A 288,358-nucleotide genomic window follows, 5' to 3' on the forward strand; every position below is an offset into this window, starting at 1 on the left:
AAGCCCTGGAGTGGTTCCCATGCTGCAGAAAAGCTCTGTATACCTAGTTTATCATTATGCTGCATGTCCGTATGGTGTAGAGTGCCTGGTACACCTCATGTGCCTTGGTGGCATACATAAAATATGCCTCTTAATGATTGTTGATGGTGTTTGTAGGTTGCTTATGTTGCATAGCCTCTTTTTAAAGCTTCACAGTGACCAAAATTGCCATTTTTAAAGATGTTTCCTCCTACTCAGAAGCTTCTATTTTGTCCAATTTCAGGCAGCAAAATGACGCTAACACACTTATTTTTAGTTCAAAAGTGATAATTCACATTCAACATTCATTTACATTTGAAAGATTAAACGTTTTAAAGCCTCATAGTGACAAAAATTGCCATTTTTGCAGATGCATCCTCCTGCTCAGAAGTTTCTATTTGGACAACTTTCGGGCAGGAAAATGACTCTAAACATACTTAGTTTAGTTCAAAAAGTGATAATTCACATCCAAAACTCATTTACAGTCAAAAGATGAAACATTTAAAAAAAAGAACATATTTGACCATCTGGAGAAAGTTCAACAGGTCCAGGGTCATTGATTTACATCAGGAAATTGATTTTTTAGACTGCACAAAAATGATTCAAAATGTCAATTGGATCGTGCCTCGTGTTGAATAACCAACTTTTAAGCTTCACAGTGACCAAAATGTCAACCAATTTCAGGCATTAAAATGACTCTAAACACACTTATTTTAGTTCTAAAAGTGATAATTCTATTGCAATAGCAATTTACGGTCAAAATATTAAACATTAAAAAAATCACCATTACTGACCAACTGGAGAAAGTTCGACAAGTCCGGGGTCATCGTTTTTCATCAGAAAATTGATTTTTTGGACTATACAAAAAATGATTCAAAATGTCAATTGAATCGTGCATCATTTTGAATAACCACTTTTTAAATCCTCACTGTGACGAAAATTATCATTTTTACAGACTTTTTCTCTAACTCAGAATCTTCTATTTTGACCTATTTTGGGCAGGAAAATGAATCTAAACACACTTATTTTTGCTCCAAAAGTGATAATTCACATGCAATAGTCGTTTATAGTCTAATGATCAGACATTTAAAAAATCACCATTACTGACCAGCTGGAGAAAGTTCAACAGGTCCGGGGTCATCGTTTTTCATCTGTAAATTAATTTTTTGGACTGCACAAAAATGATTCAAAATTTCAATTGGATCGTGCCTCGTGTTGAATAACAAACTTTTAAGCCTCACAGTGTCCAAAATTGCCATTTTTACAGACTATTCCTCCTACTCAGAAGTTTCTGTTATGACCATATTTGGGCAGGAAAATGATTTGAAACACACTTATTTTAGTTCCAAAATTGATATTTCCATTGCAACAGTAATTTACAGTCAAAAGATTAAACATTAAAAAATCACCATTACTGACCATCTGGAGAAAGCTCAACATAACCGGGGTCATAGTATTTTATCGGAAAATTTGTTTTTTGAACTGTACAAAAAATTATTCAAAATGTCAATTGGATCGTGCATCATTTTGAATAACCACTTTTTAAAGCCTCACAGTGACCAAAATGGCCATTTTCACAGACTTTTCCTCCTACTCATTAGCTTCTATTTTGACCAATCTCCGGCAGGAAAATGACTCTAAACAGACTTATTTTTGTTCCAAAAGTGATAATTCACATGCAATAGTCTTTTTTAGTCTAAAGATAAAAGATTTAAAAAAAACACCATTACTGACCATCTGGAGAAAGTTCAACAGGTCCGGGGTCATGGTTTTTGATCAGTAAATTTATTTTTTGGACAGTACAAAAATGATTCAAAATGTCAATTGGATCGTGCCTCGTGTTGAATAACCACCTTTTAAGCCTCACAGTGACCAATATTGCCATTTATACAGATATTTACTCCTACTCAGAAGCTTCCATTTTGACCAATTTTGGGCAGGAAAATGACTCTAAACAAATTTATCTTAGTAACAAAAGTGATAATTCCATCGCAACTGTAATTTACAGTCAAAAGATTAATTATAAAAAGATCACCATTATTGACTATCTGGAGAAAGTTTGGCAAGTCCGGGGTAATCGTTTTTTAATCAGAAAATTGATTGTTTGGAGAGTACAAAAAATTATTCAAAATGTCAATTGGATCGTGCCTCATAATAACCACTTTTTAAATCCTCACAGTGACCAAAATTGTCATTTTTACAGACTTTTTCTCTAACACAGAAGCTTCTATTTTGACCAATTTTAGCAGGAAAATGAATCTAAACACACTTATTCTTGTTCCAAAAGTGATAATTCACATGCAATAGTCGTTTGTAGTCTAAAGATCAAACATTTAAAAAATCACCATTACTGACCATCTGGAGAAAGTTCAACAGGTCCGGGGGTCATCGTTTTTCATCAGTAAATTTATGTTTTGAACTGCACAAAAATGATTAAAAATGTCAATTGGATCGTGCCTCGTGTTGAGTAACTAAGTTTTAAGCCTCACAGTGTCCAAATTTGCCATTTTTACAGACTATTTATTCTACTCAGAAGCTCCTGTTTTGACCAATTTTGGGCAGGAAAATGATTTGAAACACACTTATTTTAGTTCCAAAAGTGACAATTCCATTGCAACAGTAATTTACAGTCAAACGATTAAACATTAAAAAATCACCACTACTGACCATCTGGAGAAAGTTCAACATAACCGGGGTCATCGTTTTTATCGGAAAATTTGTTTTTTGGACTGTACAAAAAATGATTCAAAATGTCAATTGGATCATGCCGCATGTTTAAAAACACTTTTTAAAGCCTCATAGGTACCAAATTTGCCAATTTTACAGACTTTTCCTCTTACTCAAAAGCTTCTATGTTGACTAATTTCGGGAAGGAAAATTACTCTAAACACACTTATTTTAGTTGCAAAAGTGATAATTCCATTGCAATAGTCAGTTACAGTCAAAAGATTAAACATTAAAAAAATAACCATTACTGACTATCTGGAGAAAGTTCATCAGGTGCGGGGTCATCGTTTTTTTATCAAAAAATGTATTTTTTAGACTGTACAAAGAATTATTCAAAATATCAACTGGATTGTTTTTCCCTTGTCTCCTTTGGGTGCTCACCCGTAACTGCTGCGAGGACATCTTTCTCCCGCTGCTTGCTGTTCCTGCGGCCGGGCTTAGCTCCGCCTCCCCTGTCAGCAACGAGGGACCGGCCGGGCTTGGCTCCGCCGGCCCCATAACACTACAACACCCAGGGACCCCTGGGCCACGACGCGAGTTGAACACGCGCCAGGAGGCGCTTAAAGGTCCGCCCAGTGCTGAAACCCTTGTTTCCCTTGTCTCCTTTGGGTGCTCACCCGTAACTGCTGCGAGGACATCTTTCTCCCGCTGCCTGCTGTTCCTGCGGCCGGGCTTAGCTCCGCCTCCCCTGTCAGCAACGAGAGACCGGCCGGGCTTGGCTCCGCCGACCCCGTAACACTACAACACCCAGGGACCCCTGGGCCACGGCGCAAGTTGAACACGCGCCAGGAGGCGCTTAAAGGTCCGCCCAGTGCTGAGCCCCTTGTTTCCCTTGTCTCCTTTGGGTGCTCACCCGTAACTGCTGCAAGGACATCTTTCTCCCGCTGCCTGCTGTTCCTGCGGCCGGGCTTAACTCCGCCTCCCCTGTCAGCAACGAGGGAACGGCCGGGCTTGGCTCCGCCGGCCCCGTAACACTACAACACCCAGGGACCCCTGGGCCATGACGCGAGTTGAACACGCGCCAGGAGGCGCTTAAAGGTCCGCCCAGTGTTGAGCCCCTTGTTTCCCTTGTCTCCTTTGGGTGCTCACCCGTAACTGCTGCGAGGACATCTTTCTCCCGCTGCCTGCTGTTCCTGCGGCCGGGCTTAGCTCCGCCTCCCCTGTCAGCAACGAGGGACCGGCCGGGCTTGGCTCCGCCGGCCCCGTAACACTACAACACCCAGGGACCCCTGGGCCACGACGCGAGTTAAACACGCGCCAGGAGGCGCTTAAAGGTCCGCCCAGTGCTGAGCCCCTTGTTTCCCCTGTCTCCTTTGGGTGCTCACCCGTAACTGCTGAGAGGACATATTTCTCCCGCTGCCTGCTGTTCCTGCGGCCGGGCTTAGCTCCGCCTCCCCTGTCAGCAACGAGGGACCGGCCGGGCTTGGCTCCGCCGGCCCCGTAACACTACAACACCCAGGGATCCCTGGGCCACGACGCGAGTTGAACACGCGCCAGGAGGCGCTTAAATGTCCGCCCAGTGCTGAGCCCCTTGTTTCCCTTGTCTCCTTTGGGTGCTCACCCGTAACTGCTGCGAGGACATCTTTCTCCCTCTGCCTGCTGTTCCTGCGGCCGGGCTTAGCTCCGTCTCCCCTGTCAGCAACGAGGGACCGGTCGAGCTTGGCTCCGCCGGCCCCGTAACACTACAACACCCAGGGACCCCTGGGCCACGACGCGAGTTGTACACGCACCAGGAGGCGCTTAAAGTTCCGCCCAGTCCCTCTCCACACAAGGACACTCACGTGACGCGCCGGGAGAAGCCCGGGACAAGGGCGGGGCCGTCTGCGGCTGTCCGAGGCCGAGGGAGGCCGGGCTGGGCCTCTCCCTCTGAGACGTGACGTCAGGGAAGTAGTTGCCAAGATTGGTCTGGTAGCGTGAGTACCGTTTACAGTGCTTATAACTTTGTAGGATGTCTAAATGGAAAGGTTCCAGTGTAACATCGAACCAAAAGGGGGCCGGCCAACAATCTCTATTGACATACCTTACAGGGGCTATGGGACAAATTGAAGAACAGATCCATATGGTGGAAGAAACTTTAACCAATGGGGGGGAGATGTAACTACCTTGGAGAAAGGGAACACCATCGGCCCTAAAGCTACACGAAAGGAGGGTACTCAAGGGAACTTGTATAATGGTTGCATAAAGACTACGGATGACCTAATAACTCTTTTCGATCACAGCGGGTCTGGTGAGGACTCATACCCCCCCCCTCAAAGCGTAGCAAGACATCTATACGCTTAGAATGCACCCAGCCAAGTGAAGACGTTGAACAAGTCTTGGACATTGGACAGAACGATAAAGGGGGAAAAAAGAGGAAAAATGTACTGAGAAAAATGGTTTCTAAACCTAAGGTGACCAAAATGCACTATAATGGGGGTAATAATTCGATTATGGCAATATTGGAGGGTCAGAAAAGCATAATGGAAAGTCTCCAGAATATAATAGCTAACCTTCAAACCCATCTCATAGACAGTATGGGTGCAATATCAGTTAGAATGGCGGCCATTGAAACTAGCATAAAAGGCCCCTCAGGGAAAAGCACAGAGGCGCTACACAATAACGGAGGGACTCTGCAGGACTGTATTATAAATACTTCCATAAATTTTACAAACACAGATGGTGTGCCTAAAGCTCCTAATAATACATTTTTGATGCAAGGCATGGGTGGAGAGGGGGAACAAGGCAAGAGTATGAATGAACAAAAGGTACCTATAGATAGTAATATAGCTACACGCAGGACCCAAGAATGCTATACAAGAGGGCAACCCTGCCTCAATTTACCTCCGGCAGCTGACCCTTATGTGGTCATAGTAGCAAATGTCCCAGAGCTGATCCAACCCGATCAGGAAACATGGAGGGAATTACGTAACAAGTCACTGCACTGGCTGGGAAATCGGATCGGCCTGTGCGACCCTCTATTTAAGCATTTTAAAATGGCTAGACGCGTTCCATGGGTTGGGAATGGCAGAAAAGAACTTAAGGGGGATTGCATAGTTCTGACCTTTAGTGACCCGAGATTGATAAGGGAGATCCTGTATAGGGCAGGGATTAACCGCCAGCCTGACTCAGAAATTGCTATTTTACCTCTAGGTTCCTTTTATCCACTAGTTAAGATCGGATTGAATAGTGCAATGAGTATTGCCGACAATGCCCCCACTGGGAGGAGAGTCATTAGTGACCCTATTACAAATTGGCTACATCCCAATCGTTATGAACTTTTGTCACGACTGGACGATCAAGATTGACAGTTCGGAAATCCGGAGAGAAAAATAGAAATCCATGCGAGTTACGTGACCTATAGACGGTGGGAGGTTGGCAGTGGTACTAGGGATTGGAACAATGGTAATACCCAGGCTATTGAAGGGACATCAAGGGAGACAGCCAGCACCCACTATGATAATGCGGACACTGATCACCATCCAGGCTCAATTAATAATACAGCTAACACTGGTCAGTCAAGAACTCCCCAAATAGACTTGAATAAGGATAATTTGAGGCAGATGGAAGAAGTAAGATCCTGTAACATTTTGAGCTGGAATATAGCAGGTTTACAATCTAAAATACATGATACTGACTGGATACTTTTCATTGAAAAGTATGACATTATATGTTTACAAGAGACATGGCTGGAGAGGGAAATTCATATTCAGGGATTTAGTACATTTCAAACCCCAGCAGTTGTCACTAATTTTGGTCGTAATAAGGGGGGGCTGTGTACCTATATTTCAGTTAAGGCTGGGGCATCTAATGTGAGGTTTAGGCATCATTCCGAGTTCTTTCAGACTTTGACCCTAAGGTTAAAGTGGTACAAAGAGGTGGTCTTAGTGAACTTCTATAATAACGTCCCAATAGATCGCAAAGAGATTGTTTTCAGAGAACTAAGTAACATTCTGAAGAATATTGATGATATTATGTTAGGGGACATGCCCCTACTGTGGGTAGGGGACTTTAATTGTCCTCTTTGTTTGCACAGTAAACTAAATATTTGTGCCCTGGGGGTAGATAAAGAGGAATATTCCTCGCATTTTATGCACAACAAAAGCGGGGAGATGTTCAATGAGATATTATTTCAATTTGACCTAGGTTTTGCCAATGAATTATGTCCTAATCCTACACCCTTCTGTGTAACTTTTAATGGAAGAGGTTGCACCTCAACGATTGACTTTGTCATGCTCTCCAAGCGTTATGCTTCTAGCATCCTGGAATGCACCACGGAAGAAATTTCCATGAGTGACCATTATCCTATTACCCTAAGGTTGTCTGTTCAGACAAAGAGCATAAAAAGTAAGATACAGGCACAATATGATCATGGGGTGCGTCTGGCGACTAGAAATGGGTATTCCCTAAAATGGGATAGAATAGAACCTGATGCTTTTTTGCACAGCTTAATTATTAAAACTCAGGATGAATTGGATATGCCTTACACAGGGGAGTGCCGCTATAGATATCTATTCTGCATTCTTAAAGATATCAGAAGAAGCTCACAGTTTACTTAGAAGGTAAAATAACTGTGAGAGATTAAAAGCTAAGAGTTGATTTGATGGTGATTGTTCTAGAGCGCATGCCCACCTTAAGAGGACCCTATATATAGTACCCAAATGTAAAGAGAGTATAAGAAAGGCGAGGAATGCTTATCACCTAGCACGGAAAAAGCGTAAAAGCCAGCTAAAGAAAGAAGCCTGGGAAGAACTACATCAGGCCAGTTTAAGGAGGGACAATACTACCTTTTGGAAGGCTGTTAACGCCCCTTTCTATCAAGCTAAAGAGCATGATGCTATAGAGGTGGCAATCACAGGTGAAAGGTGGGTGGAATTCTTTGGGGACTTTTATAAATCTACGGGAGCTGACTTGGATAAAAATTAAACATCTAAAAATTACCATTTCTGACCGTCTGGAGAAAGTTCGACGGGTCATCGTTTTTCACCAGAAAAGTGATTTTATGGACTGTAGAAAAATCGATTAAAAAAAAAAAAAAAAAACAGCTTGGAAAACAAAATATTTTGGGTTTTCATTTTTGCACTCACTATGTTAATTCTTATTCTATTACAGTCATGGTTTTGGGCCATATAATTGTGTGTCAAAATGGTGTTGGCTAGCATGCGAGTAGCATCTTGGAATATTTGTGGCCTCAACAATGGCAAGAAAAGAGCTTTATTTGCAAGCATTATTCGACAATTGCATTTAGAAGTAATTTGCTTACAGGAAACTCATGTGCCTTGGAACAGTCGTGACTGTTTAAAAATTCCTGGATTTGATTTGATTGGATGTTCTCGTCAGTCCTCGACGATAAGAGGTGTGGCAATTTTATTGAAGCGTGGGGTGGGATCCTGTGTTAGGACATCGCAAGATAATGGTGGTCGTTGGGTTATTGCTGAGTTGTTAATTAGTGGTGTTTCATTTACTATTTGTTCAGTTTATAGTTCTAATTTTGATGATCCTGAAGTATTAGACTATCTAAATGTTGAGTTAGCACTATGGCCTCATCCTCTTTGCCTCTGTGGCGACCTTAATATTAATCTTGAAGCGGATTTTAATATCTGCGATAGCCGGCTAAGGTATGTAGGTAAGAAACCGAGAGTGTTCAGGTCACTACAAGCATTAGTCCAAGAACATTCCTTGACTGATCTCTGGTATCATCATTTTAGAGTCTTAGATGGCTACACTTTTTTCTCAGCTCCACACAGGAAAATGGTGCGGCTCGATTACTTTTTTCTTTCCGATCAGTATCAAGATCGCACCTCGATTTCAGTCCTACCCCGTATTATTTCAGACCACAATGCGGTGCTCATTACCTTCACTTTGAATGGAATTATCAAACCCGTTAAAGTGTGGACCTTCGAGAGAAAGCTTTTGACAGATCAGACATATCTAGATCATATGAGGCCCTGGCTGTACGAATTTTTAAATATTAATAGGGATTCAGCCACTAGCAGTATTGTTTGGGACACATTGAAAGCTGCAACTCGTGGCGAAACTAAAAGCTTTTCATTTTTTCGTCAAAAAAATGTTCAGGACCAGATTAAGTCCAGGATACAAGCTCTATCTGTTGCAGAAACTCAGCTTGTCAATGCGATTAGGGATGGTCGGGATTTATCTTATAGTCAAACTCAGGTAGCCATCATTAGAGCATCTTTGCTTGAATTTTTTGGACAAGACCTTGCAGCAAAATACCTTCAGTATCGCTCAACGATGTTTGAATTTGGTGAGCAATCAGGTAAGGTTCTTGCTAAACGATTACAACAACGAGCTACAGCTAACCGTATTATCAAGATACAGGATAGTCGCGGAAACATTCAGGATAATCCAGAATCTGTTTTATCGGTTTTTTTTGAGTTCTATAAATCTTTATATACAGAAGAAATTAGGGATCGAGATTTAGATCATGATATCACTACCTTTCTATCGGATATCAACACTCTTAGAGTTTCAGAGCAAGAGAATGCTGTCCTGGCGGCACCCATAGAGTGGGTTGAGGTCGAAGCCGCACTGAATGCACTGGCAAATGGCAAAGCTGCAGGTCCGGACGGGATTCCGCTGGAATTTTATAAAATATTCCGGCTCGAGATCCGCGATGATTTCCTGAAAGTATTAAGAGAGGCACAACTAGGTCATATACCAGATTCTTGGTGCCATACAACCATAATTCTTTTCAAGAAGAAGGACAAACCAGAGCTGGATCCTGCTTCGTTTCGTCCGATCTCATTAATCAACACCGATAACAAAATATTTGCAAAAATTTTGGCAACAAGGCTAGCACGGGTGATAACTCCATTAGTCTCTATTCGGCAACACGGATTTATCCCTGGTAGGGACACGACGGATCACGTCCGTCGGGTTATTGCACTATTAGACTGGGCCCAGGCTTCGGGCTCCCCCTTTGGGGCGATCCTGCTGGACGCCGAAAAGGCGTTTGACAGGGTCGCCTGGGGGTTTCTCTGGCGGGTCCTACATTGGAAGGGGGTCTGTCCTAATTTTACTCATGCTTTGCAATCTTTATATATAACGCCTTGTGCAAGTTTATCCATATCTGGAAAGAGCTCTAGTTCTTTTCCAATTAGTAGGGGTACTCGACAGGGTTGTCCCTGTTCCCCCCTTCTATTTGCTCTATATATAGACCCATTTCTCAGTAAACTTGAACTCTGCCCAAACATAGCTCGGGTTAAAAACGATACAGTTGATTTTAAAGCTTTAGCATATGCAGACGACATTTTAGTGGTTACGTCAGATGTGTCCACTTCATTCTCAGCAATAAAAACTGCAGCTCAATACTATGGTCAGTACTCGGGCTACAAGCTTAACGCCCAGAAAACTCAGGTAGTTCAAACAACCGCAATGGGCCCCTCTACTGCACCGGTAGTTCACAGTGCTCGTTACCTAGGGATAGAAATCACAGCCGCAACTGAAAGTTTGCCTGATAAGAATATCTTACCCATCATTGATAAAGTTAATTTTACGTTATGCAGACTAGATAAGTTACATCTGTCCTTGTTTGGTAGGCGTAATGTTTTAAAGATGCTGATACTCCCGAAATTTTTTATTCCTATTTAGGACTATTCCCCTAGAATTTGCACAGCTCAGCATGGTTCGGGCCGAAAGATGCTGTAACAGGTTTTTATGGGGTTATCGTCAGCCTCGAAGGGCCGCAAAATGGATGCAGCTCCCAATGGATAGAGGGGGGTGGTCTGTTCCCAACCTGCTTCTATACAGTTGGTCAGCGTTTATTCAATATCTTGCCGTTCCATTGTTTGGGGACAGAGCAAAACTTCCTCCATGTAGGTCACCATCTATTTTTGAGATCGGGCTAGGACATGCTGCCAAAGGGATATTAACCTCAATTCTTGAGCCCAGCTACTACAAAAAGACTAAGTTCAAAGTTATTATCTCCATGTATTCAATATGGAGGAAGGTTCGTCGTAGCTGGCCAATTACTAATATAAATTTTTATACCCCCTTGTCAGCAGCCAGAATGCTTCCGTCAATTTTTCAAGATAACGTTACAATAAGGTGGCAGGCCGCAGGTATTAAGACAATAGGGGATATGGCATACGAAGGTAATATGGCCACTTTTCTTTCCTTGAAAGAAAAGTTTTCACTAGATATTCATCATTTTTTTAAATACTTACAGGTCCGCAGTTGTCTGCTTAAACTTCTATCCAATACCCCAACATTATTCTGTAGGAACACACTTATGGATTTAATTCTTAAAAACTCAAGAATTGGACCAATTTATAGAAACTTACTTTTAGTCTTTCCTGATGATTTATTGAAATCTAAGGCTAAACTGGAGGTCAAATTTTGTAAGCCGGATATTGATATAGCTCTGGCCTTAGATGTCTCTGCCAAGGTTCTAATCTCTGGGAGCTTACGTTCCCAAAGTTATATGGCCCTTTACGACCTTTATTACACCCCAGCTAAAATACATAAATGGGGTGGTAGCAGTGGCCACAGCTGCCCTAGATGCGGTTTAATAGCGGCTGATGATGCCCATATGTTCTTTTCCTGCCCCAAATTGGCCCAATTCGTTCAAGAAGTTCAAACATTTATTACTGTTAGCCTTAAAATCCCATTGGTTTTATCAGCTGAATTAGTTATCATGGGTTGTGAAACTGATACATCATTGAATAGAACGAGCCATGTCATCGCTTTTATATATATTGCTATGTCGCAAATCAGATTATGCATCACATCAGATTGGAAAAATTCTGCCGCCCCAACCTTTATGATTTGGAAAGCAAGGATCCTAGCACTCCATAGGCTGGAGTCAGCCGTTTTTTCACGGGGGGGCAGCAGAAGGCGGGAAAGGGGCACATTAACATGGGCCCCATTCACACATTGGTTGGAAGGCTAAGTGAAATTTAACTGGCCCATGTAACGTTAATTTGACTTTGTTCTATTCTTGGTAATATTGCTAATGCCAAAAAAAAAAAAAAAAAAAAAAAAAAAAGGGGGGAAAAAAAAAAAATGATGAAATGTACTGTTTTTCTTTTTCTGCTCTTTAACTATTGTTAAATAACGGGGGACTGCTTGTCCCAAACCTCTGTAATAGATTCTATTGTTTTTTAACAAGATTATATTAATTCTTTGTGTTTTCAAGCGAATAAAAAAAAAAAAAAAAAAAAAAAAAAAAAAAATAAGACATTCAAAAATTACCATTTCTGACCATCTGGAGAAAGTTCGACAGGTCACAGGTCATCGTTTTTCATCAGAAAATTGTTTTTTTGGACTATAGAAAAATTGATTCAAAATGTAATTTGGATTGGGCCTCGTGTTGAATAACTACTTTTTAAAGCCTCAATGTGACCAAAATTACCATTTTTACAGCCTTTTTCTCCTACTCAGAAGCTTCTGTTTCGACCAATTTCAGGCATTAAAATGACTCTAAACACACTTATTTAAGTTCCAAAAGTGATAATTCACATGCAGTAGTCATTTACAGTCAAAAAATAAAACATTAAAAAATTACCATTTCTGACCATCTGGAGAAAATTCGACTGGTCACGGGTCATCGTTTTTCATCAGAAAGTTGATTTTTTGCACTGTAGAAAAATCGATTCAAAATGTCAATTAAATTGGGCCTCGTGTTGAATAACTAATTTTTAAAGCCCCAATGTGACCAAAATTGCCATTTTTACAGCCTTTTTCTCCTACTCAGAAGCTTCTATTTTGACCAATTTCAGGCATTAAAATGACTCTAAACACACTTATTTTAGTGCTAAAAGTAATAATTCACATGCAGTAGTCATTTACAGTCAAAAAATAAAACATCAAAAAATAAGCATTTCTGACCATCTGGAGAAAGTTCGACAGGTCACGGGTCATCGTTTTTCATCAGAAAATTGATTTTTTGGACTGTCGAAAAATTGATTCAAAATATCATTTGGATTGTGCCTCATGTTGAATAACTATTTTTTAAAGCCTCAATGTGACCAAAATTGCCATTTTTACAGCCTTTTTCTCCTACTCAGATGCTTCTATTTCGACGAATTTCAGCCATTAAAATGACTCTAAACACACTTATTTTAGTTCCAAAAGTGATAATTCACATGCAGTAGTCATTTACAGTCAAAAAACTAAAACATTAAAAAACTTACCATTTCTGACCATCTGGAGAAAGTTCAACAGGTCACAAGTCATCGTTTTTCATCAGAAAATTGATTTTTGGACTGTAGAAAAATCGATTCAAAATGTCAATTGGATTGGGCCTCGTGTTGAATAACTACTTTTTAAAGCCTCAATGTGATCAAAATTGCCATTTTTACAGCCTTTTTCTCCTACTCAGAAGCTTCTATTTCGACCAATTTCAGACAATAAAATGACTCTAAACACACTTATTTTAGTTCCAAAAGTGATAATTCACATGCAGTAGTCATTTACAGTCAAAAAATAAAACATTAAAAAATTACCATTTCTGACCATCTGGAGAAAGATCGACAGGTCACGGGTCATCGTTTTTCATCATAAAATTGATTTTTTGGACTGTAGAAAAATTGATTCAAAATGTCAATTGGATTGGGCCTCGTGTTGAATAACTACATTTTAAAGCCCCAATGTGACCAAAATTGCTATTTTTACAGCCTTTTTCTCCTACTCAGAAGCTTCTATTTTGACCAATTTCAGGCATTAAAATGACTCTAAACACACTTATTTTAGTTCCAAAAGTGATAATTCACATGCAGTAGTCATTTACAGTCAAAAAATAAGACATTAAAAAATTACCATTTCTGACCATCTGGAGAAAGTTCGACAGGTCACGGGTCATCGTTTTTCATCAGAAAATAGTTTTTTTGGACTGTAGAAAAATTGATTCAAAATGTCATTTGGATTGGGCCTCGTGTTGAATAACTACTTTTTAAATCCTCAATGTGACCAAAATTGCCATTTTTACAGCCTTTTTCTCCTACTCAGAAGCTTCTATTTTGACCAATTTTAGGCATTAAAATGACTCTAAACACACTTATTTTAGCTCCAAAAGTGATAATTCACATGCAATAGTCATTTACAGTAAAAAATTAAACATAAAAAAATTACCCTTTCTGACCATCTGGAGAAAGTTCGACAGGTCACGAGTCATCGTTTTTCATCAGAAAATTGATTTTTGGACTGTAGAAAAATTTATTCAAAATGTCATTTTGACTGTGCCTCATGTTGAATAACTACTTTTTAAAGCCTCAATGTGACCAAAATTGCCATTTTTACAGCCTTTTTCTCCTACTCAGAAGCTTCTATTTCGACCAATTTCAGGCATTAAAATGACTCTAAACACACTTATTTTAGTTCCAAAAGTGATAATTCACATGCAGTAGTCATTTACAGTCAAAAAATAAAACATTAAAAAATTACCATTTCTGACCATCTGGAGAAAGTTCGACAGGTCACGGGTCATCGTTTTTCATCAGAAAATTGATTTTTTGGACTGTAGAAAAATTGATTCAAAATGTCATTTGGATTGGGCCTCATGTTGAATAACTACTTTTTAAAGCCTCAATGTGACCAAAATTGACATTTTTACAGCCTTTTTCTCTTACTCAGAAGCTTCTATTTCGACCAATTTCAGGCATTAAAATGACTCTAAACACACTTATTTTAGTTCCAAAAGTGACAATTCACATGCAGTAGTCATTTACAGTCAAAAAATAAAACATAAAAAAATTACCATTTCTGACCATCTGGAGAAAGTTCAACAGGTCACGGGGTCATCGTTTTTCATCAGAAAAGTGATTTTTTGGACTGTAGAAAAATTGATTCAAAATATCATTTCGATTGGGCCTTGTGTTGAATAACTACTTTTTAAAGCCTCAATGTGATCAAAATTGCCATTTTTACAGCCTTTTTTGCCTACTAAGAAGCTTCTATTTCGACCAATTTCAGGCATTAAAATGACTCTAAACACACTTATTTTAGTTCCAAAAGTGATAATTCACATGCAGTAGTCATTTACAGTCAAAAAACTAAAACATGAAAAAATTACCATTTCTGACCATCTGGAGAAAGTTCGACAGGTCACGGGTCATCGTTTTTCATCAGAAAATTGATTTTTTGGACTGTAGAAAAATTGATTCAAAATGTCAATTGGATTGGGCCTCGTGTTGAATAACTACTTTTCAAAGCCCCAATGTGACCAAAATTGCCATTTTTACAGCCTTTTTCTCCTACTCAGAAGCTTCTATTTCAACCAATTTCAGGCATTAAAATGACTCTAAACACAATTATTTTAGTTCCAAAAGTGATAATTGACATGCAGTAGTCATTTACAGTCAAAAAATAAAACATTAAAAAATTACCATTTCTGACCCTCTGGAGAAAGTTCGACAGGTCACGGGTCATCGTTTTTCATCAGAAAATTTATTTTTTGGACTGTAGAAAAATTGATTCAAAATGTCATTTGGATTGGGCCTCGTGTTGAATAACTACTTTTTAAAGCCTCAATGTGATCAAAATTGCCATTTTTACAGCCTTTTTCTCCTACTCAGAAGCTTCTATTTTGACCAATTTCAGGCAATAAAATGACTCTAAACACACTTATTTTAGTTCCAAAAGTGATAATTCACATGCAGTAGTCATTCACAGTCAAAAAATAAGACATTCAAAAATTACCATTTCTGAACATCTGGAGAAAGTTCGACAGGTCACAGGTCATCGTTTTTCATCAGAAAATTGTTTTTTTGGACTATAGAAAAATTGATTCAAAATGTAATTTGGATTGGGCCTCGTGTTGAATAACTACTTTTTAAAGCCTCAATGTGACCAAAATTGCCATTTTTACAGCCTTTTTCTCCTACTCAGACGCTTCTATTTCGACCAATTTCAGCCATTAAAATGACTCTAAACACACTTATTTTAGTTCCAAAAGTGATAATTCACATGCAGTAGTCATTTACAGTCAAAAAACTAAAACATTAAAAAACTTACCATTTCTGACCATCTGGAGAAAGTTCAACAGGTCACAAGTCATCGTTTTTCATCAGAAAATAGTTTTTTTGGACTGTAGAAAAATTGACTCAAAATGTCATTTGGATTGGGCCTCGTGTTGAATAACTACTTTTTAAAGCCTCAATGTGACCAAAATTGCCATTTTTACAGCCTTTTTCTCCTACTCAGAAGCTGCTATTTCGACCAATTTCAGGCATTAAAATGACTCTAAACACACTTATTTTAGTTCCAAAAGTGATAATTCACATGCAGGAATCATTTACAGTCAAAAAATAAAACATTAAAAAATTACCATTTCTGACCATCTGGAGAAAGTTCGACAGGTCACGGGTCATCGTTTTTCATCAGAAAATTGATTTTTTGGACTGTAGAAAAATTGATTCAAAATGTCATTTGGATTGTGCCTCATGTTGACACTACTTTTTAAAGCCTCAATGTGACCAAAATTGCCATTTTTACAGCCTTTTTCTTCTACTCAGAATCTTCTATTTCGACCAATTTCAGGCATTAAAATGACTCTAAACACACTTATTTTAGTTCCAAAAATGATAATTCACATGCAGTAGTCATTTACAGTAAAAAAACTAAAACATTAAAAAATTACCATTTCTGACAATCTGGAGAAAGTTCAGCAGGTCACGGGTCATCGTTTTTCATCAGAAAATTGATTTTTTGGACTGTAGAAAAATTGATTCAAAATATCATTTCGATTGGGCCTTGTGTTGAATAACTACTTTTTAAAGCCTCAATATGATCAAAATTGCCATTTTTACAGCCTTTTTCGCCTACTCAGAAGCTTCTATTTCAACCAATTTAAGGCATTAAAATGACTCTAAACACAATTATTTTAGTTCCAAAAGTGATAATTCACATGCAGTAGTCATTTACAGTCAAAAAATAAAACATTAAAAAATTACCATTTCTGACCATCTGGAGAAAGTTCGACAGGTCACAGGTCATCGTTTTTCATCAGAAAATTGTTTTTTTGGACTATAGAAAAATTGATTCAAAATGTAATTTGGATTGGGCCTCGTGTTGAATAACTACTTTTTAAAGCCTCAATGTGACCAAAATTACCATTTTTACAGCCTTTTTCTCCTACTCAGAAGCTTCTATTTTGACCAATTTCAGGCATTAAAATGACTCTAAACACACTTATTTTAGTGCTAAAAGTAATAATTCACATGCAGTAGTCATTTACAGTCAAAAAATAAGACATTCAAAAATTACCATTTCTGACCATCTGGAGAAAGTTCGACAGGTCACAGGTCATCGTTTTTCATCAGAAAATTGTTTTTTTGGACTATAGAAAAATTGATTCAAAATGTAATTTGGATTGGGCCTCGTGTTGAATAACTACTTTTTAAAGCCTCAATGTGACCAAAATTACCATTTTTACAGCCTTTTTCTCCTACTCAGAAGCTTCTGTTTCGACCAATTTCAGGCATTAAAATGACTCTAAACACACTTATTTAAGTTTCAAAAGTGATAATTCACATGCAGTAGTCATTTACAGTCAAAAAATTAAACATTAAAAAATTACCATTTCTGACCATCTGGAGAAAGTTCGACAGGTCACGGGGTCATCGTTTTTTATCAGAAAATTGATTTTTTGGACTGTAGAAAAACTCGATTCAAAATGTCAATTAAATTGGGCCTCGTGTTGAATAACTACTTTTTAAAGCCCCAATGTGACCAAAATTGCCATTTTTACAGCCTTTTTCTCCTACTCAGAAGCTTCTATTTCGACCAATTTCAGGCATTAAAATGACTCTAAACACACTTATTTTAGTTCCAAAAGTGATAATTCACATGCAGTAGTCATTTACAGTCAAAAAATAAAACATCAAAAAATAACTATTTCTGACCATCTGGAGAAAGTTCGACAGGTCACGGGTCATCGTTTTTCATCAGAAAATTGATTTTTTGGACTGTCGAAAAATTGATTCAAAATATCATTTGGATTGTGCCTCATGTTGAATAACTACTTTTTAAAGCCTCAATGTGACCAAAATTGCCATTTTTACAGCCTTTTTCTCCTACTCAGACGATTCTATTTCGACCAATTTCAGCCATTAAAATGACTCTAAACACACTTATTTTAGTTCCAAAAGTGATAATTCACATGCAGTAGTCATTTACAGTCAAAAAACTAAAACATTAAAAAACTTACCATTTCTGACCATCTGGAGAAAGTTCAACAGGTCACAAGTCATCGTTTTTCATCAGAAAATTGATTTTTGGACTGTAGAAAAATCGATTCAAAATGTCAATTGGATTGGGCCTCGTGTTGAATAACTACTTTTTAAAGCCTCAATGTGATCAAAATTGCCATTTTTACAGCCTTTTTCTCCTACTCAGAAGCTTCTATTTCGACCAATTTCAGGCAATAAAATGACTCTAAACACACTTATTTTAGTTCCAAAAGTGATAATTCACATGCAGTAGTCATTTACAGTCAAAAAATAAAACATTAAAAAATTACCATTTTTGACCATCTGGAGAAAGATCGACAGGTCACGGGTCATCATTTTTCATCATAAAATTGATTTTTTTGGACTGTAGAAAAATTGATTCAAAATGTCAATTGGATTGGGCCTCGTGTTGAATAACTACGTTTTAAAGCCCCAATGTGACCAAAATTGCTATTTTTACAGCCTTTTTCTCCTACTCAGAAGCTTCTATTTTGACCAATTTCAGGCATTAAAATGACTCTAAACACACTTATTTTAGTTCCAAAAGTGATAATTCACATGCAGTAGTCATTTATAGTCAAAAAATAAGACATTAAAAAATTACCATTTCTGACCATCTGGAGAAAGTTCGACAGGTCACGGGTCATCGTTTTTCATCAGAAAATAGTTTTTTTGGACTGTAGAAAAATTGATTCAAAATGTCATTTGGATTGGGCCTCGTGTTGAATAACTACTTTTTAAATCCTCAATGTGACCAAAATTGCCATTTTTACAGCCTTTTTCTCCTACTCAGAAGCTTCTATTTCGACCAATTTCAGGCATTAAAATGACTCTAAACACACTTATTTTAGCTCCAAAAGTGATAATTCACATGCAATAGTCATTTACAGTAAAAAATTAAACATAAAAAAATTACCATTTCTGACCACCTGGAGAAAGTTCGACAGGTCACGAGTCATCGTTTTTCATCAGAAAATTGATTTTTGGACTGTAGAAAAATGTATTCAAAATGTCATTTTGACTGTGCCTCATGTTGAATAACTACTTTTTAAAGCCTCAATGTGACCAAAATTGCCATTTTTACAGCCTTTTTCTCCTACTCAGAAGCTTCTATTTCGACCAATTTCAGGCATTAAAATGACTCTAAATACACTTATTTTAGTTCCAAAAGTGATAATTCACATGCAGTAGTCATTTACAGTCAAAAAATAAAACATTAAAAAATTACCATTTCTGACCATCTGGAGAAAGTTCGACAGGTCACGGGTCATCGTTTTTCATCAGAAAATTGATTTTTTGGACTGTAGAAAAATTGATTCAAAATGTCATTTGGATTGGGCCTCATGTTGAATAACTACTTTTTAAAGCCTCAATGTGACCAAAATTGACATTTTTACAGCCTTTTTCTCTTACTCAGAAGCTTCTATTTCGACCAATTTCAGGCATTAAAATGACTCTAAACACACTTATTTTAGTTCCAAAAGTGACAATTCACATGCAGTAGTCATTTACAGTCAAAAAATAAAACATTAAAAAATTACCATTTCTGACCATCTGGAGTAAGTTCAACAGGTCACGGGGTCATCGTTTTTCATCAGAAAATTGATTTTTTGGACTGTAGAAAAATTGATTCAAAATATCATTTCGATTGGGCCTTGTGTTGAATAACTACTTTTTAAAGCCTCAATGTGATCAAAATTGCCATTTTTACAGCCTTTTTTGCCTACTAAGAAGCTTCTATTTCGACCAATTTCAGGCATTAAAATGACTCTAAACACACTTATTTTAGTTCCAAAAGTGATAATTCACATGCAGTAGTCATTTACAGTCAAAAAACTAAAACATTAAAAAATTACCATTTCTGACCATCTGGAGAAAGTTCGACAGGTCACGGGTCATCGTTTTTCATCAGAAAATTGATTTTTTGGACTGTAGAAAAATTGATTCAAAATGTCAATTGGATTGGGCCTCGTGTTGAATAACTACTTTTCAAAGCCCCAATGTGACCAAAATTGCCAGTTTTACAGCCTTTTTCTCCTACTCAGAAGCTTCTATTTCAACCAATTTCAGGCATTAAAATGACTCTAAACACAATTATTTTAGTTCCAAAAGTGATAATTGACATGCAGTAGTCATTTACAGTCAAAAAATAAAACATAAAAAAATTACCATTTCTGACCATCTGGAGAAAGTTCGACAGGTCACGGGTCATCGTTTTTCATCAGAAAATTTATTTTTTGGACTGTAGAAAAATTGATTCAAAATGTCATTTGGATTGGGCCTCGTGTTGAATAACTACTTTTTAAAGCCTCAATGTGATCAAAATTGCCATTTTTACAGCCTTTTTCTCCTACTCAGAAGCTTCTATTTCGACCAATTTCAGGCAATAAAATGACTCTAAACACACTTATTTTAGTTCCAAAAGTGATAATTCACATGCAGTAGTCATTCACAGTCAAAAAATAAGACATTCAAAAATTACCATTTCTGAACATCTGGAGAAAGTTCGACAGGTCACGGGTCATCGTTTTTCATCAGAAAATTGTTTTTTTGGACTGTAGAAAAATTGATTCAAAATGTCATTTGGATTGGGCCTCGTGTTGAATAACTACTTTTTAAAGCCTCAATGTGACCAAAATTGCCATTTTTACAGCCTTTTTCTCCTACTCAGAAGCTTCTATTTCGACCAATTTCAGGCATTAAAATGACTCTAAACACACTTATGTTAGTTCCAAAAGTGATAATTCACATGCAATAGACATCTACAGTAAAAAAATTAAAAATAAAACATTACAAAATTACCATTTCTGACCATCTGGAGAAAGTTCGACAGGTCACGGGTCATTGTTTTTCATCAGAAAATTGATTTTTTGGACTGTAGAAAAATTGATTCAAAATGTCATTTGGATTGTGCCTCATGTTGAAACTACTTTTTAAAGCCTCAATGTGATCAAAATTGCCATTTTTACAGCCTTTTTCTTCTACTCAGAAGCTTCTATTTCGACCAATTTCAGGCATTAAAATGTCTCTAAACACACTTATTTTAGTTCCAAAAGTGATAATTCACATGCAGTAGTCATTTACAGTAAAAAAACTAAAACATTAAAAAATTACCATTTCTGACCATCTGGAGAAAGTTCAGCAGGTCACGGGTCATCGTTTTTCATCAGAAAATTGATTTTTTGGACTGTAGAAAAATTGATTCAAAATATCATTTCGAATGGGCCTTGTGTTGAATAACTACTTTTTAAAGCCTCAATATGATCAAAATTGCCATTTTTACAGCCTTTTTCGCCTACTCAGAAGCTTCTATTTCAACCAATTTCAGGCATTAAAATGACTCGAAACACAATTATTTTAGTTCCAAAAGTGATAATTCACACGCAGTAGTCATTTACAGTCAAAAAATAAAACATTAAAAAATTATCATTTCTGACCATCTGGAGAAAGTTCGACAGGTCACGGGTCATCGTTTTTTATCAGAAAATAGTTTTTTTGGACTGTAGAAAAATTGATTCAAAATGTCATTTGGATTGGGCCTCGTGTTGAATAACTACTTTTTAAATCCTCAATGTGACCAAAATTGCCATTTTTACAGACTTTTTCTCCTACTCAGAAGCTTCTATTTCGACCAATTTCAGGCATTAAAATGACTCTAAACACACTTATTTTAGTTCCAAAAGTGATAATTCACATGCAATAGTCATTTACAGTAAAAAAATTAAACATCAAAAAATTACCATTTCTGACCATCTGGAGAAAGTTCGACAGGTCATTGTTTTTCATCAGAAAATTGATTTGTTGGACTGTAGAAAAATGTATTCAAAATGTCATTTTGACTGTGCCTCATGTTGAATAACTACTTTTTAAAGCCTCAATGTGACCAAAATTGCCATTTTTACAGCCCTTTTCTCCTACTCAGAAGCTTCTATTTCGACCAATTTCAGGCATTAAAATGACTCTAAACACACTTATTTTAGTTCCAAAAGTGATAATTCACATGCAGTAGTCATTTACAGTCAAAAAATAAGACATTCAAAAAATACAATTTCTGACCATCTGGATAAAGTTTGACAGGTCACGGGTCATCGTTTTTCATCAGAAAATTGTTTTTTTGGACTGTAGAAAAATTGATTCAAAATGTCATTTGGATTGGGCCTCGTGTTGAATAACTACTTTTTAAAGCCTCAATGTGATCAAAATTGCCATTTTTACAGCCTTTTTCTCCTACTCAGAAGCTTCTATTTCGACCAATTTCAGGCATTAAAATGACTCTAAACACACTTATGTTAGTTCCAAAAGTGATAATTCACATGCAATAGACATCTACAGTAAAAAAACTTAAACATCAAAAAATTACCATTTCTGACCATCTGGAGAAAGTTCGACAGGTCACGGGTCATCGTTTTTCACCAGAAAATTGATTTTTTGGACTGTAGAAAAATCGATTCAAAATGTCAATTAAATTGGGCCTCGTGTTGAATAACTACTTTTTAAAGCCCCAATGTGACCAAAATTGCCATTTTTACAGCCTTTTTCTCCTACTCAGAAGCTTCTATTTCGACCAATTTCAGGCATTAAAATGACTCTAAACACACTTATTTAAGTTCCAAAAGTGATAATTCACATGCAGTAGTCATTTACAGTCAAAAAATTAAACATTAATAAATTACCATTTCTGACCATCTGGAGAAAGTTCGACAGGTCACGGGATCATCGTTTTTCATCAGAAAATTGATTTTTTGGACTGTAGAAAAACTCGATTCAAAATGTCAATTAAATTGGGCCTCGTGTTGAATAACTACTTTTTAAAGCCCCAATGTGACCAAAATTGCCATTTTTACAGCCTTTTTCTCCTACTCAGAAGCTTCTATTTCGACCAATTTCAGGCATTAAAATGACTCTAAACACACTTATTTTAGTTCCAAAAGTGATAATTCACATGCAGTAGTCATTTACAGTCAAAAAATAAAACATCAAAAAATAACTATTTCTGACCATCTGGAGAAAGTTCGACAGGTCACGGGTCATCGTTTTTCATCAGAAAATTGATTTTTTGGACTGTCAAAAAATTGATTCAAAATATCATTTGGATTGTGCCTCATGTTGAATAACTACTTTTTAAAGCCTCAATGTGACCAAAATTGCCATTTTTACAGCCTTTTTCTCCTACTCAGATGCTTCTATTTCGACCAATTTCAGCCATTAAAATGACTCTAAACACACTTATTTTAGTTCCAAAAGTGATAATTCACATGCAGTAGTCATTTACAGTCAAAAAACTAAAACATTAAAAAACTTACCATTTCTGACCATCTGGAGAAAGTTCAACAGGTCACAAGTCATCGTTTTTCATCAGAAAATTGATTTTTGGACTGTAGAAAAATCGATTCAAAATGTCAATTGGATTGGGCCTCGTGTTGAATAACTACTTTTTAAAGCCTCAATGTGATCAAAATTGCCATTTTTACAGCCTTTTTCTCCTACTCAGAAGCTTCTATTTCGACCAATTTCAGGCAATAAAATGACTCTAAACACACTTATTTTAGTTCCAAAAGTGATAATTCACATGCAGTAGTCATTTACAGTCAAAAAATAAAACATTAAAAAATTACCATTTTTGACCATCTGGAGAAAGATCGACAGGTCACGGGTCATCATTTTTCATCATAAAATTGATTTTTTGGACTGTAGAAAAATCGATTCAAAATGTCAATTGGATTGGGCCTCGTGTTGAATAACTACTTTTTAAAGCCTCAATGTGATCAAAATTGCCATTTTTACAGCCTTTTTCTCCTACTCAGAAGCTTCTATTTCGACCAATTTCAGGCATTAAAATGACTCTAAACACACTTATTTTAGTTCCAAAAGTGATAATTCACATGCAGTAGTCATTTATAGTCAAAAAATAAGACATTAAAAAATTACCATTTCTGACCATCTGGAGAAAGTTCGACAGGTCACGAGTCATCGTTTTTCATCAGAAAATTGATTTTTGGACTGTAGAAAAATGTATTCAAAATGTCATTTTGACTGTGCCTAATGTTGAATAACTACTTTTTAAAGCCTCAATGTGACCAAAATTGCCATTTTTACAGCCTTTTTCTCCTACTCAGAAGCTTCTATTTCGACCAATTTCAGGCATTAAAATGACTCTAAACACACTTATTTTAGTTCCAAAAGTGATAATTCACATGCAGTAGTCATTTACAGTCAAAAAATAAAACATTAAAAAATTACCATTTCTGACCATCTGGAGAAAGTTCGACAGCTCACGGGTCATCGTTTTTCATCAGAAAATTGATTTTTTGGACTGTAGAAAAATTGATTCAAAATGTCATTTGGATTGGGCCTCATGTTGAATAACTACTTTTTAAAGCCTCAATGTGACCAAAATTGACATTTTTACAGCCTTTTTCTCTTACTCAGAAGCTTCTATTTCGACCAATTTCAGGCATTAAAATGACTCTAAACACACTTATTTTAGTTCCAAAAGTGACAATTCACATGCAGTAGTCATTTACAGTCAAAAAATAAAACATTAAAAAATTACCATTTCTGACCATCTGGAGAAAGTTCAACAGGTCACGGGGTCATCGTTTTTCATCAGAAAATTGATTTTTTGGACTGTAGAAAAATTGATTCAAAATATCATTTCGATTGGGCCTTGTGTTGAATAACTACTTTTTAAAGCCTCAATGTGATCAAAATTGCCATTTTTACAGCCTTTTTTGCCTACTAAGAAGCTTCTATTTCGACCAATTTCAGGCATTAAAATGACTCTAAATACACTTATTTTAGTTCCAAAAGTGATAATTCACATGCAGTAGTCATTTACAGTCAAAAAACTAAAACATTAAAAAATTACCATTTCTGACCATCTGGAGAAAGTTCGACAGGTCACGGGTCATCGTTTTTCATCAGAAAATTGATTTTTTGGACTGTAGAAAAATTGATTCAAAATGTCAATTGGATTGGGCCTCGTGTTGAATAACTACTTTTTAAAGCCCCAATGTGACCAAAATTGCCATTTTTACAGCCTTTTTCTCCTACTCAGAAGCTTCTATTTCGACCAATTTCAGGCATTAAAATGACTCTAAACACACTTATTTTAGTTCCAAAAGTGATAATTCACATGCAGTAGTCATTTACAGTCAAAAAATAAAACATCAAAAAATAAGCATTTCTGACCATCTGGAGAAAGTTCGACAGGTCACGGGTCATCGTTTTTCATCAGAAAATTGATTTTTTGGACTGTCGAAAAATTGATTCAAAATATCATTTGGATTGTGCCTCATGTTGAATAACTACTTTTTAAAGCCTCAATGTGACCAAAATTGCCATTTTTACAGCCTTTTTCTCCTACTCAGACGCTTTTATTTCGACCAATTTCAGCCATTAAAATGAATCTAAACACACTTATTTTAGTTCCAAAAGTGATAATTCACATGAAGTAGTCATTTACAGTCAAAAAACTAAAACATTAAAAAATTACCATTTCTGACCATCTGGAGAAAGTTCAACAGGTCACAAGTCATCGTTTTTCATCAGAAAATTGATTTTTTGGACTGTAGAAAAATCGATTCAAAATGTCAATTGGATTGGGCCTCGTGTTGAATAACTACTTTTTAAAGCCTCAATGTGATCAAAATTGCCATTTTTACAGCCTTTTTCTCCTACTCAGAAGCTTCTATTTCGACCAATTTCAGGCAATAAAATGACTCTAAACACAATTATTTTAGTTCCAAAAGTGATAATTCACATGCAGTAGTCATTTACAGTCAAAAAATAAAACATTAAAAAATTACCATTTCTGACCATCTGGAGAAAGATCGACAGGTCACGGGTCATCGTTTTTCATCAGAAAATTGTTTTTTTGGACTGTAGAAAAATTGACTCAAAATGTCATTTGGATTGGGCCTCGTGTTGAATAACTACTTTTTAAAGCCTCAATGTGACCAATATTGCCATTTTTACAGCCTTTTTCTCCTACTCAGAAGCTGCTATTTCGACCAATTTCAGGCATTAAAATGACTCTAAACACACTTATTTTTGTTCCAAAAGTGATAATTCACATGCAGTAGTCCTTTACAGTCAAAAAATAAAACATTAAAAAATTACCATTTCTGACCATCTGGAGAAAGTTCGACAGGTCACGGGTCATTGTTTTTCATCAGAAAATTGATTTTTTGGACTGTAGAAAAATTGATTCAAAATGTCATTTGGATTGTGCCTCATGTTGAAACTACTTTTTAAAGCCTCAATGTGATCAAAATTGCCATTTTTACAGCCTTTTTCTTCTACTCAGAAGCTTCTATTTCGACCAATTTCAGGCATTAAAATGTCTCTAAACACACTTATTTTAGTTCCAAAAGTGATAATTCACATGCAGTAGTCATTTACAGTAAAAAAACTAAAACATTAAAAAATTACCATTTCTGACCATCTGGAGAAAGTTCAGCAGGTCACGGGTCATCGTTTTTCATCAGAAAATTGATTTTTTGGACTGTAGAAAAATTGATTCAAAATATCATTTCGAATGGGCCTTGTGTTGAATAACTACTTTTTAAAGCCTCAATATGATCAAAATTGCCATTTTTACAGCCTTTTTCGCCTACTCAGAAGCTTCTATTTCAACCAATTTCAGGCATTAAAATGACTCGAAACACAATTATTTTAGTTCCAAAAGTGATAATTCACACGCAGTAGTCATTTACAGTCAAAAAATAAAACATTAAAAAATTATCATTTCTGACCATCTGGAGAAAGTTCGACAGGTCACGGGTCATCGTTTTTTATCAGAAAATAGTTTTTTTGGACTGTAGAAAAATTGATTCAAAATGTCATTTGGATTGGGCCTCGTGTTGAATAACTACTTTTTAAATCCTCAATGTGACCAAAATTGCCATTTTTACAGACTTTTTCTCCTACTCAGAAGCTTCTATTTCGACCAATTTCAGGCATTAAAATGACTCTAAACACACTTATTTTAGTTCCAAAAGTGATAATTCACATGCAATAGTCATTTACAGTAAAAAAATTAAACATCAAAAAATTACCATTTCTGACCATCTGGAGAAAGTTCGACAGGTCATTGTTTTTCATCAGAAAATTGATTTGTTGGACTGTAGAAAAATGTATTCAAAATGTCATTTTGACTGTGCCTCATGTTGAATAACTACTTTTTAAAGCCTCAATGTGACCAAAATTGCCATTTTTACAGCCCTTTTCTCCTACTCAGAAGCTTCTATTTCGACCAATTTCAGGCATTAAAATGACTCTAAACACACTTATTTTAGTTCCAAAAGTGATAATTCACATGCAGTAGTCATTTACAGTCAAAAAATAAGACATTCAAAAAATACAATTTCTGACCATCTGGATAAAGTTTGACAGGTCACGGGTCATGGTTTTTCATCAGAAAATAGTTTTTTTGGATTGTAGAAAAATTGATTCAAAATGTCATTTGGATTGGGCCTCGTGTTGAATAACTACTTTTTAAATCCTCAATGTGACCAAAATTGCCAATTTTACAGCCTTTTTCTCCTACTCAGAAGCTTCTATTTCGACCAATTTCAGCCATTAAAATGACTCTAAACACACTTATTTTAGTTCCAAAAGTGATAATTCACATGCAGTAGTCATTTACAGTCAAAAAACTAAAACATTAAAAAAATTACCATTTCTGACCATCTGGAGAAAGTTCAACAGGTCACAAGTCATCGTTTTTCATCAGAAAATTGATTTTTTGGACTGTAGAAAAATCGATTCAAAATGTCAATTGGATTGGGCCTCGTGTTGAATAACTACTTTTTAAAGCCTCAATGTGATCAAAATTGCCATTTTTACAGCCTTTTTCTCCTACTCAGAAGCTTCTATTTCGACCAATTTCAGGCAATAAAATGACTCTAAACACACTTATTTTAGTTCCAAAAGTGATAATTCACATGCAGTAGTCATTTACAGTCAAAAAATAAAACATTAAAAAATTACCATTTCTGACCATCTGGAGAAAGATCGACAGGTCACGGGTCATCGTTTTTCATCAGAAAATTGATTTTTTGGACTTCAGAAAAATTGATTCAAAATGTCAATTGGATTGGGCCTCGTGTTGAATAACTACGTTTTAAAGCCCCAATGTGACCAAAATTGCTATTTTTACAGCCTTTTTCTCCTACTCAGAAGCTTCTATTTTGACCAATTTCAGGCATTAAAATGACTCTAAACACACTTATTTTAGTTCCAAAAGTGATAATTCACATGCAGTAGTCATTTACAGTCAAAAATAAGACATTCAAAAATTACCATTTCTGACCATCTGGAGAAAGTTCGACAGGTCACGGGTCATCGGTTTTCATCAGAAAATTGATTTTTGGACTGTAGAAAAATCGATTCAAAATGTCAATTGGATTGTGCCTCATGTTGAATAACTACTTTTTAAAGCCTCAATGTGACCAAAATTGCCATTTTTACAGCCTTTTTCTCCTACTCAGAAGCTTCTATTTCGACCAATTTCAGCCATTAAAATGACTCTAAACACACTTATTTTAGTTCCAAAAGTGATAATTCACATGCAGTAGTCATTTACAGTCAAAAAATAAAACATTAAAAAATTACCATTTCTGACCATCTGGAGAAAGTTCGACTGGTCACGGGTCATCGTTTTTCATCAGAAAGTTGATTTCTCGCACTGTAGAAAAATCGATTCAAAATGTCAATTAAATTGGGCCTCGTGTTGAATAACTAATTTTTAAAGCCCCAATGTGACCAAAATTGCCATTTTTACAGCCTTTTTCTCCTACTCAGAAGCTTCTATTTTGACCAATTTCAGGCATTAAAATGACTCTAAATACACTTATTTTAGTGCTAAAAGTAATAATTCACATGCAGTAGTCATTTACAGTCAAAAAATAAGACATTCAAAAATTACCATTTCTGACCATCTGGAGAAAGTTCGACAGGTCACAGGTCATCGTTTTTCATCAGAAAATTGTTTTTTTGGACTATAGAAAAATTGATTCAAAATGTAATTTGGATTGGGCCTCGTGTTGAATAACTACTTTTTAAAGCCTCAATGTGACCAAAATTACCATTTTTACAGCCTTTTTCTCCTACTCAGAAGCTTCTATTTCGACCAATTTCAGGCATTAAAATGACTCTAAACACACTTATTTAAGTTCCAAAAGTGATAATTCACATGCAGTAGTCATTTACAGTCAAAAAATTAAACATTAAAAAATTACCATTTCTGACCATCTGGAGAAAGTTCGACAGGTCACGGGTCATCGTTTTTCATCAGAAAATTGATTTTTTGGACTGTAGAAAAACTCGATTCAAAATGTCAATTAAATTGGGCCTCGTGTTGAATAACTACGTTTTAAAGCCCCAATGTGACCAAAATTGCCATTTTTACAGCCTTTTTCTCCTACTCAGAAGCTTCTATTTCGACCAATTTCAGGCATTAAAATGACTCTAAACACACTTATTTTAGTTCCAAAAGTGATAATTCACATGCAGTAGTCATTTACAGTCAAAAAATAAAACATCAAAAAATAACCATTTCTGACCATCTGGAGAAAGTTCGACAGGTCACGGGTCATCGTTTTTCATCAGAAAATTGATTTTTTGGACTGTCGAAAAATTGATTCAAAATATCATTTGGATTGTGCCTCATGTTGAATAACTACTTTTTAAAGCCTCAATGTGACCAAAATTGCCATTTTTACAGCCTTTTTCTCCTACTCAGACGCTTCTATTTCGACCAATTTCAGCCATTAAAATGACTCTAAACACACTTATTTTAGTTCCAAAAGTGATAATTCACATGCAGTAGTCATTTACAGTCAAAAAACTAAAACATTAAAAAACTTACCATTTCTGACCATCTGGAGAAAGTTCAACAGGTCACAAGTCATCGTTTTTCATCAGAAAATTGATTTTTGGACTGTAGAAAAATCGATTCAAAATGTCAATTGGATTGGGCCTCGTGTTGAATGACTACTTTTTAAAGCCTCAATGTGATCAAAATTGCCATTTTTACAGCCTTTTTCTCCTACTCAGAAGCTTCTATTTCGACCAATTTCAGGCAATAAAATGACTCTAAACACACTTATTTTAGTTCCAAAAGTGATAATTCACATGCAGTAGTCATTTACAGTCAAAAAATAAAACATTAAAAAATTACCATTTCTGACCATCTGGAGAAAGTTCGACAGGTCACGGGTCATCGTTTTTCATCAGAAAATTGTTTTTTTGGACTGTAGAAAAATTGACTAAAAATGTCATTTGGATTGGGCCTCGTGTTGAATAACTACTTTTTAAAGCCTCAATGTGACCAAAATTGCCATTTTTACAGCCTTTTTCTCCTACTCAGAAGCTGCTATTTCGACCAATTTCAGGCATTAAAATGACTCTAAACACACTTATTTTAGTTCCAAAAGTGATAATTCACATGCAGTAGTCATTTACAGTCAAAAAATAAAACATTAAAAAATTACCATTTCTGACCATCTGGAGAAAGTTCGACAGGTCACGGGTCATCGTTTTTCATCAGAAAGTTGATTTTTTGCACTGTAGAAAAATCGATTCAAAATGTCAATTAAATTGGGCCTCGTGTTGAATAACTAATTTTTAAAGCCCCAATGTGACCAAAATTGCCATTTTTACAGCCTTTTTCTCCTACTCAGAAGCTTCTATTTTGACCAATTTCAGGCATTAAAATGACTCTAAACACACTTATTTTAGTGCTAAAAGTAATAATTCACATGCAGTAGTCATTTACAGTCAAAAAATAAGACATTCAAAAATTACCATTTCTGACCATCTGGAGAAAGTTCGACAGGTCACAGGTCATCGTTTTTCATCAGAAAATTGTTTTTTTGGACTATAGAAAAATTGATTCAAAATGTAATTTGGATTGGGCCTCGTGTTGAATAACTACTTTTTAAAGCCTCAATGTGACCAAAATTACCATTTTTACAGCCTTTTTCTCCTACTCAGAAGCTTCTGTTTCGACCAATTTCAGGCATTAAAATGACTCTAAACACACTTATTTAAGTTCCAAAAGTGATAATTCACATGCAGTAGTCATTTACAGTCAAAAAATTAAACATTAAAAAATTACCATTTCTGACCATCTGGAGAAAGTTCGACAGGTCACGGGTCATCGTTTTTCATCAGAAAAATGATTTTTTGGACTGTAGAAAAACTCGATTCAAAATGTCAATTAAATTGGGCCTCGTGTTGAATAACTACTTTTTAAAGCCCCAATGTGACCAAAATTGCCATTTTTACAGCCTTTTTCTCCTACTCAGAAGCTTCTATTTCGACCAATTTCAGGCATTAAAATGACTCTAAACACACTTATTTTAGTTCCAAAAGTGATAATTCACATGCAGTAGTCATTTACAGTCAAAAAATAAAACATCAAAAAATAACCATTTCTGACCATCTGGAGAAAGTTCGACAGGTCACGGGTCATCGTTTTTCATCAGAAAATTGATTTTTTGGACTGTCGAAAAATTGATTCAAAATATCATTTGGATTGTGCCTCATGTTGAATAACTACTTTTTAAAGCCTCAATGTGACCAAAATTGCCATTTTTACAGCCTTTTTCTCCTACTCAGACGCTTCTATTTCGACCAATTTCAGCCATTAAAATGACTCTAAACACACTTATTTTAGTTCCAAAAGTGATAATTCACATGCAGTAGTCATTTACAGTCAAAAAATAAGACATTCAAAAATTACCATTTCTGACCATCTGGAGAAAGTTCGACAGGTCACAGGTCATCGTTTTTCATCAGAAAATTGTTTTTTTGGACTATAGAAAAATTGATTCAAAATGTAATTTGGATTGGGCCTTGTGTTGAATAACTACTTTTTAAAGCCTCAATGTGACCAAAATTACCATTTTTACAGCCTTTTTCTCCTACTCAGAAGCTTCTGTTTCGACCAATTTCAGGCATTAAAATGACTCTAAACACACTTATTTAAGTTCCAAAAGTGATAATTCACATGCAGTAGTCATTTACAGTCAAAAAATTAAACATTAAAAAATTACCATTTCTGACCATCTGGAGAAAGTTCGACAGGTCACGGGTCATCGTTTTTCATCAGAAAAATGATTTTTTGGACTGTAGAAAAACTCGATTCAAAATGTCAATTAAATTGGGCCTCGTGTTGAATAACTACTTTTTAAAGCCCCAATGTGACCTAAATTGCCATTTTTACAGCCTTTTTCTCCTACTCAGAAGCTTCTATTTCGACCAATTTCAGGCATTAAAATGACTCTAAACACACTTATTTTAGTTCCAAAAGTGATAATTCACATGCAGTAGTCATTTACAGTCAAAAAATAAAACATCAAAAAATAACCATTTCTGACCATCTGGAGAAAGTTCGACAGGTCACGGGTCATCGTTTTTCATCAGAAAATTGATTTTTTGGACTGTTGAAAAATTGATTCAAAATATCATTTGGATTGTGCCTCATGTTGAATAACTACTTTTTAAAGCCTCAATGTGACCAAAATTGCCATTTTTACAGCCTTTTTCTCCTACTCAGACGCTTCTATTTCGACCAATTTCAGCCATTAAAATGACTCTAAACACACTTATTTTAGTTCCAAAAGTGATAATTCACATGCAGTAGTCATTTACAGTCAAAAAACTAAAACATTAAAAAACTTACCATTTCTGACCATCTGGAGAAAGTTCAACAGGTCACAAGTCATCGTTTTTCATCAGAAAATTGATTTTTGGACTGTAGAAAAATCGATTCAAAATGTCAATTGGATTGGGCCTCGTGTTGAATAACTACTTTTTAAAGCCTCAATGTGATCAAAATTGCCATTTTTACAGCCTTTTTCTCCTACTCAGAAGCTTCTATTTCGACCAATTTCAGGCAATAAAATGACTCTAAACACACTTATTTTAGTTCCAAAAGTGATAATTCACATGCAGTAGTCATTTACAGTCAAAAAATAAAACATTAAAAAATTACCATTTCTGACCATCTGGAGAAAGATCGACAGGTCACGGGTCATCGTTTTTCATCATAAAATTGATTTTTTGGACTGTAGAAAAATTGATTCAAAATGTCAATTGGATTGGGCCTCGTGTTGAATAACTACGTTTTAAAGCCCCAATGTGACCAAAATTGCTATTTTTACAGCCTTTTTCTCCTACTCAGAAGCTTCTATTTTGACCAATTTCAGGCATTAAAATGACTCTAAACACACTTATTTTAGTTCCAAAAGTGATAATTCCCATGCAGTAGTCATTTACAGTCAAAAAATAAGACATTAAATAATTACCATTTCTGACCATCTGGAGAAAGTTCGACAGGTCACGGGTCATCGTTTTTCATCAGAAAATAGTTTTTTTGGACTGTAGAAAAATTGATTCAAAATGTCATTTGGATTGGGCCTCGTGTTGAATAACTACTTTTTAAATCCTCAATGTGACCAAAATTGCCATTTTTACAGCCTTTTTCTCCTACTCAGAAGCTTCTATTTCGACTAATTTCAGGCATTAAAATGACTCTAAACACACTTATTTTAGCTCCAAAAGTGATAATTCACATGCAATAGTCATTTACAGTAAAAAATTAAACATAAAAAAATTACCATTTCTGACCATCTGGAGAAAGTTCGACAGGTCACGAGTCATCGTTTTTCATCAGAAAATTGTTTTTTTGGACTGTAGAAAAATTGACTCAAAATGTCATTTGGATTGGGCCTCGTGTTGAATAACTACTTTTTAAAGCCTCAATGTGACCAAAATTGCCATTTTTACAGCCTTTTTCTCCTACTCAGAAGCTGCTATTTCGACCAATTTCAGGCATTAAAATGACTCTAAACACACTTATTTTAGTTCCAAAAGTGATAATTCACATGCAGTAGTCATTTACAGTCAAAAAATAAAACATTAAAAAATTACCATTTCTGACCATCTGGAGAAAGTTCGACAGGTCACGGGTCATCGTTTTTCATCAGAAAGTTGATTTTTTGCACTGTAGAAAAATCGATTCAAAATGTCAATTAAATTGGGCCTCGTGTTGAATAACTAATTTTTAAAGCCCCAATGTGACCAAAATTGCCATTTTTACAGCCTTTTTCTCCTACTCAGAAGCTTCTATTTTGACCAATTTCAGGCATTAAAATGACTCTAAACACACTTATTTTAGTGCTAAAAGTAATAATTCACATGCAGTAGTCATTTACAGTCAAAAAATAAGACATTCAAAAATTACCATTTCTGACCATCTGGAGAAAGTTCGACAGGTCACAGGTCATCGTTTTTCATCAGAAAATTGTTTTTTTGGACTATAGAAAAATTGATTCAAAATGTAATTTGGATTGGGCCTCGTGTTGAATAACTACTTTTTAAAGCCTCAATGTGACCAAAATTACCATTTTTACAGCCTTTTTCTCCTACTCAGAAGCTTCTGTTTCGACCAATTTCAGGCATTAAAATGACTCTAAACACACTTATTTAAGTTCCAAAAGTGATAATTCACATGCAGTAGTCATTTACAGTCAAAAAATTAAACATTAAAAAATTACCATTTCTGACCATCTGGAGAAAGTTCGACAGGTCACGGGTCATCGTTTTTCATCAGAAAAATGATTTTTTGGACTGTAGAAAAACTCGATTCAAAATGTCAATTAAATTGGGCCTCGTGTTGAATAACTACTTTTTAAAGCCCCAATGTGACCAAAATTGCCATTTTTACAGCCTTTTTCTCCTACTCAGAAGCTTCTATTTCGACCAATTTCAGGCATTAAAATGACTCTAAACACACTTATTTTAGTTCCAAAAGTGATAATTCACATGCAGTAGTCATTTACAGTCAAAAAATAAAACATTAAAAAATTACCATTGCTGACCATCTTGAGAAAGTTCGACAGGGGGTCATCGTTTTTCATCAAAAAATTGATTTTTTGGACTGTAGAAAAATTGATTCAAAATGTCATTTGGATTGGGCCTCATGTTGAATAACTACTTTTTAAAGCCTCAATGTGACCAAAATTGACATTTTTACAGCCTTTTTCTCTTACTCAGAAGCTTCTATTTCGACCAATTTCAGGCATTAAAATGACTCTAAACACACTTATTTTAGTTCCAAAAGTGACAATTCACATGCAGTAGTCATTTACAGTCAAAAAACTAAAACATTAAAAAATTACCATTTCTGACCATCTGGAGAAAGTTCAACAGGTCACGGGGTCATCGTTGATTTTTTGGACTGTAGAAAAATTGATTCAAAATATCATTTCGATTGGGCCTTGTGTTGAATAACTACTTTTTAAAGCCTCAATGTGACCAAAATTGCCATTTTTACAGCCTTTTTCTCCTACTCAGAAGCTTCTATTTCGACCAATTTCAGGCATTAAAATGACTCTAAACACACTTATGTTAGTTCCAAAAGTGATAATTCACATGCAATAGACATCTACAGTAAAAAAATTAAACATCAAAAAATTACCATTTCTGACCATCTGGAGAAAGTTCGACAGGTCACGGGTCATCGTTTTTCACCAGAAAATTGATTTTTTGGACTGTAGAAAAATCGATTCAAAATGTCAATTAAATTGGGCCTTGTGTTGAATAACTACTTTTTAAAGCCCCAATGTGACCAAAATTGCCATTTTTACAGCCTTTTTCTCCTACTCAGAAGCTTCTATTTCGACCAATTTCAGGCATTAAAATGACTCTAAACACACTTATTTTAGTTCCAAAAGTGATAATTCACATGCAGTAGTCATTTACAGTCAAAAAATAAAACATCAAAAAATAAGCATTTCTGACCATCTGGAGAAAGTTCGACAGGTCACGGGTCATCGTTTTTCATCAGAAAATTGATTTTTTGGACTGTCGAAAAATTGATTCAAAATATCATTTGGATTGTGCCTCATGTTGAATAACTACTTTTTAAAGCCTCAATGTGACCAAAATTGCCATTTTTACAGCCTTTTTCTCCTACTCAGACGCTTTTATTTCGATCAATTTCAGCCATTAAAATGAATCTAAACACACTTATTTTAGTTCCAAAAGTGATAATTCACATGCAGTAGTCATTTACAGTCAAAAAACTAAAACATTAAAAAATTACCATTTCTGACCATCTGGAGAAAGTTCAACAGGTCACAAGTCATCGTTTTTCATCAGAAAATTGATTTTTTGGACTGTAGAAAAATCGATTCAAAATGTCAATTGGATTGGGCCTCGTGTTGAATAACTACTTTTTAATGCCTCAATGTGATCAAAATTGCCATTTTTACAGCCTTTTTCTCCTACTCAGAAGCTTCTATTTCGACCAATTTCAGGCAATAAAATGACTCTAAACACACTTATTTTAGTTCCAAAAGTGATAATTCACATGCAGTAGTCATTTACAGTCAAAAAATAAAACATTAAAAAATTACCATTTCTGACCATCTGGAGAAAGTTCGACAGGTCACGGGTCATCGTTTTTCATCAGAAAATTGTTTTTTTGGACTGTAGAAAAATTGACTAAAAATGTCATTTGGATTGGGCCTCGTGTTGAATAACTACTTTTTAAAGCCTCAATGTGACCAAAATTGCCATTTTTACAGCCTTTTTCTCCTACTCAGAAGCTGCTATTTCGACCAATTTCAGGCATTAAAATGACTCTAAACACACTTATTTTAGTTCCAAAAGTGATAATTCACATGCAGTAGTCATTTACAGTCAAAAAATAAAACATTAAAAAATTACCATTTCTGACCATCTGGAGAAAGTTCGACAGGTCACGGGTCATCGTTTTTCATCAGAAAGTTGATTTTTTGCACTGTAGAAAAATCGATTCAAAATGTCAATTAAATTGGGCCTCGTGTTGAATAACTAATTTTTAAAGCCCCAATGTGACCAAAATTGCCATTTTTACAGCCTTTTTCTCCTACTCAGAAGCTTCTATTTTGACCAATTTCAGGCATTAAAATGACTCTAAACACACTTATTTTAGTGCTAAAAGTAATAATTCACATGCAGTAGTCATTTACAGTCAAAAAATAAGACATTCAAAAATTACCATTTCTGACCATCTGGAGAAAGTTCGACAGGTCACAGGTCATCGTTTTTCATCAGAAAATTGTTTTTTTGGACTATAGAAAAATTGATTCAAAATGTAATTTGGATTGGGCCTCGTGTTGAATAACTACTTTTTAAAGCCTCAATGTGACCAAAATTACCATTTTTACAGCCTTTTTCTCCTACTCAGAAGCTTCTGTTTCGACCAATTTCAGGCATTAAAATGACTCTAAACACACTTATTTAAGTTCCAAAAGTGATAATTCACATGCAGTAGTCATTTACAGTCAAAAAATTAAACATTAAAAAATTACCATTTCTGACCATCTGGAGAAAGTTCGACAGGTCACGGGTCATCGTTTTTCATCAGAAAAATGATTTTTTGGACTGTAGAAAAACTCGATTCAAAATGTCAATTAAATTGGGCCTCGTGTTGAATAACTACTTTTTAAAGCCCCAATGTGACCAAAATTGCCATTTTTACAGCCTTTTTCTCCTACTCAGAAGCTTCTATTTCGACCAATTTCAGGCATTAAAATGACTCTAAACACACTTATTTTAGTTCCAAAAGTGATAATTCACATGCAGTAGTCATTTACAGTCAAAAAATAAAACATCAAAAAATAACCATTTCTGACCATCTGGAGAAAGTTCGACAGGTCACGGGTCATCGTTTTTCATCAGAAAATTGATTTTTTGGACTGTCGAAAAATTGATTCAAAATATCATTTGGATTGTGCCTCATGTTGAATAACTACTTTTTAAAGCCTCAATGTGACCAAAATTGCCATTTTTACAGCCTTTTTCTCCTACTCAGACGCTTCTATTTCGACCAATTTCAGCCATTAAAATGACTCTAAACACACTTATTTTAGTTCCAAAAGTGATAATTCACATGCAGTAGTCATTTACAGTCAAAAAATAAGACATTCAAAAATTACCATTTCTGACCATCTGGAGAAAGTTCGACAGGTCACAGGTCATCGTTTTTCATCAGAAAATTGTTTTTTTGGACTATAGAAAAATTGATTCAAAATGTAATTTGGATTGGGCCTTGTGTTGAATAACTACTTTTTAAAGCCTCAATGTGACCAAAATTACCATTTTTACAGCCTTTTTCTCCTACTCAGAAGCTTCTGTTTCGACCAATTTCAGGCATTAAAATGACTCTAAACACACTTATTTAAGTTCCAAAAGTGATAATTCACATGCAGTAGTCATTTACAGTCAAAAAATTAAACATTAAAAAATTACCATTTCTGACCATCTGGAGAAAGTTCGACAGGTCACGGGTCATCGTTTTTCATCAGAAAAATGATTTTTTGGACTGTAGAAAAACTCGATTCAAAATGTCAATTAAATTGGGCCTCGTGTTGAATAACTACTTTTTAATGCCCCAATGTGACCTAAATTGCCATTTTTACAGCCTTTTTCTCCTACTCAGAAGCTTCTATTTCGACCAATTTCAGGCATTAAAATGACTCTAAACACACTTATTTTAGTTCCAAAAGTGATAATTCACATGCAGTAGTCATTTACAGTCAAAAAATAAAACATCAAAAAATAACCATTTCTGACCATCTGGAGAAAGTTCGACAGGTCACGGGTCATCGTTTTTCATCAGAAAATTGATTTTTTGGACTGTTGAAAAATTGATTCAAAATATCATTTGGATTGTGCCTCATGTTGAATAACTACTTTTTAAAGCCTCAATGTGACCAAAATTGCCATTTTTACAGCCTTTTTCTCCTACTCAGACGCTTCTATTTCGACCAATTTCAGCCATTAAAATGACTCTAAACACACTTATTTTAGTTCCAAAAGTGATAATTCACATGCAGTAGTCATTTACAGTCAAAAAACTAAAACATTAAAAAACTTACCATTTCTGACCATCTGGAGAAAGTTCAACAGGTCACAAGTCATCGTTTTTCATCAGAAAATTGATTTTTGGACTGTAGAAAAATCGATTCAAAATGTCAATTGGATTGGGCCTCGTGTTGAATAACTACTTTTTAAAGCCTCAATGTGATCAAAATTGCCATTTTTACAGCCTTTTTCTCCTACTCAGAAGCTTCTATTTCGACCAATTTCAGGCAATAAAATGACTCTAAACACACTTATTTTAGTTCCAAAAGTGATAATTCACATGCAGTAGTCATTTACAGTCAAAAAATAAAACATTAAAAAATTACCATTTCTGACCATCTGGAGAAAGATCGACAGGTCACGGGTCATCGTTTTTCATCATAAAATTGATTTTTTGGACTGTAGAAAAATTGATTCAAAATGTCAATTGGATTGGGCCTCGTGTTGAATAACTACGTTTTAAAGCCCCAATGTGACCAAAATTGCTATTTTTACAGCCTTTTTCTCCTACTCAGAAGCTTCTATTTTGACCAATTTCAGGCATTAAAATGACTCTAAACACACTTATTTTAGTTCCAAAAGTGATAATTCCCATGCAGTAGTCATTTACAGTCAAAAAATAAGACATTAAATAATTACCATTTCTGACCATCTGGAGAAAGTTCGACAGGTCACGGGTCATCGTTTTTCATCAGAAAATAGTTTTTTTGGACTGTAGAAAAATTGATTCAAAATGTCATTTGGATTGGGCCTCGTGTTGAATAACTACTTTTTAAATCCTCAATGTGACCAAAATTGCCATTTTTACAGCCTTTTTCTCCTACTCAGAAGCTTCTATTTCGACTAATTTCAGGCATTAAAATGACTCTAAACACACTTATTTTAGCTCCAAAAGTGATAATTCACATGCAATAGTCATTTACAGTAAAAAATTAAACATAAAAAAATTACCATTTCTGACCATCTGGAGAAAGTTCGACAGGTCACGAGTCATCGTTTTTCATCAGAAAATTGTTTTTTTGGACTGTAGAAAAATTGACTCAAAATGTCATTTGGATTGGGCCTCGTGTTGAATAACTACTTTTTAAAGCCTCAATGTGACCAAAATTGCCATTTTTACAGCCTTTTTCTCCTACTCAGAAGCTGCTATTTCGACCAATTTCAGGCATTAAAATGACTCTAAACACACTTATTTTAGTTCCAAAAGTGATAATTCACATGCAGTAGTCATTTACAGTCAAAAAATAAAACATTAAAAAATTACCATTTCTGACCATCTGGAGAAAGTTCGACAGGTCACGGGTCATCGTTTTTCATCAGAAAGTTGATTTTTTGCACTGTAGAAAAATCGATTCAAAATGTCAATTAAATTGGGCCTCGTGTTGAATAACTAATTTTTAAAGCCCCAATGTGACCAAAATTGCCATTTTTACAGCCTTTTTCTCCTACTCAGAAGCTTCTATTTTGACCAATTTCAGGCATTAAAATGACTCTAAACACACTTATTTTAGTGCTAAAAGTAATAATTCACATGCAGTAGTCATTTACAGTCAAAAAATAAGACATTCAAAAATTACCATTTCTGACCATCTGGAGAAAGTTCGACAGGTCACAGGTCATCGTTTTTCATCAGAAAATTGTTTTTTTGGACTATAGAAAAATTGATTCAAAATGTAATTTGGATTGGGCCTCGTGTTGAATAACTACTTTTTAAAGCCTCAATGTGACCAAAATTACCATTTTTACAGCCTTTTTCTCCTACTCAGAAGCTTCTGTTTCGACCAATTTCAGGCATTAAAATGACTCTAAACACACTTATTTAAGTTCCAAAAGTGATAATTCACATGCAGTAGTCATTTACAGTCAAAAAATTAAACATTAAAAAATTACCATTTCTGACCATCTGGAGAAAGTTCGACAGGTCACGGGTCATCGTTTTTCATCAGAAAAATGATTTTTTGGACTGTAGAAAAACTCGATTCAAAATGTCAATTAAATTGGGCCTCGTGTTGAATAACTACTTTTTAAAGCCCCAATGTGACCAAAATTGCCATTTTTACAGCCTTTTTCTCCTACTCAGAAGCTTCTATTTCGACCAATTTCAGGCATTAAAATGACTCTAAACACACTTATTTTAGTTCCAAAAGTGATAATTCACATGCAGTAGTCATTTACAGTCAAAAAATAAAACATTAAAAAATTACCATTGCTGACCATCTTGAGAAAGTTCGACAGGGGGTCATCGTTTTTCATCAAAAAATTGATTTTTTGGACTGTAGAAAAATTGATTCAAAATGTCATTTGGATTGGGCCTCATGTTGAATAACTACTTTTTAAAGCCTCAATGTGACCAAAATTGACATTTTTACAGCCTTTTTCTCTTACTCAGAAGCTTCTATTTCGACCAATTTCAGGCATTAAAATGACTCTAAACACACTTATTTTAGTTCCAAAAGTGACAATTCACATGCAGTAGTCATTTACAGTCAAAAAACTAAAACATTAAAAAATTACCATTTCTGACCATCTGGAGAAAGTTCAACAGGTCACGGGGTCATCGTTGATTTTTTGGACTGTAGAAAAATTGATTCAAAATATCATTTCGATTGGGCCTTGTGTTGAATAACTACTTTTTAAAGCCTCAATGTGACCAAAATTGCCATTTTTACAGCCTTTTTCTCCTACTCAGAAGCTTCTATTTCGACCAATTTCAGGCATTAAAATGACTCTAAACACACTTATGTTAGTTCCAAAAGTGATAATTCACATGCAATAGACATCTACAGTAAAAAAATTAAACATCAAAAAATTACCATTTCTGACCATCTGGAGAAAGTTCGACAGGTCACGGGTCATCGTTTTTCACCAGAAAATTGATTTTTTGGACTGTAGAAAAATCGATTCAAAATGTCAATTAAATTGGGCCTTGTGTTGAATAACTACTTTTTAAAGCCCCAATGTGACCAAAATTGCCATTTTTACAGCCTTTTTCTCCTACTCAGAAGCTTCTATTTCGACCAATTTCAGGCATTAAAATGACTCTAAACACACTTATTTTAGTTCCAAAAGTGATAATTCACATGCAGTAGTCATTTACAGTCAAAAAATAAAACATCAAAAAATAAGCATTTCTGACCATCTGGAGAAAGTTCGACAGGTCACGGGTCATCGTTTTTCATCAGAAAATTGATTTTTTGGACTGTCGAAAAATTGATTCAAAATATCATTTGGATTGTGCCTCATGTTGAATAACTACTTTTTAAAGCCTCAATGTGACCAAAATTGCCATTTTTACAGCCTTTTTCTCCTACTCAGACGCTTTTATTTCGATCAATTTCAGCCATTAAAATGAATCTAAACACACTTATTTTAGTTCCAAAAGTGATAATTCACATGCAGTAGTCATTTACAGTCAAAAAACTAAAACATTAAAAAATTACCATTTCTGACCATCTGGAGAAAGTTCAACAGGTCACAAGTCATCGTTTTTCATCAGAAAATTGATTTTTTGGACTGTAGAAAAATCGATTCAAAATGTCAATTGGATTGGGCCTCGTGTTGAATAACTACTTTTTAATGCCTCAATGTGATCAAAATTGCCATTTTTACAGCCTTTTTCTCCTACTCAGAAGCTTCTATTTCGACCAATTTCAGGCAATAAAATGACTCTAAACACAATTATTTTAGTTCCAAAAGTGATAATTCACATGCAGTAGTCATTTACAGTCAAAAAATAAAACATTAAAAAATTAACATTTCTGACCATCTGGAGAAAGATCGACAGGTCACATGTCATCGTTTTTCATCAGAAAATTGTTTTTTTGGACTGTAGAAAAATTGACTCAAAATGTCATTTGGATTGGGCCTTGTGTTGAATAACTACTTTTTAAAGCCTCAATATGATCAAAATTGCCATTTTTACAGCCTTTTTCGCCTACTCAGAAGCTTCTATTTCAACCAATTTCAGGCATTAAAATGACTCTAAACACAATTATTTTAGTTCCAAAAGTGATAATTCACACGCAGTAGTCATTTACAGTAAAAAAATTAAACATCAAAAAATTACCATTTCTGACCATCTGGAGAAAGTTCGACAGGTCATTGTTTTTCATCAGAAAATTGATTTGTTGGACTGTAGAAAAATGTATTCAAAATGTCATTTTGACTGTGCCTCATGTTGAATAACTACTTTTTAAAGCCTCAATGTGACCAAAATTGCCATTTTTACAGCCCTTTTCTCCAACTCAGAAGCTTCTATTTCGACCAATTTCAGGCAATAAAATGACTCTAAACACACTTATTTTAGTTCCAAAAGTGATAATTCACATGCAGTAGTAATTTACAGTCAAAAAATAAAACATTAAAAAATTACCATTTCTGACCATCTGGAGAAAGATCGACAGGTCACGGGTCATCGTTTTTCATCAGAAAATTGATTTTTTGGACTTCAGAAAAATTGATTCAAAATGTCAATTGGATTGGGCCTCGTGTTGAATAACTACGTTTTAAAGCCCCAATGTGACCAAAATTGCTATTTTTACAGCCTTTTTCTCCTACTCAGAAGCTTCTATTTTGACCAATTTCAGGCATTAAAATGACTCTAAACACACTTATTTTAGTTCCAAAAGTGATAATTCACATGCAGTAGTCATTTACAGTCAAAAATAAGACATTCAAAAATTACCATTTCTGACCATCTGGAGAAAGTTCGACAGGTCACGGGTCATCGGTTTTCATCAGAAAATTGTTTTTTCGGACTGTAGAAAAATTGACTCAAAATGTCATTTGGATTTGGCCTCGTGTTGAATAACTACTTTTTAAAGCCTCAATGTGACCAAAATTGCCATTTTTACAGCCTTTTTCTCCTACTCAGAAGCTGCTATTTCGACCAATTTCAGGCATTAAAATTACTCTAAACACACTTATTTTAGTTCCAAAAGTGATAATTCACATGCAGTAGTCATTTACAGTAAAAAAACTAAAACATTAAAAAACTTACCATTTCTGACCATCTGGAGAAAGTTCAACAGGTCACAAGTCATCGTTTTTCATCAGAAAATTGATTTTTGGACTGTAGAAAAATCGATTCAAAATGTCAATTGGATTGTGCCTCATGTTGAATAACTACTTTTTAAAGCCTCAATGTGACCAAAGTTGCCATTTTTACAGCCTTTTTCTCCTACTCAGAAGCTTCTATTTCGACCAATTTCAGCCATTAAAATGACTCTAAACACACTTATTTTAGTTCCAAAAGTGATAATTCACATGCAGTAGTCATTTACAGTCAAAAAATAAAACATTAAAAAATTACCATTTCTGACCATCTGGAGAAAGTTCGACTGGTCACGGGTCATCGTTTTTCATCAGAAAGTTGATTTCTTGCACTGTAGAAAAATCGATTCAAAATGTCAATTAAATTGGGCCTCGTGTTGAATAACTAATTTTTAAAGCCCCAATGTGACCAAAATTGCCATTTTTACAGCCTTTTTCTCCTACTCAGAAGCTTCTATTTTGACCAATTTCAGGCATTAAAATGACTCTAAATACACTTATTTTAGTGCTAAAAGTAATAATTCACATGCAGTAGTCATTTACAGTCAAAAAATAAGACATTCAAAAATTACCATTTCTGACCATCTGGAGAAAGTTCGACAGGTCACAGGTCATCGTTTTTCATCAGAAAATTGTTTTTTTGGACTATAGAAAAATTGATTCAAAATGTAATTTGGATTGGGCCTCGTGTTGAATAACTACTTTTTAAAGCCTCAATGTGACCAAAATTGCCATTTTTACAGCCTTTTTCTCCTACTCAGAAGCTTCTATTTCGACCAATTTCAGCCATTAAAATGACTCTAAACACACTTATTTTAGTTCCAAAAGTGACAATTCACATGCAGTAGTCATTTACAGTCAAAAAATAAAACATTAAAAAATTACCATTTCTGACCATCTGGAGAAAGTTCGACTGGTCACGGGTCATCGTTTTTCATCAGAAAGTTGATTTCTTGCACTGTAGAAAAATCGATTCAAAATGTCAATTAAATTGGGCCTCGTGTTGAATAACTAATTTTTAAAGCCCCAATGTGACCAAAATTGCCATTTTTACAGCCTTTTTCTCCTACTCAGAAGCTTCTATTTTGACCAATTTCAGGCATTAAAATGACTCTAAATACACTTATTTTAGTGCTAAAAGTAATAATTCACATGCAGTAGTCATTTACAGTCAAAAAATAAGACATTCAAAAATTACCATTTCTGACCATCTGGAGAAAGTTCGACAGGTCACAGGTCATCGTTTTTCATCAGAAAATTGTTTTTTTGGAGTATAGAAAAATTGATTCAAAATGTAATTTGGATTGGGCCTCGTGTTGAATAACTACTTTTTAAAGCCTCAATGTGACCAAAATTACCATTTTTACAGCCTTTTTCTCCTACTCAGAAGCTTCTATTTCGACCAATTTCAGGCATTAAAATGACTCTAAACACACTTATTTAAGTTCCAAAAGTGATAATTCACATGCAGTAGTCATTTACAGTCAAAAAATTAAACATTAAAAAATTACCATTTCTGACCATCTGGAGAAAGTTCGACAGGTCACGGGTCATCGTTTTTCATCAGAAAATTGATTTTTTGGACTGTAGAAAAACTCGATTCAAAATGTCAATTAAATTGGGCCTCGTGTTGAATAACTACTTTTTAAAGCCCCAATGTGACCAAAATTGCCATTTTTACAGCCTTTTTCTCCTACTCAGAAGCTTCTATTTCGACCAATTTCAGGCATTAAAATGACTCTAAACACACTTATTTTAGTTCCAAAAGTGATAATTCGCATGCAGTAGTCATTTACAGTCAAAAAATAAAACATCAAAAAATAACCATTTCTGACCATCTGGAGAAAGTTCGACAGGTCACGGGTCATCGTTTTTCATCAGAAAATTGATTTTTTGGACTGTCGAAAAATTGATTCAAAATATCATTTGGATTGTGCCTCATGTTGAATAACTACTTTTTAAAGCCTCAATGTGACCAAAATTGCCATTTTTACAGCCTTTTTCTCCTACTCAGACGCTTCTATTTCGACCAATTTCAGCCATTAAAATGACTCTAAACACACTTATTTTAGTTCTAAAAGTGATAATTCACATGCAGTAGTCATTTACAGTCAAAAAACTAAAACATTAAAAAACTTACCATTTCTGACCATCTGGAGAAAGTTCAACAGGTCACAAGTCATCGTTTTTCATCAGAAAATTGATTTTTGGACTGTAGAAAAATCGATTCAAAATGTCAATTGGATTGGGCCTCGTGTTGAATGACTACTTTTTAAAGCCTCAATGTGATCAAAATTGCCATTTTTACAGCCTTTTTCTCCTACTCAGAAGCTTCTATTTCGACCAATTTCAGGCAATAAAATGACTCTAAACACACTTATTTTAGTTCCAAAAGTGATAATTCACATGCAGTAGTCATTTACAGTCAAAAAATAAAACATTAAAAAATTACCATTTCTGACCATCTGGAGAAAGTTCGACAGGTCACGGGTCATCGTTTTTCATCAGAAAATTGTTTTTTTGGACTGTAGAAAAATTGACTCAAAATGTCATTTGGATTGGGCCTCGTGTTGAATAACTACTTTTTAAAGCCTCAATGTGACCAAAATTGCCATTTTTACAGCCTTTTTCTCCTACTCAGAAGCTGCTATTTCGACCAATTTCAGGCATTAAAATGACTCTAAACACACTTATTTTAGTTCCAAAAGTGATAATTCACATGCAGTAGTCATTTACAGTCAAAAAATAAAACATTAAAAAATTACCATTTCTGACCATCTGGAGAAAGTTCGACAGGTCACGGGTCATCGTTTTTCATCAGAAAGTTGATTTTTTGCACTGTAGAAAAATCGATTCAAAATGTCAATTAAATTGGGCCTCGTGTTGAATAACTAATTTTTAAAGCCCCAATGTGACCAAAATTGCCATTTTTACAGCCTTTTTCTCCTACTCAGAAGCTTCTATTTTGACCAATTTCAGGCATTAAAATGACTCTAAACACACTTATTTTAGTGCTAAAAGTAATAATTCACATGCAGTAGTCATTTACAGTCAAAAAATAAGACATTCAAAAATTACCATTTCTGACCATCTGGAGAAAGTTCGACAGGTCACAGGTCATCGTTTTTCATCAGAAAATTGTTTTTTGGACTATAGAAAAATTGATTCAAAATGTAATTTGGATTGGGCCTCGTGTTGAATAACTACTTTTTAAAGCCTCAATGTGACCAAAATTACCATTTTTACAGCCTTTTTCTCCTACTCAGAAGCTTCTGTTTCGACCAATTTCAGGCATTAAAATGACTCTAAACACACTTATTTAAGTTCCAAAAGTGATAATTCACATGCAGTAGTCATTTACAGTCAAAAAATTTAACATTAAAAAATTACCATTTCTGACCATCTGGAGAAAGTTCGACAGGTCACGGGTCATCGTTTTTCATCAGAAAAATGATTTTTTGGACTGTAGAAAAACTCGATTCAAAATGTCAATTAAATTGGGCCTCGTGTTGATTAACTACTTTTTAAAGCCCCAATGTGACCAAAATTGCCATTTTTACAGCCTTTTTCTCCTACTCAGAAGCTTCTATTTCGACCAATTTCAGGCATTAAAATGACTCTAAACACACTTATTTTAGTTCCAAAAGTGATAATTCACATGCAGTAGTCATTTACAGTCAAAAAATAAAACATCAAAAAATAACCATTTCTGACCATCTGGAGAAAGTTCGACAGGTCACGGGTCATCGTTTTTCATCAGAAAATTGATTTTTTGGACTGTCGAAAAATTGATTCAAAATATCATTTGGATTGTGCCTCATGTTGAATAACTACTTTTTAAAGCCTCAATGTGACCAAAATTGCCATTTTTACAGCCTTTTTCTCCTACTCAGACGCTTCTATTTCGACCAATTTCAGCCATTAAAATGACTCTAAACACACTTATTTTAGTTCCAAAAGTGATAATTCACATGCAGTAGTCATTTACAGTCAAAAAACTAAAACATTAAAAAACTTACCATTTCTGACCATCTGGAGAAAGTTCAACAGGTCACAAGTCATCGTTTTTCATCAGAAAATTGATTTTTGGACTGTAGAAAAATCGATTCAAAATGTCAATTGGATTGGGCCTCGTGTTGAATAACTACTTTTTAAAGCCTCAATGTGACCAAAATTGCCATTTTTACAGCCTTTTTCTCCTACTCAGAAGCTTCTATTTTGACCAATTTCAGGCATTAAAATGACTCTAAACACACTTATTTTAGTGCTAAAAGTAATAATTCACATGCAGTAGTCATTTACAGTCAAAAAACTAAGACATTCAAAAATTACCATTTCTGACCATCTGGAGAAAGTTCGACAGGTCACAGGTCATCGTTTTTCATCAGAAAATTGTTTTTTTGGACTATAGAAAAATTGATTCAAAATGTAATTTGGATTGGGCCTCGTGTTGAATAACTACTTTTTAAAGCCTCAATGTGACCAAAATTACCATTTTTACAGCCTTTTTCTCCTACTCAGAAGCTTCTGTTTCGACCAATTTCAGGCATTAAAATGACTCTAAACACACTTATTTAAGTTCCAAAAGTGATAATTCACATGCAGTAGTCATTTACAGTCAAAAAATAAAACATCAAAAAATAACCATTTCTGACCATCTGGAGAAAGTTCTACAGGTCACGGGTCATCGTTTTTCATCAGAAAAATGATTTTTTGGACTGTAGAAAAACTCGATTCAAAATGTCAATTAAATTGGGCCTCGTGTTGAATAACTACTTTTTAAAGCCCCAATGTGACCAAAATTGCCATTTTTACAGCCTTTTTCTCCTACTCAGAAGCTTCTATTTCGACCAATTTCAGGCATTAAAATGACTCTAAACACACTTATTTTAGTTCCAAAAGTGATAATTCACATGCAGTAGTCATTTACAGTCAAAAAATAAAACATCAAAAAATAACCATTTCTGACCATCTGGAGAAAGTTCGACAGGTCACGGGTCATCGTTTTTCATCAGAAAATTGATTTTTTGGACTGTCGAAAAATTGATTCAAAATATCATTTGGATTGTGCCTCATGTTGAATAACTACTTTTTAAAGCCTCAATGTGACCAAAATTGCCATTTTTACAGCCTTTTTCTCCTACTCAGACGCTTCTATTTCGACCAATTTCAGCCATTAAAATGACTCTAAACACACTTATTTTAGTTCCAAAAGTGATAATTCACATGCAGTAGTCATTTACAGTCAAAAAATAAAACATTAAAAAATTACCATTTCTGACCATCTGGAGAAAGATCGACAGGTCACGGGTCATCGTTTTTCATCATAAAATTGATTTTTTGGACTGTAGAAAAATTGATTCAAAATGTCAATTGGATTGGGCCTCGTGTTGAATAACTACGTTTTAAAGCCCCAATGTGACCAAAATTGCTATTTTTACAGCCTTTTTCTCCTACTCAGAAGCTTCTATTTTGACCAATTTCAGGCATTAAAATGACTCTAAACACACTTATTTTAGTTCCAAAAGTGATAATTCCCATGCAGTAGTCATTTACAGTCAAAAAATAAGACATTAAATAATTACCATTTCTGACCATCTGGAGAAAGTTCGACAGGTCACGGGTCATCGTTTTTCATCAGAAAATAGTTTTTTTGGACTGTAGAAAAATTGATTCAAAATGTCATGGATTGGGCCTCGTGTTGAATAACTACTTTTTAAATCCTCAATGTGACCAAAATTGCCATTTTTACAGCCTTTTTCTCCTACTCAGAAGCTTCTATTTCGACCAATTTCAGGCATTAAAATGACTCTAAACACACTTATTTTAGCTCCAAAAGTGATAATTCACATGCAATAGTCATTTACAGTAAAAAACTTAAACATAAAAAAATTACCATTTCTGACCATCTGGAGAAAGTTCGACAGGTCACGAGTCATCGTTTTTCATCAGAAAATTGATTTTTGGACTGTAGAAAAATTTATTCAAAATGTCATTTTGACTGTGCCTCATGTTGAATAACTACTTTTTAAAGCCTCAATGTGACCAAAATTGCCATTTTTACAGCCTTTTTCTCCTACTCAGAAGCTTCTATTTTGACCAATTTCAGGCATTAAAATGACTCTAAACACACTTATTTTAGTTCCAAAAGTGATAATTCACATGCAGTAGTCATTTACAGTCAAAAAATAAAACATTAAAAAATTACCATTGCTGACCATCTTGAGAAAGTTCGACAGGGGGTCATCGTTTTTCATCAGAAAATTGATTTTTTGGACTGTAGAAAAATTGATTCAAAATGTCATTTGGATTGGGCCTCATGTTGAATAACTACTTTTTAAAGCCTCAATGTGACCAAAATTGACATTTTTACAGCCTTTTTCTCTTACTCAGAAGCTTCTATTTCGACCAATTTCAGGCATTAAAATGACTCTAAACACACTTATTTTAGTTCCAAAAGTGACAATTCACATGCAGTAGTCATTTACAGTCAAAAAACTAAAACATTAAAAAATTACCATTTCTGACCATCTGGAGAAAGTTCAACAGGTCACGGGGTCATCGTTGATTTTTTGGACTGTAGAAAAATTGATTCAAAATATCATTTCGATTGGGCCTTGTGTTGAATAACTACTTTTTAAAGGCTAAATGTGATCAAAATTGCCATTTTTACAGCCTTTTTTGCCTACTAAGAAGCTTCTATTTCGACCAATTTCAGGCATTAAAATGACTCTAAACACACTTATTTTAGTTCCAAAAGTGATAATTCACATGCAGTAGTCATTTACAGTCAAAAAACTAAAACATTAAAAAATTACCATTTCTGACCATCTGGAGAAAGTTCGACAGGTCACGGGTCATCGTTTTTCATCAGAAAATTGATTTTTTGGACTGTAGAAAAATTGATTCAAAATGTCAATTGGATTGGGCCTCGTGTTGAATAACTACTTTTCAAAGCCCCAATGTGACCAAAATTGCCAGTTTTACAGCCTTTTTCTCCTACTCAGAAGCTTCTATTTCAACCAATTTCAGGCATTAAAATGACTCTAAACACAATTATTTTAGTTCCAAAAGTGATAATTGACATGCAGTAGTCATTTACAGTCAAAAAATAAAACATTAAAAAATTACCATTTCTGACCATCTGGAGAAAGTTCGACAGGTCACGGGTCATCGTTTTTCATCAGAAAATTTATTTTTTGGACTGTAGAAAAATTGATTCAAAATGTCATTTGGATTGGGCCTCGTGTTGAATAACTACTTTTTAAAGCCTCAATGTGATCAAAATTGCCATTTTTACAGCCTTTTTCTCCTACTCAGAAGCTTCTATTTCGACCAATTTCAGGCAATAAAATGACTCTAAACACACTTATTTTAGTTCCAAAAGTGATAATTCACATGCAGTAGTCATTCACAGTCAAAAAATAAGACATTCAAAAATTACCATTTCTGAACATCTGGAGAAAGTTCGACAGGTCACGGGTCATCGTTTTTCATCAGAAAATTGTTTTTTTGGACTGTAGAAAAATTGATTCAAAATGTCATTTGGATTGGGCCTCGTGTTGAATAACTACTTTTTAAAGCCTCAATGTGACCAAAATTGCCATTTTTACAGCCTTTTTCTCCTACTCAGAAGCTTCTATTTCGACCAATTTCAGGCATTAAAATGACTCTAAACACACTTATGTTAGTTCCAAAAGTGATAATTCACATGCAATAGACATCTACAGTAAAAAAATTAAACATCAAAAAATTACCATTTCTGACCATCTGGAGAAAGTTCGACAGGTCACGGGTCATCGTTTTTCACCAGAAAATTGATTTTTTGGACTGTAGAAAAATCGATTCAAAATGTCAATTAAATTGGGCCTTGTGTTGAATAACTACTTTTTAAAGCCCCAATGTGACCAAAATTGCCATTTTTACAGCCTTTTTCTCCTACTCAGAAGCTTCTATTTCGACCAATTTCAGGCATTAAAATGACTCTAAACACACTTATTTTAGTTCCAAAAGTGATAATTCACATGCAGTAGTCATTTACAGTCAAAAAATAAAACATCAAAAAATAAGCATTTCTGACCATCTGGAGAAAGTTCGACAGGTCACGGGTCATCGTTTTTCATCAGAAAATTGATTTTTTGGACTGTCGAAAAAATTGATTCAAAATATCATTTGGATTGTGCCTCATGTTGAATAACTACTTTTTAAAGCCTCAATGTGACCAAAATTGCCATTTTTACAGCCTTTTTCTCCTACTCAGACGCTTTTATTTCGATCAATTTCAGCCATTAAAATGAATCTAAACACACTTATTTTAGTTCCAAAAGTGATAATTCACATGCAGTAGTCATTTACAGTCAAAAAACTAAAACATTAAAAAATTACCATTTCTGACCATCTGGAGAAAGTTCAACAGGTCACAAGTCATCGTTTTTCATCAGAAAATTGATTTTTTGGACTGTAGAAAAATCGATTCAAAATGTCAATTGGATTGGGCCTCGTGTTGAATAACTACTTTTTAATGCCTCAATGTGATCAAAATTGCCATTTTTACAGCCTTTTTCTCCTACTCAGAAGCTTCTATTTCGACCAATTTCAGGCAATAAAATGACTCTAAACACAATTATTTTAGTTCCAAAAGTGATAATTCACATGCAGTAGTCATTCACAGTCAAAAAATAAGACATTCAAAAATTACCATTTCTGAACATCTGGAGAAAGTTCGACAGGTCACGGGTCATCATTTTTCATCAGAAAATTGTTTTTTTGGACTGTAGAAAAATTGATTCAAAATGTCATTTGGATTGGGCCTCGTGTTGAATAACTACTTTTTAAAGCCTCAATGTGACCAAAATTGCCATTTTTACAGCCTTTTTCTCCTACTCAGAAGCTTCTATTTCGACCAATTTCAGGCATTAAAATGACTCTAAACACACTTATGTTAGTTCCAAAAGTGATAATTTACATGCAATAGACATCTACAGTAAAAAAATTAAACATCAAAAAATTACCATTTCTGACCATCTGGAGAAAGTTCGACAGGTCACGGGTCATCGTTTTTCACCAGAAAATTGATTTTTTGGACTGTAGAAAAATCGATTCAAAATGTCAATTAAATTGGGCCTTGTGTTGAATAACTACTTTTTAAAGCCCCAATGTGACCAAAATTGCCATTTTTACAGCCTTTTTCTCCTACTCAGAAGCTTCTATTTCGACCAATTTCAGGCATTAAAATGACTCTAAACACACTTATTTTAGTTCCAAAAGTGATAATTCACATGCAGTAGTCATTTACAGTCAAAAAATAAAACATCAAAAAATAAGCATTTCTGACCATCTGGAGAAAGTTCGACAGGTCACGGGTCATCGTTTTTCATCAGAAAATTGATTTTTTGGACTGTCGAAAAATTGATTCAAAATATCATTTGGATTGTGCCTCATGTTGAATAACTACTTTTTAAAGCCTCAATGTGACCAAAATTGCCATTTTTACAGCCTTTTTCTCCTACTCAGACGCTTTTATTTCGATCAATTTCAGCCATTAAAATGAATCTAAACACACTTATTTTAGTTCCAAAAGTGATAATTCACATGCAGTAGTCATTTACAGTCAAAAAACTAAAACATTAAAAAATTACCATTTCTGACCATCTGGAGAAAGTTCAACAGGTCACAAGTCATCGTTTTTCATCAGAAAATTGATTTTTTGGACTGTAGAAAAATCGATTCAAAATGTCAATTGGATTGGGCCTCGTGTTGAATAACTACTTTTTAATGCCTCAATGTGATCAAAATTGCCATTTTTACAGCCTTTTTCTCCTACTCAGAAGCTTCTATTTCGACCAATTTCAGGCAATAAAATGACTCTAAACACAATTATTTTAGTTCCAAAAGTGATAATTCACATGCAGTAGTCATTTACAGTCAAAAAATAAAACATTAAAAAATTAACATTTCTGACCATCTGGAGAAAGATCGACAGGTCACATGTCATCGTTTTTCATCAGAAAATTGTTTTTTTGGACTGTAGAAAAATTGACTCAAAATGTCATTTGGATTGGGCCTTGTGTTGAATAACTACTTTTTAAAGCCTCAATATGATCAAAATTGCCATTTTTACAGCCTTTTTCGCCTACTCAGAAGCTTCTATTTCAACCAATTTCAGGCATTAAAATGACTCTAAACACAATTATTTTAGTTCCAAAAGTGATAATTCACACGCAGTAGTCATTTACAGTCAAAAAATAAAACATTAAAAAATTACCATTTCTGACCATCTGGAGAAAGTTCGACAGGTCACGGGTCATCGTTTTTCACCAGAAAATTGATTTTTTGGACTGTAGAAAAATCGATTCAAAATGTCAAGTAAATTGGGCCTTGTGTTGAATAACTACTTTTTAAAGCCCCAATGTGACCAAAATTGCCATTTTTACAGCCTTTTTCTCCTACTCAGAAGCTTCTATTTCGACCAATTTCAGGCAATAAAATGACTCTAAACACAATTATTTTAGTTCCAAAAGTGATAATTCACATGCAGTAGTCATTCACAGTCAAAAAATAAGACATTCAAAAATTACCATTTCTGAACATCTGGAGAAAGTTCGACAGGTCACGGGTCATCGTTTTTCATCAGAAATTGTTTTTTTGGACTGTAGAAAAATTGATTCAAAATGTCATTTGGATTGGGCCTCGTGTTGAATAACTACTTTTTAAAGCCTCAATGTGACCAAAATTGCCATTTTTACAGCCTTTTTCTCCTACTCAGAAGCTTCTATTTCGACCAATTTCAGGCATTAAAATGACTCTAAACACACTTATGTTAGTTCCAAAAGTGATAATTCACATGCAATAGACATCTACAGTAAAAAAATTAAACATCAAAAAATTACCATTTCTGACCATCTGGAGAAAGTTCGACAGGTCACGGGTCATCGTTTTTCATCAGAAAGTTGATTTTTTGCACTGTAGAAAAATCGATTCAAAATGTCAATTAAATTGGGCCTCGTGTTGAATAACTAATTTTTAAAGCCCCAATGTGACCAAAATTGCCATTTTTACAGCCTTTTTCTCCTACTCAGAAGCTTCTATTTTGACCAATTTCAGGCATTAAAATGACTCTAAACACACTTATTTTAGTGCTAAAAGTAATAATTCACATGCAGTAGTCATTTACAGTCAAAAAATAAGACATTCAAAAATTACCATTTCTGACCATCTGGAGAAAGTTCGACAGGTCACAGGTCATCGTTTTTCATCAGAAAATTGTTTTTTTGGACTATAGAAAAATTGATTCAAAATGTAATTTGGATTGGGCCTCGTGTTGAATAACTACTTTTTAAAGCCTCAATGTGACCAAAATTACCATTTTTACAGCCTTTTTCTCCTACTCAGAAGCTTCTGTTTCGACCAATTTCAGGCATTAAAATGACTCTAAACACACTTATTTAAGTTCCAAAAGTGATAATTCACATGCAGTAGTCATTTACAGTCAAAAAATTAAACATTAAAAAATTACCATTTCTGACCATCTGGAGAAAGTTCGACAGGTCACGGGTCATCGTTTTTCATCAGAAAAATGATTTTTTGGACTGTAGAAAAACTCGATTCAAAATGTCAATTAAATTGGGCCTCGTGTTGATTAACTACTTTTTAAAGCCCCAATGTGACCAAAATTGCCATTTTTACAGCCTTTTTCTCCTACTCAGAAGCTTCTATTTCGACCAATTTCAGGCATTAAAATGACTCTAAACACACTTATTTTAGTTCCAAAAGTGATAATTCACATGCAGTAGTCATTTACAGTCAAAAAATAAAACATCAAAAAATAACCATTTCTGACCATCTGGAGAAAGTTCGACAGGTCACGGGTCATCGTTTTTCATCAGAAAATTGATTTTTTGGACTGTCGAAAAATTGATTCAAAATATCATTTGGATTGTGCCTCATGTTGAATAACTACTTTTTAAAGCCTCAATGTGACCAAAATTGCCATTTTTACAGCCTTTTTCTCCTACTCAGACGCTTCTATTTCGACCAATTTCAGCCATTAAAATGACTCTAAACACACTTATTTTAGTTCCAAAAGTGATAATTCACATGCAGTAGTCATTTACAGTCAAAAAATAAAACATTAAAAAATTACCATTTCTGACCATCTGGAGAAAGTTCGACAGGTCACGGGTCATCGTTTTTCACCAGAAAATTGATTTTTTGGACTGTAGAAAAATCGATTCAAAATGTCAATTAAATTGGGCCTTGTGTTGAATAACTACTTTTTAAAGCCCCAATGTGACCAAAATTGCCATTTTTACAGCCTTTTTCTCCTACTCAGAAGCTTCTATTTCGACCAATTTCAGGCAATAAAATGACTCTAAACACAATTATTTTAGTTCCAAAAGTGATAATTCACATGCAGTAGTCATTCACAGTCAAAAAATAAGACATTCAAAAATTACCATTTCTGAACATCTGGAGAAAGTTCGACAGGTCACGGGTCATCGTTTTTCATCAGAAAATTGTTTTTTTGGACTGTAGAAAAATTGATTCAAAATGTCATTTGGATTGGGCCTCGTGTTGAATAACTACTTTTTAAAGCCTCAATGTGACCAAAATTGCCATTTTTACAGCCTTTTTCTCCTACTCAGAAGCTTCTATTTCGACCAATTTCAGGCATTAAAATGACTCTAAACACACTTATGTTAGTTCCAAAAGTGATAATTCACATGCAATAGACATCTACAGTAAAAAAATTAAACATCAAAAAATTACCATTTCTGACCATCTGGAGAAAGTTCGACAGGTCACGGGTCATCGTTTTTCATCAGAAAGTTGATTTTTTGCACTGTAGAAAAATCGATTCAAAATGTCAATTAAATTGGGCCTCGTGTTGAATAACTAATTTTTAAAGCCCCAATGTGACCAAAATTGCCATTTTTACAGCCTTTTTCTCCTACTCAGAAGCTTCTATTTTGACCAATTTCAGGCATTAAAATGACTCTAAACACACTTATTTTAGTGCTAAAAGTAATAATTCACATGCAGTAGTCATTTACAGTCAAAAAATAAGACATTCAAAAATTACCATTTCTGACCATCTGGAGAAAGTTCGACAGGTCACAGGTCATCGTTTTTCATCAGAAAATTGTTTTTTTGGACTATAGAAAAATTGATTCAAAATGTAATTTGGATTGGGCCTCGTGTTGAATAACTACTTTTTAAAGCCTCAATGTGACCAAAATTACCATTTTTACAGCCTTTTTCTCCTACTCAGAAGCTTCTGTTTCGACCAATTTCAGGCATTAAAATGACTCTAAACACACTTATTTAAGTTCCAAAAGTGATAATTCACATGCAGTAGTCATTTACAGTCAAAAAATTAAACATTAAAAAATTACCATTTCTGACCATCTGGAGAAAGTTCGACAGGTCACGGGTCATCGTTTTTCATCAGAAAAATGATTTTTTGGACTGTAGAAAAACTCGATTCAAAATGTCAATTAAATTGGGCCTCGTGTTGATTAACTACTTTTTAAAGCCCCAATGTGACCAAAATTGCCATTTTTACAGCCTTTTTCTCCTACTCAGAAGCTTCTATTTCGACCAATTTCAGGCATTAAAATGACTCTAAACACACTTATTTTAGTTCCAAAAGTGATAATTCACATGCAGTAGTCATTTACAGTCAAAAAATAAAACATCAAAAAATAACCATTTCTGACCATCTGGAGAAAGTTCGACAGGTCACGGGTCATCGTTTTTCATCAGAAAATTGATTTTTTGGACTGTCGAAAAATTGATTCAAAATATCATTTGGATTGTGCCTCATGTTGAATAACTACTTTTTAAAGCCTCAATGTGACCAAAATTGCCATTTTTACAGCCTTTTTCTCCTACTCAGACGCTTCTATTTCGACCAATTTCAGCCATTAAAATGACTCTAAACACACTTATTTTAGTTCCAAAAGTGATAATTCACATGCAGTAGTCATTTACAGTCAAAAAACTAAAACATTAAAAAACTTACCATTTCTGACCATCTGGAGAAAGTTCAACAGGTCACAAGTCATCGTTTTTCATCAGAAAATTGATTTTTGGACTGTAGAAAAATCGATTCAAAATGTCAATTGGATTGGGCCTCGTGTTGAATAACTACTTTTTAAAGCCTCAATGTGATCAAAATTGCCATTTTTACAGCCTTTTTCTCCTACTCAGAAGCTTCTATTTCGACCAATTTCAGGCAATAAAATGACTCTAAACACACTTATTTTAGTTCCAAAAGTGATAATTCACATGCAGTAGTCATTTACAGTCAAAAAATAAAACATTAAAAAATTACCATTTCTGACCATCTGGAGAAAGTTCGACAGGTCACGGGTCATCGTTTTTCATCAGAAAGTTGTTTTTTTGGACTGTAGAAAAATTGACTCAAAATGTCATTTGGATTGGGCCTCGTGTTGAATAACTACTTTTTAAAGTCTCAATGTGACCAAAATTGCCATTTTTACAGCCTTTTTCTCCTACTCAGAAGCTGCTATTTCGACCAATTTCAGCCATTAAAATGACTCTAAACACACTTATTTTAGTTCCAAAAGTGACAATTCACATGCAGTAGTCATTTACAGTCAAAAAACTAAAACATTAAAAAATTACCATTTCTGACCATCTGGAGAAAGTTCAACAGGTCACGGGGTCATCGTTGATTTTTTGGACTGTAGAAAAATTGATTCAAAATATCATTTCGATTGGGCCTTGTGTTGAATAACTACTTTTTAAAGCCTCAATGTGATCAAAATTGCCATTTTTACAGCCTTTTTTGCCTACTAAGAAGCTTCTATTTCGACCAATTTCAGGCATTAAAATGACTCTAAACACACTTATTTTAGTTCCAAAAGTGATAATTCACATGCAGTAGTCATTTACAGTAAAAAAACTAAAACATTAAAAAATTACCATTTCTGACCATCTGGAGAAAGTTCGACAGGTCACGGGTCATCGTTTTTCATCAGAAAATTGATTTTTTGGACTGTAGAAAAATTGATTCAAAATGTCAATTGGATTGGGCCTCGTGTTGAATAACTACTTTTCAAAGCCCCAATGTGACCAAAATTGCCAGTTTTACAGCCTTTTTCTCCTACTCAGAAGCTTCTATTTCAACCAATTTCAGGCATTAAAATGACTCTAAACACAATTATTTTAGTTCCAAAAGTGATAATTGACATGCAGTAGTCATTTACAGTCAAAAAATAAAACATTAAAAAATTACCATTTCTGACCATCTGGAGAAAGTTCGACAGGTCACGGGTCATCGTTTTTCATCAGAAAATTTATTTTTTGGACTGTAGAAAAATTGATTCAAAATGTCATTTGGATTGGGCCTCGTGTTGAATAACTACTTTTTAAAGCCTCAATGTGATCAAAATTGCCATTTTTACAGCCTTTTTCTCCTACTCAGAAGCTTCTATTTCGACCAATTTCAGGCAATAAAATGACTCTAAACACACTTATTTTAGTTCCAAAAGTGATAATTCACATGCAGTAGTCATTCACAGTCAAAAAATAAGACATTCAAAAATTACCATTTCTGAACATCTGGAGAAAGTTCGACAGGTCACGGGTCATCGTTTTTCATCAGAAAATTGTTTTTTTGGACTGTAGAAAAATTGATTCAAAATGTCATTTGGATTGGGCCTCGTGTTGAATAACTACTTTTTAAAGCCTCAATGTGACCAAAATTGCCATTTTTACAGCCTTTTTCTCCTACTCAGAAGCTTCTATTTCGACCAATTTCAGGCATTAAAATGACTCTAAACACACTTATGTTAGTTCCAAAAGTGATAATTCACATGCAATAGACATCTACAGTAAAAAAATTAAACATCAAAAAATTACCATTTCTGACCATCTGGAGAAAGTTCGACAGGTCACGGGTCATCGTTTTTCACCAGAAAATTGATTTTTTGGACTGTAGAAAAATCGATTCAAAATGTCAATTAAATTGGGCCTTGTGTTGAATAACTACTTTTTAAAGCCCCAATGTGACCAAAATTGCCATTTTTACAGCCTTTTTCTCCTACTCAGAAGCTTCTATTTCGACCAATTTCAGGCATTAAAATGACTCTAAACACACTTATTTTAGTTCCAAAAGTGATAATTCACATGCAGTAGTCATTTACAGTCAAAAAATAAAACATCAAAAAATAAGCATTTCTGACCATCTGGAGAAAGTTCGACAGGTCACGGGTCATCGTTTTTCATCAGAAAATTGATTTTTTGGACTGTCGAAAAAATTGATTCAAAATATCATTTGGATTGTGCCTCATGTTGAATAACTACTTTTTAAAGCCTCAATGTGACCAAAATTGCCATTTTTACAGCCTTTTTCTCCTACTCAGACGCTTTTATTTCGATCAATTTCAGCCATTAAAATGAATCTAAACACACTTATTTTAGTTCCAAAAGTGATAATTCACATGCAGTAGTCATTTACAGTCAAAAAACTAAAACATTAAAAAATTACCATTTCTGACCATCTGGAGAAAGTTCAACAGGTCACAAGTCATCGTTTTTCATCAGAAAATTGATTTTTTGGACTGTAGAAAAATCGATTCAAAATGTCAATTGGATTGGGCCTCGTGTTGAATAACTACTTTTTAATGCCTCAATGTGATCAAAATTGCCATTTTTACAGCCTTTTTCTCCTACTCAGAAGCTTCTATTTCGACCAATTTCAGGCAATAAAATGACTCTAAACACAATTATTTTAGTTCCAAAAGTGATAATTCACATGCAGTAGTCATTCACAGTCAAAAAATAAGACATTCAAAAATTACCATTTCTGAACATCTGGAGAAAGTTCGACAGGTCACGGGTCATCGTTTTTCATCAGAAAATTGTTTTTTTGGACTATAGAAAAATTGATTCAAAATGTCATTTGGATTGGGCCTCGTGTTGAATAACTACTTTTTAAAGCCTCAATGTGACCAAAATTACCATTTTTACAGCCTTTTTCTCCTACTCAGAAGCTTCTGTTTCGACCAATTTCAGGCATTAAAATGACTCTAAACACACTTATTTAAGTTCCAAAAGTGATAATTCACATGCAGTAGTCATTTACAGTCAAAAAATAAAACATCAAAAAATAACCATTTCTGACCATCTGGAGAAAGTTCTACAGGTCACGGGTCATCGTTTTTCATCAGAAAAATGATTTTTTGGACTGTAGAAAAACTCGATTCAAAATGTCAATTAAATTGGGCCTCGTGTTGAATAACTACTTTTTAAAGCCCCAATGTGACCAAAATTGCCATTTTTACAGCCTTTTTCTCCTACTCAGAAGCTTCTATTTCGACCAATTTCAGGCATTAAAATGACTCTAAACACACTTATTTTAGTTCCAAAAGTGATAATTCACATGCAGTAGTCATTTACAGTCAAAAAATAAAACATCAAAAAATAACCATTTCTGACCATCTGGAGAAAGTTCGACAGGTCACGGGTCATCGTTTTTCATCAGAAAATTGATTTTTTGGACTGTCGAAAAATTGATTCAAAATATCATTTGGATTGTGCCTCATGTTGAATAACTACTTTTTAAAGCCTCAATGTGACCAAAATTGCCATTTTTACAGCCTTTTTCTCCTACTCAGACGCTTCTATTTCGACCAATTTCAGCCATTAAAATGACTCTAAACACACTTATTTTAGTTCCAAAAGTGATAATTCACATGCAGTAGTCATTTACAGTCAAAAAATAAAACATTAAAAAATTACCATTTCTGACCATCTGGAGAAAGATCGACAGGTCACGGGTCATCGTTTTTCATCATAAAATTGATTTTTTGGACTGTAGAAAAATTGATTCAAAATGTCAATTGGATTGGGCCTCGTGTTGAATAACTACGTTTTAAAGCCCCAATGTGACCAAAATTGCTATTTTTACAGCCTTTTTCTCCTACTCAGAAGCTTCTATTTTGACCAATTTCAGGCATTAAAATGACTCTAAACACACTTATTTTAGTTCCAAAAGTGATAATTCCCATGCAGTAGTCATTTACAGTCAAAAAATAAGACATTAAATAATTACCATTTCTGACCATCTGGAGAAAGTTCGACAGGTCACGGGTCATCGTTTTTCATCAGAAAATAGTTTTTTTGGACTGTAGAAAAATTGATTCAAAATGTCATGGATTGGGCCTCGTGTTGAATAACTACTTTTTAAATCCTCAATGTGACCAAAATTGCCATTTTTACAGCCTTTTTCTCCTACTCAGAAGCTTCTATTTCGACCAATTTCAGGCATTAAAATGACTCTAAACACACTTATTTTAGCTCCAAAAGTGATAATTCACATGCAATAGTCATTTACAGTAAAAAACTTAAACATAAAAAAATTACCATTTCTGACCATCTGGAGAAAGTTCGACAGGTCACGAGTCATCGTTTTTCATCAGAAAATTGATTTTTGGACTGTAGAAAAATTTATTCAAAATGTCATTTTGACTGTGCCTCATGTTGAATAACTACTTTTTAAAGCCTCAATGTGACCAAAATTGCCATTTTTACAGCCTTTTTCTCCTACTCAGAAGCTTCTATTTTGACCAATTTCAGGCATTAAAATGACTCTAAACACACTTATTTTAGTTCCAAAAGTGATAATTCACATGCAGTAGTCATTTACAGTCAAAAAATAAAACATTAAAAAATTACCATTGCTGACCATCTTGAGAAAGTTCGACAGGGGGTCATCGTTTTTCATCAGAAAATTGATTTTTTGGACTGTAGAAAAATTGATTCAAAATGTCATTTGGATTGGGCCTCATGTTGAATAACTACTTTTTAAAGCCTCAATGTGACCAAAATTGACATTTTTACAGCCTTTTTCTCTTACTCAGAAGCTTCTATTTCGACCAATTTCAGGCATTAAAATGACTCTAAACACACTTATTTTAGTTCCAAAAGTGACAATTCACATGCAGTAGTCATTTACAGTCAAAAAACTAAAACATTAAAAAATTACCATTTCTGACCATCTGGAGAAAGTTCAACAGGTCACGGGGTCATCGTTGATTTTTTGGACTGTAGAAAAATTGATTCAAAATATCATTTCGATTGGGCCTTGTGTTGAATAACTACTTTTTAAAGGCTAAATGTGATCAAAATTGCCATTTTTACAGCCTTTTTTGCCTACTAAGAAGCTTCTATTTCGACCAATTTCAGGCATTAAAATGACTCTAAACACACTTATTTTAGTTCCAAAAGTGATAATTCACATGCAGTAGTCATTTACAGTCAAAAAACTAAAACATTAAAAAATTACCATTTCTGACCATCTGGAGAAAGTTCGACAGGTCACGGGTCATCGTTTTTCATCAGAAAATTGATTTTTTGGACTGTAGAAAAATTGATTCAAAATGTCAATTGGATTGGGCCTCGTGTTGAATAACTACTTTTCAAAGCCCCAATGTGACCAAAATTGCCAGTTTTACAGCCTTTTTCTCCTACTCAGAAGCTTCTATTTCAACCAATTTCAGGCATTAAAATGACTCTAAACACAATTATTTTAGTTCCAAAAGTGATAATTGACATGCAGTAGTCATTTACAGTCAAAAAATAAAACATTAAAAAATTACCATTTCTGACCATCTGGAGAAAGTTCGACAGGTCACGGGTCATCGTTTTTCATCAGAAAATTTATTTTTTGGACTGTAGAAAAATTGATTCAAAATGTCATTTGGATTGGGCCTCGTGTTGAATAACTACTTTTTAAAGCCTCAATGTGATCAAAATTGCCATTTTTACAGCCTTTTTCTCCTACTCAGAAGCTTCTATTTCGACCAATTTCAGGCAATAAAATGACTCTAAACACACTTATTTTAGTTCCAAAAGTGATAATTCACATGCAGTAGTCATTCACAGTCAAAAAATAAGATATTCAAAAATTACCATTTCTGAACATCTGGAGAAAGTTCGACAGGTCACGGGTCATCGTTTTTCATCAGAAAATTGTTTTTTTGGACTGTAGAAAAATTGATTCAAAATGTCATTTGGATTGGGCCTCGTGTTGAATAACTACTTTTTAAAGCCTCAATGTGACCAAAATTGCCATTTTTACAGCCTTTTTCTCCTACTCAGAAGCTTCTATTTCGACCAATTTCAGGCATTAAAATGACTCTAAACACACTTATGTTAGTTCCAAAAGTGATAATTCACATGCAATAGACATCTACAGTAAAAAAATTAAACATCAAAAAATTACCATTTCTGACCATCTGGAGAAAGTTCGACAGGTCACGGGTCATCGTTTTTCACCAGAAAATTGATTTTTTGGACTGTAGAAAAATCGATTCAAAATGTCAATTAAATTGGGCCTTGTGTTGAATAACTACTTTTTAAAGCCCCAATGTGACCAAAATTGCCATTTTTACAGCCTTTTTCTCCTACTCAGAAGCTTCTATTTCGACCAATTTCAGGCATTAAAATGACTCTAAACACACTTATTTTAGTTCCAAAAGTGATAATTCACATGCAGTAGTCATTTACAGTCAAAAAATAAAACATCAAAAAATAAGCATTTCTGACCATCTGGAGAAAGTTCGACAGGTCACGGGTCATCGTTTTTCATCAGAAAATTGATTTTTTGGACTGTCGAAAAAATTGATTCAAAATATCATTTGGATTGTGCCTCATGTTGAATAACTACTTTTTAAAGCCTCAATGTGACCAAAATTGCCATTTTTACAGCCTTTTTCTCCTACTCAGACGCTTTTATTTCGATCAATTTCAGCCATTAAAATGAATCTAAACACACTTATTTTAGTTCCAAAAGTGATAATTCACATGCAGTAGTCATTTACAGTCAAAAAACTAAAACATTAAAAAATTACCATTTCTGACCATCTGGAGAAAGTTCAACAGGTCACAAGTCATCGTTTTTCATCAGAAAATTGATTTTTTGGACTGTAGAAAAATCGATTCAAAATGTCAATTGGATTGGGCCTCGTGTTGAATAACTACTTTTTAATGCCTCAATGTGATCAAAATTGCCATTTTTACAGCCTTTTTCTCCTACTCAGAAGCTTCTATTTCGACCAATTTCAGGCAATAAAATGACTCTAAACACAATTATTTTAGTTCCAAAAGTGATAATTCACATGCAGTAGTCATTCACAGTCAAAAAATAAGACATTCAAAAATTACCATTTCTGAACATCTGGAGAAAGTTCGACAGGTCACGGGTCATCATTTTTCATCAGAAAATTGTTTTTTTGGACTGTAGAAAAATTGATTCAAAATGTCATTTGGATTGGGCCTCGTGTTGAATAACTACTTTTTAAAGCCTCAATGTGACCAAAATTGCCATTTTTACAGCCTTTTTCTCCTACTCAGAAGCTTCTATTTCGACCAATTTCAGGCATTAAAATGACTCTAAACACACTTATGTTAGTTCCAAAAGTGATAATTTACATGCAATAGACATCTACAGTAAAAAAATTAAACATCAAAAAATTACCATTTCTGACCATCTGGAGAAAGTTCGACAGGTCACGGGTCATCGTTTTTCACCAGAAAATTGATTTTTTGGACTGTAGAAAAATCGATTCAAAATGTCAATTAAATTGGGCCTTGTGTTGAATAACTACTTTTTAAAGCCCCAATGTGACCAAAATTGCCATTTTTACAGCCTTTTTCTCCTACTCAGAAGCTTCTATTTCGACCAATTTCAGGCATTAAAATGACTCTAAACACACTTATTTTAGTTCCAAAAGTGATAATTCACATGCAGTAGTCATTTACAGTCAAAAAATAAAACATCAAAAAATAAGCATTTCTGACCATCTGGAGAAAGTTCGACAGGTCACGGGTCATCGTTTTTCATCAGAAAATTGATTTTTTGGACTGTCGAAAAATTGATTCAAAATATCATTTGGATTGTGCCTCATGTTGAATAACTACTTTTTAAAGCCTCAATGTGACCAAAATTGCCATTTTTACAGCCTTTTTCTCCTACTCAGACGCTTTTATTTCGATCAATTTCAGCCATTAAAATGAATCTAAACACACTTATTTTAGTTCCAAAAGTGATAATTCACATGCAGTAGTCATTTACAGTCAAAAAACTAAAACATTAAAAAATTACCATTTCTGACCATCTGGAGAAAGTTCAACAGGTCACAAGTCATCGTTTTTCATCAGAAAATTGATTTTTTGGACTGTAGAAAAATCGATTCAAAATGTCAATTGGATTGGGCCTCGTGTTGAATAACTACTTTTTAATGCCTCAATGTGATCAAAATTGCCATTTTTACAGCCTTTTTCTCCTACTCAGAAGCTTCTATTTCGACCAATTTCAGGCAATAAAATGACTCTAAACACAATTATTTTAGTTCCAAAAGTGATAATTCACATGCAGTAGTCATTTACAGTCAAAAAATAAAACATTAAAAAATTAACATTTCTGACCATCTGGAGAAAGATCGACAGGTCACATGTCATCGTTTTTCATCAGAAAATTGTTTTTTTGGACTGTAGAAAAATTGACTCAAAATGTCATTTGGATTGGGCCTTGTGTTGAATAACTACTTTTTAAAGCCTCAATATGATCAAAATTGCCATTTTTACAGCCTTTTTCGCCTACTCAGAAGCTTCTATTTCAACCAATTTCAGGCATTAAAATGACTCTAAACACAATTATTTTAGTTCCAAAAGTGATAATTCACACGCAGTAGTCATTTACAGTCAAAAAATAAAACATTAAAAAATTACCATTTCTGACCATCTGGAGAAAGTTCGACAGGTCACGGGTCATCGTTTTTCACCAGAAAATTGATTTTTTGGACTGTAGAAAAATCGATTCAAAATGTCAATTAAATTGGGCCTTGTGTTGAATAACTACTTTTTAAAGCCCCAATGTGACCAAAATTGCCATTTTTACAGCCTTTTTCTCCTACTCAGAAGCTTCTATTTCGACCAATTTCAGGCAATAAAATGACTCTAAACACAATTATTTTAGTTCCAAAAGTGATAATTCACATGCAGTAGTCATTCACAGTCAAAAAATAAGACATTCAAAAATTACCATTTCTGAACATCTGGAGAAAGTTCGACAGGTCACGGGTCATCGTTTTTCATCAGAAATTGTTTTTTTGGACTGTAGAAAAATTGATTCAAAATGTCATTTGGATTGGGCCTCGTGTTGAATAACTACTTTTTAAAGCCTCAATGTGACCAAAATTGCCATTTTTACAGCCTTTTTCTCCTACTCAGAAGCTTCTATTTCGACCAATTTCAGGCATTAAAATGACTCTAAACACACTTATGTTAGTTCCAAAAGTGATAATTCACATGCAATAGACATCTACAGTAAAAAAATTAAACATCAAAAAATTACCATTTCTGACCATCTGGAGAAAGTTCGACAGGTCACGGGTCATCGTTTTTCATCAGAAAGTTGATTTTTTGCACTGTAGAAAAATCGATTCAAAATGTCAATTAAATTGGGCCTCGTGTTGAATAACTAATTTTTAAAGCCCCAATGTGACCAAAATTGCCATTTTTACAGCCTTTTTCTCCTACTCAGAAGCTTCTATTTTGACCAATTTCAGGCATTAAAATGACTCTAAACACACTTATTTTAGTGCTAAAAGTAATAATTCACATGCAGTAGTCATTTACAGTCAAAAAATAAGACATTCAAAAATTACCATTTCTGACCATCTGGAGAAAGTTCGACAGGTCACAGGTCATCGTTTTTCATCAGAAAATTGTTTTTTTGGACTATAGAAAAATTGATTCAAAATGTAATTTGGATTGGGCCTCGTGTTGAATAACTACTTTTTAAAGCCTCAATGTGACCAAAATTACCATTTTTACAGCCTTTTTCTCCTACTCAGAAGCTTCTGTTTCGACCAATTTCAGGCATTAAAATGACTCTAAACACACTTATTTAAGTTCCAAAAGTGATAATTCACATGCAGTAGTCATTTACAGTCAAAAAATTAAACATTAAAAAATTACCATTTCTGACCATCTGGAGAAAGTTCGACAGGTCACGGGTCATCGTTTTTCATCAGAAAAATGATTTTTTGGACTGTAGAAAAACTCGATTCAAAATGTCAATTAAATTGGGCCTCGTGTTGATTAACTACTTTTTAAAGCCCCAATGTGACCAAAATTGCCATTTTTACAGCCTTTTTCTCCTACTCAGAAGCTTCTATTTCGACCAATTTCAGGCATTAAAATGACTCTAAACACACTTATTTAAGTTCCAAAAGTGATAATTCACATGCAGTAGTCATTTACAGTCAAAAAATTAAACATTAAAAAATTACCATTTCTGACCATCTGGAGAAAGTTCGACAGGTCACGGGTCATCGTTTTTCACCAGAAAATTGATTTTTTGGACTGTAGAAAAATCGATTCAAAATGTCAATTAAATTGGGCCTTGTGTTGAATAACTACTTTTTAAAGCCCCAATGTGACCAAAATTGCCATTTTTACAGCCTTTTTCTCCTACTCAGAAGCTTCTATTTCGACCAATTTCAGGCAATAAAATGACTCTAAACACAATTATTTTAGTTCCAAAAGTGATAATTCACATGCAGTAGTCATTCACAGTCAAAAAATAAGACATTCAAAAATTACCATTTCTGAACATCTGGAGAAAGTTCGACAGGTCACGGGTCATCGTTTTTCATCAGAAAATTGTTTTTTTGGACTGTAGAAAAATTGATTCAAAATGTCATTTGGATTGGGCCTCGTGTTGAATAACTACTTTTTAAAGCCTCAATGTGACCAAAATTGCCATTTTTACAGCCTTTTTCTCCTACTCAGAAGCTTCTATTTCGACCAATTTCAGGCATTAAAATGACTCTAAACACACTTATGTTAGTTCCAAAAGTGATAATTCACATGCAATAGACATCTACAGTAAAAAAATTAAACATCAAAAAATTACCATTTCTGACCATCTGGAGAAAGTTCGACAGGTCACGGGTCATCGTTTTTCATCAGAAAGTTGATTTTTTGCACTGTAGAAAAATCGATTCAAAATGTCAATTAAATTGGGCCTCGTGTTGAATAACTAATTTTTAAAGCCCCAATGTGACCAAAATTGCCATTTTTACAGCCTTTTTCTCCTACTCAGAAGCTTCTATTTTGACCAATTTCAGGCATTAAAATGACTCTAAACACACTTATTTTAGTGCTAAAAGTAATAATTCACATGCAGTAGTCATTTACAGTCAAAAAATAAGACATTCAAAAATTACCATTTCTGACCATCTGGAGAAAGTTCGACAGGTCACAGGTCATCGTTTTTCATCAGAAAATTGTTTTTTTGGACTATAGAAAAATTGATTCAAAATGTAATTTGGATTGGGCCTCGTGTTGAATAACTACTTTTTAAAGCCTCAATGTGACCAAAATTACCATTTTTACAGCCTTTTTCTCCTACTCAGAAGCTTCTGTTTCGACCAATTTCAGGCATTAAAATGACTCTAAACACACTTATTTAAGTTCCAAAAGTGATAATTCACATGCAGTAGTCATTTACAGTCAAAAAATTAAACATTAAAAAATTACCATTTCTGACCATCTGGAGAAAGTTCGACAGGTCACGGGTCATCGTTTTTCATCAGAAAAATGATTTTTTGGACTGTAGAAAAACTCGATTCAAAATGTCAATTAAATTGGGCCTCGTGTTGATTAACTACTTTTTAAAGCCCCAATGTGACCAAAATTGCCATTTTTACAGCCTTTTTCTCCTACTCAGAAGCTTCTATTTCGACCAATTTCAGGCATTAAAATGACTCTAAACACACTTATTTTAGTTCCAAAAGTGATAATTCACATGCAGTAGTCATTTACAGTCAAAAAATAAAACATCAAAAAATAACCATTTCTGACCATCTGGAGAAAGTTCGACAGGTCACGGGTCATCGTTTTTCATCAGAAAATTGATTTTTTGGACTGTCGAAAAATTGATTCAAAATATCATTTGGATTGTGCCTCATGTTGAATAACTACTTTTTAAAGCCTCAATGTGACCAAAATTGCCATTTTTACAGCCTTTTTCTCCTACTCAGACGCTTCTATTTCGACCAATTTCAGCCATTAAAATGACTCTAAACACACTTATTTTAGTTCCAAAAGTGATAATTCACATGCAGTAGTCATTTACAGTCAAAAAACTAAAACATTAAAAAACTTACCATTTCTGACCATCTGGAGAAAGTTCAACAGGTCACAAGTCATCGTTTTTCATCAGAAAATTGATTTTTGGACTGTAGAAAAATCGATTCAAAATGTCAATTGGATTGGGCCTCGTGTTGAATAACTACTTTTTAAAGCCTCAATGTGATCAAAATTGCCATTTTTACAGCCTTTTTCTCCTACTCAGAAGCTTCTATTTCGACCAATTTCAGGCAATAAAATGACTCTAAACACACTTATTTTAGTTCCAAAAGTGATAATTCACATGCAGTAGTCATTTACAGTCAAAAAATAAAACATTAAAAAATTACCATTTCTGACCATCTGGAGAAAGTTCGACAGGTCACGGGTCATCGTTTTTCATCAGAAAGTTGTTTTTTTGGACTGTAGAAAAATTGACTCAAAATGTCATTTGGATTGGGCCTCGTGTTGAATAACTACTTTTTAAAGCCTCAATGTGACCAAAATTGCCATTTTTACAGCCTTTTTCTCCTACTCAGAAGCTGCTATTTCGACCAATTTCAGCCATTAAAATGACTCTAAACACACTTATTTTAGTTCCAAAAGTGACAATTCACATGCAGTAGTCATTTACAGTCAAAAAACTAAAACATTAAAAAATTACCATTTCTGACCATCTGGAGAAAGTTCAACAGGTCACGGGGTCATCGTTGATTTTTTGGACTGTAGAAAAATTGATTCAAAATATCATTTCGATTGGGCCTTGTGTTGAATAACTACTTTTTAAAGCCTCAATGTGATCAAAATTGCCATTTTTACAGCCTTTTTTGCCTACTAAGAAGCTTCTATTTCGACCAATTTCAGGCATTAAAATGACTCTAAACACACTTATTTTAGTTCCAAAAGTGATAATTCACATGCAGTAGTCATTTACAGTAAAAAAACTAAAACATTAAAAAATTACCATTTCTGACCATCTGGAGAAAGTTCGACAGGTCACGGGTCATCGTTTTTCATCAGAAAATTGATTTTTTGGACTGTAGAAAAATTGATTCAAAATGTCAATTGGATTGGGCCTCGTGTTGAATAACTACTTTTCAAAGCCCCAATGTGACCAAAATTGCCAGTTTTACAGCCTTTTTCTCCTACTCAGAAGCTTCTATTTCAACCAATTTCAGGCATTAAAATGACTCTAAACACAATTATTTTAGTTCCAAAAGTGATAATTGACATGCAGTAGTCATTTACAGTCAAAAAATAAAACATTAAAAAATTACCATTTCTGACCATCTGGAGAAAGTTCGACAGGTCACGGGTCATCGTTTTTCATCAGAAAATTTATTTTTTGGACTGTAGAAAAATTGATTCAAAATGTCATTTGGATTGGGCCTCGTGTTGAATAACTACTTTTTAAAGCCTCAATGTGATCAAAATTGCCATTTTTACAGCCTTTTTCTCCTACTCAGAAGCTTCTATTTCGACCAATTTCAGGCAATAAAATGACTCTAAACACACTTATTTTAGTTCCAAAAGTGATAATTCACATGCAGTAGTCATTCACAGTCAAAAAATAAGACATTCAAAAATTACCATTTCTGAACATCTGGAGAAAGTTCGACAGGTCACGGGTCATCGTTTTTCATCAGAAAATTGTTTTTTTGGACTGTAGAAAAATTGATTCAAAATGTCATTTGGATTGGGCCTCGTGTTGAATAACTACTTTTTAAAGCCTCAATGTGACCAAAATTGCCATTTTTACAGCCTTTTTCTCCTACTCAGAAGCTTCTATTTCGACCAATTTCAGGCATTAAAATGACTCTAAACACACTTATGTTAGTTCCAAAAGTGATAATTCACATGCAATAGACATCTACAGTAAAAAAATTAAACATCAAAAAATTACCATTTCTGACCATCTGGAGAAAGTTCGACAGGTCACGGGTCATCGTTTTTCACCAGAAAATTGATTTTTTGGACTGTAGAAAAATCGATTCAAAATGTCAATTAAATTGGGCCTTGTGTTGAATAACTACTTTTTAAAGCCCCAATGTGACCAAAATTGCCATTTTTACAGCCTTTTTCTCCTACTCAGAAGCTTCTATTTCGACCAATTTCAGGCATTAAAATGACTCTAAACACACTTATTTTAGTTCCAAAAGTGATAATTCACATGCAGTAGTCATTTACAGTCAAAAAATAAAACATCAAAAAATAAGCATTTCTGACCATCTGGAGAAAGTTCGACAGGTCACGGGTCATCGTTTTTCATCAGAAAATTGATTTTTTGGACTGTCGAAAAAATTGATTCAAAATATCATTTGGATTGTGCCTCATGTTGAATAACTACTTTTTAAAGCCTCAATGTGACCAAAATTGCCATTTTTACAGCCTTTTTCTCCTACTCAGACGCTTTTATTTCGATCAATTTCAGCCATTAAAATGAATCTAAACACACTTATTTTAGTTCCAAAAGTGATAATTCACATGCAGTAGTCATTTACAGTCAAAAAACTAAAACATTAAAAAATTACCATTTCTGACCATCTGGAGAAAGTTCAACAGGTCACAAGTCATCGTTTTTCATCAGAAAATTGATTTTTTGGACTGTAGAAAAATCGATTCAAAATGTCAATTGGATTGGGCCTCGTGTTGAATAACTACTTTTTAATGCCTCAATGTGATCAAAATTGCCATTTTTACAGCCTTTTTCTCCTACTCAGAAGCTTCTATTTCGACCAATTTCAGGCAATAAAATGACTCTAAACACAATTATTTTAGTTCCAAAAGTGATAATTCACATGCAGTAGTCATTCACAGTCAAAAAATAAGACATTCAAAAATTACCATTTCTGAACATCTGGAGAAAGTTCGACAGGTCACGGGTCATCGTTTTTCATCAGAAAATTGTTTTTTTGGACTGTAGAAAAATTGATTCAAAATGTCATTTGGATTGGGCCTCGTGTTGAATAACTACTTTTTAAAGCCTCAATGTGACCAAAATTGCCATTTTTACAGCCTTTTTCTCCTTCTCAGAAGCTTCTATTTCGACCAATTTCAGGCATTAAAATGACTCTAAACACACTTATGTTAGTTCCAAAAGTGATAATTCACATGCAATAGACATCTACAGTAAAAAAATTAAACATCAAAAAATTACCATTTCTGACCATCTGGAGAAAGTTCGACAGGTCACGGGTCATCGTTTTTCACCAGAAAATTGATTTTTTGGACTGTAGAAAAATCGATTCAAAATGTCAATTAAATTGGGCCTTGTGTTGAATAACTACTTTTTAAAGCCCCAATGTGACCAAAATTGCCATTTTTACAGCCTTTTTCTCCTACTCAGAAGCTTCTATTTCGACCAATTTCAGGCATTAAAATGACTCTAAACACACTTATTTTAGTTCCAAAAGTGATAATTCACATGCAGTAGTCATTTACAGTCAAAAAATAAAACATCAAAAAATAAGCATTTCTGACCATCTGGAGAAAGTTCGACAGGTCACGGGTCATCGTTTTTCATCAGAAAATTGATTTTTTGGACTGTCGAAAAATTGATTCAAAATATCATTTGGATTGTGCCTCATGTTGAATAACTACTTTTTAAAGCCTCAATGTGACCAAAATTGCCATTTTTACAGCCTTTTTCTCCTACTCAGACGCTTTTATTTCGATCAATTTCAGCCATTAAAATGAATCTAAACACACTTATTTTAGTTCCAAAAGTGATAATTCACATGCAGTAGTCATTTACAGTCAAAAAACTAAAACATTAAAAAATTACCATTTCTGACCATCTGGAGAAAGTTCAACAGGTCACAAGTCATCGTTTTTCATCAGAAAATTGATTTTTTGGACTGTAGAAAAATCGATTCAAAATGTCAATTGGATTGGGCCTCGTGTTGAATAACTACTTTTTAATGCCTCAATGTGATCAAAATTGCCATTTTTACAGCCTTTTTCTCCTACTCAGAAGCTTCTATTTCGACCAATTTCAGGCAATAAAATGACTCTAAACACAATTATTTTAGTTCCAAAAGTGATAATTCACATGCAGTAGTCATTTACAGTCAAAAAATAAAACATTAAAAAATTAACATTTCTGACCATCTGGAGAAAGATCGACAGGTCACATGTCATCGTTTTTCATCAGAAAATTGTTTTTTTGGACTGTAGAAAAATTGACTCAAAATGTCATTTGGATTGGGCCTTGTGTTGAATAACTACTTTTTAAAGCCTCAATATGATCAAAATTGCCATTTTTACAGCCTTTTTCGCCTACTCAGAAGCTTCTATTTCAACCAATTTCAGGCATTAAAATGACTCTAAACACAATTATTTTAGTTCCAAAAGTGATAATTCACACGCAGTAGTCATTTACAGTCAAAAAATAAAACATTAAAAAATTACCATTTCTGACCATCTGGAGAAAGTTCGACAGGTCACGGGTCATCGTTTTTCACCAGAAAATTGATTTTTTGGACTGTAGAAAAATCGATTCAAAATGTCAATTAAATTGGGCCTTGTGTTGAATAACTACTTTTTAAAGCCCCAATGTGACCAAAATTGCCATTTTTACAGCCTTTTTCTCCTACTCAGAAGCTTCTATTTCGACCAATTTCAGGCAATAAAATGACTCTAAACACAATTATTTTAGTTCCAAAAGTGATAATTCACATGCAGTAGTCATTCACAGTCAAAAAATAAGACATTCAAAAATTACCATTTCTGAACATCTGGAGAAAGTTCGACAGGTCACGGGTCATCGTTTTTCATCAGAAAATTGTTTTTTTGGACTGTAGAAAAATTGATTCAAAATGTCATTTGGATTGGGCCTCGTGTTGAATAACTACTTTTTAAAGCCTCAATGTGACCAAAATTGCCATTTTTACAGCCTTTTTCTCCTACTCAGAAGCTTCTATTTCGACCAATTTCAGGCATTAAAATGACTCTAAACACACTTATGTTAGTTCCAAAAGTGATAATTCACATGCAATAGACATCTACAGTAAAAAAATTAAACATCAAAAAATTACCATTTCTGACCATCTGGAGAAAGTTCGACAGGTCACGGGTCATCGTTTTTCATCAGAAAGTTGATTTTTTGCACTGTAGAAAAATCGATTCAAAATGTCAATTAAATTGGGCCTCGTGTTGAATAACTAATTTTTAAAGCCCCAATGTGACCAAAATTGCCATTTTTACAGCCTTTTTCTCCTACTCAGAAGCTTCTATTTTGACCAATTTCAGGCATTAAAATGACTCTAAACACACTTATTTTAGTGCTAAAAGTAATAATTCACATGCAGTAGTCATTTACAGTCAAAAAATAAGACATTCAAAAATTACCATTTCTGACCATCTGGAGAAAGTTCGACAGGTCACAGGTCATCGTTTTTCATCAGAAAATTGTTTTTTTGGACTATAGAAAAATTGATTCAAAATGTAATTTGGATTGGGCCTCGTGTTGAATAACTACTTTTTAAAGCCTCAATGTGACCAAAATTACCATTTTTACAGCCTTTTTCTCCTACTCAGAAGCTTCTGTTTCGACCAATTTCAGGCATTAAAATGACTCTAAACACACTTATTTAAGTTCCAAAAGTGATAATTCACATGCAGTAGTCATTTACAGTCAAAAAATTAAACATTAAAAAATTACCATTTCTGACCATCTGGAGAAAGTTCGACAGGTCACGGGTCATCGTTTTTCATCAGAAAAATGATTTTTTGGACTGTAGAAAAACTCGATTCAAAATGTCAATTAAATTGGGCCTCGTGTTGATTAACTACTTTTTAAAGCCCCAATGTGACCAAAATTGCCATTTTTACAGCCTTTTTCTCCTACTCAGAAGCTTCTATTTCGACCAATTTCAGGCATTAAAATGACTCTAAACACACTTATTTTAGTTCCAAAAGTGATAATTCACATGCAGTAGTCATTTACAGTCAAAAAATAAAACATCAAAAAATAACCATTTCTGACCATCTGGAGAAAGTTCGACAGGTCACGGGTCATCGTTTTTCATCAGAAAATTGATTTTTTGGACTGTCGAAAAATTGATTCAAAATATCATTTGGATTGTGCCTCATGTTGAATAACTACTTTTTAAAGCCTCAATGTGACCAAAATTGCCATTTTTACAGCCTTTTTCTCCTACTCAGACGCTTCTATTTCGACCAATTTCAGCCATTAAAAGGACTCTAAACACACTTATTTTAGTTCCAAAAGTGATAATTCACATGCAGTAGTCATTTACAGTCAAAAAATAAAACATTAAAAAATTACCATTTCTGACCATCTGGAGAAAGTTCGACAGGTCACGGGTCATCGTTTTTCACCAGAAAATTGATTTTTTGGACTGTAGAAAAATCGATTCAAAATGTCAATTAAATTGGGCCTTGTGTTGAATAACTACTTTTTAAAGCCCCAATGTGACCAAAATTGCCATTTTTACAGCCTTTTTCTCCTACTCAGAAGCTTCTATTTCGACCAATTTCAGGCAATAAAATGACTCTAAACACAATTATTTTAGTTCCAAAAGTGATAATTCACATGCAGTAGTCATTCACAGTCAAAAAATAAGACATTCAAAAATTACCATTTCTGAACATCTGGAGAAAGTTCGACAGGTCACGGGTCATCGTTTTTCATCAGAAAATTGTTTTTTTGGACTGTAGAAAAATTGATTCAAAATGTCATTTGGATTGGGCCTCGTGTTGAATAACTACTTTTTAAAGCCTCAATGTGACCAAAATTGCCATTTTTACAGCCTTTTTCTCCTACTCAGAAGCTTCTATTTCGACCAATTTCAGGCATTAAAATGACTCTAAACACACTTATGTTAGTTCCAAAAGTGATAATTCACATGCAATAGACATCTACAGTAAAAAAATTAAACATCAAAAAATTACCATTTCTGACCATCTGGAGAAAGTTCGACAGGTCACGGGTCATCGTTTTTCATCAGAAAGTTGATTTTTTGCACTGTAGAAAAATCGATTCAAAATGTCAATTAAATTGGGCCTCGTGTTGAATAACTAATTTTTAAAGCCCCAATGTGACCAAAATTGCCATTTTTACAGCCTTTTTCTCCTACTCAGAAGCTTCTATTTTGACCAATTTCAGGCATTAAAATGACTCTAAACACACTTATTTTAGTGCTAAAAGTAATAATTCACATGCAGTAGTCATTTACAGTCAAAAAATAAGACATTCAAAAATTACCATTTCTGACCATCTGGAGAAAGTTCGACAGGTCACAGGTCATCGTTTTTCATCAGAAAATTGTTTTTTTGGACTATAGAAAAATTGATTCAAAATGTAATTTGGATTGGGCCTCGTGTTGAATAACTACTTTTTAAAGCCTCAATGTGACCAAAATTACCATTTTTACAGCCTTTTTCTCCTACTCAGAAGCTTCTGTTTCGACCAATTTCAGGCATTAAAATGACTCTAAACACACTTATTTAAGTTCCAAAAGTGATAATTCACATGCAGTAGTCATTTACAGTCAAAAAATTAAACATTAAAAAATTACCATTTCTGACCATCTGGAGAAAGTTCGACAGGTCACGGGTCATCGTTTTTCATCAGAAAAATGATTTTTTGGACTGTAGAAAAACTCGATTCAAAATGTCAATTAAATTGGGCCTCGTGTTGATTAACTACTTTTTAAAGCCCCAATGTGACCAAAATTGCCATTTTTACAGCCTTTTTCTCCTACTCAGAAGCTTCTATTTCGACCAATTTCAGGCATTAAAATGACTCTAAACACACTTATTTTAGTTCCAAAAGTGATAATTCACATGCAGTAGTCATTTACAGTCAAAAAATAAAACATCAAAAAATAACCATTTCTGACCATCTGGAGAAAGTTCGACAGGTCACGGGTCATCGTTTTTCATCAGAAAATTGATTTTTTGGACTGTCGAAAAATTGATTCAAAATATCATTTGGATTGTGCCTCATGTTGAATAACTACTTTTTAAAGCCTCAATGTGACCAAAATTGCCATTTTTACAGCCTTTTTCTCCTACTCAGACGCTTCTATTTCGACCAATTTCAGCCATTAAAATGACTCTAAACACACTTATTTTAGTTCCAAAAGTGATAATTCACATGCAGTAGTCATTTACAGTCAAAAAACTAAAACATTAAAAAACTTACCATTTCTGACCATCTGGAGAAAGTTCAACAGGTCACAAGTCATCGTTTTTCATCAGAAAATTGATTTTTGGACTGTAGAAAAATCGATTCAAAATGTCAATTGGATTGGGCCTCGTGTTGAATAACTACTTTTTAAAGCCTCAATGTGACCAAAATTGCCATTTTTACAGCCTTTTTCTCCTACTCAGAAGCTGCTATTTCGACCAATTTCAGGCATTAAAATGACTCTAAACACACTTATTTTAGTTCCAAAAGTGATAATTCACATGCAGTAGTCATTTAGAGTCAAAAAATAAAACATTAAAAAATTACCATTTCTGACCATCTGGAGAAAGTTCGACAGGTCACGGGTCATCGTTTTTCATCAGAAAGTTGATTTTTTGCACTGTAGAAAAATCGATTCAAAATGTCAATTAAATTGGGCCTCGTGTTGAATAACTAATTTTTAAAGCCCCAATGTGACCAAAATTGCCATTTTTACAGCCTTTTTCTCCTACTCAGAAGCTTCTATTTTGACCAATTTCAGGCATTAAAACGACTCTAAACACACTTATTTTAGTGCTAAAAGTAATAATTCACATGCAGTAGTCATTTACAGTCAAAAAACTAAGACATTCAAAAATTACCATTTCTGACCATCTGGAGAAAGTTCGACAGGTCACAGGTCATCGTTTTTCATCAGAAAATTGTTTTTTTGGACTATAGAAAAATTGATTCAAAATGTAATTTGGATTGGGCCTCGTGTTGAATAACTACTTTTTAAAGCCTCAATGTGACCAAAATTACCATTTTTACAGCCTTTTTCTCCTACTCAGAAGCTTCTGTTTCGACCAATTTCAGGCATTAAAATGACTCTAAACACACTTATTTAAGTTCCAAAAGTGATAATTCACATGCAGTAGTCATTTACAGTCAAAAAATTAAACATTAAAAAATTACCATTTCTGACCATCTGGAGAAAGTTCGACAGGTCACGGGTCATCGTTTTTCATCAGAAAAATGATTTTTTGGACTGTAGAAAAACTCGATTCAAAATGTCAATTAAATTGGGCCTCGTGTTGAATAACTACTTTTTAAAGCCCCAATGTGACCAAAATTGCAATTTTTACAGCCTTTTTCTCCTACTCAGAAGCTTCTATTTCGACCAATTTCAGGCATTAAAATGACTCTAAACACACTTATTTTAGTTCCAAAAGTGATAATTCACATGCAGTAGTCATTTACAGTCAAAAAATAAAACATCAAAAAATAACCATTTCTGACCATCTGGAGAAAGTTCGACAGGTCACGGGTCATCGTTTTTCATCAGAAAAATGATTTTTTGGACTGTAGAAAAACTCGATTCAAAATGTCAATTAAATTGGGCCTCGTGTTGAATAACTACTTTTTAAAGCCCCAATGTGACCAAAATTGCCATTTTTACAGCCTTTTTCTCCTACTCAGAAGCTTCTATTTCGACCAATTTCAGGCATTAAAATGACTCTAAACACACTTATTTTAGTTCCAAAAGTGATAATTCACATGCAGTAGTCATTTACAGTCAAAAAATAAAACATCAAAAAATAACCATTTCTGACCATCTGGAGAAAGTTCGACAGGTCACGGGTCATCGTTTTTCATCAGAAAATTGATTTTTTGGACTGTCGAAAAATTGATTCAAAATATCATTTGGATTGTGCCTCATGTTGAATAACTACTTTTTAAAGCCTCAATGTGACCAAAATTGCCATTTTTACAGCCTTTTTCTCCTACTCAGACGCTTCTATTTCGACCAATTTCAGCCATTAAAATGACTCTAAACACACTTATTTTAGTTCCAAAAGTGATAATTCACATGCAGTAGTCATTTACAGTCAAAAAATAAAACATTAAAAAATTACCATTTCTGACCATCTGGAGAAAGATCGACAGGTCACGGGTCATCGTTTTTCATCATAAAATTGATTTTTTGGACTGTAGAAAAATTGATTCAAAATGTCAATTGGATTGGGCCTCGTGTTGAATAACTACGTTTTAAAGCCCCAATGTGACCAAAATTGCTATTTTTACAGCCTTTTTCTCCTACTCAGAAGCTTCTATTTTGACCAATTTCAGGCATTAAAATGACTCTAAACACACTTATTTTAGTTCCAAAAGTGATAATTCCCATGCAGTAGTCATTTACAGTCAAAAAATAAGACATTAAATAATTACCATTTCTGACCATCTGGAGAAAGTTCGACAGGTCACGGGTCATCGTTTTTCATCAGAAAATAGTTTTTTTGGACTGTAGAAAAATTGATTCAAAATGTCATGGATTGGGCCTCGTGTTGAATAACTACTTTTTAAATCCTCAATGTGACCAAAATTGCCATTTTTACAGCCTTTTTCTCCTACTCAGAAGCTTCTATTTCGACCGATTTCAGGCATTAAAATGACTCTAAACACACTTATTTTAGCTCCAAAAGTGATAATTCACATGCAATAGTCATTTACAGTAAAAAATTAAACATAAAAAAATTACCATTTCTGACCATCTGGAGAAAGTTCGACAGGTCACGAGTCATCGTTTTTCATCAGAAAATTGATTTTTGGACTGTAGAAAAATTTATTCAAAATGTCATTTTGACTGTGCCTCATGTTGAATAACTACTTTTAAAGCCTCAATGTGACCAAAATTGCCATTTTTACAGCCTTTTTCTCCTACTCAGAAGCTTCTATTTTGACCAATTTCAGGCATTAAAATGACTCTAAACACACTTATTTTAGTTCCAAAAGTGATAATTCACATGCAGTAGTCATTTACAGTCAAAAAATAAAACATTAAAAAATTACCATTGCTGACCATCTTGAGAAAGTTCGACAGGGGGTCATCGTTTTTCATCAGAAAATTGATTTTTTGGACTGTAGAAAAATTGATTCAAAATGTCATTTGGATTGGGCCTCATGTTGAATAACTACTTTTTAAAGCCTCAATGTGACCAAAATTGACATTTTTACAGCCTTTTTCTCTTACTCAGAAGCTTCTATTTCGACCAATTTCAGGCATTAAAATGACTCTAAACACACTTATTTTAGTTCCAAAAGTGACAATTCACATGCAGTAGTCATTTACAGTCAAAAAACTAAAACATTAAAAAATTACCATTTCTGACCATCTGGAGAAAGTTCAACAGGTCACGGGGTCATCGTTGATTTTTTGGACTGTAGAAAAATTGATTCAAAATATCATTTCGATTGGGCCTTGTGTTGAATAACTACTTTTTAAAGCCTCAATGTGATCAAAATTGCCATTTTTACAGCCTTTTTTGCCTACTAAGAAGCTTCTATTTCGACCAATTTCAGGCATTAAAATGACTCTAAACACACTTATTTTAGTTCCAAAAGTGATAATTCACATGCAGTAGTCATTTACAGTCAAAAAACTAAAACATTAAAAAATTACCATTTCTGACCATCTGGAGAAAGTTCGACAGGTCACGGGTCATCGTTTTTCATCAGAAAATTGATTTTTTGGACTGTAGAAAAATTGATTCAAAATGTCAATTGGATTGGGCCTCGTGTTGAATAACTACTTTTCAAAGCCCCAATGTGACCAAAATTGCCAGTTTTACAGCCTTTTTCTCCTACTCAGAAGCTTCTATTTCAACCAATTTCAGGCATTAAAATGACTCTAAACACAATTATTTTAGTTCCAAAAGTGATAATTGACATGCAGTAGTCATTTACAGTCAAAAAATAAAACATTAAAAAATTACCATTTCTGACCATCTGGAGAAAGTTCGACAGGTCACGGGTCATCGTTTTTCATCAGAAAATTTATTTTTTGGACTGTAGAAAAATTGATTCAAAATGTCATTTGGATTGGGCCTCGTGTTGAATAACTACTTTTTAAAGCCTCAATGTGATCAAAATTGCCATTTTTACAGCCTTTTTCTCCTACTCAGAAGCTTCTATTTCGACCAATTTCAGGCAATAAAATGACTCTAAACACACTTATTTTAGTTCCAAAAGTGATAATTCACATGCAGTAGTCATTCACAGTCAAAAAATAAGACATTCAAAAATTACCATTTCTGAACATCTGGAGAAAGTTCGACAGGTCACGGGTCATCGTTTTTCATCAGAAAATTGTTTTTTTGGACTGTAGAAAAATTGATTCAAAATGTCATTTGGATTGGGCCTCGTGTTGAATAACTACTTTTTAAAGCCTCAATGTGACCAAAATTGCCATTTTTACAGCCTTTTTCTCCTACTCAGAAGCTTCTATTTCGACCAATTTCAGGCATTAAAATGACTCTAAACACACTTATGTTAGTTCCAAAAGTGATAATTCACATGCAATAGACATCTACAGTAAAAAAATTAAACATCAAAAAATTACCATTTCTGACCATCTGGAGAAAGTTCGACAGGTCACGGGTCATCGTTTTTCACCAGAAAATTGATTTTTTGGACTGTAGAAAAATCGATTCAAAATGTCAATTAAATTGGGCCTTGTGTTGAATAACTACTTTTTAAAGCCCCAATGTGACCAAAATTGCCATTTTTACAGCCTTTTTCGCCTACTCAGAAGCTTCTATTTCGACCAATTTCAGGCATTAAAATGACTCTAAACACACTTATTTTAGTTCCAAAAGTGATAATTCACATGCAGTAGTCATTTACAGTCAAAAAATAAAACATCAAAAAATAAGCATTTCTGACCATCTGGAGAAAGTTCGACAGGTCACGGGTCATCGTTTTTCATCAGAAAATTGATTTTTTGGACTGTCGAAAAAATTGATTCAAAATATCATTTGGATTGTGCCTCATGTTGAATAACTACTTTTTAAAGCCTCAATGTGACCAAAATTGCCATTTTTACAGCCTTTTTCTCCTACTCAGACGCTTTTATTTCGATCAATTTCAGCCATTAAAATGAATCTAAACACACTTATTTTAGTTCCAAAAGTGATAATTCACATGCAGTAGTCATTTACAGTCAAAAAACTAAAACATTAAAAAATTACCATTTCTGACCATCTGGAGAAAGTTCAACAGGTCACAAGTCATCGTTTTTCATCAGAAAATTGATTTTTTGGACTGTAGAAAAATCGATTCAAAATGTCAATTGGATTGGGCCTCGTGTTGAATAACTACTTTTTAATGCCTCAATGTGATCAAAATTGCCATTTTTACAGCCTTTTTCTCCTACTCAGAAGCTTCTATTTCGACCAATTTCAGGCAATAAAATGACTCTAAACACAATTATTTTAGTTCCAAAAGTGATAATTCACATGCAGTAGTCATTCACAGTCAAAAAATAAGACATTCAAAAATTACCATTTCTGAACATCTGGAGAAAGTTCGACAGGTCACGGGTCATCGTTTTTCATCAGAAAATTGTTTTTTTGGACTGTAGAAAAATTGATTCAAAATGTCATTTGGATTGGGCCTCGTGTTGAATAACTACTTTTTAAAGCCTCAATGTGACCAAAATTGCCATTTTTACAGCCTTTTTCTCCTACTCAGAAGCTTCTATTTCGACCAATTTCAGGCATTAAAATGACTCTAAACACACTTATGTTAGTTCCAAAAGTGATAATTCACATGCAATAGACATCTACAGTAAAAAAATTAAACATCAAAAAATTACCATTTCTGACCATCTGGAGAAAGTTCGACAGGTCACGGGTCATCGTTTTTCACCAGAAAATTGATTTTTTGGACTGTAGAAAAATCGATTCAAAATGTCAATTAAATTGGGCCTTGTGTTGAATAACTACTTTTTAAAGCCCCAATGTGACCAAAATTGCCATTTTTACAGCCTTTTTCTCCTACTCAGAAGCTTCTATTTCGACCAATTTCAGGCATTAAAATGACTCTAAACACACTTATTTTAGTTCCAAAAGTGATAATTCACATGCAGTAGTCATTTACAGTCAAAAAATAAAACATCAAAAAATAAGCATTTCTGACCATCTGGAGAAAGTTCGACAGGTCACGGGTCATCGTTTTTCATCAGAAAATTGATTTTTTGGACTGTCGAAAAATTGATTCAAAATATCATTTGGATTGTGCCTCATGTTGAATAACTACTTTTTAAAGCCTCAATGTGACCAAAATTGCCATTTTTACAGCCTTTTTCTCCTACTCAGACGCTTTTATTTCGATCAATTTCAGCCATTAAAATGAATCTAAACACACTTATTTTAGTTCCAAAAGTGATAATTCACATGCAGTAGTCATTTACAGTCAAAAAACTAAAACATTAAAAAATTACCATTTCTGACCATCTGGAGAAAGTTCAACAGGTCACAAGTCATCGTTTTTCATCAGAAAATTGATTTTTTGGACTGTAGAAAAATCGATTCAAAATGTCAATTGGATTGGGCCTCGTGTTGAATAACTACTTTTTAATGCCTCAATGTGATCAAAATTGCCATTTTTACAGCCTTTTTCTCCTACTCAGAAGCTTCTATTTCGACCAATTTCAGGCAATAAAATGACTCTAAACACAATTATATTAGTTCCAAAAGTGATAATTCACATGCAGTAGTCATTTACAGTCAAAAAATAAAACATTAAAAAATTAACATTTCTGACCATCTGGAGAAAGATCGACAGGTCACATGTCATCGTTTTTCATCAGAAAATTGTTTTTTTGGACTGTAGAAAAATTGACTCAAAATGTCATTTGGATTGGGCCTTGTGTTGAATAACTACTTTTTAAAGCCTCAATATGATCAAAATTGCCATTTTTACAGCCTTTTTCGCCTACTCAGAAGCTTCTATTTCAACCAATTTCAGGCATTAAAATGACTCTAAACACAATTATTTTAGTTCCAAAAGTGATAATTCACACGCAGTAGTCATTTACAGTCAAAAAATAAAACATTAAAAAATTACCATTTCTGACCATCTGGAGAAAGTTCGACAGGTCACGGGTCATCGTTTTTCACCAGAAAATTGATTTTTTGGACTGTAGAAAAATCGATTCAAAATGTCAATTAAATTGGGCCTTGTGTTGAATAACTACTTTTTAAAGCCCCAATGTGACCAAAATTGCCATTTTTACAGCCTTTTTCTCCTACTCAGAAGCTTCTATTTCGACCAATTTCAGGCAATAAAATGACTCTAAACACAATTATTTTAGTTCCAAAAGTGATAATTCACATGCAGTAGTCATTCACAGTCAAAAAATAAGACATTCAAAAATTACCATTTCTGAACATCTGGAGAAAGTTCGACAGGTCACGGGTCATCGTTTTTCATCAGAAAATTGTTTTTTTGGACTGTAGAAAAATTGATTCAAAATGTCATTTGGATTGGGCCTCGTGTTGAATAACTACTTTTTAAAGCCTCAATGTGACCAAAATTGCCATTTTTACAGCCTTTTTCTCCTACTCAGAAGCTTCTATTTCGACCAATTTCAGGCATTAAAATGACTCTAAACACACTTATGTTAGTTCCAAAAGTGATAATTCACATGCAATAGACATCTACAGTAGAAAAATTAAACATCAAAAAATTACCATTTCTGACCATCTGGAGAAAGTTCGACAGGTCACGGGTCATCGTTTTTCACCAGAAAATTGATTTTTTGGACTGTAGAAAAATCGATTCAAAATGTCAATTAAATTGGGCCTTGTGTTGAATAACTACTTTTTAAAGCCCCAATGTGACCAAAATTGCCATTTTTACAGCCTTTTTCTCCTACTCAGAAGCTTCTATTTCGACCAATTTCAGGCATTAAAATGACTCTAAACACACTTATTTTAGTTCCAAAAGTGATAATTCACATGCAGTAGTCATTTACAGTCAAAAAATAAAACATCAAAAAATAAGCATTTCTGACCATCTGGAGAAAGTTCGACAGGTCACGGGTCATCGTTTTTCATCAGAAAATTGATTTTTTGGACTGTCGAAAAATTGATTCAAAATATCATTTGGATTGTGCCTCATGTTGAATAACTACTTTTTAAAGCCTCAATGTGACCAAAATTGCCATTTTTACAGCCTTTTTCTCCTACTCAGACGCTTTTATTTCGATCAATTTCAGCCATTAAAATGAATCTAAACACACTTATTTTAGTTCCAAAAGTGATAATTCACATGCAGTAGTCATTTACAGTCAAAAAACTAAAACATTAAAAAATTACCATTTCTGACCATCTGGAGAAAGTTCAACAGGTCACAAGTCATCGTTTTTCATCAGAAAATTGATTTTTTGGACTGTAGAAAAATCGATTCAAAATGTCAATTGGATTGGGCCTCGTGTTGAATAACTACTTTTTAATGCCTCAATGTGATCAAAATTGCCATTTTTACAGCCTTTTTCTCCTACTCAGAAGCTTCTATTTCGACCAATTTCAGGCAATAAAATGACTCTAAACACAATTATTTTAGTTCCAAAAGTGATAATTCACATGCAGTAGTCATTTACAGTCAAAAAATAAAACATTAAAAAATTAACATTTCTGACCATCTGGAGAAAGATCGACAGGTCACATGTCATCGTTTTTCATCAGAAAATTGTTTTTTTGGACTGTAGAAAAATTGACTCAAAATGTCATTTGGATTGGGCCTTGTGTTGAATAACTACTTTTTAAAGCCTCAATATGATCAAAATTGCCATTTTTACAGCCTTTTTCGCCTACTCAGAAGCTTCTATTTCAACCAATTTCAGGCATTAAAATGACTCTAAACACAATTATTTTAGTTCCAAAAGTGATAATTCACACGCAGTAGTCATTTACAGTCAAAAAATAAAACATTAAAAAATTACCATTTCTGACCATCTGGAGAAAGTTCGACAGGTCACGGGTCATCGTTTTTTATCAGAAAATAGTTTTTTGGACTGTAGAAAAATTGATTCAAAATGTCATTTGGATTGGGCCTCGTGTTGAATAACTACTTTTTAAATCCTCAATGTGACCAAAATTGCCATTTTTACAGACTTTTTCTCCTACTCAGAAGCTTCTATTTCGACCAATTTCAGGCATTAAAATGACTCTAAACACACTTATTTTAGTTCCAAAAGTGATAATTCACATGCAATAGTCATTTACAGTAAAAAAATTAAACATCAAAAAATTACCATTTCTGACCATCTGGAGAAAGTTCGACAGGTCATCGTTTTTCATCAGAAAATTGATTTGTTGGACTGTAGAAAAATGTATTCAAAATGTCATTTTGACTGTGCCTCATGTTGAATAACTACTTTTTAAAGCCTCAATGTGACCAAAATTGCCATTTTTACAGCCCTTTTCTCCTACTCAGAAGCTTCTATTTCGACCAATTTCAGGCATTAAAATGACTCTAAACACACTTATTTTAGTTCCAAAAGTGATAATTCACATGCAGTAGTCATTTACAGTCAAAAAATAAAGGATTCAAAAAATACAATTTCTGACCATCTGGATAAAGTTCGACAGGTCACGGGTCATTGTTTTTCATCAGAAAATAGTTTTTTTGGACTGTAGAAAAATTGATTCAAAATGTCATTTGGATTGGGCCTCGTGTTGAATAACTACTTTTTAAATCCTCAATGTGACCAAAATTGCCATTTTTACAGCCTTTTTCTCCTACTCAGAAGCTTCTATTTCGACCAATTTCAGCCATTAAAATGACTCTAAACACACTTATTTTAATTCCAAAAGTGATAATTCACATGCAGTAGTCATTTACAGTCAAAAAACTAAAACATTAAAAAATTACCATTTCTGACCATCTGGAGAAAGTTCAACAGGTCACAAGTCATCGTTTTTCATCAGAAAATTGATTTTTTGGACTGTAGAAAAATCGATTCAAAATGTCAATTGGATTGGGCCTCGTGTTGAATAACTACTTTTTAAAGCCTCAATGTGATCAAAATTGCCATTTTTACAGCCTTTTTCTCCTACTCAGAAGCTTCTATTTCGACCAATTTCAGGCAATAAAATGACTCTAAACACACTTATTTTAGTTCCAAAAGTGATAATTCACATGCAGTAGTCATTTACAGTCAAAAAATAAAACATTAAAAAATTACCATTTCTGACCATCTGGAGAAAGATCGACAGGTCACGGGTCATCGTTTTTCATCAGAAAATTGATTTTTTGGACTTCAGAAAAATTGATTCAAAATGTCAATTGGATTGGGCCTCGTGTTGAATAACTACGTTTTAAAGCCCCAATGTGACCAAAATTGCTATTTTTACAGCCTTTTTCTCCTACTCAGAAGCTTCTATTTTGACCAATTTCAGGCATTTAAATGACTCTAAACACACTTATTTTAGTTCCAAAAGTGATAATTCACATGCAGTAGTCATTTACAGTCAAAAATAAGACATTCAAAAATTACCATTTCTGACCATCTGGAGAAAGTTCGACAGGTCACGGGTCATCGTTTTTCATCAGAAAATTGTTTTTTCGGACTGTAGAAAAATTGACTCAAAATGTCATTTGGATTGGGCCTCGTGTTGAATAACTACTTTTTAAAGCCTCAATGTGACCAAAATTGCCATTTTTACAGCCTTTTTCTCCTACTCAGAAGCTGCTATTTCGACCAATTTCAGGCATTAAAATGACTCTAAACACACTTATTTTAGTTCCAAAAGTGATAATTCACATGCAGTAGTCATTTACAGTCAAAAAACTAAAACATTAAAAAACTTACCATTTCTGACCATCTGGAGAAAGTTCAACAGGTCACAAGTCATCGTTTTTCATCAGAAAATTGATTTTTGGACTGTAGAAAAATCGATTCAAAATGTCAATTGGATTGTGCCTCATGTTGAATAACTACTTTTTAAAGCCTCAATATGATCAAAATTGCCATTTTTACAGCCTTTTTCGCCTACTCAGAAGCTTCTATTTCAACCAATTTCAGGCATTAAAATGACTCTAAACACAATTATTTTAGTTCCAAAAGTGATAATTCACACGCAGTAGTCATTTACAGTCAAAAAATAAAACATTAAAAAATTACCATTTCTGACCATCTGGAGAAAGTTCGACAGGTCATCGTTTTTTATCAGAAAATAGTTTTTTTGGACTGTAGAAAAATTGATTCAAAATGTCATTTGGATTGGGCCTCGTGTTGAATAACTACTTTTTAAATCCTCAATGTGACCAAAATTGCCATTTTTACAGACTTTTTCTCCTACTCAGAAGCTTCTATTTCGACCAATTTCAGGCATTAAAATGACTCTAAACACACTTATTTTAGTTCCAAAAGTGATAATTCACATGCAATAGTCATTTACAGTAAAAAAATTAAACATCAAAAAATTACCATTTCTGACCATCTGGAGAAAGTTCGACAGGTCATCGTTTTTCATCAGAAAATTGATTTGTTGGACTGTAGAAAAATGTATTCAAAATGTCATTTTGACTGTGCCTCATGTTGAATAACTACTTTTTAAAGCCTCAATGTGACCAAAATTGCCATTTTTACAGCCCTTTTCTCCTACTCAGAAGCTTCTATTTCGACCAATTTCAGGCATTAAAATGACTCTAAACACACTTATTTTAGTTCCAAAAGTGATAATTCACATGCAGTAGTCATTTACAGTCAAAAAATAAGAGATTCAAAAAATACAATTTCTGACCATCTGGATAAAGTTCGACAGGTCACGGGTCATTGTTTTTCATCAGAAAATAGTTTTTTTGGACTGTAGAAAAATTGATTCAAAATGTCATTTGGATTGGGCCTCGTGTTGAATAACTACTTTTTAAATCCTCAATGTGACCAAAATTGCCATTTTTACAGCCTTTTTCTCCTACTCAGAAGCTTCTATTTCGACCAATTTCAGCCATTAAAATGACTCTAAACACACTTATTTTAATTCCAAAAGTGATAATTCACATGCAGTAGTCATTTACAGTCAAAAAACTAAAACATTAAAAAATTACCATTTCTGACCATCTGGAGAAAGTTCAACAGGTCACAAGTCATCGTTTTTCATCAGAAAATTGATTTTTTGGACTGTAGAAAAATCGATTCAAAATGTCAATTGGATTGGGCCTCGTGTTGAATAACTACTTTTTAAAGCCTCAATGTGATCAAAATTGCCATTTTTACAGCCTTTTTCTCCTACTCAGAAGCTTCTATTTCGACCAATTTCAGGCAATAAAATGACTCTAAACACACTTATTTTAGTTCCAAAAGTGATAATTCACATGCAGTAGTCATTTACAGTCAAAAAATAAAACATTAAAAAATTACCATTTCTGACCATCTGGAGAAAGATCGACAGGTCACGGGTCATCGTTTTTCATCAGAAAATTGATTTTTTGGACTTCAGAAAAATTGATTCAAAATGTCAATTGGATTGGGCCTCGTGTTGAATAACTACGTTTTAAAGCCCCAATGTGACCAAAATTGCTATTTTTACAGCCTTTTTCTCCTACTCAGAAGCTTCTATTTTGACCAATTTCAGGCATTAAAATGACTCTAAACACACTTATTTTAGTTCCAAAAGTGATAATTCACATGCAGTAGTCATTTACAGTCAAAAATAAGACATTCAAAAATTACCATTTCTGACCATCTGGAGAAAGTTCGACAGGTCACGGGTCATCGTTTTTCATCAGAAAATTGTTTTTTCGGACTGTAGAAAAATTGACTCAAAATGTCATTTGGATTGGGCCTCGTGTTGAATAACTACTTTTTAAAGCCTCAATGTGACCAAAATTGCCATTTTTACAGCCTTTTTCTCCTACTCAGAAGCTGCTATTTCGACCAATTTCAGGCATTAAAATGACTCTAAACACACTTATTTTAGTTCCAAAAGTGATAATTCACATGCAGTAGTCATTTACAGTAAAAAAACTAAAACATTAAAAAACTTACCATTTCTGACCATCTGGAGAAAGTTCAACAGGTCACAAGTCATCGTTTTTCATCAGAAAATTGATTTTTGGACTGTAGAAAAATCGATTCAAAATGTCAATTGGATTGTGCCTCATGTTGAATACCTACTTTTTAAAGCCTCAATGTGACCAAAATTGCCATTTTTACAGCCTTTTTCTCCTACTCAGAAGCTTCTATTTCGACCAATTTCAGCCATTAAAATGACTCTAAACACACTTATTTTAGTTCCAAAAGTGATAATTCACATGCAGTAGTCATTTACAGTCAAAAAATAAAACATTAAAAAATTACCATTTCTGACCATCTGGAGAAAGTTCGACTGGTCACGGGTCATCGTTTTTCATCAGAAAGTTGATTTTTTGCACTGTAGAAAAATCGATTCAAAATGTCAATTAAATTGGGCCTCCTGTTGAATAACTAATTTTTAAAGCCCCAATGTGACCAAAATTGCCATTTTTACAGCCTTTTTCTCCTACTCAGAAGCTTCTATTTTGACGAATTTCAGGCATTAAAATGACTCTAAATACACTTATTTTAGTGCTAAAAGTAATAATTCACATGCAGTAGTCATTTACAGTAAAAAAAAAAGACATTAAAAAATTACCATTTCTGACCATCTGGAGAAAGTTCGACAGGTCACAGGTCATCGTTTTTCATCAGAAAATTGTTTTTTTGGACTATAGAAAAATTGATTCAAAATGTAATTTGGATTGGGCCTCGTGTTGAATAACTACTTTTTAAAGCCTCAATGTGACCAAAATTGCCATTTTTACTGCCTTTTTCTCCTACTCAGAAGCTTCTATTTCGACCAATTTCAGGCATTAAAATGACTCTAAACACACTTATTTAAGTTCCAAAAGTGATAATTCACATGCAGTAGTCATTTACAGTCAAAAAATTAAACATTAAAAAATTACCATTTCTGACCATCTGGAGAAAGTTCGACAGGTCACGGGTCATCGTTTTTCATCAGAAAATTGATTTTTTGGACTGTAGAAAAACTCGATTCGAAATGTCAATTAAATTGGGCCTCGTGTTGAATAACTACTTTTTAAAGCCCCAATGTGACCAAAATTGCCATTTTTACAGCCTTTTTCTCCTACTCAGAAGCTTCTATTTCGACCAATTTCAGGCATTAAAATGACTCTAAACACACTTATCTTAGTTCCAAAAGTGATAATTCACATGCAGTAGTCATTTACAGTCAAAAAATAAAACATCAAAAAATAACCATTTCTGACCATCTGGAGAAAGTTCGACAGGTCACGGGTCATCGTTTTTCATCAGAAAATTGATTTTTTGGACTGTCGAAAAATTGATTCAAAATATCATTTGGATTGTGCCTCATGTTGAATAACTACTTTTTAAAGCCTCAATGTGACCAAAATTGCCATTTTTACAGCCTTTTTCTCCTACTCAGACGCTTCTATTTCGACCAATTTCAGCCATTAAAATGACTCTAAACACACTTATTTTAGTTCCAAAAGTGATAATTCACATGCAGTAGTCATTTACAGTCAAAAAACTAAAACATTAAAAAACTTACCATTTCTGACCATCTGGAGAAAGTTCAACAGGTCACAAGTCATCGTTTTTCATCAGAAAATTGATTTTTTGGACTGTAGAAAAATCGATTCAAAATGTCAATTGGATTGGGCCTCGTGTTGAATAACTACTTTTTAATGCCTCAATGTGATCAAAATTGCCATTTTTACAGCCTTTTTCTCCTACTCAGAAGCTTCTATTTCGACCAATTTCAGGCAATAAAATGACTCTAAACACAATTATTTTAGTTCCAAAAGTGATAATTCACATGCAGTAGTCATTTACAGTCAAAAAAATAAAACATTAAAAAATTAACATTTCTGACCATCTGGAGAAAGATCGACAGGTCACATGTCATCGTTTTTCATCAGAAAATTGTTTTTTTGGACTGTAGAAAAATTGACTCAAAATGTCATTTGGATTGGGCCTTGTGTTGAATAACTACTTTTTAAAGCCTCAATATGATCAAAATTGCCATTTTTACAGCCTTTTTCGCCTACTCAGAAGCTTCTATTTCAACCAATTTCAGGCATTAAAATGACTCTAAACACAATTATTTTAGTTCCAAAAGTGATAATTCACACGCAGTAGTCATTTACAGTCAAAAAATAAAACATTAAAAAATTACCATTTCTGACCATCTGGAGAAAGTTCGACAGGTCACGGGTCATCGTTTTTTATCAGAAAATAGTTTTTTTGGACTGTAGAAAAATTGATTCAAAATGTCATTTGGATTGGGCCTCGTGTTGAATAACTACTTTTTAAATCCTCAATGTGACCAAAATTGCCATTTTTACAGACTTTTTCTCCTACTCAGAAGCTTCTATTTCGACCAATTTCAGGCATTAAAATGACTCTAAACACACTTATTTTAGTTCCAAAAGTGATAATTCACATGCAATAGTCATTTACAGTAAAAAAATGAAACATCAAAAAATTACCATTTCTGACCATCTGGAGAAAGTTCGACAGGTCATCGTTTTTCATCAGAAAATTGATTTGTTGGACTGTAGAAAAATGTATTCAAAATGTCATTTTGACTGTGCCTCATGTTGAATAACTACTTTTTAAAGCCTCAATGTGACCAAAATTGCCATTTTTACAGCCCTTTTCTCCTACTCAGAAGCTTCTATTTCGACCAATTTCAGGCATTAAAATGACTCTAAACACACTTATTTTAGTTCCAAAAGTGATAATTCACATGCAGTAGTCATTTACAGTCAAAAAATAAGAGATTCAAAAAATACAATTTCTGACCATCTGGATAAAGTTAGACAGGTCACGGGTCATTGTTTTTCATCAGAAAATAGTTTTTTTGGACTGTAGAAAAATTGATTCAAAATGTCATTTGGATTGGGCCTCGTGTTGAATAACTACTTTTTAAATCCTCAATGTGACCAAAATTGCCATTTTTACAGCCTTTTTCTCCTACTCAGAAGCTTCTATTTCGACCAATTTCAGCCATTAAAATGACTCTAAACACACTTATTTTAGTTCCAAAAGTGATAATTCACATGCAGTAGTCATTTACAGTCAAAAAACTAAAACATTAAAAAATTACCATTTCTGACCATCTGGAGAAAGTTCAACAGGTCACAAGTCATCGTTTTTCATCAGAAAATTGATTTTTTGGACTTCAGAAAAATTGATTCAAAATGTCAATTGGATTGGGCCTCGTGTTGAATAACTACTTTTTAAAGCCTCAATGTGATCAAAATTGCCATTTTTACAGCCTTTTTCTCCTACTCAGAAGCTTCTATTTCGACCAATTTCAGGCAATAAAATGACTCTAAACACACTTATTTTAGTTCCAAAAGTGATAATTCACATGCAGTAGTCATTTACAGTCAAAAAATAAAACATTAAAAAATTACCATTTCTGACCATCTGGAGAAAGATCGACAGGTCACGGGTCATCGTTTTTCATCAGAAAATTGATTTTTTGGACTGTCGAAAAATTGATTCAAAATATCATTTGGATTGTGCCTCATGTTGAATAACTACTTTTTAAAGCCTCAATGTGACCAAAATTGCCATTTTTACAGCCTTTTTCTCCTACTCAGACGCTTCTATTTCGACCAATTTCAGCCATTAAAATGACTCTAAACACACTTATTTTAGTTCCAAAAGTGATAATTCACATGCAGTAGTCATTTACAGTCAAAAAACTAAAACATTAAAAAACTTACCATTTCTGACCATCTGGAGAAAGTTCAACAGGTCACAAGTCATCGTTTTTCATCAGAAAATTGATTTTTTGGACTGTAGAAAAATCGATTCAAAATGTCAATTGGATTGGGCCTCGTGTTGAATAACTACTTTTTAATGCCTCAATGTGATCAAAATTGCCATTTTTACAGCCTTTTTCTCCTACTCAGAAGCTTCTATTTCGACCAATTTCAGGCAATAAAATGACTCTAAACACAATTATTTTAGTTCCAAAAGTGATAATTCACATGCAGTAGTCATTTACAGTCAAAAAAATAAAACATTAAAAAATTAACATTTCTGACCATCTGGAGAAAGATCGACAGGTCACATGTCATCGTTTTTCATCAGAAAATTGTTTTTTTGGACTGTAGAAAAATTGACTCAAAATGTCATTTGGATTGGGCCTTGTGTTGAATAACTACTTTTTAAAGCCTCAATGTGACCAAAATTGCCATTTTTACAGCCTTTTTCTCCTACTCAGAAGCTGCTATTTCGACCAATTTCAGGCATTAAAATGACTCTAAACACACTTATTTTAGTTCCAAAAGTGATAATTCACATGCAGTAGTCATTTACAGTCAAAAAACTAAAACATTAAAAAACTTACCATTTCTGACCATCTGGAGAAAGTTCAACAGGTCACAAGTCATCGTTTTTCATCAGAAAATTGATTTTTGGACTGTAGAAAAATCGATTCAAAATGTCAATTGGATTGTGCCTCATGTTGAATAACTACTTTTTAAAGCCTCAATATGATCAAAATTGCCATTTTTACAGCCTTTTTCGCCTACTCAGAAGCTTCTATTTCAACCAATTTCAGGCATTAAAATGACTCTAAACACAATTATTTTAGTTCCAAAAGTGATAATTCACACGCAGTAGTCATTTACAGTCAAAAAATAAAACATTAAAAAATTACCATTTCTGACCATCTGGAGAAAGTTCGACAGGTCATCGTTTTTTATCAGAAAATAGTTTTTTTGGACTGTAGAAAAATTGATTCAAAATGTCATTTGGATTGGGCCTCGTGTTGAATAACTACTTTTTAAATCCTCAATGTGACCAAAATTGCCATTTTTACAGACTTTTTCTCCTACTCAGAAGCTTCTATTTCGACCAATTTCAGGCATTAAAATGACTCTAAACACACTTATTTTAGTTCCAAAAGTGATAATTCACATGCAATAGTCATTTACAGTAAAAAAATTAAACATCAAAAAATTACCATTTCTGACCATCTGGAGAAAGTTCGACAGGTCATCGTTTTTCATCAGAAAATTGATTTGTTGGACTGTAGAAAAATGTATTCAAAATGTCATTTTGACTGTGCCTCATGTTGAATAACTACTTTTTAAAGCCTCAATGTGACCAAAATTGCCATTTTTACAGCCCTTTTCTCCTACTCAGAAGCTTCTATTTCGACCAATTTCAGGCATTAAAATGACTCTAAACACACTTATTTTAGTTCCAAAAGTGATAATTCACATGCAGTAGTCATTTACAGTCAAAAAATAAGAGATTCAAAAAATACAATTTCTGACCATCTGGATAAAGTTCGACAGGTCACGGGTCATTGTTTTTCATCAGAAAATAGTTTTTTTGGACTGTAGAAAAATTGATTCAAAATGTCATTTGGATTGGGCCTCGTGTTGAATAACTACTTTTTAAATCCTCAATGTGACCAAAATTGCCATTTTTACAGCCTTTTTCTCCTACTCAGAAGCTTCTATTTCGACCAATTTCAGCCATTAAAATGACTCTAAACACACTTATTTTAATTCCAAAAGTGATAATTCACATGCAGTAGTCATTTACAGTCAAAAAACTAAAACATTAAAAAATTACCATTTCTGACCATCTGGAGAAAGTTCAACAGGTCACAAGTCATCGTTTTTCATCAGAAAATTGATTTTTTGGACTGTAGAAAAATCGATTCAAAATGTCAATTGGATTGGGCCTCGTGTTGAATAACTACTTTTTAAAGCCTCAATGTGATCAAAATTGCCATTTTTACAGCCTTTTTCTCCTACTCAGAAGCTTCTATTTCGACCAATTTCAGGCAATAAAATGACTCTAAACACACTTATTTTAGTTCCAAAAGTGATAATTCACATGCAGTAGTCATTTACAGTCAAAAAATAAAACATTAAAAAATTACCATTTCTGACCATCTGGAGAAAGATCGACAGGTCACGGGTCATCGTTTTTCATCAGAAAATTGATTTTTTGGACTTCAGAAAAATTGATTCAAAATGTCAATTGGATTGGGCCTCGTGTTGAATAACTACGTTTTAAAGCCCCAATGTGACCAAAATTGCTATTTTTACAGCCTTTTTCTCCTACTCAGAAGCTTCTATTTTGACCAATTTCAGGCATTAAAATGACTCTAAACACACTTATTTTAGTTCCAAAAGTGATAATTCACATGCAGTAGTCATTTACAGTCAAAAATAAGACATTCAAAAATTACCATTTCTGACCATCTGGAGAAAGTTCGACAGGTCACGGGTCATCGTTTTTCATCAGAAAATTGTTTTTTCGGACTGTAGAAAAATTGACTCAAAATGTCATTTGGATTGGGCCTCGTGTTGAATAACTACTTTTTAAAGCCTCAATGTGACCAAAATTGCCATTTTTACAGCCTTTTTCTCCTACTCAGAAGCTGCTATTTCGACCAATTTCAGGCATTAAAATGACTCTAAACACACTTATTTTAGTTCCAAAAGTGATAATTCACATGCAGTAGTCATTTACAGTAAAAAAACTAAAACATTAAAAAACTTACCATTTCTGACCATCTGGAGAAAGTTCAACAGGTCACAAGTCATCGTTTTTCATCAGAAAATTGATTTTTGGACTGTAGAAAAATCGATTCAAAATGTCAATTGGATTGTGCCTCATGTTGAATACCTACTTTTTAAAGCCTCAATGTGACCAAAATTGCCATTTTTACAGCCTTTTTCTCCTACTCAGAAGCTTCTATTTCGACCAATTTCAGCCATTAAAATGACTCTAAACACACTTATTTTAGTTCCAAAAGTGATAATTCACATGCAGTAGTCATTTACAGTCAAAAAATAAAACATTAAAAAATTACCATTTCTGACCATCTGGAGAAAGTTCGACTGGTCACGGGTCATCGTTTTTCATCAGAAAGTTGATTTTTTGCACTGTAGAAAAATCGATTCAAAATGTCAATTAAATTGGGCCTCCTGTTGAATAACTAATTTTTAAAGCCCCAATGTGACCAAAATTGCCATTTTTACAGCCTTTTTCTCCTACTCAGAAGCTTCTATTTTGACGAATTTCAGGCATTAAAATGACTCTAAATACACTTATTTTAGTGCTAAAAGTAATAATTCACATGCAGTAGTCATTTACAGTAAAAAAAAAAGACATTAAAAAATTACCATTTCTGACCATCTGGAGAAAGTTCGACAGGTCACAGGTCATCGTTTTTCATCAGAAAATTGTTTTTTTGGACTATAGAAAAATTGATTCAAAATGTAATTTGGATTGGGCCTCGTGTTGAATAACTACTTTTTAAAGCCTCAATGTGACCAAAATTGCCATTTTTACTGCCTTTTTCTCCTACTCAGAAGCTTCTATTTCGACCAATTTCAGGCATTAAAATGACTCTAAACACACTTATTTAAGTTCCAAAAGTGATAATTCACATGCAGTAGTCATTTACAGTCAAAAAATTAAACATTAAAAAATTACCATTTCTGACCATCTGGAGAAAGTTCGACAGGTCACGGGTCATCGTTTTTCATCAGAAAATTGATTTTTTGGACTGTAGAAAAACTCGATTCGAAATGTCAATTAAATTGGGCCTCGTGTTGAATAACTACTTTTTAAAGCCCCAATGTGACCAAAATTGCCATTTTTACAGCCTTTTTCTCCTACTCAGAAGCTTCTATTTCGACCAATTTCAGGCATTAAAATGACTCTAAACACACTTATCTTAGTTCCAAAAGTGATAATTCACATGCAGTAGTCATTTACAGTCAAAAAATAAAACATCAAAAAATAACCATTTCTGACCATCTGGAGAAAGTTCGACAGGTCACGGGTCATCGTTTTTCATCAGAAAATTGATTTTTTGGACTGTCGAAAAATTGATTCAAAATATCATTTGGATTGTGCCTCATGTTGAATAACTACTTTTTAAAGCCTCAATGTGACCAAAATTGCCATTTTTACAGCCTTTTTCTCCTACTCAGACGCTTCTATTTCGACCAATTTCAGCCATTAAAATGACTCTAAACACACTTATTTTAGTTCCAAAAGTGATAATTCACATGCAGTAGTCATTTACAGTCAAAAAACTAAAACATTAAAAAACTTACCATTTCTGACCATCTGGAGAAAGTTCAACAGGTCACAAGTCATCGTTTTTCATCAGAAAATTGATTTTTTGGACTGTAGAAAAATCGATTCAAAATGTCAATTGGATTGGGCCTCGTGTTGAATAACTACTTTTTAATGCCTCAATGTGATCAAAATTGCCATTTTTACAGCCTTTTTCTCCTACTCAGAAGCTTCTATTTCGACCAATTTCAGGCAATAAAATGACTCTAAACACAATTATTTTAGTTCCAAAAGTGATAATTCACATGCAGTAGTCATTTACAGTCAAAAAAATAAAACATTAAAAAATTAACATTTCTGACCATCTGGAGAAAGATCGACAGGTCACATGTCATCGTTTTTCATCAGAAAATTGTTTTTTTGGACTGTAGAAAAATTGACTCAAAATGTCATTTGGATTGGGCCTTGTGTTGAATAACTACTTTTTAAAGCCTCAATATGATCAAAATTGCCATTTTTACAGCCTTTTTCGCCTACTCAGAAGCTTCTATTTCAACCAATTTCAGGCATTAAAATGACTCTAAACACAATTATTTTAGTTCCAAAAGTGATAATTCACACGCAGTAGTCATTTACAGTCAAAAAATAAAACATTAAAAAATTACCATTTCTGACCATCTGGAGAAAGTTCGACAGGTCACGGGTCATCGTTTTTTATCAGAAAATAGTTTTTTTGGACTGTAGAAAAATTGATTCAAAATGTCATTTGGATTGGGCCTCGTGTTGAATAACTACTTTTTAAATCCTCAATGTGACCAAAATTGCCATTTTTACAGACTTTTTCTCCTACTCAGAAGCTTCTATTTCGACCAATTTCAGGCATTAAAATGACTCTAAACACACTTATTTTAGTTCCAAAAGTGATAATTCACATGCAATAGTCATTTACAGTAAAAAAATGAAACATCAAAAAATTACCATTTCTGACCATCTGGAGAAAGTTCGACAGGTCATCGTTTTTCATCAGAAAATTGATTTGTTGGACTGTAGAAAAATGTATTCAAAATGTCATTTTGACTGTGCCTCATGTTGAATAACTACTTTTTAAAGCCTCAATGTGACCAAAATTGCCATTTTTACAGCCCTTTTCTCCTACTCAGAAGCTTCTATTTCGACCAATTTCAGGCATTAAAATGACTCTAAACACACTTATTTTAGTTCCAAAAGTGATAATTCACATGCAGTAGTCATTTACAGTCAAAAAATAAGAGATTCAAAAAATACAATTTCTGACCATCTGGATAAAGTTAGACAGGTCACGGGTCATTGTTTTTCATCAGAAAATAGTTTTTTTGGACTGTAGAAAAATTGATTCAAAATGTCATTTGGATTGGGCCTCGTGTTGAATAACTACTTTTTAAATCCTCAATGTGACCAAAATTGCCATTTTTACAGCCTTTTTCTCCTACTCAGAAGCTTCCATTTCGACCAATTTCAGCCATTAAAATGACTCTAAACACACTTATTTTAGTTCCAAAAGTGATAATTCACATGCAGTAGTCATTTACAGTCAAAAAACTAAAACATTAAAAAATTACCATTTCTGACCATCTGGAGAAAGTTCAACAGGTCACAAGTCATCGTTTTTCATCAGAAAATTGATTTTTTGGACTTCAGAAAAATTGATTCAAAATGTCAATTGGATTGGGCCTCGTGTTGAATAACTACTTTTTAAAGCCTCAATGTGATCAAAATTGCCATTTTTACAGCCTTTTTCTCCTACTCAGAAGCTTCTATTTCGACCAATTTCAGGCAATAAAATAACTCTAAACACACTTATTTTAGTTCCAAAAGTGATAATTCACATGCAGTAGTCATTTACAGTCAAAAAATAAAACATTAAAAAATTACCATTTCTGACCATCTGGAGAAAGATCGACAGGTCACGGGTCATCGTTTTTCATCAGAAAATTGATTTTTTGGACTGTCGAAAAATTGATTCAAAATATCATTTGGATTGTGCCTCATGTTGAATAACTACTTTTTAAAGCCTCAATGTGACCAAAATTGCCATTTTTACAGCCTTTTTCTCCTACTCAGACGCTTCTATTTCGACCAATTTCAGCCATTAAAATGACTCTAAACACACTTATTTTAGTTCCAAAAGTGATAATTCACATGCAGTAGTCATTTACAGTCAAAAAACTAAAACATTAAAAAACTTACCATTTCTGACCATCTGGAGAAAGTTCAACAGGTCACAAGTCATCGTTTTTCATCAGAAAATTGATTTTTTGGACTGTAGAAAAATCGATTCAAAATGTCAATTGGATTGGGCCTCGTGTTGAATAACTACTTTTTAATGCCTCAATGTGATCAAAATTGCCATTTTTACAGCCTTTTTCTCCTACTCAGAAGCTTCTATTTCGACCAATTTCAGGCAATAAAATGACTCTAAACACAATTATTTTAGTTCCAAAAGTGATAATTCACATGCAGTAGTCATTTACAGTCAAAAAAATAAAACATTAAAAAATTAACATTTCTGACCATCTGGAGAAAGATCGACAGGTCACATGTCATCGTTTTTCATCAGAAAATTGTTTTTTTGGACTGTAGAAAAATTGACTCAAAATGTCATTTGGATTGGGCCTTGTGTTGAATAACTACTTTTTAAAGCCTCAATATGATCAAAATTGCCATTTTTACAGCCTTTTTCGCCTACTCAGAAGCTTCTATTTCAACCAATTTCAGGCATTAAAATGACTCTAAACACAATTATTTTAGTTCCAAAAGTGATAATTCACACGCAGTAGTCATTTACAGTCAAAAAATAAAACATTAAAAAATTACCATTTCTGACCATCTGGAGAAAGTTCGACAGGTCACGGGTCATCGTTTTTTATCAGAAAATAGTTTTTTTGGACTGTAGAAAAATTGATTCAAAATGTCATTTGGATTGGGCCTCGTGTTGAATAACTACTTTTTAAATCCTCAATGTGACCAAAATTGCCATTTTTACAGACTTTTTCTCCTACTCAGAAGCTTCTATTTCGACCAATTTCAGGCATTAAAATGACTCTAAACACACTTATTTTAGTTCCAAAAGTGATAATTCACATGCAATAGTCATTTACAGTAAAAAAATGAAACATCAAAAAATTACCATTTCTGACCATCTGGAGAAAGTTCGACAGGTCATCGTTTTTCATCAGAAAATTGATTTGTTGGACTGTAGAAAAATGTATTCAAAATGTCATTTTGACTGTGCCTCATGTTGAATAACTACTTTTTAAAGCCTCAATGTGACCAAAATTGCCATTTTTACAGCCCTTTTCTCCTACTCAGAAGCTTCTATTTCGACCAATTTCAGGCATTAAAATGACTCTAAACACACTTATTTTAGTTCCAAAAGTGATAATTCACATGCAGTAGTCATTTACAGTCAAAAAATAAGAGATTCAAAAAATACAATTTCTGACCATCTGGATAAAGTTAGACAGGTCACGGGTCATTGTTTTTCATCAGAAAATAGTTTTTTTGGACTGTAGAAAAATTGATTCAAAATGTCATTTGGATTGGGCCTCGTGTTGAATAACTACTTTTTAAATCCTCAATGTGACCAAAATTGCCATTTTTACAGCCTTTTTCTCCTACTCAGAAGCTTCTATTTCGACCAATTTCAGCCATTAAAATGACTCTAAACACACTTATTTTAGTTCCAAAAGTGATAATTCACATGCAGTAGTCATTTACAGTCAAAAAACTAAAACATTAAAAAATTACCATTTCTGACCATCTGGAGAAAGTTCAACAGGTCACAAGTCATCGTTTTTCATCAGAAAATTGATTTTTTGGACTTCAGAAAAATTGATTCAAAATGTCAATTGGATTGGGCCTCGTGTTGAATAACTACTTTTTAAAGCCTCAATGTGATCAAAATTGCCATTTTTACAGCCTTTTTCTCCTACTCAGAAGCTTCTATTTCGACCAATTTCAGGCAATAAAATGACTCTAAACACACTTATTTTAGTTCCAAAAGTGATAATTCACATGCAGTAGTCATTTACAGTCAAAAAATAAAACATTAAAAAATTACCATTTCTGACCATCTGGAGAAAGATCGACAGGTCACGGGTCATCGTTTTTCATCAGAAAATTGATTTTTTGGACTTCAGAAAAATTGATTCAAAATGTCAATTGGATTGGGCCTCGTGTTGAATAACTACGTTTTAAAGCCCCAATGTGACCAAAATTGCTATTTTTACAGCCTTTTTCTCCTACTCAGAAGCTTCTATTTTGACCAATTTCAAGCATTAAAATGACTCTAAACACACTTATTTTAGTTCCAAAAGTGATAATTCACATGCAGTAGTCATTTACAGTCAAAAAACTAAAACATTAAAAAACTTACTATTTCTGACCATCTGGAGAAAGTTCAACAGGTCACAAGTCATCGTTTTTCATCAGAAAATTGATTTTTGGACTGTAGAAAAATCGATTCAAAATGTCAATTGGATTGTGCCTCATGTTGAATACCTACTTTTTAAAGCCTCAATGTGACCAAAATTGCCATTTTTACTGCCTTTTTCTCCTACTCAGAAGCTTCTATTTCGACCAATTTCAGGCATTAAAATGACTCTAAACACACTTATTTAAGTTCCAAAAGTGATAATTCACATGCAGTAGTCATTTACAGTCAAAAAATTAAACATTAAAAAATTACCATTTCTGACCATCTGGAGAAAGTTCGACAGGTCACGGGGCATCGTTTTTCATCAGAAAATTGATTTTTTGGACTGTAGAAAAACTCGATTCGAAATGTCAATTAAATTGGGCCTCGTGTTGAATAACTACTTTTTAAAGCCCCAATGTGACCAAAATTGCCATTTTTACAGCCTTTTTCTCCTACTCAGAAGCTTCTATTTCGACCAATTTCAGGCATTAAAATGACTCTAAACACACTTATCTTAGTTCCAAAAGTGATAATTCACATGCAGTAGTCATTTACAGTCAAAAAATAAAACATCAAAAAATAACCATTTCTGACCATCTGGAGAAAGTTCGACAGGTCACGGGTCATCGTTTTTCATCAGAAAATTGATTTTTTGGACTGTCGAAAAATTGATTCAAAATATCATTTGGATTGTGCCTCATGTTGAATAACTACTTTTTAAAGCCTCAATGTGACCAAAATTGCCATTTTTACAGCCTTTTTCTCCTACTCAGACGCTTCTATTTCGACCAATTTCAGCCATTAAAATGACTCTAAACACACTTATTTTAGTTCCAAAAGTGATAATTCACATGCAGTAGTCATTTACAGTCAAAAAACTAAAACATTAAAAAACTTACCATTTCTGACCATCTGGAGAAAGTTCAACAGGTCACAAGTCATCGTTTTTCATCAGAAAATTGATTTTTGGACTGTAGAAAAATCGATTCAAAATGTCAATTGGATTGGGCCTCGTGTTGAATAACTACTTTTTAAAGCCTCAATGTGATCAAAATTGCCATTTTTACAGCCTTTTTCTCCTACTCAGAAGCTTCTATTTCGACCAATTTCAGGCAATAAAATGACTCTAAACACACTTATTTTAGTTCCAAAAGTGATAATTCACATGCAGTAGTCATTTACAGTCAAAAAATAAAACATTAAAAAATTACCATTTCTGACCATCTGGAGAAAGTTCGACAGGTCACGGGTCATCGTTTTTCATCAGAAAATTGTTTTTTTGGACTGTAGAAAAATTGACTCAAAATGTCATTTGGATTGGGCCTCGTGTTGAATAACTACTTTTTAAAGCCTCAATGTGACCAAAATTGCCATTTTTACAGCCTTTTTCTCCTACTCAGAAGCTGCTATTTCGATCAATTTCAGGCATTAAAATGACTCTAAACACACTTATTTTAGTTCCAAAAGTGATAATTCACATGCAGTAGTCATTTACAGTCAAATAATAAAACATTAAAAAATTACCATTTCTGACCATCTGGAGAAAGTTCGACAGGTCACGGGTCATCGTTTTTCATCAGAAAATTGATTTTTTGGACTGTAGAAAAACTCGATTCAAAATGTCAATTAAATTGGGCCTCGTGTTGAATAACTACTTTTTAAAGCCCCAATGTGACCAAAATTGCCATTTTTACAGCCTTTTTCTCCTACTCAGAAGCTTCTATTTCGACCAATTTCAGGCATTAAAATGACTCTAAACACACTTATTTTAGTTCCAAAAGTGATAATTCACATGCAGTAGTCATTTACAGTCAAAAAATAAAACATCAAAAAATAACCATTTCTGACCATCTGGAGAAAGTTCGACAGGTCACGGGTCATCGTTTTTCATCAGAAAATTGATTTTTTGGACTGTCGAAAAATCGATTCAAAATGTCAATTAAATTGGGCCTCGTGTTGAATAACTAATTTTTAAAGCCCCAATGTGACCAAAATTGCCATTTTTACAGCCTTTTTCTCCTACTCAGAAGCTTCTATTTTGACCAATTTCAGGCATTAAAATGACTCTAAACACACTTATTTTAGTGCTAAAAGTAATAATTCACATGCAGTAGTCATTTACAGTCAAAAAATAAGACATTCAAAAATTACCATTTCTGACCATCTGGAGAAAGTTCGACAGGTCACAGGTCATCGTTTTTCATCAGAAAATTGTTTTTTTGGACTATAGAAAAATTGATTCAAAATGTAATTTGGATTGGGCCTCGTGTTGAATAACTACTTTTTAAAGCCTCAATGTGACCAAAATTACCATTTTTACAGCCTTTTTCTCCTACTCAGACGCTTCTATTTCGACCAATTTCAGCCATTAAAATGACTCTAAACACACTTATTTTAGCTCCAAAAGTGATAATTCACATGCAGTAGTCATTTACAGTCAAAAAACTAAAACATTAAAAAACTTACCATTTCTGACCATCTGGAGAAAGTTCAACAGGTCACAAGTCATCGTTTTTCATCAGAAAATTGATTTTTTGGACTGTCGAAAAATCGATTCAAAATGTCAATTAAATTGGGCCTCGTGTTGAATAACTAATTTTTAAAGCCCCAATGTGACCAAAATTGCCATTTTTACAGCCTTTTTCTCCTACTCAGAAGCTTCTATTTCGACCAATTTCAGGCATTAAAATGACTCTAAACACACTTATTTTAGTTCCAAAAGTGATAATTCACATGCAATAGTCATTTACAGTAAAAAAATTAAACATCAAAAAATTACCATTTCTGACCATCTGGAGAAAGTTCGACAGGTCATCGTTTTTCATCAGAAAATTGATTTGTTGGACTGTAGAAAAATGTATTCAAAATGTCATTTTGACTGTGCCTCATGTTGAATAACTACTTTTTAAAGCCTCAATGTGACCAAAATTGCCATTTTTACAGCCCTTTTCTCCTACTCAGAAGCTTCTATTTCGACCAATTTCAGGCATTAAAATGACTCTAAACACACTTATTTTAGTTCCAAAAGTGATAATTCACATGCAGTAGTCATTTACAGTCAAAAAATAAGAGATTCAAAAAATACAATTTCTGACCATCTGGATAAAGTTCGACAGGTCACGGGTCATTGTTTTTCATCAGAAAATAGTTTTTTTGGACTGTAGAAAAATTGATTCAAAATGTCATTTGGATTGGGCCTCGTGTTGAATAACTACTTTTTAAATCCTCAATGTGACCAAAATTGCCATTTTTACAGCCTTTTTCTCCTACTCAGAAGCTTCTATTTCGACCAATTTCAGCCATTAAAATGACTCTAAACACACTTATTTTAATTCCAAAAGTGATAATTCACATGCAGTAGTCATTTACAGTCAAAAAACTAAAACATTAAAAAATTACCATTTCTGACCATCTGGAGAAAGTTCAACAGGTCACAAGTCATCGTTTTTCATCAGAAAATTGATTTTTTGGACTGTAGAAAAATCGATTCAAAATGTCAATTGGATTGGGCCTCGTGTTGAATAACTACTTTTTAAAGCCTCAATGTGATCAAAATTGCCATTTTTACAGCCTTTTTCTCCTACTCAGAAGCTTCTATTTCGACCAATTTCAGGCAATAAAATGACTCTAAACACACTTATTTTAGTTCCAAAAGTGATAATTCACATGCAGTAGTCATTTACAGTCAAAAAATAAAACATTAAAAAATTACCATTTCTGACCATCTGGAGAAAGATCGACAGGTCACGGGTCATCGTTTTTCATCAGAAAATTGATTTTTTGGACTTCAGAAAAATTGATTCAAAATGTCAATTGGATTGGGCCTCGTGTTGAATAACTACGTTTTAAAGCCCCAATGTGACCAAAATTGCTATTTTTACAGCCTTTTTCTCCTACTCAGAAGCTTCTATTTTGACCAATTTCAGGCATTAAAATGACTCTAAACACACTTATTTTAGTTCCAAAAGTGATAATTCACATGCAGTAGTCATTTACAGTCAAAAATAAGACATTCAAAAATTACCATTTCTGACCATCTGGAGAAAGTTCGACAGGTCACGGGTCATCGTTTTTCATCAGAAAATTGTTTTTTCGGACTGTAGAAAAATTGACTCAAAATGTCATTTGGATTGGGCCTCGTGTTGAATAACTACTTTTTAAAGCCTCAATGTGACCAAAATTGCCATTTTTACAGCCTTTTTCTCCTACTCAGAAGCTGCTATTTCGACCAATTTCAGGCATTAAAATGACTCTAAACACACTTATTTTAGTTCCAAAAGTGATAATTCACATGCAGTAGTCATTTACAGTCAAAAAACTAAAACATTAAAAAACTTACCATTTCTGACCATCTGGAGAAAGTTCAACAGGTCACAAGTCATCGTTTTTCATCAGAAAATTGATTTTTGGACTGTAGAAAAATCGATTCAAAATGTCAATTGGATTGTGCCTCATGTTGAATACCTACTTTTTAAAGCCTCAATGTGACCAAAATTGCCATTTTTACAGCCTTTTTCTCCTACTCAGAAGCTTCTATTTCGACCAATTTCAGCCATTAAAATGACTCTAAACACACTTATTTTAGTTCCAAAAGTGATAATTCACATGCAGTAGTCATTTACAGTCAAAAAATAAAACATTAAAAAATTACCATTTCTGACCATCTGGAGAAAGTTCGACTGGTCACGGGTCATCGTTTTTCATCAGAAAGTTGATTTTTTGCACTGTAGAAAAATCGATTCAAAATGTCAATTAAATTGGGCCTCCTGTTGAATAACTAATTTTTAAAGCCCCAATGTGACCAAAATTGCCATTTTTACAGCCTTTTTCTCCTACTCAGAAGCTTCTATTTTGACGAATTTCAGGCATTAAAATGACTCTAAATACACTTATTTTAGTGCTAAAAGTAATAATTCACATGCAGTAGTCATTTACAGTAAAAAAAAAAGACATTAAAAAATTACCATTTCTGACCATCTGGAGAAAGTTCGACAGGTCACAGGTCATCGTTTTTCATCAGAAAATTGTTTTTTTGGACTATAGAAAAATTGATTCAAAATGTAATTTGGATTGGGCCTCGTGTTGAATAACTACTTTTTAAAGCCTCAATGTGACCAAAATTGCCATTTTTACTGCCTTTTTCTCCTACTCAGAAGCTTCTATTTCGACCAATTTCAGGCATTAAAATGACTCTAAACACACTTATTTAAGTTCCAAAAGTGATAATTCACATGCAGTAGTCATTTACAGTCAAAAAATTAAACATTAAAAAATTACCATTTCTGACCATCTGGAGAAAGTTCGACAGGTCACGGGTCATCGTTTTTCATCAGAAAATTGATTTTTTGGACTGTAGAAAAACTCGATTCGAAATGTCAATTAAATTGGGCCTCGTGTTGAATAACTACTTTTTAAAGCCCCAATGTGACCAAAATTGCCATTTTTACAGCCTTTTTCTCCTACTCAGAGGCTTCTATTTCGACCAATTTCAGGCATTAAAATGACTCTAAACACACTTATCTTAGTTCCAAAAGTGATAATTCACATGCAGTAGTCATTTACAGTCAAAAAATAAAACATCAAAAAATAACCATTTCTGACCATCTGGAGAAAGTTCGACAGGTCACGGGTCATCGTTTTTCATCAGAAAATTGATTTTTTGGACTGTCGAAAAATTGATTCAAAATATCATTTGGATTGTGCCTCATGTTGAATAACTACTTTTTAAAGCCTCAATGTGACCAAAATTGCCATTTTTACAGCCTTTTTCTCCTACTCAGACGCTTCTATTTCGACCAATTTCAGCCATTAAAATGACTCTAAACACACTTATTTTAGTTCCAAAAGTGATAATTCACATGCAGTAGTCATTTACAGTCAAAAAACTAAAACATTAAAAAACTTACCATTTCTGACCATCTGGAGAAAGTTCAACAGGTCACAAGTCATCGTTTTTCATCAGAAAATTGATTTTTTGGACTGTAGAAAAATCGATTCAAAATGTCAATTGGATTGGGCCTCGTGTTGAATAACTACTTTTTAATGCCTCAATGTGATCAAAATTGCCATTTTTACAGCCTTTTTCTCCTACTCAGAAGCTTCTATTTCGACCAATTTCAGGCAATAAAATGACTCTAAACACAATTATTTTAGTTCCAAAAGTGATAATTCACATGCAGTAGTCATTTACAGTCAAAAAAATAAAACATTAAAAAATTAACATTTCTGACCATCTGGAGAAAGATCGACAGGTCATATGTCATCGTTTTTCATCAGAAAATTGTTTTTTTGGACTGTAGAAAAATTGACTCAAAATGTCATTTGGATTGGGCCTTGTGTTGAATAACTACTTTTTAAAGCCTCAATATGATCAAAATTGCCATTTTTACAGCCTTTTTCGCCTACTCAGAAGCTTCTATTTCAACCAATTTCAGGCATTAAAATGACTCTAAACACAATTATTTTAGTTCCAAAAGTGATAATTCACACGCAGTAGTCATTTACAGTCAAAAAATAAAACATTAAAAAATTACCATTTCTGACCATCTGGAGAAAGTTCGACAGGTCACGGGTCATCGTTTTTTATCAGAAAATAGTTTTTTTGGACTGTAGAAAAATTGATTCAAAATGTCATTTGGATTGGGCCTCGTGTTGAATAACTACTTTTTAAATCCTCAATGTGACCAAAATTGCCATTTTTACAGACTTTTTCTCCTACTCAGAAGCTTCTATTTCGACCAATTTCAGGCATTAAAATGACTCTAAACACACTTATTTTAGTTCCAAAAGTGATAATTCACATGCAATAGTCATTTACAGTAAAAAAATGAAACATCAAAAAATTACCATTTCTGACCATCTGGAGAAAGTTCGACAGGTCATCGTTTTTCATCAGAAAATTGATTTGTTGGACTGTAGAAAAATGTATTCAAAATGTCATTTTGACTGTGCCTCATGTTGAATAACTACTTTTTAAAGCCTCAATGTGACCAAAATTGCCATTTTTACAGCCCTTTTCTCCTACTCAGAAGCTTCTATTTCGACCAATTTCAGGCATTAAAATGACTCTAAACACACTTATTTTAGTTCCAAAAGTGATAATTCACATGCAGTAGTCATTTACAGTCAAAAAATAAGAGATTCAAAAAATACAATTTCTGACCATCTGGATAAAGTTCGACAGGTCACGGGTCATTGTTTTTCATCAGAAAATAGTTTTTTTGGACTGTAGAAAAATTGATTCAAAATGTCATTTGGATTGGGCCTCGTGTTGAATAACTACTTTTTAAATCCTCAATGTGACCAAAATTGCCATTTTTACAGCCTTTTTCTCCTACTCAGAAGCTTCTATTTCGACCAATTTCAGCCATTAAAATGACTCTAAACACACTTATTTTAGTTCCAAAAGTGATAATTCACATGCAGTAGTCATTTACAGTCAAAAAACTAAAACATTAAAAAATTACCATTTCTGACCATCTGGAGAAAGTTCAACAGGTCACAAGTCATCGTTTTTCATCAGAAAATTGATTTTTTGGACTTCAGAAAAATTGATTCAAAATGTCAATTGGATTGGGCCTCGTGTTGAATAACTACTTTTTAAAGCCTCAATGTGATCAAAATTGCCATTTTTACAGCCTTTTTCTCCTACTCAGAAGCTTCTATTTCGACCAATTTCAGGCAATAAAATGACTCTAAACACACTTATTTTAGTTCCAAAAGTGATAATTCACATGCAGTAGTCATTTACAGTCAAAAAATAAAACATTAAAAAATTACCATTTCTGACCATCTGGAGAAAGATCGACAGGTCACGGGTCATCGTTTTTCATCAGAAAATTGATTTTTTGGACTTCAGAAAAATTGATTCAAAATGTCAATTGGATTGGGCCTCGTGTTGAATAACTACGTTTTAAAGCCCCAATGTGACCAAAATTGCTATTTTTACAGCCTTTTTCTCCTACTCAGAAGCTTCTATTTTGACCAATTTCAAGCATTAAAATGACTCTAAACACACTTATTTTAGTTCCAAAAGTGATAATTCACATGCAGTAGTCATTTACAGTCAAAAATAAGACATTCAAAAATTACCATTTCTGACCATCTGGAGAAAGTTCGACAGGTCACGGGTCATCGTTTTATATCAGAAAATTGTTTTTTCGGACTGTAGAAAAATTGACTCAAAATGTCATTTGGATTGGGCCTCGTGTTGAATAACTACTTTTTAAAGCCTCAATGTGACCAAAATTGCCATTTTTACAGCCTTTTTCTCCTACTCAGAAGCTGCTATTTCGACCAATTTCAGGCATTAAAATGACTCTAAACACACTTATTTTAGTTCCAAAAGTGATAATTCACATGCAGTAGTCATTTACAGTCAAAAAACTAAAACATTAAAAAACTTACCATTTCTGACCATCTGGAGAAAGTTCAACAGGTCACAAGTCATCGTTTTTCATCAGAAAATTGATTTTTGGACTGTAGAAAAATCGATTCAAAATGTCAATTGGATTGTGCCTCATGTTGAATACCTACTTTTTAAAGCCTCAATGTGACCAAAATTGCCATTTTTACAGCCTTTTTCTCTTACTCAGAAGCTTCTATTTCGACCAATTTCAGCCATTAAAATGACTCTAAACACACTTATTTTAGTTCCAAAAGTGATAATTCACATGCAGTAGTCATTTACAGTCAAAAAATAAAACATTAAAAAATTACCATTTCTGACCATCTGGAGAAAGTTCGACTGGTCACGGGTCATCGTTTTTCATCAGAAAGTTGATTTTTTGCACTGTAGAAAAATCGATTCAAAATGTCAATTAAATTGGGCCTCCTGTTGAATAACTAATTTTTAAAGCCCCAATGTGACCAAAATTGCAATTTTTACAGCCTTTTTCTCCTACTCAGAAGCTTCTATTTTGACGAATTTCAGGCATTAAAATGACTCTAAATACACTTATTTTAGTGCTAAAAGTAATAATTCACATGCAGTAGTCATTTACAGTAAAAAAAAAAGACATTCAAAAATTACCATTTCTGACCATCTGGAGAAAGTTCGACAGGTCACAGGTCATCGTTTTTCATCAGAAAATTGTTTTTTTGGACTATAGAAAAATTGATTCAAAATGTAATTTGGATTGGGCCTCGTGTTGAATAACTACTTTTTAAAGCCTCAATGTGACCAAAATTGCCATTTTTACTGCCTTTTTCTCCTACTCAGAAGCTTCTATTTCGACCAATTTCAGGCATTAAAATGACTCTAAACACACTTATCTTAGTTCCAAAAGTGATAATTCACATGCAGTAGTCATTTACAGTCAAAAAATAAAACATCAAAAAATAACCATTTCTGACCATCTGGAGAAAGTTCGACAGGTCACGGGTCATCGTTTTTCATCAGAAAATTGATTTTTTGGACTGTCGAAAAATTGATTCAAAATATCATTTGGATTGTGCCTCATGTTGAATAACTACTTTTTAAAGCCTCAATGTGACCAAAATTGCCATTTTTACAGCCTTTTTCTCCTACTCAGACGCTTCTATTTCGACCAATTTCAGCCATTAAAATGACTCTAAACACACTTATTTTAGTTCCAAAAGTGATAATTCACATGCAGTAGTCATTTACAGTCAAAAAAGTAAAACATTAAAAAACTTACCATTTCTGACCATCTGGAGAAAGTTCAACAGGTCACAAGTCATCGTTTTTCATCAGAAAATTGATTTTTGGACTGTAGAAAAATCGATTCAAAATGTCAATTGGATTGGGCCTCGTGTTGAATAACTACTTTTTAAAGCCTCAATGTGATCAAAATTGCCATTTTTACAGCCTTTTTCTCCTACTCAGAAGCTTCTATTTCGACCAATTTCAGGCAATAAAATGACTCTAAACACACTTATTTTAGTTCCAAAAGTGATAATTCACATGCAGTAGTCATTTACAGTCAAAAAATAAAACATTAAAAAATTACCATTTCTGACCATCTGGAGAAAGTTCGACAGGTCACGGGTCATCGTTTTTCATCAGAAAATTGTTTTTTTGGACTGTAGAAAAATTGACTCAAAATGTCATTTGGATTGGGCCTCGTGTTGAATAACTACTTTTTAAAGCCTCAATGTGACCAAAATTGCCATTTTTACAGCCTTTTTCTCCTACTCAGAAGCTGCTATTTCGATCAATTTCAGGCATTAAAATGACTCTAAACACACTTATTTTAGTTCCAAAAGTGATAATTCACATGCAGTAGTCATTTACAGTCAAATAATAAAACATTAAAAAATTACCATTTCTGACCATCTGGAGAAAGTTCGACAGGTCACGGGTCATCGTTTTTCATCAGAAAGTTGATTTTTTGCACTGTAGAAAAATCGATTCAAAATGTCAATTAAATTGGGCCTCGTGTTGAATAACTAATTTTTAAAGCCCCAATGTGACCAAAATTGCCATTTTTACAGCCTTTTTCTCCTACTCAGAAGCTTCTATTTTGACCAATTTCAGGCATTAAAATGACTCTAAACACACTTATTTTAGTGCTAAAAGTAATAATTCACATGCAGTAGTCATTTACAGTCAAAAAATAAGACATTCAAAAATTACCATTTCTGACCATCTGGAGAAAGTTCGACAGGTCACAGGTCATCGTTTTTCATCAGAAAATTGTTTTTTTGGACTATAGAAAAATTGATTCAAAATGTAATTTGGATTGGGCCTCGTGTTGAATAACTACTTTTTAAAGCCTCAATGTGACCAAAATTACCATTTTTACAGCCTTTTTCTCCTACTCAGAAGCTTCTGTTTCGACCAATTTCAGGCATTAAAATGACTCTAAACACACTTATTTAAGTTCCAAAAGTGATAATTCACATGCAGTAGTCATTTACAGTCAAAAAATTAAACATTAAAAAATTACCATTTCTGACCATCTGGAGAAAGTTCGACAGGTCACGGGTCATCGTTTTTCATCAGAAAATTGATTTTTTGGACTGTAGAAAAACTCGATTCAAAATGTCAATTAAATTGGGCCTCGTGTTGAATAACTACTTTTTAAAGCCCCAATGTGACCAAAATTGCCATTTTTACAGCCTTTTTCTCCTACTCAGAAGCTTCTATTTCGACCAATTTCAGGCATTAAAATGACTCTAAACACACTTATTTTAGTTCCAAAAGTGATAATTCACATGCAGTAGTCATTTACAGTCAAAAAATAAAACATCAAAAAATAACCATTTCTGACCATCTGGAGAAAGTTCGACAGGTCACGGGTCATCGTTTTTCATCAGAAAATTGATTTTTTGGACTGTCGAAAAATCGATTCAAAATGTCAATTAAATTGGGCCTCGTGTTGAATAACTAATTTTTAAAGCCCCAATGTGACCAAAATTGCCATTTTTACAGCCTTTTTCTCCTACTCAGAAGCTTCTATTTTGACCAATTTCAGGCATTAAAATGACTCTAAACACACTTATTTTAGTGCTAAAAGTAATAATTCACATGCAGTAGTCATTTACAGTCAAAAAATAAGACATTCAAAAATTACCATTTCTGACCATCTGGAGAACGTTCGACAGGTCACAGGTCATCGTTTTTCATCAGAAAATTGTTTTTTTGGACTATAGAAAAATTGATTCAAAATGTAATTTGGATTGGGCCTCGTGTTGAATAACTACTTTTTAAAGCCTCAATGTGACCAAAATTACCATTTTTACAGCCTTTTTCTCCTACTCAGACGCTTCTATTTCGACCAATTTCAGCCATTAAAATGACTCTAAACACACTTATTTTAGCTCCAAAAGTGATAATTCACATGCAGTAGTCATTTACAGTCAAAAAACTAAAACATTAAAAAACTTACCATTTCTGACCATCTGGAGAAAGTTCAACAGGTCACAAGTCATCGTTTTTCATCAGAAAATTGATTTTTTGGACTGTCGAAAAATCGATTCAAAATGTCAATTAAATAGGGCCTCGTGTTGAATAACTAATTTTTAAAGCCCCAATGTGACCAAAATTGCCATTTTTACAGCCTTTTTCTCCTACTCAGAAGCTTCTATTTCGACCAATTTCAGGCATTAAAATGACTCTAAACACACTTATTTTAGTTCCAAAAGTGATAATTCACATGCAGTAGTCATTTACAGTCAAAAAATAAAACATCAAAAAATAACCATTTCTGACCATCTGGAGAAAGTTCGACAGGTCACGGGTCATCGTTTTTCATCAGAAAATTGATTTTTTGGACTGTCGAAAAATTGATTCAAAATATCATTTGGATTGTGCCTCATGTTGAATAACTACTTTTTAAAGCCTCAATGTGACCAAAATTGCCATTTTTACAGCCTTTTTCTCCTACTCAGACGCTTCTATTTCGACCAATTTCAGCCATTAAAATGACTCTAAACACACTTATTTTAGTTCCAAAAGTGATAATTCACATGCAGTAGTCATTTACAGTCAAAAAACTAAAACATTAAAAAACTTACCATTTCTGACCATCTGGAGAAAGTTCAACAGGTCACAAGTCATCGTTTTTCATCAGAAAATTGATTTTTGGACTGTAGAAAAATCGATTCAAAATGTCAATTGGATTGGGCCTCGTGTTGAATAACTACTTTTTAAAGCCTCAATGTGATCAAAATTGCCATTTTTACAGCCTTTTTCTCCTACTCAGAAGCTTCTATTTCGACCAATTTCAGGCAATAAAATGACTCTAAACACACTTATTTTAGTTCCAAAAGTGATAATTCACATGCAGTAGTCATTTACAGTCAAAAAATAAAACATTAAAAAATTACCATTTCTGACCATCTGGAGAAAGATCGACAGGTCACGGGTCATCGTTTTTCATCATAAAATTGATTTTTTGGACTGTAGAAAAATTGATTCAAAATGTCAATTGGATTGGGCCTCGTGTTGAATAACTACGTTTTAAAGCCCCAATGTGACCAAAATTGCTATTTTTACAGCCTTTTTCTCCTACTCAGAAGCTTCTATTTTGACCAATTTCAGGCATTAAAATGACTCTAAACACACTTATTTTAGTTCCAAAAGTGATAATTCACATGCAGTAGTCATTTACAGTCAAAAAATAAGACATTAAATAATTACAATTTCTGACCATCTGGAGAAAGTTCGACAGGTCACGGGTCATCGTTTTTCATCAGAAAATAGTTTTTTTGGACTGTAGAAAAATTGATTCAAAATGTCATTTGGATTGGGCCTCGTGTTGAATAACTACTTTTTAAATCCTCAATGTGACCAAAATTGCCATTTTTACAGCCTTTTTCTCCTACTCAGAAGCTTCGATTTCGACCAATTTCAGGCATTAAAATGACTCTAAACACACTTATTTTAGCTCCAAAAGTGATAATTCACATGCAATAGTCATTTACAGTAAAAAATTAAACATAAAAAAATTACCATTTCTGACCATCTGGAGAAAGTTCGACAGGTCACGAGTCATTGTTTTTCATCAGAAAATTGATTTTTGGACTGTAGAAAAATTTATTCAAAATGTCATTTTGACTGTGCCTCATGTTGAATAACTACTTTTTAAAGCCTCAATGTGACCAAAATTGCCATTTTTACAGCCTTTTTCTCCTACTCAGAAGCTTCTATTTTGACCAATTTCAGGCATTAAAATGACTCTAAACACACTTATTTTAGTTCAAAAAGTGATAATTCACATGCAGTAGTCATTTACAGTCAAAAAATAAAACATTAAAAAATTACCATTTCTGACCATCTGGAGAAAGTTCGACAGGTCATGGGTCATCGTTTTTCATCAGAAAATTGATTTTTTGGACTGTAGAAAAATTGATTCAAAATATCATTTGGATTGTGCCTCATGTTGAATAACTACTTTTTAAAGCCTCAATGTGACCAAAAGTGCCATTTTTACAGCCTTTTTCTCCTACTCAGAAGCTGCTATTTCGACCAATTTCAGCCATTAAAATGACTCTAAACACACTTATTTTAGTTCCAAAAGTGATAATTCACATGCAGTAGTCATTTACAGTCAAAAAATAAAACATTAAAAAAATTACCATTTCTGACCATCTGGAGAAAGTTCAACAGGTCACGGGTCATCGTTTTTCATCAGAAAATTGATTTTTTGGACTGTAGAAAAATTGATTCAAAATGTCATTTGGATTGGGCCTCGTGTTGAATAACTACTTTTTAAAGCCCCAATGTGACCAAAATTGCCATTTTTACAGCCTTTTTCGCCTACTCAGAAGCTTCTATTTCAACCAATTTCAGGCATTAAAATGACTCTAAACACAATTATTTTAGTTCCAAAAGTGATAATTCACACACAGTAGTCATTTACAGTCAAAAAATAAAACATTAAAAAATTACCATTTCTGACCATCTGGAGAAAGTTCGACAGGTCACGGGTCATCGTTTTTCACCAGAAAATTGATTTTTTGGACTGTAGAAAAATCGATTCAAAATGTCAATTAAATTGGGCCTTGTGTTGAATAACTACTTTTTAAAGCCCCAATGTGACCAAAATTGCCATTTTTACAGCCTTTTTCTCCTACTCAGAAGCTTCTATTTCGACCAATTTCAGGCATTAAAATGACTCTAAACACACTTATTTTAGTTCCAAAAGTGATAATTCACATGCAGTATTCATTTACAGTCAAAAAATAAAACATCAAAAAATAAGCATTTCTGACCATCTGGAGAAAGTTCGACAGGTCACGGGTCATCGTTTTTCATCAGAAAATTGATTTTTTGGACTGTCGAAAAATTGATTCAAAATATCATTTGGATTGTGCCTCATGTTGAATAACTACTTTTTAAAGCCTCAATGTGACCAAAATTGCCATTTTTACAGCCTTTTTCTCCTACTCAGACGCTTTTATTTCGATCAATTTCAGCCATTAAAATGAATCTAAACACACTTATTTTAGTTCCAAAAGTGATAATTCACATGCAGTAGTCATTTACAGTCAAAAAACTAAAACATTAAAAAATTACCATTTCTGACCATCTGGAGAAAGTTCGACAGGTCACGGGTCATCGTTTTTCATCATAAAATTGATTTTTTGGACTGTAGAAAAATTGATTCAAAATGTCAATTGGATTGGGCCTCGTGTTGAATAACTACGTTTTAAAGCCCCAATGTGACCAAAATTGCTATTTTTACAGCCTTTTTCTCCTACTCAGAAGCTTCTATTTTGACCAATTTCAGGCATTAAAATGACTCTAAACACACTTATTTTAGTTCCAAAAGTGATAATTCACATGCAGTAGTCATTTACAGTCAAAAAATAAGACATTAAATAATTACAATTTCTGACCATCTGGAGAAAGTTCGACAGGTCACGGGTCATCGTTTTTCATCAGAAAATTGATTTTTTGGACTGTCGAAAAATCGATTCAAAATGTCAATTAAATTGGGCCTCGTGTTGAATAACTAATTTTTAAAGCCCCAATGTGACCAAAATTGCCATTTTTACAGCCTTTTTCTCCTACTCAGAAGCTTCTATTTTGACCAATTTCAGGCATTAAAATGACTCTAAACACACTTATTTTAGTGCTAAAAGTAATAATTCACATGCAGTAGTCATTTACAGTCAAAAAATAAGACATTCAAAAATTACCATTTCTGACCATCTGGAGAAAGTTCGACAGGTCACAGGTCATCGTTTTTCATCAGAAAATTGTTTTTTTGGACTATAGAAAAATTGATTCAAAATGTAATTTGGATTGGGCCTCGTGTTGAATAACTACTTTTTAAAGCCTCAATGTGACCAAAATTACCATTTTTACAGCCTTTTTCTCCTACTCAGACGCTTCTATTTCGACCAATTTCAGCCATTAAAATGACTCTAAACACACTTATTTAAGTTCCAAAAGTGATAATTCACATGCAGTAGTCATTTACAGTCAAAAAATTAAACATTAAAAAATTACCATTTCTGACCATCTGGAGAAAGTTCGACAGGTCACGGGGCATCGTTTTTCATCAGAAAATTGATTTTTTGGACTGTAGAAAAACTCGATTCGAAATGTCAATTAAATTGGGCCTCGTGTTGAATAACTACTTTTTAAAGCCCCAATGTGACCAAAATTGCCATTTTTACAGCCTTTTTCTCCTACTCAGAAGCTTCGATTTCGACCAATTTCAGGCATTAAAATGACTCTAAACACACTTATTTTAGCTCCAAAAGTGATAATTCACATGCAATAGTCATTTACAGTAAAAAATTAAACATAAAAAAATTACCATTTCTGACCATCTGGAGAAAGTTCGACAGGTCACGAGTCATCGTTTTTCATCAGAAAATTGATTTTTGGACTGTAGAAAAATTTATTCAAAATGTCATTTTGACTGTGCCTCATGTTGAATAACTACTTTTTAAAGCCTCAATGTGACCAAAATTGCCATTTTTACAGCCTTTTTCTCCTACTCAGAAGCTTCTATTTTGACCAATTTCAGGCATTAAAATGACTCTAAACACACTTATTTTAGTTCAAAAAGTGATAATTCACATGCAGTAGTCATTTACAGTCAAAAAATAAAACATTAAAAAATTACCATTTCTGACCATCTGGAGAAAGTTCGACAGGTCATGGGTCATCGTTTTTCATCAGAAAATTGATTTTTTGGACTGTAGAAAAACTCGATTCGAAATGTCAATTAAATTGGGCCTCGTGTTGAATAACTACTTTTTAAAGCCCCAATGTGACCAAAATTGCCATTTTTACAGCCTTTTTCTCCTACTCAGAAGCTTCTATTTCGACCAATTTCAGGCATTAAAATGACTCTAAACACACTTATCTTAGTTCCAAAAGTGATAATTCACATGCAGTAGTCATTTACAGTCAAAAAATAAAACATCAAAAAATAACCATTTCTGACCATCTGGAGAAAGTTCGACAGGTCACGGGTCATCGTTTTTTATCAGAAAATTGATTTTTTGGACTGTCGAAAAATTGATTCAAAATATCATTTGGATTGTGCCTCATGTTGAATAACTACTTTTTAAAGCCTCAATGTGACCAAAATTGCCATTTTTACAGCCTTTTTCTCCTACTCAGACGCTTCTATTTCGACCAATTTCAGCCATTAAAATGACTCTAAACACACTTATTTTAGTTCCAAAAGTGATAATTCACATGCAGTAGTCATTTACAGTCAAAAAACTAAAACATTAAAAAACTTACCATTTCTGACCATCTGGAGAAAGTTCAACAGGTCACAAGTCATCGTTTTTCATCAGAAAATTGATTTTTGGACTGTAGAAAAATCGATTCAAAATGTCAATTGGATTGGGCCTCGTGTTGAATAACTACTTTTTAAAGCCTCAATGTGATCAAAATTGCCATTTTTACAGCCTTTTTCTCCTACTCAGAAGCTTCTATTTCGACCAATTTCAGGCAATAAAATGACTCTAAACACACTTATTTTAGTTCCAAAAGTGATAATTCACATGCAGTAGTCATTTACAGTCAAAAAATAAAACATTAAAAAATTACCATTTCTGACCATCTGGAGAAAGTTCGACAGGTCACGGGTCATCGTTTTTCATCAGAAAATTGTTTTTTTGGACTGTAGAAAAATTGACTCAAAATGTCATTTGGATTGGGCCTCGTGTTGAATAACTACTTTTTAAAGCCTCAATGTGACCAAAATTGCCATTTTTACAGCCTTTTTCTCCTACTCAGAAGCTGCTATTTCGATCAATTTCAGGCATTAAAATGACTCTAAACACACTTATTTTAGTTCCAAAAGTGATAATTCACATGCAGTAGTCATTTACAGTCAAATAATAAAACATTAAAAAATTACCATTTCTGACCATCTGGAGAAAGTTCGACAGGTCACGGGTCATCGTTTTTCATCAGAAAGTTGATTTTTTGCACTGTAGAAAAATCGATTCAAAATGTCAATTAAATTGGGCCTCGTGTTGAATAACTAATTTTTAAAGCCCCAATGTGACCAAAATTGCCATTTTTACAGCCTTTTTCTCCTACTCAGAAGCTTCTATTTTGACCAATTTCAGGCATTAAAATGACTCTAAACACACTTATTTTAGTGCTAAAAGTAATAATTCACATGCAGTAGTCATTTACAGTCAAAAAATAAGACATTCAAAAATTACCATTTCTGACCATCTGGAGAAAGTTCGACAGGTCACAGGTCATCGTTTTTCATCAGAAAATTGTTTTTTTGGACTATAGAAAAATTGATTCAAAATGTAATTTGGATTGGGCCTCGTGTTGAATAACTACTTTTTAAAGCCTCAATGTGACCAAAATTACCATTTTTACAGCCTTTTTCTCCTACTCAGAAGCTTCTGTTTCGACCAATTTCAGGCATTAAAATGACTCTAAACACACTTATTTAAGTTCCAAAAGTGATAATTCACATGCAGTAGTCATTTACAGTCAAAAAATTAAACATTAAAAAATTACCATTTCTGACCATCTGGAGAAAGTTCGACAGGTCACGGGTCATCGTTTTTCATCAGAAAATTGATTTTTTGGACTGTAGAAAAACTCGATTCAAAATGTCAATTAAATTGGGCCTCGTGTTGAATAACTACTTTTTAAAGCCCCAATGTGACCAAAATTGCCATTTTTACAGCCTTTTTCTCCTACTCAGAAGCTTCTATTTCGACCAATTTCAGGCATTAAAATGACTCTAAACACACTTATTTTAGTTCCAAAAGTGATAATTCACATGCAGTAGTCATTTACAGTCAAAAAATAAAACATCAAAAAATAACCATTTCTGACCATCTGGAGAAAGTTCGACAGGTCACGGGTCATCGTTTTTCATCAGAAAATTGATTTTTTGGACTGTCGAAAAATCGATTCAAAATGTCAATTAAATTGGGCCTCGTGTTGAATAACTAATTTTTAAAGCCCCAATGTGACCAAAATTGCCATTTTTACAGCCTTTTTCTCCTACTCAGAAGCTTCTATTTTGACCAATTTCAGGCATTAAAATGACTCTAAACACACTTATTTTAGTGCTAAAAGTAATAATTCACATGCAGTAGTCATTTACAGTCAAAAAATAAGACATTCAAAAATTACCATTTCTGACCATCTGGAGAAAGTTCGACAGGTCACAGGTCATCGTTTTTCATCAGAAAATTGTTTTTTTGGACTATAGAAAAATTGATTCAAAATGTAATTTGGATTGGGCCTCGTGTTGAATAACTACTTTTTAAAGCCTCAATGTGACCAAAATTACCATTTTTACAGCCTTTTTCTCCTACTCAGACGCTTCTATTTCGACCAATTTCAGCCATTAAAATGACTCTAAACACACTTATTTTAGCTCCAAAAGTGATAATTCACATGCAGTAGTCATTTACAGTCAAAAAACTAAAACATTAAAAAACTTACCATTTCTGACCATCTGGAGAAAGTTCAACAGGTCACAAGTCATCGTTTTTCATCAGAAAATTGATTTTTTGGACTGTCGAAAAATCGATTCAAAATGTCAATTAAATTGGGCCTCGTGTTGAATAACTAATTTTTAAAGCCCCAATGTGACCAAAATTGCCATTTTTACAGCCTTTTTCTCCTACTCAGAAGCTTCTATTTCGACCAATTTCAGGCATTAAAATGACTCTAAACACACTTATTTTAGTTCCAAAAGTGATAATTCACATGCAATAGTCATTTACAGTAAAAAAATTAAACATCAAAAAATTACCATTTCTGACCATCTGGAGAAAGTTCGACAGGTCATCGTTTTTCATCAGAAAATTGATTTGTTGGACTGTAGAAAAATGTATTCAAAATGTCATTTTGACTGTGCCTCATGTTGAATAACTACTTTTTAAAGCCTCAATGTGACCAAAATTGCCATTTTTACAGCCCTTTTCTCCTACTCAGAAGCTTCTATTTCGACCAATTTCAGGCATTAAAATGACTCTAAACACACTTATTTTAGTTCCAAAAGTGATAATTCACATGCAGTAGTCATTTACAGTCAAAAAATAAGAGATTCAAAAAATACAATTTCTGACCATCTGGATAAAGTTCGACAGGTCACGGGTCATTGTTTTTCATCAGAAAATAGTTTTTTTGGACTGTAGAAAAATTGATTCAAAATGTCATTTGGATTGGGCCTCGTGTTGAATAACTACTTTTTAAATCCTCAATGTGACCAAAATTGCCATTTTTACAGCCTTTTTCTCCTACTCAGAAGCTTCTATTTCGACCAATTTCAGCCATTAAAATGACTCTAAACACACTTATTTTAATTCCAAAAGTGATAATTCACATGCAGTAGTCATTTACAGTCAAAAAACTAAAACATTAAAAAATTACCATTTCTGACCATCTGGAGAAAGTTCAACAGGTCACAAGTCATCGTTTTTCATCAGAAAATTGATTTTTTGGACTGTAGAAAAATCGATTCAAAATGTCAATTGGATTGGGCCTCGTGTTGAATAACTACTTTTTAAAGCCTCAATGTGATCAAAATTGCCATTTTTACAGCCTTTTTCTCCTACTCAGAAGCTTCTATTTCGACCAATTTCAGGCAATAAAATGACTCTAAACACACTTATTTTAGTTCCAAAAGTGATAATTCACATGCAGTAGTCATTTACAGTCAAAAAATAAAACATTAAAAAATTACCATTTCTGACCATCTGGAGAAAGATCGACAGGTCACGGGTCATCGTTTTTCATCAGAAAATTGATTTTTTGGACTTCAGAAAAATTGATTCAAAATGTCAATTGGATTGGGCCTCGTGTTGAATAACTACGTTTTAAAGCCCCAATGTGACCAAAATTGCTATTTTTACAGCCTTTTTCTCCTACTCAGAAGCTTCTATTTTGACCGATTTCAGGCATTAAAATGACTCTAAACACACTTATTTTAGTTCCAAAAGTGATAATTCACATGCAGTAGTCATTTACAGTCAAAAATAAGACATTCAAAAATTACCATTTCTGACCATCTGGAGAAAGTTCGACAGGTCACGGGTCATCGTTTTTCATCAGAAAATTGTTTTTTCGGACTGTAGAAAAATTGACTCAAAATGTCATTTGGATTGGGCCTCGTGTTGAATAACTACTTTTTAAAGCCTCAATGTGACCAAAATTGCCATTTTTACAGCCTTTTTCTCCTACTCAGAAGCTGCTATTTCGACCAATTTCAGGCATTAAAATGACTCTAAACACACTTATTTTAGTTCCAAAAGTGATAATTCACATGCAGTAGTCATTTACAGTCAAAAAACTAAAACATTAAAAAACTTACCATTTCTGACCATCTGGAGAAAGTTCAACAGGTCACAAGTCATCGTTTTTCATCAGAAAATTGATTTTTGGACTGTAGAAAAATCGATTCAAAATGTCAATTGGATTGTGCCTCATGTTGAATACCTACTTTTTAAAGCCTCAATGTGACCAAAATTGCCATTTTTACAGCCTTTTTCTCCTACTCAGAAGCTTCTATTTCGACCAATTTCAGCCATTAAAATGACTCTAAACACACTTATTTTAGTTCCAAAAGTGATAATTCACATGCAGTAGTCATTTACAGTCAAAAAATAAAACATTAAAAAATTACCATTTCTGACCATCTGGAGAAAGTTTGACTGGTCACGGGTCATCGTTTTTCATCAGAAAGTTGATTTTTTGCACTGTAGAAAAATCGATTCAAAATGTCAATTAAATTGGGCCTCCTGTTGAATAACTAATTTTTAAAGCCCCAATGTGACCAAAATTGCCATTTTTACAGCCTTTTTCTCCTACTCAGAAGCTTCTATTTTGACGAATTTCAGGCATTAAAATGACTCTAAATACACTTATTTTAGTGCTAAAAGTAATAATTCACATGCAGTAGTCATTTACAGTAAAAAAAAAAGACATTAAAAAATTACCATTTCTGACCATCTGGAGAAAGTTCGACAGGTCACGGGTCATCGTTTTTCATCAGAAAATTGTTTTTTTGGACTGTAGAAAAATTGACTCAAAATGTCATTTGGATTGGGCCTCGTGTTGAATAACTACTTTTTAAAGCCTCAATGTGACCAAAATTGCCATTTTTACAGCCTTTTTCTCCTACTCAGAAGCTGCTATTTCGATCAATTTCAGGCATTAAAATGACTCTAAACACACTTATTTTAGTTCCAAAAGTGATAATTCACATGCAGTAGTCATTTACAGTCAAATAATAAAACATTAAAAAATTACCATTTCTGACCATCTGGAGAAAGTTCGACAGGTCACGGGTCATCGTTTTTCATCAGAAAGTTGATTTTTTGCACTGTAGAAAAATCGATTCAAAATGTCAATTAAATTGGGCCTCGTGTTGAATAACTAATTTTTAAAGCCCCAATGTGACCAAAATTGCCATTTTTACAGCCTTTTTCTCCTACTCAGAAGCTTCTATTTTGACCAATTTCAGGCATTAAAATGACTCTAAACACACTTATTTTAGTGCTAAAAGTAATAATTCACATGCAGTAGTCATTTACAGTCAAAAAATAAGACATTCAAAAATTACCATTTCTGACCATCTGGAGAAAGTTCGACAGGTCACAGGTCATCGTTTTTCATCAGAAAATTGTTTTTTTGGACTATAGAAAAATTGATTCAAAATGTAATTTGGATTGGGCCTCGTGTTGAATAACTACTTTTTAAAGCCTCAATGTGACCAAAATTACCATTTTTACAGCCTTTTTCTCCTACTCAGAAGCTTCTGTTTCGACCAATTTCAGGCATTAAAATGACTCTAAACACACTTATTTAAGTTCCAAAAGTGATAATTCACATGCAGTAGTCATTTACAGTCAAAAAATTAAACATTAAAAAATTACCATTTCTGACCATCTGGAGAAAGTTCGACAGGTCACGGGTCATCGTTTTTCATCAGAAAATTGATTTTTTGGACTGTAGAAAAACTCGATTCAAAATGTCAATTAAATTGGGCCTCGTGTTGAATAACTACTTTTTAAAGCCCCAATGTGACCAAAATTGCCATTTTTACAGCCTTTTTCTCCTACTCAGAAGCTTCTATTTCGACCAATTTCAGGCATTAAAATGACTCTAAACACACTTATTTTAGTTCCAAAAGTGATAATTCACATGCAGTAGTCATTTACAGTCAAAAAATAAAACATCAAAAAATAACCATTTCTGACCATCTGGAGAAAGTTCGACAGGTCACGGGTCATCGTTTTTCATCAGAAAATTGATTTTTTGGACTGTCGAAAAATCGATTCAAAATGTCAATTAAATTGGGCCTCGTGTTGAATAACTAATTTTTAAAGCCCCAATGTGACCAAAATTGCCATTTTTACAGCCTTTTTCTCCTACTCAGAAGCTTCTATTTTGACCAATTTCAGGCATTAAAATGACTCTAAACACACTTATTTTAGTGCTAAAAGTAATAATTCACATGCAGTAGTCATTTACAGTCAAAAAATAAGACATTCAAAAATTACCATTTCTGACCATCTGGAGAAAGTTCGACAGGTCACAGGTCATCGTTTTTCATCAGAAAATTGTTTTTTTGGACTATAGAAAAATTGATTCAAAATGTAATTTGGATTGGGCCTCGTGTTGAATAACTACTTTTTAAAGCCTCAATGTGACCAAAATTACCATTTTTACAGCCTTTTTCTCCTACTCAGACGCTTCTATTTCGACCAATTTCAGCCATTAAAATGACTCTAAACACACTTATTTTAGCTCCAAAAGTGATAATTCACATGCAGTAGTCATTTACAGTCAAAAAACTAAAACATTAAAAAACTTACCATTTCTGACCATCTGGAGAAAGTTCAACAGGTCACAAGTCATCGTTTTTCATCAGAAAATTGATTTTTTGGACTGTCGAAAAATCGATTCAAAATGTCAATTAAATTGGGCCTCGTGTTGAATAACTAATTTTTAAAGCCCCAATGTGACCAAAATTGCCATTTTTACAGCCTTTTTCTCCTACTCAGAAGCTTCTATTTCGACCAATTTCAGGCATTAAAATGACTCTAAACACACTTATTTTAGTTCCAAAAGTGATAATTCACATGCAATAGTCATTTACAGTAAAAAAATTAAACATCAAAAAATTACCATTTCTGACCATCTGGAGAAAGTTCGACAGGTCATCGTTTTTCATCAGAAAATTGATTTGTTGGACTGTAGAAAAATGTATTCAAAATGTCATTTTGACTGTGCCTCATGTTGAATAACTACTTTTTAAAGCCTCAATGTGACCAAAATTGCCATTTTTACAGCCCTTTTCTCCTACTCAGAAGCTTCTATTTCGACCAATTTCAGGCATTAAAATGACTCTAAACACACTTATTTTAGTTCCAAAAGTGATAATTCACATGCAGTAGTCATTTACAGTCAAAAAATAAGAGATTCAAAAAATACAATTTCTGACCATCTGGATAAAGTTCGACAGGTCACGGGTCATTGTTTTTCATCAGAAAATAGTTTTTTTGGACTGTAGAAAAATTGATTCAAAATGTCATTTGGATTGGGCCTCGTGTTGAATAACTACTTTTTAAATCCTCAATGTGACCAAAATTGCCATTTTTACAGCCTTTTTCTCCTACTCAGAAGCTTCTATTTCGACCAATTTCAGCCATTAAAATGACTCTAAACACACTTATTTTAATTCCAAAAGTGATAATTCACATGCAGTAGTCATTTACAGTCAAAAAACTAAAACATTAAAAAATTACCATTTCTGACCATCTGGAGAAAGTTCAACAGGTCACAAGTCATCGTTTTTCATCAGAAAATTGATTTTTTGGACTGTAGAAAAATCGATTCAAAATGTCAATTGGATTGGGCCTCGTGTTGAATAACTACTTTTTAAAGCCTCAATGTGATCAAAATTGCCATTTTTACAGCCTTTTTCTCCTACTCAGAAGCTTCTATTTCGACCAATTTCAGGCAATAAAATGACTCTAAACACACTTATTTTAGTTCCAAAAGTGATAATTCACATGCAGTAGTCATTTACAGTCAAAAAATAAAACATTAAAAAATTACCATTTCTGACCATCTGGAGAAAGATCGACAGGTCACGGGTCATCGTTTTTCATCAGAAAATTGATTTTTTGGACTTCAGAAAAATTGATTCAAAATGTCAATTGGATTGGGCCTCGTGTTGAATAACTACGTTTTAAAGCCCCAATGTGACCAAAATTGCTATTTTTACAGCCTTTTTCTCCTACTCAGAAGCTTCTATTTTGACCGATTTCAGGCATTAAAATGACTCTAAACACACTTATTTTAGTTCCAAAAGTGATAATTCACATGCAGTAGTCATTTACAGTCAAAAATAAGACATTCAAAAATTACCATTTCTGACCATCTGGAGAAAGTTCGACAGGTCACGGGTCATCGTTTTTCATCAGAAAATTGTTTTTTCGGACTGTAGAAAAATTGACTCAAAATGTCATTTGGATTGGGCCTCGTGTTGAATAACTACTTTTTAAAGCCTCAATGTGACCAAAATTGCCATTTTTACAGCCTTTTTCTCCTACTCAGAAGCTGCTATTTCGACCAATTTCAGGCATTAAAATGACTCTAAACACACTTATTTTAGTTCCAAAAGTGATAATTCACATGCAGTAGTCATTTACAGTCAAAAAACTAAAACATTAAAAAACTTACCATTTCTGACCATCTGGAGAAAGTTCAACAGGTCACAAGTCATCGTTTTTCATCAGAAAATTGATTTTTGGACTGTAGAAAAATCGATTCAAAATGTCAATTGGATTGTGCCTCATGTTGAATACCTACTTTTTAAAGCCTCAATGTGACCAAAATTGCCATTTTTACAGCCTTTTTCTCCTACTCAGAAGCTTCTATTTCGACCAATTTCAGCCATTAAAATGACTCTAAACACACTTATTTTAGTTCCAAAAGTGATAATTCACATGCAGTAGTCATTTACAGTCAAAAAATAAAACATTAAAAAATTACCATTTCTGACCATCTGGAGAAAGTTTGACTGGTCACGGGTCATCGTTTTTCATCAGAAAGTTGATTTTTTGCACTGTAGAAAAATCGATTCAAAATGTCAATTAAATTGGGCCTCCTGTTGAATAACTAATTTTTAAAGCCCCAATGTGACCAAAATTGCCATTTTTACAGCCTTTTTCTCCTACTCAGAAGCTTCTATTTTGACGAATTTCAGGCATTAAAATGACTCTAAATACACTTATTTTAGTGCTAAAAGTAATAATTCACATGCAGTAGTCATTTACAGTAAAAAAAAAAGACATTAAAAAATTACCATTTCTGACCATCTGGAGAAAGTTCGACAGGTCACAGGTCATCGTTTTTCATCAGAAAATTGTTTTTTTGGACTATAGAAAAATTGATTCAAAATGTAATTTGGATTGGGCCTCGTGTTGAATAACTACTTTTTAAAGCCTCAATGTGACCAAAATTGCCATTTTTACTGCCTTTTTCTCCTACTCAGAAGCTTCTATTTCGACCAATTTCAGGCATTAAAATGACTCTAAACACACTTATTTAAGTTCCAAAAGTGATAATTCACATGCAGTAGTCATTTACAGTCAAAAAATTAAACATTAAAAAATTACCATTTCTGACCATCTGGAGAAAGTTCGACAGGTCACGGGTCATCGTTTTTCATCAGAAAATTGATTTTTTGGACTGTAGAAAAACTCGATTCGAAATGTCAATTAAATTGGGCCTCGTGTTGAATAACTACTTTTTAAAGCCCCAATGTGACCAAAATTGCCATTTTTACAGCCTTTTTCTCCTACTCAGAGGCTTCTATTTCGACCAATTTCAGGCATTAAAATGACTCTAAACACACTTATTTTAGTTCCAAAAGTGATAATTCACATGCAGTAGTCATTTACAGTCAAAAAATAAAACATCAAAAAATAACCATTTCTGACCATCTGGAGAAAGTTCGACAGGTCACGGGTCATCGTTTTTCATCAGAAAATTGATTTTTTGGACTGTCGAAAAATTGATTCAAAATATCATTTGGATTGTGCCTCATGTTGAATAACTACTTTTTAAATCCTCAATGTGACCAAAATTGCCATTTTTACAGCCTTTTTCTCCTACTCAGACGCTTCTATTTCGACCAATTTCAGCCATTAAAATGACTCTAAACACACTTATTTTAGTTCCAAAAGTGATAATTCACATGCAGTAGTCATTTACAGTCAAAAAACTAAAACATTAAAAAACTTACCATTTCTGACCATCTGGAGAAAGTTCAACAGGTCACAAGTCATCGTTTTTCATCAGAAAATTGATTTTTTGGACTGTAGAAAAATCGATTCAAAATGTCAATTGGATTGGGCCTCGTGTTGAATAACTACTTTTTAATGCCTCAATGTGATCAAAATTGCCATTTTTACAGCCTTTTTCTCCTACTCAGAAGCTTCTATTTCGACCAATTTCAGGCAATAAAATGACTCTAAACACAATTATTTTAGTTCCAAAAGTGATAATTCACATGCAGTAGTCATTTACAGTCAAAAAAATAAAACATTAAAAAATTAACATTTCTGACCATCTGGAGAAAGATCGACAGGTCATATGTCATCGTTTTTCATCAGAAAATTGTTTTTTTGGACTGTAGAAAAATTGACTCAAAATGTCATTTGGATTGGGCCTTGTGTTGAATAACTACTTTTTAAAGCCTCAATATGATCAAAATTGCCATTTTTACAGCCTTTTTCGCCTACTCAGAAGCTTCTATTTCAACCAATTTCAGGCATTAAAATGACTCTAAACACAATTATTTTAGTTCCAAAAGTGATAATTCACACGCAGTAGTCATTTACAGTCAAAAAATAAAACATTAAAAAATTACCATTTCTGACCATCTGGAGAAAGTTCGACAGGTCACGGGTCATCGTTTTTTATCAGAAAATAGTTTTTTTGGACTGTAGAAAAATTGATTCAAAATGTCATTTGGATTGGGCCTCGTGTTGAATAACTACTTTTTAAATCCTCAATGTGACCAAAATTGCCATTTTTACAGACTTTTTCTCCTACTCAGAAGCTTCTATTTCGACCAATTTCAGGCATTAAAATGACTCTAAACACACTTATTTTAGTTCCAAAAGTGATAATTCACATGCAATAGTCATTTACAGTAAAAAAATGAAACATCAAAAAATTACCATTTCTGACCATCTGGAGAAAGTTCGACAGGTCATCGTTTTTCATCAGAAAATTGATTTGTTGGACTGTAGAAAAATGTATTCAAAATGTCATTTTGACTGTGCCTCATGTTGAATAACTACTTTTTAAAGCCTCAATGTGACCAAAATTGCCATTTTTACAGCCCTTTTCTCCTACTCAGAAGCTTCTATTTCGACCAATTTCAGGCATTAAAATGACTCTAAACACACTTATTTTAGTTCCAAAAGTGATAATTCACATGCAGTAGTCATTTACAGTCAAAAAATAAGAGATTCAAAAAATACAATTTCTGACCATCTGGATAAAGTTCGACAGGTCACGGGTCATTGTTTTTCATCAGAAAATAGTTTTTTTGGACTGTAGAAAAATTGATTCAAAATGTCATTTGGATTGGGCCTCGTGTTGAATAACTACTTTTTAAATCCTCAATGTGACCAAAATTGCCATTTTTACAGCCTTTTTCTCCTACTCAGAAGCTTCTATTTCGACCAATTTCAGCCATTAAAATGACTCTAAACACACTTATTTTAGTTCCAAAAGTGATAATTCACATGCAGTAGTCATTTACAGTCAAAAAACTAAAACATTAAAAAATTACCATTTCTGACCATCTGGAGAAAGTTCAACAGGTCACAAGTCATCGTTTTTCATCAGAAAATTGATTTTTTGGACTTCAGAAAAATTGATTCAAAATGTCAATTGGATTGGGCCTCGTGTTGAATAACTACTTTTTAAAGCCTCAATGTGATCAAAATTGCCATTTTTACAGCCTTTTTCTCCTACTCAGAAGCTTCTATTTCGACCAATTTCAGGCAATAAAATGACTCTAAACACACTTATTTTAGTTCCAAAAGTGATAATTCACATGCAGTAGTCATTTACAGTCAAAAAATAAAACATTAAAAAATTACCATTTCTGACCATCTGGAGAAAGATCGACAGGTCACGGGTCATCGTTTTTCATCAGAAAATTGATTTTTTGGACTTCAGAAAAATTGATTCAAAATGTCAATTGGATTGGGCCTCGTGTTGAATAACTACGTTTTAAAGCCCCAATGTGACCAAAATTGCTATTTTTACAGCCTTTTTCTCCTACTCAGAAGCTTCTATTTTGACCAATTTCAAGCATTAAAATGACTCTAAACACACTTATTTTAGTTCCAAAAGTGATAATTCACACGCAGTAGTCATTTACAGTCAAAAATAAGACATTCAAAAATTACCATTTCTGACCATCTGGAGAAAGTTCGACAGGTCACGGGTCATCGTTTTTCATCAGAAAATTGTTTTTTCGGACTGTAGAAAAATTGACTCAAAATGTCATTTGGATTGGGCCTCGTGTTGAATAACTACTTTTTAAAGCCTCAATGTGACCAAAATTGCCATTTTTACAGCCTTTTTCTCCTACTCAGAAGCTGCTATTTCGACCAATTTCAGGCATTAAAATGACTCTAAACACACTTATTTTAGTTCCAAAAGTGATAATTCACATGCAGTAGTCATTTACAGTCAAAAAACTAAAACATTAAAAAACTTACCATTTCTGACCATCTGGAGAAAGTTCAACAGGTCACAAGTCATCGTTTTTCATCAGAAAATTGATTTTTGGACTGTAGAAAAATCGATTCAAAATGTCAATTGGATTGTGCCTCATGTTGAATACCTACTTTTTAAAGCCTCAATGTGACCAAAATTGCCATTTTTACAGCCTTTTTCTCTTACTCAGAAGCTTCTATTTCGACCAATTTCAGCCATTAAAATGACTCTAAACACACTTATTTTAGTTCCAAAAGTGATAATTCACATGCAGTAGTCATTTACAGTCAAAAAATAAAACATTAAAAAATTACCATTTCTGACCATCTGGAGAAAGTTCGACTGGTCACGGGTCATCGTTTTTCATCAGAAAGTTGATTTTTTGCACTGTAGAAAAATCGATTCAAAATGTCAATTAAATTGGGCCTCCTGTTGAATAACTAATTTTTAAAGCCCCAATGTGACCAAAATTGCAATTTTTACAGCCTTTTTCTCCTACTCAGAAGCTTCTATTTTGACGAATTTCAGGCATTAAAATGACTCTAAATACACTTATTTTAGTGCTAAAAGTAATAATTCACATGCAGTAGTCATTTACAGTAAAAAAAAAAGACATTCAAAAATTACCATTTCTGACCATCTGGAGAAAGTTCGACAGGTCACAGGTCATCGTTTTTCATCAGAAAATTGTTTTTTTGGACTATAGAAAAATTGATTCAAAATGTAATTTGGATTGGGCCTCGTGTTGAATAACTACTTTTTAAAGCCTCAATGTGACCAAAATTGCCATTTTTACTGCCTTTTTCTCCTACTCAGAAGCTTCTATTTCGACCAATTTCAGGCATTAAAATGACTCTAAACACACTTATCTTAGTTCCAAAAGTGATAATTCACATGCAGTAGTCATTTACAGTCAAAAAATAAAACATCAAAAAATAACCATTTCTGACCATCTGGAGAAAGTTCGACAGGTCACGGGTCATCGTTTTTCATCAGAAAATTGATTTTTTGGACTGTCGAAAAATTGATTCAAAATATCATTTGGATTGTGCCTCATGTTGAATAACTACTTTTTAAAGCCTCAATGTGACCAAAATTGCCATTTTTACAGCCTTTTTCTCCTACTCAGACGCTTCTATTTCGACCAATTTCAGCCATTAAAATGACTCTAAACACACTTATTTTAGTTCCAAAAGTGATAATTCACATGCAGTAGTCATTTACAGTCAAAAAAGTAAAACATTAAAAAACTTACCATTTCTGACCATCTGGAGAAAGTTCAACAGGTCACAAGTCATCGTTTTTCATCAGAAAATTGATTTTTGGACTGTAGAAAAATCGATTCAAAATGTCAATTGGATTGGGCCTCGTGTTGAATAACTACTTTTTAAAGCCTCAATGTGATCAAAATTGCCATTTTTACAGCCTTTTTCTCCTACTCAGAAGCTTCTATTTCGACCAATTTCAGGCAATAAAATGACTCTAAACACACTTATTTTAGTTCCAAAAGTGATAATTCACATGCAGTAGTCATTTACAGTCAAAAAATAAAACATTAAAAAATTACCATTTCTGACCATCTGGAGAAAGTTCGACAGGTCACGGGTCATCGTTTTTCATCAGAAAATTGTTTTTTTGGACTGTAGAAAAATTGACTCAAAATGTCATTTGGATTGGGCCTCGTGTTGAATAACTACTTTTTAAAGCCTCAATGTGACCAAAATTGCCATTTTTACAGCCTTTTTCTCCTACTCAGAAGCTGCTATTTCGATCAATTTCAGGCATTAAAATGACTCTAAACACACTTATTTTAGTTCCAAAAGTGATAATTCACATGCAGTAGTCATTTACAGTCAAATAATAAAACATTAAAAAATTACCATTTCTGACCATCTGGAGAAAGTTCGACAGGTCACGGGTCATCGTTTTTCATCAGAAAGTTGATTTTTTGCACTGTAGAAAAATCGATTCAAAATGTCAATTAAATTGGGCCTCGTGTTGAATAACTAATTTTTAAAGCCCCAATGTGACCAAAATTGCCATTTTTACAGCCTTTTTCTCCTACTCAGAAGCTTCTATTTTGACCAATTTCAGGCATTAAAATGACTCTAAACACACTTATTTTAGTGCTAAAAGTAATAATTCACATGCAGTAGTCATTTACAGTCAAAAAATAAGACATTCAAAAATTACCATTTCTGACCATCTGGAGAAAGTTCGACAGGTCACAGGTCATCGTTTTTCATCAGAAAATTGTTTTTTTGGACTATAGAAAAATTGATTCAAAATGTAATTTGGATTGGGCCTCGTGTTGAATAACTACTTTTTAAAGCCTCAATGTGACCAAAATTACCATTTTTACAGCCTTTTTCTCCTACTCAGAAGCTTCTGTTTCGACCAATTTCAGGCATTAAAATGACTCTAAACACACTTATTTAAGTTCCAAAAGTGATAATTCACATGCAGTAGTCATTTACAGTCAAAAAATTAAACATTAAAAAATTACCATTTCTGACCATCTGGAGAAAGTTCGACAGGTCACGGGTCATCGTTTTTCATCAGAAAATTGATTTTTTGGACTGTAGAAAAACTCGATTCAAAATGTCAATTAAATTGGGCCTCGTGTTGAATAACTACTTTTTAAAGCCCCAATGTGACCAAAATTGCCATTTTTACAGCCTTTTTCTCCTACTCAGAAGCTTCTATTTCGACCAATTTCAGGCATTAAAATGACTCTAAACACACTTATTTTAGTTCCAAAAGTGATAATTCACATGCAGTAGTCATTTACAGTCAAAAAATAAAACATCAAAAAATAACCATTTCTGACCATCTGGAGAAAGTTCGACAGGTCACGGGTCATCGTTTTTCATCAGAAAATTGATTTTTTGGACTGTCGAAAAATCGATTCAAAATGTCAATTAAATTGGGCCTCGTGTTGAATAACTAATTTTTAAAGCCCCAATGTGACCAAAATTGCCATTTTTACAGCCTTTTTCTCCTACTCAGAAGCTTCTATTTTGACCAATTTCAGGCATTAAAATGACTCTAAACACACTTATTTTAGTGCTAAAAGTAATAATTCACATGCAGTAGTCATTTACAGTCAAAAAATAAGACATTCAAAAATTACCATTTCTGACCATCTGGAGAACGTTCGACAGGTCACAGGTCATCGTTTTTCATCAGAAAATTGTTTTTTTGGACTATAGAAAAATTGATTCAAAATGTAATTTGGATTGGGCCTCGTGTTGAATAACTACTTTTTAAAGCCTCAATGTGACCAAAATTACCATTTTTACAGCCTTTTTCTCCTACTCAGACGCTTCTATTTCGACCAATTTCAGCCATTAAAATGACTCTAAACACACTTATTTTAGCTCCAAAAGTGATAATTCACATGCAGTAGTCATTTACAGTCAAAAAACTAAAACATTAAAAAACTTACCATTTCTGACCATCTGGAGAAAGTTCAACAGGTCACAAGTCATCGTTTTTCATCAGAAAATTGATTTTTTGGACTGTCGAAAAATCGATTCAAAATGTCAATTAAATTGGGCCTCGTGTTGAATAACTAATTTTTAAAGCCCCAATGTGACCAAAATTGCCATTTTTACAGCCTTTTTCTCCTACTCAGAAGCTTCTATTTCGACCAATTTCAGGCATTAAAATGACTCTAAACACACTTATTTTAGTTCCAAAAGTGATAATTCACATGCAGTAGTCATTTACAGTCAAAAAATAAAACATCAAAAAATAACCATTTCTGACCATCTGGAGAAAGTTCGACAGGTCACGGGTCATCGTTTTTCATCAGAAAATTGATTTTTTGGACTGTCGAAAAATTGATTCAAAATATCATTTGGATTGTGCCTCATGTTGAATAACTACTTTTTAAAGCCTCAATGTGACCAAAATTGCCATTTTTACAGCCTTTTTCTCCTACTCAGACGCTTCTATTTCGACCAATTTCAGCCATTAAAATGACTCTAAACACACTTATTTTAGTTCCAAAAGTGATAATTCACATGCAGTAGTCATTTACAGTCAAAAAACTAAAACATTAAAAAACTTACCATTTCTGACCATCTGGAGAAAGTTCAACAGGTCACAAGTCATCGTTTTTCATCAGAAAATTGATTTTTGGACTGTAGAAAAATCGATTCAAAATGTCAATTGGATTGGGCCTCGTGTTGAATAACTACTTTTTAAAGCCTCAATGTGATCAAAATTGCCATTTTTACAGCCTTTTTCTCCTACTCAGAAGCTTCTATTTCGACCAATTTCAGGCAATAAAATGACTCTAAACACACTTATTTTAGTTCCAAAAGTGATAATTCACATGCAGTAGTCATTTACAGTCAAAAAATAAAACATTAAAAAATTACCATTTCTGACCATCTGGAGAAAGATCGACAGGTCACGGGTCATCGTTTTTCATCATAAAATTGATTTTTTGGACTGTAGAAAAATTGATTCAAAATGTCAATTGGATTGGGCCTCGTGTTGAATAACTACGTTTTAAAGCCCCAATGTGACCAAAATTGCTATTTTTACAGCCTTTTTCTCCTACTCAGAAGCTTCTATTTTGACCAATTTCAGGCATTAAAATGACTCTAAACACACTTATTTTAGTTCCAAAAGTGATAATTCACATGCAGTAGTCATTTACAGTCAAAAAATAAGACATTAAATAATTACAATTTCTGACCATCTGGAGAAAGTTCGACAGGTCACGGGTCATCGTTTTTCATCAGAAAATAGTTTTTTTGGACTGTAGAAAAATTGATTCAAAATGTCATTTGGATTGGGCCTCGTGTTGAATAACTACTTTTTAAATCCTCAATGTGACCAAAATTGCCATTTTTACAGCCTTTTTCTCCTACTCAGAAGCTTCGATTTCGACCAATTTCAGGCATTAAAATGACTCTAAACACACTTATTTTAGCTCCAAAAGTGATAATTCACATGCAATAGTCATTTACAGTAAAAAATTAAACATAAAAAAATTACCATTTCTGACCATCTGGAGAAAGTTCGACAGGTCACGAGTCATTGTTTTTCATCAGAAAATTGATTTTTGGACTGTAGAAAAATTTATTCAAAATGTCATTTTGACTGTGCCTCATGTTGAATAACTACTTTTTAAAGCCTCAATGTGACCAAAATTGCCATTTTTACAGCCTTTTTCTCCTACTCAGAAGCTTCTATTTTGACCAATTTCAGGCATTAAAATGACTCTAAACACACTTATTTTAGTTCAAAAAGTGATAATTCACATGCAGTAGTCATTTACAGTCAAAAAATAAAACATTAAAAAATTACCATTTCTGACCATCTGGAGAAAGTTCGACAGGTCATGGGTCATCGTTTTTCATCAGAAAATTGATTTTTTGGACTGTAGAAAAATTGATTCAAAATATCATTTGGATTGTGCCTCATGTTGAATAACTACTTTTTAAAGCCTCAATGTGACCAAAAGTGCCATTTTTACAGCCTTTTTCTCCTACTCAGAAGCTGCTATTTCGACCAATTTCAGCCATTAAAATGACTCTAAACACACTTATTTTAGTTCCAAAAGTGATAATTCACATGCAGTAGTCATTTACAGTCAAAAAATAAAACATTAAAAAAATTACCATTTCTGACCATCTGGAGAAAGTTCAACAGGTCACGGGTCATCGTTTTTCATCAGAAAATTGATTTTTTGGACTGTAGAAAAATTGATTCAAAATGTCATTTGGATTGGGCCTCGTGTTGAATAACTACTTTTTAAAGCCCCAATGTGACCAAAATTGCCATTTTTACAGCCTTTTTCGCCTACTCAGAAGCTTCTATTTCAACCAATTTCAGGCATTAAAATGACTCTAAACACAATTATTTTAGTTCCAAAAGTGATAATTCACACACAGTAGTCATTTACAGTCAAAAAATAAAACATTAAAAAATTACCATTTCTGACCATCTGGAGAAAGTTCGACAGGTCACGGGTCATCGTTTTTCACCAGAAAATTGATTTTTTGGACTGTAGAAAAATCGATTCAAAATGTCAATTAAATTGGGCCTTGTGTTGAATAACTACTTTTTAAAGCCCCAATGTGACCAAAATTGCCATTTTTACAGCCTTTTTCTCCTACTCAGAAGCTTCTATTTCGACCAATTTCAGGCAATAAAATGACTCTAAACACAATTATTTTAGTTCCAAAAGTGATAATTCACATGCAGTAGTCATTCACAGTCAAAAAATAAGACATTCAAAAATTACCATTTCTGAACATCTGGAGAAAGTTCGACAGGTCACGGGTCATCGTTTTTCATCAGAAAATTGTTTTTTTGGACTGTAGAAAAATTGATTCAAAATGTCATTTGGATTGGGCCTCGTGTTGAATAACTACTTTTTAAAGCCTCAATGTGACCAAAATTGCCATTTTTACAGCCTTTTTCTCCTACTCAGAAGCTTCTATTTCGACCAATTTCAGGCATTAAAATGACTCTAAACACACTTATGTTAGTTCCAAAAGTGATAATTCACATGCAATAGACATCTACAGTAAAAAAATTAAACATAAAAAAATTACCATTTCTGACCATCTGGAGAAAGTTCGACAGGTCACGGGTCATCGTTTTTCACCAGAAAATTGATTTTTTGGACTGTAGAAAAATCGATTCAAAATGTCAATTAAATTGGGCCTTGTGTTGAATAACTACTTTTTAAAGCCCCAATGTGACCAAAATTGCCATTTTTACAGCCTTTTTCTCCTACTCAGAAGCTTCTATTTCGACCAATTTCAGGCATTAAAATGACTCTAAACACACTTATTTTAGTTCCAAAAGTGATAATTCACATGCAGTATTCATTTACAGTCAAAAAATAAAACATCAAAAAATAAGCATTTCTGACCATCTGGAGAAAGTTCGACAGGTCACGGGTCATCGTTTTTCATCAGAAAATTGATTTTTTGGACTGTCGAAAAATTGATTCAAAATATCATTTGGATTGTGCCTCATGTTGAATAACTACTTTTTAAAGCCTCAATGTGACCAAAATTGCCATTTTTACAGCCTTTTTCTCCTACTCAGACGCTTTTATTTCGATCAATTTCAGCCATTAAAATGAATCTAAACACACTTATTTTAGTTCCAAAAGTGATAATTCACATGCAGTAGTCATTTACAGTCAAAAAACTAAAACATTAAAAAATTACCATTTCTGACCATCTGGAGAAAGTTCGACAGGTCACGGGTCATCGTTTTTCATCATAAAATTGATTTTTTGGACTGTAGAAAAATTGATTCAAAATGTCAATTGGATTGGGCCTCGTGTTGAATAACTACGTTTTAAAGCCCCAATGTGACCAAAATTGCTATTTTTACAGCCTTTTTCTCCTACTCAGAAGCTTCTATTTTGACCAATTTCAGGCATTAAAATGACTCTAAACACACTTATTTTAGTTCCAAAAGTGATAATTCACATGCAGTAGTCATTTACAGTCAAAAAATAAGACATTAAATAATTACAATTTCTGACCATCTGGAGAAAGTTCGACAGGTCACGGGTCATCGTTTTTCATCAGAAAATTGATTTTTTGGACTGTCGAAAAATCGATTCAAAATGTCAATTAAATTGGGCCTCGTGTTGAATAACTAATTTTTAAAGCCCCAATGTGACCAAAATTGCCATTTTTACAGCCTTTTTCTCCTACTCAGAAGCTTCTATTTTGACCAATTTCAGGCATTAAAATGACTCTAAACACACTTATTTTAGTGCTAAAAGTAATAATTCACATGCAGTAGTCATTTACAGTCAAAAAATAAGACATTCAAAAATTACCATTTCTGACCATCTGGAGAAAGTTCGACAGGTCACAGGTCATCGTTTTTCATCAGAAAATTGTTTTTTTGGACTATAGAAAAATTGATTCAAAATGTAATTTGGATTGGGCCTCGTGTTGAATAACTACTTTTTAAAGCCTCAATGTGACCAAAATTACCATTTTTACAGCCTTTTTCTCCTACTCAGACGCTTCTATTTCGACCAATTTCAGCCATTAAAATGACTCTAAACACACTTATTTAAGTTCCAAAAGTGATAATTCACATGCAGTAGTCATTTACAGTCAAAAAATTAAACATTAAAAAATTACCATTTCTGACCATCTGGAGAAAGTTCGACAGGTCACGGGGCATCGTTTTTCATCAGAAAATTGATTTTTTGGACTGTAGAAAAACTCGATTCGAAATGTCAATTAAATTGGGCCTCGTGTTGAATAACTACTTTTTAAAGCCCCAATGTGACCAAAATTGCCATTTTTACAGCCTTTTTCTCCTACTCAGAAGCTTCGATTTCGACCAATTTCAGGCATTAAAATGACTCTAAACACACTTATTTTAGCTCCAAAAGTGATAATTCACATGCAATAGTCATTTACAGTAAAAAATTAAACATAAAAAAATTACCATTTCTGACCATCTGGAGAAAGTTCGACAGGTCACGAGTCATCGTTTTTCATCAGAAAATTGATTTTTGGACTGTAGAAAAATTTATTCAAAATGTCATTTTGACTGTGCCTCATGTTGAATAACTACTTTTTAAAGCCTCAATGTGACCAAAATTGCCATTTTTACAGCCTTTTTCTCCTACTCAGAAGCTTCTATTTTGACCAATTTCAGGCATTAAAATGACTCTAAACACACTTATTTTAGTTCAAAAAGTGATAATTCACATGCAGTAGTCATTTACAGTCAAAAAATAAAACATTAAAAAATTACCATTTCTGACCATCTGGAGAAAGTTCGACAGGTCATGGGTCATCGTTTTTCATCAGAAAATTGATTTTTTGGACTGTAGAAAAACTCGATTCGAAATGTCAATTAAATTGGGCCTCGTGTTGAATAACTACTTTTTAAAGCCCCAATGTGACCAAAATTGCCATTTTTACAGCCTTTTTCTCCTACTCAGAAGCTTCTATTTCGACCAATTTCAGGCATTAAAATGACTCTAAACACACTTATCTTAGTTCCAAAAGTGATAATTCACATGCAGTAGTCATTTACAGTCAAAAAATAAAACATCAAAAAATAACCATTTCTGACCATCTGGAGAAAGTTCGACAGGTCACGGGTCATCGTTTTTCATCAGAAAATTGATTTTTTGGACTGTCGAAAAATTGATTCAAAATATCATTTGGATTGTGCCTCATGTTGAATAACTACTTTTTAAAGCCTCAATGTGACCAAAATTGCCATTTTTACAGCCTTTTTCTCCTACTCAGACGCTTCTATTTCGACCAATTTCAGCCATTAAAATGACTCTAAACACACTTATTTTAGTTCCAAAAGTGATAATTCACATGCAGTAGTCATTTACAGTCAAAAAACTAAAACATTAAAAAACTTACCATTTCTGACCATCTGGAGAAAGTTCAACAGGTCACAAGTCATCGTTTTTCATCAGAAAATTGATTTTTGGACTGTAGAAAAATCGATTCAAAATGTCAATTGGATTGGGCCTCGTGTTGAATAACTACTTTTTAAAGCCTCAATGTGATCAAAATTGCCATTTTTACAGCCTTTTTCTCCTACTCAGAAGCTTCTATTTCGACCAATTTCAGGCAATAAAATGACTCTAAACACACTTATTTTAGTTCCAAAAGTGATAATTCACATGCAGTAGTCATTTACAGTCAAAAAATAAAACATTAAAAAATTACCATTTCTGACCATCTGGAGAAAGTTCGACAGGTCACGGGTCATCGTTTTTCATCAGAAAATTGTTTTTTTGGACTGTAGAAAAATTGACTCAAAATGTCATTTGGATTGGGCCTCGTGTTGAATAACTACTTTTTAAAGCCTCAATGTGACCAAAATTGCCATTTTTACAGCCTTTTTCTCCTACTCAGAAGCTGCTATTTCGATCAATTTCAGGCATTAAAATGACTCTAAACACACTTATTTTAGTTCCAAAAGTGATAATTCACATGCAGTAGTCATTTACAGTCAAATAATAAAACATTAAAAAATTACCATTTCTGACCATCTGGAGAAAGTTCGACAGGTCACGGGTCATCGTTTTTCATCAGAAAGTTGATTTTTTGCACTGTAGAAAAATCGATTCAAAATGTCAATTAAATTGGGCCTCGTGTTGAATAACTAATTTTTAAAGCCCCAATGTGACCAAAATTGCCATTTTTACAGCCTTTTTCTCCTACTCAGAAGCTTCTATTTTGACCAATTTCAGGCATTAAAATGACTCTAAACACACTTATTTTAGTGCTAAAAGTAATAATTCACATGCAGTAGTCATTTACAGTCAAAAAATAAGACATTCAAAAATTACCATTTCTGACCATCTGGAGAAAGTTCGACAGGTCACAGGTCATCGTTTTTCATCAGAAAATTGTTTTTTTGGACTATAGAAAAATTGATTCAAAATGTAATTTGGATTGGGCCTCGTGTTGAATAACTACTTTTTAAAGCCTCAATGTGACCAAAATTACCATTTTTACAGCCTTTTTCTCCTACTCAGAAGCTTCTGTTTCGACCAATTTCAGGCATTAAAATGACTCTAAACACACTTATTTAAGTTCCAAAAGTGATAATTCACATGCAGTAGTCATTTACAGTCAAAAAATTAAACATTAAAAAATAACCATTTCTGACCATCTGGAGAAAGTTCGACAGGTCACGGGTCATCGTTTTTCATCAGAAAATTGATTTTTTGGACTGTCGAAAAATCGATTCAAAATGTCAATTAAATTGGGCCTCGTGTTGAATAACTAATTTTTAAAGCCCCAATGTGACCAAAATTGCCATTTTTACAGCCTTTTTCTCCTACTCAGAAGCTTCTATTTTGACCAATTTCAGGCATTAAAATGACTCTAAACACACTTATTTTAGTGCTAAAAGTAATAATTCACATGCAGTAGTCATTTACAGTCAAAAAATAAGACATTCAAAAATTACCATTTCTGACCATCTGGAGAAAGTTCGACAGGTCACAGGTCATCGTTTTTCATCAGAAAATTGTTTTTTTGGACTATAGAAAAATTGATTCAAAATGTAATTTGGATTGGGCCTCGTGTTGAATAACTACTTTTTAAAGCCTCAATGTGACCAAAATTACCATTTTTACAGCCTTTTTCTCCTACTCAGACGCTTCTATTTCGACCAATTTCAGCCATTAAAATGACTCTAAACACACTTATTTTAGCTCCAAAAGTGATAATTCACATGCAGTAGTCATTTACAGTCAAAAAACTAAAACATTAAAAAACTTACCATTTCTGACCATCTGGAGAAAGTTCAACAGGTCACAAGTCATCGTTTTTCATCAGAAAATTGATTTTTTGGACTGTCGAAAAATCGATTCAAAATGTCAATTAAATTGGGCCTCGTGTTGAATAACTAATTTTTAAAGCCCCAATGTGACCAAAATTGCCATTTTTACAGCCTTTTTCTCCTACTCAGAAGCTTCTATTTCGACCAATTTCAGGCATTAAAATGACTCTAAACACACTTATTTTAGTTCCAAAAGTGATAATTCACATGCAATAGTCATTTACAGTAAAAAAATTAAACATCAAAAAATTACCATTTCTGACCATCTGGAGAAAGTTCGACAGGTCATCGTTTTTCATCAGAAAATTGATTTGTTGGACTGTAGAAAAATGTATTCAAAATGTCATTTTGACTGTGCCTCATGTTGAATAACTACTTTTTAAAGCCTCAATGTGACCAAAATTGCCATTTTTACAGCCCTTTTCTCCTACTCAGAAGCTTCTATTTCGACCAATTTCAGGCATTAAAATGACTCTAAACACACTTATTTTAGTTCCAAAAGTGATAATTCACATGCAGTAGTCATTTACAGTCAAAAAATAAGAGATTCAAAAAATACAATTTCTGACCATCTGGATAAAGTTCGACAGGTCACGGGTCATTGTTTTTCATCAGAAAATAGTTTTTTTGGACTGTAGAAAAATTGATTCAAAATGTCATTTGGATTGGGCCTCGTGTTGAATAACTACTTTTTAAATCCTCAATGTGACCAAAATTGCCATTTTTACAGCCTTTTTCTCCTACTCAGAAGCTTCTATTTCGACCAATTTCAGCCATTAAAATGACTCTAAACACACTTATTTTAATTCCAAAAGTGATAATTCACATGCAGTAGTCATTTACAGTCAAAAAACTAAAACATTAAAAAATTACCATTTCTGACCATCTGGAGAAAGTTCAACAGGTCACAAGTCATCGTTTTTCATCAGAAAATTGATTTTTTGGACTGTAGAAAAATCGATTCAAAATGTCAATTGGATTGGGCCTCGTGTTGAATAACTACTTTTTAAAGCCTCAATGTGATCAAAATTGCCATTTTTACAGCCTTTTTCTCCTACTCAGAAGCTTCTATTTCGACCAATTTCAGGCAATAAAATGACTCTAAACACACTTATTTTAGTTCCAAAAGTGATAATTCACATGCAGTAGTCATTTACAGTCAAAAAATAAAACATTAAAAAATTACCATTTCTGACCATCTGGAGAAAGATCGACAGGTCACGGGTCATCGTTTTTCATCAGAAAATTGATTTTTTGGACTTCAGAAAAATTGATTCAAAATGTCAATTGGATTGGGCCTCGTGTTGAATAACTACGTTTTAAAGCCCCAATGTGACCAAAATTGCTATTTTTACAGCCTTTTTCTCCTACTCAGAAGCTTCTATTTTGACCGATTTCAGGCATTAAAATGACTCTAAACACACTTATTTTAGTTCCAAAAGTGATAATTCACATGCAGTAGTCATTTACAGTCAAAAATAAGACATTCAAAAATTACCATTTCTGACCATCTGGAGAAAGTTCGACAGGTCACGGGTCATCGTTTTTCATCAGAAAATTGTTTTTTCGGACTGTAGAAAAATTGACTCAAAATGTCATTTGGATTGGGCCTCGTGTTGAATAACTACTTTTTAAAGCCTCAATGTGACCAAAATTGCCATTTTTACAGCCTTTTTCTCCTACTCAGAAGCTGCTATTTCGACCAATTTCAGGCATTAAAATGACTCTAAACACACTTATTTTAGTTCCAAAAGTGATAATTCACATGCAGTAGTCATTTACAGTCAAAAAACTAAAACATTAAAAAACTTACCATTTCTGACCATCTGGAGAAAGTTCAACAGGTCACAAGTCATCGTTTTTCATCAGAAAATTGATTTTTGGACTGTAGAAAAATCGATTCAAAATGTCAATTGGATTGTGCCTCATGTTGAATACCTACTTTTTAAAGCCTCAATGTGACCAAAATTGCCATTTTTACAGCCTTTTTCTCCTACTCAGAAGCTTCTATTTCGACCAATTTCAGCCATTAAAATGACTCTAAACACACTTATTTTAGTTCCAAAAGTGATAATTCACATGCAGTAGTCATTTACAGTCAAAAAATAAAACATTAAAAAATTACCATTTCTGACCATCTGGAGAAAGTTTGACTGGTCACGGGTCATCGTTTTTCATCAGAAAGTTGATTTTTTGCACTGTAGAAAAATCGATTCAAAATGTCAATTAAATTGGGCCTCCTGTTGAATAACTAATTTTTAAAGCCCCAATGTGACCAAAATTGCCATTTTTACAGCCTTTTTCTCCTACTCAGAAGCTTCTATTTTGACGAATTTCAGGCATTAAAATGACTCTAAATACACTTATTTTAGTGCTAAAAGTAATAATTCACATGCAGTAGTCATTTACAGTAAAAAAAAAAGACATTAAAAAATTACCATTTCTGACCATCTGGAGAAAGTTCGACAGGTCACAGGTCATCGTTTTTCATCAGAAAATTGTTTTTTTGGACTATAGAAAAATTGATTCAAAATGTAATTTGGATTGGGCCTCGTGTTGAATAACTACTTTTTAAAGCCTCAATGTGACCAAAATTGCCATTTTTACTGCCTTTTTCTCCTACTCAGAAGCTTCTATTTCGACCAATTTCAGGCATTAAAATGACTCTAAACACACTTATTTAAGTTCCAAAAGTGATAATTCACATGCAGTAGTCATTTACAGTCAAAAAATTAAACATTAAAAAATTACCATTTCTGACCATCTGGAGAAAGTTCGACAGGTCACGGGTCATCGTTTTTCATCAGAAAATTGATTTTTTGGACTGTAGAAAAACTCGATTCGAAATGTCAATTAAATTGGGCCTCGTGTTGAATAACTACTTTTTAAAGCCCCAATGTGACCAAAATTGCCATTTTTACAGCCTTTTTCTCCTACTCAGAGGCTTCTATTTCGACCAATTTCAGGCATTAAAATGACTCTAAACACACTTATTTTAGTTCCAAAAGTGATAATTCACATGCAGTAGTCATTTACAGTCAAAAAATAAAACATCAAAAAATAACCATTTCTGACCATCTGGAGAAAGTTCGACAGGTCACGGGTCATCGTTTTTCATCAGAAAATTGATTTTTTGGACTGTCGAAAAATTGATTCAAAATATCATTTGGATTGTGCCTCATGTTGAATAACTACTTTTTAAATCCTCAATGTGACCAAAATTGCCATTTTTACAGCCTTTTTCTCCTACTCAGACGCTTCTATTTCGACCAATTTCAGCCATTAAAATGACTCTAAACACACTTATTTTAGTTCCAAAAGTGATAATTCACATGCAGTAGTCATTTACAGTCAAAAAACTAAAACATTAAAAAACTTACCATTTCTGACCATCTGGAGAAAGTTCAACAGGTCACAAGTCATCGTTTTTCATCAGAAAATTGATTTTTTGGACTGTAGAAAAATCGATTCAAAATGTCAATTGGATTGGGCCTCGTGTTGAATAACTACTTTTTAATGCCTCAATGTGATCAAAATTGCCATTTTTACAGCCTTTTTCTCCTACTCAGAAGCTTCTATTTCGACCAATTTCAGGCAATAAAATGACTCTAAACACAATTATTTTAGTTCCAAAAGTGATAATTCACATGCAGTAGTCATTTACAGTCAAAAAAATAAAACATTAAAAAATTAACATTTCTGACCATCTGGAGAAAGATCGACAGGTCACATGTCATCGTTTTTCATCAGAAAATTGTTTTTTTGGACTGTAGAAAAATTGACTCAAAATGTCATTTGGATTGGGCCTTGTGTTGAATAACTACTTTTTAAAGCCTCAATATGATCAAAATTGCCATTTTTACAGCCTTTTTCGCCTACTCAGAAGCTTCTATTTCAACCAATTTCAGGCATTAAAATGACTCTAAACACAATTATTTTAGTTCCAAAAGTGATAATTCACACGCAGTAGTCATTTACAGTCAAAAAATAAAACATTAAAAAATTACCATTTCTGACCATCTGGAGAAAGTTCGACAGGTCACGGGTCATCGTTTTTTATCAGAAAATAGTTTTTTTGGACTGTAGAAAAATTGATTCAAAATGTCATTTGGATTGGGCCTCGTGTTGAATAACTACTTTTTAAATCCTCAATGTGACCAAAATTGCCATTTTTACAGACTTTTTCTCCTACTCAGAAGCTTCTATTTCGACCAATTTCAGGCATTAAAATGACTCTAAACACACTTATTTTAGTTCCAAAAGTGATAATTCACATGCAATAGTCATTTACAGTAAAAAAATGAAACATCAAAAAATTACCATTTCTGACCATCTGGAGAAAGTTCGACAGGTCATCGTTTTTCATCAGAAAATTGATTTGTTGGACTGTAGAAAAATGTATTCAAAATGTCATTTTGACTGTGCCTCATGTTGAATAACTACTTTTTAAAGCCTCAATGTGACCAAAATTGCCATTTTTACAGCCCTTTTCTCCTACTCAGAAGCTTCTATTTCGACCAATTTCAGGCATTAAAATGACTCTAAACACACTTATTTTAGTTCCAAAAGTGATAATTCACATGCAGTAGTCATTTACAGTCAAAAAATAAGAGATTCAAAAAATACAATTTCTGACCATCTGGATAAAGTTCGACAGGTCACGGGTCATTGTTTTTCATCAGAAAATAGTTTTTTTGGACTGTAGAAAAATTGATTCAAAATGTCATTTGGATTGGGCCTCGTGTTGAATAACTACTTTTTAAATCCTCAATGTGACCAAAATTGCCATTTTTACAGCCTTTTTCTCCTACTCAGAAGCTTCTATTTCGACCAATTTCAGCCATTAAAATGACTCTAAACACACTTATTTTAGTTCCAAAAGTGATAATTCACATGCAGTAGTCATTTACAGTCAAAAAACTAAAACATTAAAAAATTACCATTTCTGACCATCTGGAGAAAGTTCAACAGGTCACAAGTCATCGTTTTTCATCAGAAAATTGATTTTTTGGACTTCAGAAAAATTGATTCAAAATGTCAATTGGATTGGGCCTCGTGTTGAATAACTACTTTTTAAAGCCTCAATGTGATCAAAATTGCCATTTTTACAGCCTTTTTCTCCTACTCAGAAGCTTCTATTTCGACCAATTTCAGGCAATAAAATGACTCTAAACACACTTATTTTAGTTCCAAAAGTGATAATTCACATGCAGTAGTCATTTACAGTCAAAAAATAAAACATTAAAAAATTACCATTTCTGACCATCTGGAGAAAGATCGACAGGTCACGGGTCATCGTTTTTCATCAGAAAATTGATTTTTTGGACTTCAGAAAAATTGATTCAAAATGTCAATTGGATTGGGCCTCGTGTTGAATAACTACGTTTTAAAGCCCCAATGTGACCAAAATTGCTATTTTTACAGCCTTTTTCTCCTACTCAGAAGCTTCTATTTTGACCAATTTCAAGCATTAAAATGACTCTAAACACACTTATTTTAGTTCCAAAAGTGATAATTCACATGCAGTAGTCATTTACAGTCAAAAATAAGACATTCAAAAATTACCATTTCTGACCATCTGGAGAAAGTTCGACAGGTCACGGGTCATCGTTTTTCATCAGAAAATTGTTTTTTCGGACTGTAGAAAAATTGACTCAAAATGTCATTTGGATTGGGCCTCGTGTTGAATAACTACTTTTTAAAGCCTCAATGTGACCAAAATTGCCATTTTTACAGCCTTTTTCTCCTACTCAGAAGCTGCTATTTCGACCAATTTCAGGCATTAAAATGACTCTAAACACACTTATTTTAGTTCCAAAAGTGATAATTCACATGCAGTAGTCATTTACAGTCAAAAAACTAAAACATTAAAAAACTTACCATTTCTGACCATCTGGAGAAAGTTCAACAGGTCACAAGTCATCGTTTTTCATCAGAAAATTGATTTTTGGACTGTAGAAAAATCGATTCAAAATGTCAATTGGATTGTGCCTCATGTTGAATACCTACTTTTTAAAGCCTCAATGTGACCAAAATTGCCATTTTTACAGCCTTTTTCTCTTACTCAGAAGCTTCTATTTCGACCAATTTCAGCCATTAAAATGACTCTAAACACACTTATTTTAGTTCCAAAAGTGATAATTCACATGCAGTAGTCATTTACAGTCAAAAAATAAAACATTAAAAAATTACCATTTCTGACCATCTGGAGAAAGTTCGACTGGTCACGGGTCATCGTTTTTCATCAGAAAGTTGATTTTTTGCACTGTAGAAAAATCGATTCAAAATGTCAATTAAATTGGGCCTCCTGTTGAATAACTAATTTTTAAAGCCCCAATGTGACCAAAATTGCAATTTTTACAGCCTTTTTCTCCTACTCAGAAGCTTCTATTTTGACGAATTTCAGGCATTAAAATGACTCTAAATACACTTATTTTAGTGCTAAAAGTAATAATTCACATGCAGTAGTCATTTACAGTAAAAAAAAAAGACATTCAAAAATTACCATTTCTGACCATCTGGAGAAAGTTCGACAGGTCACAGGTCATCGTTTTTCATCAGAAAATTGTTTTTTTGGACCATAGAAAAATTGATTCAAAATGTAATTTGGATTGGGCCTCGTGTTGAATAACTACTTTTTAAAGCCTCAATGTGACCAAAATTGCCATTTTTACTGCCTTTTTCTCCTACTCAGAAGATTCTATTTTGACCAATTTCAGGCATTAAAATGACTCTAAACACACTTATTTAAGTTCCAAAAGTGATAATTCACATGCAGTAGTCATTTACAGTCAAAAAATTAAACATTAAAAAATTACCATTTCTGACCATCTGGAGAAAGTTCGACAGGTCACGGGGCATCGTTTTTCATCAGAAAATTGATTTTTTGGACTGTAGAAAAACTCGATTCGAAATGTCAATTAAATTGGGCCTCGTGTTGAATAACTACTTTTTAAAGCCCCAATGTGACCAAAATTGCCATTTTTACAGCCTTTTTCTCCTACTCAGAAGCTTCTATTTCGACCAATTTCAGGCATTAAAATGACTCTAAACACACTTATCTTAGTTCCAAAAGTGATAATTCACATGCAGTAGTCATTTACAGTCAAAAAATAAAACATCAAAAAATAACCATTTCTGACCATCTGGAGAAAGTTCGACAGGTCACGGGTCATCGTTTTTCATCAGAAAATTGATTTTTTGGACTGTCGAAAAATTGATTCAAAATATCATTTGGATTGTGCCTCATGTTGAATAACTACTTTTTAAAGCCTCAATGTGACCAAAATTGCCATTTTTACAGCCTTTTTCTCCTACTCAGACGCTTCTATTTCGACCAATTTCAGCCATTAAAATGACTCTAAACACACTTATTTTAGTTCCAAAAGTGATAATTCACATGCAGTAGTCATTTACAGTCAAAAAACTAAAACATTAAAAAACTTACCATTTCTGACCATCTGGAGAAAGTTCAACAGGTCACAAGTCATCGTTTTTCATCAGAAAATTGATTTTTGGACTGTAGAAAAATCGATTCAAAATGTCAATTGGATTGGGCCTCGTGTTGAATAACTACTTTTTAAAGCCTCAATGTGATCAAAATTGCCATTTTTACAGCCTTTTTCTCCTACTCAGAAGCTTCTATTTCGACCAATTTCAGGCAATAAAATTACTCTAAACACACTTATTTTAGTTCCAAAAGTGATAATTCACATGCAGTAGTCATTTACAGTCAAAAAATAAAACATTAAAAAATTACCATTTCTGACCATCTGGAGAAAGTTCGACAGGTCACGGGTCATCGTTTTTCATCAGAAAATTGTTTTTTTGGACTGTAGAAAAATTGACTCAAAATGTCATTTGGATTGGGCCTCGTGTTGAATAACTACTTTTTAAAGCCTCAATGTGACCAAAATTGCCATTTTTACAGCCTTTTTCTCCTACTCAGAAGCTGCTATTTCGATCAATTTCAGGCATTAAAATGACTCTAAACACACTTATTTTAGTTCCAAAAGTGATAATTCACATGCAGTAGTCATTTACAGTCAAATAATAAAACATTAAAAAATTACCATTTCTGACCATCTGGAGAAAGTTCGACAGGTCACGGGTCATCGTTTTTCATCAGAAAGTTGATTTTTTGCACTGTAGAAAAATCGATTCAAAATGTCAATTAAATTGGGCCTCGTGTTGAATAACTAATTTTTAAAGCCCCAATGTGACCAAAATTGCCATTTTTACAGCCTTTTTCTCCTACTCAGAAGCTTCTATTTTGACCAATTTCAGGCATTAAAATGACTCTAAACACACTTATTTTAGTGCTAAAAGTAATAATTCACATGCAGTAGTCATTTACAGTCAAAAAATAAGACATTCAAAAATTACCATTTCTGACCATCTGGAGAAAGTTCGACAGGTCACAGGTCATCGTTTTTCATCAGAAAATTGTTTTTTTGGACTATAGAAAAATTGATTCAAAATGTAATTTGGATTGGGCCTCGTGTTGAATAACTACTTTTTAAAGCCTCAATGTGACCAAAATTACCATTTTTACAGCCTTTTTCTCCTACTCAGAAGCTTCTGTTTCGACCAATTTCAGGCATTAAAATGACTCTAAACACACTTATTTAAGTTCCAAAAGTGATAATTCACATGCAGTAGTCATTTACAGTCAAAAAATTAAACATTAAAAAATTACCATTTCTGACCATCTGGAGAAAGTTCGACAGGTCACGGGTCATCGTTTTTCATCAGAAAATTGATTTTTTGGACTGTAGAAAAACTCGATTCAAAATGTCAATTAAATTGGGCCTCGTGTTGAATAACTACTTTTTAAAGCCCCAATGTGACCAAAATTGCCATTTTTACAGCCTTTTTCTCCTACTCAGAAGCTTCTATTTCGACCAATTTCAGGCATTAAAATGACTCTAAACACACTTATTTTAGTTCCAAAAGTGATAATTCACATGCAGTAGTCATTTACAGTCAAAAAATAAAACATCAAAAAATAACCATTTCTGACCATCTGGAGAAAGTTCGACAGGTCACGGGTCATCGTTTTTCATCAGAAAATTGATTTTTTGGACTGTCGAAAAATCGATTCAAAATGTCAATTAAATTGGGCCTCGTGTTGAATAACTAATTTTTAAAGCCCCAATGTGACCAAAATTGCCATTTTTACAGCCTTTTTCTCCTACTCAGAAGCTTCTATTTTGACCAATTTCAGGCATTAAAATGACTCTAAACACACTTATTTTAGTGCTAAAAGTAATAATTCACATGCAGTAGTCATTTACAGTCAAAAAATAAGACATTCAAAAATTACCATTTCTGACCATCTGGAGAACGTTCGACAGGTCACAGGTCATCGTTTTTCATCAGAAAATTGTTTTTTTGGACTATAGAAAAATTGATTCAAAATGTAATTTGGATTGGGCCTCGTGTTGAATAACTACTTTTTAAAGCCTCAATGTGACCAAAATTACCATTTTTACAGCCTTTTTCTCCTACTCAGACGCTTCTATTTCGACCAATTTCAGCCATTAAAATGACTCTAAACACACTTATTTTAGCTCCAAAAGTGATAATTCACATGCAGTAGTCATTTACAGTCAAAAAACTAAAACATTAAAAAACTTACCATTTCTGACCATCTGGAGAAAGTTCAACAGGTCACAAGTCATCGTTTTTCATCAGAAAATTGATTTTTTGGACTGTCGAAAAATCGATTCAAAATGTCAATTAAATTGGGCCTCGTGTTGAATAACTAATTTTTAAAGCCCCAATGTGACCAAAATTGCCATTTTTACAGCCTTTTTCTCCTACTCAGAAGCTTCTATTTCGACCAATTTCAGGCATTAAAATGACTCTAAACACACTTATTTTAGTTCCAAAAGTGATAATTCACATGCAGTAGTCATTTACAGTCAAAAAATAAAACATCAAAAAATAACCATTTCTGACCATCTGGAGAAAGTTCGACAGGTCACGGGTCATCGTTTTTCATCAGAAAATTGATTTTTTGGACTGTCGAAAAATTAATTCAAAATATCATTTGGATTGTGCCTCATGTTGAATAACTACTTTTTAAAGCCTCAATGTGACCAAAATTGCCATTTTTACAGCCTTTTTCTCCTACTCAGACGCTTCTATTTCGACCAATTTCAGCCATTAAAATGACTCTAAACACACTTATTTTAGTTCCAAAAGTGATAATTCACATGCAGTAGTCATTTACAGTCAAAAAACTAAAACATTAAAAAACTTACCATTTCTGACCATCTGGAGAAAGTTCAACAGGTCACAAGTCATCGTTTTTCATCAGAAAATTGATTTTTGGACTGTAGAAAAATCGATTCAAAATGTCAATTGGATTGGGCCTCGTGTTGAATAACTACTTTTTAAAGCCTCAATGTGATCAAAATTGCCATTTTTACAGCCTTTTTCTCCTACTCAGAAGCTTCTATTTCGACCAATTTCAGGCAATAAAATGACTCTAAACACACTTATTTTAGTTCCAAAAGTGATAATTCACATGCAGTAGTCATTTACAGTCAAAAAATAAAACATTAAAAAATTACCATTTCTGACCATCTGGAGAAAGATCGACAGGTCACGGGTCATCGTTTTTCATCATAAAATTGATTTTTTGGACTGTAGAAAAATTGATTCAAAATGTCAATTGGATTGGGCCTCGTGTTGAATAACTACGTTTTAAAGCCCCAATGTGACCAAAATTGCTATTTTTACAGCCTTTTTCTCCTACTCAGAAGCTTCTATTTTGACCAATTTCAGGCATTAAAATGACTCTAAACACACTTATTTTAGTTCCAAAAGTGATAATTCACATGCAGTAGTCATTTACAGTCAAAAAATAAGACATTAAATAATTACAATTTCTGACCATCTGGAGAAAGTTCGACAGGTCACGGGTCATCGTTTTTCATCAGAAAATAGTTTTTTTGGACTGTAGAAAAATTGATTCAAAATGTCATTTGGATTGGGCCTCGTGTTGAATAACTACTTTTTAAATCCTCAATGTGACCAAAATTGCCATTTTTACAGCCTTTTTCTCCTACTCAGAAGCTTCGATTTCGACCAATTTCAGGCATTAAAATGACTCTAAACACACTTATTTTAGCTCCAAAAGTGATAATTCACATGCAATAGTCATTTACAGTAAAAAATTAAACATAAAAAAATTACCATTTCTGACCATCTGGAGAAAGTTCGACAGGTCACGAGTCATCGTTTTTCATCAGAAAATTGATTTTTGGACTGTAGAAAAATTTATTCAAAATGTCATTTTGACTGTGCCTCATGTTGAATAACTACTTTTTAAAGCCTCAATGTGACCAAAATTGCCATTTTTACAGCCTTTTTCTCCTACTCAGAAGCTTCTATTTTGACCAATTTCAGGCATTAAAATGACTCTAAACACACTTATTTTAGTTCAAAAAGTGATAATTCACATGCAGTAGTCATTTACAGTCAAAAAATAAAACATTAAAAAATTACCATTTCTGACCATCTGGAGAAAGTTCGACAGGTCATGGGTCATCGTTTTTCATCAGAAAATTGATTTTTTGGACTGTAGAAAAATTGATTCAAAATATCATTTGGATTGTGCCTCATGTTGAATAACTACTTTTTAAAGCCTCAATGTGACCAAAAGTGCCATTTTTACAGCCTTTTTCTCCTACTCAGAAGCTGCTATTTCGACCAATTTCAGCCATTAAAATGACTCTAAACACACTTATTTTAGTTCCAAAAGTGATAATTCACATGCAGTAGTCATTTACAGTCAAAAAATAAAACATTAAAAAAATTACCATTTCTGACCATCTGGAGAAAGTTCAACAGGTCACGGGTCATCGTTTTTCATCAGAAAATTGATTTTTTGGACTGTAGAAAAATTGATTCAAAATGTCATTTGGATTGGGCCTCGTGTTGAATAACTACTTTTTAAAGCCCCAATGTGACCAAAATTGCCATTTTTACAGCCTTTTTCGCCTACTCAGAAGCTTCTATTTCAACCAATTTCAGGCATTAAAATGACTCTAAACACAATTATTTTAGTTCCAAAAGTGATAATTCACACGCAGTAGTCATTTACAGTCAAAAAATAAAACATTAAAAAATTACCATTTCTGACCATCTGGAGAAAGTTCGACAGGTCACGGGTCATCGTTTTTCACCAGAAAATTGATTTTTTGGACTGTAGAAAAATCGATTCAAAATGTCAATTAAATTGGGCCTTGTGTTGAATAACTACTTTTTAAAGCCCCAATGTGACCAAAATTGCCATTTTTACAGCCTTTTTCTCCTACTCAGAAGCTTCTATTTCGACCAATTTCAGGCAATAAAATGACTCTAAACACAATTATTTTAGTTCCAAAAGTGATAATTCACATGCAGTAGTCATTCACAGTCAAAAAATAAGACATTCAAAAATTACCATTTCTGAACATCTGGAGAAAGTTCGACAGGTCACGGGTCATCGTTTTTCATCAGAAAATTGTTTTTTTGGACTGTAGAAAAATTGATTCAAAATGTCATTTGGATTGGGCCTCGTGTTGAATAACTACTTTTTAAAGCCTCAATGTGACCAAAATTGCCATTTTTACAGCCTTTTTCTCCTACTCAGAAGCTTCTATTTCGACCAATTTCAGGCATTAAAATGACTCTAAACACACTTATGTTAGTTCCAAAAGTGATAATTCACATGCAATAGACATCTACAGTAAAAAAATTAAACATAAAAAAATTACCATTTCTGACCATCTGGAGAAAGTTCGACAGGTCACGGGTCATCGTTTTTCACCAGAAAATTGATTTTTTGGACTGTAGAAAAATCGATTCAAAATGTCAATTAAATTGGGCCTTGTGTTGAATAACTACTTTTTAAAGCCCCAATGTGACCAAAATTGCCATTTTTACAGCCTTTTTCTCCTACTCAGAAGCTTCTATTTCGACCAATTTCAGGCATTAAAATGACTCTAAACACACTTATTTTAGTTCCAAAAGTGATAATTCACATGCAGTAGTCATTTACAGTCAAAAAATAAAACATCAAAAAATAAGCATTTCTGACCATCTGGAGAAAGTTCGACAGGTCACGGGTCATCGTTTTTCATCAGAAAATTGATTTTTTGGACTGTCGAAAAATTGATTCAAAATATCATTTGGATTGTGCCTCATGTTGAATAACTACTTTTTAAAGCCTCAATGTGACCAAAATTGCCATTTTTACAGCCTTTTTCTCCTACTCAGACGCTTTTATTTCGATCAATTTCAGCCATTAAAATGAATCTAAACACACTTATTTTAGTTCCAAAAGTGATAATTCACATGCAGTAGTCATTTACAGTCAAAAAACTAAAACATTAAAAAATTACCATTTCTGACCATCTGGAGAAAGTTCGACAGGTCACGGGTCATCGTTTTTCATCATAAAATTGATTTTTTGGACTGTAGAAAAATTGATTCAAAATGTCAATTGGATTGGGCCTCGTGTTGAATAACTACGTTTTAAAGCCCCAATGTGACCAAAATTGCTATTTTTACAGCCTTTTTCTCCTACTCAGAAGCTTCTATTTTGACCAATTTCAGGCATTAAAATGACTCTAAACACACTTATTTTAGTTCCAAAAGTGATAATTCACATGCAGTAGTCATTTACAGTCAAAAAATAAGACATTAAATAATTACAATTTCTGACCATCTGGAGAAAGTTCGACAGGTCACGGGTCATCGTTTTTCATCAGAAAATAGTTTTTTTGGACTGTAGAAAAATTGATTCAAAATGTCATTTGGATTGGGCCTCGTGTTGAATAACTACTTTTTAAATCCTCAATGTGACCAAAATTGCCATTTTTACAGCCTTTTTCTCCTACTCAGAAGCTTCGATTTCGACCAATTTCAGGCATTAAAATGACTCTAAACACACTTATTTTAGCTCCAAAAGTGATAATTCACATGCAATAGTCATTTACAGTAAAAAATTAAACATAAAAAAATTACCATTTCTGACCATCTGGAGAAAGTTCGACAGGTCACGAGTCATCGTTTTTCATCAGAAAATTGATTTTTGGACTGTAGAAAAATTTATTCAAAATGTCATTTTGACTGTGCCTCATGTTGAATAACTACTTTTTAAAGCCTCAATGTGACCAAAATTGCCATTTTTACAGCCTTTTTCTCCTACTCAGAAGCTTCTATTTTGACCAATTTCAGGCATTAAAATGACTCTAAACACACTTATTTTAGTTCAAAAAGTGATAATTCACATGCAGTAGTCATTTACAGTCAAAAAATAAAACATTAAAAAATTACCATTTCTGACCATCTGGAGAAAGTTCGACAGGTCATGGGTCATCGTTTTTCATCAGAAAATTGATTTTTTGGACTGTAGAAAAATTGATTCAAAATATCATTTGGATTGTGCCTCATGTTGAATAACTACTTTTTAAAGCCTCAATGTGACCAAAAGTGCCATTTTTACAGCCTTTTTCTCCTACTCAGAAGCTGCTATTTCGACCAATTTCAGCCATTAAAATGACTCTAAACACACTTATTTTAGTTCCAAAAGTGATAATTCACATGCAGTAGTCATTTACAGTCAAAAAATAAAACATTAAAAAAATTACCATTTCTGACCATCTGGAGAAAGTTCAACAGGTCACGGGTCATCGTTTTTCATCAGAAAATTGATTTTTTGGACTGTAGAAAAATTGATTCAAAATGTCATTTGGATTGGGCCTCGTGTTGAATAACTACTTTTTAAAGCCCCAATGTGACCAAAATTGCCATTTTTACAGCCTTTTTCGCCTACTCAGAAGCTTCTATTTCAACCAATTTCAGGCATTAAAATGACTCTAAACACAATTATTTTAGTTCCAAAAGTGATAATTCACACGCAGTAGTCATTTACAGTCAAAAAATAAAACATTAAAAAATTACCATTTCTGACCATCTGGAGAAAGTTCGACAGGTCACGGGTCATCGTTTTTCACCAGAAAATTGATTTTTTGGACTGTAGAAAAATCGATTCAAAATGTCAATTAAATTGGGCCTTGTGTTGAATAACTACTTTTTAAAGCCCCAATGTGACCAAAATTGCCATTTTTACAGCCTTTTTCTCCTACTCAGAAGCTTCTATTTCGACCAATTTCAGGCAATAAAATGACTCTAAACACAATTATTTTAGTTCCAAAAGTGATAATTCACATGCAGTAGTCATTCACAGTCAAAAAATAAGACATTCAAAAATTACCATTTCTGAACATCTGGAGAAAGTTCGACAGGTCACGGGTCATCGTTTTTCATCAGAAAATTGTTTTTTTGGACTGTAGAAAAATTGATTCAAAATGTCATTTGGATTGGGCCTCGTGTTGAATAACTACTTTTTAAAGCCTCAATGTGACCAAAATTGCCATTTTTACAGCCTTTTTCTCCTACTCAGAAGCTTCTATTTCGACCAATTTCAGGCATTAAAATGACTCTAAACACACTTATGTTAGTTCCAAAAGTGATAATTCACATGCAATAGACATCTACAGTAAAAAAATTAAACATCAAAAAATTACCATTTCTGACCATCTGGAGAAAGTTCGACAGGTCACGGGTCATCGTTTTTCACCAGAAAATTGATTTTTTGGACTGTAGAAAAATCGATTCAAAATGTCAATTAAATTGGGCCTTGTGTTGAATAACTACTTTTTAAAGCCCCAATGTGACCAAAATTGCCATTTTTACAGCCTTTTTCTCCTACTCAGAAGCTTCTATTTCGACCAATTTCAGGCATTAAAATGACTCTAAAACACACTTATTTTAGTTCCAAAAGTGATAATTCACATGCAGTAGTCATTTACAGTCAAAAAATAAAACATCAAAAAATAAGCATTTCTGACCATCTGGAGAAAGTTCGACAGGTCACGGGTCATCGTTTTTCATCAGAAAATTGATTTTTTGGACTGTCGAAAAATTGATTCAAAATATCATTTGGATTGTGCCTCATGTTGAATAACTACTTTTTAAAGCCTCAATGTGACCAAAATTGCCATTTTTACAGCCTTTTTCTCCTACTCAGACGCTTTTATTTCGATCAATTTCAGCCATTAAAATGAATCTAAACACACTTATTTTAGTTCCAAAAGTGATAATTCACATGCAGTAGTCATTTACAGTCAAAAAACTAAAACATTAAAAAATTACCATTTCTGACCATCTGGAGAAAGTTCAACAGGTCACAAGTCATCGTTTTTCATCAGAAAATTGATTTTTTGGACTGTAGAAAAATCGATTCAAAATGTCAATTGGATTGGGCCTCGTGTTGAATAACTACTTTTTAATGCCTCAATGTGATCAAAATTGCCATTTTTACAGCCTTTTTCTCCTACTCAGAAGCTTCTATTTCGACCAATTTCAGGCAATAAAATGACTCTAAACACAATTATTTTAGTTCCAAAAGTGATAATTCACATGCAGTAGTCATTTACAGTCAAAAAATAAAACATTAAAAAATTAACATTTCTGACCATCTGGAGAAAGATCGACAGGTCACATGTCATCGTTTTTCATCAGAAAATTGTTTTTTTGGACTGTAGAAAAATTGACTCAAAATGTCATTTGGATTGGGCCTTGTGTTGAATAACTACTTTTTAAAGCCTCAATATGATCAAAATTGCCATTTTTACAGCCTTTTTCGCCTACTCAGAAGCTTCTATTTCAACCAATTTCAGGCATTAAAATGACTCTAAACACAATTATTTTAGTTCCAAAAGTGATAATTCACACGCAGTAGTCATTTACAGTCAAAAAATAAAACATTAAAAAATTACCATTTCTGACCATCTGGAGAAAGTTCGACAGGTCACGGGTCATCGTTTTTTATCAGAAAATAGTTTTTTTGGACTGTAGAAAAATTGATTCAAAATGTCATTTGGATTGGGCCTCGTGTTGAATAACTACTTTTTAAATCCTCAATGTGACCAAAATTGCCATTTTTACAGACTTTTTCTCCTACTCAGAAGCTTCTATTTCGACCAATTTCAGGCATTAAAATGACTCTAAACACACTTATTTTAGTTCCAAAAGTGATAATTCACATGCAATAGTCATTTACAGTAAAAAAATTAAACATCAAAAATAATTACCATTTCGACCTGGAGAAAGTTCGACAGGTCATCGTTTTTCATCAGAAAATTGATTTGTTGGACTGTAGAAAAATGTATTCAAAATGTCATTTTGACTGTGCCTCATGTTGAATAACTACTTTTTAAAGCCTCAATGTGACCAAAATTGCCATTTTTACAGCCCTTTTCTCCTACTCAGAAGCTTCTATTTCGACCAATTTCAGGCATTAAAATGACTCTAAACACACTTATTTTAGTTCCAAAAGTGATAATTCACATGCAGTAGTCATTTACAGTCAAAAAATAAGAGATTCAAAAAATACAATTTCTGACCATCTGGATAAAGTTCGACAGGTCACGGGTCATTGTTTTTCATCAGAAAATAGTTTTTTTGGACTGTAGAAAAATTGATTCAAAATGTCATTTGGATTGGGCCTCGTGTTGAATAACTACTTTTTAAAGCCTCAATGTGATCAAAATTGCCATTTTTACAGCCTTTTTCTCCTACTCAGAAGCTTCTATTTCGACCAATTTCAGGCAATAAAATGACTCTAAACACACTTATTTTAGTTCCAAAAGTGATAATTCACATGCAGTAGTCATTTACAGTCAAAAAATAAAACATTAAAAAATTACCATTTCTGACCATCTGGAGAAAGATCGACAGGTCACGGGTCATCGTTTTTCATCAGAAAATTGATTTTTTGGACTTCAGAAAAATTGATTCAAAATGTCAATTGGATTGGGCCTCGTGTTGAATAACTACGTTTTAAAGCCCCAATGTGACCAAAATTGCTATTTTTACAGCCTTTTTCTCCTACTCAGAAGCTTCTATTTTGACCAATTTCAGGCATTAAAATGACTCTAAACACACTTATTTTAGTTCCAAAAGTGATAATTCACATGCAGTAGTCATTTACAGTCAAAAATAAGACATTCAAAAATTACCATTTCTGACCATCTGGAGAAAGTTCGACAGGTCACGGGTCATCGTTTTTCATCAGAAAATTGTTTTTTCGGACTGTAGAAAAATTGACTCAAAATGTCATTTGGATTGGGCCTCGTGTTGAATAACTACTTTTTAAAGCCTCAATGTGACCAAAATTGCCATTTTTACAGCCTTTTTCTCCTACTCAGAAGCTGCTATTTCGACCAATTTCAGGCATTAAAATGACTCTAAACACACTTATTTTAGTTCCAAAAGTGATAATTCACATGCAGTAGTCATTTACAGTCAAAAAACTAAAACATTAAAAAACTTACCATTTCTGACCATCTGGAGAAAGTTCAACAGGTCACAAGTCATCGTTTTTCATCAGAAAATTGATTTTTGGACTTTAGAAAAATCGATTCAAAATGTCAATTGGATTGTGCCTCATGTTGAATACCTACTTTTTAAAGCCTCAATGTGACCAAAATTGCCATTTTTACAGCCTTTTTCTCCTACTCAGAAGCTTCTATTTCGACCAATTTCAGCCATTAAAATGACTCTAAACACACTTATTTTAGTTCCAAAAGTGATAATTCACATGCAGTAGTCATTTACAGTCAAAAAATAAAACATTAAAAAATTACCATTTCTGACCATCTGGAGAAAGTTCGACTGGTCACGGGTCATCGTTTTTCATCAGAAAGTTGATTTTTTGCACTGTAGAAAAATCGATTCAAAATGTCAATTAAATTGGGCCTCCTGTTGAATAACTAATTTTTAAAGCCCCAATGTGACCAAAATTGCCATTTTTACAGCCTTTTTCTCCTACTCAGAAGCTTCTATTTTGACGAATTTCAGGCATTAAAATGACTCTAAATACACTTATTTTAGTGCTAAAAGTAATAATTCACATGCAGTAGTCATTTACAGTAAAAAAAAAAGACATTCAAAAATTACCATTTCTGACCATCTGGAGAAAGTTCGACAGGTCACAGGTCATCGTTTTTCATCAGAAAATTGTTTTTTTGGTCTATAGAAAAATTGATTCAAAATGTCATTTGGATTGGGCCTCGTGTTGAATAACTACTTTTTAAAGCCTCAATGTGACCAAAATTGCCATTTTTACTGCCTTTTTCTCCTACTCAGAAGCTTCTATTTCGACCAATTTCAGGCATTAAAATGACTCTAAACACACTTATTTAAGTTCCAAAAGTGATAATTCACATGCAGTAGTCATTTACAGTCAAAAAATTAAACATTAAAAAATTACCATTTCTGACCATCTGGAGAAAGTTCGACAGGTCACGGGTCATCGTTTTTCATCAGAAAATTGATTTTTTGGACTGTAGAAAAACTCGATTCGAAATGTCAATTAAATTGGGCCTCGTGTTGAATAACTACTTTTTAAAGCCCCAATGTGACCAAAATTGCCATTTTTACAGCCTTTTTCTCCTACTCAGAAGCTTCTATTTCGACCAATTTCAGGCATTAAAATGACTCTAAACACACTTATCTTAGTTCCAAAAGTGATAATTCACATGCAGTAGTCATTTACAGTCAAAAAATAAAACATCAAAAAATAACCATTTCTGACCATCTGGAGAAAGTTCGACAGGTCACGGGTCATCGTTTTTCATCAGAAAATTGATTTTTTGGACTGTCGAAAAATTGATTCAAAATATCATTTGGATTGTGCCTCATGTTGAATAACTACTTTTTAAAGCCTCAATGTGACCAAAATTGCCATTTTTACAGCCTTTTTCTCCTACTCAGACGCTTCTATTTCGACCAATTTCAGCCATTAAAATGACTCTAAACACACTTATTTTAGTTCCAAAAGTGATAATTCACATGCAGTAGTCATTTACAGTCAAAAAACTAAAACATTAAAAAACTTACCATTTCTGACCATCTGGAGAAAGTTCAACAGGTCACAAGTCATCGTTTTTCATCAGAAAATTGATTTTTTGGACTGTAGAAAAATCGATTCAAAATGTCAATTGGATTGGGCCTCGTGTTGAATAACTACTTTTTAATGCCTCAATGTGATCAAAATTGCCATTTTTACAGCCTTTTTCTCCTACTCAGAAGCTTCTATTTCGACCAATTTCAGGCAATAAAATGACTCTAAACACAATTATTTTAGTTCCAAAAGTGATAATTCACATGCAGTAGTCATTTACAGTCAAAAAAATAAAACATTAAAAAATTAACATTTCTGACCATCTGGAGAAAGATCGACAGGTCACATGTCATCGTTTTTCATCAGAAAATTGTTTTTTTGGACTGTAGAAAAATTGACTCAAAATGTCATTTGGATTGGGCCTTGTGTTGAATAACTACTTTTTAAAGCCTCAATATGATCAAAATTGCCATTTTTACAGCCTTTTTCGCCTACTCAGAAGCTTCTATTTCAACCAATTTCAGGCATTAAAATGACTCTAAACACAATTATTTTAGTTCCAAAAGTGATAATTCACACGCAGTAGTCATTTACAGTCAAAAAATAAAACATTAAAAAATTACCATTTCTGACCATCTGGAGAAAGTTCGACAGGTCACGGGTCATCGTTTTTTATCAGAAAATAGTTTTTTTGGACTGTAGAAAAATTGATTCAAAATGTCATTTGGATTGGGCCTCGTGTTGAATAACTACTTTTTAAATCCTCAATGTGACCAAAATTGCCATTTTTACAGACTTTTTCTCCTACTCAGAAGCTTCTATTTCGACCAATTTCAGGCATTAAAATGACTCTAAACACACTTATTTTAGTTCCAAAAGTGATAATTCACATGCAATAGTCATTTACAGTAAAAAAATGAAACATCAAAAAATTACCATTTCTGACCATCTGGAGAAAGTTCGACAGGTCATCGTTTTTCATCAGAAAATTGATTTGTTGGACTGTAGAAAAATGTATTCAAAATGTCATTTTGACTGTGCCTCATGTTGAATAACTACTTTTTAAAGCCTCAATGTGACCAAAATTGCCATTTTTACAGCCCTTTTCTCCTACTCAGAAGCTTCTATTTCGACCAATTTCAGGCATTAAAATGACTCTAAACACACTTATTTTAGTTCCAAAAGTGATAATTCACATGCAGTAGTCATTTACAGTCAAAAAATAAGAGATTCAAAAAATACAATTTCTGACCATCTGGATAAAGTTCGACAGGTCACGGGTCATTGTTTTTCATCAGAAAATAGTTTTTTTGGACTGTAGAAAAATTGATTCAAAATGTCATTTGGATTGGGCCTCGTGTTGAATAACTACTTTTTAAATCCTCAATGTGACCAAAATTGCCATTTTTACAGCCTTTTTCTCCTACTCAGAAGCTTCTATTTCGACCAATTTCAGCCATTAAAATGACTCTAAACACACGTATTTTAGTTCCAAAAGTGATAATTCACATGCAGTAGTCATTTACAGTCAAAAAACTAAAACATTAAAAAATTACCATTTCTGACCATCTGGAGAAAGTTCAACAGGTCACAAGTCATCGTTTTTCATCAGAAAATTGATTTTTTGGACTTCAGAAAAATTGATTCAAAATGTCAATTGGATTGGGCCTCGTGTTGAATAACTACTTTTTAAAGCCTCAATGTGATCAAAATTGCCATTTTTACAGCCTTTTTCTCCTACTCAGAAGCTTCTATTTCGACCAATTTCAGGCAATAAAATGACTCTAAACACACTTATTTTAGTTCCAAAAGTGATAATTCACATGCAGTAGTCATTTACAGTCAAAAAATAAAACATTAAAAAATTACCATTTCTGACCATCTGGAGAAAGATCGACAGGTCACGGGTCATCGTTTTTCATCAGAAAATTGATTTTTTGGACTTCAGAAAAATTGATTCAAAATGTCAATTGGATTGGGCCTCGTGTTGAATAACTACGTTTTAAAGCCCCAATGTGACCAAAATTGCTATTTTTACAGCCTTTTTCTCCTACTCAGAAGCTTCTATTTTGACCAATTTCAAGCATTAAAATGACTCTAAACACACTTATTTTAGTTCCAAAAGTGATAATTCACATGCAGTAGTCATTTACAGTCAAAAATAAGACATTCAAAAATTACCATTTCTGACCATCTGGAGAAAGTTCGACAGGTCACGGGTCATCGTTTTTCATCAGAAAATTGTTTTTTCGGACTGTAGAAAAATTGACTCAAAATGTCATTTGGATTGGGCCTCGTGTTGAATAACTACTTTTTAAAGCCTCAATGTGACCAAAATTGCCATTTTTACAGCCTTTTTCTCCTACTCAGAAGCTGCTATTTCGACCAATTTCAGGCATTAAAATGACTCTAAACACACTTATTTTAGTTCCAAAAGTGATAATTCACATGCAGTAGTCATTTACAGTCAAAAAACTAAAACATTAAAAAACTTACCATTTCTGACCATCTGGAGAAAGTTCAACAGGTCACAAGTCATCGTTTTTCATCAGAAAATTGATTTTTGGACTGTAGAAAAATCGATTCAAAATGTCAATTGGATTGTGCCTCATGTTGAATACCTACTTTTTAAAGCCTCAATGTGACCAAAATTGCCATTTTTACAGCCTTTTTCTCTTACTCAGAAGATTCTATTTCGACCAATTTCAGCCATTAAAATGACTCTAAACACACTTATTTTAGTTCCAAAAGTGATAATTCACATGCAGTAGTCATTTACAGTCAAAAAATAAAACATTAAAAAATTACCATTTCTGACCATCTGGAGAAAGTTCGACTGGTCACGGGTCATCGTTTTTCATCAGAAAGTTGATTTTTTGCACTGTAGAAAAATCGATTCAAAATGTCAATTAAATTGGGCCTCCTGTTGAATAACTAATTTTTAAAGCCCCAATGTGACCAAAATTGCCATTTTTACAGCCTTTTTCTCCTACTCAGAAGCTTCTATTTTGACGAATTTCAGGCATTAAAATGACTCTAAATACACTTATTTTAGTGCTAAAAGTAATAATTCACATGCAGTAGTCATTTACAGTAAAAAAAAAAGACATTCAAAAATTACCATTTCTGACCATCTGGAGAAAGTTCGACAGGTCACAGGTCATCGTTTTTCATCAGAAAATTGTTTTTTTGGACTATAGAAAAATTGATTCAAAATGTAATTTGGATTGGGCCTCGTGTTGAATAACTACTTTTTAAAGCCTCAATGTGACCAAAATTGCCATTTTTACTGCCTTTTTCTCCTACTCAGAAGCTTCTATTTCGACCAATTTCAGGCATTAAAATGACTCTAAACACACTTATTTAAGTTCCAAAAGTGATAATTCACATGCAGTAGTCATTTACAGTCAAAAAATTAAACATTAAAAAATTACCATTTCTGACTATCTGGAGAAAGTTCGACAGGTCACGGGGCATCGTTTTTCATCAGAAAATTGATTTTTTGGACTGTAGAAAAACTCGATTCGAAATGTCAATTAAATTGGGCCTCGTGTTGAATAACTACTTTTTAAAGCCCCAATGTGACCAAAATTGCCATTTTTACAGCCTTTTTCTCCTACTCAGAAGCTTCTATTTCGACCAATTTCAGGCATTAAAATGACTCTAAACACACTTATCTTAGTTCCAAAAGTGATAATTCACATGCAGTAGTCATTTACAGTCAAAAAATAAAACATCAAAAAATAACCATTTCTGACCATCTGGAGAAAGTTCGACAGGTCACGTGTCATCGTTTTTCATCAGAAAATTGATTTTTTGGACTGTCGAAAAATTGATTCAAAATATCATTTGGATTGTGCCTCATGTTGAATAACTACTTTTTAAAGCCTCAATGTGACCAAAATTGCCATTTTTACAGCCTTTTTCTCCTACTCAGACGCTTCTATTTCGACCAATTTCAGCCATTAAAATGACTCTAAACACACTTATTTTAGTTCCAAAAGTGATAATTCACATGCAGTAGTCATTTACAGTCAAAAAACTAAAACATTAAAAAACTTACCATTTCTGACCATCTGGAGAAAGTTCAACAGGTCACAAGTCATCGTTTTTCATCAGAAAATTGATTTTTGGACTGTAGAAAAATCGATTCAAAATGTCAATTGGATTGGGCCTCGTGTTGAATAACTACTTTTTAAAGCCTCAATGTGATCAAAATTGCCATTTTTACAGCCTTTTTCTCCTACTCAGAAGCTTCTATTTCGACCAATTTCAGGCAATAAAATGACTCTAAACACACTTATTTTAGTTCCAAAAGTGATAATTCACATGCAGTAGTCATTTACAGTCAAAAAATAAAACATTAAAAAATTACCATTTCTGACCATCTGGAGAAAGTTCGACAGGTCACGGGTCATCGTTTTTCATCAGAAAATTGTTTTTTTGGACTGTAGAAAAATTGACTCAAAATGTCATTTGGATTGGGCCTCGTGTTGAATAACTACTTTTTAAAGCCTCAATGTGACCAAAATTGCCATTTTTACAGCCTTTTTCTCCTACTCAGAAGCTGCTATTTCGATCAATTTCAGGCATTAAAATGACTCTAAACACACTTATTTTAGTTCCAAAAGTGATAATTCACATGCAGTAGTCATTTACAGTCAAATAATAAAACATTAAAAAATTACCATTTCTGACCATCTGGAGAAAGTTCGACAGGTCACGGGTCATCGTTTTTCATCAGAAAGTTGATTTTTTGCACTGTAGAAAAATCGATTCAAAATGTCAATTAAATTGGGCCTCGTGTTGAATAACTAATTTTTAAAGCCCCAATGTGACCAAAATTGCCATTTTTACAGCCTTTTTCTCCTACTCAGAAGCTTCTATTTTGACCAATTTCAGATATTAAAATGACTCTAAACACACTTATTTTAGTGCTAAAAGTAATAATTCACATGCAGTAGTCATTTACAGTCAAAAAATAAGACATTCAAAATATACCATTTCTGACCATCTGGAGAAAGTTCGACAGGTCACAGGTCATCGTTTTTCATCAGAAAATTGTTTTTTTGGACTATAGAAAAATTGATTCAAAATGTAATTTGGATTGGGCCTCGTGTTGAATAACTACTTTTTAAAGCCTCAATGTGACCAAAATTACCATTTTTACAGCCTTTTTCTCCTACTCAGAAGCTTCTGTTTCGACCAATTTCAGGCATTAAAATGACTCTAAACACACTTATTTAAGTTCCAAAAGTGATAATTCACATGCAGTAGTCATTTACAGTCAAAAAATTAAACATTAAAAAATTACCATTTCTGACCATCTGGAGAAAGTTCGACAGGTCACGGGTCATCGTTTTTCATCAGAAAATTGATTTTTTGGACTGTAGAAAAACTCGATTCAAAATGTCAATTAAATTGGGCCTCGTGTTGAATAACTACTTTTTAAAGCCCCAATGTGACCAAAATTGCCATTTTTACAGCCTTTTTCTCCTACTCAGAAGCTTCTATTTCGACCAATTTCAGGCATTAAAATGACTCTAAACACACTTATTTTAGTTCCAAAAGTGATAATTCACATGCAGTAGTCATTTACAGTCAAAAAATAAAACATCAAAAAATAACCATTTCTGACCATCTGGAGAAAGTTCGACAGGTCACGGGTCATCGTTTTTCATCAGAAAATTGATTTTTTGGACTGTCGAAAAATCGATTCAAAATGTCAATTAAATTGGGCCTCGTGTTGAATAACTAATTTTTAAAGCCCCAATGTGACCAAAATTGCCATTTTTACAGCCTTTTTCTCCTACTCAGAAGCTTCTATTTTGACCAATTTCAGGCATTAAAATGACTCTAAACACACTTATTTTAGTGCTAAAAGTAATAATTCACATGCAGTAGTCATTTACAGTCAAAAAATAAGACATTCAAAAATTACCATTTCTGACCATCTGGAGAAAGTTCGACAGGTCACAGGTCATCGTTTTTCATCAGAAAATTGTTTTTTTGGACTATAGAAAAATTGATTCAAAATGTAATTTGGATTGGGCCTCGTGTTGAATAACTACTTTTTAAAGCCTCAATGTGACCAAAATTACCATTTTTACAGCCTTTTTCTCCTACTCAGACGCTTCTATTTCGACCAATTTCAGCCATTAAAATGACTCTAAACACACTTATTTTAGTTCCAAAAGTGATAATTCACATGCAGTAGTCATTTACAGTCAAAAAACTAAAACATTAAAAAACTTACCATTTCTGACCATCTGGAGAAAGTTCAACAGGTCACAAGTCATCGTTTTTCATCAGAAAATTGATTTTTTGGACTGTCGAAAAATCGATTCAAAATGTCAATTAAATTGGGCCTCGTGTTGAATAACTAATTTTTAAAGCCCCAATGTGACCAAAATTGCCATTTTTACAGCCTTTTTCTCCTACTCAGAAGCTTCTATTTCGACCAATTTCAGGCATTAAAATGACTCTAAACACACTTATTTTAGTTCCAAAAGTGATAATTCACATGCAGTAGTCATTTACAATCAAAAAATAAAACATCAAAAAATAACCATTTCTGACCATCTGGAGAAAGTTCGACAGGTCACGGGTCATCGTTTTTCATCAGAAAATTGATTTTTTGGACTGTCGAAAAATTGATTCAAAATATCATTTGGATTGTGCCTCATGTTGAATAACTACTTTTTAAAGCCTCAATGTGACCAAAATTGCCATTTTTACAGCCTTTTTCTCCTACTCAGACGCTTCTATTTCGACCAATTTCAGCCATTAAAATGACTCTAAACACACTTATTTTAGTTCCAAAAGTGATAATTCACATGCAGTAGTCATTTACAGTCAAAAAACTAAAACATTAAAAAACTTACCATTTCTGACCATCTGGAGAAAGTTCAACAGGTCACAAGTCATCGTTTTTCATCAGAAAATTGATTTTTGGACTGTAGAAAAATCGATTCAAAATGTCAATTGGATTGGGCCTCGTGTTGAATAACTACTTTTTAAAGCCTCAATGTGATCAAAATTGCCATTTTTACAGCCTTTTTCTCCTACTCAGAAGCTTCTATTTCGACCAATTTCAGGCAATAAAATGACTCTAAACACACTTATTTTAGTTCCAAAAGTGATAATTCACATGCAGTAGTCATTTACAGTCAAAAAATAAAACATTAAAAAATTACCATTTCTGACCATCTGGAGAAAGATCGACAGGTCACGGGTCATCGTTTTTCATCATAAAATTGATTTTTTGGACTGTAGAAAAATTGATTCAAAATGTCAATTGGATTGGGCCTCGTGTTGAATAACTACGTTTTAAAGCCCCAATGTGACCAAAATTGCTATTTTTACAGCCTTTTTCTCCTACTCAGAAGCTTCTATTTTGACCAATTTCAGGCATTAAAATGACTCTAAACACACTTATTTTAGCTCCAAAAGTGATAATTCACATGCAATAGTCATTTACAGTAAAAAATTAAACATAAAAAAATTACCATTTCTGACCATCTGGAGAAAGTTCGACAGGTCACGAGTCATCGTTTTTCATCAGAAAATTGATTTTTGGACTGTAGAAAAATTTATTCAAAATGTCATTTTGACTGTGCCTCATGTTGAATAACTACTTTTTAAAGCCTCAATGTGACCAAAATTGCCATTTTTACAGCCTTTTTCTCCTACTCAGAAGCTTCTATTTTGACCAATTTCAGGCATTAAAATGACTCTAAACACACTTATTTTAGTTCAAAAAGTGATAATTCACATGCAGTAGTCATTTACAGTCAAAAAATAAAACATTAAAAAATTACCATTTCTGACCATCTGGAGAAAGTTCGACAGGGGGTCATCGTTTTTCATCAGAAAATTGATTTTTTGGACTGTAGAAAAATTGATTCAAAATGTCATTTGGATTGGGACTCATGTTGAATAACTACTTTTTAAAGCCTCAATGTTACCAAAATTGACATTTTTACAGCCTTTTTCTCTTACTCAGAAGCTTCTATTTCGACCAATTTCAGGCATTAAAATGACTCTAAACACACTTATTTTAGTTCCAAAAGTGACAATTCACATGCAGTAGTCATTTACAGTCAAAAAACTAAAACATTAAAAAATTACCATTTCTGACCATCTGGAGAAAGTTCAACAGGTCACGGGGTCATCGTTGATTTTTTGGACTGTAGAAAAATTGATTCAAAATATCATTTCGATTGGGCCTTGTGTTGAATAACTACTTTTTAAAGCCTCAATGTGATCAAAATTGCCATTTTTACAGCCTTTTTTGCCTACTAAGAAGCTTCTATTTCGACCAATTTCAGGCATTAAAATGACTCTAAACACACTTATTTTAGTTCCAAAAGTGATAATTCACATGCAGTAGTCATTTACAGTCAAAAAACTAAAACATTAAAAAATTACCATTTCTGACCATCTGGAGAAAGTTCGACAGGTCACGGGTCATCGTTTTTCATCAGAAAATTGATTTTTTGGACTGTAGAAAAATTGATTCAAAATGTCAATTGGATTGGGCCTCGTGTTGAATAACTACTTTTCAAAGCCCCAATGTGACCAAAATTGCCAGTTTTACAGCCTTTTTCTCCTACTCAGAAGCTTCTATTTCAACCAATTTCAGGCATTAAAATTACTCTAAACACAATTATTTTAGTTCCAAAAGTGATAATTGACATGCAGTAGTCATTTACAGTCAAAAAATAAAACATTAAAAAATTACCATTTCTGACCATCTGGAGAAAGTTCGACAGGTCACGGGGCATCGTTTTTCATCAGAAAATTTATTTTTTGGACTGTAGAAAAATTGATTCAAAATGTCATTTGGATTGGGCCTCGTGTTGAATAACTACTTTTTAAAGCCTCAATGCGATCAAAATTGCCATTTTTACAGCCTTTTTCTCCTACTCAGAAGCTTCTATTTCGACCAATTTCAGGCAATAAAATGACTCTAAACACACTTATTTTAGTTCCAAAGTGATAATTCACATGCAGTAGTCATTCACAGTCAAAAAATAAGACATTCAAAAATTACCATTTCTGAACATCTGGAGAAAGTTCGACAGGTCACGGGTCATCGTTTTTCATCAGAAAATTGTTTTTTTGGACTGTAGAAAAATTGATTCAAAATGTCATTTGGATTGGGCCTCGTGTTGAATAACTACTTTTTAAAGCCTCAATGTGACCAAAATTGCCATTTTTACAGCCTTTTTCTCCTACTCAGAAGCTTCTATTTCGACCAATTTCAGGCATTAAAATGACTCTAAACACACTTATGTTAGTTCCAAAAGTGCTAATTCACATGCAATAGACATCTACAGTAAAAAAATTAAACATCAAAAAATTACCATTTCTGACCATCTGGAGAAATTTCGACAGGTCACGGGTCATCGTTTTTCACCAGAAAATTGATTTTTTGGACTGTAGAAAAATCGATTCAAAATGTCAATTAAATTGGGCCTCGTGTTGAATAACTACTTTTTAAAGCCTCAATGTGACCAAAATTGCCATTTTTACAGCCTTTTTCTCCTACTCAGACGCTTTTATTTCGACCAATTTCAGCCATTAAAATGAATCTAAACACACTTATTTTAGTTCCAAAAGTGATAATTCACATGCAGTAGTCATTTACAGTCAAAACATAAAACATCAAAAAATAAGCATTTCTGACCATCTGGAGAAAGTTCGACAGGTCACGGGTCATCGTTTTTCATCAGAAAATTGATTTTTTGGACTGTCGAAAAATTGATTCAAAATATCATTTGGATTGTGCCTCATGTTGAATAACTACTTTTTAAAGCCTCAATGTGACCAAAATTGCCATTTTTACAGCCTTTTTCTCCTACTCAGACGCTTTTATTTCGACCAATTTCAGCCATTAAAATGAATCTAAACACACTTATTTTAGTTCCAAAAGTGATAATTCACATGCAGTAGTCATTTACAGTCAAAAAACTAAAACATTAAAAAATTACCATTTCTGACCATCTGGAGAAAGTTCAACAGGTCACAAGTCATCGTTTTTCATCAGAAAATTGATTTTTTGGACTGTAGAAAAATCGATTCAAAATGTCAATTGGATTGGGCCTCGTGTTGAATAACTACTTTTTAAAGCCTCAATGTGATCAAAATTGCCATTTTTACAGCCTTTTTCTCCTACTCAGAAGCTTCTATTTCGACCAATTTCAGGCAATAAAATGACTCTAAACACAATTATTTTAGTTCCAAAAGTGATAATTCACATGCAGTAGTCATTTACAGTCAAAAAATAAAACATTAAAAAATTACCATTTCTGACCATCTGGAGAAAGATCGACAGGTCACATGTCATCGTTTTTCATCAGAAAATTGTTTTTTTGGACTGTAGAAAAATTGACTCAAAATGTCATTTGGATTGGGCCTTGTGTTGAATAACTACTTTTTAAAGCCTCAATATGATCAAAATTGCCATTTTTACAGCCTTTTTCGCCTACTCAGAAGCTTCTATTTCAACCAATTTCAGGCATTAAAATGACTCTAAACACAATTATTTTAGTTCCAAAAGTGATAATTCACACGCAGTAGTCATTTACAGTCAAAAAATAAAACATTAAAAAATTATCATTTCTGACCATCTGGAGAAAGTTCGACAGGTCACGGGTCATCGTTTTTTATCAGAAAATAGTTTTTTTGGACTGTAGAAAAATTGATTCAAAATGTCATTTGGATTGGGCCTCGTGTTGAATAACTACTTTTTAAATCCTCAATGTGACCAAAATTGCCATTTTTACAGACTTTTTCTCCTACTCAGAAGCTTCTATTTCGACCAATTTCAGGCATTAAAATGACTCTAAACACACTTATTTTAGTTCCAAAAGTGATAATTCACATGCAATAGTCATTTACAGTAAAAAAATTAAACATCAAAAAATTACCATTTCTGACCATCTGGAGAAAGTTCGACAGGTCATCGTTTTTCATCAGAAAATTGATTTGTTGGACTGTAGAAAAATGTATTCAAAATGTCATTTTGACTGTGCCTCATGTTGAATAACTACTTTTTAAAGCCTCAATGTGACCAAAATTGCCATTTTTACAGCCCTTTTCTCCTACTCAGAAGCTTCTATTTCGACCAATTTCAGGCATTAAAATGACTCTAAACACACTTATTTTAGTTCCAAAAGTGACAATTCACATGCAGTAGTCATTTACAGTCAAAAAACTAAAACATTAAAAAATTACCATTTCTGACCATCTGGAGAAAGTTCAACAGGTCACGGGGTCATCGTTGATTTTTTGGACTGTAGAAAAATTGATTCAAAATATCATTTCCATTGGGCCTTGTGTTGAATAACTACTTTTTAAAGCCTCAATGTGATCAAAATTGCCATTTTTACAGCCTTTTTTGCCTACTAAGAAGCTTCTATTTCGACCAATTTCAGGCATTAAAATGACTCTAAACACACTTATTTTAGTTCCAAAAGTGATAATTCACATGCAGTAGTCATTTACAGTCAAAAAACTAAAACATTAAAAAATTACCATTTCTGACCATCTGGAGAAAGTTCGACAGGTCACGGGTCATCGTTTTTCATCAGAAAATTGATTTTTTGGACTGTAGAAAAATTGATTCAAAATGTCAATTGGATTGGGCCTCGTGTTGAATAACTACTTTTCAAAGCCCCAATGTGACCAAAATTGCCAGTTTTACAGCCTTTTTCTCCTACTCAGAAGCTTCTATTTCAACCAATTTCAGGCATTAAAATGACTCTAAACACAATTATTTTAGTTCCAAAAGTGATAATTGACATGCAGTAGTCATTTACAGTCAAAAAATAAAACATTAAAAAATTACCATTTCTGACCATCTGGAGAAAGTTCGACAGGTCACGGGGCATCGTTTTTCATCAGAAAATTTATTTTTTGGACTGTAGAAAAATTGATTAAAAATGTCATTTGGATTGGGCCTCGTGTTGAATAACTACTTTTTAAAGCCTCAATGCGATCAAAATTGCCATTTTTACAGCCTTTTTCTCCTACTCAGAAGCTTCTATTTCGACCAATTTCAGGCAATAAAATGACTCTAAACACACTTATTTTAGTTCCAAAAGTGATAATTCACATGCAGTAGTCATTCACAGTCAAAAAATAAGACATTCAAAAATTACCATTTCTGAACATCTGGAGAAAGTTCGACAGGTCACGGGTCATCGTTTTTCATCAGAAAATTGTTTTTTTGGACTGTAGAAAAATTGATTCAAAATGTCATTTGGATTGGGCCTCGTGTTGAATAACTACTTTTTAAAGCCTCAATGTGACCAAAATTGCCATTTTTACAGCCTTTTTCTCCTACTCAGAAGCTTCTATTTCGACCAATTTCAGGCATTAAAATGACTCTAAACACACTTATGTTAGTTCCAAAAGTGCTAATTCACATGCAATAGACATCTACAGTAAAAAAATTAAACATCAAAAAATTACCATTTCTGACCATCTGGAGAAAGTTCGACAGGTCACGGGTCATCGTTTTTCACCAGAAAATTGATTTTTTGGACTGTAGAAAAATCGATTCAAAATGTCAATTAAATTGGGCCTCGTGTTGAATAACTACTTTTTAAAGCCTCAATGTGACCAAAATTGCCATTTTTACAGCCTTTTTCTCCTACTCAGACGCTTTTATTTCGACCAATTTCAGCCATTAAAATGACTCTAAACACACTTATTTTAGTTCCAAAAGTGATAATTCACATGCAGTAGTCATTTACAGTCAAAACATAAAACATCAAAAAATAAGCATTTCTGACCATCTGGAGAAAGTTCGACAGGTCACGGGTCATCGTTTTTCATCAGAAAATTGATTTTTTGGACTGTCGAAAAATTGATTCAAAATATCATTTGGATTGTGCCTCATGTTGAATAACTACTTTTTAAAGCCTCAATGTGACCAAAATTGCCATTTTTACAGCCTTTTTCTCCTACTCAGACGCTTTTATTTCGACCAATTTCAGCCATTAAAATGAATCTAAACACACTTATTTTAGTTCCAAAAGTGATAATTCACATGCAGTAGTCATTTACAGTCAAAAAACTAAAACATTAAAAAATTACCATTTCTGACCATCTGGAGAAAGTTCAACAGGTCACAAGTCATCGTTTTTCATCAGAAAATTGATTTTTTGGACTGTAGAAAAATCGATTCAAAATGTCAATTGGATTGGGCCTCGTGTTGAATAACTACTTTTTAAAGCCTCAATGTGATCAAAATTGCCATTTTTACAGCCTTTTTCTCCTACTCAGAAGCTTCTATTTCGACCAATTTCAGGCAATAAAATGACTCTAAACACAATTATTTTAGTTCCAAAAGTGATAATTCACATGCAGTAGTCATTTACAGTCAAAAAATAAAACATTAAAAAATTACCATTTCTGACCATCTGGAGAAAGATCGACAGGTCACATGTCATCGTTTTTCATCGGAAAATTGTTTTTTTGGACTGTAGAAAAATTGACTCAAAATGTCATTTGGATTGGGCCTTGTGTTGAATAACTACTTTTTAAAGCCTCAATATGATCAAAATTGCCATTTTTACAGCCTTTTTCGCCTACTCAGAAGCTTCTATTTCAACCAATTTCAGGCATTAAAATGACTCTAAACACAATTATTTTAGTTCCAAAAGTGATAATTCACACGCAGTAGTCATTTACAGTCAAAAAATAAAACATTAAAAAATTATCATTTCTGACCATCTGGAGAAAGTTCGACAGGTCACGGGTCATCGTTTTTTATCAGAAAATAGTTTTTTTGGACTGTAGAAAAATTGATTCAAAATGTCATTTGGATTGGGCCTCGTGTTGAATAACTACTTTTTAAATCCTCAATGTGACCAAAATTGCCATTTTTACAGACTTTTTCTCCTACTCAGAAGCTTCTATTTCGACCAATTTCAGGCATTAAAATGACTCTAAACACACTTATTTTAGTTCCAAAAGTGAAAATTCACATGCAATAGTCATTTACAGTAAAAAAATTAAACATCAAAAAATTACCATTTCTGACCATCTGGAGAAAGTTCGACAGGTCATCGTTTTTCATCAGAAAATTGATTTGTTGGACTGTAGAAAAATGTATTCAAAATGTCATTTTGACTGTGCCTCATGTTGAATAACTACTTTTTAAAGCCTCAATGTGACCAAAATTGCCATTTTTACAGCCCTTTTCTCCTACTCAGAAGCTTCTATTTCGACCAATTTCAGGCATTAAAATGACTCTAAACACACTTATTTTAGTTCCAAAAGTGATAATTCACATGCAGTAGTCATTTACAGTCAAAAAATAAAACATTAAAAAATTACCATTTCTGACCATCTGGAGAAAGTTCGACAGGTCACGGGTCATCGTTTTTCATCAGAAAATTGATTTTTTATATAGTAGAAAAATTGATTCAAAATGTCATTTGGATTGTGCCTCATGTTGAAACTACTTTTTAAAGCCTCAATGTGACCAAAATTGCCATTTTTACAGCCTTTTTCTCCTACTCAGAAGCTTCTATTTCGACCAATTTCAGGCATTAAAATGACTCTAAACACACTAATTTAGTTCCAAAAGTGATAATTCACATGCAATAGTCATTTACAGTCAAAAAAGAAAACATTAAAAAATTACCATTTCTGACCATCTGGAGAAAGTTCAACAGGTCACGGGTCATCGTTTTTCATCAGAAAATTGATTTTTTGGACTGTAGAAAAATTGATTCAAAATATCATTTCGATTGGGCCTGGTGTTGAATAACTACTTTTTAAAGCCTCAATGTGATCAAAATTGCCATTTTTACAGCCTTTTTCGCCTACTCAGAAGCTTCTATTTCGACGAATTTCAGGCATTAAAATGACGCTAAACACACTTATTTTAGTTCCAAAAGTGATAATTCACATGCAGTAGTCATTTACAGTCCAAAAATAAAACATTAAAAAATTACCATTTCTGACCATCTGGAGAAAGTTCGACAGGTCACGGGTCATCGTTTTTCATCAGAAAATTGATTTTTAGGACTGTAGAAAAATTGATTCAAAATGTCAATTGAAATGGGCCTCGTGTGGAATAACTACTTTTCAAAGCACCAATGTGACCAAAATTGCCATTTTTACAGCCTTTTTCTCCTACTCAAAAGCTTCTATTTCAACCAATTTCAGGCATTAAAATGACTCTAAACACACTTATTTAGTTCCAAAAGTGATAATTCGCATGCAGAAGTCATTTACAGTCAAAAAATAAAACATTAAAAAATTACCATTTCTGACCATCTGGAGAAAGTTCGACAGGTCACGGGTCATCGTTTTTCATCAGAAAATTGATTTTTTGGACTGTAGAAAAATTGATTCAAAATTTCATTTGGATTGTGCCTCATGTTGAAACTACTTTTTAAAGCCTCAATGTGACCAAAATTGTCATTTTTACAGCCTTTTTCTCCTACTCAGAAGCTTCTATTTCGACCAATTTCAGGCATTAAAATTACTCTAAACACACTAATTTAGTTCCAAAAGTGATAATTCACATGCAATAGTCATTTACAGTCAAAAAAGAAAACATTAAAAAATTACCATTTCTGGCCATCTGGAGAAAGTTCGACAGGTCACGGCTCATCGTTTTTCATCAGAAAATTGATTTTTTGGACTGTAGAAAAATTGATTCAAAATGTCAATTGAAATGGGCCTTGTGTTAAATAACTACTTTTTAAAGCACCAATGTGACCAAAATTGCCATTTTTACAGCCTTTTTCTCCTACTCAGAAGCTCCTATTTTGACCAATTTCAGGCATTAAAATGACTCTAAACACACTTATTTTAGTTCCAAAAGTGATAATACACATGCAGTAGTCATTTACAGTCAAAAAATAAAACATTAAAAAATTACCATTTCTGACCATCTGGAGAAAGTTCGACAGGTCACGGGTCATCGTTTTTCATAAGAAAATTGATTTTTTGGACTGTAGAAAAATTGATTCAAAATGTCAATTGGATTGGGCGTCGTGTTGAATAACTGCTTTTTAAAGCCCCAATGTGACCAAAATTGCCATTTTTACAGCCTTTTTCTCCTATTCAGAAGCTTCTATTTCGACCAATTTCAGGCATTAAAATGACTCTAAACACACTTATTTTAGTTCCAAAAGTGATAATTCACATGCAGTAGTCATTTACAGTCAAAAAATAAAACATTAAAAAATTACCATTTCTGACCATCTGGAGAAAGTTCGACAGGTCACGGGTCATCGTTTTTCATCAGAAAATTGATTTTCTGGACTGTAGAAAAATTGATTCAAAATGTAATTTGGATTGTGCCTCATGTTGAAACTACTTTTTAAAGCCTCAATGTGACCAAAATTGCCATTTTTACAGCCTTTTTCTCCTACTCAGAAGCTTCTATTTCAACCAATTTCAGGCATTAAAATGACTCTAAACACACTTATTTAGTTCCAAAAGTGATAATTCACATGCAATAGTCATTTACAGTCAAAAAAGAAAACATTAAAAAATTACCATTTCTGACCATCTGGAGAAAGTTCAACTGGTCACGGGTCATCGTTTTTCATCAGAAAATTGATTTTTTGGACTGTAGAAAAATTGATTCAAAATATCATTTCGATTGGGCCTTGTGTTGAATAACTACTTTTAAAGCCTCAATGTGATCAAAATTGCCATTTTTACAGCCTTTTTCGCCTACTCAGAAGCTTCTATTTCGACCAATTTCAGGCATTAAAATGACTCTAAACACACTTATTTTAGTTCCAAAACTGATAATTCACATGCAGTAGTCATTTACAGTCAAAAAATAAAACATTAAAAAATTACCATTTCTGAGCATCTGGAGAAAGTTCAACAGGTCACGGGTCATCGTTTTTCATCAGAAAATTGATTTTTTGGACTGTAGAAAAATTGATTCAAAATGTCAATTGGATTGGGCCTCGTGTTGAATAACTACTTTTTAAAGCCCCAATGTGACCAAAATTGCCATTTTTACAGCCTTTTTCTCCTACTCAAAAGCTTCTATTTCGACCAATTTCAGGCATTAAAATGACTCTAAACACACTTATTTTAGTTCCAAAAGTGATAATTCACATGCAGTAGTCATTTACAGTCAAAAAATAAAACATTAAAAAATTACCATTTCTGACCATCTGGAGAAAGTTCGACAGGTCACGGGTCATCGTTTTTCATCAGAAAATTGATTTTTTATATAGTAGAAAAATTGATTCAAAATGTCATTTGGATTGTGCCTCATGTTGAAACTACTTTTTAAAGCCTCAATGTGACCAAAATTGCCATTTTTACAGCCTTTTTCTCCTCTCAGAAGCTTCTATTTCGACCAATTTCAGGCATTAAAATGACTCTAAACACACTAATTTAGTTCCAAAAGTGATAATTCACATGCAATAGTCATTTACAGTCAAAAAAGAAAACATTAAAAAATTACCATTTCTGACCATCTGGAGAAAGTTCAACAGGTCACGGGTCATCGTTTTTCATCAGAAAATTGATTTTTTGGACTGTAGAAAAATTGATTCAAAATATCATTTCGATTGGGCCTGGTGTTGAATAACTACTTTTTAAAGCCTCAATGTGATCAAAATTGCCATTTTTACAGCCTTTTTCGCCTACTCAGAAGCTTCTATTTCGACGAATTTCAGGCATTAAAATGACGCTAAACACACTTATTTTAGTTCCAAAAGTGATAATTCACATGCAGTAGTCATTTACAGTCAAAAATTAAAACATTAAAAAATTACCATTTCTGACCATCTGGAGAAAGTTCGACAGGTCACGGGTCATCGTTTTTCATCAGAAAATTGATTTTTAGGACTGTAGAAAAATTGATTCAAAATGTCAATTGAAATGGGCCTCGTGTGGAATAACTACTTTTCAAAGCACCAATGTGACCAAAATTGCCATTTTTACAGCCTTTTTCTCCTACTCAGAAGCTTCTATTTTGATCAATTTCAGGCATTAAAATGACTCTAAACACACTTATTTTAGTTCCAAAAGTGATAATTCACATGCAGTAGTCATTTACAGTCAAAAAATAAAACATTAAAAAAATTACCATTTCTGACCATCTGGAGAACTTTCGACAGGTCACGGGTCATCGTTTTTCATCAGAAAATTGATTTTGGGACTGTAGAAAAATTGATTCAAAATGTCAATTGGATTGGGCCTCGTGTTGAATAACGACTTTTTAAAGCCCCAATGTGTCCAAAACTGCCATTTTTACAGCCTTTTTCTCCTACTCAGAAGCTTCTATTTGGACCAATTTCAGGCATTAAAATGTCTCTAAACACACTTATTTTAGTTCCAAAAGTGATAATACACATGCAGTAGTCATTTACAGTCAAAAAATAAAACATTAAAAAATTACCATTTCTGACCATCTGGAGAAAGTTCGACAGGTCACGGGTCATCGTTTTTCATAAGAAAATTGATTTTTTGGACTGTAGAAAAATTGATTCAAAATGTCAATTGGATTGGGCCTCGTGTTGAATAACTACTTTTTAAAGCCCCAATGTGACCAAAATTGCCATTTTTACAGCCTTTTTCTCCTACTCAGAAGCTTCTATTTCGACCAATTTCAGGCATTAAAATGACTCTAAACACACTGATTTTAGTTCCAAAAGTGATAATTCACATGCAGTAGTCATTTACAGTCAAAAAATAAAACATTAAAAAATTACCATTTCTGACCATCTGGAGAAAGTTCGACAGGTCACGGGTCATCGTTTTTCATCAGAAAATTGATTTTCTGGACTGTAGAAAAATTGATTCAAAATGTCATTTGGATTGTGCCTCATGTTGAAACTACTTTTTAAAGCCTCAATGTGACCAAAATTGCCATTTTTACAGCCTTTTTCTCCTACTCAGAAGCTTCTATTTCGACCAATTTCAGGCATTAAAATGACTCTAAACACTCTTATTTAGTTCCAAAAGTGATAATTCACATGCAATAGTCATTTACAGTCAAAAAAGAAAACATTAAAAAATTACCATTTCTGACCATCTGGAGAAAGTTCAACAGGTCACGGGTCATCGTTTTTCATCAGAAAATTGATTTTTTGGACTGTAGAAAAATTGATTCAAAATATCATTTTGATTGGGCCTCGTGTTGAATAACTACTTTTTAAAGCCCCAATGTGACCAAAATTGCCATTTTTACAGCCTTTTTCACCTACTCAGAAGCTTCTATTTCGACCCATTTCAGACATTAAAATGACTCTAAACACACTTATTTTAGTTCCAAAACTGATAATTCACATGCAGTAGTCATTTACAGTAAAAAAATAAAACATTAAAAAATTACAATTTCTGAGCATCTGGAGAAAGTTCAACAGGTCACGGGTCATCGTTTTTCATCAGAAAATTGATTTTTTGGACTGTAGAAAAATTGATTCAAAATGTCAATTGGATTGGGCCTCGTGTTGAATAACTACTTTTTAAAGCCCCAATGTGACCAAAATTGCCATTTTTACAGCCTTTTTCTCCTACTCAAAAGCTTCTATTTCGACCAATTTCAGGCATTAAAATGACTCTAAACACACTAATTTAGTTCCAAAAGTGATAATTCACATGCAATAGTCATTTACAGTCAAAAAAGAAAACATTAAAAAATTACCATTTCTGACCATCTGGAGAAAGTTCAACAGGTCACGGGTCATCGTTTTTCATCAGAAAATTGATTTTTTGGACTGTAGAAAAATTGATTCAAAATATCATTTCGATTGGGCCTTGTGTTGAATAACTACTTTTTAAAGCCTCAATGTGATCAAAATTGCCATTTTTACAGCCTTTTTCGCCTACTCAGAAGCTTCTATTTCGACTAATTTCAGGCATTAAAATGACTCTAAACACACTTATTTTAGTTCCAAAAGTGATAATACACATGCAGTAGTCATTTACAGTCAAAAAATAAGACATTAAAAAATTACATTTCTGACCATCTGGAGAAAGTTCGACAGGTCACGGGTCATCGTTTTTCATAAGAAAATTGATTTTTTGGACTGTAGAAAAATTGATTCAAAATGTCAATTGATTGGGCCTCGTGTTGAATAACTACTTTTTAAAGCCCCAATGTGACCAAAATTGCCATTTTTACAGCCTTTTTCTCCTACTCAGAAGCTTCTATTTCGACCAATTTCAGGCATTAAAATGACTCCAAACACACTTATTTTAGTTCCAAAAGTGATAATTCACATGCAGTAGTCATTTACAGTCAAAAAATAAAACATTAAAAAATTACCATTTCTGACCATCTGGAGAAAGTTCGACAGGTCACGGGTCATCATTTTTCATCAGAAAATTGATTTTCTGGACTGTAGAAAAATTGATTCAAAATGTCAATTGAAATGGGCCTCGTGTTGAATAACTACTTTTCAAAGCACCAATGTGACCAAAATTGCCATTTTTACAGCCTTTTTCTCCTACTCAAAAGCTTCTATTTCAACCAATTTCAGGCATTAAAATGACTCTAAACACACTTATTTAGTTCCAAAAGTGATAATTCGCATGCAGAAGTCATTTACAGTCAAAAAATAAAACATTAAAAAATTACCATTTCTGACCATGTGGAGAAAGTTCGACAGGTCACGGGTCATCGTTTTTCATCAGAAAATTGATTTTTTGGACTGTAGAAAAATTGATTCAAAATTTCATTTGGATTGTGCCTCATGTTGAAACTACTTTTTAAAGCCTCAATGTGACCAAAATTGTCATTTTTACAGCCTTTTTCTCCTACTCAGAAGCTTCTATTTCGACCAATTTCAGGCATTAAAATTACTCTAAACACACTAATTTAGTTCCAAAAGTGATAATTCACATGCAATAGTCATTTACAGTCAAAAAAGAAAACATTAAAAAATTACCATTTCTGACCATCTGGAGAAAGTTCGACAGGTCACGGCTCATCGTTTTTCATCAGAAAATTGATTTTTTGGACTGTAGAAAAATTGATTCAAAATGTCAATTGGATTGGGCCTCGTGTTGAATAACTACTTTTCAAAGCCCCAATGTGACCAAAATTGCCAGTTTTACAGCCTTTTTCTCCTACTCAGAAGCTTCTATTTCAACCAATTTCAGGCATTAAAATGACTCTAAACACAATTATTTTAGTTCCAAAAGTGATAATTGACATGCAGTAGTCATTTACAGTCAAAAAATAAAACATTAAAAAATTACCATTTCTGACCATCTGGAGAAAGTTCGACAGGTCACGGGGCATCGTTTTTCATCAGAAAATTTATTTTTTGGACTGTAGAAAAATTGATTCAAAATGTCATTTGGATTGGGCCTCGTGTTGAATAACTACTTTTTAAAGCCTCAATGCGATCAAAATTGCCATTTTTACAGCCTTTTTCTCCTACTCAGAAGCTTCTATTTCGACCAATTTCAGGCAATAAAATGACTCTAAACACACTTATTTTAGTTCCAAAAGTGATAATTCACATGCAGTAGTCATTCACAGTCAAAAAATAAGACATTCAAAAATTACCATTTCTGAACATCTGGAGAAAGTTCGACAGGTCACGGGTCATCGTTTTTCATCAGAAAATTGTTTTTTTGGACTGTAGAAAAATTGATTCAAAATGTCATTTGGATTGGGCCTCGTGTTGAATAACTACTTTTTAAAGCCTCAATGTGACCAAAATTGCCATTTTTACAGCCTTTTTCTCCTACTCAGAAGCTTCTATTTCGACCAATTTCAGGCATTAAAATGACTCTAAACACACTTATGTTAGTTCCAAAAGTGCTAATTCACATGCAATAGACATCTACAGTAAAAAAATTAAACATCAAAAAATTACCATTTCTGACCATCTGGAGAAAGTTCGACAGGTCACGGGTCATCGTTTTTCACCAGAAAATTGATTTTTTGGACTGTAGAAAAATCGATTCAAAATGTCAATTAAATTGGGCCTCGTGTTGAATAACTACTTTTTAAAGCCTCAATGTGACCAAAATTGCCATTTTTACAGCCTTTTTCTCCTACTCAGACGCTTTTATTTCGACCAATTTCAGCCATTAAAATGAATCTAAACACACTTATTTTAGTTCCAAAAGTGATAATTCACATGCAGTAGTCATTTACAGTCAAAACATAAAACATCAAAAAATAAGCATTTCTGACCATCTGGAGAAAGTTCGACAGGTCACGGGTCATCGTTTTTCATCAGAAAATTGATTTTTTGGACTGTCGAAAAATTGATTCAAAATATCATTTGGATTGTGCCTCATGTTGAATAACTACTTTTTAAAGCCTCAATGTGACCAAAATTGCCATTTTTACAGCCTTTTTCTCCTACTCAGACGCTTTTATTTCGACCAATTTCAGCCATTAAAATGAATCTAAACACACTTATTTTAGTTCCAAAAGTGATAATTCACATGCAGTAGTCATTTACAGTCAAAAAACTAAAACATTAAAAAATTACCATTTCTGACCATCTGGAGAAAGTTCAACAGGTCACAAGTCATCGTTTTTCATCAGAAAATTGATTTTTTGGACTGTAGAAAAATCGATTCAAAATGTCAATTGGATTGGGCCTCGTGTTGAATAACTACTTTTTAAAGCCTCAATGTGATCAAAATTGCCATTTTTACAGCCTTTTTCTCCTACTCAGAAGCTTCTATTTCGACCAATTTCAGGCAATAAAATGACTCTAAACACAATTATTTTAGTTCCAAAAGTGATAATTCACATGCAGTAGTCATTTACAGTCAAAAAATAAAACATTAAAAAATTACCATTTCTGACCATCTGGAGAAAGATCGACAGGTCACATGTCATCGTTTTTCATCAGAAAATTGTTTTTTTGGACTGTAGAAAAATTGACTCAAAATGTCATTTGGATTGGGCCTTGTGTTGAATAACTACTTTTTAAAGCCTCAATATGATCAAAATTGCCATTTTTACAGCCTTTTTCGCCTACTCAGAAGCTTCTATTTCAACCAATTTCAGGCATTAAAATGACTCTAAACACAATTATTTTAGTTCCAAAAGTGATAATTCACACGCAGTAGTCATTTACAGTCAAAAAATAAAACATTAAAAAATTATCATTTCTGACCATCTGGAGAAAGTTCGACAGGTCACGGGTCATCGTTTTTTATCAGAAAATAGTTTTTTTGGACTGTAGAAAAATTGATTCAAAATGTCATTTGGATTGGGCCTCGTGTTGAATAACTACTTTTTAAATCCTCAATGTGACCAAAATTGCCATTTTTACAGACTTTTTCTCCTACTCAGAAGCTTCTATTTCGACCAATTTCAGGCATTAAAATGACTCTAAACACACTTATTTTAGTTCCAAAAGTGAAAATTCACATGCAGTAGTCATTTACAGTCAAAAAATAAAACATTAAAAAATTACCATTTCTGACCATCTGGAGAAAGATCGACAGGTCACATGTCATCGTTTTTCATCAGAAAATTGTTTTTTTGGACTGTAGAAAAATTGACTCAAAATGTCATTTGGATTGGGCCTTGTGTTGAATAACTACTTTTTAAAGCCTCAATATGATCAAAATTGCCATTTTTACAGCCTTTTTCGCCTACTCAGAAGCTTCTATTTCAACCAATTTCAGGCATTAAAATGACTCTAAACACAATTATTTTAGTTCCAAAAGTGATAATTCACACGCAGTAGTCATTTACAGTCAAAAAATAAAACATTAAAAAATTATCATTTCTGACCATCTGGAGAAAGTTCGACAGGTCACGGGTCATCGTTTTTTATCAGAAAATAGTTTTTTTGGACTGTAGAAAAATTGATTCAAAATGTCATTTGGATTGGGCCTCGTGTTGAATAACTACTTTTTAAATCCTCAATGTGACCAAAATTGCCATTTTTACAGACTTTTTCTCCTACTCAGAAGCTTCTATTTCGACCAATTTCAGGCATTAAAATGACTCTAAACACACTTATTTTAGTTCCAAAAGTGATAATTCACATGCAATAGTCATTTACAGTAAAAAAATTAAACATCAAAAAATTACCATTTCTGACCATCTGGAGAAAGTTCGACAGGTCATCGTTTTTCATCAGAAAATTGATTTGTTGGACTGTAGAAAAATGTATTCAAAATGTCATTTTGACTGTGCCTCATGTTGAATAACTACTTTTTAAAGCCTCAATGTGACCAAAATTGCCATTTTTACAGCCCTTTTCTCCTACTCAGAAGCTTCTATTTCGACCAATTTCAGGCATTAAAATGACTCTAAACACACTTATTTTAGTTCCAAAAGTGACAATTCACATGCAGTAGTCATTTACAGTCAAAAAACTAAAACATTAAAAAATTACCATTTCTGACCATCTGGAGAAAGTTCAACAGGTCACGGGGTCATCGTTGATTTTTTGGACTGTAGAAAAATTGATTCAAAATATCATTTCCATTGGGCCTTGTGTTGAATAACTACTTTTTAAAGCCTCAATGTGATCAAAATTGCCATTTTTACAGCCTTTTTTGCCTACTAAGAAGCTTCTATTTCGACCAATTTCAGGCATTAAAATGACTCTAAACACACTTATTTTAGTTCCAAAAGTGATAATTCACATGCAGTAGTCATTTACAGTCAAAAAACTAAAACATTAAAAAATTACCATTTCTGACCATCTGGAGAAAGTTCGACAGGTCACGGGTCATCGTTTTTCATCAGAAAATTGATTTTTTGGACTGTAGAAAAATTGATTCAAAATGTCAATTGGATTGGGCCTCGTGTTGAATAACTACTTTTCAAAGCCCCAATGTGACCAAAATTGCCAGTTTTACAGCCTTTTTCTCCTACTCAGAAGCTTCTATTTCAACCAATTTCAGGCATTAAAATGACTCTAAACACAATTATTTTAGTTCCAAAAGTGATAATTGACATGCAGTAGTCATTTACAGTCAAAAAATAAAACATTAAAAAATTACCATTTCTGACCATCTGGAGAAAGTTCGACAGGTCACGGGGCATCGTTTTTCATCAGAAAATTTATTTTTTGGACTGTAGAAAAATTGATTAAAAATGTCATTTGGATTGGGCCTCGTGTTGAATAACTACTTTTTAAAGCCTCAATGCGATCAAAATTGCCATTTTTACAGCCTTTTTCTCCTACTCAGAAGCTTCTATTTCGACCAATTTCAGGCAATAAAATGACTCTAAACACACTTATTTTAGTTCCAAAAGTGATAATTCACATGCAGTAGTCATTCACAGTCAAAAAATAAGACATTCAAAAATTACCATTTCTGAACATCTGGAGAAAGTTCGACAGGTCACGGGTCATCGTTTTTCATCAGAAAATTGTTTTTTTGGACTGTAGAAAAATTGATTCAAAATGTCATTTGGATTGGGCCTCGTGTTGAATAACTACTTTTTAAAGCCTCAATGTGACCAAAATTGCCATTTTTACAGCCTTTTTCTCCTACTCAGAAGCTTCTATTTCGACCAATTTCAGGCATTAAAATGACTCTAAACACACTTATGTTAGTTCCAAAAGTGCTAATTCACATGCAATAGACATCTACAGTAAAAAAATTAAACATCAAAAAATTACCATTTCTGACCATCTGGAGAAAGTTCGACAGGTCACGGGTCATCGTTTTTCACCAGAAAATTGATTTTTTGGACTGTAGAAAAATCGATTCAAAATGTCAATTAAATTGGGCCTCGTGTTGAATAACTACTTTTTAAAGCCTCAATGTGACCAAAATTGCCATTTTTACAGCCTTTTTCTCCTACTCAGACGCTTTTATTTCGACCAATTTCAGCCATTAAAATGAATCTAAACACACTTATTTTAGTTCCAAAAGTGATAATTCACATGCAGTAGTCATTTACAGTCAAAACATAAAACATCAAAAAATAAGCATTTCTGACCATCTGGAGAAAGTTCGACAGGTCACGGGTCATCGTTTTTCATCAGAAAATTGATTTTTTGGACTGTCGAAAAATTGATTCAAAATATCATTTGGATTGTGCCTCATGTTGAATAACTACTTTTTAAAGCCTCAATGTGACCAAAATTGCCATTTTTACAGCCTTTTTCTCCTACTCAGACGCTTTTATTTCGACCAATTTCAGCCATTAAAATGAATCTAAACACACTTATTTTAGTTCCAAAAGTGATAATTCACATGCAGTAGTCATTTACAGTCAAAAAACTAAAACATTAAAAAATTACCATTTCTGACCATCTGGAGAAAGTTCAACAGGTCACAAGTCATCGTTTTTCATCAGAAAATTGATTTTTTGGACTGTAGAAAAATCGATTCAAAATGTCAATTGGATTGGGCCTCGTGTTGAATAACTACTTTTTAAAGCCTCAATGTGATCAAAATTGCCATTTTTACAGCCTTTTTCTCCTACTCAGAAGCTTCTATTTCGACCAATTTCAGGCAATAAAATGACTCTAAACACAATTATTTTAGTTCCAAAAGTGATAATTCACATGCAGTAGTCATTTACAGTCAAAAAATAAAACATTAAAAAATTACCATTTCTGACCATCTGGAGAAAGATCGACAGGTCACATGTCATCGTTTTTCATCAGAAAATTGTTTTTTTGGACTGTAGAAAAATTGACTCAAAATGTCATTTGGATTGGGCCTTGTGTTGAATAACTACTTTTTAAAGCCTCAATATGATCAAAATTGCTATTTTTACAGCCTTTTTCGCCTACTCAGAAGCTTCTATTTCAACCAATTTCAGGCATTAAAATGACTCTAAACACAATTATTTTAGTTCCAAAAGTGATAATTCACACGCAGTAGTCATTTACAGTCAAAAAATAAAACATTAAAAAATTATCATTTCTGACCATCTGGAGAAAGTTCGACAGGTCACGGGTCATCGTTTTTTATCAGAAAATAGTTTTTTTGGACTGTAGAAAAATTGATTCAAAATGTCATTTGGATTGGGCCTCGTGTTGAATAACTACTTTTTAAATCCTCAATGTGACCAAAATTGCCATTTTTACAGACTTTTTCTCCTACTCAGAAGCTTCTATTTCGACCAATTTCAGGCATTAAAATGACTCTAAACACACTTATTTTAGTTCCAAAAGTGAAAATTCACATGCAATAGTCATTTACAGTAAAAAAATTAAACATCAAAAAATTACCATTTCTGACCATCTGGAGAAAGTTCGACAGGTCATCGTTTTTCATCAGAAAATTGATTTGTTGGACTGTAGAAAAATGTATTCAAAATGTCATTTTGACTGTGCCTCATGTTGAATAACTACTTTTTAAAGCCTCAATGTGACCAAAATTGCCATTTTTACAGCCCTTTTCTCCTACTCAGAAGCTTCTATTTCGACCAATTTCAGGCATTAAAATGACTCTAAACACACTTATTTTAGTTCCAAAAGTGATAATTCACATGCAGTAGTCATTTACAGTCAAAAAATAAAACATTAAAAAATTACCATTTCTGACCATCTGGAGAAAGTTCGACAGGTCACGGGTCATCGTTTTTCATCAGAAAATTGATTTTTTATATAGTAGAAAAATTGATTCAAAATGTCATTTGGATTGTGCCTCATGTTGAAACTACTTTTTAAAGCCTCAATGTGACCAAAATTGCCATTTTTACAGCCTTTTTCTCCTACTCAGAAGCTTCTATTTCGACCAATTTCAGGCATTAAAATGACTCTAAACACACTAATTTAGTTCCAAAAGTGATAATTCACATGCAATAGTCATTTACAGTCAAAAAAGAAAACATTAAAAAATTACCATTTCTGACCATCTGGAGAAAGTTCAACAGGTCACGGGTCATCGTTTTTCATCAGAAAATTGATTTTTTGGACTGTAGAAAAATTGATTCAAAATATCATTTCGATTGGGCCTGGTGTTGAATAACTACTTTTTAAAGCCTCAATGTGATCAAAATTGCCATTTTTACAGCCTTTTTCGCCTACTCAGAAGCTTCTATTTCGACGAATTTCAGGCATTAAAATGACGCTAAACACACTTATTTTAGTTCCAAAAGTGATAATTCACATGCAGTAGTCATTTACAGTCCAAAAATAAAACATTAAAAAATTACCATTTCTGACCATCTGGAGAAAGTTCGACAGGTCACGGGTCATCGTTTTTCATCAGAAAATTGATTTTTAGGACTGTAGAAAAATTGATTCAAAATGTCAATTGAAATGGGCCTCGTGTGGAATAACTACTTTTCAAAGCACCAATGTGACCAAAATTGCCATTTTTACAGCCTTTTTCTCCTACTCAAAAGCTTCTATTTCAACCAATTTCAGGCATTAAAATGACTCTAAACACACTTATTTAGTTCCAAAAGTGATAATTCGCATGCAGAAGTCATTTACAGTCAAAAAATAAAACATTAAAAAATTACCATTTCTGACCATCTGGAGAAAGTTCGACAGGTCACGGGTCATCGTTTTTCATCAGAAAATTGATTTTTTGGACTGTAGAAAAATTGATTCAAAATTTCATTTGGATTGTGCCTCATGTTGAAACTACTTTTTAAAGCCTCAATGTGACCAAAATTGTCATTTTTACAGCCTTTTTCTCCTACTCAGAAGCTTCTATTTCGACCAATTTCAGGCATTAAAATTACTCTAAACACACTAATTTAGTTCCAAAAGTGATAATTCACATGCAATAGTCATTTACAGTCAAAAAAGAAAACATTAAAAAATTACCATTTCTGGCCATCTGGAGAAAGTTCGACAGGTCACGGCTCATCGTTTTTCATCAGAAAATTGATTTTTTGGACTGTAGAAAAATTGATTCAAAATGTCAATTGAAATGGGCCTTGTGTTAAATAACTACTTTTTAAAGCACCAATGTGACCAAAATTGCCATTTTTACAGCCTTTTTCTCCTACTCAGAAGCTCCTATTTTGACCAATTTCAGGCATTAAAATGACTCTAAACACACTTATTTTAGTTCCAAAAGTGATAATACACATGCAGTAGTCATTTACAGTCAAAAAATAAAACATTAAAAAATTACCATTTCTGACCATCTGGAGAAAGTTCGACAGGTCACGGGTCATCGTTTTTCATAAGAAAATTGATTTTTTGGACTGTAGAAAAATTGATTCAAAATGTCAATTGGATTGGGCGTCGTGTTGAATAACTGCTTTTTAAAGCCCCAATGTGACCAAAATTGCCATTTTTACAGCCTTTTTCTCCTATTCAGAAGCTTCTATTTCGACCAATTTCAGGCATTAAAATGACTCTAAACACACTTTTTTTAGTTCCAAAAGTGATAATTCACATGCAGTAGTCATTTACAGTCAAAAAATAAAACATTAAAAAATTACCATTTCTGACCATCTGGAGAAAGTTCGACAGGTCACGGGTCATCGTTTTTCATCAGAAAATTGATTTTCTGGACTGTAGAAAAATTGATTCAAAATGTAATTTGGATTGTGCCTCATGTTGAAACTACTTTTTAAAGCCTCAATGTGACCAAAATTGCCATTTTTACAGCCTTTTTCTCCTACTCAGAAGCTTCTATTTCAACCAATTTCAGGCATTAAAATGACTCTAAACACACTTATTTAGTTCCAAAAGTGATAATTCACATGCAATAGTCATTTACAGTCAAAAAAGAAAACATTAAAAAATTACCATTTCTGACCATCTGGAGAAAGTTCAACTGGTCACGGGTCATCGTTTTTCATCAGAAAATTGATTTTTTGGACTGTAGAAAAATTGATTCAAAATATCATTTCGATTGGGCCTTGTGTTGAATAACTACTTTTAAAGCCTCAATGTGATCAAAATTGCCATTTTTACAGCCTTTTTCGCCTACTCAGAAGCTTCTATTTCGACCAATTTCAGGCATTAAAATGACTCTAAACACACTTATTTTAGTTCCAAAACTGATAATTCACATGCAGTAGTCATTTACAGTCAAAAAATAAAACATTAAAAAATTACCATTTCTGAGCATCTGGAGAAAGTTCAACAGGTCACGGGTCATCGTTTTTCATCAGAAAATTGATTTTTTGGACTGTAGAAAAATTGATTCAAAATGTCAATTGGATTGGGCCTCGTGTTGAATAACTACTTTTTAAAGCCCCAATGTGACCAAAATTGCCATTTTTACAGCCTTTTTCTCCTACTCAAAAGCTTCTATTTCGACCAATTTCAGGCATTAAAATGACTCTAAACACACTTATTTTAGTTCCAAAAGTGATAATTCACATGCAGTAGTCATTTACAGTCAAAAAATAAAACATTAAAAAATTACCATTTCTGACCATCTGGAGAAAGTTCGACAGGTCACGGGTCATCGTTTTTCATCAGAAAATTGATTTTTTATATAGTAGAAAAATTGATTCAAAATGTCATTTGGATTGTGCCTCATGTTGAAACTACTTTTTAAAGCCTCAATGTGACCAAAATTGCCATTTTTACAGCCTTTTTCTCCTCTCAGAAGCTTCTATTTCGACCAATTTCAGGCATTAAAATGACTCTAAACACACTAATTTAGTTCCAAAAGTGATAATTCACATGCAATAGTCATTTACAGTCAAAAAAGAAAACATTAAAAAATTACCATTTCTGACCATCTGGAGAAAGTTCAACAGGTCACGGGTCATCGTTTTTCATCAGAAAATTGATTTTTTGGACTGTAGAAAAATTGATTCAAAATATCATTTCTATTGGGCCTTGTGTTGAATAACTACTTTTTAAATCCTCAATGTGATCAAAATTGCCATTTTTACAGCCTTTTTCGCCTACTCAGAAGCTTCTATTTCGACCAATTTCAGGCATTAAAATGACTCTAAACACACTAATTTAGTTCCAAAAGTGATAATTCACATGCAATAGTCATTTACAGTCAAAAATTAAAACATTAAAAAATTACCATTTCTGACCATCTGGAGAAAGTTCGACAGGTCACGGGTCATCGTTTTTCATCAGAAAATTGATTTTTAGGACTGTAGAAAAATTGATTCAAAATGTCAATTGAAATGGGCCTCGTGTGGAATAACTACTTTTCAAAGCACCAATGTGACCAAAATTGCCATTTTTACAGCCTTTTTCTCCTACTCAGAAGCTTCTATTTTGATCAATTTCAGGCATTAAAATGACTCTAAACACACTTATTTTAGTTCCAAAAGTGATAATTCACATGCAGTAGTCATTTACAGTCAAAAAATAAAACATTAAAAAAATTACCATTTCTGACCATCTGGAGAACTTTCGACAGGTCACGGGTCATCGTTTTTCATCAGAAAATTGATTTTGGGACTGTAGAAAAATTGATTCAAAATGTCAATTGGATTGGGCCTCGTGTTGAATAACGACTTTTTAAAGCCCCAATGTGTCCAAAACTGCCATTTTTACAGCCTTTTTCTCCTACTCAGAAGCTTCTATTTGGACCAATTTCAGGCATTAAAATGTCTCTAAACACACTTATTTTAGTTCCAAAAGTGATAATACACATGCAGTAGTCATTTACAGTCAAAAAATAAAACATTAAAAAATTACCATTTCTGACCATCTGGAGAAAGTTCGACAGGTCACGGGTCATCGTTTTTCATAAGAAAATTGATTTTTTGGACTGTAGAAAAATTGATTCAAAATGTCAATTGGATTGGGCCTCGTGTTGAATAACTACTTTTTAAAGCCCCAATGTGACCAAAATTGCCATTTTTACAGCCTTTTTCTCCTACTCAGAAGCTTCTATTTCGACCAATTTCAGGCATTAAAATGACTCTAAACACACTGATTTTAGTTCCAAAAGTGATAATTCACATGCAGTAGTCATTTACAGTCAAAAAATAAAACATTAAAAAATTACCATTTCTGACCATCTGGAGAAAGTTCGACAGGTCACGGGTCATCGTTTTTCATCAGAAAATTGATTTTCTGGACTGTAGAAAAATTGATTCAAAATGTCATTTGGATTGTGCCTCATGTTGAAACTACTTTTTAAAGCCTCAATGTGACCAAAATTGCCATTTTTACAGCTTTTTTCTCCTACTCAGAAGCTTCTATTTCGACCAATTTCAGGCATTAAAATGACTCTAAACACTCTTATTTAGTTCCAAAAGTGATAATGCACATGCAATAGTCATTTACAGTCAAAAAAGAAAACATTAAAAAATTACCATTTCTGACCATCTGGAGAAAGTTCAACAGGTCACGGGTCATCGTTTTTCATCAGAAAATTGATTTTTTGGACTGTAGAAAAATTGATTCAAAATATCATTTTGATTGGGCCTCGTGTTGAATAACTACTTTTTAAAGCCCCAATGTGACCAAAATTGCCATTTTTACAGCCTTTTTCACCTACTCAGAAGCTTCTATTTCGACCCATTTCAGACATTAAAATGACTCTAAACACACTTATTTTAGTTCCAAAACTGATAATTCACATGCAGTAGTCATTTACAGTCAAAAAATAAAACATTAAAAAATTACAATTTCTGAGCATCTGGAGAAAGTTCAACAGGTCACGGGTCATCGTTTTTCATCAGAAAATTGATTTTTTGGACTGTAGAAAAATTGATTCAAAATGTCAATTGGATTGGGCCTCGTGTTGAATAACTACTTTTTAAAGCCCCAATGTGACCAAAATTGCCATTTTTACAGCCTTTTTCTCCTACTCAAAAGCTTCTATTTCGACCAATTTCAGGCATTAAAATGACTCTAAACACACTAATTTAGTTCCAAAAGTGATAATTCACATGCAATAGTCATTTACAGTCAAAAAAGAAAACATTAAAAAATTACCATTTCTGACCATCTGGAGAAAGTTCAACAGGTCACGGGTCATCGTTTTTCATCAGAAAATTGATTTTTTGGACTGTAGAAAAATTGATTCAAAATATCATTTCGATTGGGCCTTGTGTTGAATAACTACTTTTTAAATCCTCAATGTGATCAAAATTGCCATTTTTACAGCCTTTTTCTCCTACTCAGAAGCTTCTATTTCGACTAATTTCAGGCATTAAAATGACTCTAAACACACTTATTTTAGTTCCAAAAGTGATAATACACATGCAGTAGTCATTTACAGTCAAAAAATAAGACATTAAAAAATTACATTTCTGACCATCTGGAGAAAGTTCGACAGGTCACGGGTCATCGTTTTTCATAAGAAAATTGATTTTTTGGACTGTAGAAAAATTGATTCAAAATGTCAATTGATTGGGCCTCGTGTTGAATAACTACTTTTTAAAGCCCCAATGTGACCAAAATTGCCATTTTTACAGCCTTTTTCTCCTACTCAGAAGCTTCTATTTCGACCAATTTCAGGCATTAAAATGACTCCAAACACACTTATTTTAGTTCCAAAAGTGATAATTCACATGCAGTAGTCATTTACAGTCAAAAAATAAAACATTAAAAAATTACCATTTCTGACCATCTGGAGAAAGTTCGACAGGTCACGGGTCATCATTTTTCATCAGAAAATTGATTTTCTGGACTGTAGAAAAATTGATTCAAAATGTCAATTGAAATGGGCCTCGTGTTGAATAACTACTTTTCAAAGCACCAATGTGACCAAAATTGCCATTTTTACAGCCTTTTTCTCCTACTCAAAAGCTTCTATTTCAACCAATTTCAGGCATTAAAATGACTCTAAACACACTTATTTAGTTCCAAAAGTGATAATTCGCATGCAGAAGTCATTTACAGTCAAAAAATAAAACATTAAAAAATTACCATTTCTGACCATGTGGAGAAAGTTCGACAGGTCACGGGTCATCGTTTTTCATCAGAAAATTGATTTTTTGGACTGTAGAAAAATTGATTCAAAATTTCATTTGGATTGTGCCTCATGTTGAAACTACTTTTTAAAGCCTCAATGTGACCAAAATTGACATTTTTACAGCCTTTTTCTCCTACTCAGAAGCTTCTATTTCGACCAATTTCAGGCATTAAAATTACTCTAAACACACTAATTTAGTTCCAAAAGTGATAATTCACATGCAATAGTCATTTACAGTCAAAAAAGAAAACATTAAAAAATTACCATTTCTGACCATCTGGAGAAAGTTCGACAGGTCACGGCTCATCGTTTTTCATCAGAAAATTGATTTTTTGGACTGTAGAAAAATTGATTCAAAATGTCAATTGAAATGGGCCTCGTGTTAAATAACTACTTTTTAAAGCACCAATGTGACCAAAATTGCCATTTTTACAGCCTTTTTCTCCTACTCAGAAGCTCCTATTTTGACCAATTTCAGGCATTAAAATGACTCTAAACACACTTATTTTAGTTCCAAAAGTGATAATACACATGCAGTAGTCATTTACAGTCAAAAAATAAAACATTAAAAAATTACCATTTCTGACCATCTGGAGAAAGTTCGACAGGTCACGGGTCATCGTTTTTCATCAGAAAATTGATTTTTTTGGACTGTAGAAAAATTTATTCAAAATGTCAATTGGATTGGGCCTCGTGTTGAATAACTACTTTTTAAAGCCCCAATGTGACCAAAATTGCCATTTTTACAGCCTTTTTCTCCTACTCAAAAGCTTCTATTTCGACCAATTTCAGGCATTAAAATGACTCTAAACACACTAATTTAGTTCCAAAAGTGATAATTCACATGCAATAGTCATTTACAGTCAAAAAAGAAAACATTAAAAAATTACCATTTCTGACCATCTGGAGAAAGTTCAACAGGTCACGGGTCATCGTTTTTCATCAGAAAATTGATTTTTTGGACTGTAGAAAAATTGATTCAAAATATCATTTCGATTGGGCCTTGTGTTGAATAACTACTTTTTAAATCCTCAATGTGATCAAAATTGCCATTTTTACAGCCTTTTTCTCCTACTCAGAAGCTTCTATTTCGACTAATTTCAGGCATTAAAATGACTCTAAACACACTTATTTTAGTTCCAAAAGTGATAATACACATGCAGTAGTAATTTACAGTCAAAAAATAAGACATTAAAAAATTACATTTCTGACCATCTGGAGAAAGTTCGACAGGTCACGGGTCATCGTTTTTCATAAGAAAATTGATTTTTTGGACTGTAGAAAAATGTATTCAAAATGTCAATTGATTGGGCCTCGTGTTGAATAACTACTTTTTAAAGCCCCAATGTGACCAAAATTGCCATTTTTACAGCCTTTTTCTCCTACTCAGAAGCTTCTATTTCGACCAATTTCAGGCATTAAAATGACTCCAAACACACTTATTTTAGTTCCAAAAGTGATAATTCACATGCAGTAGTCATTTACAGTCAAAAAATAAAACATTAAAAAATTACCATTTCTGACCATCTGGAGAAAGTTCGACAGGTCACGGGTCATCATTTTTCATCAGAAAATTGATTTTCTGGACTGTAGAAAAATTGATTCAAAATGTCAATTGAAATGGGCCTCGTGTTGAATAACTACTTTTCAAAGCACCAATGTGACCAAAATTGCCATTTTTACAGCCTTTTTCTCCTACTCAAAAGCTTCTATTTCAACCAATTTCAGGCATTAAAATGACTCTAAACACACTTATTTAGTTCCAAAAGTGATAATTCGCATGCAGAAGTCATTTACAGTCAAAAAATAAAACATTAAAAAATTACCATTTCTGACCATCTGGAGAAAGTTCGACAGGTCACGGGTCATCGTTTTTCATCAGAAAATTGATTTTTTGGACTGTAGAAAAATTGATTCAAAATTTCATTTGGATTGTGCCTCATGTTGAAACTACTTTTTAAAGCCTCAATGTGACCAAAATTGTCATTTTTACAGCCTTTTTCTCCTACTCAGAAGCTTCTATTTCGACCAATTTCAGGCATTAAAATTACTCTAAACACACTAATTTAGTTCCAAAAGTGATAATTCACATGCAATAGTCATTTACAGTCAAAAAAGAAAACATTAAAAAATTACCATTTCTGACCATCTGGAGAAAGTTCGACAGGTCACGGCTCATCGTTTTTCATCAGAAAATTGATTTTTTGGACTGTAGAAAAATTGATTCAAAATGTCAATTGAAATGGGCCTCGTGTTAAATAACTACTTTTTAAAGCACCAATGTGACCAAAATTGCCATTTTTACAGCCTTTTTCTCCTACTCAGAAGCTCCTATTTTGACCAATTTCAGGCATTAAAATGACTCTAAACACACTTATTTTAGTTCCAAAAGTGATAATACACATGCAGTAGTCATTTACAGTCAAAAAATAAAACATTAAAAAATTACCATTTCTGACCATCTGGAGAAAGTTCGACAGGTCACGGGTCCTCGTTTTTCATAAGAAAATTGATTTTTTGGACTGTAGAAAAATTGATTCAAAATGTCAATTGGATTGGGCGTCGTGTTGAATAACTGCTTTTTAAAGCCCCAATGTGACCAAAATTGCCATTTTTACAGCCTTTTTCTCCTATTCAGAAGCTTCTATTTCGACCAATTTCAGGCATTAAAATGACTCTAAACACACTTATTTTAGTTCCAAAAGTGATAATTCACATGCAGTAGTCATTTACAGTCAAAAAATAAAACATTAAAAAATTACCATTTCTGACCATCTGGAGAAAGTTCGACAGGTCACGGGTCATCGTTTTTCATCAGAAAATTGATTTTCTGGACTGTAGAAAAATTGATTCAAAATGTAATTTGGATTGTGCCTCATGTTGAAACTACTTTTTAAAGCCTCAATGTGACCAAAATTGCCATTTTTACAGCCTTTTTCTCCTACTCAGAAGCTTCTATTTCGACCAATTTCAGGCATTAAAATGACTCTAAACACACTTATTTAGTTCCAAAAGTGATAATTCACATGCAATAGTCATTTACAGTCAAAAAAGAAAACATTAAAAAATTACCATTTCTGACCATCTGGAGAAAGTTCAACAGGTCACGGGTCATCGTTTTTCATCAGAAAATTGATTTTCTGGACTGTAGAAAAATTGATTCAAAATGTCAATTGAAATGGGCCTCGTGTTGAATAACTACTTTTTAAAGCACCAATGTGACCAAAATTGCCATTTTTACAGCCTTTTTCTCCTACTCAGAAGCTTCTATTTTGACCAATTTCAGGCATTAAAATGACTCTAAACACACTTATTTTAGTTCCAAAAGTGATAATTCACATGCAGTAGTCATTTACAGTCAAAAAATAAAACATTAAAAAAATTACCATTTCTGACCATCTGGAGAACTTTCGACAGGTCACGGGTCATCGTTTTTCATCAGAAAATTGATTTTTGGGACTGTAGAAAAATTGATTCAAAATGTCAATTGGATTGGGCCTCGTGTTGAATAACGACTTTTTAAAGCCCCAATGTGACCAAAACTGCCATTTTTACAGCCTTTTTCTCCTACTCAGAAGCTTCTATTTCGACCAATTTCAGGCATTAAAATGACTCTAAACACACTTATTTTAGTTCCAAAACTGATAATTCACATGCAGTAGTCATTTACAGTCAAAAAACTAAAACATTAAAAAATTACCATTTCTGACCATCTGGAGAAAGTTCGACAGGTCACGGGTCATCGTTTTTCATCAGAAAATTGATTTTTTATATAGTAGAAAAATTGATTCAAAATGTCATTTGGATTGTGCCTCATGTTGAAACTACTTTTTAAAGCCTCAATGTGACCAAAATTGCCATTTTTACAGCCTTTTTCTCCTACTCAGAAGCTTCTATTTCGACCAATTTCAGGCATTAAAATGACTCTAAACACACTAATTTAGTTCCAAAAGTGATAATTCACATGCAATAGTCATTTACAGTCAAAAAAGAAAACATTAAAAAATTACCATTTCTGACCATCTGGAGAAAGTTCAACAGGTCACGGGTCATCGTTTTTCATCAAAAAATTGATTTTTTGGACTGTAGAAAAATTGATTCAAAATATCATTTCGATTGGGCCTGGTGTTGAATAACTACTTTTCAAAGCCTCAATGTGATCAAAATTGCCATTTTTGCAGCCTTTTTCGCCTACTCAGAAGCTTCTATTTCGACGAATTTCAGGCATTAAAATGACGCTAAACACACTTATTTTAGTTCCAAAAGTGATAATTCACATGCAGTAGTCATTTACAGTCAAAAAATAAAACATTAAAAAATTACCATTTCTGACCATCTGGAGAAAGTTCAACAGGTCACGGGTCATCGTTTTTCATCAGAAAATTGATTTTTTGGACTGTAGAAAAATTGATTCAAAATATCATTTCGATTGGGCCTTGTGTTGAATAACTACTTTTTAAATCCTCAATGTGATCAAAATTGCCATTTTTACAGCCTTTTTCTCCTACTCAGAAGCTTCTATTTCGACTAATTTCAGGCATTAAAATGACTCTAAACACACTTATTTTAGTTCCAAAACTGATAATTCACATGCAGTAGTCATTTACAGTCAAAAAATAAAACATTAAAAAATTACCATTTCTGAGCATCTGGAGAAAGTTCAACAGGTCACGGGTCATCGTTTTTCATCAGAAAATTGATTTTTTGGACTGTAGAAAAATTGATTCAAAATGTCAATTGGATTGGGCCTCGTGTTGAATAACGACTTTTTAAAGCCCCAATGTGACCAAAACTGCCATTTTTACAGCCTTTTTCTCCTACTCAGAAGCTTCTATTTCGACCAATTTCAGGCATTAAAATGACTCTAAACACACTTATTTTAGTTCCAAAACTGATAATTCACATGCAGTAGTCATTTACAGTCAAAAAATAAAACATTAAAAAATTACCATTTCTGAGCATCTGGAGAAAGTTCAACAGGTCACGGGTCATCGTTTTTCATCAGAAAATTGATTTTTTGGACTGTAGAAAAATTGATTCAAAATGTCAATTGGATTGGGCCTCGTGTTGAATAACTACTTTTTAAAGCCCCAATGTGACCAAAATTGCCATTTTTACAGCCTTTTTCTCCTACTCAAAAGCTTCTATTTCGACCAATTTCAGGCATTAAAATGACTCTAAACACACTTATTTTAGTTCCAAAAGTGATAATTCACATGCAGTAGTCATTTACAGTCAAAAAATAAAACATTAAAAAATTACCATTTCTGACCATCTGGAGAAAGTTCGACAGGTCAAGGGTCATCGTTTTTCATCAGAAAATTGATTTTTGGGACTGTAGAAAAATTGATTCAAAATATCATTTCGATTGGGCCTTGTGTTGAATAACTACTTTTTAAATCCTCAATGTGATCAAAATTGCCATTTTTACAGCCTTTTTCTCCTACTCAGAAGCTTCTATTTCGACTAATTTCAGGCATTAAAATGACTCTAAACACACTTATTTTAGTTCCAAAAGTGATAATTCACATGCAGTAGTCATTTACAGTCAAAAAATAAAACATTAAAAAATTACCATTTCTGACCATCTGGAGAAAGTTCGACAGGTCACGGGTCATCATTTTTCATCAGAAAATTGATTTTCTGGACTGTAGAAAAATTGATTCAAAATGTCAATTGAAATGGGCCTCGTGTTGAATAACTACTTTTTAAAGCACCAATGTGACCAAAATTGCCATTTTTACAGCCTTTTTCTCCTACTCAGAAGCTTCTATTTTGACCAATTTCAGGCATTAAAATGACTCTAAACACACTTATTTTAGTTCCAAAAGTGATAATTCACATGCAGTAGTCATTTACAGTCAAAAAATAAAACATTAAAAAAATTACCATTTCTGACCATCTGGAGAACTTTCGACAGGTCACGGGTCATCGTTTTTCATCAGAAAATTGATTTTTGGGACTGTAGAAAAATTGATTCAAAATGTCAATTGGATTGGGCCTCGTGTTGAATAACGACTTTTTAAAGCCCCAATGTGACCAAAACTGCCATTTTTACAGCCTTTTTCTCCTACTCAGAAGCTTCTATTTCGACCAATTTCAGGCATTAAAATGACTCTAAACACACTTATTTTAGTTCCAAAACTGATAATTCACATGCAGTAGTCATTTACAGTCAAAAAATAAAACATTAAAAAATTACCATTTCTGAGCATCTGGAGAAAGTTCAACAGGTCACGGGTCATCGTTTTTCATCAGAAAATTGATTTTTTGGACTATAGAAAAATTGATTCAAAATGTCAATTGGATTGGGCCTCGTGTTGAATAACTACTTTTTAAAGCCCCAATGTGACCAAAATTGCCATTTTTACAGCCTTTTTCTCCTACTCAGAAGCTTCTATTTCGACTAATTTCAGGCATTAAAATGACTCCAAACACACTTATTTTAGTTCCAAAAGTGATAATTCACATGCAGTAGTCATTTACAGTCAAAAAATAAAACATTAAAAAATTACCATTTCTGACCATCTGGAGAAAGTTCGACAGGTCACGGGTCATCGTTTTTCATCAGAAAATTGATTTTCTGGACTGTAGAAAAATTGATTCAAAATGTCAATTGAAATGGGCCTCGTGTTGAATAACTACTTTTTAAAGCACCAATGTGACCAAAATTGCCATTTTTACAGCCTTTTTCTCCTACTCAGAAGCTTCTATTTTGACCAATTTCAGGCATTAAAATGACTCTAAACACACTTATTTTAGTTCCAAAAGTGATAATTCTCATGCAGTAGTCATTTACAGTCAAAAAATAAAACATTAAAAAAATTACCATTTCTGACCATCTGGAGAACTTTCGACAGGTCACGGGTCATCGTTTTTCATCAGAAAATTGATTTTTGGGACTGTAGAAAAATTGATTCAAAATGTCAATTGGATTGGGCCTCGTGTTGAATAACGACTTTTTAAAGCCCCAATGTGACCAAAACTGCCATTTTTACAGCCTTTTTCTCCTACTCAGAAGCTTCTATTTCGACCAATTTCAGGCATTAAAATGACTCTAAACACACTTATTTTAGTTCCAAAACTGATAATTCACATGCAGTAGTCATTTACAGTCAAAAAATAAAACATTAAAAAATTACCATTTCTGAGCATCTTGAGAAAGTTCAACAGGTCACGGGTCATCGTTTTTCATCAGAAAATTGATTTTTTGGACTGTAGAAAAATTGATTCAAAATGTCAATTGGATTGGGCCTCGTGTTGAATAACTACTTTTTAAAGCCCCAATGTGACCAAAATTGCCATTTTTACAGCCTTTTTCTCCTACTCAAAAGCTTCTATTTCGACCAATTTCAGGCATTAAAATGACTCTAAACACACTTATTTTAGTTCCAAAAGTGATAATTCACATGCAGTAGTCATTTACAGTCAAAAAATAAAACATTAAAAAATTACCATTTCTGACCATCTGGAGAAAGTTCGACAGGTCAAGGGTCATCGTTTTTCATCAGAAAATTGATTTTTGGGACTGTAGAAAAATTGATTCAAAATGTCAATTGGATTGGGCCTCGTGTTGAATAACTACTTTTTAAAGCACCAATGTGACCAAAATTGCCATTTTTACAGCCTTTTTCTCCTACTCAGAAGCTTCTATTTCGACCAATTTCAGGCATTAAAATGACTCTAAACACACTTATTTTAGTTCCAAAAGTGATAATACACATGCAGTAGTCATTTACAGTCAAAAAATAAAACATTAAAAAATTACCATTTCTGACCATCTGGAGAAAGTTCGACAGGTCACGGGTCATCGTTTTTCATAAGAAAATTGATTTTTTGGACTGTAGAAAAATTGATTCAAAATGTCAATTGGATTGGGCCTCGTGTTGAATAACTACTTTTTAAAGCCCCAATGTGACCAAAATTGCCATTTTTACAGCCTTTTTCTCCTACTCAGAAGCTTCTATTTCGACCAATTTCAGGCATTAAAATGACTCTAAACACACTGATTTTAGTTCCAAAAGTGATAATTCACATGCAGTAGTCATTTACAGTAAAAAAATAAAACATTAAAAAAATTACCATTTCTGACCATCTGGAGAAAGTTCGACAGGTCACGGGTCATCGTTTTTCATCAGAAAATTGATTTTCTGGACTGTAGAAAAATTGATTCAAAATGTCATTTGGATTGTGCCTCATGTTGAAACTACTTTTTAAAGCCTCAATGTGACCAAAATTGCCATTTTTACAGCCTTTTTCTCCTACTCAGAAGCTTCTATTTCGACCAATTTCAGGCATTAAAATGACTCTAAACACTCTTATTTAGTTCCAAAAGTGATAATTCACATGCAATAGTCATTTACAGTCAAAAAAGGAAACATTAAAAAATTACCATTTCTGACCATCTGGAGAAAGTTCAACAGGTCACGGGTCATCGTTTTTCATCAGAAAATTGATTTTTTGGACTGTAGAAAAATTGATTCAAAATATCATTTTGATTGGGCCTCGTGTTGAATAACTACTTTTTAAAGCCCCAATGTGACCAAAATTGCCATTTTTACAGCCTTTTTCTCCTACTCAAAAGCTTCTATTTCGACCAATTTCAGGCATTAAAATGACTCTAAACACACTTATTTTAGTTCCAAAAGTGATAATTCACATGCAGTAGTCATTTACAGTCAAAAAATAAAACATTAAAAAATTACCATTTCTGACCATCTGGAGAAAGTTCGACAGGTCACGGGTCATCGTTTTTCATCAGAAAATTGGTTTTTAGGACTGTAGAAAAATTGATTCAAAATGTCAATTGAAATGGGCCTCGTGTTGAATAACTACTTTTTAAAGCACCAATGTGACCAAAATTGCCATTTTTACAGCCTTTTTCTCCTACTCAGAAGCTTCTATTTTGATCAATTTCAGGCATTAAAATGACTCTAAACACACTTATTTTAGTTCCAAAAGTGATAATTCACATGCAGTAGTCATTTACAGTCAAAAAATAAAACATTAAAAAAATTACCATTTCGGACCATCTGGAGAACTTTCGACAGGTCATGGGTCATTGTTTTTCATCAGAAAATTGATTTTTGGGACTGTAGAAAAATTGATTCAAAATGTCAATTGGATTGGGCCTCGTGTTGAATAACGACTTTTTAAAGCCCCAATGTATCCAAAACTGCCATTTTTACAGCCTTTTTCTCCTACTCAGAAGCTTCAATTTCGACCAATTTCAGGCATTAAAATGACTCTAAACACACTTATTTTAGTTCCAAAAGTGATAATACACATGCAGTAGTCATTTACAGTCAAAAAATAAAACATTAAAAAATTACCATTTCTGACCATCTGGAGAAAGTTCGACAGGTCACGGGTCATCGTTTTTCATAAGAAAATTGATTTTTGGACTGTAGAAAAATTGATTCAAAATGTCAATTGGATTGGGCCTCGTGTTGAATCAACTACTTTTTAAAGCCCCAATGTGACCAAAATTGCCATTTTTACAGCCTTTTTCTCCGACTCAGAAGCTTCTATTTCGACCAATTTCAGGCATTAAAATGACTCTAAACACACTGATTTTAGTTCCAAAAGTGATAATTCACATGCAGTAGTCATTTACAGTCAAAAAAGAAAACATTACAAAATTACCATTTCTGACCATCTGAGAAAGTTCGACAGGTCACGGGTCATCGTTTTTCATCAGAAAATTGATTTTCTGGACTGTAGAAAAATTGATTCAAAATGTCATTTGGATTGTGCCTCATGTTGAAACTACTTTTTAAAGCCTCAATGTGACCAAAATTGCCATTTTTACAGCCTTTTTCTCCTACTCAGAAGCTTCTATTTCGACCAATTTCAGGCATTAAAATGACTCTAAACACTCCTATTTAGTTCCAAAAGTGATAATTCACATGCAATAGTCATTTACAGTCAAAAAAGAAAACATTACAAAATTACCATTTCTGACCATCTGGAGAAAGTTCAACAGGTCACGGGTCATTGTTTTTCATCAGAAAATTGATTTTTTGGACTGTAGAAAAATTGATTCAAAATATCATTTTGATTGGGCCTCGTGTTGAATAACTACTTTTTAAAGCCCCAATGTGACCAAAATTGCCATTTTTACAGCCTTTTTCGCCTACTCAGAAGCTTCTATTTCGACCAATTTCAGACATTAAAATGACTCTAAACACACTTATTTTAGTTCCAAAACTGATAATTCACATGCAGTAGTCATTTACAGTCAAAAAATAAAACATTAAAAAATTACCATTTCTGACCATCTGGAGAAAGTTCAACAGGTCACAGGTCATCGTTTTTCATCAGAAAATTGATTTTTTGGACTGTAGAAAAATTGATTCAAAATGTCATTTGGATTGTGCCTCATGTTGAAACTACTTTTTAAAGCCTCAATGTGACCAAAATTGCCATTTTTACAGCCTTTTTCTCCTACTCAGAAGCTTCTATTTCGACCAATTTCAGGCATTAAAATGACTCTAAACACACTAATTTAGTTCCAAAAGTGATAATTCACATGCAATAGTCATTTACAGTCAAAAAAGAAAACATTAAAAAATTACCATTTCTGACCATCTGGAGAAAGTTCAACAGGTCACGGGTCATCGTTTTTCATCAGAAAATTGATTTTTTGGACTGTAGAAAAATTGATTCAAAATATCATTTCGATTGGGCCTTGTGTTGAATAACTACTTTTTAAAGCCTCAATGTGATCAAAATTGCCATTTTTACAGCCTTTTTCTCCTACTCAGAAGCTTCTATTTCGACCAATTTCAGGCATTAAAATGACTCTAAACACAATTATTTTAGTTCCAAAAGTGATAATACACATGCAGTAGTCATTTACAGTCAAAAAATAAAACATTAAAAAATTAACATTTCTGAGCATCTGGAGAAAGTTCAACAGGTCACGGGTCATCGTTTTTCATCAGAAAATTGATTTTTTGGACTGTAGAAAAATTGATTCAAAATATCATTTCGATTGGGCCTTGTGTTGAATAACTAAAGCCTCAATGTGATCAAAATTGCCATTTTTACAGCCTTTTTCGCCTACTCGAAGCTTCTATCTTCAACAATTTCAGGCATTAAAATGACGCTAAACACACTTATTTTAGTTCCAAAATTGATAATTCACATGCAGTCGTCATTTACAGTCAAAAAATAAAACATTAAAAAATTACCATTTCTGACCATCTGGAGAAAGTTGGACAGGTCACGGGTCATCGTTTTTCATCAGAAAATTGATTTTTTGGACTGTAGAAAAATTGATTCAAAATGTCAATTGGATTGGGCCTCGTGTTGATAACTACTTTTTAAAGCCCCAATGTGACCAAAATTGCCATTTTTACAGCCTTTTTCTCCTACTCAGAAGCTTCTATTTCGACCAATTTCAGGCATTAAAATGACTCTAAACACAATTATTTTTAGTTCCAAGAGTGATAATTGACATGCAGTAGTCATTTACAGTCAAAAAATTAAAACATTAAAAAATTACCATTTCTGACCATCTGGAGAAAGTTCGACAGGTCCCAGGGTCATCGTTTTTCATCAGAAAATTGATTTTCTGGACTGTAGAAAAATTGATTCAAAATGTCATTTGGATTGTGCCTCATGTTGAAACTACTTTTTAAAGCCTCAATGTGACCAAAATTGCCATTTTTACAGCCTTTTTCTCCTACTCAGAAGCCTTCTATTTCGACCAATTTCAGGCATTAAAATGACTCTAACACACTTATTTAGTTCCAAAAGTGATAATTCACATGCAATAGTCATTTACAGTCAAAAAAGAAAACATTAAAAAAATTACCATTTCTGACCATCTGGAAGAAAGTTCGACAGGTCAAGGGTCATCGTTTTTCATCAGAAAATTGGTTTTTAGGACTGTAGAAAAATTGATTCAAAAATGTCAATTGAAATGGGCCTCGTGTTGAATAACTACTTTTTAAAGCACCAATGTGACCAAAATTGCCATTTTTACAGCCTTTTTCTCCTACTCAGAAGCTTCTATTTTGATCAATTTCAGGCATTAAAATGACTCTAAACACACTTATTTTAGTTCCAAAAGTGATAATTCACATGCAGTAGTCATTTACAGTCAAAAAATAAAACATTAAAAAAATTACCATTTCGGATCATCTGGAGAACTTTCGACAGGTCATGGGTCATCGTTTTTCATCAGAAAATTGATTTTTGGGACTGTAGAAAAATTGATTCAAAATGTCAATTGGATTGGGCCTCGTGTTGAATAACGACTTTTTAAAGCCCCAATGTGTCCAAAACTGCCATTTTTACAGCCTTTTTCTCCTACTCAGAAGCTTCTATTTCGACCAATTTCAGGCATTAAAATGACTCTAAACACACTTATTTTAGTTCCAAAAGTGATAATACACATGCAGTAGTCATTTACAGTCAAAAAATAAAACATTAAAAAATTACCATTTCTGACCATCTGGAGAAAGTTCGACAGGTCACGGGTCATCGTTTTTCATAAGAAAATTGATTTTTTGGACTGTAGAAAAATTGATTCAAAATGTCAATTGGATTGGGCCTCGTGTTGAATAACTACTTTTTAAAGCCCCAATGTGACCAAAATTGCCATTTTTACAGCCTTTTTCTCCTACTCAGAAGCTTCTATTTCGACCAATTTCAGGCATTAAAATGACTCTAAACACACTTATTTTAGTTCCAAAAGTGATAATACACATGCAGTAGTCATTTACAGTCAAAAAATAAAACATTAAAAAATTACCATTTCTGAGCATCTGGAGAAAGTTCAACAGGTCACGGGTCATCGTTTTTCATCAGAAAATTGATTTTTTGGACTGTAGAAAAATTGATTCAAAATATCATTTCGATTGGGCCTTGTGTTGAATAACTACTTTTTAAAGCCTCAATGTGATCAAAATTGCCATTTTTACAGCCTTTTTCGCCTACTCGGAAGCTTCTATTTCAACCAATTTCAGGCATTAAAATGACGCTAAACACACTTATTTTAGTTCCAAAAGTGATAATTCACATGCAGTCGTCATTTACAGTCAAAAAATAAAACATTAAAAAATTACCATTTCTGACCATCTGGAGAAAGTTGGACAGGTCACGGGTCATCGTTTTTCATCAGAAAATTGATTTTTTGGACTGTAGAAAAATTGATTCAAAATGTCAATTGGATTGGGCCTCGTGTTGATAACTACTTTTTAAAGCCCCAATGTGACCAAAATTGCCATTTTTACAGCCTTTTTCTCCTACTCAGAAGCTTCTATTTCGACCAATTTCAGGCATTAAAATGACTCTAAACATAATTATTTTAGTTCCAAGAGTGATAATTGACATGCAGTAGTCATTTACAGTCAAAAAATTAAAACATTAAAAAATTACCATTTCTGACCATCTGGAGAAAGTTCGACAGGTCACGGGTCATCGTTTTTCATCAGAAAATTGATTTTCTGGACTGTAGAAAAATTGATTCAAAATGTCATTTGGATTGTGCCTCATGTTGAAACTACTTTTTAAAGCCTCAATGTGACCAAAATTGCCATTTTTACAGCCTTTTTCTCCTACTCAGAAGCTTCTATTTCGACCAATTTCAGGCATTAAAATGACTCTAAACACACTTATTTAGTTCCAAAAGTGATAATTCACATGCAATAGTCATTTACAGTCAAAAAAGAAAAAATTAAAAAATTACCATTTCTGACCATCTGGAGAAAGTTCAACAGGTCACGGGTCATCGTTTTTCATCAGAAAATTGATTTTTTGGACTGTAGAAAAATTGATTCAAAATATCATTTCGATTGGGCCTTGTGTTGAATAACTACTTTTAAAGCCTCAATGTGATCAAAATTGCCATTTTTACAGCCTTTTTCGCCTACTCAGAAGCTTCTATTTCGACCAATTTCAGGCATTAAAATGACTCTAAACACACTTATTTTAGTTCCAAAACTGATAATTCACATGCAGTAGTCATTTACAGTCAAAAAATAAAACATTAAAAAATTACCATTTCTGAGCATCTGGAGAAAGTTCAACAGGTCACGGGTCATCGTTTTTCATCAGAAAATTGATTTTTTGGACTGTAGAAAAATTGATTCAAAATGTCAATTGGATTGGGCCTCGTGTTGAATAACTACTTTTTAAAGCCCCAAAGTGACCAAAATTGCCATTTTTACAGCCTTTTTCTCCTACTCAAAAGCTTCTATTTCGACCAATTTCAGGCATTAAAATGACTCTAAACACACTTATTTTAGTTCCAAAAGTGATAATTCACATGCAGTAGTCATTTACAGTCAAAAAATAAAACATTAAAAAATTACCATTTCTGACCATCTGGAGAAAGTTCGACAGGTCACGGGTCATCGTTTTTCATCAGAAAATTGATTTTTTGGATAGTAGAAAAATTGATTCAAAATGTCATTTGGATTGTGCCTCATGTTGAAACTACTTTTTAAAGCCTCAATGTGACCAAAATTGCCATTTTTACAGCCTTTTTCTCCTACTCAGAAGCTTCTATTTCGACCAATTTCAGGCATTAAAATGAGTCTAAACACACTAATTTAGTTCCAAAAGTGATAATTCACATGCAATAGTCATTTACAGTCAAAAAAGAAAACATTAAAAAATTACCATTTCTGACCATCTGGAGAAAGTTCAACAGGTCACGGGTCATCGTTTTTCATCAGAAAATTGATTTTTTGGACTGTAGAAAAATTGATTCAAAATATCATTTCGATTGGGCCTGGTGTTGAATAACTACTTTTTAAAGCCTCAATGTGATCAAAATTGCCATTTTTACAGCCTTTTTCGCCTACTCAGAAGCTTCTATTTCGACGAATTTCAGGCATTAAAATGACGCTAAACACACCTATTTTAGTTCCAAAAGTGATAATTCACATGCAGTAGTCATTTACAGTCAAAAAATAAAACATTAAAAAATGACCATTTCTGACCATCTGGAGAAAGTTCGACAGGTCACGGGTCATCGTTTTTCATCAGAAAATTGATTTTTAGGACTGTAGAAAAATTGATTCAAAATGTCAATTGAAATGGGCCTCGTGTTGAATAACTACTTTTTAAAGCACCAATGTGACCAAAATTGCCATTTTTACAGCCTTTTTCTCCTACTCAGAAGCTTCTATTTCGATCAATTTCAGGCATTAAAATGACTCTAAACACACTTATTTTAGTTCCAAAAGTGATAATTCACATGCAGTAGTCATTTACAGTCAAAAAATAAAACATTAAAAAAATTACCATTTCTGACCATCTGGAGAACTTTCGACAGGTCACGGGTCATCGTTTTTCATCAGAAAATTGATTTTGGGACTGTAGAAAAATTGATTCAAAATGTCAATTGGATTGGGCCTCGTGTTGAATAACGACTTTTTAAAGCCCCAATGTGTCCAAAACTGCCATTTTTACAGCCTTTTTCTCCTACTCAGAAGCTTCTATTTCGACCAATTTCAGGCATTAAAATGACTCTAAACACACTTATTTTAGTTCCAAAAGTGATAATACACATGCAGTAGTCATTTACAGTCAAAAAATAAAACATTAAAAAATTACCATTTCTGACCATCTGGAGAAAGTTCGACAGGTCACGGGTCATCGTTTTTCATAAGAAAATTGATTTTTTGGACTGTAGAAAAATTGATTCAAAATGTCAATTGGATTGGGCCTCGTGTTGAATAACTACTTTTTAAAGCCCCAATGTGACCAAAATTGCCATTTTTACAGCCTTTTTCTCCTACTCAGAAGCTTCTATTTCGACCAATTTCAGGCATTAAAATGACTCTAAACACACTTATTTTAGTTCCAAAAGTGATAATACACATGCAGTAGTCATTTACAGTCAAAAAATAAAACATTAAAAAATTACCATTTCTGAGCATCTGGAGAAAGTTCAACAGGTCACGGGTCATCGTTTTTCATCAGAAAATTGATTTTTTGGACTGTAGAAAAATTGATTCAAAATATCATTTCGATTGGGCCTTGTGTTGAATAACTACTTTTTAAAGCCTCAATGTGATCAAAATTGCCATTTTTACAGCCTTTTTCTCCTACTCAGAAGCTTCTATTTCAACCAATTTCAGGCATTAAAATGACGCTAAACACACTTATTTTAGTTCCAAAAGTGATAATTCACATGCAGTCGTCATTTACAGTCAAAAAATAAAACATTAAAAAATTACCATTTCTGACCATCTGGAGAAAGTTCGACAGGTCACGGGTCATCGTTTTTCATCAGAAAATTGATTTTTTGGACTGTAGAAAAATTGATTCAAAATGTCAATTGGATTGGGCCTCGTGTTGATAACTACTTTTTAAAGCCCCAATGTGACCAAAATTGCCATTTTTACAGCCTTTTTCTCCTACTCAGAAGCTTCTATTTCGACCAATTTCAGGCATTAAAATGACTCTAAACACAATTATTTTAGTTCCAAGAGTGATAGTTGACATGCAGTAGTCATTTACAGTCAAAAAATTAAAACATTACAAAATTACCATTTCTGACCATCTGGAGAAAGTTCGACAGGTCACGGGTCATCGTTTTTCATCAGAAAATTGATTTTCTGGACTGTAGAAAAATTGATTCAAAATGTCATTTGGATTGTGCCTCATGTTGAAACTACTTTTTAAAGCCTCAATGTGACCAAAATTGCCATTTTTACAGCCTTTTTCTCCTACTCAGAAGCTTCTATTTCGACCAATTTCAGGCATTAAAATGACTCTAAACACACTTATTTAGTTCCAAAAGTGATAATTCACATGCAATAGTCATTTACAGTCAAAAAAGAAAAAATTAAAAAATTACCATTTCTGACCATCTGGAGAACTTTCGACAGGTCACGGGTCATCGTTTTTCATCAGAAAATTGATTTTTGGGACTGTAGAAAAATTGATTCAAAATGTCAATTGGATTGGGCCTCGTGTTGAATAACGACTTTTTAAAGCCCCAATGTGACCAAAACTGCCATTTTTACAGCCTTTTTCTCCTACTCAGAAGCTTCTATTTCGACCAATTTCAGGCATTAAAATGACTCTAAACACACTTACTTTAGTTCCAAAACTGATAATTCACATGCAGTAGTCATTTACAGTCAAAAAATAAAACATTAAAAAATTACCATTTCTGAGCATCTGGAGAAAGTTCAACAGGTCACGGGTCATCGTTTTTCATCAGAAAATTGATTTTTTGGACTATAGAAAAATTGATTCAAAATGTCAATTGGATTGGGCCTCGTGTTGAATAACTACTTTTTAAAGCCCCAATGTGACCAAAATTGCCATTTTTACAGCCTTTTTCTCCTACTCAGAAGCTTCTATTTCGACCAATTTCAGGCATTAAAATGACTCCAAACACACTTATTTTAGTTCCAAAAGTGATAATTCACATGCAGTAGTCATTTACAGTCAAAAAATAAAACATTAAAAAATTACCATTTCTGACCATCTGGAGAAAGTTCGACAGGTCACGGGTCATCGTTTTTCATCAGAAAATTGATTTTCTGGACTGTAGAAAAATTGATTCAAAATGTCAATTGAAATGGGCCTCGTGTTGAATAACTACTTTTTAAAGCACCAATGTGACCAAAATTGCCATTTTTACAGCCTTTTTCTCCTACTCAGAAGCTTCTATTTTGACCAATTTCAGGCATTAAAATGACTCTAAACACACTTATTTTAGTTCCAAAAGTGATAATTCACATGCAGTAGTCATTTACAGTCAAAAAATAAAACATTACAAAAATTACCATTTCTGACCATCTGGAGAACTTTCGACAGGTCACGGGTCATCGTTTTTCATCAGAAAATTGATTTTTGGGACTGTAGAAAAATTGATTCAAAATGTCAATTGGATTGGGCCTCGTGTTGAATAACGACTTTTTAAAGCCCCAATGTGACCAAAACTGCCATTTTTACAGCCTTTTTCTCCTACTCAGAAGCTTCTATTTCGACCAATTTCAGGCATTAAAATGACTCTAAACACACTTATTTTAGTTCCAAAACTGATAATTCACATGCAGTAGTCATTTACAGTCAAAAAATAAAACATTAAAAAATTACCATTTCTGAGCATCTGGAGAAAGTTCAACAGGTCACGGGTCATCGTTTTTCATCAGAAAATTGATTTTTTGGACTGTAGAAAAATTGATTCAAAATGTCAATTGGATTGGGCCTCGTGTTGAATAACTACTTTTTAAAGCCCCAATGTGACCAAAATTGCCATTTTTACAGCCTTTTTCTCCTACTCAAAAGCTTCTATTTCGACCAATTTCAGGCATTAAAATGACTCTAAACACACTTATTTTAGTTCCAAAAGTGATAATTCACATGCAGTAGTCATTTACAGTCAAAAAATAAAACATTAAAAAATTACCATTTCTGACCATCTGGAGAAAGTTCGACAGGTCAAGTGTCATCGTTTTTCATCAGAAAATTGATTTTTGGGACTGTAGAAAAATTGATTCAAAATGTCAATTGGATTGGGCCTCGTGTTGAATAACTACTTTTTAAAGCACCAATGTGACCAAAATTGCCATTTTTACAGCCTTTTTCTCCTACTCAGAAGCTTCTATTTCGACCAATTTCAGGCATTAAAATGACTCTAAACACACTTATTTTAGTTCCAAAAGTGATAATACACATGCAGTAGTCATTTACAGTCAAAAAATAAAACATTAAAAAATTACCATTTCTGACCATCTGGAGAAAGTTCGACAGGTCACGGGTCATCGTTTTTCATAAGAAAATTGATTTTTTGGACTGTAGAAAAATTGATTCAAAATGTCAATTGGATTGGGCCTCGTGTTGAATAACTACTTTTTAAAGCCCCAATGTGACCAAAATTGCCATTTTTACAGCCTTTTTCTCCTACTCAGAAGCTTCTATTTCGACCAATTTCAGGCATTAAAATGACTCTAAACACACTGATTTTAGTTCCAAAAGTGATAATTCACATGCAGTAGTCATTTACAGTAAAAAAATAAAACATTAAAAAATTACCATTTCTGACCATCTGGAGAAAGTTCGACAGGTCACGGGTCATCGTTTTTCATCAGAAAATTGATTTTCTGGACTGTAGAAAAATTGATTCAAAATGTCATTTGGATTGTGCCTCATGTTGAAACTACTTTTTAAAGCCTCAATGTGACCAAAATTGCCATTTTTACAGCCTTTTTCTCCTACTCAGAAGCTTCTATTTCGACCAATTTCAGGCATTAAAATGACTCTAAACACTCTTATTTAGTTCCAAAAGTGATAATTCACATGCAATAGTCATTTACAGTCAAAAAAGGAAACATTAAAAAATTACCATTTCTGACCATCTGGAGAAAGTTCAACAGGTCACGGGTCATCGTTTTTCATCAGAAAATTGATTTTTTGGACTGTAGAAAAATTGATTCAAAATATCATTTTGATTGGGCCTCGTGTTGAATAACTACTTTTTAAAGCCCCAATGTGACCAAAATTGCCATTTTTACAGCCTTTTTCTCCTACTCAAAAGCTTCTATTTCGACCAATTTCAGGCATTAAAATGACTCTAAACACACTTATTTTAGTTCCAAAAGTGATAATTCACATGCAGTAGTCATTTACAGTCAAAAAATAAAACATTAAAAAATTACCATTTCTGACCATCTGGAGAAAGTTCGACAGGTCACGGGTCATCGTTTTTCATCAGAAAATTGGTTTTTAGGACTGTAGAAAAATTGATTCAAAATGTCAATTGAAATGGGCCTCGTGTTGAATAACTACTTTTTAAAGCACCAATGTGACCAAAATTGCCATTTTTACAGCCTTTTTCTCCTACTCAGAAGCTTCTATTTTGATCAATTTCAGGCATTAAAATGACTCTAAACACACTTATTTTAGTTCCAAAAGTGATAATTCACATGCAGTAGTCATTTACAGTCAAAAAATAAAACATTAAAAAAATTACCATTTCGGACCATCTGGAGAACTTTCGACAGGTCATGGGTCATTGTTTTTCATCAGAAAATTGATTTTTGGGACTGTAGAAAAATTGATTCAAAATGTCAATTGGATTGGGCCTCGTGTTGAATAACGACTTTTTAAAGCCCCAATGTATCCAAAACTGCCATTTTTACAGCCTTTTTCTCCTACTCAGAAGCTTCAATTTCGACCAATTTCAGGCATTAAAATGACTCTAAACACACTTATTTTAGTTCCAAAAGTGATAATACACATGCAGTAGTCATTTACAGTCAAAAAATAAAACATTAAAAAATTACCATTTCTGACCATCTGGAGAAAGTTCGACAGGTCACGGGTCATCGTTTTTCATAAGAAAATTGATTTTTTGGACTGTACAAAAATTGATTCAAAATGTCAATTGGATTGGGCCTCGTGTTGAATAACTACTTTTTAAAGCCCCAATGTGACCAAAATTGCCATTTTTACAGCCTTTTTCTCCGACTCAGAAGCTTCTATTTCGACCAATTTCAGGCATTAAAATGACTCTAAACACACTGATTTTAGTTCCAAAAGTGATAATTCACATGCAGTAGTCATTTACAGTCAAAAAAGAAAACATTACAAAATTACCATTTCTGACCATCTGGAGAAAGTTAGACAGGTCACGGGTCATCGTTTTTCATCAGAAAATTGATTTTCTGGACTGTAGAAAAATTGATTCAAAATGTCATTTGGATTGTGCCTCATGTTGAAACTACTTTTTAAAGCCTCAATGTGACCAAAATTGCCATTTTTACAGCCTTTTTCTCCTACTCAGAAGCTTCTATTTCGACCAATTTCAGGCATTAAAATGACTCTAAACACTCCTATTTAGTTCCAAAAGTGATAATTCACATGCAATAGTCATTTACAGTCAAAAAAGAAAACATTACAAAATTACCATTTCTGACCATCTGGAGAAAGTTCAACAGGTCACGGGTCATTGTTTTTCATCAGAATATTGATTTTTTGGACTGTAGAAAAATTGATTCAAAATATCATTTTGATTGGGCCTCGTGTTGAATAACTACTTTTTAAAGCCCCAATGTGACCAAAATTGCCATTTTTACAGCCTTTTTCGCCTACTCAGAAGCTTCTATTTCGACCAATTTCAGACATTAAAATGACTCTAAACACACTTATTTTAGTTCCAAAACTGATAATTCACATGCAGTAGTCATTTACAGTCAAAAAATAAAACATTAAAAAATTACCATTTCTGACCATCTGGAGAAAGTTCAACAGGTCACAGGTCATCGTTTTTCATCAGAAAATTGATTTTTTGGACTGTAGAAAAATTGATTCAAAATGTCATTTGGATTGTGCCTCATGTTGAAACTACTTTTTAAAGCCTCAATGTGACCAAAATTGCCATTTTTACAGCCTTTTTCTCCTACTCAGAAGCTTCTATTTCGACCAATTTCAGGCATTAAAATGACTCTAAACACACTAATTTAGTTCCAAAAGTGATAATTCACATGCAATAGTCATTTACAGTCAAAAAAGAAAACATTAAAAAATTACCATTTCTGACCATCTGGAGAAAGTTCAACAGGTCACGGGTCATCGTTTTTCATCAGAAAATTGATTTTTTGGACTGTAGAAAAATTGATTCAAAATATCATTTCGATTGGGCCTTGTGTTGAATAACTACTTTTTAAAGCCTCAATGTGATCAAAATTGCCATTTTTACAGCCTTTTTCTCCTACTCAGAAGCTTCTATTTCGACCAATTTCAGGCATTAAAATGACTCTAAACACACTTATTTTAGTTCCAAAAGTGATAATACACCTGCAGTAGTCATTTACAGTCAAAAAATAAAACATTAAAAAATTAACATTTCTGAGCATCTGGAGAAAGTTCAACAGGTCACGGGTCATCGTTTTTCATCAGAAAATTGATTTTTTGGACTGTAGAAAAATTGATTCAAAATATCATTTCGATTGGGCCTTGTGTTGAATAACTACTTTTTAAAGCCTCAATGTGATCAAAATTGCCATTTTTACAGCCTTTTTCGCCTACTCAGAAGCTTCTATTTCAACCAATTTCAGGCATTAAAATGACGCTAAACACACTTATTTTAGTTCCAAAATTGATAATTCACATGCAGTCGTCATTTACAGTCAAAAAATAAAACATTAAAAAATTACCATTTCTGACCATCTGGAGAAAGTTGGACAGGTCACGGGTCATCGTTTTTCATCAGAAAATTGATTTTTTGGACTGTAGAAAAATTGATTCAAAATGTCAATTGGATTGGGCCTCGTGTTGATAACTACTTTTTAAAGCCCCAATGTGACCAAAATTGCCATTTTTACAGCCTTTTTCTCCTACTCAGAAGCTTCTATTTCGACCAATTTCAGGCATTAAAATGACTCTAAACACAATTATTTTAGTTCCAAGAGTGATAATTGACATGCAGTAGTCATTTACAGTCAAAAAATTAAAACATTAAAAAATTACCATTTCTGACCATCTGGAGAAAGTTCGACAGGTCACGGGTCATCGTTTTTCATCAGAAAATTGATTTTCTGGACTGTAGAAAAATTGATTCAAAATGTCATTTGGATTGTGCCTCATGTTGAAACTACTTTTTAAAGCCTCAATGTGACCAAAATTGCCATTTTTACAGCCTTTTTCTCCTACTCAGAAGCTTCTATTTCGACCAATTTCAGGCATTAAAATGACTCTAAACACACTTATTTAGTTCTAAAAGTGATAATTCACATGCAATAGTCATTTACAGTCAAAAAAGAAAACATTAAAAAATTACCATTTCTGACCATCTGGAGAAAGTTCGACAGGTCAAGGGTCATCGTTTTTCATCAGAAAATTGGTTTTTAGGACTGTAGAAAAATTGATTCAAAATGTCAATTGAAATGGGCCTCGTGTTGAATAACTACTTTTTAAAGCACCAATGTGACCAAAATTGCCATTTTTACAGCCTTTTTCTCCTACTCAGAAGCTTCTATTTTGATCAATTTCAGGCATTAAAATGACTCTAAACACACTTATTTTAGTTCCAAAAGTGATAATTCACATGCAGTAGTCATTTACAGTCAAAAAATAAAACATTAAAAAAATTACCATTTCGGACCATCTGGAGAACTTTCGACAGGTCATGGGTCATCGTTTTTCATCAGAAAATTGATTTTTGGGACTGTAGAAAAATTGATTCAAAATGTCAATTGGATTGGGCCTCGTGTTGAATAACGACTTTTTAAAGCCCCAATGTGTCCAAAACTGCCATTTTTACAGCCTTTTTCTCCTACTCAGAAGCTTCTATTTCGACCAATTTCAGGCATTAAAATGACTCTAAACACACTTATTTTAGTTCCAAAAGTGATAATACACATGCAGTAGTCATTTACAGTCAAAAAGTAAAACATTAAAAAATTACCATTTCTGACCATCTGGAGAAAGTTCGACAGGTCACGGGTCATCGTTTTTCATAAGAAAATTGATTTTTTGGACTGTAGAAAAATTGATTCAAAATGTCAATTGGATTGGGCCTCGTGTTGAATAACTACTTTTTAAAGCCCCAATGTGACCAAAATTGCCATTTTTACAGCCTTTTTCTCCTACTCAGAAGCTTCTATTTCGACCAATTTCAGGCATTAAAATGACTCTAAACACACTTATTTTAGTTCCAAAAGTGATAATACACATGCAGTAGTCATTTACAGTCAAAAAATAAAACATTAAAAAATTACCATTTCTGAGCATCTGGAGAAAGTTCAACAGGTCACGGGTCATCGTTTTTCATCAGAAAATTGATTTTTTGGACTGTAGAAAAATTGATTCAAAATATCATTTCGATTGGGCCTTGTGTTGAATAACTACTTTTTAAAGCCTCAATGTGATCAAAATTGCCATTTTTACAGCCTTTTTCGCCTACTCGGAAGCTTCTGTTTCAACCAATTTCAGGCATTAAAATGACGCTAAACACACTTATTTTAGTTCCAAAAGTGATAATTCACATGCAGTCGTCATTTACAGTCAAAAAATAAAACATTAAAAAATTACCATTTCTGACCATCTGGAGAAAGTTGGACAGGTCACGGGTCATCGTTTTTCATCAGAAAATTGATTTTTTGGACTGTAGAAAAATTGATTCAAAATGTCAATTGGATTGGGCCTCGTGTTGATAACTACTTTTTAAAGCCCCAATGTGACCAAAATTGCCATTTTTACAGCCTTTTTCTCCTACTCAGAAGCTTCTATTTCGACCAATTTCAGGCATTAAAATGACTCTAAACATAATTATTTTAGTTCCAAGAGTGATAATTGACATGCAGTAGTCATTTACAGTCAAAAAATTAAAACATTAAAAAATTACCATTTCTGACCATCTGGAGAAAGTTCGACAGGTCACGGGTCATCGTTTTTCATCAGAAAATTGATTTTCTGGACTGTAGAAAAATTGATTCAAAATGTCATTTGGATTGTGCCTCATGTTGAAACTACTTTTTAAAGCCTCAATGTGACCAAAATTGCCATTTTTACAGCCTTTTTCTCCTACTCAGAAGCTTCTATTTCGACCAATTTCAGGCATTAAAATGACTCTAAACACACTTATTTAGTTCCAAAAGTGATAACTCACATGCAATAGTCATTTACAGTCAAAAAAGAAAAAATTAAAAAATTACCATTTCTGACCATCTGGAGAAAGTTCAACAGGTCACGGGTCATCGTTTTTCATCAGAAAATTGATTTTTTGGACTGTAGAAAAATTGATTCAAAATATCATTTCGATTGGGCCTTGTGTTGAATAACTACTTTTAAAGCCTCAATGTGATCAAAATTGCCATTTTTACAGCCTTTTTCGCCTACTCAGAAGCTTCTATTTCGACCAATTTCAGGCATTAAAATGACTCTAAACACACTTATTTTAGTTCCAAAACTGATAATTCACATGCAGTAGTCATTTACAGTCAAAAAATAAAACATTAAAAAATTACCATTTCTGAGCATCTGGAGAAAGTTCAACAGGTCACGGGTCATCGTTTTTCATCAGAAAATTGATTTTTTGGACTGTAGAAAAATTGATTCAAAATGTCAATTGGATTGGGCCTCGTGTTGAATAACTACTTTTTAAAGCCCCAAAGTGACCAAAATTGCCATTTTTACAGCCTTTTTCTCCTACTCAAAAGCTTCTATTTCGACCAATTTCAGGCATTAAAATGACTCTAAACACACTTATTTTAGTTCCAAAAGTGATAATTCACATGCAGTAGTCATTTACAGTCAAAAAATAAAACATTAAAAAATTACCATTTCTGACCATCTGGAGAAAGTTCGACAGGTCACGGGTCATCGTTTTTCATCAGAAAATTGATTTTTTGGATAGTAGAAAAATTGATTCAAAATGTCATTTGGATTGTGCCTCATGTTGAAACTACTTTTTAAAGCCTCAATGTGACCAAAATTGCCATTTTTACAGCCTTTTTCTCCTACTCAGAAGCTTCTATTTCGACCAATTTCAGGCATTAAAATGACTCTAAACACACTAATTTAGTTCCAAAAGTGATAATTCACATGCAATAGTCATTTACAGTCAAAAAAGAAAACATTAAAAAATTACCATTTCTGACCATCTGGAGAAAGTTCAACAGGTCACGGGTCATCGTTTTTCATCAGAAAATTGATTTTTTGGACTGTAGAAAAATTGATTCAAAATATCATTTCGATTGGGCCTGGTGTTGAATAACTACTTTTTAAAGCCTCAATGTGATCAAAATTGCCATTTTTACAGCCTTTTTCGCCTACTCAGAAGCTTCTATTTCGACGAATTTCAGGCATTAAAATGACGCTAAACACACCTATTTTAGTTCCAAAAGTGATAATTCACATGCAGTAGTCATTTACAGTCAAAAAATAAAACATTAAAAAATTACCATTTCTGACCATCTGGAGAAAGTTCGACAGGTCACGGGTCATCGTTTTTCATCAGAAAATTGATTTTTAGGACTGTAGAAAAATTGATTCAAAATGTCAATTGAAATGGGCCTCGTGTTGAATAACTACTTTTTAAAGCACCAATGTGACCAAAATTGCCATTTTTACAGCCTTTTTCTCCTACTCAGAAGCTTCTATTTTGATCAATTTCAGGCATTAAAATGACTCTAAACACACTTATTTTAGTTCCAAAAGTGATAATTCACATGCAGTAGTCATTTACAGTCAAAAAATAAAACATTAAAAAAATTACCATTTCTGACCATCTGGAGAACTTTCGACAGGTCACGGGTCATCGTTTTTCATCAGAAAATTGATTTTGGGACTGTAGAAAAATTGATTCAAAATGTCAATTGGATTGGGCCTCGTGTTGAATAACGACTTTTTAAAGCCCCAATGTGTCCAAAACTGCCATTTTTACAGCCTTTTTCTCCTACTCAGAAGCTTCTATTTCGACCAATTTCAGGCATTAAAATGACTCTAAACACACTTATTTTAGTTCCAAAAGTGATAATACACATGCAGTAGTCATTTACAGTCAAAAAATAAAACATTAAAAAATTACCATTTCTGACCATCTGGAGAAAGTTCGACAGGTCACGGGTCATCGTTTTTCATAAGAAAATTGATTTTTTGGACTGTAGAAAAATTGATTCAAAATGTCAATTGGATTGGGCCTCGTGTTGAATAACTACTTTTTAAAGCCCCAATGTGACCAAAACTGCCATTTTTACAGCCTTTTTCTCCTACTCAGAAGCTTCTATTTCGACCAATTTCAGGCATTAAAATGACTCTAAACACACTTATTTTAGTTCCAAAAGTGATAATACACATGCAGTAGTCATTTACAGTCAAAAAATAAAACATTAAAAAATTACCATTTCTGAGCATCTGGAGAAAGTTCAACAGGTCACGGGTCATCGTTTTTCATCAGAAAATTGATTTTTTGGACTGTAGAAAAATTGATTCAAAATATCATTTCGATTGGGCCTTGTGTTGAATAACTACTTTTTAAAGCCTCAATGTGATCAAAATTGCCATTTTTACAGCCTTTTTCGCCTACTCAGAAGCTTCTATTTCAACCAATTTCAGGCATTAAAATGACGCTAAACACACTTATTTTAGTTCCAAAAGTGATAATTCACATGCAGTCGTCATTTACAGTCAAAAAATAAAACATTAAAAAATTACCATTTCTGACCATCTGGAGAAAGTTCGACAGGTCACGGGTCATCGTTTTTCATCAGAAAATTGATTTTTTGGACTGTAGAAAAATTGATTCAAAATGTCAATTGGATTGGGCCTCGTGTTGATAACTACTTTTTAAAGCCCCAATGTGACCAAAATTGCCATTTTTACAGCCTTTTTCTCCTACTCAGAAGCTTCTATTTCGACCAATTTCAGGCATTAAAATGACTCTAAACACAATTATTTTAGTTCCAAGAGTGATAGTTGACATGCAGTAGTCATTTACAGTCAAAAAATTAAAACATTAAAAAATTACCATTTCTGACCATCTGGAGAAAGTTCGACAGGTCACGGGTCATCGTTTTTCATCAGAAAATTGATTTTCTGGACTGTAGAAAAATTGATTCAAAATGTCATTTGGATTGTGCCTCATGTTGAAACTACTTTTTAAAGCCTCAATGTGACCAAAATTGCCATTTTTACAGCCTTTTTCTCCTACTCAGAAGCTTCTATTTCGACCAATTTCAGGCATTAAAATGACTCTAAACACACTTATTTAGTTCCAAAAGTGATAATTCACATGCAATAGTCATTTACAGTCAAAAAAGAAAAAATTAAAAAATTACCATTTCTGACCATCTGGAGAAAGTTCAACAGGTCACGGGTCATCGTTTTTCATCAGAAAATTGATTTTTTGGACTGTAGAAAAATTGATTCAAAATATCATTTCGATTGGGCCTTGTGTTGAATAACTACTTTTAAAGCCTCAATGTGATCAAAATTGCCATTTTTACAGCCTTTTTCGCCTACTCAGAAGCTTCTATTTCGACCAATTTCAGGCATTAAAATGACTCTAAACACACTTATTTAGTTCCAAAAGTGATAATTCACATGCAATAGTCATTTACAGTCAAAAAAGAAAAAATTAAAAAATTACCATTTCTGACCATCTGGAGAAAGTTCAACAGGTCACGGGTCATCGTTTTTCATCAGAAAATTGATTTTTTGGACTGTAGAAAAATTGATTCAAAATGTCAATTGGATTGGGCCTCGTGTTGAATAACTACTTTTTAAAGCCCCAAAGTGACCAAAATTGCCATTTTTACAGCCTTTTTCTCCTACTCAAAAGCTTCTATTTCGACCAATTTCAGGCATTAAAATGACTCTAAACACACTTATTTTAGTTCCAAAAGTGATAATTCACATGCAGTAGTCATTTACAGTCAAAAAATAAAACATTAAAAAATTACCATTTCTGACCATCTGGAGAAAGTTCGACAGGTCACGGGTCATCGTTTTTCATCAGAAAATTGATTTTTTGGATAGTAGAAAAATTGATTCAAAATGTCATTTGGATTGTGCCTCATGTTGAAACTACTTTTTAAAGCCTCAATGTGACCAAAATTGCCATTTTTACAGCCTTTTTCTCCTACTCAGAAGCTTCTATTTCGACCAATTTCAGGCATTAAAATGACTCTAAACACACTAATTTAGTTCCAAAAGTGATAATTCACATGCAATAGTCATTTACAGTCAAAAAAGAAAACATTAAAAAATTACCATTTCTGACCATCTGGAGAAAGTTCAACAGGTCACGGGTCATCGTTTTTCATCAGAAAATTGATTTTTTGGACTGTAGAAAAATTGATTCAAAATATCATTTCGATTGGGCCTGGTGTTGAATAACTACTTTTTAAAGCCTCAATGTGATCAAAATTGCCATTTTTACAGCCTTTTTCGCCTACTCAGAAGCTTCTATTTCGACGAATTTCAGGCATTAAAATGACGCTAAACACACCTATTTTAGTTCCAAAAGTGATAATTCACATGCAGTAGTCATTTACAGTCAAAAAATAAAACATTAAAAAATTACCATTTCTGACCATCTGGAGAAAGTTCGACAGGTCACGGGTCATCGTTTTTCATCAGAAAATTGATTTTTAGGACTGTAGAAAAATTGATTCAAAATGTCAATTGAAATGGGCCTCGTGTTGAATAACTACTTTTTAAAGCACCAATGTGACCAAAATTGCCATTTTTACAGCCTTTTTCTCCTACTCAGAAGCTTCTATTTTGATCAATTTCAGGCATTAAAATGACTCTAAACACACTTATTTTAGTTCCAAAAGTGATAATTCACATGCAGTAGTCATTTACAGTCAAAAAATAAAACATTAAAAAAATTACCATTTCTGACCATCTGGAGAACTTTCGACAGGTCACGGGTCATCGTTTTTCATCAGAAAATTGATTTTGGGACTGTAGAAAAATTGATTCAAAATGTCAATTGGATTGGGCCTCGTGTTGAATAACGACTTTTTAAAGCCCCAATGTGTCCAAAACTGCCATTTTTACAGCCTTTTTCTCCTACTCAGAAGCTTCTATTTCGACCAATTTCAGGCATTAAAATGACTCTAAAGACACTTATTTTAGTTCCAAAAGTGATAATACACATGCAGTAGTCATTTACAGTCAAAAAATAAAACATTAAAAAATTACCATTTCTGACCATCTGGAGAAAGTTCAACAGGTCACGGGTCATCGTTTTTCATCAGAAAATTGATTTTTGGGACTGTAGAAAAATTGATTCAAAATGTCAATTGGATTGGGCCTCGTGTTGAATAACGACTTTTTAAAGCCCCAATGTGACCAAAACTGCCATTTTTACAGCCTTTTTCTCCTACTCAGAAGCTTCTATTTCGACCAATTTCAGGCATTAAAATGACTCTAAACACACTTATTTTAGTTCCAAAACTGATAATTCACATGCAGTAGTCATTTACAGTCAAAAAATAAAACATTAAAAAATTACAATTTCTGAGCATCTGGAGAAAGTTCAACAGGTCACGGGTCATCGTTTTTCATCAGAAAATTGATTTTTTGGACTGTAGAAAAATTGATTCAAAATGTCAATTGGATTGGGCCTCGTGTTGAATAACTACTTTTTAAAGCCCCAATGTGACCAAAATTGCCATTTTTACAGCCTTTTTCTCCTACTCAAAAGCTTCTATTTCGACCAATTTCAGGCATTAAAATGACTCTAAACACACTTATTTTAGTTCCAAAAGTGATAATTCACATGCAGTAGTCATTTACAGTCAAAAAATAAAACATTAAAAAATTACCATTTCTGACCATCTGGAGAAAGTTCGACAGGTCACGGGTCATCGTTTTTCATCAGAAAATTGATTTTTTGGACTGTAGAAAAATTGATTCAAAATGTCATTTGGATTGTGCCTCATGTTGAAACTACTTTTTAAAGCCTCAATGTGACCAAAATTGCCATTTTTACAGCCTTTTTCTCCTACTCAGAAGCTTCTATTTCGACCAATTTCAGGCATTAAAATGACTCTAAACACACTAATTTAGTTCCAAAAGTGATAATTCACATGCAATAGTCATTTACAGTCAAAAAAGAAGACATTAAAAAATTACCATTTCTGACCATCTGGAGAAAGTTCAACAGGTCACGGGTCATCGTTTTTCATCAGAAAATTGATTTTTTGGACTGTAGAAAAATTGATTCAAAATATCATTTCGATTGGGCCTTGTGTTGAATAACTACTTTTTAAATCCTCAATGTGATCAAAATTGCCATTTTTACAGCCTTTTTCTCCTACTCAGAAGCTTCTATTTCGACCAATTTCAGGCATTAAAATGACTCTAAACACACTTATTTTAGTTCCAAAAGTGATAATACACATGCAGTAGTCATTTACAGTCAAAAAATAAAACATTAAAAAATTACATTTCTGACCATCTGGAGAAAGTTCGACAGGTCACGGGTCATCGTTTTTCATAAGAAAATTGATTTTTTGGACTGTAGAAAAATTTATTCAAAATGTCAATTGATTGGGCCTCGTGTTGAATAACTACTTTTTAAAGCCCCAATGTGACCAAAATTGCCATTTTTACAGCCTTTTTCTCCTACTCAGAAGCTTCTATTTCGACCAATTTCAGGCATTAAAATGACTCTAAACACACTTATTTTAGTTCCAAAAGTGATAATTCACATGCAGTAGTCATTTACAGTCAAAAAATAAAACATTAAAAAAATTACCATTTCTGACCATCTGGAGAACTTTCGACAGGTCACGGGTCATCGTTTTTCATCAGAAAATTGATTTTTGGGACTGTAGAAAAATTGATTCAAAATGTCAATTGGATTGGGCCTCGTGTTGAATAACGACTTTTTAAAGCCCAATGTGACCAAAACTGCCATTTTTACAGCCTTTTTCTCCTACTCAGAAGCTTCTATTTCGACCAATTTCAGGCATTAAAATGACTCTAAACACACTTATTTTAGTTCCAAAACTGATAATTCACATGCAGTAGTCATTTACAGTCAAAAAATAAAACATTAAAAAATTACCATTTCTGAGCATCTGGAGAAAGTTCAACAGGTCACGGGTCATCGTTTTTCATCAGAAAATTGATTTTTTGGACTGTAGAAAAATTGATTCAAAATGTCAATTGGATTGGGCCTCGTGTTGAATAACTACTTTTTAAAGCCCCAATGTGACCAAAATTGCCATTTTTGCAGCCTTTTTCTCCTACTCAAAAGCTTCTATTTCGACCAATTTCAGGCATTAAAATGACTCTAAACACACTTATTTTAGTTCCAAAAGTGATAATTCACATGCAGTAGTCATTTACAGTCAAAAAATAAAACATTAAAAAATTACCATTTCTGACCATCTGGAGAAAGTTCGACAGGTCACGGGTCATCGTTTTTCATCAGAAAATTGATTTTTTGGACTGTAGAAAAATTGATTCAAAATGTCATTTGGATTGTGCCTCATGTTGAAACTACTTTTTAAAGCCTCAATGTGACCAAAATTGCCATTTTTACAGCCTTTTTCTCCTACTCAGAAGCTTCTATTTCGACCAATTTCAGGCATTAAAAGGACTCTAAACACACTAATTTAGTTCCAAAAGTGATAATTCACATGCAATAGTCATTTACAGTCAAAAAAGAAGACATTAAAAAATTACCATTTCTGACCATCTGGAGAAAGTTCAACAGGTCACGGGTCATCGTTTTTCATCAGAAAATTGATTTTTTGGACTGTAGAAAAATTGATTCAAAATATCATTTCGATTGGGCCTTGTGTTGAATAACTACTTTTTAAATCCTCAATGTGATCAAAATTGCCATTTTTACAGCCTTTTTCTCCTACTCAGAAGCTTCTATTTCGACCAATTTCAGGCATTAAAATGACTCTAAACACACTTATTTTAGTTCCAAAAGTGATAATACACATGCAGTAGTCATTTACAGTCAAAAAATAAAACATTAAAAAATTACATTTCTGACCATCTGGAGAAAGTTCGACAGGTCACGGGTCATCGTTTTTCATAAGAAAATTGATTTTTTGGACTGTAGAAAAATTTATTCAAAATGTCAATTGATTGGGCCTCGTGTTGAATAACTACTTTTTAAAGCCCCAATGTGACCAAAATTGCCATTTTTACAGCCTTTTTCTCCTACTCAGAAGCTTCTATTTCGACCAATTTCAGGCATTAAAATGACTCTAAACACACTTATTTTAGTTCCAAAAGTGATAATTCACATGCAGTAGTCATTTACAGTCAAAAAATAAAACATTAAAAAAATTACCATTTCTGACCATCTGGAGAACTTTCGACAGGTCACGGGTCATCGTTTTTCATCAGAAAATTGATTTTTGGGACTGTAGAAAAATTGATTCAAAATGTCAATTGGATTGGGCCTCGTGTTGAATAACGACTTTTTAAAGCCCCAATGTGACCAAAACTGCCATTTTTACAGCCTTTTTCTCCTACTCAGAAGCTTCTATTTCGACCAATTTCAGGCATTAAAATGACTCTAAACACACTTATTTTAGTTCCAAAACTGATAATTCACATGCAGTAGTCATTTACAGTCAAAAAATAAAACATTAAAAAATTACCATTTCTGAGCATCTGGAGAAAGTTCAACAGGTCACGGGTCATCGTTTTTCATCAGAAAATTGATTTTTTGGACTGTAGAAAAATTGATTCAAAATGTCAATTGGATTGGGCCTCGTGTTGAATAACTACTTTTTAAAGCCCCAATGTGACCAAAATTGCCATTTTTGCAGCCTTTTTCTCCTACTCAGAAGCTTCTATTTCGACCAATTTCAGGCATTAAAATGACTCTAAACACACTTATTTTAGTTCCAAAAGTGATAATACACATGCAGTAGTCATTTACAGTCAAAAAATAAAACATTAAAAAATTACCATTTCTGACCATCTGGAGAAAGTTCGACAGGTCACGGGTCATCGTTTTTCATAAGAAAATTGATTTTTTGGACTGTAGAAAAATTGATTCAAAATGTCAATTGGATTGGGCCTCGTGTTGAATAACTACTTTTTAAAGCCCCAATGTGACCAAAATTGCCATTTTTATAGCCTTTTTCTCCTACTCAGAAGCTTCTATTTCGACCAAGTTCAGGCATTAAAATGACTCTAAACACAATTATTTTAGTTCCAAGAGTGATAGTTGACATGCAGTAGTCATTTACAGTCAAAAAATTAAAACATTAAAAAATTACCATTTCTGACCATCTGGAGAAAGTTCGACAGGTCACGGGTCATCGTTTTTCATCAGAAAATTGATTTTCTGGACTGTAGAAAAATTGATTCAAAATGTCATTTGGATTGTGCCTCATGTTGAAACTACTTTTTAAAGCCTCAATGTGACCAAAATTGCCATTTTTACAGCCTTTTTCTCCTACTCAGAAGCTTCTATTTCGACCAATTTCAGGCATTAAAATGACTCTAAACACACTTATTTAGTTCCAAAAGTGATAATTCACATGCAATAGTCATTTACAGTCAAAAAAGAAAAAATTAAAAAATTACCATTTCTGACCATCTGGAGAAAGTTCAACAGGTCACGGGTCATCGTTTTTCATCAGAAAATTGATTTTTTGGACTGTAGAAAAATTGATTCAAAATGTCAATTGGATTGGGCCTCGTGTTGAATAACTACTTTTTAAAGCCCCAAAGTGACCAAAATTGCCATTTTTACAGCCTTTTTCTCCTACTCAAAAGCTTCTATTTCGACCAATTTCAGGCATTAAAATGACTCTAAACACACTTATTTTAGTTCCAAAAGTGATAATTCACATGCAGTAGTCATTTACAGTCAAAAAATAAAACATTAAAAAATTACCATTTCTGACCATCTGGAGAAAGTTCGACAGGTCACGGGTCATCGTTTTTCATCAGAAAATTGATTTTTTGGATAGTAGAAAAATTGATTCAAAATGTCATTTGGATTGTGCCTCATGTTGAAACTACTTTTTAAAGCCTCAATGTGACCAAAATTGCCATTTTTACAGCCTTTTTCTCCTACTCAGAAGCTTCTATTTCGACCAATTTCAGGCATTAAAATGACTCTAAACACACTAATTTAGTTCCAAAAGTGATAATTCACATGCAATAGTCATTTACAGTCAAAAAAGAAAACATTAAAAAATTACCATTTCTGACCATCTGGAGAAAGTTCAACAGGTCACGGGTCATCGTTTTTCATCAGAAAATTGATTTTTTGGACTGTAGAAAAATTGATTCAAAATATCATTTCGATTGGGCCTGGTGTTGAATAACTACTTTTTAAAGCCTCAATGTGATCAAAATTGCCATTTTTACAGCCTTTTTCGCCTACTCAGAAGCTTCTATTTCGACGAATTTCAGGCATTAAAATGACGCTAAACACACCTATTTTAGTTCCAAAAGTGATAATTCACATGCAGTAGTCATTTACAGTCAAAAAATAAAACATTAAAAAATTACCATTTCTGACCATCTGGAGAAAGTTCGACAGGTCACGGGTCATCGTTTTTCATCAGAAAATTGATTTTTAGGACTGTAGAAAAATTGATTCAAAATGTCAATTGAAATGGGCCTCGTGTTGAATAACTACTTTTTAAAGCACCAATGTGACCAAAATTGCCATTTTTACAGCCTTTTTCTCCTACTCAGAAGCTTCTATTTTGATCAATTTCAGGCATTAAAATGACTCTAAACACACTTATTTTAGTTCCAAAAGTGATAATTCACATGCAGTAGTCATTTACAGTCAAAAAATAAAACATTAAAAAAATTACCATTTCTGACCATCTGGAGAACTTTCGACAGGTCACGGGTCATCGTTTTTCATCAGAAAATTGATTTTGGGACTGTAGAAAAATTGATTCAAAATGTCAATTGGATTGGGCCTCGTGTTGAATAACGACTTTTTAAAGCCCCAATGTGTCCAAAACTGCCATTTTTACAGCCTTTTTCTCCTACTCAGAAGCTTCTATTTCGACCAATTTCAGGCATTAAAATGACTCTAAAGACACTTATTTTAGTTCCAAAAGTGATAATACACATGCAGTAGTCATTTACAGTCAAAAAATAAAACATTAAAAAATTACCATTTCTGACCATCTGGAGAAAGTTCGACAGGTCACGGGTCATCGTTTTTCATAAGAAAATTGATTTTTTGGACTGTAGAAAAATTGATTCAAAATGTCAATTGGATTGGGCCTCGTGTTGAATAACTACTTTTTAAAGCCCCAATGTGACCAAAATTGCCATTTTTACAGCCTTTTTCTCCTACTCAGAAGCTTCTATTTCGACCAATTTCAGGCATTAAAATGACTCTAAACACACTGATTTTAGTTCCAAAAGTGATAATTCACATGCAGTAGTCATTTACAGTCAAAAAATAAAACATTAAAAAATTACCATTTCTGACCATCTGGAGAAAGTTCGACAGGTCACGGGTCATCGTTTTTCATCAGAAAATTGATTTTCTGGACTGTAGAAAAAATGATTCAAAATGTCATTTGGATTGTGCCTCATGTTGAAACTACTTTTTAAAGCCTCAATGTGACCAAAATTGCCATTTTTACAGCCTTTTTCTCCTACTCAGAAGCTTCTATTTCGACCAATTTCAGGCATTAAAATGACTCTAAACACTCTTATTTAGTTCCAAAAGTGATAATTCACATGCAATAGTCATTTACAGTCAAAAAAGAAAACATTAAAAAATTACCATTTCTGACCATCTGGAGAAAGTTCAACAGGTCACGGGTCATCGTTTTTCATCAGAAAATTGATTTTTTGGACTGTAGAAAAATTGATTCAAAATATCATTTTGATTGGGCCTCGTGTTGAATAACTACTTTTTAAAGCCCCAATGTGACCAAAATTGCCATTTTTACAGCCTTTTTCGCCTACTCAGAAGCTTCTATTTCGACCAATTTCAGACATTAAAATGACTCTAAACACACTTATTTTAGTTCCAAAACTGATAATTCACATGCAGTAGTCATTTACAGTCAAAAAATAAAACATTAAAAAATTACAATTTCTGAGCATCTGGAGAAAGTTCAACAGGTCACGGGTCATCGTTTTTCATCAGAAAATTGATTTTTTGGACTGTAGAAAAATTGATTCAAAATGTCAATTGGATTGGGCCTCGTGTTGAATAACTACTTTTTTAAAGCCCCAATGTGACCAAAATTGCCATTTTTACAGCCTTTTTCTCCTACTCAAAAGCTTCTATTTCGACCAATTTCAGGCATTAAAATGACTCTAAACACACTTATTTTAGTTCCAAAAGTGATAATTCACATGCAGTAGTCATTTACAGTCAAAAAATAAAACATTAAAAAATTACCATTTCTGACCATCTGGAGAAAGTTCGACAGGTCACGGGTCATCGTTTTTCATCAGAAAATTGATTTTTTGGACTGTAGAAAAATTGATTCAAAATGTCATTTGGATTGTGCCTCATGTTGAAACTACTTTTTAAAGCCTCAATGTGACCAAAATTGCCATTTTTACAGCCTTTTTCTCCTACTCAGAAGCTTCTATTTCGACCAATTTCAGGCATTAAAATGACTCTAAACACACTAATTTAGTTCCAAAAGTGATAATTCACATGCAATAGTCATTACAGTCAAAAAAGAAGACATTAAAAAATTACCATTTCTGACCATCTGGAGAAAGTTCAACAGGTCACGGGTCATCGTTTTTCATCAGAAAATTGATTTTTTGGACTGTAGAAAAATTGATTCAAAATATCATTTCGATTGGGCCTTGTGTTGAATAACTACTTTTTAAATCCTCAATGTGATCAAAATTGCCATTTTTACAGCCTTTTTCTCCTACTCAGAAGCTTCTATTTCGACCAATTTCAGGCATTAAAATGACTCTAAACACACTTATTTTAGTTCCAAAAGTGATAATACACATGCAGTAGTCATTTACAGTCAAAAAATAAAACATTAAAAAATTACATTTCTGACCATCTGGAGAAAGTTCGACAGGTCACGGGTCATCGTTTTTCATAAGAAAATTGATTTTTTGGACTGTAGAAAAATTTATTCAAAATGTCAATTGATTGGGCCTCGTGTTGAATAACTACTTTTTAAAGCCCCAATGTGACCAAAATTGCCATTTTTACAGCCTTTTTCTCCTACTCAGAAGCTTCTATTCGACCAATTTCAGGCATTAAAATGACTCTAAACACACTTATTTTAGTTCCAAAAGTGATAATTCACATGCAGTAGTCATTTACAGTCAAAAATAAAACATTAAAAAAATTACCATTTCTGACCATCTGGAGAACTTTCGACAGGTCACGGGTCATCGTTTTTCATCAGAAAATTGATTTTTGGGACTGTAGAAAAATTGATTCAAAATGTCAATTGGATTGGGCCTCGTGTTGAATAACGACTTTTTAAAGCCCCAATGTGACCAAAACTGCCATTTTTACAGCCTTTTTCTCCTACTCAGAAGCTTTCTATTTCGACCAATTTCAGGCATTAAAATGACTCTAAACACACTTATTTTAGTTCCAAAACTGATAATTCACATGCAGTAGTCCATTTACAGTCAAAAAATAAAACATTAAAAAATTACCATTTCTGACCATCTGGAGAAAGTTCGACAGGTCACGGGTCATCGTTTTTCATAAGAAAATTGATTTTTTGGACTGTAGAAAAATTGATTCAAAATGTCAATTGGATTGGGCCTCGTGTTGAATAACTACTTTTTAAAGCCCCAATGTGACCAAAATTGCCATTTTTACAGCCTTTTTCTCCTACTCAGAAGCTTCTATTTCGACCAATTTCAGGCATTAAAATGACTCTAAACACACTGATTTTAGTTAGTTCCAAAAGTGATAATTCACATGCAGTAGTCATTTACAGTCAAAAAATAAAACATTAAAAAATTACCATTTCTGACCATCTGGAGAAAGTTCGACAGGTCACGGGTCATCGTTTTTCATCAGAAAATTGATTTTTTGGACTGTAGAAAAATTGATTCAAAATGTCAATTGGATTGGGCCTCGTGTTGAATAACTACTTTTTAAAGCCCCAATGTGACCAAAATTGCCATTTTTGCAGCCTTTTTCTCCTACTCAAAAGCTTCTATTTCGACCAATTTCAGGCATTAAAATGACTCTAAACACACTTATTTTAGTTCCAAAAGTGATAATTCACATGCAGTAGTCATTTACAGTCAAAAAATAAAACATTAAAAAATTACCATTTCTTGACCATCTGGAGAAAGTTCGACAGGTCACGTGTCATCGTTTTTCATCAGAAAATTGATTTTCTGGACTGTAGAAAAATTGATTCAAAATGTCATTTGGATTGTGCCTCATGTTGAAACTACTTTTTAAAGCCTCAATGTGACCAAAATTGCCATTTTTACAGCCTTTTTCTCCTACTCAGAAGCTTCTATTTCGACCAATTTCAGGCATTAAAATGACTCTAAACACTCTTATTTAGTTCCAAAAGTGATAATTCACATGCAATAGTCATTTACAGTCAAAAAAGAAAACATTAAAAAATTACCATTTCTGACCATCTGGAGAAAGTTCAACAGGTCACGGGTCATCGTTTTTCATCAGAAAATTGATTTTTTGGACTGTAGAAAAATTGATTCAAAATATCATTTTGATTGGGCCTCGTGTTGAATAACTACTTTTTAAAGCCCCAATGTGACCAAAATTGCCATTTTTACAGCCTTTTTCGCCTACTCAGAAGCTTCTATTTCGACCAATTTCAGACATTAAAATGACTCTAAACACACTTATTTTAGTTCCAAAACTGATAATTCACATGCAGTAGTCATTTACAGTCAAAAAATAAAACATTAAAAATTACAATTTCTGAGCATCTGGAGAAAGTTCAACAGGTCACGGGTCATCGTTTTTCATCAGAAAATTGATTTTTTGGACTGTAGAAAAATTGATTCAAAATGTCAATTGGATTGGGCCTCGTGTTGAATAACTACTTTTTAAAGCCCCAATGTGACCAAAATTGCCATTTTTACAGCCTTTTTCTCCTACTCAAAAGCTTCTATTTCGACCAATTTCAGGCATTAAAATGACTCTAAACACACTTATTTTAGTTCCAAAAGTGATAATTCACATGCAGTAGTCATTTACAGTCAAAAATAAAACATTAAAAATTACCATTTCTGACCATCTGGAGAAAGTTCGACAGGTCACGGGTCATCGTTTTTCATCAGAAAATTGATTTTTTGGACTGTAGAAAAATTGATTCAAAATGTCATTTGGATTGTGCCTCATGTTGAAACTACTTTTTAAAGCCTCAATGTGACCAAAATTGCCATTTTTACAGCCTTTTTCTCCTACTCAGAAGCTTCTATTTCGACCAATTTCAGGCATTAAAATGACTCTAAACACACTAATTTAGTTCCAAAAGTGATAATTCACATGCAATAGTCATTTACAGTCAAAAAAGAAGACATTAAAAAATTACCATTTCTGACCATCTGGAGAAAGTTCAACAGGTCACGGGTCATCGTTTTTCATCAGAAAATTGATTTTTTGGACTGTAGAAAAATTGATTCAAAATATCATTTCGATTGGGCCTTGTGTTGAATAACTACTTTTTAAATCCTCAATGTGATCAAAATTGCCATTTTTACAGCCTTTTTCTCCTACTCAGAAGCTTCTATTTCGACCAATTTCAGGCATTAAAATGACTCTAAACACACTTATTTTAGTTCCAAAAGTGATAATACACATGCAGTAGTCATTTACAGTCAAAAAATAAAACATTAAAAAATTACATTTCTGACCATCTGGAGAAAGTTCGACAGGTCACGGGTCATCGTTTTTCATAAGAAAATTGATTTTTGGACTGTAGAAAAATTTATTCAAAATGTCAATTGATTGGGCCTCGTGTTGAATAACTACTTTTTAAAGCCCCAATGTGACCAAAATTGCCATTTTTACAGCCTTTTTCTCCTACTCAGAAGCTTCTATTTCGACCAATTTCAGGCATTAAAATGACTCTAAACACACTTATTTTAGTTCCAAAAGTGATAATTCACATGCAGTAGTCATTTACAGTCAAAAAATAAAACATTAAAAAAATTACCATTTCTGACCATCTAGAGAACTTTCGACAGGTCACGGGTCATCGTTTTTCATCAGAAAATTGATTTTTGGGACTGTAGAAAAATTGATTCAAAATGTCAATTGGATTGGGCCTCGTGTTGAATAACGACTTTTTAAAGCCCCAATGTGACCAAAACTGCCATTTTTACAGCCTTTTTCTCCTACTCAGAAGCTTCTATTTCGACCAATTTCAGGCATTAAAATGACTCTAAACACACTTATTTTAGTTCCAAAACTGATAATTCACATGCAGTAGTCATTTACAGTCAAAAAATAAAACATTAAAAAATTACCATTTCTGAGCATCTGGAGAAAGTTCAACAGGTCACGGGTCATCGTTTTTCATCAGAAAATTGATTTTTTGGACTGTAGAAAAATTGATTCAAAATGTCAATTGGATTGGGCCTCGTGTTGAATAACTACTTTTTAAAGCCCCAATGTGACCAAAATTGCCATTTTTGCAGCCTTTTTCTCCTACTCAAAAGCTTCTATTTCGACCAATTTCAGGCATTAAAATGACTCTAAACACACTTATTTTAGTTCCAAAAGTGATAATTCACATGCAGTAGTCATTTACAGTCAAAAAATAAAACATTAAAAAATTACCATTTCTGACCATCTGGAGAAAGTTCGACAGGTCACGGGTCATCGTTTTTCATCAGAAAATTGGTTTTTAGGACTGTAGAAAAATTGATTCAAAATGTCAATTGAAATGGGCCTCGTGTTGAATAACTACTTTTTAAAGCACCAATGTGACCAAAATTGCCATTTTTACAGCCTTTTTCTCCTACTCAGAAGCTTCTATTTTGATCAATTTCAGGCATTAAAATGACTCTAAACACACTTATTTTAGTTCCAAAAGTGATAATTCACATGCAGTAGTCATTTACAGTCAAAAAATAAAACATTAAAAAAATTACCATTTCGGACCATCTGGAGAACTTTCGACAGGTCATGGGTCATCGTTTTTCATCAGAAAATTGATTTTGGGACTGTAGAAAAATTGATTCAAAATGTCAATTGGATTGGGCCTCGTGTTGAATAACGACTTTTTAAAGCCCCAATGTGTCCAAAACTGCCATTTTTACAGCCTTTTTCTCCTACTCAGAAGCTTCTATTTCGACCAATTTCAGGCATTAAAATGACTCTAAACACACTTATTTTAGTTCCAAAAGTGATAATACACATGCAGTAGTCATTTACAGTCAAAAATAAAACATTAAAAATTACCATTTCTGACCATCTGGAGAAAGTTCGACAGGTCACGGGTCATCGTTTTTCATAAGAAAATTGATTTTTTGGACTGTAGAAAAATTGATTCAAAATGTCAATTGGATTGGGCCTCGTGTTGAATAACTACTTTTTAAAGCCCCAATGTGACCAAAATTGCCATTTTTACAGCCTTTTTCGCCTACTCAGAAGCTTCTATTCGACCAATTTCAGACATTAAAATTACTCTAAACACACTTATTTTAGTTCCAAAACTGATAATTCACATGCAGTAGTCATTTACAGTCAAAAAATAAAACATTAAAAAATTACCATTTCTGACCATCTGGAGAAAGTTCAACAGGTCACAGGTCATCGTTTTTCATCAGAAAAATTGATTTTTTGGACTGTAGAAAAATTGATTCAAAATATCATTTCGATTGGGCCTTGTGTTGAATAACTACTTTTTAAAGCCTCAATGTGATCAAAATTGCCATTTTTACAGCCTTTTTCGCCTACTCAGAAGCTTCTATTTCAACCATTTCAGGCATTAAAATGACGCTAAACACACTTATTTTAGTTCCAAAAGTGATAATTCACATGCAGTCGTCATTTACAGTCAAAAAATAAAACATTAAAAAATTACCATTTCTGACCATCTGGAGAAAGTTCGACAGGTCACGGGTCATCGTTTTTCATCAGAAAATTGATTTTTTGGACTGTAGAAAAATTGATTCAAATGTCAATTGGATTGGGCCTCGTGTTGATAACTACTTTTTAAAGCCCCAATGTGACCAAAATTGCCATTTTACAGCCTTTTTCTCCTACTCAGAAGCTTCTATTTCGACCAATTTCAGGCATTAAAATGACTCTAAACACAATTATTTTAGTTCCAAGAGTGATAATTCACATGCAGTAGTCATTTACAGTCAAAAAATAAAACATTAAAAAATTACCATTTCTGAGCATCTGGAGAAAGTTCAACAGGTCACGGGTCATCGTTTTTCATCAGAAAATAGATTTTTGGACTGTAGAAAAATTGATTCAAAATGTCAATTGGATTGGGCCTCGTGTTGAATAACTACTTTTTAAAGCCCCAATGTGACCAAAATTGCCATTTTTACAGCCTTTTTCTCCTACTCAAAAGCTTCTATTTCGACCAATTTCAGGCATTAAAATGACTCTAAACACACTTATTTTAGTTCCAAAAGTGATAATTCACATGCAGTAGTCATTTACAGTCAAAAAATAAAACATTAAAAAATTACCATTTCTGACCATCTGGAGAAAGTTCGACAGGTCACGGGTCATCGTTTTTCATCAGAAAATTTATTTTTTGGATAGTAGAAAAATTGATTCAAAATGTCATTTGGATTGTGCCTCATGTTGAAACTACTTTTTAAAGCCTCAATGTGACCAAAATTGCCATTTTTACAGCCTTTTTCTCCTACTCAGAAGCTTCTATTTCGACCAATTTCAGGCATTAAAATGACTCTAAACACACTAATTTAGTTCCAAAAGTGATAATTCACATGCAATAGTCATTTACAGTCAAAAAAGAAAACATTAAAAAATTACCATTTCTGACCATCTGGAGAAAGTTCAACAGGTCACGGGTCATCGTTTTTCATCAGAAAATTGATTTTTTGGACTGTAGAAAAATTGATTCAAAATATCATTTCGATTGGGCCTGGTGTTGAATAACTACTTTTTAAAGCCTCAATGTGATCAAATTGCCATTTTTACAGCCTTTTTCGCCTACTCAGAAGCTTCTATTTCGACAAATTTCAGGCATTAAAATGACGCTAAACACACCTATTTTAGTTCCAAAAGTGATAATTCACATGCAGTAGTCATTTACAGTAAAAAAATAAAACATTAAAAAATTACCATTTCTGACCATCTGGAGAAAGTTCGACAGGTCACGGGTCATCGTTTTTCATCAGAAAATTGATTTTTAGGACTGTAGAAAAATTGATTCAAAATGTCAATTGAAATGGGCCTCGTGTTGAATAACTACTTTTTAAAGCACCAATGTGACCAAAATTGCCATTTTTACAGCCTTTTCTCCTACTCAATAGCTTCTATTTTGATCAATTTCAGGCATTAAAATGACTCTAAACACACTTATTTTAGTTCCAAAAGTGATAATTCACATGCAGTAGTCATTTACAGTCAAAAAATAAAACATTAAAAAAATTACCATTTCTGACCATCTGGAGAACTTTCGACAGGTCACGGGTCATCGTTTTCATCAGAAAATTGATTTTGGGACTGTAGAAAAATTGATTCAAAATGTCAATTGGATTGGGCCTCGTGTTGAATAACGACTTTTTAAAGCCCCAATGTGTCCAAAACTGCCATTTTTACAGCCTTTTTCTCCTACTCAGAAGCTTCTATTTCGACCAATTTCAGGCATTAAAATGACTCTAAACACACTTATTTTAGTTCCAAAAGTGATAATACACATGCAGTAGTCATTTACAGTCAAAAAATAAAACATTAAAAAATTACCAATTTCTGACCATCTGGAGAAAGTTCGACAGGTCACGGGTCATCGTTTTTCATAAGAAAATTGATTTTTTGGACTGTAGAAAAATTGATTCAAAATGTCAATTGGATTGGGCCTCGTGTTGAATAACTACTTTTTAAAGCCCCAATGTGACCAAAATTGCCATTTTTACAGCCTTTTTCTCCTACTCAGAAGCTTCTATTTCGACCAATTTCAGGCATTAAAATGACTCTAAAGATACTGATTTTAGTTCCAAAAGTGATAATTCACATGCAGTAGTCATTTACAGTCAAAAATAAAACATTAAACAATTACCATTTCTGACCATCTGGAGAAAGTTCGACAGGTCACGGGTCATCGTTTTTCATCAGAAAATTGATTTTCTGGACTGTAGAAAAATTGATTCAAAATGTCATTTGGATTGTGCCTCATGTTGAAACTACTTTTTAAAGCCTCAATGTGACCAAAATTGCCATTTTACAGCCTTTTTCTCCTACTCAGAAGCTTCTATTTCGACCAATTTCAGCATTAAAATGACTCTAAACACTCTTATTTAGTTCCAAAAGTGATAATTCACATGCAATAGTCATTTACAGTCAAAAAAGAAAACATTAAAAAATTACCATTTCTGACCATCTGGAGAAAGTTCAACAGGTCACGGGTCATCGTTTTTCATCAGAAAATTGATTTTTTGGACTGTAGAAAAATTGATTCAAAATATCATTTTGATTGGGCCTCGTGTTGAATAACTACTTTTTAAAGCCCAATGTGACCAAAATTGCCATTTTTACAGCCTTTTTCGCCTACTCAGAAGCTTCTATTTCGACCAATTTCAGACATTAAAATGACTCTAAACACACTTATTTTAGTTCCAAAACTGATAATTCACATGCAGTAGTCATTTACAGTCAAAAAATAAAACATTAAAAAATTACAATTTCTGACCATCTGGAGAAAGTTCGACAGGTCACAGGTCATCGTTTTTCATCAGAAAATTGATTTTTTGGACTGTAGAAAAATTGATTCAAAATGTCATTTGGATTGTGCCTCATGTTGAAACTACTTTTTAAAGCCTCAATGTGACCAAAATTGCCATTTTTACAGCCTTTTTCTCCTACTCAGAAGCTTCTATTTCGACCAATTTCAGGCATTAAAATGACTCTAAACACACTAATTTAGTTCCAAAAGTGATAATTCACATGCAATAGTCATTTACAGTCAAAAAAGAAAACATTAAAAAATTACCATTTCTGACCATCTGGAGAAAGTTCAACAGGTCACGGGTCATCGTTTTTCATCAGAAAATTGATTTTTTGGACTGTAGAAAAATTGATTCAAAATATCATTTCTATTGGGCCTTGTGTTGAATAACTACTTTTTAAATCCTCAATGTGATCAAAATTGCCATTTTTACAGCCTTTTTCTCCTACTCAGAAGCTTCTATTTCGACCAATTTCAGGCATTAAAATGACTCTAAACACACTTATTTTAGTTCCAAAAGTGATAATACACATGCAGTAGTCATTTACAGTCAAAAAATAAAACATTAAAAAATTACATTTCTGACCATCTGGAGAAAGTTCGACAGGTCACGGGTCATCGTTTTTCATAAGAAAATTGATTTTTTGGACTGTAGAAAAATTTATTCAAAATGTCAATTGATTGGGCCTCGTGTTGAATAACTACTTTTTAAAGCCCCAATGTGACCAAAATTGCCATTTTTACAGCCTTTTTCTCCTACTCAGAAGCTTCTATTTCGACCAATTTCAGGCATTAAAATGACTCTAAACACACTTATTTTAGTTCCAAAAGTGATAATTCACATGCAGTAGTCATTTACAGTCAAAAAATAAAACATTAAAAAAATTACCATTTCTGACCATCTGGAGAACTTTCGACAGGTCACGGGTCATCGTTTTTCATCAGAAAATTGATTTTTGGGACTGTAGAAAAATTGATTCAAAATGTCAATTGGATTGGGCCTCGTGTTGAATAACGACTTTTTAAAGCCCCAATGTGACCAAAACTGCCATTTTTACAGCCTTTTTCTCCTACTCAGAAGCTTCTATTTCGACCAATTTCAGGCATTAAAATGACTCTAAACACACTTATTTTAGTTCCAAAACTGATAATTCACATGCAGTAGTCATTTACAGTCAAAAAATAAAACATTAAAAAATTACCATTTCTGAGCATCTGGAGAAAGTTCAACAGGTCACGGGTCATCGTTTTTCATCAGAAAATTGATTTTTTGGACTGTAGAAAAATTGATTCAAAATGTCAATTGGATTGGGCCTCGTGTTGAATAACTACTTTTTAAAGCCCCAATGTGACCAAAATTGCCATTTTTACAGCCTTTTTCTCCTACTCAAAAGCTTCTATTTCGACCAATTTCAGGCATTAAAATGACTCTAAACACACTTATTTTAGTTCCAAAAGTGATAATTCACATGCAGTAGTCATTTACAGTCAAAAAATAAAACATTAAAAAAATTACCATTTCTGACCATCTGGAGAAAGTTCGACAGGTCATGGGTCATCGTTTTTCATCAGAAAATTGATTTTTGGGACTGTAGAAAAATTGATTCAAAATGTCAATTGGATTGGGCCTCGTGTTGAATAACGACTTTTTAAAGCCCCAATGTGTCCAAACTGCCATTTTTACAGCCTTTTTCTCCTACTCAGAAGCTTCTATTTCGACCAATTTCAGGCATTAAAATGACTCTAAACACACTTATTTTAGTTCCAAAAGTGATAATACACATGCAGTAGTCATTTACAGTAAAAAAAAAAAACATTAAAAAATTACCATTTCTGACCATCTGAGAAAGTTCGACAGGTCACGGGTCATCGTTTTTCATAGAAAATTGATTTTTTGGACTGTAGAAAAATTGATTCAAAATGTCAATTGGATTGGGCCTCGTGTTGAATAACTACTTTTTAAAGCCCCAATGTGACCAAAATTGCCATTTTTACAGCCTTTTTCTCCTACTCAGAAGCTTCTATTTCGACCAATTTCAGGCATTAAAATGACTCTAAACACACTGATTTTAGTTCCAAAAGTGATAATTCACATGCAGTAGTCATTTACAGTAAAAAAATAAAACATTAAAAAATTACCATTTCTGACCATCTGGAGAAAGTACGACAGGTCACGGGTCATCGTTTTTCATCAGAAAATTGATTTTCTGGACTGTAGAAAAATTGATTCAAAATGTCATTTGGATTGTGCCTCATGTTGAAACTACTTTTTAAAGCCTCAATGTGACCAAAATTGCCATTTTTACAGCCTTTTTCTCCTACTCAGAAGCTTCTATTTCGACCAATTTCAGGCATTAAAATGACTCTAAACACACTTATTTAGTTCCAAAAGTGATAATTCACATGCAATAGTCATTTACAGTCAAAAAAGAAAAAATTAAAAAATTACCATTTCTGACCATCTGGAGAAAGTTCAACAGGTCACGGGTCATCGTTTTCATCAGAAAATTGATTTTTTGGACTGTAGAAAAATTGATTCAAAATATCATTTCGATTGGGCCTTGTGTTGAATAACTACTTTTAAAGCCTCAATGTGATCAAAATTGCCATTTTTACAGCCTTTTTCGCCTACTCAGAAGCTTCTATTTCGACCAATTTCAGGCCATTAAAATGACTCTAAACACACTTATTTTAGTTCCAAAACTGATAATTCACATGCAGTAGTCATTTACAGTCAAAAAATAAAACATTAAAAAATTACCATTTCTGAGCATCTGGAGAAAGTTCAACAGGTCACGGGTCATCGTTTTTCATCAGAAAATTGATTTTTTGGACTGTAGAAAAATTGATTCAAAATGTCAATTGGATTGGGCCTCGTGTTGAATAACTACTTTTTAAAGCCCCAATGTGACCAAAATTGCCATTTTTACAGCCTTTTTCTCCTACTCAAAAGCTTCTATTTCGACCAATTTCAGGCATTAAAATGACTCTAAACACACTTATTTTAGTTCCAAAAGTGATAATTCACATGCAGTAGTCATTTACAGTCAAAAAATAAAACATTAAAAAATTACCATTTCTGACCATCTGGAGAAAGTTCGACAGGTCACGGGTCATCGTTTTTCATCAGAAAATTGATTTTTTGGATAGTAGAAAAATTGATTCAAAATGTCATTTGGATTGTGCCTCATGTTGAAACTACTTTTTAAAGCCTCAATGTGACCAAAATTGCCATTTTTACAGCCTTTTTCTCCTACTCAGAAGCTTCTATTTCGACCAATTTCAGGCATTAAAATGACTCTAAACACACTTATTTTAGTTCCAAAAGTGATAATTCACATGCAGTAGTCATTTACAGTCAAAAAATAAAACATTAAAAAATTACCATTTCTGACCATCTGGAGAAAGTTCGACAGGTCACGGGTCATCGTTTTTCATCAGAAAATTGATTTTTTGGATAGTAGAAAAATTGATTCAAAATGTCAATTGGATTGGGCCTCGTGTTGAATAACTACTTTTTAAAGCCCCAATGTGACCAAAATTGCCATTTTTACAGCCTTTTTCGCCTACTCAGAAGCTTCTATTTCGACCAATTTCAGGCATTAAAATGACTCTAAACACACTTATTTTAGTTCCAAAACTGATAATTCACATGCAGTAGTCATTTACAGTCAAAAAATAAAACATTAAAAAATTACCATTTCTGAGCATCTGGAGAAAGTTCAACAGGTCACGGGTCATCGTTTTTCATCAGAAAATTGATTTTTTGGACTGTAGAAAAATTGATTCAAAATGTCAATTGGATTGGGCCTCGTGTTGAATAACTACTTTTTAAAGCCCCAATGTGACCAAAATTGCCATTTTTACAGCCTTTTTCTCCTACTCAAAAGCTTCTATTTCGACCAATTTCAGGCATTAAAATGACTCTAAACACACTTATTTTAGTTCCAAAAGTGATAATTCACATGCAGTAGTCATTTACAGTCAAAAAATAAAACATTAAAAAATTACCATTTCTGACCATCTGGAGAAAGTTCGACAGGTCACGGGTCATCGTTTTTCATCAGAAAATTGATTTTTTGGATAGTAGAAAAATTGATTCAAAATGTCATTTGGATTGTGCCTCATGTTGAAACTACTTTTTAAAGCCTCAATGTGACCAAAATTGCCATTTTTACAGCCTTTTTCTCCTACTCAGAAGCTTCTATTTCGACCAATTTCAGGCATTAAAATGACTCTAAACACACTAATTTAGTTCCAAAAGTGATAATTCACATGCAATAGTCATTTACAGTCAAAAAAGAAAACATTAAAAAATTACCATTTCTGACCATCTGGAGAAAGTTCAACAGGTCACGGGTCATCGTTTTTCATCAGAAAATTGATTTTTTGGACTGTAGAAAAATTGATTCAAAATATCATTTCGATTGGGCCTGGTGTTGAATAACTACTTTTTAAAGCCTCAATGTGATCAAAATTGCCATTTTTACAGCCTTTTTCGCCTACTCAGAAGCTTCTATTTCGACGAATTTCAGGCATTAAAATGACGCTAAACACACCTATTTTAGTTCCAAAAGTGATAATTCACATGCAGTAGTCATTTACAGTCAAAAAATAAAACATTAAAAAATTACCATTTCTGACCATCTGGAGAAAGTTCGACAGGTCACGGGTCATCGTTTTTCATCAGAAAATTGATTTTTAGGACTGTAGAAAAATTGATTCAAAATGTCAATTGAAATGGGCCTCGTGTTGAATAACTACTTTTTAAAGCACCAATGTGACCAAAATTGCCATTTTTATAGCCTTTTTCTCCTACTCAGAAGCTTCTATTTTGATCAATTTCAGGCATTAAAATGACTCTAAACACACTTATTTTAGTTCCAAAAGTGATAATTCACATGCAGTAGTCATTTACAGTCAAAAAATAAAACATTAAAAAAATTACCATTTCTGACCATCTGGAGAACTTTCGACAGGTCACGGGTCATCGTTTTTCATCAGAAAATTGATTTTGGGACTGTAGAAAAATTGATTCAAAATGTCAATTGGATTGGGCCTCGTGTTGAATAACGACTTTTTAAAGCCCCAATGTGTCCAAAACTGCCATTTTTACAGCCTTTTTCTCCTACTCAGAAGCTTCTATTTCGACCAATTTCAGGCATTAAAATGACTCTAAACACACTTATTTTAGTTCCAAAAGTGATAATACACATGCAGTAGTCATTTACAGTCAAAAAATAAAACATTAAAAAATTACCATTTCTGACCATCTGGAGAAAGTTCGACAGGTCACGGGTCATCGTTTTTCATAAGAAAATTGATTTTTTGGACTGTAGAAAAATTGATTCAAAATGTCAATTGGATTGGGCCTCGTGTTGAATAACTACTTTTTAAAGCCCCAATGTGACCAAAATTGCCATTTTTACAGCCTTTTTCTCCTACTCAGAAGCTTCTATTTCGACCAATTTCAGGCATTAAAATGACTCTAAACACACTTATTTTAGTTCCAAAAGTGATAATACACATGCAGTAGTCATTTACAGTCAAAAAATAAAACATTAAAAAATTACCATTTCTGAGCATCTGGAGAAAGTTCAACAGGTCACGGGTCATCGTTTTTCATCAGAAAATTGATTTTTTGGACTGTAGAAAAATTGATTCAAAATATCATTTCGATTGGGCCTTGTGTTGAATAACTACTTTTTAAAGCCTCAATGTGATCAAAATTGCCATTTTTACAGCCTTTTTCGCCTACTCAGAAGCTTCTATTTCAACCAATTTCAGGCATTAAAATGACGCTAAACACACTTATTTTAGTTCCAAAAGTGATAATTCACATGCAGTCGTCATTTACAGTCAAAAAATAAAACATTAAAAAATTACCATTTCTGACCATCTGGAGAAAGTTCGACAGGTCACGGGTCATCGTTTTTCATCAGAAAATTGATTTTTTGGACTGTAGAAAAATTGATTCAAAATGTCAATTGGATTGGGCCTCGTGTTGATAACTACTTTTTAAAGCCCCAATGTGACCAAAATTGCCATTTTTACAGCCTTTTTCTCCTACTCAGAAGCTTCTATTTCGACCAATTTCAGGCATTAAAATGACTCTAAACACAATTATTTTAGTTCCAAGAGTGATAGTTGACATGCAGTAGTCATTTACAGTCAAAAAATTAAAACATTAAAAAATTACCATTTCTGACCATCTGGAGAAAGTTCGACAGGTCACGGGTCATCGTTTTTCATCAGAAAATTGATTTTCTGGACTGTAGAAAAATTGATTCAAAATGTCATTTGGATTGTGCCTCATGTTGAAACTACTTTTTAAAGCCTCAATGTGACCAAAATTGCCATTTTTACAGCCTTTTTCTCCTACTCAGAAGCTTCTATTTCGACCAATTTCAGGCATTAAAATGACTCTAAACACACTTATTTAGTTCCAAAAGTGATAATTCACATGCAATAGTCATTTACAGTCAAAAAAGAAAAAATTCAAAAATTACCATTTCTGACCATCTGGAGAAAGTTCAACAGGTCACGGGTCATCGTTTTTCATCAGAAAATTGATTTTTTGGACTGTAGAAAAATTGATTCAAAATATCATTTCGATTGGGCCTTGTGTTGAATAACTACTTTTAAAGCCTCAATGTGATCAAAATTGCCATTTTTACAGCCTTTTTCACCTACTCACAAGCTTCTATTTCGACGAATTTCAGGCATTAAAATGACGCTAAACACACCTATTTTAGTTCCAAAAGTGATAATTCACATGCAGTAGTCATTTACAGTCAAAAAATAAAACATTAAAAAATTACCATTTCTGACCATCTGGAGAAAGTTCGACAGGTCACGGGTCATCGTTTTTCATCAGAAAATTGATTTTTAGGACTGTAGAAAAATTGATTCAAAATGTCAATTGAAATGGGCCTCGTGTTGAATAACTACTTTTTAAAGCACCAATGTGACCAAAATTGCCATTTTTACAGCCTTTTTCTCCTACTCAGAAGCTTCTATTTTGATCAATTTCAGGCATTAAAATGACTCTAAACACACTTATTTTAGTTCCAAAAGTGATAATTCACATGCAGTAGTCATTTACAGTCAAAAAATAAAACATTAAAAAAATTACCATTTCTGACCATCTGGAGAACTTTCGACAGGTCACGGGTCATCGTTTTTCATCAGAAAATTGATTTTGGGACTGTAGAAAAATTGATTCAAAATGTCAATTGGATTGGGCCTCGTGTTGAATAACGACTTTTTAAAGCCCCAATGTGTCCAAAACTGCCATTTTTACAGCCTTTTTCTCCTACTCAGAAGCTTCTATTTCGACCAATTTCAGGCATTAAAATGACTCTAAACACACTTATTTTAGTTCCAAAAGTGATAATACACATGCAGTAGTCATTTACAGTCAAAAAATAAAACATTAAAAAATTACCATTTCTGACCATCTGGAGAAAGTTCGACAGGTCACGGGTCATCGTTTTTCATAAGAAAATTGATTTTTTGGACTGTAGAAAAATTGATTCAAAATGTCAATTGGATTGGGCCTCGTGTTGAATAACTACTTTTTAAAGCCCCAATGTGACCAAAATTGCCATTTTTACAGCCTTTTTCTCCTACTCAGAAGCTTCTATTTCGACCAATTTCAGGCATTAAAATGACTCTAAACACACTGATTTTAGTTCCAAAAGTGATAATTCACATGCAGTAGTCATTTACAGTCAAAAAATAAAACATTAAAAAATTACCATTTCTGACCATCTGGAGAAAGTTCGACAGGTCACGGGTCATCGTTTTTCATCAGAAAATTGAATTTCTGGACTGTAGAAAAATTGATTCAAAATGTCATTTGGATTGTGCCTCATGTTGAAACTACTTTTTAAAGCCTCAATGTGACCAAAATTGCCATTTTTACAGCCTTTTTCTCCTACTCAGAAGCTTCTATTTCGACCAATTTCAGGCATTAAAATGACTCTAAACACTCTTATTTAGTTCCAAAAGTGATAATTCACATGCAATAGTCATTTACAGTCAAAAAAGAAAACATTAAAAAATTACCATTTCTGACCATCTGGAGAAAGTTCAACAGGTCACGGGTCATCGTTTTTCATCAGAAAATTGATTTTTTGGACTGTAGAAAAATTGATTCAAAATGTCAATTGGATTGGGCCTCGTGTTGAATAACTACTTTTTAAAGCCCCAATGTGACCAAAATTGCCATTTTTACAGCCTTTTTCTCCTACTCAAAAGCTTCTATTTCGACCAATTTCAGGCATTAAAATGACTCTAAACACACTTATTTTAGTTCCAAAAGTGATAATTCACATGCAGTAGTCATTTACAGTCAAAAAATAAAACATTAAAAAATTACCATTTCTGACCATCTGGAGAAAGTTCGACAGGTCACGGGTCATCGTTTTTCATCAGAAAATTGATTTTTTGGACTGTAGAAAAATTGATTCAAAATGTCATTTGGATTGTGCCTCATGTTGAAACTACTTTTTAAAGCCTCAATGTGACCAAAATTGCCATTTTTACAGCCTTTTTCTCCTACTCAGAAGCTTCTATTTCGACCAATTTCAGGCATTAAAATGACTCTAAACACACTAATTTAGTTCCAAAAGTGATAATTCACATGCAATAGTCATTTACAGTCAAAAAAGAAAACATTAAAAAATTACCATTTCTGACCATCTGGAGAAAGTTCAACAGGTCACGGGTCATCGTTTTTCATCAGAAAATTGATTTTTTGGACTGTAGAAAAATTGATTCAAAATATCATTTCGATTGGGCCTTGTGTTGAATAACTACTTTTTAAATCCTCAATGTGATCAAAATTGCCATTTTTACAGCCTTTTTCTCCTACTCAGAAGCTTCTATTTCGACCAATTTCAGTCATTAAAATGACTCTAAACACACTTATTTTAGTTCCAAAAGTGATAATACATATGCAGTAGTCATTTACAGTCAAAAAATAAAACATTAAAAAATTACATTTCTGACCATCTGGAGAAAGTTCGACAGGTCACGGGTCATCGTTTTTCATAAGAAAATTGATTTTTTGGACTGTAGAAAAATTTATTCAAAATGTCAATTGATTGGGCCTCGTGTTGAATAACTACTTTTTAAAGCCCCAATGTGACCAAAATTGCCATTTTTACAGCCTTTTTCTCCTACTCAGAAGCTTCTATTTCGACCAATTTCAGGCATTAAAATGACTCTAAACACACTTATTTTAGTTCCAAAAGTGACAATTCACATGCACTAGTCATTTACAGTCAAAAAATAAAACACTAAAAAGATTACCATTTCTGACCATCTGGAGAACTTTCGGCAGGTCACGGGTCATCGTTTTTCATCAGAAAATTGATTTTTGGGACTGTAGAAAAATTGATTCAAAATGTCAATTGGATTGGGCCTCGTGTTGAATAACGACTTTTTAAAGCCCCAATGTGACCAAAACTGCCATTTTTACAGCCTTTTTCTCCTACTCAGAAGCTTCTATTTCGACCAATTTCAGGCATTAAAATGACTCTAAACACACTTATTTTAGTTCCAAAACTGATAATTCACATGCAGTAGTCATTTACAGTCAAAAAATAAAACATTAAAAAATTACCATTTCTGAGCATCTGGAGAAAGTTCAACAGGTCACGGGTCATCGTTTTTCATCAGAAAATTGATTTTTTGGACTGTAGAAAAATTGATTCAAAATGTCAATTGGATTGGGCCTCGTGTTGAATAACTACTTTTTAAAGCCCCAATGTGACCAAAATTGCCATTTTTGCAGCCTTTTTCTCCTACTCAAAAGCTTCTATTTCGACCAATTTCAGGCATTAAAATGACTCTAAACACACTTATTTTAGTTCCAAAAGTGATAATTCACATGCAGTAGTCATTTACAGTCAAAAAATAAAACATTAAAAAATTACCATTTCTGACCATCTGGAGAAAGTTCGACAGGTCACGGGTCATCGTTTTTCATCAGAAAATTGGTTTTTAGGACTGTAGAAAAATTGATTCAAAATGTCAATTGAAATGGGCCTCGTGTTGAATAACTACTTTTTAAAGCACCAATGTGACCAAAATTGCCATTTTTACAGCCTTTTTCTCCTACTCAGAAGCTTCTATTTTGATCAATTTCAGGCATTAAAATGACTCTAAACACACTTATTTTAGTTCCAAAAGTGATAATTCACATGCAGTAGTCATTTACAGTCAAAAAATAAAACATTAAAAAAATTACCATTTCTGACAATCTGGAGAACTTTCGACAGGTCACGGGTCATCGTTTTTCATCAGAAAATTGATTTTGGGACTGTAGAAAAATTGATTCAAAATGTCAATTGGATTGGGCCTCGTGTTGAATAACGACTTTTTAAAGCCCCAATGTGTCCAAAACTGCCATTTTTACAGCCTTTTTCTCCTACTCAGAAGCTTCTATTTCGACCAATTTCAGGCATTAAAATGACTCTAAACACACTTATTTTAGTTCCAAAAGTGATAATACACATGCAGTAGTCATTTACAGTCAAAAAATAAAACATTAAAAAATTACCATTTCTGACCATCTGGAGAAAGTTCGACAGGTCACGGGTCATCGTTTTTCATAAGAAAATTGATTTTTTGGACTGTAGAAAAATTGATTCAAAATGTCAATTGGATTGGGCCTCGTGTTGAATAACTACTTTTTAAAGCCCCAATGTGACCAAAATTGCCATTTTTACAGCCTTTTTCTCCTACTCAGAAGCTTCTATTTCGACCAATTTCAGGCATTAAAATGACTCTAAACACACTGATTTTAGTTCCAAAAGTGATAATTCACATGCAGTAGTCATTTACAGTCAAAAAATAAAACATTAAAAAATTACCATTTCTGACCATCTGGAGAAAGTTCGACAGGTCACGGGTCATCGTTTTTCATCAGAAAATTGAATTTCTGGACTGTAGAAAAATTGATTCAAAATGTCATTTGGATTGTGCCTCATGTTGAAACTACTTTTTAAAGCCTCAATGTGACCAAAATTGCCATTTTTACAGCCTTTTTCTCCTACTCAGAAGCTTCTATTTCGACCAATTTCAGGCATTAAAATGACTCTAAACACTCTTATTTAGTTCCAAAAGTGATAATTCACATGCAATAGTCATTTACAGTCAAAAAAGAAAACATTAAAAAATTACCATTTCTGACCATCTGGAGAAAGTTCAACAGGTCACGGGTCATCGTTTTTCATCAGAAAATTGATTTTTTGGACTGTAGAAAAATTGATTCAAAATGTCAATTGGATTGGGCCTCGTGTTGAATAACTACTTTTTAAAGCCCCAATGTGACCAAAATTGCCATTTTTACAGCCTTTTTCTCCTACTCAAAAGCTTCTATTTCGACCAATTTCAGGCATTAAAATGACTCTAAACACACTTATTTTAGTTCCAAAAGTGATAATTCACATGCAGTAGTCATTTACAGTCAAAAAATAAAACATTAAAAAATTACCATTTCTGACCATCTGGAGAAAGTTCGACAGGTCACGGGTCATCGTTTTTCATCAGAAAATTGATTTTTTGGACTGTAGAAAAATTGATTCAAAATGTCATTTGGATTGTGCCTCATGTTGAAACTACTTTTTAAAGCCTCAATGTGACCAAAATTGCCATTTTTACAGCCTTTTTCTCCTACTCAGAAGCTTCTATTTCGACCAATTTCAGGCATTAAAATGACTCTAAACACACTAATTTAGTTCCAAAAGTGATAATTCACATGCAATAGTCATTTACAGTCAAAAAAGAAAACATTAAAAAATTACCATTTCTGACCATCTGGAGAAAGTTCAACAGGTCACGGGTCATCGTTTTTCATCAGAAAATTGATTTTTTGGACTGTAGAAAAATTGATTCAAAATATCATTTCGATTGGGCCTTGTGTTGAATAACTACTTTTTAAATCCTCAATGTGATCAAAATTGCCATTTTTACAGCCTTTTTCTCCTACTCAGAAGCTTCTATTTCGACCAATTTCAGGCATTAAAATGACTCTAAACACACTTATTTTAGTTCCAAAAGTGATAATACACATGCAGTAGTCATTTACAGTCAAAAAATAAAACATTAAAAAATTACATTTCTGACCATCTGGAGAAAGTTCGACAGGTCACGGGTCATCGTTTTTCATAAGAAAATTGATTTTTTGGACTGTAGAAAAATTTATTCAAAATGTCAATTGATTGGGCCTCGTGTTGAATAACTACTTTTTAAAGCCCCAATGTGACCAAAATTGCCATTTTTACAGCCTTTTTCTCCTACTCAGAAGCTTCTATTTCGACCAATTTCAGGCATTAAAATGACTCTAAACACACTTATTTTAGTTCCAAAAGTGACAATTCACATGCAGTAGTCATTTACAGTCAAAAAATAAAACACTAAAAAGATTACCATTTCTGACCATCTGGAGAACTTTCGACGGTCATCGTTTTTCATCAGAAAATTGATTTTTGGGACTGTAGAAAAATTGATTCAAAATGTCAATTGGATTGGGCCTCGTGTTGAATAACGACTTTTTAAAGCCCCAATGTGACCAAAACTGCCATTTTTACAGCCTTTTTCTCCTACTCAGAAGCTTCTATTTCGACCAATTTCAGGCATTAAAATGACTCTAAACACACTTATTTTAGTTCCAAAACTGATAATTCACATGCAGTAGTCATTTACAGTCAAAAAATAAAACATTAAAAAATTACCATTTCTGAGCATCTGGAGAAAGTTCAACAGGTCACGGGTCATCGTTTTTCATCAGAAAATTGATTTTTTGGACTGTAGAAAAATTGATTCAAAATGTCAATTGGATTGGGCCTCGTGTTGAATAACTACTTTTTAAAGCCCCAATGTGACCAAAATTGCCATTTTTGCAGCCTTTTTCTCCTACTCAAAAGCTTCTATTTCGACCAATTTCAGGCATTAAAATTACTCTAAACACACTTATTTTAGTTCCAAAAGTGATAATTCACATGCAGTAGTCATTTACAGTCAAAAAATAAAACATTAAAAAATTACCATTTCTGACCATCTGGAGAAAGTTCGACAGGTCACGGGTCATCGTTTTTCATCAGAAAATTGGTTTTTAGGACTGTAGAAAAATTGATTCAAAATGTCAATTGAAATGGGCCTCGTGTTGAATAACTACTTTTTAAAGCACCAATGTGACCAAAATTGCCATTTTTACAGCCTTTTTCTCCTACTCAGAAGCTTCTATTTTGATCAATTTCAGGCATTAAAATGACTCTAAACACACTTATTTTAGTTCCAAAAGTGATAATTCACATGCAGTAGTCATTTACAGTCAAAAAATAAAACATTAAAAAAATTACCATTTCGGACCATCTGGAGAACGACAGGTCACGGGTCATCGTTTTTCATCAGAAAATTGGTTTTTAGGACTGTAGAAAAATTGATTCAAAATGTCAATTGAAATGGGCCTCGTGTTGAATAACTACTTTTTAAAGCACCAATGTGACCAAAATTGCCATTTTTACAGCCTTTTTCTCCTACTCAGAAGCTTCTATTTTGATCAATTTCAGGCATTAAAATGACTCTAAACACACTTATTTTAGTTCCAAAAGTGATAATTCACATGCAGTAGTCATTTACAGTCAAAAAATAAAACATTAAAAAAATTACCATTTCGGACCATCTGGAGAACTTTCGACAGGTCATGGGTCATCGTTTTTCATCAGAAAATTGATTTTTGGGACTGTAGAAAAATTGATTCAAAATGTCAATTGGATTGGGCCTCGTGTTGAATAACGACTTTTTAAAGCCCCAATGTGTCCAAAACTGCCATTTTTACAGCCTTTTTCTCCTACTCAGAAGCTTCTATTTCGACCAATTTCAGGCATTAAAATGACTCTAAACACACTTATTTTAGTTCCAAAAGTGATAATACACATGCAGTAGTCATTTACAGTCAAAAAATAAAACATTAAAAAATTACCATTTCTGACCATCTGGAGAAAGTTCGACAGGTCACGGGTCATCGTTTTTCATCAGAAAATTGATTTTTTGGACTGTAGAAAAATTGATTCAAAATATCATTTGGATTGTGCCTCATGTTGAATAACTACTTTTTAAAGCCTCAATGTGACCAAAAGTGCCATTTTTACAGCCTTTTTCTCCCACTCAGAAGCTGCTATTTCGACCAATTTCAGCCATTAAAATGACTCTAAACACACTTATTTTAGTTCCAAAAGTGATAATTCACATGCAGTAGTCATTTACAGTCAAAAAATAAAACATTAAAAAATTACCATTTCTGACCATCTGGAGAAAGTTCAACAGGTCACAGGTCATCGTTTTTCATCAGAAAATTGATTTTTTGGACTGTAGAAAAATTGATTCAAAATATCATTTCGATTGGGCCTTGTGTTGAATAACTACTTTTTAAAGCCTCAATGTGATCAAAATTGCCATTTTTACAGCCTTTTTCTCCTACTCAGAAGCTTCTATTTCGACCAATTTCAGGCATTAAAATGACTCTAAAGATACTGATTTTAGTTCCAAAAGTGATAATTCACATGCAGTAGTCATTTACAGTCAAAAAATAAAACATTAAAAAATTACCATTTCTGACCATCTGGAGAAAGTTCGACAGGTCACGGGTCATCGTTTTTCATCAGAAAATTGATTTTCTGGACTGTAGAAAAATTGATTCAAAATGTCATTTGGATTGTGCCTCATGTTGAAACTACTTTTTAAAGCCTCAATGTGACCAAAATTGCCATTTTTACAGCCTTTTTCTCCTACTCAGAAGCTTCTATTTCGACCAATTTCAGGCATTAAAATGACTCTAAACACTCTTATTTAGTTCCAAAAGTGATAATTCACATGCAATAGTCATTTACAGTCAAAAAAGAAAACATTAAAAAATTACCATTTCTGACCATCTGGAGAAAGTTCAACAGGTCACGGGTCATCGTTTTTCATCAGAAAATTGATTTTTCGGACTGTAGAAAAATTGATTCAAAATATCATTTTGATTGGGCCTCGTGTTGAATAACTACTTTTTAAAGCCCCAATGTGACCAAAATTGCCATTTTTACAGCCTTTTTCGCCTACTCAGAAGCTTCTATTTCGACCAATTTCAGACATTAAAATGACTCTAAACACACTTATTTTAGTTTCAAAACTGATAATTCACATGCAGTAGTCATTTACAGTCAAAAAATAAAACATTAAAAAATTACAATTTCTGACCATCTGGAGAAAGTTCGACAGGTCACAGGTCATCGTTTTTCATCAGAAAATTGATTTTTTGGACTGTAGAAAAATTGATTCAAAATGTCATTTGGATTGTGCCTCATGTTGAAACTACTTTTTAAAGCCTCAATGTGACCAAAATTGCCATTTTTACAGCCTTTTTCTCCTACTCAGAAGCTTCTATTTCGACCAATTTCAGGCATTAAAATGACTCTAAACACACTAATTTAGTTCCAAAAGTGATAATTCACATGCAATAGTCATTTACAGTCAAAAAAGAAAACATTAAAAAATTACCATTTCTGACCATCTGGAGAAAGTTCAACAGGTCACGTGTCATCGTTTTTCATCAGAAAATTGATTTTTTGGACTGTAGAAAAATTGATTCAAAATATCATTTCGATTGGGCCTTGTGTTGAATAACTACTTTTTAAATCCTCAATGTGATCAAAATTGCCATTTTTACAGCCTTTTTCTCCTACTCAGAAGCTTCTATTTCGACCAATTTCAGGCATTAAAATGACTCTAAACACACTTATTTTAGTTCCAAAAGTGACAATACACATGCAGTAGTCATTTACAGTCAAAAAATAAAACATTAAAAAATTACATTTCTGACCATCTGGAGAAAGTTCGACAGGTCACGGGTCATCGTTTTTCATAAGAAAATTGGATTTTTGGACTGTAGAAAAATTTATTCAAAATGTCAATTGATTGGGCCTCGTGTTGAATAACTACTTTTTAAAGCCCCAATGTGACCAAAATTGCCATTTTTACAGCCTTTTTCTCCTACTCAGAAGCTTCTATTTCGACCAATTTCAGGCATTAAAATGACTCTAAACACACTTATTTTAGTTCCAAAAGTGATAATTCACATGCAGTAGTCATTTACAGTCAAAAAATAAAACATTAAAAAAATTACCATTTCTGACCATCTGGAGAACTTTCGACAGGTCACGGGTCATCGTTTTTCATCAGAAAATTGATTTTTGGGACTGTAGAAAAATTGATTCAAAATGTCAATTGGATTGGGCCTCGTGTTGAATAACTACTTTTTAAAGCCCCAATGTGACCAAAATTGCCATTTTTACAGCCTTTTTCTCCTACTCAGAAGCTTCTATTTCGACCAATTTCAGGCATTAAAATGACTCTAAACACACTTATTTTAGTTCCAAAAGTGATAATTCACATGCAGTAGTCATTTACAGTCAAAAAATAAAACATTAAAAAAATTACCATTTCTGACCATCTGGAGAACTTTCGACAGGCCACGGGTCATCGTTTTTCATCAGAAAATTGATTTTTGGGACTGTAGAAAAATTGATTCAAAATGTCAATTGGATTGGGCCTCGTGTTGAATAACGACTTTTTAAAGCCCCAATGTGACCAAAACTGCCATTTTTACAGCCTTTTTCTCCTACTCAGAAGCTTCTATTTCGACCAATTTCAGGCATTAAAATGACTCTAAACACACTTATTTTAGTTCCAAAACTGATAATTCACATGCAGTAGTCATTTACAGTCAAAAAATAAAACATTAAAAAATTACCATTTCTGAGCATCTGGAGAAAGTTCAACAGGTCACGGGTCATCGTTTTTCATCAGAAAATTGATTTTTTGGACTGCAGAAAAATTGATTCAAAATGTCAATTGGATTGGGCCTCGTGTTGAATAACTACTTTTTAAAGCCCCAATGTGACCAAAATTGCCATTTTTGCAGCCTTTTTCTCCTACTCAGAAGCTTCTATTTCGACCAATTTCAGGCATTAAAATGACTCTAAACACACTGATTTTAGATCCAAAAGTGATAATTCACATGCAGTAGTCATTTACAGTAAAAAAATAAAACATTAAAAAATTACCATTTCTGACCATCTGGAGAAAGTACGACAGGTCACGGGTCATCGTTTTTCATCAGAAAATTGATTTTCTGGACTGTAGAAAAATTGATTCAAAATGTCATTTGGATTGTGCCTCATGTTGAAACTACTTTTTAAAGCCTCAATGTGACCAAAATTGCCATTTTTACAGCCTTTTTCTCCTACTCAGAAGCTTCTATTTCGACCAATTTCAGGCATTAAAATGACTCTAAACACTCTTATTTAGTTCCAAAAGTGATAATTCACATGCAATAGTCATTTACAGTCAAAAAAGAAAACATTAAAAAATTACCATTTCTGACCATCTGGAGAAAGTTCAACAGGTCACGGGTCATCGTTTTTCATCAGAAAATTGATTTTTTGGACTGTAGAAAAATTGATTCAAAATATCATTTTGATTGGGCCTCGTGTTGAATAACTACTTTTTAAAGCCCCAATGTGACCAAAATTGCCATTTTTACAGCCTTTTTCGCCTACTCAGAAGCTTCTATTTCGACCAATTTCAGACATTAAAATTACTCTAAACACACTTATTTTAGTTCCAAAACTGATAATTCACATGCAGTAGTCATTTACAGTCAAAAAATAAAACATTAAAAAATTACCATTTCTGACCATCTGGAGAAAGTTCAACAGGTCACAGGTCATCGTTTTTCATCAGAAAATTGATTTTTTGGACTGTAGAAAAATTGATTCAAAATATCATTTCGATTGGGCCTTGTGTTGAATAACTACTTTTTAAAGCCTCAATGTGATCAAAATTGCCATTTTTACAGCCTTTTTCGCCTACTCAGAAGCTTCTATTTCAACCAATTTCAGGCATTAAAATGACGCTAAACACACTTATTTTAGTTCCAAAAGTGATAATTCACATGCAGTCGTCATTTACAGTCAAAAAATAAAACATTAAAAAATTACCATTTCTGACCATCTGGAGAAAGTTCGACAGGTCACGGGTCATCGTTTTTCATCAGAAAATTGATTTTTTGGACTGTAGAAAAATTGATTCAAAATGTCAATTGGATTGGGCCTCGTGTTGATAACTACTTTTTAAAGCCCCAATGTGACCAAAATTGCCATTTTTACAGCCTTTTTCTCCTACTCAGAAGCTTCTATTTCGACCAATTTCAGGCATTAAAATGACTCTAAACACAATTATTTTAGTTCCAAGAGTGATAATTCACATGCAGTAGTCATTTACAGTCAAAAAATAAAACATTAAAAAATTACCATTTCTGAGCATCTGGAGAAAGTTCAACAGGTCACGGGTCATCGTTTTTCATCAGAAAATAGATTTTTTGGACTGTAGAAAAATTGATTCAAAATGTCAATTGGATTGGGCCTCGTGTTGAATAACTACTTTTTAAAGCCCCAATGTGACCAAAATTGCCATTTTTACAGCCTTTTTCTCCTACTCAAAAGCTTCTATTTCGACCAATTTCAGGCATTAAAATGATTCTAAACACACTTATTTTAGTTCCAAAAGTGATAATTCACATGCAGTAGTCATTTACAGTCAAAAAATAAAACATTAAAAAATTACCATTTCTGACCATCTGGAGAAAGTTCGACAGGTCACGGGTCATCGTTTTTCATCAGAAAATTGATTTTTTGGATAGTAGAAAAATTGATTCAAAATGTCATTTGGATTGTGCCTCATGTTGAAACTACTTTTTAAAGCCTCAATGTGACCAAAATTGCCATTTTTACAGCCTTTTTCTCCTACTCAGAAGCTTCTATTTCGACCAATTTCAGGCATTAAAATGACTCTAAACACACTAATTTAGTTCCAAAAGTGATAATTCACATGCAATAGTCATTTACAGTCAAAAAAGAAAACATTAAAAAATTACCATTTCTGACCATCTGGAGAAAGTTCAACAGGTCACGGGTCATCGTTTTTCATCAGAAAATTGATTTTTTGGACTGTAGAAAAATTGATTCAAAATATCATTTCGATTGGGCCTGGTGTTGAATAACTACTTTTTAAAGCCTCAATGTGATCAAAATTGCCATTTTTACAGCCTTTTTCGCCTACTCAGAAGCTTCTATTTCGACAAATTTCAGGCATTAAAATGACGCTAAACACACCTATTTTAGTTCCAAAAGTGATAATTCACATGCAGTAGTCATTTACAGTCAAAAAATAAAACATTAAAAAATTACCATTTCTGACCATCTGGAGAAAGTTCGACAGGTCACGGGTCATCGTTTTTCATCAGAAAATTGATTTTTAGGACTGTAGAAAAATTGATTCAAAATGTCAATTGAAATGGGCCTCGTGTTGAATAACTACTTTTTAAAGCACCAATGTGACCAAAATTGCCATTTTTACAGCCTTTTTCTCCTACTCAGAAGCTTCTATTTTGATCAATTTCAGGCATTAAAATGACTCTAAACACACTTATTTTAGTTCCAAAAGTGATAATTCACATGCAGTAGTCATTTACAGTCAAAAAATAAAACATTAAAAAAATTACCATTTCTGACCATCTGGAGAACTTTCGACAGGTCACGGGTCATCGTTTTTCATCAGAAAATTGATTTTGGGACTGTAGAAAAATTGATTCAAAATGTCAATTGGATTGGGCCTCGTGTTGAATAACGACTTTTTAAAGCCCCAATGTGTCCAAAACTGCCATTTTTACAGCCTTTTTCTCCTACTCAGAAGCTTCTATTTCGACCAATTTCAGGCATTAAAATGACTCTAAACACACTTATTTTAGTTCCAAAAGTGATAATACACATGCAGTAGTCATTTACAGTCAAAAAATAAAACATTAAAAAATTACCATTTCTGACCATCTGGAGAAAGTTCGACAGGTCACGGGTCATCGTTTTTCATAAGAAAATTGATTTTTTGGACTGTAGAAAAATTGATTCAAAATGTCAATTGGATTGGGCCTCGTGTTGAATAACTACTTTTTAAAGCCCCAATGTGACCAAAATTGCCATTTTTACAGCCTTTTTCTCCTACTCAGAAGCTTCTATTTCGACCAATTTCAGGCATTAAAATGACTCTAAAGATACTGATTTTAGTTCCAAAAGTGATAATTCACATGCAGTAGTCATTTACAGTCAAAAAATAAAACATTAAAAAATTACAATTTCTGACCATCTGGAGAAAGTTCGACAGGTCACGGGGTCATCGTTTTTCATCAGAAAATTGATTTTCTGGACTGTAGAAAAATTGATTCAAAATGTCATTTGGATTGTGCCTCATGTTGAAACTACTTTTTAAAGCCTCAATGTGACCAAAATTGCCATTTTTACAGCCTTTTTCTCCTACTCAGAAGCTTCTATTTCGACCAATTTCAGGCATTAAAATGACTCTAAACACTCTTATTTAGTTCCAAAAGTGATAATTCACATGCAATAGTCATTTACAGTCAAAAAAGAAAACATTAAAAAATTACCATTTCTGACCATCTGGAGAAAGTTCGACAGGTCACAGGTCATCGTTTTTCATCAGAAAATTGATTTTTTGGACTGTAGAAAAATTGATTCAAAATGTCATTTGGATTGTGCCTCATGTTGAAACTACTTTTTAAAGCCTCAATGTGACCAAAATTGCCATTTTTACAGCCTTTTTCTCCTACTCAGAAGCTTCTATTTCGACCAATTTCAGGCATTAAAATGACTCTAAACACACTAATTTAGTTCCAAAAGTGATAATTCACATGCAGTAGTCATTTACAGTCAAAAAATAAAACATTAAAAAATTACATTTCTGACCATCTGGAGAAAGTTCGACAGGTCACGGGTCATCGTTTTTCATAAGAAAATTGATTTTTTGGACTGTAGAAAAATTTATTCAAAATGTCAATTGATTGGGCCTCGTGTTGAATAACTACTTTTTAAAGCCCCAATGTGACCAAAATTGCCATTTTTACAGCCTTTTTCTCCTACTCAGAAGCTTCTATTTCGACCAATTTCAGGCATTAAAATGACTCTAAACACACTTATTTTAGTTCCAAAAGTGATAATTCACATGCAGTAGTCATTTACAGTCAAAAAATAAAACATTAAAAAAATTACCATTTCTGACCATCTGGAGAAAGTTCAACAGGTCACGGGTCATCGTTTTTCATCAGAAAATTGATTTTTTGGACTGTAGAAAAATTGATTCAAAATATCATTTGGATTGTGCCTCATGTTGAATAACTTCTTTTTAAAGCCTCAATGTGACCAAAAGTGCCATTTTTACAGCCTTTTTCTCCTACTCAGAAGCATCTATTTCGACCAATTTCAGGCATTAAAATGACTCTAAACACACTTATTTTAGTTCCAAAACTGATAATTCACATGCAGTAGTCATTTACAGTCAAAAAATAAAACATTAAAAAATTACCATTTCTGAGCATCTGGAGAAAGTTCAACAGGTCACGGGTCATCGTTTTTCATCAGAAAATTGATTTTTTGGACTGTAGAAAAATTGATTCAAAATGTCAATTGGATTGGGCCTCGTGTTGAATAACTACTTTTTAAAGCCCCAATGTGACCAAAATTGCCATTTTTACAGCCTTTTTCTCCTACTCAAAAGCTTCTATTTCGACCAATTTCAGGCATTAAAATGACTCTAAACACACTTATTTTAGTTCCAAAAGTGATAATTCACATGCAGTAGTCATTTACAGTCAAAAAATAAAACATTAAAAAATTACCATTTCTGACCATCTGGAGAAAGTTCGACAGGTCACGGGTCATCGTTTTTCATCAGAAAATTGGTTTTTAGGACTGTAGAAAAATTGATTCAAAATGTCAATTGAAATGGGCCTCGTGTTGAATAACTACTTTTTAAAGCACCAATGTGACCAAAATTGCCATTTTTACAGCCTTTTTCTCCTACTCAGAAGCTTCTATTTTGATCAATTTCAGGCATTAAAATGACTCTAAACACACTTATTTTAGTTCCAAAAGTGATAATTCACATGCAGTAGTCATTTACAGTCAAAAAATAAAACATTAAAAAAATTACCATTTCGGACCATCTGGAGAACTTTCGACAGGTCATGGGTCATCGTTTTTCATCAGAAAATTGATTTTTGGGACTGTAGAAAAATTGATTCAAAATGTCAATTGGATTGGGCCTCGTGTTGAATAACGACTTTTTAAAGCCCCAATGTGTCCAAAACTGCCATTTTTACAGCCTTTTTCTCCTACTCAGAAGCTTCTATTTCGACCAATTTCAGGCATTAAAATGACTCTAAACACACTTATTTTAGTTCCAAAAGTGATAATACACATGCAGTAGTCATTTACAGTCAAAAAATAAAACATTAAAAAATTACCATTTCTGACCATCTGGAGAAAGTTCGACAGGTCACGGGTCATCGTTTTTCATAAGAAAATTGATTTTTTGGACTGTAGAAAAATTGATTCAAAATGTCAATTGGATTGGGCCTCGTGTTGAATAACTACTTTTTAAAGCCCCAATGTGACCAAAATTGCCATTTTTACAGCCTTTTTCTCCTACTCAGAAGCTTCTATTTCGACCAATTTCAGGCATTAAAATGACTCTAAAGATACTGATTTTAGTTCCAAAAGTGATAATTCACATGCAGTAGTCATTTACAGTCAAAAAATAAAACATTAAAAAATTACCATTTCTGACCATCTGGAGAAAGTTCGACAGGTCACGGGTCATCGTTTTTCATCAGAAAATTGATTTTTAGGACTGTAGAAAAATTGATTCAAAATGTCAATTGAAATGGGCCTCGTGTTGAATAACTACTTTTTAAAGCACCAATGTGACCAAAATTGCCATTTTTACAGCCTTTTTCTCCTACTCAGAAGCTTCTATTTTGATCAATTTCAGGCATTAAAATGACTCTAAACACACTTATTTTAGTTCCAAAAGTGATAATTCACATGCAGTAGTCATTTACAGTCAAAAAATAAAACATTAAAAAAATTACCATTTCTGACCATCTGGAGAACTTTCGACAGGTCACGGGGCATCGTTTTTCATCAGAAAATTGATTTTGGGACTGTAGAAAAATTGATTCAAAATGTCAATTGGATTGGGCCTCGTGTTGAATAACGACTTTTTAAAGCCCCAATGTGTCCAAAACTGCCATTTTTACAGCCTTTTTCTCCTACTCAGAAGCTTCTATTTCGACCAATTTCAGGCATTAAAATGACTCTAAACACACTTATTTTAGTTCCAAAAGTGATAATACACATGCAGTAGTCATTTACAGTCAAAAAATAAAACATTAAAAAATTACCATTTCTGACCATCTGGAGAAAGTTCGACAGGTCACGGGTCATCGTTTTTCATAAGAAAATTGATTTTTTGGACTGTAGAAAAATTGATTCAAAATGTCAATTGGATTGGGCCTCGTGTTGAATAACTACTTTTTAAAGCCCCAATGTGACCAAAATTGCCATTTTTACAGCCTTTTTCTCCTACTCAGAAGCTTCTATTTCGACCAATTTCAGGCATTAAAATGACTCTAAAGATACTGATTTTAGTTCCAAAAGTGATAATTCACATGCAGTAGTCATTTACAGTCAAAAAATAAAACATTAAAAAATTACCATTTCTGACCATCTGGAGAAAGTTCGACAGGTCACGGGGTCATCGTTTTTCATCAGAAAATTGATTTTCTGGACTGTAGAAAAATTGATTCAAAATGTCATTTGGATTGTGCCTCATGTTGAAACTACTTTTTAAAGCCTCAATGTGACCAAAATTGCCATTTTTACAGCCTTTTTCTCCTACTCAGAAGCTTCTATTTCGACCAATTTCAGGCATTAAAATGACTCTAAACACTCTTATTTAGTTCCAAAAGTGATAATTCACATGCAATAGTCATTTACAGTCAAAAAAGAAAACAATAAAAAATTACCATTTCTGACCATCTGGAGAAAGTTCAACAGGTCACGGGTCATCGTTTTTCATCAGAAAATTGATTTTTTGGACTGTAGAAAAATTGATTCAAAATATCATTTTGATTGGGCCTCGTGTTGAATAACTACTTTTTAAAGCCCCAATGTGACCAAAATTGCCATTTTTACAGCCTTTTTCGCCTACTCAGAAGCTTCTATTTCGACCAATTTCAGACATTAAAATGACTCTAAACACACTTATTTTAGTTCCAAAACTGATAATTCACATGCAGTAGTCATTTACAGTCAAAAAATAAAACATTAAAAAATTACAATTTCTGAGCATCTGGAGAAAGTTCAACAGGTCACGGGTCATCGTTTTTCATCAGAAAATTGATTTTTTGGACTGTAGAAAAATTGATTCAAAATGTCAATTGGATTTGGCCTCGTGTTGAATAACTACTTTTTAAAGCCCCAATGTGACCAAAATTGCCATTTTTACAGCCTTTTTCTCCTACTCAAAAGCTTCTATTTCGACCAATTTCAGGCATTAAAATGACTCTAAACACACTTATTTTAGTTCCAAAAGTGATAATTCACATGCAGTAGTCATTTACAGTCAAAAAATAAAACATTAAAAAATTACCATTTCTGACCATCTGGAGAAAGTTCGACAGGTCACAGGTCATCGTTTTTCATCAGAAAATTGATTTTTTGGACTGTAGAAAAATTGATTCAAAATGTCATTTGGATTGTGCCTCATGTTGAAACTACTTTTTAAAGCCTCAATGTGACCAAAATTGCCATTTTTACAGCCTTTTTCTCCTACTCAGAAGCTTCTATTTCGACCAATTTCAGGCATTAAAATGACTCTAAACACACTAATTTAGTTCCAAAAGTGATAATTCACATGCAGTAGTCATTTACAGTCAAAAAATAAAACATTAAAAAATTACATTTCTGACCATCTGGAGAAAGTTCGACAGGTCACGGGTCATCGTTTTTCATAAGAAAATTGATTTTTTGGACTGTAGAAAAATTTATTCAAAATGTCAATTGATTGGGCCTCGTGTTGAATAACTACTTTTTAAAGCCCCAATGTGACCAAAATTGCCATTTTTACAGCCTTTTTCTCCTACTCAGAAGCTTCTATTTCGACCAATTTCAGGCATTAAAATGACTCTAAACACACTTATTTTAGTTCCAAAAGTGATAATTCACATGCAGTAGTCATTTACAGTCAAAAAATAAAACATTAAAAAAATTACCATTTCTGACCATCTGGAGAAAGTTCAACAGGTCACGGGTCATCGTTTTTCATCAGAAAATTGATTTTTTGGACTGTAGAAAAATTGATTCAAAATATCATTTGGATTGTGCCTCATGTTGAATAACTACTTTTTAAAGCCTCAATGTGACCAAAAGTGCCATTTTTACAGCCTTTTTCTCCTACTCAGAAGCATCTATTTCGACCAATTTCAGGCATTAAAATGACTCTAAACACACTTATTTTAGTTCCAAAACTGATAATTCACATGCAGTAGTCATTTACAGTCAAAAAATAAAACATTAAAAAATTACCATTTCTGAGCATCTGGAGAAAGTTCAACAGGTCACGGGTCATCGTTTTTCATCAGAAAATTGATTTTTTGGACTGTAGAAAAATTGATTCAAAATGTCAATTGGATTGGGCCTCGTGTTGAATAACTACTTTTTAAAGCCCCAATGTGACCAAAATTGCCATTTTTACAGCCTTTTTCTCCTACTCAAAAGCTTCTATTTCGACCAATTTCAGGCATTAAAATGACTCTAAACACACTTATTTTAGTTCCAAAAGTGATAATTCACATGCAGTAGTCATTTACAGTCAAAAAATAAAACATTAAAAAATTACCATTTCTGACCATCTGGAGAAAGTTCGACAGGTCACGGGTCATCGTTTTTCATCAGAAAATTGGTTTTTAGGACTGTAGAAAAATTGATTCAAAATGTCAATTGAAATGGGCCTCGTGTTGAATAACTACTTTTTAAAGCACCAATGTGACCAAAATTGCCATTTTTACAGCCTTTTTCTCCTACTCAGAAGCTTCTATTTTGATCAATTTCAGGCATTAAAATGACTCTAAACACACTTATTTTAGTTCCAAAAGTGATAATTCACATGCAGTAGTCATTTACAGTCAAAAAATAAAACATTAAAAAAATTACCATTTCGGACCATCTGGAGAACTTTCGACAGGTCATGGGTCATCGTTTTTCATCAGAAAATTGATTTTTGGGACTGTAGAAAAATTGATTCAAAATGTCAATTGGATTGGGCCTCGTGTTGAATAACGACTTTTTAAAGCCCCAATGTGTCCAAAACTGCCATTTTTACAGCCTTTTTCTCCTACTCAGAAGCTTCTATTTCGACCAATTTCAGGCATTAAAATGACTCTAAACACACTTATTTTAGTTCCAAAAGTGATAATACACATGCAGTAGTCATTTACAGTCAAAAAATAAAACATTAAAAAATTACCATTTCTGACCATCTGGAGAAAGTTCGACAGGTCACGGGTCATCGTTTTTCATAAGAAAATTGATTTTTTGGACTGTAGAAAAATTGATTCAAAATGTCAATTGGATTGGGCCTCGTGTTGAATAACTACTTTTTAAAGCCCCAATGTGACCAAAATTGCCATTTTTACAGCCTTTTTCTCCTACTCAGAAGCTTCTATTTCGACCAATTTCAGGCATTAAAATGACTCTAAAGATACTGATTTTAGTTCCAAAAGTGATAATTCACATGCAGTAGTCATTTACAGTCAAAAAATAAAACATTAAAAAATTACCATTTCTGACCATCTGGAGAAAGTTCGACAGGTCACGGGGTCATCGTTTTTCATCAGAAAATTGATTTTCTGGACTGTAGAAAAATTGATTCAAAATGTCATTTGGATTGTGCCTCATGTTGAAACTACTTTTTAAAGCCTCAATGTGACCAAAATTGCCATTTTTACAGCCTTTTTCTCCTACTCAGAAGCTTCTATTTCGACCAATTTCAGGCATTAAAATGACTCTAAACACTCTTATTTAGTTCCAAAAGTGATAATTCACATGCAATAGTCATTTACAGTCAAAAAAGAAAACAATAAAAAATTACCATTTCTGACCATCTGGAGAAAGTTCAACAGGTCACGGGTCATCGTTTTTCATCAGAAAATTGATTTTTTGGACTGTAGAAAAATTGATTCAAAATATCATTTTGATTGGGCCTCGTGTTGAATAACTACTTTTTAAAGCCCCAATGTGACCAAAATTGCCATTTTTACAGCCTTTTTCGCCTACTCAGAAGCTTCTATTTCGACCAATTTCAGACATTAAAATGACTCTAAACACACTTATTTTAGTTCCAAAACTGATAATTCACATGCAGTAGTCATTTACAGTCAAAAAATAAAACATTAAAAAATTACAATTTCTGAGCATCTGGAGAAAGTTCAACAGGTCACGGGTCATCGTTTTTCATCAGAAAATTGATTTTTTGGACTGTAGAAAAATTGATTCAAAATGTCAATTGGATTTGGCCTCGTGTTGAATAACTACTTTTTAAAGCCCCAATGTGACCAAAATTGCCATTTTTACAGCCTTTTTCTCCTACTCAAAAGCTTCTATTTCGACCAATTTCAGGCATTAAAATGACTCTAAACACACTTATTTTAGTTCCAAAAGTGATAATTCACATGCAGTAGTCATTTACAGTCAAAAAATAAAACATTAAAAAATTACCATTTCTGACCATCTGGAGAAAGTTCGACAGGTCACAGGTCATCGTTTTTCATCAGAAAATTGATTTTTTGGACTGTAGAAAAATTGATTCAAAATGTCATTTGGATTGTGCCTCATGTTGAAACTACTTTTTAAAGCCTCAATGTGACCAAAATTGCCATTTTTACAGCCTTTTTCTCCTACTCAGAAGCTTCTATTTCGACCAATTTCAGGCATTAAAATGACTCTAAACACACTAATTTAGTTCCAAAAGTGATAATTCACATGCAATAGTCATTTACAGTCAAAAAAGAAAACATTAAAAAATTACCATTTCTGACCATCTGGAGAAAGTTCAACAGGTCACGGGTCATCGTTTTTCATCAGAAAATTGATTTTTTGGACTGTAGAAAAATTGATTCAAAATATCATTTGGATTGTGCCTCATGTTGAATAACTACTTTTTAAAGCCTCAATGTGACCAAAAGTGCCATTTTTACAGCCTTTTTCTCCTACTCAGAAGCATCTATTTCGACCAATTTCAGGCATTAAAATGACTCTAAACACACTTATTTTAGTTCCAAAACTGATAATTCACATGCAGTAGTCATTTACAGTCAAAAAATAAAACATTAAAAAATTACCATTTCTGAGCATCTGGAGAAAGTTCAACAGGTCACGGGTCATCGTTTTTCATCAGAAAATTGATTTTTTGGACTGTAGAAAAATTGATTCAAAATGTCAATTGGATTGGGCCTCGTGTTGAATAACTACTTTTTAAAGCCCCAATGTGACCAAAATTGCCATTTTTACAGCCTTTTTCTCCTACTCAAAAGCTTCTATTTCGACCAATTTCAGGCATTAAAATGACTCTAAACACACTTATTTTAGTTCCAAAAGTGATAATTCACATGCAGTAGTCATTTACAGTCAAAAAATAAAACATTAAAAAATTACCATTTCTGACCATCTGGAGAAAGTTCGACAGGTCACGGGTCATCGTTTTTCATCAGAAAATTGGTTTTTAGGACTGTAGAAAAATTGATTCAAAATGTCAATTGAAATGGGCCTCGTGTTGAATAACTACTTTTTAAAGCACCAATGTGACCAAAATTGCCATTTTTACAGCCTTTTTCTCCTACTCAGAAGCTTCTATTTTGATCAATTTCAGGCATTAAAATGACTCTAAACACACTTATTTTAGTTCCAAAAGTGATAATTCACATGCAGTAGTCATTTACAGTCAAAAAATAAAACATTTAAAAAATTACCATTTCGGACCATCTGGAGAACTTTCGACAGGTCATGGGTCATCGTTTTTCATCAGAAAATTGATTTTTGGGACTGTAGAAAAATTGATTCAAAATGTCAATTGGATTGGGCCTCGTGTTGAATAACGACTTTTTAAAGCCCCAATGTGTCCAAAACTGCCATTTTTACAGCCTTTTTCTCCTACTCAGAAGCTTCTATTTCGACCAATTTCAGGCATTAAAATGACTCTAAACACACTTATTTTAGTTCCAAAAGTGATAATACACATGCAGTAGTCATTTACAGTAAAAAAAAAAAAACATTAAAAAATTACCATTTCTGACCATCTGGAGAAAGTTCGACAGGTCACGGGTCATCGTTTTTCATAAGAAAATTGATTTTTTGGACTGTAGAAAAATTGATTCAAAATGTCAATTGGATTGGGCCTCGTGTTGAATAACTACTTTTTAAAGCCCCAATGTGACCAAAATTGCCATTTTTACAGCCTTTTTCTCCTACTCAGAAGCTTCTATTTCGACCAATTTCAGGCATTAAAATGACTCTAAACACACTGATTTTAGTTCCAAAAGTGATAATTCACATGCAGTAGTCATTTACAGTAAAAAAATAAAACATTAAAAAATTACCATTTCTGACCATCTGGAGAAAGTACGACAGGTCACGGGTCATCGTTTTTCATCAGAAAATTGATTTTCTGGACTGTAGAAAAATTGATTCAAAATGTCATTTGGATTGTGCCTCATGTTGAAACTACTTTTTAAAGCCTCAATGTGACCAAAATTGCCATTTTTACAGCCTTTTTCTCCTACTCAGAAGCTTCTATTTCGACCAATTTCAGGCATTAAAATGACTCTAAACACTCTTATTTAGTTCCAAAAGTGATAATTCACATGCAATAGTCATTTACAGTCAAAAAAGAATACATTAAAAAATTACCATTTCTGACCATCTGGAGAAAGTTCAACAGGTCACGGGTCATCGTTTTTCATCAGAAAATTGATTTTTTGGACTGTAGAAAAATTGATTCAAAATATCATTTTGATTGGGCCTCGTGTTGAATAACTACTTTTTAAAGCCCCAATGTGACCAAAATTGCCATTTTTACAGCCTTTTTCGCCTACTCAGAAGCTTCTATTTCGACCAATTTCAGACATTAAAATGACTCTAAACACACTTATTTTAGTTCCAAAACTGATAATTCACATGCAGTAGTCATTTACAGTCAAAAAATAAAACATTAAAAAATTACCATTTCTGACCATCTGGAGAAAGTTCAACAGGTCACAGGTCATCGTTTTTCATCAGAAAATTGATTTTTTGGACTGTACAAAAATTGATTCAAAATGTCATTTGGATTGTGCCTCATGTTGAAACTACTTTTTAAAGCCTCAATGTGACCAAAATTGCCATTTTTACAGCCTTTTTCTCCTACTCAGAAGCTTCTATTTCGACCAATTTCAGGCATTAAAATGACTCTAAACACACTTATTTTAGTTCCAAAAGTGATAATACACATGCAGTAGTCATTTACAGTCAAAAAATAAAACATTAAAAAATTACATTTCTGACCATCTGGAGAAAGTTCGACAGGTCACGGGTCATCGTTTTTCATAAGAAAATTGATTTTTTGGACTGTAGAAAAATTTATTCAAAATGTCAATTGATTGGGCCTCGTGTTGAATAACTACTTTTTAAAGCCCCAATGTGACCAAAATTGCCATTTTTACAGCCTTTTTCTCCTACTCAGAAGCTTCTATTTCGACCAATTTCAGGCATTAAAATGACTCTAAACACACTTATTTTAGTTCCAAAAGTGATAATTCACATGCAGTAGTCATTTACAGTCAAAAAATAAAACATTAAAAAAATTACCATTTCTGACCATCTGGAGAACTTTCGACAGGTCACGGGTCATCGTTTTTCATCAGAAAATTGATTTTTGGGACTGTAGAAAAATTGATTCAAAATGTCAATTGGATTGGGCCTCGTGTTGAATAACGACTTTTTAAAGCCCCAATGTGACCAAAACTGCCATTTTTACAGCCTTTTTCTCCTACTCAGAAGCTTCTATTTCGACCAATTTCAGGCATTAAAATGACTCTAAACACACTTATTTTAGTTCCAAAACTGATAATTCACATGCAGTAGTCATTTACAGTCAAAAAATAAAACATTAAAAAATTACCATTTCTGAGCATCTGGAGAAAGTTCAACAGGTCACGGGTCATCGTTTTTCATCAGAAAATTGATTTTTTGGACTGTAGAAAAATTGATTCAAAATGTCAATTGGATTGGGCCTCGTGTTGAATAACTACTTTTTAAAGCCCCAATGTGACCAAAATTGCCATTTTTACAGCCTTTTTCTCCTACTCAAAAGCTTCTATTTCGACCAATTTCAGGCATTAAAATGACTCTAAACACACTTATTTTAGTTCCAAAAGTGATAATTCACATGCAGTAGTCATTTACAGTCAAAAAATAAAACATTAAAAAATTACATTTCTGACCATCTGGAGAAAGTTCGACAGGTCACGGGTCATCGTTTTTCATCAGAAAATTGGTTTTTAGGACTGTAGAAAAATTGATTCAAAATGTCAATTGAAATGGGCCTCGTGTTGAATAACTACTTTTTAAAGCACCAATGTGACCAAAATTGCCATTTTTACAGCCTTTTTCTCCTACTCAGAAGCTTCTATTTTGATCAATTTCAGGCATTAAAATGACTCTAAACACACTTATTTTAGTTCCAAAAGTGATAATTCACATGCAGTAGTCATTTACAGTCAAAAAATAAAACATTAAAAAAATTACCATTTCGGACCATCTGGAGAACTTTCGACAGGTCATGGGTCATCGTTTTTCATCAGAAAATTGATTTTTGGGACTGTAGAAAAATTGATTCAAAATGTCAATTGGATTGGGCCTCGTGTTGAATAACGACTTTTTAAAGCCCCAATGTGTCCAAAACTGCCATTTTTACAGCCTTTTTCTCCTACTCAGAAGCTTCTATTTCGACCAATTTCAGGCATTAAAATGACTCTAAACACACTTATTTTAGTTCCAAAGTGATAATACACATGCAGTAGTCATTTACAGTCAAAAAAAAAAACATTAAAAAATTACCATTTCTGACCATCTGGAGAAAGTTCGACAGGTCACGGGTCATCGTTTTTCATAAGAAAATTGATTTTTTGGACTGTAGAAAAATTGATTCAAAATGTCAATTGGATTGGGCCTCGTGTTGAATAACTACTTTTTAAAGCCCCAATGTGACCAAAATTGCCATTTTTACAGCCTTTTTCTCCTACTCAGAAGCTTCTATTTCGACCAATTTCAGGCATTAAAATGACTCTAAACACACTGATTTTAGTTCCAAAAGTGATAATTCACATGCAGTAGTCATTTACAGTAAAAAAATAAAACATTAAAAAATTACCATTTCTGACCATCTGGAGAAAGTACGACAGGTCACGGGTCATCGTTTTTCATCAGAAAATTGATTTTCTGGACTGTAGAAAAATTGATTCAAAATGTCATTTGGATTGTGCCTCATGTTGAAACTACTTTTTAAAGCCTCAATGTGACCAAAATTGCCATTTTTACAGCCTTTTTCTCCTACTCAGAAGCTTCTATTTCGACCAATTTCAGGCATTAAAATGACTCTAAACACTCTTATTTAGTTCCAAAAGTGATAATTCACATGCAATAGTCATTTACAGTCAAAAAAGAAAACATTAAAAAATTACCATTTCTGACCATCTGGAGAAAGTTCAACAGGTCACGGGTCATCGTTTTTCATCAGAAAATTGATTTTTTGGACTGTAGAAAAATTGATTCAAAATATCATTTTGATTGGGCCTCGTGTTGAATAACTACTTTTTAAAGCCCCAATGTGACCAAAATTGCCATTTTTACAGCCTTTTTCGCCTACTCAGAAGCTTCTATTTCGACCAATTTCAGGCATTAAAATGACTCTAAACACACTTATTTTAGTTCCAAAACTGATAATTCACATGCAGTAGTCATTTACAGTCAAAAAATAAAACATTAAAAAATTACCATTTCTGACCATCTGGAGAAAGTTCAACAGGTCACAGGTCATCGTTTTTCATCAGAAAATTGATTTTTTGGACTGTAGAAAAATTGATTCAAAATGTCATTTGGATTGTGCCTCATGTTGAAACTACTTTTTAAAGCCTCAATGTGACCAAAATTGCCATTTTTACAGCCTTTTTCTCCTACTCAGAAGCTTCTATTTCGACCAATTTCAGGCATTAAAATGACTCTAAACACACTTATTTTAGTTCCAAAAGTGATAATACACATGCAGTAGTCATTTACAGTCAAAAAATAAAACATTAAAAAATTAAATTTCTGACCATCTGGAGAAAGTTCGACAGGTCACGGGTCATCGTTTTTCATAAGAAAATTGATTTTTTGGACTGTAGAAAAATTTATTCAAAATGTTAATTGATTGGGCCTCGTGTTGAATAACTACTTTTTAAAGCCCCAATGTGACCAAAATTGCCATTTTTACAGCCTTTTTCTCCTACTCAGAAGCTTCTATTTCGACCAATTTCAGGCATTAAAATGACTCTAAACACACTTATTTTAGTTCCAAAAGTGATAATTCACATGCAGTAGTCATTTACAGTCAAAAAATAAAACATTAAAAAAATTACCATTTCTGACCATCTGGAGAACTTTCGACAGGTCACGGGTCATCGTTTTTCATCAGAAAATTGATTTTTGGGACTGTAGAAAAATTGATTCAAAATGTCAATTGGATTGGGCCTCGTGTTGAATAACGACTTTTTAAAGCCCCAATGTGACCAAAACTGCCATTTTTACAGCCTTTTTCTCCTACTCAGAAGCTTCTATTTCGACCAATTTCAGGCATTAAAATGACTCTAAACACACTTATTTTAGTTCCAAAACTGATAATTCACATGCAGTAGTCATTTACAGTCAAAAAATAAAACATTAAAAAATTACCATTTCTGAGCATCTGGAGAAAGTTCAACAGGTCACGGGTCATCGTTTTTCATCAGAAAATTGATTTTTTGGACTGTAGAAAAATTGATTCAAAATGTCAATTGGATTGGGCCTCGTGTTGAATAACTACTTTTTAAAGCCCCAATGTGACCAAAATTGCCATTTTTACAGCCTTTTTCTCCTACTCAAAAGCTTCTATTTCGACCAATTTCAGGCATTAAAATGACTCTAAACACACTTATTTTAGTTCCAAAAGTGATAATTCACATGCAGTAGTCATTTACAGTCAAAAAATAAAACATTAAAAAATTACCATTTCTGACCATCTGGAGAAAGTTCGACAGGTCACGGGTCATCGTTTTTCATCAGAAAATTGGTTTTTAGGACTGTAGAAAAATTGATTCAAAATGTCAATTGAAATGGGCCTCGTGTTGAATAACTACTTTTTAAAGCACCAATGTGACCAAAATTGCCATTTTTACAGCCTTTTTCTCCTACTCAGAAGCTTCTATTTTGATCAATTTCAGGCATTAAAATGACTCTAAACACACTTATTTTAGTTCCAAAAGTGATAATTCACATGCAGTAGTCATTTACAGTCAAAAAATAAAACATTAAAAAAATTACCATTTCGGACCATCTGGAGAACTTTCGACAGGTCATGGGTCATCGTTTTTCATCAGAAAATTGATTTTTGGGACTGTAGAAAAATTGATTCAAAATGTCAATTGGATTGGGCCTCGTGTTGAATAACGACTTTTTAAAGCCCCAATGTGTCCAAAACTGCCATTTTTACAGCCTTTTTCTCCTACTCAGAAGCTTCTATTTCGACCAATTTCAGGCATTAAAATGACTCTAAACACACTTATTTTAGTTCCAAAAGTGATAATACACATGCAGTAGTCATTTACAGTCAAAAAATAAAACATTAAAAAATTACCATTTCTGACCATCTGGAGAAAGTTCGACAGGTCACGGGTCATCGTTTTTCATAAGAAAATTGATTTTTTGGACTGTAGAAAAATTGATTCAAAATGTCAATTGGATTGGGCCTCGTGTTGAATAACTACTTTTTAAAGCCCCAATGTGACCAAAATTGCCATTTTTACAGCCTTTTTCTCCTACTCAGAAGCTTCTATTTCGACCAATTTCAGGCATTAAAATGACTCTAAACACACTGATTTTAGTTCCAAAAGTGATAATTCACATGCAGTAGTCATTTACAGTAAAAAAATAAAACATTAAAAAATTACCATTTCTGACCATCTGGAGAAAGTACGACAGGTCACGGGTCATCGTTTTTCATCAGAAAATTGATTTTCTGGACTGTAGAAAAATTGATTCAAAATGTCATTTGGATTGTGCCTCATGTTGAAACTACTTTTTAAAGCCTCAATGTGACCAAAATTGCCATTTTTACAGCCTTTTTCTCCTACTCAGAAGCTTCTATTTCGACCAATTTCAGGCATTAAAATGACTCTAAACACTCTTATTTAGTTCCAAAAGTGATAATTCACATGCAATAGTCATTTACAGTCAAAAAAGAAAACATTAAAAAATTACCATTTCTGACCATCTGGAGAAAGTTCAACATGTCACGGGTCATCGTTTTTCATCAGAAAATTGATTTTTTGGACTGTAGAAAAATTGATTCAAAATATCATTTTGATTGGGCCTCGTGTTGAATAACTACTTTTTAAAGCCCCAATGTGACCAAAATTGCCATTTTTACAGCCTTTTTCGCCTACTCAGAAGCTTCTATTTCGACCAATTTCAGACATTAAAATAACTCTAAACACACTTATTTTAGTTCCAAAACTGATAATTCACATGCAGTAGTCATTTACAGTCAAAAAATAAAACATTAAAAAATTACCATTTCTGACCATCTGGAGAAAGTTCAACAGGTCACAGGTCATCGTTTTTCATCAGAAAATTGATTTTTTGGACTGTAGAAAAATTGATTCAAAATGTTATTTGGATTGTGCCTCATGTTGAAACTACTTTTTAAAGCCTCAATGTGACCAAAATTGCCATTTTTACAGCCTTTTTCTCCTACTCAGAAGCTTCTATTTCGACCAATTTCAGGCATTAAAATGACTCTAAACACACTTATTTTAGTTCCAAAAGTGATAATACACATGCAGTAGTCATTTACAGTCAAAAAATAAAACATTAAAAAATTACATTTCTGACCATCTGGAGAAAGTTCGACAGGTCACGGGTCATCGTTTTTCATAAGAAAATTGATTTTTTGGACTGTAGAAAAATTTATTCAAAATGTCAATTGATTGGGCCTCGTGTTGAATAACTACTTTTTAAAGCCCCAATGTGACCAAAATTGCCATTTTTACAGCCTTTTTCTCCTACTCAGAAGCTTCTATTTCGACCAATTTCAGGCATTAAAATGACTCTAAACACACTTATTTTAGTTCCAAAAGTGATAATTCACATGCAGTAGTCATTTACAGTCAAAAAATAAAACATTAAAAAAATTACCATTTCTGACCATCTGGAGAACTTTCGACAGGTCACGGGTCATCGTTTTTCATCAGAAAATTGATTTTTGGGACTGTAGAAAAATTGATTCAAAATGTCAATTGGATTGGGCCTCGTGTTGAATAACGACTTTTTAAAGCCCCAATGTGACCAAAACTGCCATTTTTACAGCCTTTTTCTCCTACTCAGAAGCTTCTATTTCGACCAATTTCAGGCATTAAAATGACTCTAAACACACTTATTTTAGTTCCAAAACTGATAATTCACATGCAGTAGTCATTTACAGTCAAAAAATAAAACATTAAAAAATTACCATTTCTGAGCATCTGGAGAAAGTTCAACAGGTCACGGGTCATCGTTTTTCATCAGAAAATTGATTTTTTGGACTGTAGAAAAATTGATTCAAAATGTCAATTGGATTGGGCCTCGTGTTGAATAACTACTTTTAAAGCCCCAATGTGACCAAACTTGCCATTTTTACAGCCTTTTTCTCCTACTCAAAAGCTTCTATTTCGACCAATTTCAGGCATTAAAATGACTCTAAACACACTTATTTTAGTTCCAAAAGTGATAATTCACATGCAGTAGTCATTTACAGTCAAAAAATAAAACATTAAAAAATTACCATTTCTGACCATCTGGAGAAAGTTCGACAGGTCACGGGTCATCGTTTTTCATCAGAAAATTGGTTTTTAGGACTGTAGAAAAATTGATTCAAAATGTCAATTGAAATGGGCCTCGTGTTGAATAACTACTTTTTAAAGCACCAATGTGACCAAAATTGCCATTTTTACAGCCTTTTTTTCCTACTCAGAAGCTTCTATTTTGATCAATTTCAGGCATTAAAATGACTCTAAACACACTTATTTTAGTTCCAAAAGTGATAATTCACATGCAGTAGTCATTTACAGTCAAAAAATAAAACATTAAAAAAATTACCATTTCGGACCATCTGGAGAACTTTCGACAGGTCATGGGTCATCGTTTTTCATCAGAAAATTGATTTTTGGGACTGTAGAAAAATTGATTCAAAATGTCAATTGGATTGGGCCTCGTGTTGAATAACGACTTTTTAAAGCCCCAATGTGTCCAAAACTGCCATTTTTACAGCCTTTTTCTCCTACTCAGAAGCTTCTATTTCGACCAATTTCAGGCATTAAAATGACTCTAAACACACTTATTTTAGTTCCAAAAGTGATAATACACATGCAGTAGTCATTTACAGTCAAAAAAAAAAACAATAAAAAATTACCATTTCTGACCATCTGGAGAAAGTTCGACAGGTCACGGGTCATCGTTTTTCGTAAGAAAATTGATTTTTTGGACTGTAGAAAAATTGATTCAAAATGTCAATTGGATTGGGCCTCGTGTTGAATAACTACTTTTTAAAGCCCCAATGTGACCAAAATTGCCATTTTTACAGCCTTTTTCTCCTACTCAGAAGCTTCTATTTCGACCAATTTCAGGCATTAAAATGACTCTAAACACACTGATTTTAGTTCCAAAAGTGATAATTCACATGCAGTAGTCATTTACAGTAAAAAAATAAAACATTAAAAAATTACCATTTCTGACCATCTGGAGAAAGTACGACAGGTCACGGGTCATCGTTTTTCATCAGAAAATTGATTTTCTGGACTGTAGAAAAATTGATTCAAAATGTCATTTGGATTGTGCCTCATGTTGAAACTACTTTTTAAAGCCTCAATGTGACCAAAATTGCCATTTTTACAGCCTTTTTCTCCTACTCAGAAGCTTCTATTTCGACCAATTTCAGGCATTAAAATGACTCTAAACACTCTTATTTAGTTCCAAAAGTGATAATTCACATGCAATAGTCATTTACAGTCAAAAAAGAAAACATTAAAAAATTACCATTTCTGACCATCTGGAGAAAGTTCAACAGGTCACGGGTCATCGTTTTTCATCAGAAAATTGATTTTTTGGACTGTAGAAAAATTGATTCAAAATATCATTTTGATTGGGCCTCGTGTTGAATAACTACTTTTTAAAGCCCCAATGTGACCAAAATTGCCATTTTTACAGCCTTTTTCGCCTACTCAGAAGCTTCTATTTCGACGAATTTCAGACATTAAAATGACTCTAAACACACTTATTTTAGTTCCAAAACTGATAATTCACATGCAGTAGTCATTTACAGTCAAAAAATAAAACATTAAAAAATTACCATTTCTGACCATCTGGAGAAAGTTCAACAGGTCACAGGTCATCGTTTTTCATCAGAAAATTGATTTTTTGGACTGTAGAAAAATTGATTCAAAATGTCATTTGGATTGTGCCTCATGTTGAAACTACTTTTTAAAGCCTCAATGTGACCAAAATTGCCATTTTTACAGCCTTTTTCTCCTACTCAGAAGCTTCTATTTCGACCAATTTCAGGCATTAAAATGACTCTAAACACACTTATTTTAGTTCCAAAAGTGATAATACACATGCAGTAGTCATTTACAGTCAAAAAATAAAACATTAAAAAATTACATTTCTGACCATCTGGAGAAAGTTCGACAGGTCACGGGTCATCGTTTTTCATAAGAAAATTGATTTTTTGGACTGTAGAAAAATTTATTCAAAATGTTAATTGATTGGGCCTCGTGTTGAATAACTACTTTTTAAAGCCCCAATGTGACCAAAATTGCCATTTTTACAGCCTTTTTCTCCTACTCAGAAGCTTCTATTTCGACCAATTTCAGGCATTAAAATGACTCTAAACACACTTATTTTAGTTCCAAAAGTGATAATTCACATGCAGTAGTCATTTACAGTCAAAAAATAAAACATTAAAAAAATTACCATTTCTGACCATCTGGAGAACTTTCGACAGGTCACGGGTCATCGTTTTTCATCAGAAAATTGATTTTTGGGACTGTAGAAAAATTGATTCAAAATGTCAATTGGATTGGGCCTCGTGTTGAATAACGACTTTTTAAAGCCCCAATGTGACCAAAACTGCCATTTTTACAGCCTTTTTCTCCTACTCAGAAGCTTCTATTTCGACCAATTTCAGGCATTAAAATGACTCTAAACACACTTATTTTAGTTCCAAAACTGATAATTCACATGCAGTAGTCATTTACAGTCAAAAAATAAAACATTAAAAAATTACCATTTCTGAGCATCTGGAGAAAGTTCAACAGGTCACGGGTCATCGTTTTTCATCAGAAAATTGATTTTTTGGACTGTAGAAAAATTGATTCAAAATGTCAATTGGATTGGGCCTCGTGTTGAATAACTACTTTTTAAAGCCCCAATGTGACCAAAATTGCCATTTTTACAGCCTTTTTCTCCTACTCAAAAGCTTCTATTTCGACCAATTTCAGGCATTAAAATGACTCTAAACACACTTATTTTAGTTCCAAAAGTGATAATTCACATGCAGTAGTCATTTACAGTCAAAAAATAAAACATTAAAAAATTACCATTTCTGACCATCTGGAGAAAGTTCGACAGGTCACGGGTCATCGTTTTTCATCAGAAAATTGGTTTTTAGGACTGTAGAAAAATTGATTCAAAATGTCAATTGAAATGGGCCTCGTGTTGAATAACTACTTTTTAAAGCACCAATGTGACCAAAATTGCCATTTTTACAGCCTTTTTCTCCTACTCAGAAGCTTCTATTTTGATCAATTTCAGGCATTAAAATGACTCTAAACACACTTATTTTAGTTCCAAAAGTGATAATTCACATGCAGTAGTCATTTACAGTCAAAAAATAAAACATTAAAAAATTACCATTTCTGACCATCTGGAGAAAGTTCGACAGGTCACGGGTCATCGTTTTTCATCAGAAAATTTATTTTTTGGATAGTAGAAAAATTGATTCAAAATGTCATTTGGATTGTGCCTCATGTTGAAACTACTTTTTAAAGCCTCAATGTGACCAAAATTGCCATTTTTACAGCCTTTTTCTCCTACTCAGAAGCTTCTATTTCGACCAATTTCAGGCATTAAAATGACTCTAAACACACTTATTTTAGTTCCAAAAGTGATAATTCACATGCAGTAGTCATTTACAGTCAAAAAATAAAACTAAAAAAATTACCATTTCTGACCATCTGGAGAACTTTCGACAGGTCACGGGTCATCGTTTTTCATCAGAAAATTGATTTTTGGGACTGTAGAAAAATTGATTCAAAATGTCAATTGGATTGGGCCTCGTGTTGAATAACGACTTTTTAAAGCCCCAATGTGACCCAAACTGCCATTTTTACAGCCTTTTTCTCCTACTCAGAAGCTTCTATTTCGACCAATTTCAGGCATTAAAATGACTCTAAACACACTTATTTTAGTTCCAAAACTGATAATTCACATGCAGTAGTCATTTACAGTCAAAAAATAAAACATTAAAAAATTACCATTTCTGAGCATCTGGAGAAAGTTCAACAGGTCACGGGTCATCGTTTTTCATCAGAAAATTGATTTTTTGGACTGTAGAAAAATTGATTCAAAATGTCAATTGGATTGGGCCTCGTGTTGAATAACTACTTTTTAAAGCCCCAATGTGACCAAAATTGCCATTTTTACAGCCTTTTTCTCCTACTCAAAAGCTTCTATTTCGACCAATTTCAGGCATTAAAATGACTCTAAACACACTTATTTTAGTTCCAAAAGTGATAATTCACATGCAGTAGTCATTTACAGTCAAAAAATAAAACATTAAAAAATTACCATTTCTGACCATCTGGAGAAAGTTCGACAGGTCACGGGTCATCGTTTTTCATCAGAAAATTGGTTTTTAGGACTGTAGAAAAATTGATTCAAAATGTCAATTGAAATGGGCCTCGTGTTGAATAACTACTTTTTAAAGCACCAATGTGACCAAAATTGCCATTTTTACAGCCTTTTTCTCCTACTCAGAAGCTTCTATTTTGATCAATTTCAGGCATTAAAATGACTCTAAACACACTTATTTTAGTTCCAAAAGTGATAATTCACATGCAGTAGTCATTTACAGTCAAAAAATAAAACATTAAAAAAATTACCATTTCAGACCATCTGGAGAACTTTCGACAGGTCATGGGTCATCGTTTTTCATCAGAAAATTGATTTTTGGGACTGTAGAAAAATTGATTCAAAATGTCAATTGGATTGGGCCTCGTGTTGAATAACGACTTTTTAAAGCCCCAATGTGTCCAAAACTGCCATTTTTACAGCCTTTTTCTCCTACTCAGAAGCTTCTATTTCGACCAATTTCAGGCATTAAAATGACTCTAAACACACTTATTTTAGTTCCAAAAGTGATAATACACATGCAGTAGTCATTTACAGTCAAAAAATAAAACATTAAAAAATTACCATTTCTGACCATCTGGAGAAAGTTCGACAGGTCACGGGTCATCGTTTTTCATAAGAAAATTGATTTTTTGGACTGTAGAAAAATTGATTCAAAATGTCAATTGGATTGGGCCTCGTGTTGAATAACTACTTTTTAAAGCCCCAATGTGACCAAAATTGCCATTTTTACAGCCTTTTTCTCCTACTCAGAAGCTTCTATTTCGACCAATTTCAGGCAAAAATGACTCTAAACACACTGATTTTAGTTCCAAAAGGGATAATTCACATGCAGTAGTCATTTACAGTAAAAAAATAAAACATTACAAAATTACCATTTCTGACCATCTGGAGAAAGTACGACAGGTCGTACGGGTCATCGTTTTTCATCAGAAAATTGATTTTCTGGACTTTAGAAAAATTGATTCAAAATGTCATTTGGATTGTGCCTCATGTTGAAACTACTTTTTAAAGCCTCAATGTGACCAAAATTGCCATTTTTACAGCCTTTTTCTCCTACTCAGAAGCTTCTATTTCGACCAATTTCAGGCATTAAAATGACTCTAAACACTCTTATTTAGTTCCAAAAGTGATAATTCACATGCAATAGTCATTTACAGTCAAAAAATAAAACATTAAAAAATTACGATTTCTGACCATCTGGAGAAAGTTCGACAGGTCACGGGTCATCGTTTTTCATCAGAAAATTGGTTTTTAGGACTGTAGAAAAATTGATTCAAAATGTCAATTGAAATGGGCCTCGTGTTGAATAACTACTTTTTAAAGCACCAATGTGACCAAAATTGCCATTTTTACAGCCTTTTTCTCCTACTCAGAAGCTTCTATTTTGATCAATTTCAGGCATTAAAATGACTCTAAACACACTTATTTTAGTTCCAAAAGTGATAATTCACATGCAGTAGTCATTTACAGTCAAAAAATAAAACATTAAAAAAATTACCATTTCAGACCATCTGGAGAACTTTCGACAGGTCATGGGTCATCGTTTTTCATCAGAAAATTGATTTTTGGGACTGTAGAAAAATTGATTCAAAATGTCAATTGGATTGGGCCTCGTGTTGAATAACGACTTTTTAAAGCCCCAATGTGTCCAAAACTGCCATTTTTACAGCCTTTTTCTCCTACTCAGAAGCTTCTATTTCGACCAATTTCAGGCATTAAAATGACTCTAAACACACTTATTTTAGTTCCAAAAGTGATAATACACATGCAGTAGTCATTTACAGTCAAAAAATAAAACATTAAAAAATTACCATTTCTGACCATCTGGAGAAAGTTCGACAGGTCACGGGTCATCGTTTTTCATAAGAAAATTGATTTTTTGGACTGTAGAAAAATTGATTCAAAATGTCAATTGGATTGGGCCTCGTGTTGAATAACTACTTTTTAAAGCCCCAATGTGACCAAAATTGCCATTTTTACAGCCTTTTTCTCCTACTCAGAAGCTTCTATTTCGACCAATTTCAGGCAAAAATGACTCTAAACACACTGATTTTAGTTCCAAAAGGGATAATTCACATGCAGTAGTCATTTACAGTAAAAAAATAAAACATTACAAAATTACCATTTCTGACCATCTGGAGAAAGTACGACAGGTCGTACGGGTCATCGTTTTTCATCAGAAAATTGATTTTCTGGACTTTAGAAAAATTGATTCAAAATGTCATTTGGATTGTGCCTCATGTTGAAACTACTTTTTAAAGCCTCAATGTGACCAAAATTGCCATTTTTACAGCCTTTTTCTCCTACTCAGAAGCTTCTATTTCGACCAATTTCAGGCATTAAAATGACTCTAAACACTCTTATTTAGTTCCAAAAGTGATAATTCACATGCAATAGTCATTTACAGTCAAAAAAGAAAACATTAAAAAATTACGATTTCTGACCATCTGGAGAAAGTTCAACAGGTCACGGGTCATCGTTTTTCATCAGAAAATTGGTTTTTAGGACTGTAGAAAAATTGATTCAAAATGTCAATTGAAATGGGCCTCGTGTTGAATAACTACTTTTTAAAGCCCCAATGTGACCAAAATTGCCATTTTTACAGCCTTTTTCGCCTACTCAGAAGCTTCTATTTCGACCAATTTCAGACATTAAAATGACTCTAAACACACTTATTTTAGTTCCAAAACTGATAATTCACATGCAGTAGTCATTTACAGTCAAAAAATAAAACATTAAAAAATTACCATTTCTGACCATCTGGAGAAAGTTCAACAGGTCACAGGTCATCGTTTTTCATCAGAAAATTGATTTTTTGGACTGTAGAAAAATTGATTCAAAATGTCACTTGGATTGTGCCTCATGTTGAAACTACTTTTTAAAGCCTCAATGTGACCAAAATTGCCATTTTTACAGCCTTTTTCTCCTACTCAGAAGCTTCTATTTCGACCAATTTCAGGCATTAAAATGACTCTAAACACACTTATTTTAGTTCCAAAAGTGATAATACACATGCAGTAGTCATTTACAGTCAAAAAATAAAACATTAAAAAATTACCATTTCTGAGCATCTGGAGAAAGTTCAACAGGTCACGGGTCATCGTTTTTCATCAGAAAATTGATTTTTTGGACTGTAGAAAAATTGATTCAAAATATCATTTCGATTGGGCCTTGTGTTGAATAACTACTTTTTAAAGCCTCAATGTGATCAAAATTGCCATTTTTACAGCCTTTTTCGCCTACTCAGAAGCTTCTATTTCAACCAATTTCAGGCATTAAAATGACGCTAAACACACTTATTTTAGTTCCAAAAGTGATAATTCACATGCAGTCGTCATTTACAGTCAAAAAATAAAACATTAAAAAATTACAATTTCTGACCATCTGGAGAAAGTTCGACAGGTCACGGGTCATCGTTTTTCATCAGAAAATTGATTTTTAGGACTGTAGAAAAATTGATTCAAAATGTCAATTGAAATGGGCCTCGTGTTGAATAACTACTTTTTAAAGCACCAATGTGACCAAAATTGCCATTTTTACAG

This window comes from Triturus cristatus, chromosome 4_2 (genome assembly GCF_964204655.1).
Source record: "Triturus cristatus chromosome 4_2, aTriCri1.1, whole genome shotgun sequence".
Taxonomy (NCBI): domain Eukaryota; kingdom Metazoa; phylum Chordata; class Amphibia; order Caudata; family Salamandridae; genus Triturus; species Triturus cristatus.